Below are 288,358 nucleotides of genomic sequence, written 5' to 3'. Positions count from 1 at the left end.
ACACTGGGAGGAAGGGCAACCACTTTATACCTGCAGAACTGAAGGCTGGAGAATGTACAACCCAGAAACACATAACGAAAAATGCAAGATAAAGCTTGCCAATGAACAAGATAACAGAGCAGTAAGTCTTAGAGAAAAAGTCCTTGGCAAAGGAAGCCTACAATGGAATCAAGGCAAATATAATTTAGGAAAGCCTGAGCAAAAAGGTTTGGAAGAACATATCTGTGATGACAGGAGGATGAGGACCTCCGGGAATGAAAGGAAGTCATGAGCATCCTAACTTGCCGTGCTCCTGTTGGTGTGCCCCATGATTATATGTCCCCCATAATGCCATTTTGTATGTCATTGTGAATCCCTTCTCTTACAATATGTATGTGCTCAAGGGTTTTGCAATAGGAACTCACCGAATTAAGCTGGTCATGACTTCCCACATCTGCTGAATTTCATGGGTTTTGTTGCATTAAATCTGCACAACTAACTGCACCTTAACTAAGGTTTTTTTCAGTGAGTTTCAAGGGTTTTGTTATACTATTGTTTTTTTTAACGGGCCACTAGCCATGGCCTTCGGCCGTGCCCACTGTACACGTTCCCCCAATATGTTTCTCTTGGACCCACTAGGTGGCCATTACCTTTGGCCACTATACATGTCTTTCGAGCCCACTAGATAGGGCCTTTGGCCTTGACCAGCCTTTCATCTGAACCTACGATATATTTTTAAACACTACTGAGCCAGTAGCCATGAGGTTCGGCCATGGCCGGTGGGTAAGGACTTTGACTGTGTCCACTGTACATGTTCGCCCAATATGTTTCTTTTGGACCCACTAGGTTATCCCACACCTCACTATAGCTGTAAAATACCACTTCTGTATATGAATCTCATATTTTTTTAACTCTCTCTTTCTTTTTTAAAACATTTTTCTCATAACAACAGTAATATTTGCAATTTACTACAAAAATTACTTGGGGACACACACATTTTTGCTTTTATTTCTGTAATGCACTTTCGTTTCCTTCCCCCATTTTCTACTATATCCCTGAATATAGGTAAATAACCCTCAATATTCAAAATTGTTTGAGCTCTGGGCTTGGTCCTCAGCCCCTACAACTCTACAATTTCACATGGTCTTCTCTTCCCCACTCTCCACCTCCAGCATGATGGCATTTCCTACTTTCCTCTTCCAAAGGGCATGTTTTCCACTTTTGATTTTTGGCTAACCCCAGCCCTGGCCAGTGAGCATAGCCTTCAGCTTTGCCCGCTGTATCATTTAAAACACTGCCTTTCTTTCCAGCTCAATAGCCATGGCCAATGACCATTCACCCTTTTAGACCATGTCCCTTTTATATCTTGCCCCAATTGCTTTCTTTCAGTCACACTTGCCATGGCCTTTGGCCGTGTCCACTCTACATATTGCTCATATTGCTCCAGTAGGTTTCCTAAATGGGCCACTATCCATGGCCCCTGACCATAGTTAGTGGTCATGTGGCAACACCACTAGGTTTCTTTTGGGTGCACTAGCCATGGGTCTGGCTATGGCCAGAGGCCACAGCCTTTCTCCATGGCCCCTTGACATGCTGCCCACTAGGTGCCATGTCGACTGTACATGCTCCCCTAATAACTTTCTTTGGGACCCACTATGTGGCCATGGGCAACTATACATATCTTTCTCTCACACTCACTAGTCACGGCCTCCGCCCATGAGCATTGGTCATGGCCATTGACCGTAGCCTATTTACATGTTACCCCAATAACTTTCTTCCTTCGGCCATGCCCAGTATCCACAGCCTTCAGTTGTGGCCACTCTACATATTTCTCCAATAGTTTTCCTAAACAGGTTCACTAGCCATGGCCTTAGACAATGACTAGTGGACCGCCCATCAGCTGTGGCCACACCACTATGGTTCTTTTGGGCACACGAGCCATGACCTTTCACTAGGGCACCTTGACATGTTTCATACTTGGTTTCGTTGGGGGCCACTAGTCATGGCCTTAGGCCATGGCCACATTCCATAATTCACCATTTGGTTCCTTAAAATAAAACCCAGTAGCCACAGCCCTCCCACACCCATTAACACCCACCTCACTGTAGCTCTAAATTCCACCTTTTTCTCTTAATTACATTTTTTTAACTCTCTCTTTAAAAAATAGTTTTCCCATGACAATGGTTATCAATGTACTACAGATAACTGAAGTTATCCGTAAACGCTCACAAATAACCATGGTTATCCATCAAAAGCACATACATCCCAAACTCTTCCCTGCCCTCCCGGCATTCTCCAAGTTCTTCCCTCTTTGTGCCATGCTCCCCCTACTCGTATTAAGTTCTTAAGCCCTTGCCAGCCCTAACCCATTCCCCCAACACTCATGCTTTGATCTGATGGACTTTCATTCCCAATCTAATCTTCTATCATAACCGCGGATATCCTGCCGGATAACACCTCTTATGGGAAACACTTTGCACTCTGAACTTTGTCCCCAGGCACCTGCCAACTCCCTAATAACATTTTATTTGCCTCTCTCAGCCTCTGCTGAAAAGCACCAAGACTGAAAACATTTGTTAGAAGCAGGGGGCACCCCCTTCTAAGTCAAATATTTAGAAAACGACCACATGGAGTTAACCCAAACTAGTCAATAAATTTAAGTCAGTGCTTTTGCACAAGCTGTTTCTTATTTGATCCAGATCTGCCCAGTGATTTAGACGCTACAGCTGTTCAAAAACTGGACTGTTTCTCTATGGGAAAATGAATGGGCTGAACATTATGAAACTGTGGTGTTTTGTTTTCTTAATAACTTTTTTATTATACAACTTTTTCTTTTCCCAAAATTTGAAGTTTGGTGGACGGGGGCTTGACAAGCTCTTTGTTTTGATGATTTCATCTAAATCCATCCAGCAAGTCAAACGTTATTAGCAATAGAATTTTGGTGGAAAAATGGCTGATTTTCATTTCTGAAAATTCTGTCAGCCTCTCTGCTGCAAAGCATCATGGTAGATATAGCTATAATTTTGGGACAAGGTGGCAACCCCTTACCCATCAAATATTTTAAAAACGACTAGACTGAATAACCCCATACTGCCCCAGAAATCAAGTCATCACTTCATGCTTAAGTTGTTTCATACCTGGCTCAATTCCGTCCAGCGGTTTTGGCTGTGCACCAGGAGCAAAATTGTTTTCAATGGGAAAAGTTATAGGGACTAGGCTGAAACTTTTTTTAATATATTTTTATTTTTACCACATCTTTCCCAAAATATCCAGTCTGGGGTAGGGGAGACGAGTGGGCTTGAGACAAACTTTTTGATTGTACAATTTCAGCAAAACCTGTCATGCGAGTCAAAAGTTATGAGGAAGGGTTTTGTTACAATTTATTGCTCACCTAATGTCCCAAAAAATAAAGTTTGTATCTTGAATATATATATATATATAGGAAAAAACTTTAGTTGCAGGGGCGTTAAGGTGAGAACTTAATGAAACGAAACCCTGGAAATTCAGCTAAATCTACCTTAACTTTGCGCCCCGCGTTGCGCAGACTGTGACCACAATGATGACATCACAGATCGCATCACTGATGACATACCTAATTACACTGTGACCACAATGATGACATCACAGATTGTATCACTGATGACATCCCTAATTACATTACAACTGTAACTGGCATTAAGCATGGCCTTCATCCATGGTCAGTGTGCATGGCCAAATATATTTGAACACATGAAAGGGTACTAGTCATGGCCTTCAGCTATGCACAGTGGTCAACACCTTCATCCATGTGCACTAACAGGCTACCAGCCCTAGATTTTGGCCTTTGCCACTGGATATAGCTTTCAACCGGATTAGGCACTAGCCATGGATTTAAGCACAATACAGGCCACTGGCCACAATCTTTGGCTGTGCCCACTATATATTCTAACATATAAATAGGTCACTAGCCATGGCCTTTGACCTTGAGCAGTTTGTACATATTTTGGCCATGTCCACTGTATATTTTAATATAATATTCTGACATATTTTAATTGGTACTAGCTACGGTCTTTAGTCATGGCCACTGACTTAAGCTTTCAATGTTTCCCACTGTATGTGATGGGCTACTAGGCATGGCTTTTAACCATGCACATTCGTATTTCTGAACACTAACCGACTACTAGCTATGGCCTTTGGTGCTGGCCAGTGACCCCAGTCTTTGTCATGGCCAAGTCCACGGCCTAAATTCTTATTAAGGTAATTAAAGTTTTCATGAGCTAACTTATAAATTATATTATGTCTAATTCCATTATTGATGTAATCAGTTATATACAATGCAATTGGTGTTGTCACCAATGATGGCATCAGTAATGTGATTTGTGATGTCATCATTGTGGCCATAGTCTGCGCAACAGGGGGCACAAAGTTAAGGTGGCTTTAGCTGAATTTCCAGGGTTTTGTTTCATTAAGTTCTCACCTTAACGTCCTTGCAACTAATGTTTTTTTCCTTGAATTTCAAAGGTTTTGTTACAATGTGTTAAAAATAGTTTGGGGTACATTACTCCACTATATTTGCAGGTTGCATTACAAGATATGTTCTGAGGCTCAACAGAACTATTTCCATCTGCAAAAGTAATTCTTTCAGAAATACATCCAAGGGAAGTGTGGAGATGCCCAAATTTGTTCTGGGCACAACTAGACCACGATAGACACCTTGTAACTAAAGGAGTGTGTGCTTCTTTGAAAGGTGTGGGCATGGCATCTTTTGAAAATGAAAACATCAAGGTGGATGCCTCAAACAATTTTCTGAGTGATGGAGTGAATTTTACTGATTATGGGAATCAGATGTTCCTTGTAAATATTCAAAATGCACTGAAAAGGTTTATGTGAAAGAGATGTACAGTGCCTATGAAAACATGTGTAAGTAGATTTAGGAACTACAAATCTGAAAAGCAACAAAAGAAATCAAACTTGAAAAAAAGCAAAAAAAAAACTTATTTTAAGAGCCACTAGTGTATAATAAATTGTTTAAATTAAATGTGAACCTCCCCACCCCCTACAATTGGATGACCTGTCCACGAACCCTGCGGTGGTCCATGGATGGCTCGTACCACATTCAGGTCTTTTTAGGGTTCCTGGAATAGAAAGGGGACTGCAAAGGCTGCAGATCAGAAAATCATGTTTCCTGGGTGTGGTGCACAGGAAGAGAGAGTAGCAGGAGATCTGTTAGTAGGAGTTGTGAGAGGATTGAAAATGGCCAGGGCAATGTCTTTCAGCAGGCAGAGCTTTTGGAGTTTGGGGGACTCTTGGGTTCACTGGGTGAAGGTGTATGCTGAGCATTGTGGAGTTGCCCAAAAACCTGGATTTACTAAATTTGAAGTGCTCTAGTATTGAGTGTGTGGCGCGAAGTGGGCAAATATGGTTCAATTGAAACATCCAGACATAATTATCATTCATTGTGGTGGGAACAGTTTGGGGAGCGTGACTGGCATTTCATGCAGAAGGACATATAGGGAAAGTTGAAGGAAATGTTCCCTAATTCAAACATTATTTTTCTCTGCATTGCTCATAGACAGATGTGGATGCCTTCCAGTTCATTTGGTCCAAAAATGGATAAAGCGAGGCACAATGTCAAAAAAGCTGTGTGTGCTTTTTTTCGCAAATGTTGGCATGAAATTGTTTCATGATGAGAACATTAATAGCCTGATTCATGGATTATTTGCGCCGAAAAAAATGGGATTTGTACACCATTCTTCCCGGAAATCCCCATTTATTAAACAGGGATTTGCGGGCAGAATGGCGCACAAATCCTGTTTTTTTTGGTGCAAATAATCCATGAATCAGGGCCTAAATGTGATAAGTCCAGCAGTTTTCGCCAAGGTGGAGTTCATCTAACTGATGTGGGTAATCAGATTTTTGTGGAAAAAATTAAAAATGCTTTGAAGCAGTTTTTGTGAAAGTGAGAAGAAATAATGAAATTCAGTGAAATGTTTTCTTAGTTCATTTTGTGAAACCAAATATTAAAAAAATATATAAGAGCCAAAAAATGCAAAACAATTAAATGGATTTAAATCTTCCCACGCCTTGAATTTTTTAGATGTTTGGAGACTACCACGCTGACTGCGGACTACCGTGCTGTCTGCGGAATATGCAGGCTGCACAGGGGCCTTTGACTTTTTTCTCAATTACATTTTTTAACTGTGAAATGTGGCTCCTAAAGGAACAATTATTTTGTTTGTTTTCTTTTTGGTTTTGTATTGTTTTTGGCTTTTTCCATTTTTTTTTGCAGGAGAGGGAAGTTAAGGTGGGGAAGGCAGGGAAGGGGCTCCAACCACAGAGATGGAGGGACAGGTGGACAGGGGAAGATGTTGGGCATGCCTTAAATTTAAGATAGGGGGCACGGTTCTTGTACTCTTTTCTCAACTTCCTCAAAAGCACTGCAACACTGCCCCCCCCTGCAGAGCAGTGTGTCACAGTACATGCAGCATACTGTGACCCTCAAACATTAACTGCATCCTGTATCGCCTGAGAGGCGGCCGGTGCGATCCTCTGCCTCATAGGAGTACCCTGTGTGCTGGCAGGTTTGGGAGAAGAAGATGGCGCAGAGGAAGATAGCCTGCTCCTCCTGAGAAAGGAGCAGCCTTTCTCAATGCAACCAGGTGGTTAGTACGGACGTGGCAACAAAATTGATGTGGTCCCGAAGGAGTAGTGCCCCTGTTGTCCATGAATGAAGTTTCACCCCACACTCAATGCATTCAACATGAGCAGCTTTAGCCTTCGGGACCCCACCCACGGTTTTAAAGAACCGCCAAACCCAGGACTCACTCCGGGTGCTGGAGGTAGGCACTTCCACTACCTCATCTTTGTCTTCCTCTTGATCCTCCTCTATGTCATCGCACCTGTTCCCCTGTCCAAGCCCTCCAGATGGTGATGGTGGTGGGCGGGTGGTTGGGGAGCAGAAGTTGCCATATCAGATGCCATGATGCTGTCCACTGTCCATAAAGAAAGTTCTGCAACACAGGTGCTATAAAATGCTCTCCCCTGGATAACCAGATAGCGAATGAGGAAAGGTAATGGGTGGGTACCTTTAGAGGAACCCTCCGCAGACAGTCATGCTGTCCGTGGACTGCTGGGTCACAAAAAGGCCTTGAAAAGTTGTAAAAAGTTGCCAGATCTACAGAGAATGGATCTGGGAGCTTTGTAAGGGTACAGTTTTGCTTGAAAAACCCTAGATAGGCTGGAAAAGCAGTTTTAAACTGTCTGTGGCCATGGACACTGTCACATGTTAACATCCAGGGACATTCACAGCCCCAACGGCTGTCCCTGGACACACTCCAGGTGAGTACAGGGCCAGTGTCCGGTACTAATTAAAAGTGTGTCACACAAAAAGGACATGTCTGGACATCCTGCCTCCATTTTGAGTGGGGACACCGGACAGTCGCGTAGTCCGCAGACTCATAATGGGAGGTTATAAAAGAAGGGAATACTGCACAACAATAAACAAACCATGTTTAGTACAACACATATTATTCAAGAAAGGGATGGGGTATCAGAATGGGAAACATAAATGGGAGAATCAGGAGGGGAGGAAGGTAGTGAGGTTTTGTCAAAGCATCTTTCATTAAAATGTTCTGAATTTGCTGGGGATGATTGCTGGCGATAAGGGGGATAGGTGCAAGAAGGACTGTGATAGAGAACATTTTGAATGACATGATTTTTCACATACTGTACAAGTTATTTCAAATCAGACCAGGATGCAAACAATGGGCCCGTCATTAACGGGCCAGTTGTTTGTATCCTCCCTATTCCCATTGAGCCCATGGGGGCTCGAATGGCAATGGGGATGTACCGGGTCCAGGTTCCTGGGAAGGGGAATTACCGGGCCCTCCAAGGCCAGTATGGTCTGGTACCTCCCCATTCCGGGAACGCGGACCCGATACCCGTATGAGGGTAGCCATACCGCTAATAGCGTCATGGCTACCTCCATATTTGTAATGAGGCCATATGTCTTATAACACATGTTTATGTAATGAAAGCTAATGAAACAAAAATAAATAAAATGCACTTACTATTTAGTGAGAATGTGTTGTCCAATAAGCACCTGGTGTTTCTTAATATGTATGCAGAGTTGTAGTGAGGAGATTGTATGAAGTGTACAGTTATGGTTTGTGATTGGTGCATTCCATTGTAATGTGTGTTATATATTAGTAATTTTTAATGTGATTTTACAAAAAGGTATATTTGCATGCTGTAAAAATTAGCTGGGAATTTAGGTACATCTGTTTGTTGATTGATGAGTACATCTTTTTTGGGTCTCCCCTATGATTCTGAGCCTTGTAAATACCGCCCAGTGTCCACAGACAACCACATTTTCTGCGGACTCCATAGTTGACATATTGGGGATGGGGGGCTTATAATATTGGAAACTTGTAGCATATTAAAGAGTCACTAGTAAAAACCTATGAAATTCACTGAAACAACTTTGCTAAAGGGACTTTATGTTTACAAGTAAAACCAAAAAACCCTTGAAATTCAGCTTTTCTGGTACAGTAAGCAGCCATAACTCGTGCCATCTCTGTGCAATACTAAGACTAACACCCAGGACATCAAAGATGACATCACAAATGTCATTGATTTTATCACCGATGATATCACAAATTAAATTGTGATAAAAAAAACCTCTAAAAGGGGTTGTGTTTGTAATGTTAGTAACAAGATGTGAGGGGTGATCGAGAGATCCATCATAAACTACTTAATGTATTAAAGAATGTACTCATCTCAATAAAACATAATATTGGAATGTTGTTGTTAATACAGGAACCTAATCATACATACACATAGACAATGGCTGCAGCATGCATTATAGAAGTACAATATTTTTTTATCTGGTCATTTTGGATAGTAAAATAATGAATGGAACCTTGTAAGAGATTTCGGTAATGATAAATATGGAATAAATAGCTAGGGCCTGATTCACAAAAGCCTTTTTTGTAATGGAGCTAACCCATTGGAAAACATTCTGTGAATCAGGCCTCTAATAGCTAATAACTAATAACTGAAGACTTACTACATACTTATGTTAGTAAAAATAATACACATCAAGACAAGCAATCTATGAGATGTAATAATAAAAACAAGGCATGTTAGACAACCATCTGTGAAAAATAAGAACCCAGGCACATTTCCCTGCCTTAACTGTGGGAACTGCAACAACATCATTAAAGGTGGAGTAGTTTCACACCCAGGTACAGGAGAAAAAAATCACCCTAAGACATTTAGCCAAATGCAACACAGAGAACAGTGTGTACTGTATACGTTGCCCATGTGGCATTTATTATGTGGGTGAGACAGGTCACAAGATAAAAATATGGATGAATGAGCCCAAGTCTTGTATTTGATATAGGAATGACAATTCATCTATAGCCAGATATTTTAATGAAAAGAACCACAGTGTTGCACAGTTAAAATGTCAAGTTTTAGAAGTCATTGAAAACCAGGAGCAGAGACTAGACACAAAGAAGAGAAGACAACAGAGAGAAGCTTACTGGATCAACCATTTAGACACCCTTGTGCCCAGTGGAATGACCGAGGAGTGGGATCTGAATTGTTTTCTATAATTGTTGTTTATAAGTGTCTTGGTTAATTGTCTTACACAGCTATTGTGTGTTTCATGGTTACTGTTTTTGCTGCTCCATGAAGATGTAAAGTCAAGTAATAAGATGTTGCTTGCACAGGTACCACTGACTGATGATTAGTGGCCCAGGGTTATGAATATTTCTAAGAGTATCTCTGTAAGTATTCATGGGACATTCTGTAGCTTACAGGTCTTACATGCGATTAGCAGGCATTGACAGAATAAGCTATAGAATGTCCACCATGAGGATTGAATGCATAATTTGCCCAATCAGCATTATTAATACTTGCCATCATTTTGCAATATCAGCATTAGTTCATGATATGCATCAACTACATGTGATTAGCAGGAATTGACATAACAAGATATAACATGTCCACCATGAGGATTGTATGCATAATTTGCCCAATTACCATTATTAACACTTGCCAACATTTTCATTTTATCATCATGAGTAATATGAGATGCATAATGACTATTCCCCACATTGCTAGACGTTCACTTCCTGTATTTCACCACTGTGAGTATAGGATTAAGAGTAGAATCTGTGTTCAATCAAACTGGACTCCTCGAGCTTTTCAACATAACCGTAATATATACAACCCAGTATATGTTAGCACAATACTTTTTTATGTGCATTCACACAGAAACTACATATTACTGTTAATATCATTATTTACATAATTAACATGCAACCAAGAAGTTGGTTGATTTACACTTAATTCAATTACACTACCACCACAGAATCAATCAGCGAGATAACATACATCACGATATTGACCGTACTAAGATGGCTGCCACTGTCCCAGTGTGATGCCCATCTTGCCAGGCTTTATCTCCATGACAACAGGTAGCAACTTAACATTAGCAGCAAGCATGACAATCGTGCTTGGTAGTAACATGAGTGCACTTAGGATCCACACACTGGGCCTCATCACGAGTTGGGCGGTAAAGCCGGTGCTATTAGCGCCAGCGTTAATAGCCCTACCGCCAAACCCCCAGCGCTAATAGCGCTGGATCATGGGTTTGGCGAACGGTATTGCCCATTTCCCACTGAGCCCATTCGGGAATTCCCCATTCCCCATTGGGCTCAATGGGGAATTTTCACGCTCTTACCACTGGCGGATTTCCCGCCGGCGGTAAGAGCACAAAATTTTGGCGATTTCCCTCAGCTCAGAGCTGGGGGGAAATCTGCCAAACCCGTGATTTGGCAGACCCTTAAATGTGGCAGTAATAGTGCTACCGCCGCATTTAAGGGTTACCGCCAAACTCGTGATGAGGCCCACTGTATTTTATCAGGTAAGCAGAAGCGAATGAAGGGACTTCTAAATGGACACATTATGGTAGTTTATATTTGCATTGGATTGGTTGTGATCAAATGTTTTAATAATTACCTACAGAGTGCATTGTGTCACAGAAGAGGCGAACAGTGTTTGCTGGACCGTCAGATGGTTATCAGAGCACATGTGCATGGCTGGCTACTCTGGATTTGACATTTAGAATTTGGAATCACGTTAAAGCAAATAGCTAGTATTGGATACACAGGATGACGGTTTGGTCTATCTCAGGTATAGACACTCTAATTAAGCATGTTAATCACACAGAATAACAATACTGGTTCAATAAGTTTGACAACTTGAGACTGTAATGTCCATATTATTGTTGGATGAACGCACAGGGTGCCTATCCAAGGTGAAGGAATCATTTACATTGGACACTCTGAAAATAAACATAGAGAGGCGGTGCACAGACACAGATATTCATCCAAGCCAAAAGTGACTCCTACAATGAACGGATTACAAAAGTTAAATCTAATACAAAAGAACTATTTAGCATCCTCAGAGAGCTAGAATCCTCTACCGCTCCACCTGTAATCTGTACAAAAGACTTCACATGGTGCACTAATATTCAAAAAACTCTCTCTGACAAAATCGAGCTCCTTCAAACTAAAATAGAGAAAAAAAAGTCTGGCCTAGAGCACACCCCATCTCGTAACTCAAGTGCTCCCACCTGACCAACATGACATGTTCAAGTTCTCACCCCTCACCACTAAAGATGTCGAGGGCATCATTATGAGCTTGAAAGCATCTAGATGCCTAGGTGATGTTTGTACCACATCAATTATCAAAGAGACAGCAACGGATCTTGCACCTTTTATTACATCATTAATGAATCTCTCTTTTGCTACTAATCTGAAGGACGCATGGGTCTTGCCACTTTTAAAGAAACCTTCCCTTGACCCCAACATCCTGACCAATTAGAGACCAATTACCACAGTGCCCTTCCTCCTACAAATTCTGAAAAGGGCTGACTACCTCCAGAGTCAGCATCACTTGGAAAGCAAAAATGTACTAGGGCTCCATCAATCAGGTTTTCGACCCAGATATGGCACGGAGACAGCCGTGATAGATCTAGTTACACAAATGGAGATTATAAAAGACAAAGGCAACCTAGCACTCCTTCTGTTACTAGATCTATCAACTGCCTTTGATCTGGTGGACCACAAAGTCTTATGTAACCACCTCTCATCCGCAGCCCGTTTCTCTGACAAATCCGCCTCTTGGATTCAGTCTTTCCTCAACAACAGAACCACTACAGTATTTGCACCCTCTGCATCTGCTATACCAATGCCAGTCACCTGTGGAGTCCCCCAGGGATCATGTGTCTCCCCAATGCTCTGCAACATTTTCACAAAGCCTCTCTTTGACTACTTAGACTATTTGGGTGTCTCCTACACTAATTACGCAGACGACACCCAAACCCTCATCCTGATTTCTGGTGACTACCACATAGACTCCAAAGGCCTAAATAACATTTACGTAATTATTCAAGCTTGGATGGCCAAACATGGACTCTGACTTAATGACGATAAGACAGAGTTGCTTCTTGTAGGTACCCAAGCTAGACTCAGCAGACTGGATAAACAATTTAATGTATTCAATATTGACAGCAACAACATCAAAGTTTCGAAAAATGTAAAAACCTTAGGTATCTCTATTGATTCCTCGCTCTCCCTGACGAGACACATTAACACCACTGCCTCCACTACTGCATACGCTTGCAAACTAAATAACACCTCAGACCATTTCTGACCACAGGTAATTGCATTACCTTAGCTAGGGCATTAGTCCTATCAAAAATCGACTACTGTAATGCCCACTATCTAGGAACAACCAATGCAACTTTTAAAAGTTATACATTTTCCGGAATAACGCGCTCAGATCAGCGATTAACCTCTCTAGATCACACCATATCTCAGAGTTGAGACGTAGTGTACATTGGATATGGGGTCAATCAAAGAATCAGACTCAAAACTCAATCACTTACCTTCAAATGCCTAAACAATCTAGCACCTAAGTACCTATGCGACACATTCATACAAAACTACTCGGATCAACCTGTTAGATCCTCACAATCCAACTGCCTCATCATTCCTTTGTTCAATCTCCAAAAGACAGGAGGCAGAAGTTTCCTGGAACTAGCAGCCAAAATGTGGAACTCCGTACCTGCAACCCTCAGAGTCGTTCTGCAAATTCAGAAATAATGCAAAAACCTGTCTTACATTGAACACATCCTAATAACTAGTATAAGAATTACTACTACCCACCACTTTAATTACTTTGTGATATAATCCCGTACACTCTCCCAACTCGTAAATCAATCTGAAAAATTGTTGTACATTTTGCTGTATATCTACTGTAAATGTATTTCTACCCTGCAAATACCTATCCTATGCAACTGTAATTTACCTATTCTATATAACTGAAAGAAATGTACCCAGATGCCTAAGTGCGTGGTGTGCTATATAAATAAAATACATATACAAATACAAAAAATTCTTGAGATAACTAGGTGCAAGAAACACACATATATATATATAGGGTCTAGGGTAGGTAGACACATGGCCAATTGGGGATGCGGCAGTTCTATATATTGGGGTCAGCATTGACATCATCCATAGATAGCCTTTTCTAGACTAAGATTAGTTGTGAAGAATGGATATCATACACCCAATTTGAAAGGATTGTGGTATAAGGCAATGGAGAACCCCGCCCCCCGCTTTTAGACACACACTTGGTATTCTAATTGAAGAACATAAGATGCTGCTATTGCACTTGTCACTTTAAATTGAATAGCTAAGGCTGCTAATGCACAAAGCACATTAAGCATTTGAACATAAAGTGATGTAGTTGACACCTTATTGTTCTGAAGCAACATGTTGCTACTGCATACTTCACTTTAACACCAAAAGCCATTGTAGACAAAGCACTAAGCACTTTAGTATTTTATGGGATAAAACAACAAACCAATTGGGCTCCAGAAGATAAATCACAACTACACCAATCCAAATTATATGGTGGATTGTTGTTTGAAAACCTATATGAACATACGATATGCTAGCATCGCACCTGTCACTTTAAATTGTAAAGTCGGGGTTGTAAATGCACTAAAAGCATTTCAAATATCAGAACATAGAGACTAGTATTTTATATTTGATTGTTCTATAGTAAATTGCTGCTACTGTATATGACATTTCAATATCAAGAGTCATCTGAGCCAAAGCACTAAGCACCTTAGCATTGTATGGGGTAAAAGAATATCCTGAATGGGCTCTGGAAGTCCAAGGAAAATTATACCAATCCGAAATATATGGGCATTTTGTTTTGAAAATAAATGTGAGAATGATAATCTGTGATATATGTAGGCGACAAAGGCATACTGTCAATGCACAAAATAGTCAACACTATGCACAAAATATGGTAAAGTACAGAAAATGTCTGTTATGATACAGAGATTGGATGCAAACCGAACCGTGCCAAAATGGCCGACATAGGAATTGAATGTTCGCTGAAAGGCAAAACTGGTCCTTTCTCTATTGCTGCCTATTCTATTTCCCCCTCCCCTTCCCCTTCCTTGCCTGTGTCCCTCATGTTTTAAAATGGTTCCATGACAATGAGGCAAATTGTTGTGAGCAAGTGGCGAGGTAGCCGCGAAATGCGTGAACGCCTCAGCACGAGGAGTGCTGCACTTGGGAGGACCTTTGTACATTTGTCTTTTTTCTATTTTTGGAATGGATTTCCATGGTTTTAACGCTACAAAATTTTCCCTGAAAATAAATAAAGGAAGCAATTTTAAATGAAAACAGCGGTTTGGACCTGAACTCTTTTCTAACTATGTTGGGTCAGTAAGGCACTGTGGAGAGTGCTGCTCGAACTGTCTGCCTAAAGGTAGTATTATATATATATATATATATATATATGGAAAAAAGGGAGGAAAAGGCGAATCGCACTCCCGCAGGCACAAACATGAATGCCAGGTTCAAGAAGGTTCGGAAAAAACAAACAGACACAGTATAGGAATTACTGATGTCTTTAATGTTTTAATAAGTTAAAAACCAAACGCATCGTGCAAAAAGCAAATACACGATACATAGCAGCACATAGAAGACAGAACAATAACAGGATGCCTAGGGGCAGCAACCTGCAAACAACGCGTTTCGCGCTATACTAAGCACTTGATCACGTACTATAATATATATATCTAATATATATATATATATATATATATACTTTTCAGCACTTTTGTTTGAGCAATGAATCAGTTAACATGCTTTTCTTTAAATGTTGTTTCTTTCTGTGTTATATGTTTCATTACGTGGGTACCCTGTTTGATTAAATCACATGACAAATGCGATGTGACAAACAATATGACAATGTATTATTTGCGCATTTTTATTTTTGTTTCTGCAAATCAATTGATAATGATGTGTGGATGACTAAGGGTATCAGACTAGGCCCTGTTAAAGGATGCACAGTCCAAAATGCATTAGGCAAATAGTCGCATTTTGCTGAACTAATATTTTCCTTTACTATTGTGATATTGAAACACTATATATTTTTGAACTAATGAAGAATTGAATGTCATTATTCCCCTATACTCACCACAAGAATTGGAAGAATATAATCAACCCCCCCAAGTGGGTCAACGGGTGTGCAGCCCACACCGAAGGCTCATTAGCCTTGGTCCTTTTTCTCTCAGTTACATATTGTGCCTGACACGGTGGCACATGGCAGCACCCCATGAATAACTCAAGAATTATTTTATTCTTACCAGAGGATTTATGAGATAACAAGAAGCACTATTCTTGTACCCAAAGAGATAGTGCCTAACCTGGCTAAAACAGGAGCATAGTCAAAGTGATCTGGAACCAGCACACATTGCAAAGTTCAAACACGAAGCAGGATGTCTTCTTTTCCTGATCAATGCTTTCTTGGCCTTGGTTTCAAGAGGCATTCCCATACTTTGTGTTGCAGATTGACTAAGTGACACTGCCTGTCAGGCTTCATTATGCATTCACTACTAGCTTGATGATGCACATCACTCAAAAAGCAAGGTAATATACAACAGCAGAAATGTGTGTAGGAGATTTGGGTGGTGCACATTTTCTGGTGGTGCAAATATCAAATAGGACAGGAATCACAACTCACACTCCTGCAGAAGAGATATGATAGTGTGTATGTGAGAGAGCATTGTAAATTCATACAAGCCAAGGGAGGGGTAACTTGCGATTAACCCTGTCAGGGCAGTGCATTGCAGGTTGTGTAGGGACTAATATCTAACTTCTTACAATAAACCTACTAACTCTTAACTCTTAACATGTAACCAGTTAATATAATTTGTGTTTAGAATGGGACAGCTGGGTCCATACCACTTAGTACAAATCATTGGGGCAAACATAGGGTGAACATTGGGGGGTTTAAATGGGTTGCAAGCACAGTTTCTGCAAGGCCGTTTAGAAAATAAATGCAGGAATAGAAATTGCTTTTGCAATGGAGACATGAGGGTAAGAGAACTTTGAATAAGCAAAATCATTTTTGCTCAAAGTTGGCCCATTGTCGAGCTATTAGAACAGGAAGCCAGAATAAATATGTAACGTATTGATTCCGGGCCCATTGAACTAAAACTCTGCTCCAAAGTGACAGTGGAAGAGAATAGGGACTTCTGAAAGTTTCCATTAGGTTTGGCGATCCAGGAGGAGGTGCCTGATCGATGTATGACATTACAGCCTGGGGCAAGGAGATTATATACTTTATGTAGGGTTATATGCATGAAGTGGGTTGGACCAGTGAGGTTTTAAAAAGAGGACATCGAGTGAAAGATGGGGCTTTTTGTGAAGGGGTGGTTTGCTGCAGAGAGAGATAGACGAAGAGATTGAAAAAAAAGAAGAACTCTGAGTACTGGTTGCTTCGGTGCTGAGAGCTGCAGTGCCAATGGCTTCCAGAGAGAGTAGAAATGTGAGAGAGAGACGGCCTGTGAGAGGGAGAGCTGCATTCATTCTCTGGGAGTGAGAGTGAGAAGCTGCCACGTGAGCACAGAAGTATCCATGCAAGCTGACTTCCTTTAGTGGATGAGGTGAGCATGCCCTTTAGGGCACAAATAGTAGTGTGCAAAGCGACATATTAGAAAAACTCCAGGACTTGGGAAAGGGTAGAAGTCAAATAAATAAACAGAAAATACAAACATAGATAGCTATTTTGATGTGTTTTCTTCCCTGTCTAAGAGGTCAGTTTTGCATTCACACTGAATGCTTACAACCCTGTCAGAAGAGCTGATACTTTTCAAGGATACAGGTAGCAGTGCATTTCCAGCCAAACAGTAAAGTGTAAGTGAAGTCTGCTATGAGAGGAAGGACTTTATAGAGACGAGGGCAGTGGCTGTGAAGTGTACTTGCATCCCTTTTTTGGCCTGAAAAATAGAGAATGCTTTCACTCCAGTGAAAAATATGAGATTACAATTTGTGTTTTCTTTCTTGTATTGTTTAAAATGTCATGCTGAGTTCTTTACATTACATTTTAACTGTGTATAAAATACATTACCTCAGTGCTGGCCTGTTTTTTCTTGTGCGCTTTACTTATTCGTGGTAATCCATAGACAGATATAAAACTAAGGGAAATTCAATACCTCCTGCGGTAAAAGTAAGCTGCACCACAACAGTAGGCCTGGCAGCCACCTGATTCAAATCATGGTAAGCTAATTCCTCATGTTATAAATACGTGCTCGTGCAGGTTATCTGGTAAGTCTACTATGGGTAATTACCTCGTAATCCAATGTAACTATGGTAGAGGAATTGTACATATAGTGCAGGACTTAGTCCTACTTTTCTTTTGGCTAAGGATCCCGGTATAAGGATAACATCAGCAAGCCCTGTGTTTATGACAAACTAGGAATCCTCACAGAAATATCCGACATATGCCATTACATGACCACAGAAGCAAATATTGCTCCAGGGCAGGCAAAACTGCTTTGGTGGTTCTTGAGAGTAAGCCATTCTCAGAGTCATTTTGTATGGGGTGGCGTGTTACTCGGAAGTGTAAAAGTGATGCAAACCTTTCACCCCTCATTTTAATGCTCTGTCTGACGTTCATGTCCTTTCAAGGATCAGGAGGGGTACAGAGCAGTGTTTGCATCTACAATATATTTTCTTCATCCGTCTTCGAAGAACATTTTTTAAATCTACGTGAGGTTTAAATGTAGGCATGTACGAAAGGGATTGCTGTGGACTATGTCTTGCATTTGCACTTGCTTAGTAGCAGGCAGATTCCCTAGAAATCCATTAATACATGCTGCCTGTAAAGTGTAAATTAGAGGCAACATTTAAGTTTGCACAAAATGGAGCATAACAGTTAAGAGCAAATGCTTTTTTGCCTTGTTTTGCTCTTCGTATTTGCACTCTGCCTTGCAAATGATGAAAATTGGATGCAGGCGAACCAACAGCACACAAGCGCCAATGTTGTGGTTCCTTGTGTGTTATTTGCATTTAATTTAAAATGACCTCCTCTGTGTTTTGACACACACATGCTACTTGCCTCAACAGAGCAAGTATCTTAAATCTGAGTGAACATCTGAGGTTATCTCCCATTCCAACAGTGCTATGTTATGTTATAATAGGGGGGATTTCCTGGCTACCTCGCCGTTTGAGATATTGAGAAATTAGATTACTCACGCTCTGTGCATTTTGGCGAGTGCAGGTTTATTTGTCAATTTGAAAGTGGTCTTATAGTCCCAATTGTGGTCAGCCGACACGTGTTTCGACCTTGTGGGTCTTTATCAAGGCTAGGATACGGGTTGGGTTTGCCCCAGGTGGGGTCCTGTGTATGTTCTATGATGGTCCTGTGTGTTCACAGTTGGGGTCCTCAGTGGCCCTTTGGAATGTTGTTGTCTGGGAGCTGTTGCTTCCTTGTATGATTGCCGAAATCCCCAATATCCAATCATACTAGGAGGTGTGGGCTTCACCTCAACCATACCGGTGACCTTGCATCACCATTCAGAACAGCAACAAATAGCCAGAGCTTAGCGCAGGACGGTTCCAACTCTAGGGCCCAATATCGTTTGTTATGTTATGTAAAATTATATTTCTTGGATTTATACTAGGCACCAGTGCTATTTGCACGGTATCCCGGTGCTCTGGCACTGTGGCGCTCTGGCAGATATGAAAGTGAGGGTGCAAATAGCAAATATGTTACTAGCATGAACGAGAAACACATTTCTCATTTTTAGGGGTCTCTTCTCCATGGAAAGAATGAACACCTGCTTATTAAAAATTAACAGGCCCTTCCTTGACTCTAACACAAAAGCTCGTCTAGCTTCATTGGTATTAAAGGTTAATGACCTTGTCGATCTCTTGCTCAGCCGCAGAAACCAATATTTTTCGGTATACATTATTTAGAATAGCATATTTTAACACCTCCTCTGCTATACTGCTCCATTTAGAATGCATTGATCAAATCTGAACATATTAAAAGGCCTGTTATGAGGGGCTAGTGAAGTGGGTGATGCTATTGGGCGCAGAGAGACAGGGGTTGCTGCAGTGAACAACAATGGCTCACCTCATGGTATGACAGGAGGACTCTGTGGGGTGGTGTGTTATGGCAGAGCAATAAAAAGAAGAAAGAGAACGCCACTGATGTGCCACACACCAGTGCAGTCACTGCCGGCCCCAGCTCTACCAGCTCCCTGTGCGCAATTTTCCGCCAGCTCACACAATGAAAAGTGACATGTCACACAATGTAAAGTGTCATGTAACTGCCATGACACTTTACATTGTGTGAGCGGGCGCCACCCTTTTCTCTACAGTGCCCCTGTGCCACCATACCACTTGATCACCCCTTGAACTGGCTCTGCCTACAGTAATCCTTAACCTGTCTCTCTTCATTAGACTGCTTCTCCTCTCCAGAGTCTCACTTTTGTAGCCTAAATGAGAGGATGCAAAGAACTGGAGAGGTCTGGGTGGAGGTGGCCAAAATGAAAAGGAAGAAGGTGACAAAAAGGGGGTGATAGAGCTAAACCTGAAGAGAGCTCTAAAATAATATGCGGCAGGAACTGTGTTTAAGAGAAAATGAAACAGGAATGTGGATTGTGACAGAGAAGGAGTGAGAGCAACATGAAGTGCTTGAAGGAAATGGGAGAAATTGCACGTGGAGAAATTAGTCATGGGATTATGTCAATAATATCAGCAGCTGCATGTTGTACCGGATGGTAAGGCCTGCCATAGCACTTTAAGTGTGTCAGAGTCGCCGGGAGTAGACCTTGCAATCTCTAAAAACAGTGATCCTGAGCCAGGGCTTTGCCTGGCTCCCCTAACTAGACATATAGATGTGCCAACCCTCTCGGGCAGTTCTTTCACTCAACAGAGCTGTCTGGTGAAAGGGTTGTCTGAAAGAAAGGAGAGGCATGTGTCACAAAAAATATGACAGCAGTGCAACCATCTCTCCTTGGTGGCTCTGTTGAGTGAAAGGGCTGCCTGAGGGGTTTGGTGCCTCTGATCAAGCACTGCTATCATACCTTTTGGTGCACCTGTCTCTACCTTTGTTTTGGAATCACAGCTTTTGACCAGCACGAGGAGCCCTTTTACAAGGCTGCATGCAGGCATTGTAGCCTCTGATTAAGAAACAAAAGGAGATGTAGGCTCAGCAAAAGCTATGATAGAAATGCACTTGCCTCTCCTGCTTGGATTCCAGTGCCCAACCCAATATATAAGCAAAGCAAATTTCAACACCCTGTTCCTACGTAGTAGACGCTCCATTGTTAAAGTAACCACTTGACTCCTTGTACCAGTTAAAGAACTGTCCTGCCAGACCTGGCAGTGGGACTACTACAAACCAGCAATTGGGATTAGCAACACCAAGCTAATCACTTCCTTTTAATCTATGAGAAAATGTTTGGGTCTGTGTATGTTTCCATAAATGAAAAATAGAAACCCAATCCAACATGACCAGGAAATGGGTGGGAACTGAAATGGAAGAGCACATTTTCTATTTCCTTGACATCGTTTAATAAACTGGGTTGATGCCAGGGATGGGTCAACAAAGACAAAGGAGGACTGAATGGCCTGCAACTCGGAATGCAAGCTTGGGTCCAGGGAAACAGTCAGTGTTCACAGCCATCTGATTTATGCAGAATGCAGAAATGCATTGCTGGGCTAATTAAGGATAGCAAAAAAGAGTTAGTCGAAAAGAGAGCGAAATAGGAGAATGCAGATAAAGTTAAAGTGAGATGAAGACTAGGAACATTATTTTTATGTTTCAAAGGGAGAAAAGTGTGGTAGGCAGTGGGGGAAAGGAGACTCACAGAAACGAAGTAGTCAAATACACAGTGAAAATTGCAAGAGGGGAGAAGAATAAGCGTAAACACATTGGGGCTAATTATAAGTTGGCTGGAGCAGAATTAACGTGCGCGCTCCGGTACTACCGGTGACAGTAATACCGGCAAAATGCCCCGTGGAGTCCGGTGGTACTCCAGAGAATGGGGATTTACAACTGGCCCTCATAATCCAGCAGGACCAAGTGCCAGTGTCAGTATTTCCGCTTGCAGGTATCGTGGCGGGTTTACCTACAGGATACTGGAAACCATGTAATGAGCTCCATTGAGGACTTGCCACATGAACCAGAGAAAGAGAGAGAAAAGCTGAGGATAATGCAAAAAGGGAATGAGAAGCAAGGTGCTCAATCTCAGTTTTGTGCTCAATGCATCTCGGTGGGTACATGCAGGACGATTTTGGAATGGATGCAGAAGCTACGTTGGGAGAATGAATGAAGAGAGAGGTGTTCTTCCATGAACTCTGAACAGGGGCACTGGTAGGTCGGTGAATTCAATACACAGGGGGCCATTACGAGGTAGGAGGTAGCCATCCGCTATTAGCGTCATGGCTAGCCCCTTACCGGGTACCGGGTCCGGGTTCCGTGAATGAGGAATTACCGGCCCATTCCGACCTTGGAGGGCCCGGTAATTCCTCATTCTAGGAACCTATCCCCATTCGCATTCGAGCCCCCATAGGGCTCAATGGGAATGGGGAGGGTGCTAACAATGGGCCCCCTTAATAACGGGCCCGTTGTTAGCACCCTGGTATGCCCGCGGGACCGGCTAAGGGCGCCTGGTAAAACCAGGGGTCCTTAGCTTGTTCCCGCGAGCAGACTCGTAATGAGGCGGTAAGGGGTTGACGGCTCCGGCACGTTTACCGGCGCCGTTAACCCCTTACCGACTCACTCGTAATGACCCACATAGAATCAAAATAAATGCAACCGGATAAGATGCATTTACACTGGAATGATGTATCCTATATATGAACATATTTACACAACTAATTTCAAAACACAAAGGTTCTAAAAACAACTTCTGTACAACATAGGGTGGCAGGGTGGGAGTCAGTGGGGGCATGGGTGGTACATTTCAACAGTTGACCATGAAGCTACATTACCCTCATACAGCCCTGGGCGTAAGAAGTGAGTGGGCTGAATATAATGCCCCCCCCCACCAAAGGAAATATAGGTAGTAAAACATCAATAACTTTAAGTCAAGAAACTATTGTGTTATTGAAATAAGAATGTTTGCCATATACTAGTCGGATAGTTCACACCCTTGTCCTGGTGTTTGTTGCTTCTCAGCATCTGCCCTCTATTGACCCCCAAAGTTGTTTGTATATGTGTGATCCCTTTCCACATGGCCACTTTGAAACTACAAAACATGTTGTGTGAGGTTTCTTGTAAACTGCATATGCAACAATAAAAAAAAAACAATAAAACAAAAGAAAACTACTGCCATATGTGTTGTTATCTTATTAATAGAGATAGTGGGACCCGGATATAACCAATGGTAGTGCAGCCAGCAAGTGGCAAGTGCAAGGAATAAGGCAACAGACAAGGTGTGTCTGAATAAGTGTAGAAAAAGAAGGGGGGGCTGTAGGGATGCAGATACAGACCCCAGTGCAAGAGATTACCCGCAGGCATTGCAGGTCGGTGGCTTAGTGAGCAGGTACCCGGGCTCAAAAGACAGAGGGAGAACAAGTGCACAATGCCGATACAGAACAGATGAACAGGGGAGAGGGGGAGAGAAGGCAGAAGCACAGAGGAAGGTCTTGAGGTGCTTCCAGAACTGGAGGTGGTTCTCCTCAAGTTTTAGAGTGGCAGGGAGGGTGTTCCTCAGGGAGCCCCAAGCCAAAGACAGAGATCTACCCCCAGCTTGTTTCTTAGAAAAGCGGGTGACCCTGAGGGAGTTAGAGGTGGAGGAGCGAAGGGCTAGAGAGGGAAGGTATTTACAGAGGGACAGCTGAAGGTATTTTGGACCCAGGCCCCAGAAAGCCTTGTGGACAGTACAGAGGGTCTTGAATTTAATCCTTGCAGTCACCGGGAGCCAGTGAAGAGATTTCAGGGCTGGAGAGATACAATCCCAGGGCTTGAGGCCAACGACAAGTCTTGCAGTCCAGTTCTGGATAAGTTACAAAGGGCAGATAGTGGAGGTAAGTAGATTTAGAAAGAGGCTGTTGCATTAGTCCAACCTTGAGAAAACCAGGAATCGGGAGACTGTGATCTTCTGGAATCAGGAGAGGAAATGCAGAATACCTCTTAGGAGACGCAGTAGGAAGTTTTTTTTTTGAGACATCAAGATGTGGGCAGAGGAGCAAAGTGAGGAGTCAAAGATGATCCCATGGTTCTTGGCATCACAGGTCGGGGTAGGAGGAGGGCCAAGGGAGGCCGGCCAGAGGGTGACAGGAAAAGAGTGTGAAGGTATGCTGAGTAGGAGGATATCAGTCTTGATAGCATTCAGGCCAAGATCATTGGCAGCACACCCGGGAAGTCTGAAAATGAGTTGAATGTCAGCAGCATAGCACTGCAAATGTGAGCAGAAAATGGCAATGCGGTGGGCAAGAGTTGCCAGGTATTGATTAAAGAGCCAGGGTGAGAGGTTGAACCCCTGGGGAACACCGCAAATACAGAGAGAGATAGAGGAAATAAAGGACCGAAGTTGGACCTGGGAGGGTCGATCAGAGAGGAAAGAGGTCAGCCAGGCCAGAGCCTGATCGGTGATGCCCAGGTTGTCACAGAGACGGTTGAGCAGGATGGTATGGTTGACCGTGTCGAAGGCAGAAGAGAGATCCACAGATCGACTAGGATGAGAACAGAGGGAATATTGGAGTCAAGGTTGGGGAGCAAATATTCCAGATGTTTAGGAGAGCAGTTTCTGTGCTTCTGGAAGCTCTAAAGCCAGACTGATGATCGTGGAGACAGTCAACAGAATCAGAGTTAAGGTTAAGCTGAGAGATGGCCAACTTTTCCAGGAGTTTTCCCAGAAAAAGAGTAATGGAAATGGGGCGATAGTTAGCTGGGAAGGAAGGATCAGCTGTGGGTTTCTTGAGAAGAGGATGCACAATAGAGTGCTTCAAAGGGGAGGGGAAGGCTCCTGAGGCAAAGGTGAGGTTGCAGAAAGCAGCCAGGCAGGAGCGAGGATGTGATTGTGGTTCTTTATGGTTTTAAAAGAACAGGGATGAACCTTTTTTGAGGAGGATTTCATAGATCAGACTTGTCTAGTGACCTCGTCAGGGGAGAAAAAAGGAAAGAAGGAGAATGAGGGTGGAGGGGGGAGGGTTACTGAAGGAGGGTCAGAGTTTGCACATACTTGTATCATCATCCCATTTTTCCCCGACTTCCTTTCCCTTATCTTAACCCTTTTTTTAACTCATCTATTTGTTTTCTTCTATTCGGACTCATTTTGCTTATCTTTCCCACTCAGCTCTGCATATGGTGGTCATCGTAATCCATATTAACATAATCATCAAAAGTGGATTGTTCAGTTTACTTTTGTCAACATGCCTCAACACCTTTACAATCAATCAAAACTGCACATAAACTAAACATGGGTAGAACATGGTGTTGCTAGTTATATATTATTCCATTGCAGTGCTACAAATAGACCCTCCCTCCTTTTGTTTGCTTTGGTAAAATGTCAAGTCCTCACCCGAGTCCAATGCCTGCCCTTAGGCATTTGCCCAATTCTGTCCAATCCCTTGCCCAGTGCCCACCCTCCGTCGAGCTCCCTCCCCACCCAATGCCCATCTCTGCCCCAGGGCCCTTTCACTCCATGATGCCCTCCCTTGTCGGAATATGCATGAATACCTTGCTTTAGGAAACTCCTTAACCCACCAAACCTTGGACAGTGTACACAGAATAGCCTGATTTGAGGCCATAACAACCCAATAACCCATCTATAGAGAAAAGCCTATCACTTTCCAAATTCCTTCAGGGCCCATTTCAATCTGAGGCTCATAGTGGCTAAAGACTAATCTCAGCCCTCAGACCCGTTCCTTAGATCCACTCAGGGTAAGCACTTAAGTCTGTGCAAAATGCCGGTTCATCTAAAACTTATTTTCAGTATACACATTATTTGCACTGTATTTGTAATTTGAAAAAATAGAACAAAACCGCGTGTGCATCTTTTTAGTTTTCTTTGTTTGAAATGATAAAGAATATCATACCCACAAATATTATCAGGATATTAAGGGTCATGTTGGATTTCTAGAGAAGTGGAAGTATAACGCCCCTGGTACTAAGGCAGATAGCATCTCGAAACAGTGCGGGCTGCATTATGTTGTATACAGTGTACACCACATATAAATTGTATCTTGGCCATTCTCAGTTTTTATCTTCTCCACGACCAAATGAACCTGTGTACTCTTTTCTGCCATGTGTTTCTTAAATAATCAAAACAACTCCCAACCATTCATCTGGAGCGGCCAGCAGCCATGGCGACCGTCAAAGGCACAGAGAGCAACGCCAATGTTTTTCTCGAACATGTTTCAGTTCAAAGCAGGCGGAGTGTCAGCGGCCTTTCAAGCAGCACCATGAAAGAGGTAGGGCTCCATTAGACTATTTTTAGATGATGTATGCTGCCTGAAGCTTTAGAGGACAGGCTGTGGTCCTGCAGAAAGTTGCAGCGACACTGCGAGCATACGGTCAATTCAGGGGCTGGTTAATATAGAGGTGCTATAGGGCCGGAAATAAGGAAGCCGGGTTTAAGGGCAGTCTTTGGGCAGTCTTTTCTAGCAATTAGAGAAGATTTAACAAAATGTTCTTCATTATTTTATAGTGTGATGGTCTTTTTTGTTAGACAGTCTGGACACAGGAGAAGAGTTGCACGGTGGAGCGTACTCCAGTCTTCTATAGCGCATAGAATTCAAATGTGCACATACGTCCACATTCCTTGAAGAAATAGCAAGTGACAAACACTTTCACCCAGAATGTCGCCTCACATTTTGTGTTGTGTTTACTTTGAAGCCTGGAGACTAGAAGAACACCCTATCAAGTATCAAAGGGTATTCTGTTCTATCAGCCACAGTATTATTTACTCCTCCGTTCAGATGAACGCCAATTAGCTTTGACTTAATGCCTTTAACCGGATTCTAAGCATTATATGAGAAAATGTAGGAAAATAACAATTGCTTTGCCAGAGATGAATGCTACTGTAACATCACGTTCCTGTATGCATGAGGTCCTAATCAGTGCTTTGCCTCAGAAAAGATAAAGGGGTGAAAACATGTAAAACTAAGTCCCAGACATCAGCCTGTCTGTTGTGGATCAAAAGGCCTCTCTGTTCAATGGAGCTCTTTGTGGTTCTTGATTAACGCAGCAGGTGTTACGCTCACCTTGTCTCTGCGGGGGCGTCGGCACTGCTGGGCCTTGTGGGCGTCTGTTGTCTGCTCTGGGGTGGATCAGCTGTTGCTACCTGCTGGACCATTCTGGAGGTCAGCTCCTACAATGAGGGAATCACTGTGAATGAAGGCTGTCAGTGTTACTTAACGCCCCCCCAATGTCCCCTTGTGCTTTGGCTTCTTTGGCGCTGAACCCCTCCCCCCGGGGTCTCTCCTCACCTTATGATTGTGGTAGGCAAGCTCTCCATCCTGCTTGCTCACAGCAGGGGCACAATTCTTGTGTGAACCAAGTTGCTTCACTGGTTCATTCGTATTTCTGCGTAGTCCAAGCCCAGGCCTGCTGCGGTGATGGCCCTCTTGATCTTGCTTGCCTGGTTCTGTGCTGGAACCTCTTCCTGCTCTCCTTTTTCTTGTTTGATTACATTTCTTTCCTTTGGTGCATTGTTTTGTTAAATGTCATTGTTTGATAAAATGCTCTGTCTCTTGTTTGTTGTTTTGGAATGTCGTTTCTTGTTTGGTTAATGTCCTTTCCTATTCGGTTAATGTCCTCCCCTGTTTGGCTTATCACCCTTTAATGTCCTCTCCTTGTTTCTTTTACAGGTTTCGGTATTTTCTGCAGAGTTTGCGTGTGTAGAACTGGCTCTGGCACTTGTGATAAGAGCGGGTGGAGACCCGGTGCCCTTGGGGCTGAGGTGGTAAGTATGCACACTTTTGCTTGGCTGTTGCGCTCTGGCCGATGTGTTGGCGCTTCAGGCCCTAACCTTCCTTTCTTTCCCCAGGTGCCGGTTGACGGGACGATGCAGAAGTTGTCAGAAGTGCCTCGCTGTGAGCTGCGACAAAACAAGCAGAAATCTCAGGTGTGTACTCTTCTATGGTGATCCATGCGGAACAGAAGAGATCCTAATGCCTATTCTCTTGCCTTGCAAGTCGCCGGTGAATGTCATGCTGCCAGCTAGCAGAGTAACGCTAAGCACAGTTTCAAGCAGGGGCGTGGCTTATATAGCCAGCCTCGCCCGATTGGACCAGCCACACCCAAACACTGGCCTGTATGAAACAGAGAAGGACTGTGGCTCAGTGCCCCGCCATATTGGGATACCAGGAAGTCACTGGGTCCTCAGTCTGGTACTCCTCATCCCCCATGAGCCTGGTGCCAGAGGCGCCATGACAGGGCCCAGGTGGCCTTTCCCCGTATTCTATGGGTGCTATTTAGGGTAGCGCTTTGGACACGTCCTCTGAGTAATGAAAATGGCTCCACAACAGCACTGGGTTGGCTGCGCATGTGTGCTCCTGGATGGCTGATTGTGACAGCAGGTCTCCCTTGTAGCTTTGGCAGGAAAAGAGAGCCTGACAAAGTCAATCCACATACTTCTACATTCTAAATGTGGTCCCTGTGGGGAAGACTACTGTAATACATACAGTCCCAGACATGACATTACATGTCACTGTCCATTGATACTAAGGGCGGGAGCTGGCATAAGGTTGACACAGTGCATATCAAAGGTTGTTTGGGTTTCCTTTCTCCTTTGTTAACCTTTGCAGTCAGGTCCAATGTGGGCCTGGTTGAATTAAACACTGATTAGTATGCGAAGCTGCCACGAGCGACAGTGCTACACAAAATTACAGTGTTGATCTATGGAGCTTTTTTTAGTTAATTAGGTTGGCCATGGCAGGGGGAAGGTTTTTGCCTTCCTCTTCTGAGATGACATGGTGTAATCCTACCTGTCATATCCCAGCTAAATATGACAGGGGGATGGCGCCTGTAGGATATGTCCACTCAGAGTACACATGTATATGTGTATTTCGTGCGGTAAGCATAGGGAAATGAGTGCATATTATCCCCACCCATTTCCAGAGGTCTATCTGCCATCATTCGATTTCTTTTAAAATGTAATACGCAGGTGAGCGCACATCCATTGTGCAGATGGTCAAATTCCTCACAGTGAAGCCTAAGGTTGTTATAAATGTTCATAATAGATCTATACAATAGAAATACATTTCCTTGTAGCATGTAGAGACACAAGTCTAACTTAATAGTGGCAAATGTCCATGCATTGGTAAGAATCTAAACATTTGAAATATTATGGAACCTATTGCATGTTTTCCAAATAATCATTTGAATTCTTATACCTCTTCCCCTGCAGGCAGAAGTCAATCGAAGCAACTTCACTAATGCCATCCCCCATTTGGTATCTGGGTGTCCTGGTCTCAGGTCCTCTGCAGTAGGCAATGTCTTTGTTCTAAAACCAGATGGCCCATCATTATCCCAGGAAAATTAAGGAAATGGGCTCTCTAATGCCATTAATGTTCTTTCTTTGTTCCAATGGAAGAACGCTTTGAGTCTTGGCACACTCCAACAGATGTAAACGGAGTGAGTCTCTCAAACTCCATGTATACACTATTCTTAGCAGGTTATAAGAGGCTTCCAAAAATTCCCCCCTAGGATTCACAGGAAATATCTCCCTTAAAGAATGTCCTTCCTTGGTTGCAGAAATTCACAGGTGGCCTTTCCTGGTGGACCTAGTAGATGGCAAAAGCTGAGCCTGCTGGAAAATGGTGACAATGATCCTCAATGCCACTGAGATCCCATGCTGCCTCAACTATACCCATATCCTGCATCCCCAAGAAAAAAGGACCCTGGCTGGAATAAACTTTTCTTGGCCTTATCACTCACTGGTGAATATGTACAATAGATCTCTTTTAAATTCAACCCATGTCTGTGTTTCTCATTTCGCACTACTCTAAACTGCTGGAAAGAGTTGTGTTCAAATGTCTTACCAATTTCCTAAACATCCACAACCTTTGAGACCCCTTAAAACAGGTTTCCGCTCTTGTCACTCACCAGAAACTGATCTTTGTCTCCAAATACCATCGCCACTGCTAAGCACTCCAACTTAACCTCTATCCTAATTATCCTTGACTTGTCCTCTGACTTTGGCACAGTCAATCAATTTGATATCCTTACTACTGACTATCTTCTTGTGATTTGCAATCAAGCCCTTGCCTAGATGGAATGTATGCAGCAAATCGCCAATTCTATGTCTCCTGGAACAACAATACCTCTCAAATCACTCCTCTTACTGTTGGAGTTAGAGAAGGCTCATTCTTGGGATCTCTCCTCTTTACCCTCAATACCTCTGCTCTTGGGGAACTAATCTCCACATTTGGGTTCTCGTACCAACTCTGTGCTGACACAAATATTGTTTTCTCTTTTCCTAAACTCTCCTCCAACCTCTCTATCAAAATGTCCACCTGACTCACTGCCACTAAATATTGGAAGGCTTTGCACACTCTGGTATTAACCTCTTACAAAACAGAAGTGCCTTTCTTCCCAGCCAAATACTGTCTCTCTCTTCACCTCCCCTGTCTACACAGTTCTCACCAGACACTCTCCACTACTCCACTTCAGCTAGAAACCGTGGTGTCATGTATAACTCTTCTCAAACCTACTCTACTTTCATTTTCAAAACTGCATGGTTGCTTCGCCTCAAACTCTAAAATATTTAGAAAAATCAGGCACCTCCTTCCTGTCAACACTGCCATACATTTCTTAACCACTATTGTCTTCCCTAAACCAGTGCCAGCATCCTCCGTGGTCTCTCCAACTATGCTTTCTGTGCTCTCAACAAGATCATTAACATTGCTACCATGGGCCAAATTACCGAAACATTGCACCGGGGCAAGTACGAAGTTGCAGGGTACTAGCACTAGCAGAAAAAGGAGATTCTGCAACATATTGGAAAACCAGTGAACCATGACAAGCGCAATTTGGCATGGCAAGGGTAAACATTTTACTAGTGCAAATAAGAAACATTTTTGTCCCTGCATATTTGCACCCGGGCAAAGTTTTCCCTAGTGCTAATATTGAATGATGTTAGCCCTAGGGTAAATCTTGCCCTGGTGGAAAAATGCATAGAGAATTTATTTATTTTAGGCTATGGCAATGTTTGCCCTGGTGCTTATCCCATTCCAAAATGCACTTGTCATGGTGCAATGGTTTTCTTATTAGTGCCAGTGTTTTTAGAAACAGGTACTAATACTGTGCAACCTGTCACTTGCACCGATGCAACGTTTCTGTAATTTGGCCCCTGGACTCTCTTTGAACTGCCTTCTTTTACAGCTACTTTGTCTTAACGTCACCAGTCGAGATAGATGACGATGCATAACAGGGCCATATGTTAATGTCTTCTCCCCGTTCACAAATATATCCACAGTAAGGCCCCACCATATCTATCCTTGTCTATCCAACTCTACAAGCCTTCTCATAATCTTTGCTCTGCCTCTTCGACTACTATTGTGGCACGTCACCCTCTCTGTGCTTCCACTTGCTGCCACACACTCACTCGTCATGCTCTATTTCCATGGAATGCTCTTCCTCTGGAAATTCAAAAACAGTCCTCATTGAATTGTTCAAAGCCAAATTTAAATCCTAACTCCCTGCCTCTGAATTATCTTCTTAACATTTTTTCTCTCACTTCTAACCTGCCTCTTTCCCTCAGTTTATCTGCCTGCACTCTAGAATGTTATCCTTCATGGTGACATCCCAAACATTGTGGGCTGTACCGCATACATGCACTTAAAAATGTCTAATGTTGATTGTCCTTAATCTATGTAAGTTCACCCAAGTATTGTCCTCAGTGACTGTTCCATTTACTACCCACCAAAATCTGGTCAGACCCCATTGTGAGAAGTTCACTGCTTCCCGTCGAATATGATACCTTGGCTATTGTACGTTATTTTGCAATACAAAGATCATTGTTCTTCCCTGCATGCAAATACATATATATATATATATATATATTTTTTATTGTAATTTTATAGTTTGATTTACAACCTTTTTAAAACAGTATTTCTTTCATTACAAATTCTAGATTTTGATTTCTCAGGGAACAGGTTCAGTGTGGTCCTTCAGAATTTCGTCTAAATAATCAATGATTCGACAAGTCAACATCACATTTTTCCCTCCGAGAATTCAAAACCACCAGTCTTCCATATTCGAGTTTTCTAGGGCGAATTTCCCTACGTGAAATGTTCTTTGGTTCTTTAGTTCCACACATTCTATTATAAGATGCTTGCTAGATTCTACTTCGCCCTTGCAGAATCTGCATAATTTGTTGATCGTATCATTGGCATGAATCTTGAATAGCAGATCTTTTGTCCTCAAGGCATTTAAACGCAGTTTCATGAATGAGTCACGGTGGTGTCTCGACGGAAATTATTTTAGGTATGTGGCGAGCAAGTCAAGGCAATTTGCAACTGGGCCCAAGTACAACGCAGAATCCAAGTTGTTGTATCGTTCTAAATTTAGGATCCATTGCCATTGTTTTATTTTCTTTTTTGCATTTTGCGGACAATTTGTTAGCATGTCCACTGTAATGTCTGCATGAGACAATATCGCAATGATTTTCGCTTTCCAGTCGTTTATCAGAGAGTTCAAGGGTTCTTTGTCACAATTTCCAAAAATTGCATACGCCGGTTCCGGGGAACTTAAATTCATTTTCCTAAAGAGGGACATTGATTTCCATAGGACAGTTCCTTGGAGAGAGTCTAATGCAAGTTAATTTCAGATCTTGATATGTGGTATGTGTTTGGATAGCCTTAGAACCTTTCTCCAAAATTGACCTTCTAGATACGGCCATATTCTATGGTGTAAGTTCCAGGTGGCTTCAACACCGTAGGTTAATGCTGGTGTAACCTTCAGTTGGTACATAAATACATAAATAAACAAATGCACAAATAAATGAAGTTCTAAGTTCACTTTTCACTTGTCTGATCTTTCAGCTAAGTACCAATGAGTGAAGGAGTTTAGTGACTGTTAAAACTTACAAGACTATATTATGTTTCTGGTCACATCATACACTATTGCTTTGAGATTACATTGTTTTATATTCAAGTGCTTCTGGTATCTAATTTGCAGGGCAATACCACAAGGTATGACATGACATTGGAGATACAAATGCACCTTTAAAATGAAATGAGGATAATGATTTATAATAAAACCATGATTTCTGCTTGGTGATTTTTGGTTCTAGAAGATCTTCTTGATACATATACATTCTCATACCAGTGTCCTTTATTACCAATAGGGCCAGAGGTGCCAATAGACATCTGTATGATAGTTAACAATATTCCTAGGTCCTGTTGTCTCTTTAAAGACAATCAGATGTGGACACTGGCATAACGATTCTCTTGTTCGCATTTCAAAGCAGCATGTAATTTTGAATCTGGAAGGTTGCCATTTATCCTCCCTTTAGACTCAGAGGAGAAGTAATCATCTATTGGCCATACGAATGTCTACGATTAGGTTAACCATTTCCTGACCCAGAAGTCATCCAATGGGTAACAGTGACTCAACCATGTACTCACTGATCATATGGAGAAAATGGTTTTGTTTGACCAAGCACACTTGCTAACTAAGCTCACTTTCAGTTTCTTGTTATATAATCAAAAACATGTTAGTGTGATCGTTACTTCAGATAGTCATTCTCCCGTACACTGGCTCATTGTGAATAAAACTACTCAGGTTTTTAGAAGACATTGGTGGATTTTAGTACAGTGTAGAGATGGGTTTCTGTAGACAGGTTCTTGCATTAATTTTCAGGCATATTATAAACACTGGCAGGGGTTACAGCAGGTATTGCATCAGAATAGCCTCCACGATATGATGCCACGTTTCTTTCAACAACATGATATCACATGAATGTATATCCTCAGAACTAACAATGGAGATACTTATAAGTTTGCTGCTATGTAATTAACGTGCCAGTATAATGTTTACTGACATGTTTCCGGACTGGCAAACTAGAAGTTTGCCAGTAGGGATGCAGGATTTACCTCCAGCTAAAAGCTGGAGGTAAATCCAACCTCTTCTAGCAAAAAAAGTGGTATAACCGGCAACTCCCCCCATGGAGTCCTATGTGAATGGGGAATACCCACCTTTCCCACCACTTGTAATCTGCCAATAATTCCAGCAGACCAAGTGGAGGAAACAGCATTACTGTTTGCCGCTATCCTGACGAATTTACCAGCAGGATACCAACTAACCTGTAATGAGCCCAGCTAACAGCACACATATGGCCTTTGAGTTGTGAAGGATACTCTGGGACTGGTACAGTTGCTGATGATGATCACTGGCATGTTTCATGCTGTCCAGTGTGTGCCCATAGTATGTTTTCACACCATCAACTAGGACCATTCCCAAGTCCATTGAAAGTGAACCTTGACCTTTGCCAGTTCCTCACCGTTCACGTTATTGTTAAATTGTCATTGTCCAAACAATGTACACATTATAAGGGTCACTGTGGGTATGTCTTTCTAAAATTGCTCTTTTTATGTAATGAAACACCTTACCAACTGATGTAGGGGTGGTAGGAATCTATTTGATAGAAATGTTCCATCCTAAGGTTTTGGCGTATTACATTGTTTCTAATTGGGGCTCACTGTTTATGTCTACATTTTGAAGAGTATCTGTATGCCTGTAATGTTCATCACCACCTCCTGGGTATCATTGGTTCATTAACAGTGACATGGAGAGAGCGAATCAGGTAAGGGATGAGTATTTATACCGTTTTGTAAATTCTACAGAGAGCAATCAGAAGGATTTGTTATACATAGCAGGTTTTTTATCCAGCAATTCGAAGCCCAAGCTCATGTATGTATTGTGTTCATTTGTATGCTATTGTATCTTAATGAACATTTAGGATTTTACTTCTAACATGAATGACTAATATTGGATCCATTATAGAGAGCAGAAGCAGACCCTGAGCAGAGTGACTTTACAATGGGGGTGGAGGATTGGATAAGCTTGCGGCCACATTATAAAGGGTGGTATAATGAGACATAGACGTGGCACAGTTACAGGAAACATGCATAAATAAGATGTACAGTGAGTGCCTAATGTCTGAGCAGACATTCAATATACATATCTGCAGATTATAAATATGTAGACTGTGATTTCCAAAGGAATGGAATATGGTTAATTAGTGAGTGGTTATCAGATGATGGACGAATTTCATTTCAGTATCTAGCAGTTGGCTTAAGACTAGTCTCAAACAATTCCACTGATTGGCTTGCTTTATTATCTCATTATAGGAAATTCCAGTGCATGGGGGTAGGAAGAGAGAAGGATGGAAATGGGAGGGGAAAACGGAATCTGGGTTTGGTAGAAAGGTTGAGGAGATGATCACAAAGAGTAGGAGGGATAGGAAGGCACATGTCTTTCCACAGCATGATATCAGGTGTATGTATATCCTCAGAACTAATTCCGGTCATGAAAGAGGGAAAGGAGACACATATCGAGTTGTCATCAGCTAAGAGGTGATAGTGAAAGCCAAAAACAGATTTTAGTTTCCCCACGGACGGGTTGGAGAGGGTGAAAAGGTGTGACCCGATAACTGATCATGGGAGAAATTTCACAAGAAAAGGATGGGGAGGGGGTGTTAGATTTTATGATATGAAGGATTGGTCAGAGAGATTACAGGCAAGTCATAGAAGTGTATACCCTTTGAGTTCAATAGAGGAGAGGGTATGTGATAAAGGAGGGATGGACCACTGCATCAAAGGCTGCAAATAATCTAAGTGATATTAGGATGGAAGAGAGGTGAGCGTGTTAGGCAGAGATCAGGGAGACATGGTTAAGGGCTGTTTCATCAGGGTCAATCTTAGAGATTGAAGTGTGAATGAGCCACAAGGTTGTTGACAATGCATCTAAAGAAAACTCTATTGAGGATTTGAAGTGTTTTGTGGGGACATAGCTTTGAGGGTGCAAGGGAACTTATGAGATCTGTATAATAGGGGGATTTGGTAGACTTGGGACAACTAGTGAGGGCAGCAGAGAGAAAGGAATGGGTGATCTTGGTGTAGAGGAGCAGCTGTATACCTCTGCAGGAGATCCCGCCCCCTACATCCCCTATATTGGAGACTCAAGACTGTGCCATGTTTGACACAAGCCATTGTGCCAATACCGCAATGAGAGTATGGAAGAAGATACCCATTAAGAGACACGTATCGGATGTACCCCCGAAGTGACAATAACCTGAGGGAGGAACTCGCTGAAGGAATATGAAAAGGAGCAAAGAAGAAGAACTAGTGACGTAATAAAGAGATGTGCATGATGTCTTGACACACTGGCTAAAGATAATGTATGGATCCTAGAGGGCTCATGATGAAGTAAGGAGTATGTGAACTCTCAAGTATAAAAAAAGATTACATGTGCACGAAGTGCAGCTGATAACAACCGTTCCATAAATGTACAGACACTGAAATGCAAGGTAAGTGAATAGCATGCAGGCGATGCTGCCACTGTACAGTAACTGGACATTGGTATCATAAATTAAGTAAGCCAGAACCCGTGAAGCGGGTATGCAAAACTGTGTCGCAGCAAGAATAATAGGCTCATGGAGCTGCGTGGCGAGGCTGCCTGGCCTGCAGTCAAGATTCAAGAAGCAAGGTCAGCAATTGATTTAGAAGAAGAGCGAGTATGCAGAGGATGAACCCTCTCACATCAAGGTGCAAGAAAGAACACAAAGGATGCCAAGCTGTAATTCATTTAGAGCATTTAAAAACTGCAAAATAGACCAAATTGTGGTCTTCTGTCAAGTGAGCCAAGGGTGGAAATTGAGCTTGAACTTGGAATGCCAGACATGATGCGAGTGCCCTGACTCCTGTGCATTGTCAAAGACAAAGATACTCTGCAAGGCCAAGTACAAAGACAATTTCATGGCAGAAGGCATGGGTGATGAGAAATGCTGGGCTAATTTGGTGGCGAGGAAGTTTCATGTCCTATCTCCTCGCACCTGGGTCTGGGCTTAAGTGCTGCTCAATTAACTGATTGTTTCAGACATGTCACATGTGTTCTAACCATCTATATCAGTCCATATAATGAAGGGCCTTATAGTTTGAAGACCAATGAGAACCTGTCTAACAAATGTTTCTAAAATGACATTATTTTAGAGATAAGCATGAGTTGTCCACCTGAGAACAGACAGCCAATAACAATCCTAGCTCTAATAGAAATGTATACTTATATGTCTCCCTTAACCAATACCAACCCTTGGATTTTCACTATTGTCATGTAGTATGACATCACTCTAAAGGATTTTGTGTATAAAAACTATATTTTGTGTGGAGATCATTGAGAGACTGAGCGTACATCAGTTGATGTTTGTTGTAGCCTCCCTGTTTTAGATAATAGTTAATAAAACAGTACTTTGCCATCTTCCTGAGTTGGTTCCGTTATTTAGACTCAGAATTAGTCTGATGTTATCCCATCCATTCCATATGCACGTTTGTAAGGGCCATATGCTCACGTGGTAGCAGTGCGGGTGATTCCAGATCCAAACGAGGTTGACTCCAGAATTTCAGACGATCGGGCATACCCTGCTATTAGCTGGAAGATCACTGAGTTTCCTGTGAAGAGCCGCCAATAGAAATAAACTTGCAAGAAGAATCGAAACGGTGGGTAGGTCCATCTCTGTAGAAATCCCTGCTTGGTTTCCACGGGCACTCTGTGGATGGAAGTTGAAGTGGTCGGATTGGAGGAGGAGTCGATACCGAAGGCCTCGAGTTGATTAACAAATGTAAGTATACTAAGGGAAATGGCAATATAAAGGTGCAGGATTGTAATATTTTGAGTGACAGAATATCTTGAGTAGATTAAATGAACCCCTTAGAAATCCTAGTTCAAGGGAATTGGAAGAAGACGTCTCAAACTTCAACAGGATTATTAATGAAAAAAGAAACATGCACGGTCAGGACCATGAAAGGTGATGTCTTAAACACTGTACAGGGTAAAATAAGTAAATGCGAGAGAAGTATACCCCTTATTATAAATGGTTAATAATGAAGTGAAGGAGGACCCACCACCGGAGGTGTGGATGCTTAATCATCATAAGGGGGAGAGCTTGAGCCCTCAGCCGCTATTTTCTTGTCTGAGATTAAGAGTGCACCTACAGAAGAAATAGGAGTTTATCCTTTAAAGGAACTGAAACAAGTGATGGGGCATAGCAACCCGACATATGAACCCCCCGCCCCACTTACAGTAGTGACAACAGTCCAGAAGAGAGTAAAATAAAGAAAGATTCCTGTAAGTCAATAGGGGATAAGGAAGAAAGAGGCAAGAGGTCGAATACATTGACAGATATAGACCGAGAAATAAAGTGATGGAAGAGAGAAAAGGATAGGGCTGACAAGATAACGCCCGTACAGAAAAAATGGATGGGAGGACAGATATTACTCAAGTTAGATGGGAAAAGTATCAGGAAGGTTAGGCAGAGAGAAGATAAGGACAAGCAAAAAAAGAAGGACATGAATGAGGAAGGCGATTGAGGGAGGGTGAGCAAGGAAGGAAAAGCAATGTTCTAGGGGAACAGATATACAGGGAGGAAAATGGACGAAAAGCGGTCAGAGGAACAAAGTAAGTATGACAATAGACAAAGAGCGATAGAAGAAAGGGATAGGAAGGAAAGAAAGCAAGATTAGAAGAAGCACCCAGAGTGAAGGACATAAGGTTACAGAGAAGGAGAGAAGACGAGGAAAGAAGACAGGATGTGAGAAGGGCGGAACAAAAGCAAGAGGAGTAGAGGGTAGGAAGGGATGCGAGAAAATAAAGGGAAATGGATGAAGAAATAAAACAGAATAGGAGGCAGTGAGGTTTTGATGCTAGTTGCATGCTAAAGGAACACATGAAGCCGAGAGAAGAAATGAGATTGGATAGAGTGAGAGAGATTCTCCTGCTGAAAGAGATACACGAGAAACACCTACATTAGTGATAGAGGAAGAAAGATACGGCTCAGAATGAATTGGAGAAAGAATCGATACAATATACCAGAAATTAAGACGGGAACGCTAGTATGGAACTCGGAGGGAAGGTGATTGATCCCCGGCATCTCAACTGTGAACTGAGGAGGAAAACATGTTTAGTGATAAACACTGAGCACTGTCTTTGAGTAGATTAAATCTAAATAGAGGCGAGGGGGATGATAGTCAGACTAGTTGGGGTCTAGAAATGTCAGATGAGGAAAGAGAGTCAGGCCATGAGGTAGAGAGAGAGGGTGTGTGCACACCCGGGGAGCCAACAGATAGATAAGATAGTAAGATGGTCAGATCTAGAACATCCTAAAGAAAGAACGCCAGATCCCATAGCATATCCAGAGCTTCCCTGAAGACGATCATGTAGTGAGAAGGGAGAGTTTCCACGGTATGTTAACAGGTTAAGGTCCCTACCAGCAAGAATGAAGATAGGGAAGATTACCCCTCCTATAGATAGACTAATAGTGGGATCTGACTACGTGATGGGGTTCGAACATTTCCCTTTTTTAGAGAAGGGGGAGCGAGACCACAGGACATTCCATGGCCACAAATGGATAAGGATAACTTAAAAAAAAGCTCCATAGTTTAACTTCGGGGGCCAGGAAATGGATATCCAAATTATAAAAAATGACATTGGGGAAACATGCTGTCCATAGGAGACATCAAAGGTCTACTGACAGCTATTCTTGGGGAAAGGGCTGATGACATATGGAGGCGAGCGAGGTATACAAGTGTGACAGCACAAAACAAAGCGCATGATGGAGAAACATTTAATAATTGTATGGCAGATGTTTGGAAGGCTCGCAGGGTACAGTATCCTGACAAATCGGATATGGGTTAAATTATGACACGAAAAACAAAGTGAGATGAAGACCCTATTGCTTATTTACAGGATATTCAGGAGAAATGGCAGCTTGAAACTAGTGAACTGTGGGAAAAGACAGTAGCACTATTTTAACATATTTTGTGTCAGGGATTGCCAGAATCAGTCCAGAGACAGATGAAAAAGCAAGTGGGGATGGAAGTGAAGCCATGGGCTGAGATACAGTTGACTATTGTGCAACACTGTCGGTTACTACAAGAGAAGAACAAAAAGAAGGATGAGAGTAGAACAGTGAGGAAGGCAAATTAGTTCCAAAATAATTTTCGAAAAATGCCATAGAAGGGGCAGTATTGACAAGTGTAGAAGGAATGGGAATGCAAGAAGCAATAGGTACATTACAGGTGAATAATTCACGCACAATGGATCAAGGGGGGTATGGGTTTGCACTGCAAGGCAAAGGTATGGGTTTTAGGGGAAGAGCAGGCGGATTTCAGAACAACCAAGGTGGTTTCAGAACGCTCAGAATGTTAGTCAGGATGCTCCGATAGGATATAACCAAGTAGGGTTTTCCAGATGGCCACCCCCAGTGTGTTGGAATTGTGAATAACAGGGCATATTGTACGTAGGAGCCAAAGGAGTGTACAGAATGCCCAGTTTTCAAGAGGGGGACAGCTTATCTGCCACCATAAAGCACACACACAAGAAAGGGCTTTGCTCAGGATCACACATCCTATCAGGCACAGGTAACACAAGTACAGCAGGTACAACAGCAGTGACAAGCACAAATGCATCCACCGCAAGGGCAGTAACAACAAGCACCTATGCAAACACAGAAAAACGTGAATACAGGACACACACTCACACCTAGGATAGGGGGTGTCACTTTGGTAATTAGAAATCTGTTCACAGGCACAGGGATGAGCTTATACCCTCAATAGGACAGCTCACAGGGTGTCTTCATGTGTTCAGTACTAACTTGTACTATAGTTCCATCTGTAAATACCTGCTGTCAACCATTTGTGCCTTTATAACTGATTATGTATGCATGACTTAAATGTTACTGTAGATCTATCTGTAAATATCTGATGCCAACTATTTGTGCCTTTATAATTGATTTTGTTTGTATTACCCCTGTGGAATCCTAGATATGTGCCCAGATGCCTTAGGGCTAGGCACACTATATAAATATAGATATACAAATACACATCTGTGACACCAGACCCCCAAGAAGAACCAAGGGTTTATGTGACAATAGGGGGCAAATCCTTTTCTTTTCTTGTAGACCCTGGGAGACCCACACTTGCATACAGGATGGAAAGTATCCAATGTTAGCTATTACCATGAATTCTCTTGGGTTCTATGGAGCTACACATTTAGCTCCTTTTACTCATTGCTTACCAGTTTCTATAGGTGAACATGACATATCCATTCCTTTGTTATATTCATGACAGACACAGGTTAACATTTTGGTAAGAGATTTGATGTCAAAACGTAACATACCGGTTTCATTTACTGATCAGGGAATAGTGTGCTCGACTCCAGGAATGCACTTTGTAAATGTTGGAGAGTGTGTAGTGGCTTTCACAGGGCAAGTGACTCGGCGTGCCTTCCCGGTCATCCGGAAGTCTTCCTATAAGGAATAAACATTTTGTTGACATGGCTATCTGAGCTGGTAGGGAAGATTGTGAGGATACCTGATGAGTTTTTATTTAGACCACTAATACCTATGGATGAGGAAGATGGGCAGATTATTCCAATAGAGTTGGAAGCAGCTATAGTACAAGGTGAGATAGCAATGCTTGAAGGGGTAGATTACAAAGGTAGATCATGGAGAACGGTGATAGCTCTTGAAGAGGGGTACAGACTGACTGAATTAACTGATGAAGATATGTTCAGAGAAGAATATATCGATGAAGATGTGGTGTTCGTTTTGGGCAAAACATACTGGATAAGGATCGAGAAAAAAGAAATCCCGCAGTGAATGGTGATGATGCGCCAATGACCAGCATTTTTCCAGGAAGTTCTAGAGAAGGTGCCAAGTGTCCTATTGACCATGAGCCCCTACGACATAGGCCTATGTAAGGGAATAGTGGAGGTTAAAATAAAGCTTAAGCCAGGAGCAATTTTACCCCCAGTGAAAACAGCACCCCATGTCCCGAGAACCTGATGAGGACATATTCCAGACTATTTCAGCACTTTTGAATCAGGGCACCTTAGTGCCATCCGAGTCATCGTGCATTACTGCAGTGTATCTGATAAAATAAAAATCTAAAGGAGGGTGTGGAAATGTATCCAGGACATTAGGCCTCTTAATGAGATTGTAGAAGCAAAGTTTCTTTAGTTCATAATCATGTGACAATATTTGGCAGGATCTGGGTTGAAGCTCAATATTTCATGGTGATCGATTTGACAAATGTGTTTTTCTCGATCCCATTGCATAAAGACTCGCATTACCTGAATTTCTTTAGGTTTATACAAAAAAGACTAAAACATACTCATCTCCCTCATGGTCCCCATCGATCTTTAACAGGGTCCTACACATGGATTTAGGCAATATGGATCTTAAAACTGTGGTAATACAATATGTAGATGACATATTGATCTGTAGTACAACAGAGGATGAATGTAGGCAGTACTCTGTCCAACTAATTACTATTTTAGCAGACACAGGATATAAGGTGGACAAAGCGAAATTACAGTATTGCCAGCAAGAGGTGTTGTACATAAGTCAGTTCATTTCACATGAAGGAAAGGAAGCGTCCCCTGAAAACCGAATAGAGTGAGACAAATGCAGCAGTTTCTGGGCTTGTAAAATTACTGCAGAGCCTGCGTGTTTGATTACAGCACATATACCAAGCCATTTTTGCAAGCGTTAAGGAAAGCACGAGTTGGAAAAGAAAAGATAGAATGGACTGAAGAAATGGAGGAAAGATTTGAGGAGTTGAAAAGAGCAAATTGTACAGCTCCAGTTTTAGGGATTCCCAACTACAGCACAGAATTGTATTTATTTTCTCACACTAATGGGGCATTTATGACAGCAGGGCTCACACAAAGGACAACATTGGGGTACAAACCTTTGGCATACTACAGTGGGATTTTAGACCCAGTTATGAGAGGACATTTCCTGTGTGAACATTCTTTGGCAGCTGCCGCATTTGCAATTGAGAAGACCACAAGTATTGTTATGGGCTGTTCTATTACTTTTTACATGGCGCATGGCATGGGCATGTTAACATCCCAAATAGCTTCAGTTTACAAAGTAATGATTTCAAATCCATCAATTAAAATTGTAAAATATAAAATCATGAACACAGCCACGTTTGTAGCTGAGCCAGTAGAAGAAGTTGATCATGTGCATGAATCTGTAAATTATGTTGAATTCTATGATGATATAACCCGGATGAAGGAAAATGCTTTGGCGGGAGATGAGATTCTTTTTATTGACAGTTCTCCAAAAATATACCAGGCTAGTGGGGAGAGGCATTCAGGCTCCTCACTAGTAAGACACAGATTACATGGTGAATTACTACTGTCTCACTTTTCAGTGCAAGCAGCAGAATTAGTAGCGCTTATTGTCGCGCTCGAGAACCATTAAACATGAAAGGCAGGAAGTGATGGTGTACTGTGACTCCACCTATGTAACTTCAACTGTACACGCAGGACTGTCATGTTGGAAAAGCAAGGGCTATCTCAGCATAGACAGCTCTAAAGTACAACATGCGTCCTTATTGGAAAGGCTCATTATGGTACTACAACTCCCATTGGCCATAACACTCATAAAATGCACAGCCCATTCTAAATAAACAGACTTTATCTTTCACAGAAACAAAGCCGCAGACATAGAAGCCAAAAGGTTTGCATATTCCTCAGATATTTTGAGTTTTGATACTGAAGATAAAAGAAAGTTCAACTAGAAGCATATTAGTACGAAAAGGGTTTAATATGCTGTCAATTACGCAATTAATAGAGAGTCAGGAAAGAGCACCACAGCTATAGAAATGAAGGGGGTGTTCTTTATCCCCCACAGAAGCATTCTTGTAACATGAAAGCATTGGAAAGCCAGTAATGCCAACAGAATTATTTAAATACGCACTTGGACAATTGCATTACCCTGCGCATATAACGAGAGAAGGTCTTGTTACCACTATTGCAGAAGACTGTTTCATTCCTAATATACTGGACACATTGCACAGTTCATGGTGAATTGCATCATGTGTCAAAGGTTTACTGCTGGGCATCCACTGAGACCAATCAGAGGAGTAATAGCTCGACCAAATGGGTCATTTCAGCATTTACATATCGACTATATCGATATGCTGCAGACATGTAATGGATACAGGTATCTATCAGTGGTGGTGTACCCCTTCTCTAGGTGTATCAAAGCCGGTCCGTGTGCACATCCTGATGCCACTTGCCCAGCAAAGTTTCTAGTGCACAATGTTTTTCCAAGGTGGGGTGTGTGCAAAGTGCTAAAATACGACAATGGGCTGCATTTTGTCAATGAGTTATTTGAACAAATACGACTTCTATTGAGTATAAGGCACAATATGTCTTCTGTGTATCACCCACAAGCACACAGGATATGCGAGAGATTCAATGGCCTCCTCAAAGAGAGTATTGGCAAGATTAAATTGATCTTAAAGAAGGGATTGCTATATTGCCTACCCCTTGCCTAGCATGCCCTTCAAGATCAGCCAGGTTCTGACCACCACCTCACCCCTAATGAACTATTGACAGTGCATCATATGAGAACGCCTTTTATGCCTCCATCTAAGTAAGGAGTGATGCCCAGAGTTTAGCGAAGACACTAGGTTATGTGATGCACGATTATTTGACAAATATGACTGCCAGTGTTTTTTTCTTTCATTTCAGATTAAATGAAACATCAGAGGGAGGTGTCAAGGAACACGGAAGAGGACAACCCAGTGACCGATCCAAGTGAGCTATCAGCACCGCCAAAGTTATTTGTTGGTGACCTGATTCTCATCAAGAACTTTACTAGAAGGTGGCACGGACCTAGGTTTAATGGTGCCTTTGTTGTTGAGGAAGTCTCCTCTTCTGCAGTTAAGGTATCAGGAAGACGAGCTTGGCTGCATATAAATAATATGAAATTTTATAAAGGTCGAGATCCTCCCTCCAGCATTTGATGACCCAGAAGCAAGACAAGAACAAAATCTCCATGTGTGCAGACTCAATCAGTGACCAAGAAGAAGGAGGACAAGGCAGCGAGTGATTAGCACATATTTCTTTTGGACTGGAATTAAATTGAAACTCCTTATATATTTTAGCATGAAGTCCAAAGACGTGCAGAGAAATTCCAGAGAATAAATATTGAATTAGTATTATGCCTAAATGTCAGTTCTTGATTAGAAATTGGAAGAGCGATCAGTATCCAGATTCATCTTGTTTGTTTGTTTTTGTTTGTTTGTTTGTTTATTGATTTGTATTGAGCTACAAACCCGAGGGGATATGGGCGCATTTGCACAGGATTACAAGTATACATTAGGCTTTGTTGCAGACATTACAGTTGAATGAGTTGCAATAGTTACAAGTGAATTATACAAGAAACAGAATAGAAAATATTTACATAGTAATATAATGGATAGTGCAGTGTAGGATCAGAATGAGGTAACCTGGGTCAGTGGCAGTGGTAACAGTGTTAGCTGGTCAGGTTTGCTACCGGCTGTAAACATGCCATGAGTCTCAGAAGTCCTGAGATACAAGCAAGTTGATGGTGTTACGCCTAAATTGATGGAATCAATCCTCTCTCATGGAGAATATTTGTTTTAATTGATAAAATCCATGATACCTGTCAAAAGCGCGGCTTGTGGTTACTATTTTTGTGTTTATACTTCAGTCTTACCCTGCTCTTGCCAGAAAGGAGTCCATATCCATACTTTTTTACAGGATCCCAAAAATGGTAGAGTGTTAAGAAGATTCCTCATCGCTATAATTGAACAGATTGTGCAGTTACAAATGTAAAAGAATGAATATTTGTATTGAAAATGATTCATGAGGAGGATAATGTGATCATAGAGAGAGCACAAGCGCTGCAAGCGTTGGGATGGTACAACAAATGGTTCTCTAGATTTCTATGCATATTATATATATATGTATCTGTATTCTCTTTATCTTTCTTACATTTCACAGTCTCTATTACACTAAAGATCCCATTGAAGAAAGAGCTCCTATGATTGTTCCTACTATGAGTACAAATGATGACAATTTCTTTGATCTCTATGGGTATGTTAGTTTACAAAAAAAGATGCAGAGAAAGACAACCAGGGGATAAATACGTATTTAGACAATTGAGCTCACCTGGGGAAGTTGGGGGAAAGAGCATCTGATAAGAATTGCTATGTCTGCTCTCTCATCCCCTATGCCATGACTACAGTAAAGACTTTCATTTCAAAGGACATGTCGGCATCTGATGCAAAATGCCTCAGCCATCTTGCAGCATGCACTACTCAGGCACTATTCCAAAGGAGTTGGGAAACCCTGCCGTGGAGAATAAGACAGTCGTTCCCATACCAAGATGACTATATTACCACTACTCAGATAGAGAAGGAGCCTGGATGGACAGACAAGATGCTTGTGTACCCTGCTGCAGGACAAGATAAGGTGATCATTGGGGAAATGAAGAGGATGAACTGTTCTCTGATATGACAGAAAAGGCTTGGCTGCCTGGATGCTAGGAACGATCACAGCTGCTGACCTATGGATGAGTTAGCACGAGTAAAGGATGGGAAGATGGAATGATGTCCTATGCAGCTCATCTGTTGAGGAAGGAAGCAATGCGAGGAATAGAGATGGTAAAATAATTAATGCCTGAAGTTGTGGGCCAATTACTCCAAAATTACTGACATGGGTGGAAGACGAATCAGGCCCAGTAGCCGTATTTCCATTGGTTAATGAGACAATGTGTTTCTGTGGTCATGGAAATAATTATTTTGGACAGAATAAAGAGTGCAAAACTACAATTGGTGTTCCATGAATGAGAAAAGGGATGGCTCTCCTCATGGATCGATATTGGGCCTGTGCATCTAGAACATATATGAAGTTGCCCAGGAATTGGGCCGGAGTGTGTTCCTTGGTGTTCATTCATGTTCCAGCTTTAGTGATTTCTCAGAGCGATCTGAACGTTGATGAATGACCAAAAGTGGATGACCATTTCAGAAAGAGAAGATCACTCGCACCTCGAAGGATGAAAAGGGAGAACTATTTCTCATTAAAATCAATAAAGGCCTATGAAGCTATTCCTGATGAACACACATTGTTCAACAAGACTGCTACGATAATGACAACTATATCTATGCCTGGACTTCAAACAGCGGTAAATGTTAATTGGCTACAGATCACCAGGTGGGAGCTACTGCAGACAATCAATGCTACTATTAAGGGATTCAACACCATAAAAGAAGAACTGAGGGCCATACAACTGATGACCCTCCAGAACAGGTATGTCCTTGACATGATCACAGCAATGGAAGGAGGTGTTTCCACCAAGATCGGGCCATCATGCTGCACATTCATAACTTCTCACGATGGTGAGAATGGGACCTTGATGTATGCCATATCAATGCTGACAGACTTGCACACAAAGATGAAGGAAGAGACATATGGCATTGAAGATGACAGATGGTTCTTGTTCCTGTTCTCATGGATCCCTCGTTGGATGGCAAATTTATTTAAGTTTCTTGGAGCAACATTGGTGCTGATCATGTTTGGATTCTGTTTAGTCCGGGTAATAATTGAACAAGACATAAAACAGTAAAGAAAGCATTAGGAATGAAGATCATGATTGATGCCAAGGATGAACCAGTAGCCAAGGAGCAGGACGATGATGCCATCAGAGACAACATAAAGGCCAGCATTGTAGCACCTGAAGGAACAAAGTTCGGGTACCCAAAGGATCATGAAAAATACATAGGACAAAGGGTCTATTGTTACCCAAATTGACAATGTAATTACATGGCCTGGAGTGTGGATGAACACATTAAAATGTGAGGGGGGTGGTGACAATATGCACACCCAAGAAGCACTTCTTCAAGAGAAAATACAAGGATGCAGAGAGACTTGAGGGGTGGTCAAGGACTACATGTGCAGCTGCACAGTCGGATACTTCTTGATAGCGACAAGGAGTATTCAGTCGTGCCCTGGTTGCACATGACTTGGCTGGGGAGCTCTTTTGGAAAACACAATAGGAGTTTGGAGTATTCCGGGGACACTAAGACAAACTGGCAGACTTTTCATTTCACTTGTCGAGTTTATGCTAACAATAGAAATCTTGGGGACTACTTGTACAGCTGTAAAGTCGGACACTTCTTAGCAACAAGGAGTATTCAGCCACACCCTGGTCTCATATGACTGTGATGCAGAGATTTTTTAGAACACGCTATAGGCATTTCGAGGTGCACAATCGAGCTGGAAATTTGTACCACAAGATCAAGAAACAATAGGCTCTAAGGCCCTGAAGAAGGATTCACATTGAATCCGAAACGCATTGGCAAACATAACACCAGTGGAGCTTATTGTGATGTTTATGTTTACTAATGTTGTCAGAAAGTTGTAAAATGTTGTGTGATGATACAACACACATTTTAAAATCTTGTGTGACGATACACCATAACTATTTATTGTGTAACTGGAGCATTGGTATATACATATTAAGTTTGTTTACTTTTTCCCAATTGTCTTTCAAGAATTTTTCTTGCCTTCATGATATTCATTTAAAAAATGATATTCTTGAAAATGATTAGTCTGAGTGTGTGGATTCACTACATTTAACTGATGATTTAACTGTTTTGCTCTACCTAAAGTATGATATTAATTTTGAATGTATGAGTTAGGATCACTTGTCCATTCTGGATTGGAAACTGCATATGCTTTGAACATTCAAATAGCGCAACAAGTGTGCATGTGTGACCCAAGTATTTAGGTCGAGGTTCTCAGCTCATTTGCAGAATTGCTTAGGGCTTGTCCTATCCCTTAGGAGTGCATGGTGGGGTAACCAATTATATCAGTCCATATAACGAAGGACCTTATAGTTGGAAGACCAGTGAGAACCCGCGTATCTAATGTTTCTGAAATGTCATGTTTTTAGAGGTAAGCATTAGTTGTCCACCTGCTAATGGATAGCCAGTAACAATCCTAGCTCTTATAGAAATGTATACTTAGATGTCTCCCTTAACCAATCCTGATCCTTGATAGGTTTTCCACTATTGCCACATAGTATAACGTCACTCTGTCGCATTTTGTGTGCAAAAACTATATTTTGTGTGGAGATCATTGGGAGACTGAGCATATACGTCCGTTGATGTTCGTTGTAACCTCCCTGTTTTAGATAATTGTTAATAAAACGGTACTTTGTCTTCTTCCTGAGTTGGTTCCATTATTTGTGCTCTTATTCTGGTGCAATCCCATCTATTCCATTTGCATGTTCCTAAGTGCAATATGCTAATTGGTTTCAGTGATATAGGTGAACATGCATGATTGTCATCAGCTGTTGCTGTGGAGATCCAAGGTTGTGTACCGGGGAGAGAGAGGGTAAAGGAGCAAGAAGGATAGCCACAGTCTAGGCAGGTGGCAAGCACTCTATTTAACTCTTTGAAGGTGAGTTCAATGGAGTGGGCACCTGGAAAAGATTGGGCAAGATGGATGACTTTGTATTGTGTATTTTACATTATTTATATTGCTCTTGTCACCTATGCACTGCACAAAGGTAGAATAGCGGTACAAAAAGGAAAAATTGATAAATAAAGAACTAAGTTTGAAAGCAAATGCTATTTCAGTCGAGTTTTAAAGTGGACGAAAGAAGCCAGAGACTGAAGGGACAGAGGGAGGGTATTCCAGTGCTTTGAGAGTGAGTAGAGAAAAGGAACGGAAGCAAGAAGAGACACAATGGGAATTAGGAACAATTTAGAGAAAAAGCCACACCTAAGAGAGTCCAAGTCTGTGGAGATAGAATCATGGGGAGAAAGAGTACAGAGAAAATGAATAGAAGAATGGTAGATCGAGCAAAGTGAAGTAAGATGGTTAGCAGGAAGACCAAGTAGTAAACTTGAACAGTAGAATAAATGAGAAAAGAATAAGGACGTGAAAGCTTAAAAACTGGCAAGCTTAATGGATATTACATTATTGAAATCAGCAAGCAGGAGAAATAGAGGAGATGTGCGATGATAAGAGAGAGTGAGAAATGACTCATAGATTACAGGCAGATGTAGAAATAGAAAGCGAATACGTTGGGAAAGAGGAGGAGAATGGTAGAGGCTGGAAAGAAGAGCATTGAGATATACATACTGAGAGGACATATAGGATTGGATGGAAAGCAGGCAGACCAAGAGGGAATTGTAGATAGAGTTAGAGAATGATGAGAAAGATAAGGAAATCTGAACTCCATCAGCTTAGAGATGATGAGAGAAACCAAAGTAAGAAATGGCGGAGATGAGAGGTGTAAAGAAACAGAAGAGGGGAGTACCGAGGACGGAATGATGGGGCACACCATGAAAAAGATTGAGGTCCTGAGAGAACTAGCCTCTCCATAAAACGGAGAAAGTGCATCCAGAGAGGTAGGTGTGAAACCATTTTTTTTAAATTTAATTCTGACAAAGAGCAGCATACATAGTGGGGCGTGTCCCATATCACAGTTCAATGGTACCTTTGGTATCATTAAGAAAAAGGAACAGAGCTGAGTCAGTGGGAGTATGAGTGACATTACACAACACATCTTTCTCCGGCTAGTTGGGTTGGGAGAGTGATACACCTGTAGTGCATGATTCAATATTTAAACCGCCTTCATGATGTTAAGGTAATTTCGGAAGCTCGCCCACAAGTCACATGGTTTTGCTCTAGTAGGGAGGTTAGTTACATACATAAATTCCTGTGACCAAGTCAATGCATTCAACCATTCTTTCCCGTTAGGTGGGAGCTTGTCTTTCCAATGCAGGAGGATGGATCTTTTGGCAATCATACAGGCAAAATTGGCAAATGTATGAGAGTCAATGCTGTGAATCGCTGGCCACCTGCCAAATAGAGGGCCCGTAGGATCATATTCTAGGTGGATCTCTCACCTTGAATATTGTATCAATGACATGGGTCCAGTAGTTCTCCAATGCGGGGCAGGAACAGAACATGTGTAAATGGTCTATGCCACCTTGCATACATTTGGGGCACCCATGGAATTGTGAGTTGTCTATTTTAGAGAGTCGTGCTGGAGTGTAGTAGAGTCTATTTAAGATATGATGTGCCTACAGCTCACTTAGTTGGCAATGCAAGTGATGAGGCTCATTTGGATAGGTTGCCCATCTAGTAGGAATGGCAGCCCGTAATCTGTAGAATTGCAACCGTTCCCCACCTGTTCCCCGGTGCCCGGTTTTCCAAGTGTCCGAGGTGATGAATTTGCGCCCCGGGAAAAGATCTGTGAGGTTCTTATAACCTAGGTGTTCCCACTTTATCTGTAGAGATTTGTTCTATGTTGGTTTGAGCTCTGGGAATTCCATAGTGGAAGCCATCTATAGTAGGGCTTTGTGGTGCCCGTGAGGGAAAATACCATTCTCAATGCACACGACAGGGTCGAATGGGCCATTGACTCTATAATGTGGGTTTAATAACAGGGTTTTAAGGTCTGATTCGCAAGCCGCTAGGGCCTCGAGTTTGGTATGTGGAGGGTGGAGGGACCTGGTGTAGCAGTAGGTTGCGTACTGGGGTTGCAATGCTGTCCAATAGAGTTCCAAATTTGGCGCTGTAATTCCTCCTTTTTCATATGTGGGTGTCATTTCCAAACATTTTTTGCTGACTGCTTCGGCATGCCAGAGGAATTGGGCTAGCTGTCCATGCAATTGTGAGAAGAAACCCTTCCCAGGCCAGATCGGGACATTGGCAAATACATATAACATTTTGGGGAGCAGTATCATTTTAGTAAGCAATAATTTGGGAGAGTTTTCCATTTGTTCATTTTAGTTTCACTGTGTCATAGTTGTCCTTCTGTAGTGTTGAGTGAGACTTTGAGACTGTTACCCCCAAGTACTTGATACAATTGGGAGCCCAACGGAGGGAGAGCTGCCCCTGCCATTTAGATGTGCTATTGGTGATTGGACATATCTCTGATTTCGAGGCGTTGATCGTGAATCCTGATAGTACACCAATGTCTATAATATCTTGAATGATCGGGGAGAGGTTGGTCAGAGGGTCTCTAATAAAGAGCATGACATCATCGGCGTATAAAGAGATCATTTCAGGGGGCACCATCAAGTGGATACCACGGTGCACGTGTTATTCCCTGGGGAACTCCGCCATAGGTTCAATGGCCAGGGAGAAGAGGATAGGGGAGAATGGGCAGCCCTGTCAGGTACCTCTTTCCAGCTGAAATTGGGCAGACATGTGCGAGTTGACACAAACCCTGGCTAACTGTTGTGTGTAAAACAATTTGATATATTGTCACATATTAGGCCTGATCCCCATCTCCTCCTGCGTTAGAAACATGTAGGGCCTCATTACGACTTTGGAAGTAGCCATGGCGCTATTGGCGCCATGGCTGCCTCCAAAATCGGGTCCGGGTTCCCTGAATGTGGAATTACCAGGCATTCCGAGATTGGAGGGCCCGGTAATTCCACCTTCAGGGAACCCGGGCCCGGACCTTCTCCATTCCCATTTGAGTCCCCACAGGGCTCAATGGGAATGGGTGCGGGAGCTAACAATGGGCCAATTACGATTGGCCCGTTGTTAGCTTCCTGGTCCCCTCGCGGGACCCACTCTGGACGTCTGGCAAAACCAGACGTCCACATCAGGTACCGCGAGGGAACCTCATAATATTGCGGAATGGGTTTAACGGCACCGCCACCATTAGCGACACACGTTAACCCATTCCGCAATAGTTGTAATGAGGCCAATAGTTCCAGGTGACCATATCAAAGGCTTTTTGGGCATCAATTTTGACTGTCACTGCTTGGGCTCCTGGGTCCAGTCTGGCCATTATGTTGAAGAGACGTCTGATGTTAAGTGAGGTGGATCTCCTGGGAATAACTCCCGCCTGGTCAGGGTGTACTAGTTGAGCAATAAAGCAGAGGAGCATGTTGGCCAGGACCTTTACATATATTTTAGTGTCGCAGTTTATTAGGGCGAGGGGTCTATAGGAGCCATATTCGTTCTTGTGCATGCCTGGCTTCGGGAGTACCATGATAACGGCTTCTCTAAGGGATTACGGGAGAATGTGGTGCTGCAGGAACTCCTCCCCTACCTTAGGAGGATCGAAACTAGTGTACTAGCATACTCTTGATCAAATTCAGCCGGTAGGCCATCTGTGCCTGGTGCCTTGCTTTTAGGGAGCGAAGCAATGACATCTACTATCCCCTCTAGTGTGAATGGGAGTTTGAGCTTTCCCCTGGCCTGTGGGTTCAAAGTTGGTAATGTGACTTTATGGAGTACCGCTCATATGTCTGACTCTCCCTTGGATGGAGGGGCCTTATATAGGTTCTGATAAAATTCCCTGAACACTTCCACCACCTCTAAGTCAGCCCATCTGTTATTACCCTGTGGATCCAATAGACAGTGTACCTGCTCACTACCCCGCTTAGAGCGGACCACTTTAGATAAGGTTCTTCCTGGTCTATCTCCCTTGCCATATCTCCTAGCTGCAGAGGGAAAGGCAAAGTATAGGGTTTCCCTGTTGGCATGAGCCTCGATTCTCTCCAGCTCTGTGTGGATCTGAGACAGGACTGTGGCATCAGGATTCAGGGAGTGTCTCTGTTGCAGGCTTTTAAGGAGATCTTCCGATTAGTCAAGGTCTCTCTTGATACTCTTAAGCACCCTGGCTTCTCTAGATATTGCCATTCCCTGGATAAATACCCTAAAGGCCTGCCATCTAACGTCCTCGTATGTGGCCGCAGAGGTATTGCATGCAAAGAAGGTGTCAATATTGTTTTTGATGTCATCCTGATAAACGACATCTCGTAAGGCTTTGAGTTTAAATCCTCAAGGTAGGTCTTTCAGAGGCTCTGTATTTCATGGTCAAGAGCATAGGGCAATGTTCGGATAAAGTGTGGGGTCTCATTTCTACCTTAATAACCCTCCCCATTAATGAACTGCATATTAAGTAGAGATCGATTTGAGAGGACATGTTGTGGACTGATGAGTAGAAGGTGAACTCTCTGGCTGTAGGGTAGATAGTTCTCTATACGTCCCGGAGATCATACATCTGTATAACAGAGCTTAGCTGGCTGGCCGCTCGAGTTTGGGGACTGGGCGCATTGTTGAACCTGTACAGGGTATGATCTAGTATCAGGTTAATGTCCCGTCATGCCCCCCAGGATTTGGGGAATCCAAAGTATCCCGCCAAGATGTTTTGTATGTACACAACAACTTTGGGGGGATCTGTATTGGGGCATTATGTCTTTATTAACATGGTCTCTAGTCCTTCAAGTACACAGTGGATAATTATATGACGACCATCAGGGTCTATATGGGAGCGTTTCAATGTTAATTTCAGGGATGTATGTATAAGTATGGTGACCCCTTTGGATTGAGTGGGGTATGATGTGGTGTATATATTCGCTCCCCAAGTGGGGGTTATATTACGGCATGTCCTCTGTTGCATGAGTTTCCTGAAAGAAAAAGGATATTGGTGTTGTGTCTATGTGAATTGGCAATCACTTCTCGGGCTTTAGTGTAGTTCCCCAATTCTATGATGTTCCAGCTCAGGATTGTCACCTGATGTGGCATTCATGCGTAGTGGTGTACTATCCATTAATGTGTACCAAGGTCATATGTGAGTGTGTTTTGTACCTGTCTCTGTATGTCATTATTTTAATGGTTAATGTTAACTTCTCCCCTGTGTAGTGCAACTGACCCTTCCTTTACTAACTCCCTCAGAGGGGGATTCCATTACTGTCAACCAACCCACCTCCCCCACTGCCACCCCCAACCCAGCACACCACCCTCCCCTTTCATTCCCTTAACCACCACAATATCCCCAATAGCCAATCTGGTCTTGGAGAACCACAACTTAAACACATTCATTAAGCAGTTTCTAGAGGGAACGCTGTTACCGTGCAGCCATTGCTGGTGTCTGGGGGCCAACACCCTTTTCTTAAGCCAGTGTCAAGGTGAACAGAAACCTTGAAATACTAATTACACATGTTTCAAGTACAGTCCTTGCAATAACACCAAGTTTACAAAGTAAAGAGTGTGTAGTTTCAGTCGTTATTGGTGCATTGGCTTCAGGGGTCTGCACCTCTTTGACTTTAATGGCCTCACTCGGAACAGTAAAGAAATAAAGTTTGCAGCGGAATTGTAGCTTCAATCTTGCTGTGAACAGCATGGCATATTGTATGATCCTTTCTCGTAGTGGTTTCTCGTAGTAGTCGGGGAAGATATGGATTGTCTGGGATCCCAGCCTTAGCTCTTTCTTTTGTCTGGCGAATCGGATAATTGCATCTCTGTCATGATAACTTAGTATTTTAGCGATTATGGGTCTGGGAAAGTCCCCCAGCTTTGGTTTGGGTGACAGCGCGCTGTGGGTCCTCTCGACAGTAAAGAATGGTGACAGATTTGGTTGGTCTAAAAGTTCTTTGAGCAGGTTTTCAATAGCCAGCTCCATCTTGCTCTCAAGTGCATTTTTGGGGACCCCCACAATACATATATTGTTCTTGTGGGAGCTCAATTCAAGATCATCGCATTTATTCTCTGCTAGCTTCATCGTGTTGGAGAGCATGGCTACCGCAGCTTGCAATGACCGGATGTTGTCTTCATTAGTGCTTATTCTGTTTTCCGCCTCCGTTATGCGGGCGCCTTCATGGGCTAGCTGGGTTTTTATCGAGGCTACAGTAGCATTAATGTCATCCAGTTTCTCATGGACAGCCGCTAATCCTTTTGCCATGGCCTCCATGATTCCCGATAAGTCAGGAGGAAGTGGGTCATCAGCATCGGCAGCGAGCCGTCCCAGAGGTGCTTTAACTTGCAGATTTGCTTCATTGCGTGGGGTTGTTTTTCGCATTTTGTGCTTGCGCCAGTTCTTTTGCCACTGCCAGAGCCCTTTGTCATAGTGGCTTCCAGAGCTGTGTACTCAGGCAGGTAGAACAGTGTAAGTCCAGAACAAGGAGTCACCTCTAGCCAGTGGTTGCACAGTGAGGCGGTTTCATACAAAGGAGGAGTGTTTGTATAGCCTGGGGCAGGGTGGGATATTAGCCTAAACGGTTGTGTTGTGCCTTGCTGGGTCGCCATGTAGTAGTATCTATGTATTGGGCATGATGCTTGGTTCACAGCAAATGTCGGTGGTTGCACCCACACACTCTCCCGAGGTATCCCTTGTAGGTTGCAGCGGTTAGTTTTATTGTTGGACCAAGAGCACAAGTGTTGTCACCTGTATGTGGATAGGAGTATGGAAATGGTAGGTCACTGGTCTTGCTGGTGTCATGTTGTGGCTTCACATACTTGTTCGCTTGGACGGGAGGGGGGAGAGCCCCTATCCATATGACAGAGGAGTAATACACCGATCTGAAAGAGCCCTATGTTCAGGTTACTGTTAATATTTGTGGAATCCCTGGACTCTGCATCTTCAACAAGCCCTCATCTACCCGTTCAAGCCCAATTTCAGATGGGGGCCTTCACCATGGGTTCTCCCCTGGGGGATCATGCTGTGTAGTAGAGTTTTTCGGACTCTGCTCCCAAGGAGACTACACCTTGGGTGATGTGGGCCTAGCGGGCTGTAGGAGAGACACTCAGCCAGTCTTTGGTTCCAGGGAAGCCAGCACTTTATATCCGTACCATTCACTCCGTGGGTTGGTGTCAGGACCAGAAGCTAGGCAGGAAGCTCCAGCAGCTGTCTCCGTATTGTGTTATGTTTATTCGCTTAGCAGGAGCGGTGCTGTGTCAGCCCCACCCCGGATCGATCTGTGGCCTCTTCCATGTAGTGGATGGGGATAGCCTGGCCACAGTTTTGATTTGTTATGGGTATCAGAAGGATCCGTAGCCACGGGCAGGGCTGCTGGCCATTGCTGGATAGTAGTAGGTGTGTTGCAGGTTCTATTTTTGCAGGGGAGGGAGCATGCGAGGAGAAGTTATAGCGTTTAGGCTCACCTTCTGTCCACAGGGCTTCCGACCCTGCCCTTAATGTTGTGTGCAATCGGGTATGAGCATGCTGGTCAGAGTATCGTAGCTGATTGGCGCTGTTCAAGCCAGTGTATCATGTAGCGCAGTCCTCGGGTGCTCGCCGGCCAGACCACCCGCCAGGGATGTTGAATTGGTCTCGTAGTTACCTCAGCACAAGGTTTGGATTGCGTCCATGTATCCCCTCAGGTGCCCAAGCCTCAGCCAAGTCTGCTTCTCCACACCGTCGCACGCAGGATGAGAGAATGTTTCGGCTAGTGGTGGGACGTCCGCACTCTATTCCACTCATCGGGGGGGCACCAACCTGTTAAAACTGATATAATATTATTTCGTCCTCATTGTATATGTTGGCCTATGCCCAGTCACTTTGCGAGGAAATCCGTATTGCAAGGTTGTGACGTTAAATGAATCAAGCCTCCATTTTAGGTTAAAGCCACCATTTTAGTTTTTTGTGCAAAGTCACCCTGTGGCCTAAAATGGCCGACCTGTGTTCTCTTGTTCTTGCTTTAACCTCTTCAACCTCTGTAGGAGAGTTAATGTCAAGCCTGCCTGCAGGCTACATGTTAGGGTCATGTACACCTTGTCCTTTGTTGACATCGGGATCAGGGGATTACTTGAATCGGCGATGTTAACCTACAACTATACAAGAACAATAACGCTATCTAAACACGACATTCGAAACATCTGTTTGACCTGTATTAAAGCAATGTGTAAAGAGTGTAAAGTTAAACCTAGAGAATAATAGTGTTTGTTAGTACATGTATTAAAAAGTAAACCGCATGCACGAGATATGTAAATTAGGAACTAATCTGGCGCGACCCTAGCCCAGTACATGATTAACTTGTAAGAGGCTGGACATCGTTATAACAAAACTGTATAAATACGCTGATGTCCAGCTAGAAATTCCTGTTCACTGCTCACATTGAACCCTGCTGGTGGTCTCTGTGATGTAATGATGGCCAAATACCTATTTGTGTACTTTGTTTTGTAAACTGTACAGAATTGCAATAAAGATTCTGGGAATCTTTACGAGCCCATGTCGGTGTATTTCTCTTTGCATGGTGTAAAAGCCTTACTATTGTATTTTCTGATTCCACAGATGGCCCCCGAATAGGGACCCTCAAGATCGACTTCGTCTCGTTGAAGGTTGGCTCGGCTATCGGACCGGGATCCGACGGTGCCAACAGAAATGGCCCCTCTGGACGAGAAGTGAATTCCTCGACAGAACAGCACGATCAGATCCCTGAAAGGTGAGCTGTAGCCTGAGACGACGTCATGACGAGGGTCCATACATCAAGGTGGGTAAATTTGCCGAAATCACTAGCCACGTGGGTCCTTAGAATTGTCCTTAGTAACCCGATCGGGCCTCCCAGTCCTTTGGTCAGGTGAATCTTGACCCGATTCTTAATTTAACCCTGACAATTTGAATTTGGCTCATTGTACTCACGAGCACAATTATTTGACCAGGTATCACCAGAACTCTGATATGCCTGGGAAATTGTCTGCCTGCTTTAGGGCATTATTCCATAGCGACAGACAATCTTTGGAAGATAGCCGTCCCGCACCACAGGAGGGGTCACCGGCATGTACTATGTACTGTAAGAAAGGCTTTGGTAGTATAGCATTTAATGACATTTGGCACAGACAGACCAGACATAACTCTAATCTTCGGTGGCCAGCCAATGGTAGCTTTGAAATCCCTCATATAGAATATCTAGAGCATGTATTGGTAAAGAAAAAGGCTAGACCTGCAGCATTTGATGCATTGCACAGTGGGAAACAGAAGCTTTGCAGCAACAAAAGAGTAGAGAGAAACATATGCGTCGACATATGACAAGTGTTGAAAAGGCACGGTTATATGATCAAAATAAACAATTGGAGTCAGTTAGGAACACGGACAGAGCATTTCAATTAGGCATTCAAAAAATGTACCCTTCAAAAGATTTTCATACGTCAGATGAATTGATTAATAAACTTTTGCATGAACGAAGGCCCGATGCCTCCGCGCCACCCCCGTACGTCCCTCCTTCTGGCGCTTTGCCCCTTCCCATTGTTATTCCTCCTCCTATAGTTCCTCCGGTCCTCCCTGTTGTTCTTCCTGTTGTTCTTCCAGCCATCGCTCCTTTACCTGCCCCCTTGCCTCCACCTTTTGATATCCAGAATGTGCCTACTCTTCCTCTTTGAAGTGATTCTGCATCGCTTGTAGTAGACCAGGGAGCGGGATCAAGGGTTGTGACTCGTAATACTGTGTCCCCAGATAAAAAGAATTAATTGATTGCCTGGGCTAAATATTATATGGAGAAGGGTGAACACGCTGATGTTTTTTCCACACTCGAAAATTTAAAAAGTATTCCTGAGAAAAATGTTTTTATTGAAGGGTTAGGGATTCATTTGAGTATAATGTGGAATAGATTAAACGATGTAGATCTCCCACAAGGGTTACGGGATTCGAACACCTTAGCGTTGTCCAGATATGCTGCGGAGAAAGTATATGAGCATGTCGAGAGAATTTTTGTGTATAGGAAGGAGTTGGAAGAGTTACAGAACGAGGAAGCAGATGGTGATAATTTAGGTATTATCTTCTTAAAGAAACGGTTTTCTCCTCACCGTGAATTAAAAGGTGAGGAAGCGCGAATTTGTATAAAGGATGCGATAAGATGGATTTCGGATATGTCGATAACTCCAGATGAAGTATATGACACATATGGTCAGTATACGTTAGAAATGCAAAAGAAAGTGATACAGGTTATGGTAGAATACCTGCAGAATGAGTGTGTAAAAAGAAAGATTTGTTGTCCCGCAGAATTGTTGAGTGTTTATAAGCGAGCCTTTTCGATTGATACTTCTTCGACTGCCTTAGCGCTTGATTTGGCTTTGTTGCTTAGTAAGCATTCGGAGCTACCTACTTCTCAGTTGCCTATGCGAGAGGTTCCTCCGACATTTGTCCCAAAAGTTGAGATTGCGGCCGATGCTGCACGAGGAATACTCACGGTGGACATTCCTGCACATTACGTATCACAATTTGTTCATGTCCTGTTTTCAAGACAGGAAGTGAACACCATAAAGCAATCTATTCCTGATATAAGAAAGAATCCGACGGGGTTCTATAAAGAAATAGAGTCAGTCTTACAATCATCGGTATTCACCTTAAGTGATATTGATTTATTATTTCCCGTGCTCCTGCCAGTTGATTTGTGGAAACAGATTAGGACTGTAGATGATGTACCTGGGTAAGGAGATACATGGGATAACATGGTTAGGCTCGACAGAGAAAGACCATCTGGCGAGCGACCGCCTCAAGTGATATTAAATTTGCCTGATAGGATTATTGTAAAATTAAAAACTATAGTTCCTGAAAAAAGAATAATTTGGGACAAGCTTACTGCCTGTGTCCAAGGAAAGTCTGAGGGTGCTACCGATTTCTTCAATCGGTTTGAACAGGTATTTTCAGATGTCAGTGTACAAGACTTAGGCACAGAGTCAGGGAAAAGGCTGTTTGTCGACAAATTTGTACGTGGATTGCTGCTTGACATCCAGTTACAGATTATGTCTTCCAAAAGCGCTTGGCAGGCGAAGTCTCAATCAGAAGTACTGCACATGGCTCAGTAATATGAAAATCGTGTGAATAATGAAAAGGAAAAACTTGAGAAAAAAAAGGGTGACCTGAAAACAAAAGTCCTATTTCAACAGATTGTTAGAAACCCTAGAGGGGGTAATCAATTTAGAGGTCAGTACGTTCCACAGGGAAGTACACCCCTGGCTCCGGTAACCATTAACCAGTGTGCCTATTGTCGACAGGAAGGTCACTGGCGCGCACAATGTCCGACCTTGCAGCAAAGGTCATTTGGGAACATGGGTAGACGATCCAGAGGTCGCCCAGGTACAGGGGCCCTGGCAGAGTTCAGTTTGCACCAGAATCACAGCAACCTCCTTCACGGGATAAGCACGTTTCGAATGTGGATAATAGAAACATTTTTTATCACCCTTCTGCCGCCTACCTCTCTGAAGAGCTTCCTTTTGATGACATTCTGTTTCACTAGGATTGCCCGAAGCAGGATTTGGAACCAACACCTATTCCCGTTCATCAGAAAGGCCCCTACGTTGAGATGGCGGTGGGAAATAGGAAGCATCTATTTTTAGTAGATACGGGAGCACAGAAATGTTCCATTGACCATTCACGGGTTCCAAATAATCCCCTGTCAGGGCAGTCCAACGTTTCCGTAGGGTTTTCAGGCACACCTGTAGTTTGTCCGGTCTCTTTGCCGGTACCGATAACACTGGGTCCCTTCACGGAGCAGTGTCCATTTCTACTTACCACAAACTGTGGGTAGAATTTACTGGGGTTAAATTGTTGAAGGAATTGCATGCAGTAATACATTGTTCTCCGGAAGGAGTTCGGTTAACAATTTCACCTCAGCAATCACTCGCCTCTCAGTTTTTGACTCGACCTTTACCGCCAGAATTCAGTAATATTCCGGAATGCTTATGGGATTTGGCTTTGAAATGTATAGTCTCTGATAGTCTCTGATTTTGTACATCGTGGAGTAATTGAGGAAATTAAGGGTAGTTTGTGTAACAGCTCGATTTTGCCAGTATACAAGAAAGGTGATAATGCGATTCCCTTTCGGTTTATAATTGATTTATGTGCTATTAACAAAATTGTGACTCCTCAATTCCCTATTGTACCTGATGTTACAACGATACTAACCATTATTCCGGCTTCTGCCACTCACTTTAGCGTTGTTGACCTCAAAAACGCGTTTTTCAGCATTCCCATACACAAGGATAGTAGGTATTTGTTCGCATTTACCCTAGGTGGACGCTCGTTCACATTCACTCGTGCACCACAAGGGTACACTGAGAGTCCAAGTATTCATAGTAGGGCATTAAAAGAGCAGCTCGATACTCTCGAGTTGCCTACTACTTGTACGTTACTACAGTATGTAGATGATCTCCTCTTAGCTGCTGATTCTGAGAGTGCCTGTAAAGAAGGCACCATGTTGCTGCTTTGTCATCTAGCAAAACATGGCCACAAAGCTTCACTCAAAAAATGCCAATATTGTTGTCAGGAGGTCGCATATTTAGGCTATCTCCTGTCAAAGGAGGGAAGATGGTTGACACCTGAACAAATAAAAACTATTTCTGGCATGTCTGTCCCAAATACGCAGAAGGAAATTAGAGGCCTGATAGGTATAGCTTTTTACTGTAGATTGTGGATCCCTAACTTTTCGTTAACGATTAAACCAATGCTGGCTTTGACAAAGAAGGGCATTTCTTTGCCATTACTATGGACTTTGGAACACCAGACAGCATTTGACTTGCTCAAAACCACGCTGTGTTCGGCGCCGGTTTTAGGAACTCCAAATTATGAAAAGGCCTTTGTGTTGTATGTGCATGAACGTGATGGATGTGCTTTGGCTGTGTTAACACAGGAACATGGAGGGAAGAATAGGCTGTGCGGCTATTTCTCATCCACCCTTGATCCTGTTGCATGTGCTTTGCTGAGATGTTTGAGAGCTTTCGCTGCTGCTGCTGCATCTGTAAAACAGAGTGAGGGAATGGTCCTGGGTCATGCATTAACCCTAATGGTACCTCACTCTGTAGATATTTTATTGAATAGAACTCAAACGCAACACCTCACTTCCGCACGATTGACAAGATACGAATTGATCTTGTTTGCTCCCTACATTCAAATTCAGAGGTGTTGTGTATTAAATCCATCTGAACTTTTACCTGTCCCGCAAGATACTGTTGATGGCGACGAAACATCACATGATTGTCTTTATATGACAGAACAAGAGACTAAAGGTTGAATCGATTTGAAAGACACGCCTTTGAATAGCCCACAAGGAGAGCTATTTTGTGATGGCTCTTGTTTTAAACTTCCGAATGGTACATCCACGGCTTCTTATGCCATCACTACTCTAAGCACGATTGTGGAAACCAAAAGAATTATGCATAATTCCGCGCAGGCCGCAGAAATTATAGCGTTAACTCGAGCTTGCGAAATTTCTGAAGGGCTTACAGTAAATATATATATACCGACAGTCAGTATGCCTTTGGGGTGGTTCACAACTTCGTTAGACTTTGGAAAGAACGAGGTTTCTTGACCTCACATGGCACGAAAATAAAGCATGGCACTTTAATAGTGCAATTACTTTCAGCGCTCGCACTCCATGTTCAGTTAGCTATTATAACATGTGCAGCACATCAAAAGGTTACAGATGATTTAGGAAAAGGGAATGCTTTCGCTGATCAGATAGCTAAGCAAACGGCCACTGATTTTAGTTCAGAAATGTATGCTGTAAGAGAAATTGTAATATTTGCACTTTTGGTGAAAGTATCGATTCTGTAAAAGACATTCAAGCAGATGCTACTATAGACGAAACCGAGAAATGGGTCCAGGGTGCAGGAAGATTGGATGATGATGGGTGTTGGGTGGACAATGTTGAAGGAAAATGGTTACTCCCTGACTCCTACATTACAATGATGGTCATTATGGCTCATGGTCCGACCCATGTCCACGCGCGTAAATTGACAAAAATGTTACACAGTGTATGGGCCAATGATAACATTTTCAAAATTGCGGAGTGCTTTGTCCAAGGGTGCATGGTCTGCTTGCAGCACAATGTAGGAAAAGGTACCTCGACTCCTAGAGGAAGTTTCACTCCACCTTCTGTTCCGTTTGAGGTTATCCACTTAGATTTTATTGAAATGGAACGTTGCAACAATCTTAAATATGTGTTGGTTGTCATTTGTGCTTTTAGTAAGTGGGTTGAGGCCTTCCCTGTTAGAGATGCAACGGCCATAACCACGGCAAAAACTCTGTTGAAAGAGTTTTTTCTAGGTTCGGGCTGCCGAGAGTCATCTGGTCGGAATATGGGCCTCACTTTATCGCTGCTGTAATCCTACAAATATGCAAAGGATTACAGATTGATAAACGGTTCCATTCGGCCAGACATGCCCATAGTGCCGGATTAGTGGAGAGGCATAATGGCATTATAAAGAACAAGCTCGCTAAGACGTGTGCTGGCACCAAGTTAAAATGGCCGGACGCCTTACCGATCGTGTTGCTGTCAATGAGAACAACCCCTCAAACTAAGACTGGGCTCTCTCCCTTTGAAGTGGTAATGGGGAGGCCTGCGCTAATATTTGGGGTATGCCAAAAAGTCGCTCGTTGCGGGATATAGAAAATGTTCTTCTTTCAGATTACTGTAACCAGTTGACTAAAAATCTGTTTTCAATTTATCACCAGGTGCGAGCGGCATTACCTGTACGTTACGAGGGTCCTGGTCACAGTCTATGACCGGGGGACTGGATCCTCACAAAAGTTTTCGAGAGGTCGTCTTGCCTTGCAACTCGGTTGAGGGGTCCCTACTAGGTCCTGCTAGTCACCCAGACTGCTGTGCAGGTAGCAGGGCGTAAGAACTGGATCCACGCAACACACACCAAACGGATCCCGCAGCCCGTGCCATACGATACAGAAGACACAGAATCCCTTTCCACTGCTGTAATCAAAGTGCCTGAAACAGCAACAACCAACAAGATAGTATCAGAGACCGTTCCAGAATTTGTAAGGCCAGACAAAACGGCCATCTTGTCTCTGCACTCTCCAACAGTGGTACTTCCGGATCAATCATTTTCTGATACCATTTCCGTTCACTCGCCACCTCCAGTGGGAAGTGACGGCATATTGTTATCCGATCCTTCGGCAGCAGAAATTGTGAAATATAATTTATGTCCAAGAAAATAGGCGTACAGCACGGTTTGACTGTGCGATTGAGGAATTCATTTGAGGGCTTGCTTTTCGGCCCGACTGTACGAAAGGATTCTGTTGGTTAAGGGTTGTGGGAAAGACATTAAGAAGATGCGCGACTGGAGTCACCAGCAAACAAACAATTGGTGTTCTTTCGATTGAAGACGACAATGCCTGCACCCGCTACCGCTCGTACCATACTTTTAGATAGATATCTCACTAGCAGAGACAATGTTCAAGCAAGTAATGGGTCCCCGAAAGTGTATTGTTGTCTTTTTGTAATAATAACTGGGTTTTTAGTAACTATTGGTTTTGGGTTATGGTATCTGGAGGAAGCATATCCGCTAGAGGGCTTTTTACCTGTTGAAAATGTATCTGTTCTCCCCACTCCTTCCGTGCAATTGCATACCTTGTCGCCTAGAGATTTTTCGCATAGACAGAACTATCATAATAATACTCTTTTATTAATAATGAATGCCACTCATGCAATTTTAAATAGGACCAATTGCTGGATCTGCTCACATCGACCGCAACATGGGGATAAGGGGTTAGGTTGGTATGTTCATCCTTTACCGTTGACAACTGCTTGTTATGCTTCTCTTAGAGGACTATTCTTTGGCCGATGGAATGACAGCATCTCAGGGAACTTTGATGGTAAATATTTGAATAGTTTTGAAAAACGTGTTTTGATGCCCCTGGGATGCTCGCTTTTTGCAAATAGGAGTAAGCCAAACGTTGCTTCAGTTAGGCCCTCTGATAGATTGTCTCGTCCTTTTCAGTTTTTGAGCTCTTTCAAAATGGCTCCTACAGGCAATACAGATGCCACGCCTCCATCTTATTCTGTTAACCATAGCCCCGATTCAGTATCCTTCTGCATACAGAGGAATGGAACACGGTCAATGGGTAATTTTAGAAAATGCGCCAACGTTGCAAATTTTACTAGTGAGAACAGACCTCTGTACATAGGTGAACCTGTCTATTTTGTTTGCGGTAATGTGGCATTTCCATGGTTGCCCAGGGATTAGCAAGGAACCTGCTATTTAGGGATTCTATTACCTGGGGTATTTATTGCCAGTACTGCAGAAATTTTGAAGACTCGTCCACGATGAGGTGTGAAAGGGGATACTCCAGCGCAAACTCTAGGAGACATCATGAAATCCTTTGTGCCATTTTTTGGGCAAATTACGAATTCAGAAGATATCAGGGGACTAGCGAGAGTATTGGAGAGAACCATCAACCGGACCACTGACATACTCTATAATATGACGTTAGAACAGAAAGGAATAAGATTGGTAGCTCTTCAAAACCGGGTGGCATTAGATGTCATTCTGGCTGAGCGTGGAGGAGTATGTAAATTAGTGGGGTCCGCTTGCTGCGTTTACGTACCAGACTCCTCTCCAACGATCTTTAGGGCTATCCAAAATCTACATGTTCTTAGTTCAGAAGTGCATGTTCCTGAGGGAAACTGGGAACTTAGTGCATGGTTTTGGGACCTCCTACGGTCGTGGGGATGGAAGATGTTTTCGGCCCTGCTGATTATCTTGGGTAGTTTTCTGTTTCTTTGTTGTTGTATACAGTGTTACAGTGTCTCCGTGGTATATGTTCAGTATTAGGGGGGTGTTGCGCGCAAGCAACAAGTGTATTAGCGCATAAAATATATGCCCCAGATAAGGTTTCCAAAGAGTATGTGTTGAAAGAAACTCTAGTGTCTGATCTAATGGCAATAGTATGTCTGACAATGATTCGGGGTGTATAGACGTTGGAATGTGGAGTTAGTCGCAAAGTGATTGAAGGTAATTTAGCGCTTGGCATAGGCCAAAAGGAGGGTTTGTTAAAACTGATATAATATTGTTTCGTCCTCATTGTATATGTTGGCCTATGCCCAGTCGCTTTGCGAGGAAATCCGTATTGCAAGGTCGTGACCTTAAGTGAATCTATCCTCCATTTTAGGCTAAAGCCGCCATTTTAGTTTATCGTGCAAAGTCACCCTGTGGCCTAAAATGGCCGACCTGTGTTCTCTTGTTCTTGCTTTAACCTCTTCAACCTCTGTAGGAGAGTTAATGTCCAACCTGCCTGCAGGCTACATGTTAGGGTCATGTAGACCTTGTCCTTTGTTGACCTCGGGATCAGGGGATTACTTGAATCGGTGATGTTAACCTACAAGTATGCAAGAACAATAACGCTATCTAAACACGACATTCGAAAAATCTGTTTGACCTGTATTAAAGCAATGTGTAAAGAGTGTAAAGTTAAACCTAGAGAATAATAGTGTTTGTTAGTAAATGTATTAATAAGTAAACCGCATGCACGAGATATGTAAATTAGGAACGAACCTGGCGGGACCCTAGCCCAGTACATGATTAACTTGTAAGAGGCTGGACATCGTTATAACGAAACTGTATGAATACGCTGATGTCCAGCTAGCAATTCCTGTTCGCTGCTCACATTGAACCCTGCTGTTGGTCTCTGTGATGTATTGTAAGCCAAATAGCTATTTGTGTACTTTGTTTTGCAAACTGTACAGAATTGCAATAAAGATTCTGGGAATCTTTACAAGCCTGTGTCAGTGTATTTCTCTTTGCATGGTGTAAAAGCCTTAATAGTGTATTTTCTGATTCCACAAACCGTTCTCCAGTGGCGCAACAGATCCCTGTAGCTATCTTCAGATTTCTGCTGTGTTGGTAGTGGCAGCGGGCTCCACTACCCACTCGATCAAGTCGGGGACAGTGGGGGACGCAGGGTTTCTCACTCTGCCTTGTGTGGCCAGCTTCAGCGGCCCACATCCCTCCCACAGGCCGGATCCAGTCATAGGCCTCCACCTCCAACTCTATGGAAAACTCGGATCACAGGGCACCCAGGTTCCCGGAGTGGGACGCAAGATGCCCCACGGTTTCCATTTGAATCTCCAAGGATTCTGACGAGTTTCGTTAGAGGATACTGCCACCAGCTTCTTCTACATTCAGACATGGTACAGAGCTTTCAGGCTAAGCAGCCATTTGCTTTGGCTTCTCAACAGCATCTGCCGGTGTGAAACCATTTTAAGAACAGAACCATGCAGACCAAGATGGGAGAGACTTGAAAGAAGAATAGAGTGGTGAACTGTATCGAATAAAGCTTATAAATCAAGAAGAAGAGAATGTTTAGCATAGCGTGAAGATAGCTTTGACTCCAAGACCACCAAGAGAAGAGTTTGTGTAGAATGACGTAGTCAAAACCCAGATTGAAATGAAAGTAGTAGAGAGTGCTGGTTGACAAAGGAGTAAACTTGAATGTAGACAACATGTTCCAATAGTTTAGATAAGAAAAGAAAGAGAGAGATAGTGTGAAAATCAGAGTGAAGGCAAGGGTCGAGAATGTGTGTTTTTTGAGAAGAGAAAGAATTGAAGCATGTTTAAATGGAGAGGGAAAAGTAGAGGATGAAAGAGATGAGTTGATGAGGACAGTAGGATAAGAACAAGGAGTAGGATAGGCTATAGGGATTAAGGAGGAGGCTAAAGGATTATCCAGAGCAGCAGTGGGATAAGCCTTAACAGAACTGGCAGAGATGTCAGGGCTGGAAAGGTGATGAATGGAAAACATCAATGCAGAGTGAGGAGGAGCAGATGCAGACAGCATAGTAGGGGCAGTGGAAGATGTGATTAAGGACGAGAGAAGAGAGATTTTCAAAGAAAATGTGTTATCAAAATCTGAGGCTCGCAGCAAATACATTTCTGGATGATCCAGAGGCAGGAGCAGGAATGAAATTAAATTTAAGAAATAGACAGTGAGGATGAGAGGAGAGAGAGTCAAAAAGAGCATTAATATAATTAATATACTGTTGTTTAGTAGAGAATAATAAAGGATCATATGTCAAATAAAGAGAAGGCATAAAATCAATGTCAATGGTAGCCCTGGACTTGATCCAACGTCGTTCAGGTTCACGTAAAAACTGGCAATCCGAGTACAGGGTTTGAGTCATTCAGAGTTGAGATGGTTTATGCAAGGTTTTAACAGGAGCAGAAGGGTAGAGGAGATCAAGGGTATTCACCAGATCACGAGAAAGAAGTAGAGAAGCAGAATCAGTGGCTAGAGAAGCTAATACACCAAGTGAAGGGAGGAGAGAGGTACAAGCAGAAGAAAAAGAGTGGATATTAAATGCTGTAAGATCGCGATGTAGAAAGCCTAAAGGAGAAGCCAGAGAGGGAGGGGTAGAGTGAGGGAGAGAAAATGACAAAGAAAGGAGATTACAATCGAAGAGATGAAGAGGGAGGGGTCATACTGAGGAAGAGATAGGCATAGCTAAATGTATGAATTCCAAGGAGGAACCAGAGATGTGAAAGGGGAGTGAGGATATGGAGTAAGTAACAGTACTCAAGAAAAGGAATTATATGAAGACCCATGGATAGAAGATAGAAAAAAATTCAAATCACCTACGAAAAAACTGTGTGGTCGAAAGGCAGAAAGCAGGAGAGGAGTACATTAAGATCATCACAAAAGGTGGCTCTAGGGCAAGGAGGGCTATAGATCACTAGAAAAGCAAGGGGAGGGATGAGGAAAAGAGAGCAAAATGGTACTCAAAGGACGGAAGTGCCGGTAAGTGCATGTTAGAATGGAGTGAAGTCAGAAATGCAGAAGATAGGATACCACACCACTGCCATGGCCAGATGAGCAGGAGTGTGGGAGAATACAAAGTGAGGAGAGGACAACACAGCAACACAGAGTAAAATACAGCACGGATTGCCTAGGTCAAGGAAAAGGACCATGGGGCTTGGTTTGAACATTCTTTTGGTGATGAGGAAAGGGAGATAATGAGAGGGGGTAGAATGGAAAGGTTGCAGTGAGTAAGCATGTGGTGTAACACATTGAGGGAATACATCACTTCTCACCAAGGGGGAATGCCTAACCCCCTGTGAGGCTAAGGAGGTTAGCCCACTCCAGAACACCCTCCCTAGAGGTTGAGGCAAGTGGGACCTGACCAGGAGAGTGTTCCCCTTAGGGGACAAGGAGTCCCGTTCGTCTGAGGAACTCCCTGAACCAAGTTATAAAATGGCATATATGGGCCTGTGAAGATTTGGTGGAAGAGAAAGTTTAAATATGCTGCCCTCAGTAAGAAAAACTGTATTTCTTTAAGTGGGAATCATACATCCACTGTGATGAGTGGATTATAAGATGAGTATTCATTGTTCTTAGTGTGGAGTCCATGAGACGAGAGGATTGTAGATTGATGCAGGGTAGGCTTCCTGCTAACATAACACCAGCTGGAGGCAGAGCCACTGCCAAAAGCAGAGCCCTTGAAATCCAAAACTGCTGCAGGCCAGCAATGAAAATGCTGGTAGTTCATAGTGAGAAGGAAACGAGAAGCAGAACCGATTGGGATAGGACAGTTGCTATTGGTGCGACCAAAAATTCAGAGTGGTGGGCAGAATGCTGTATAACAACGCCAAGACCGCTGCAGGGAAGCCACAACCAGTGATCCGGCTCTCCAACGAGGCATTGCGTAGCCAAAAGGGAGAACGAGTACTGATAGGCAAAGATGATGGTGTGGACACAATGAACAAAGAACAGAGAATGCCAGAAAACACAAGACTCGCGAGAGTCCTGGAGTGGTGCCCCAACGATAAATGTAGGGGAGACCGCAGGAGTATTTATGTTGATATTTTATAAAATATTGATATATTTTATTTATATCGCGCTCGTACACAATTGTTTCAGAGCGTGCCAAGGGAAGGGAACAAAGGAGAACAAAACAACAATCTTAATGGGCCCAGTGACATTGAGAACGTGCAAGTGCATTGGAGAGGGAAAAGGGGAAAAGTGCATGAAAGGAGGGAGAAGTGGAAAGTGCAGAACAAAGAAAATCAGATAAATAATACATAAATATATTAATAATAACAAGCAACAAACAGTGGAAGTGCAGCCAGCAGGTGGCAAGTGCTAGGTTTAAGGCAACAGAAAGGGTGAGTCTGGTAAGCGCAGAAAGAAAAAGGAGGGGGGACTTTATGGTTATAGATACATGCCCCAGTACAAGGAATTGCCAGTAAGCAGCGTTGGTGGGTGGCAAGGTGAACAGGTACCTGGGCCCACAAATCAGAAGGTAGGCCAGGTGCAATGTGCCAAGAGAGAGCAGGTCAGCAGGGGATAGGAGGGGCAAAGGCAGAAGCAAAGAGGAAGGTCATGAGGTGCTTCCGGAACCAGAGCTGGTTTTCCTCAATTTTCAGAGTGGCAGGAAGGCTGTTCCAGAGGCTGGCCCCAGATGAAGACAAAGTCTACCCCAACCTTGTTTCTTGGAAAAATGACTGACCCTGAGGGAGTTAGATGTAGAGAAGCGAAGAGCTCAAGAGGGAAGGTATTTATGAAGGGGACAGCTGAAGGTATATTGGACCCGGGCCCCAGAAAGTCTTGTGGACAATGCAAAGGATTTTGAGTTTAATCCGTGCAGCACTGGGAGCCAGTGGCGAGATTTCAGAGCTGGAGAGATACAATCCCAGGGCTTGAGGCCAAGGACACGTCTCACAGTCCTGTTCTGGATAAGTTGCAGAGAGCAGAGAGTAGCAGCAGGTAGATTTGGAAAGAGGCTCTTACAATAGTCCAACCTAGGGAGAACCAGGGCTCGAGAGACAGTGAGTTTATGGGGGAAGAAGAGGAAAGGTAAAACAACTCTGAGGAGGTGCAGTAGGAAGTTTGACTTTTTAGAGACATCAGAGTTGTGGGCACAGAAGTCAAAGATGACTCTGAGGTTCTTAGCCTTGCAGGTAGGGGTATGAGGAGGGTTAAGGGAGGCCAGCCAGAGAGTGAGAAGAAAGGAGGGTCAAGGTATGCCGGTGAGGAGGATCTCAGTCTTGCTGGCGTTCAGGCAGAGATCATTGGTGACACACCAATCCTGAATGGCAGATTGGCAATCCGAGATGAGAGAAGGAGAGGAGGTGGTCGAGGGAAGCCTGAGAATGAGTTGAGTGTCATCAGCATAGCACTGAAAATGGGAGCATAAAATGGCGATGCAATGAGCACGAGTTGCTAGGTGTTGGTTGAAAAGACATGGTGAGAGGTTAGACCCCTGGGGAACACTACAGGTAGAGAGGGAGATAGATGAAAGGAAGGACCCAAGTTGGACCTGGGAGGGTCAATCAGAGAGGAAAGAGGTCAATCAGGCCAGAGCCTGATCAGTGATACTCATGTTGTCACAGAGACAGTTGAGCAGGATGGCATGGTTGACCATGTCGAAGTCAGAAGAGAGATAAAGTAGAAGGAGGACAAAGGGGATGTTAGAGTCAAGGTTGGAGAGACGATCTTCATGGATGTTCAGGAGAGCAGTTTCCATGCTTCTGGCAGCTTTAAAGCCAGAATGATGGTCATGGAGACAACCAACAGAATCATAGTGAAGGTTAAGCTGTGAGATGACCAAGTTTTCAAGGAGTTTGCCCAGAATGGGAGTGATGGAGATTGAGCGATAGTTAGCCGGGCAAGAAGGGTCATCTGTGTGTTTTTTGAGAAGAAGGTGCTCAAGAGTGTGCTTCAGGGGGAAGGGAAGGCTCCAGAGGCAAAGGAGAGGTTGCAGAAATCAGCCAGGGCAGGAGCAAGGGTGTCAATATGGTCCTTGATGGCTTTGGAAGAGCAGGCAAAAACCTGTTTTGACGAGGCTTTCATAGATCATACTTGTCTAGAGACCTTGTCGGGGGAGAAAAGAGGAAAAGAAGAAAAGGGAGGTGGGGGGATGGCTGTTGGAGCACCACAGTTCACAGAAGGAGAGGGGAGGAGCAGCATAGGGGATGAGAGGGTGGATAGGATATCCTGGGTTTAGAGATAAAGTTGGAGGCAAGGGCTGTGCAAAAGGCCTGGGAAGCGACAGGAGAGGTGGAGACTGCTGAAAGGTTAGCCAGCTCCTTGCAGATTTTAAAGAGTTCGGCCGAGTTGGTAGATGCTGCAGACACCCAAGCTTGGATGTGGGTTCTCTTCTTAGTGTGGACAGAGAGTTGGTATTGCCTTTGGAGCAGGTGACAGGCCAGTTTGTCAGAAGATGAAGAAGAGGCCCTCCATTTCCTATCAGCCGCCCTAAACTTTCGTCTAAGTGTAGCAAGGACAGAGTAATACCAGGAATTGCATTTGGCTTTGGGCTTCAAATGGATCCTCATGACAGGGCCAAGAGCATCTGCGATAGAGAGGTAGAGCATAGACATGGCTGTGTCAGGGTGTGAGTCAGCCAGAGGTGGAGGGGGGAGAGAAGGCGGCAGCGAAAGCTTCAACTGACACATGCTTCATGGGTTGGATGTCTGAGATGGTAGGTGGCAGTGTTGGGGTAGGCTTGGCTTGGGGTGAAGGGATGGAGAGATGAGAGGAGATGAGGGAGTGGTCACTCCAGGAGGGAGGAGTGGTCAGAAGGATGGAGAGGGGGAGGTCAGAGTAGATCAAGACATCAAGTTTGTGCCCTGCAGAGTGAGTCGGGCTAGAGGGGAGGATGAAATGGAGAGGGAACCACATACGTCATGAAAGAGTGCAGACGAAGAACAGGGAGAATCAAGGTGGATATTGAGGTCACCAAGAAAGACAAGTTGAATGGTTGGGGCCAGGAGGGAGGAGGAGAAGTCTGCCCACTCAGAGAGAAATTAGGTGATCAGACCAGGGGGCCGGTAGACAGTAGCAACAGTATGAGAGTGGCTAGGAGAGAGAGAGAGCCTACAGACAAGGCATTTGAAAGAGAAGTGTGCCTGTGTGGGAATGATAGAGGCAGGAATCCAATCAGGAAAAATGAGGACTACACCCCCTCCGGGCCAGGTGAATCTGGGTGCAAAGAGGATCTTGTAGCCATCATGGAGGAGAGTGCCAAAGCTCATGACAGAGCTGGCCAAGAACCATGTCTCGGTAAAACCGAGGACATCAAGGTCTAGGTCTTCCAGGAGGTGACAGATGTCAGGAGAGTGTTGGACAGCAGAGCGAGTGTTGAGAGTGGCAAGATGAAGAAGGTTGCCAGCCTTAAAAGCCTTCTGGGGAGGGGTACAAATCAGAGGTAGGCCCTGCAGAGGTGAGGAAGGAGGCCGAGGTGGGGCAGAAGAGGAGGGAAGAGATGGCAAGAGAGCCAAGGGGGGAGAAGAAACCAAAAGGGAATTATTACATGACCCGAGAAACTCATCACAGTAGAAACAGAAAATGTTTGAAAACAAAGCAGAGTCGAATTACCTTAATGACAGAAATAGAATGATAATCAACCCTGAAAGGGAAACAAATAGAATTGAAATACCATTAGTAAATCATCTCAATAGATGTGAAGACTGGGCAGCAGACTTGATAAACTCAAACTGCCTAAATGAAAGAAAGAGAATAATAAATATCAGAGAGAGAAAGATGCATAGAACAGAAACCTTATTACCCTGGAAAGAGAGGAAATGTACCCGTGAGTCAGAAGTGAAAGAGTGTTTCCTCACAGAGACAGAAATTAAAGAACGAAAGGCTTTTTTTTATAAATGAAATGACTTATGAGAGAGGCGAGACATGTAAATGATGTACACCAAAGAGACAAGAATTTCACAGAGCTGAGAATTCAGCCAGAATCAAGGACATTTATTTCTCAAGAGAAAGGGGAAAGCTACAGTCTCTGGTTAGATTAATGTGACCTAATATAAAGAGTCACAAAAGACTATTTGAAGATTACATATTAACCAAAAGTATAAAGATTAAGGAGACCCGTGCCCAGAGCACCCATCAGGAGAAGGGAGTCATTCTCCTGATCTTATTTTGTTTAAGTTAGTGGTAGGGTCAGATACGATTAGTTTTTGAACAGTGGACAGATTCTCTTTTTCTGGACATTGGAAAATGACTGACAAGCACCTTAGTTGTTCATATAAGCTGTGAATACCCCACAGCGATAGAGATAGTTAGACCTTACAATTATAATTTAATCAAATATTTCCAAATGGTCCTCAGAGAGTCTGCGCCCTTCTTCTGATGTTCCACAGTGGTCATATGGAGAGGAGGGAGTAGAGAGATCAGAAAAGTTGAGAGAGAAGGATGGGAAGATATCAATAACGTACCCCTGAATGCGGGTAAACATGTCATGAAGGCTGACCAGTGAGTTATCAGAGATGCTGGAGTGAAGCTTTAGCATATTGGCATTCATGAAGTTGAATGACAATGGTGTTTTAGCCAGTACAGATTCAAATAGTAGGTCAAATGCAGAGAAGAAAGAAATATCATTGCCATGTGGATGGTAAATGAGGAATATAGAAAGTGTTGGGGGGAGGAGTAAAATGGTTATGTTCACAGGATGAGAAAGACAGTGTGGGAAAATGGGCTGATGGTGTGCCTCTATCATCAAGCCAATGTCACGCCATTCTTAGGTTTTGGCGCTTTGGTGGCATAAGCGACCTAATCGCTAAAACATTGTAATGATAAATATTTTTTAAAAATGAGAAACAGCAGTTTGAGAGCGGTCTTTGGCACTGCCATGGCAATTTGGCAATGTTTGGTGATGAAATTGCTAAAGCACGCTTTACCCTCTCGCTCACGCCTGGGGACCTGCTGCTGTTTTTGTGGAAGCTGCGCAGCTCCGCAGTAGGAGCAAAATGACTGCACGTTACAATATGCAGTATTTGATTTTTTTCTTATTTGGGTGCATCAGTACGTTTTTCCCTTAAACACCTGTGGACTATGTTTAAGGCGGAGTGATCTGTTTCGAGCCAAATCTGCAGCCATGTTCAGCCTGGCTCTGGCCTTTTCAACCAGGCGCACCAGCAACGCAACAGTTCCAGCAGTTTTATCTTCCGGGTTATCCTGAGGAAAGGACAACTTTAACTTTCCGCAGCCATTGGACCAGCGCACATGGTTTACCCGCCGAATTTAGGGGCAAGAGAGGAGTTGATGGCTCGAGGGCTCAAGGGCGTGCACCCTAGCTAGGAGCCCATTGGGGCCATCTGTATTTCCTCCACGGTAAAGGTTACTGACGTTGCAGCTGCACAAGTGGAACTTTTCACAGGGCTGAAAAGTTCCACGCGGGTGGATTTTTCAATGGGAGTATGTAAACTTTGCTTGTAAATGCCACGTTGCAGGACCAGCGCTGATTTGCCTGAGAGCGCACAGCAGTGGCTAAAATTGGCGGGGGCTGGCTCGCCAGTAGCCCACCATTATGGTCTGTTAGGGGGAGCACAGGCTTGTGTAGGGCAGGATTGAAAAGTACATTAAGTCAGCGGGTGGATTGCCCGGCGAGGCGCTGCAAGGTGACAAAGGTTAGTGCACGTTTGCCACACGGGGCACAGGCCCCAGAGTGGGGATTGCAAAATACAGTGGCCATTTTTCTGATGGTCGGTCTTTCTCTGAGGGTCTTTGCAATGAGTTCAGATTAAAATAAGAAATGAGCTCATAATAGTTGGGCCTGTTGTGATCTCCGTTCTGTTCATCTTTTTCTCTTGTGGAAGGTCCAGGTGTTAGGGGCAAAGGGCTTTCTCGTGGGAAAGGCACTATACGGTGCTAACGCGGGAATGGTAGTGCTTGGTTTAATTTCAACGTTGGGTGCTGCAGGTAGCAGTGGCTGTTCAAAGGACAAACAGCAGACTAGGGTGAGATATTGGTGCCATGGGGGGAAATCTGGGGGTATGGCTTTGCCAGAAATGGTCAATAAGTTTGTGTAAAGGATGCCGTTGTCGAGGGAATGCGTGGTGCGACTAGTGGGAGTCTGCATGCAAAGAATGTTATGCGGTTTAGGCATTTCAAGGAGAGTTGTAAGCAATCGTTATAATGGTGTCTACGATAACAGCGATCCGAGCAGCAAGGTGACCAGCTGACGTTCAAACAAAAGAACGTATTTCTTTAAGTATACGCCATGCAGGACATAGATGTGAGGCTTTGGCAGTTTCTGCATGCAGTGTCTCAGTCTCAGGGCCTGATTCTCAACTGGGTTTTAAGTACCGAAAAGGCCATTAAAAGCGTTAACAACCTTTTCGGTACTTAAGTCCTATTCTGAAAGTGGCGCATTCTTCCGAAGTGGGAATGAATGCTCCACTTTCGGGAATATGTGTGGCGGTTTCTTGGATGGCCAACAATCTAATTATAAAAATATGGATTTAACTTTTGCAAGAAATCTTTGCTGAATACTTATGTAGTTCTTTATCCATCAAAAGGAAAGTCTTGTGCAACATCTGTGTGCAGTCACCACTGAAGTGCTCCAAGTGCCAGATGGAATTACCAATAAACAATATCAGACCCAAATAACTAGACAGACTCAAAGAATATGGCAAAATACCACTTTTTTAACAGCTGAAATAAAGTAGGGAAACCCGGTGAACAAACAGGTTGCAGCTCACTCACTCTCATCTACATTTCAATTACACAAAAGATTGATACCTCGTTTCTTTCACATGTGGCATCATCCTATGTTGCATACAGTAAAAACTTATCGAAAGGAGGGATCGGTTAAGTGAACATCTATACTTATATTTTATTTAGGTGTTAGTAACATAATTGTCTGCTCCCTATCAGGTAGATACGCCTTGAACTACCTCTTACTACGTATAATACAAATTAATAGCAGAAACAGCAGCAACGGATCGGCTTCTGAAATAATGTATGGTACACTGCTATGTAGGCCCTCATGATTGGTTGGCATTCTCTCCCAACCTTGGACATTCGGCTCGTTAGCAGCACGCAAGCAAAAAAACGAAACCCAGGTCTGAGGAGCAACGTCAGAACACTGCCCACTTGGTCAATTAGACTACCCTCTCTCATCAGTTAGGATCTAAGCCAAAGTTTATTCTCTGTAGTTGACATTGAAGACTGTTCTCTTCCTGGGGACTTTTAAAGGAGTGTAGGTATATCGCTATCTTCAGTTGGAGCTTAATGAAAAGGACTTGTTTTTTTGAGTCTTGCACCATGTGTGAGACCACGATTTCTTTCCCTTTCAATCTTTTATTTATTGCTATTTAATTAAATTTAGCTGGTTGTTATTACTCCTCTTGGCCTCTGGAGACTTGGTTTCTCCATCTTGCATATGCTTTCTGCATCTTTAATTGTTCAATGCTTGGCACTTGAAAATGTTTTCTCCTTCACTTAATCTAAGAGAAATATGTCATGCTTCTCTAGCTTATCCTCCCTAACTCCCCTCGTGTATTGCAGTTACCCTTAGATGTGCATCCTTGATCCCAAGCCAAACAGATATTCTTTGTTCCTCGCACAAAGCTGTTTTCCAGCACCTGTCAACTCTGCATCCTTGGTCTCTCGCCTTTAGGCTTCTTAGCTTACGAAAATATGAAACCGACGTCCATCCTTCCATCATTGCCACATTATTCACATTATATTTTCTCCTGCAGCGAGCTTCTATATGTCTCATCTACCTTGCATTTCTGTATATATTCCTTTGCTGATTCTCTTCTTACTTATCTTGTAAGTGTATTTGATTTCTTCATATTTGCTTACATCTTTCTCTTGTTACTTCAGTTATATCGTCATTCTTAAAGTATACATATATCATTTCAATGCATCCTAGTGTCTTCTCTTCATGACGTGACTTTACTCTGGCCTGATTTCACTTATAGCGCTTGTATGTTCAGTGATGTATGCAGACATCCTTCCACCTCATCAGTGCATGGGTGGATTCCATTTCATTTGTATAAGTGCATAACATCTAAAATATTTTCGGTGCAGTATTGATATGATACCTGCTGTCACACACAGGGCTTTCTTGTTCTTCCAATATGATGAAGGTGAGGTGTCAGGCACTAGAGATGAAGTGTACTTCTGCCTCTCTCTACATCTTCTATGCATCAACTCAATCCAACATAACATGTTTCTGTTCTGTTAGGGAGGCATGGTATCACAATTGAAGACAGACACAAGAGATATGATTTGTAAAATCTGTATGGCCAAGACCTATGTCAAACAAAGTTCTGGCATGGTTCTGTAGGAGAACTTTTATGTCTACCCAAAAGTCAGGAGCTATAATGCCTGCTAGGACATCTAGACCTAACTTCAGGTCAGGCCAGATTTTGAGGCCAATCAGATGTAACAACCCACATGGGGGATTTAGACTAAGTCTGTGGGAATCATCCCTTTTTTCCTTGGAGGGATAGTGGTGATAATGGGGTCTGAGGCTCTGTGACTATGTTTCTGGAATTTTAGGGTCCCCCAATGTGTCTCAGTTGAGTCATATCCCACTCTAACACCATATGTAAGGATGTAAGGGAGGCATGGTATCACAAGTGAAGACAGACACAAGAGATACGATTTATTTTTAAAAGCTTTATTGAAGTTTCAAGGGGTTGGAGAAATTCCTACTCTTCCCTATAGCTAAGCTGGGAGTAGTCTCAACCATCAAATAATACATAAAACAGTCCTGGTTGTGTCTGTCAAATCAAAACTATATTAACAAAAACCAAGTGCTGGCCCTATCTCTGTACGAAAATGTTAAAAGGACACGCTCTGGCTCCGGCTATTAACTCAAAGGCAATTCAATGCGTGGAACGAGGCCTGCCTGGCCTTCCACATTAAAGTCTTTCTTTACAATTCTCAAACAAAGTTCACCACACAGTTCACATCAGTCCCCCACTGTTGGACTCAGACCTATCAAAGCAAAGTTCACATCGGTCTCCCTCAGCTGGGCTGAGACCTCTTAAAGCAAAAGTTCACATCCAAAAGTATGTCAGTCCCCCTCAATCGGGCTCTGACTTTTCACAGCAAAACAAAACACTTGCTTGGGTTCTCTTCCTCAAGCTTTACTCACAGGTCTCTCACATTGCTTTCCAACACACCGTCTGTGTGCATTTCCTTTCAGTTCTGTACTGCTTTGATTAAAAAATAAAGGTTTGAAACACAGGCTTGACCTCGCCTCCCCAACTCTGCTGTTCACCGGGCAGGGTCGCTGGATTCCTTGAAAGACAATGCAGCTTTTTTGTTTGGGAGTCTGCCTTCTCCACGTGTCTTTCGCAGCCTTTTGGAGGAAACAACCTCCTGCAGGGAACTCCTGAGATTCCCTTCCCCCATGGCTCTTGTCCCCAGTCCATTGCTCGGCTCCAGTAGGTTGCCTTCACCCTACAAGTTCTGCTCTTACTCGTGTTAAACCTTACTCAGAGTGTTTTTTATGTTCTGCCTTTTATCCGTGTGAGGATAGCTAATTGGTATCATATGTATGCACTTAGAGTTAAGTGCCTGACTTCGCCTGACTCAGTTAGTGGGGCATGCCCAATCCGATGTGTAAGAGTTAGCATTATTACTCTCAGTCGCCCTCTTCCTCAGCCCAGAGATTTTGTGGGGGGGGGGAGTTGGGACATTGGAGAATCTTATGACATAGGAGGCATTATAGGTACGGTAAAGGGAGGAATACTGCATCTCATCACCGGCTGCCTCTCCCTGAAGACCCATCACTGAGGTGATCCTCCCGCAATGGTCCAACCGAGGGTCTGAATCGAAAGGTGATGGACATGCCCTGTGTTCCAGAGAGAGAGAGAGATCCCTGGGGACTAGCAGGTGAGACACCCTTTGGTTTCTCACATATACTTCCCCTATGTGATGTAACTGCATCTGTTTCACAGGGAAAACGGGACAGGAAATCGACGATCCGCTGTTCCTTTCATTTTTTGCATTCCACCTTGAAACTGTAGGGTTTCAGGTCTAAGAACCATCACATGACTCGAGGGTTAGAGTCCTTTTGTTTACTTATGCATACCAAAGGTGAGCGGTCGGTAACAAGTGAAGACTTTCTCCACAGAAGGTAGTACCTCAGATGAATAATTACCCATTTGATGGCAAGGGCCTCTAATTCAAATAGCGAGTCATTTTTCTCACATGGGAAGAGTTTACGATTGGTGAATAGGATAGGGTGTTCTAGTCCATCGCATTTTCGTGACAATACTGCTCCTAACCCCATGTGGAAGCATCAGTTTGTAATACGAATTCCTTTTGAGAAATTCACCACTTTTAGGATTGCGTTTTAGAATAAGGTCGGTTTCAAACAATTCCAACACGCATCGTCATCATCAGTCCAACAGATTTTCTGGGGTTCCGCATTTCTTAGCTTTTCTGTCAGACTGGATGTTCTATCTGAAAAAAATAGGATAAAACTATGGTAATAACCAATAAACCCTAGGAATGCCCTGAGGTCTCTCTTGGTCTTGGGTGTAGCAGCATCTAGGCTGGCTTTCACTTTTTCTTGCTGGGCCTGGACACTGCCATTCCCCACAAAAAAGCCTAGGTATTTCACCGCTGGTTGAGCCATCTTGCATTTTGATGGATTGGCAGCTAAGCCGGTCTGTCTGACGGTTCTCATAATAGTAGAAAGATGAAAAAGATGGTCTTCCCAAGTTTTACTATACATTACTATGTCATCAATAAAAGCCCCACAGAAATTGGAATAAGGCTGTAATATCCTGTCAATAAGTCATTGGAAAGTGTCTGGGGCCCATTGCAGTCACAAAGGTAGCACTTTGAATTGGAATTGTCACATTGGTGTTGAGAAAACAATTTTTTCCTTATCAGGTCCGCATACCAGGAGCTGCCAATATCCTTTGGTTATATCTAGGGTTGATAGGAATGTGGCATTTCCAAGTTTATCCATCAACTCATTGATGCGTAGCATAGGATAGGCATTGAAGGCTGAGATGGCATTGACCTGCCTAAAGTCTATGCAAAACCTCTAATAATGATCAGGTTTAGTCACCAACACAATAGGGGAGGACCATGGACTCAAAGAGGGCCCAATAATGTTTGCCTCCAGCATTTTTTTAACTTTATCAATTACTATCTGTTTTCATGCTTCTGGGAGTCTATGTGGTTTCTAATGCACCACTTTTCCCTTTGGAGTGCTAATTTAAAGATAAGTACCATGTACTCTACCTAGGTTCTCAAAAAACATCTGCAAATGGCATAATGAGGTATTTCAAATCTTCTTGTTTTTGTTTAGATAATACTTGGGGAAGAAGTTCAAAGTTATCTATCTCCTCGAGTATTTAACAGGACAATATGGAGGAGGTAGTAGCAGAAAGATTTTCTTTACACTCTTTTCGGAGATTTACGTGGCAGATATGGGTCTTTTGCCTTCTATCAGGTTGGGCTATTTTATACGTTCAGGTTACTGTTTGCTCTAGCACTTCATAGGGCCCATGCCACTATGAAATAAGTATATTTTTAACGGTAGGTAAGAGAACTAATACTTTCTGCACCACTGAAAAGGATGTTCAATGTACCTTCTTGTTATAGCTGGATTTTGGTTGGGCTTGAGGTTTCTCCATATGAACGTGGACTAGGCTCCAGACGAGTTTTATATGCTCTGGCAATCGGGTAGCTGTCTGTGAAAGGGGAGTAGGTGCTTCTTCTCTCTCCTCCCAGGTCTTTCAGGGTATGTCTAGGACATCTCTTGGTTCTCTACCGTAGAGTAACTCAAAAGGGGAAAATCTGGTGGACGCCTGAGGGGTCTTTCTTACTGCAAATAGGGCTCACAGGCTCAAACGATCCCAGTCCTTCCCATCCTTATCTACCATCTTTGTCAAACTAATGTTAAGGGTTTGGTTAAATCTCTCTACCAATCCCTCCATTTGGGGTGGTAAACAGAGGTTCTTAAGGTGCTAATGTGTACAAATTCCTTTACTTCACCCATATGTTTACTCATGAAATTGGATCCCTGATCTGTTAGAATTTCCTTGGGGAAGCCATCCTTAGAAAATAATGGCAGTAGGTGTTTTAAAATGTTTTGAGTTGTGTTGTTCCACATGGGGACGCTTCGGGGTACCGGGTAACGTAATCAGCCATCATGAGTACATTTTTATTATGCAGATTAAAAGTTTCCATCGGTCCAATGATATCCATCCAAAGTCATGAGACCTGAATCTCTATTATCGGTAAGGGATTAAGAGGGGCAGCTAAGGGAATATGTGTGCTGGTTTTTTGGCATATCTCGCATGTCTGAATGAAGTTCCTTATGTCAGCATGGATACCTGTCCAATAAAATTTTCCACTGATGTGAGCTTGGGTTTTAGATTTTCCCAAGTGTCCCTCTCTCCAATGAGAGTGAGCGATATGTAGCACGATCTTGTGATGGGTTTTGTGTATGACTAACTGAGTTTCACCTAGGCCTTCACAAGAGGTTTCCCTTCTACATAGTAATCCCTGTTTCGGGAAGAAAAAGGGCTCCCCTTCTCTTGTCCCTCTCCCTCAGGAATCTCTTGTAAGAAAGCCTTGGCGAGTATTGGATCATTATGCTGCGCGAAGGCTAGATTGGGAGGGATGGTAGGTTCGTCTTCCCTTTGTGCCTCAGCAATATGTGTCTCATCAGCCTCTAAAAAGCCTAAGCTGCCTCTCTCCATTTCCTCTGGTTCAGTTTCTTCCTCAAAACGGTAAAAAAAAAATCTAAAGAATTCCCTGTACAATTTTGTCCCCGGATGTGTCTCAAGCAGAGTTTCACCATGGTTCTGTGTGAGAATTTGTATGTCTCCCCGAAAGTCAGGTGCTATAACTCCTGCTAGGACATCTAGATCTAACTTCAGGCAACGCCAGATTTTGGGACAATCCTATCTAACAACAGAGGTGGGTGATTTAATCTAAGTCTGTGGGAATCATCCCTCTTTTCCTTGGGGGAATAGTGGCGATGGAGGGGTCTGAGGCTCTGTGATTATGTTTCTGGAATGTTTATTTTCCCCGAATATGTCTCAATTGAGTCAGATCCTACTATGACACCATATGTAAGAGAGGCATGGTATCAAGTGAAGACAGATACAAGAGATTCGATTTGTAAAACCTTTATTGAAGTTTCAAGGGGTTGGAGAAGTTCCTACCCTGCCCTATAGCTAACATGGGAGTAGTCTCGACCATCAAATAATAAATTATACCCTCCTAGCTGTGTCTGTCAAATAAAAATGGTGTATACTAACAAAAAACCTAATGCCTGCCCTATCTCTAGTACAAAAATGTTAAAAGGAGAATATGTATGCAAAGGAAAGAAAGTGTTCAAATATAAAGAATAAATGTGGCTGAGTAAACTCATCCCCCCACGTTGGACAGTTCGGAATAAGGTGGTTCCTGTAGGTAAGATGAAACACTGTGGCTCAGGCTCTTAACTCAACAGCATTTCAATACCTGGATCGAGGCCCACCTGGCCTTCCACATTAAAGTCTTTCTTTAAAACTCTCAAACACAGTTCACCACATTGGTCTCCCTCTGCCGGGCTCAGACCTCTTAAAGGAAAAGTTCACATCCAAAATGTTGTTGTCTCCCTCAATTGGGCTCAGAACTTTTCACAGCAAAACAGAACACTTGCTTGGGTTCCCTTCCTGAAGCTTTATTCACCTTGTTCTTTAGCACGCACTGGTCTCTGACGTCACTTGCCAACTCACCGGCTGTGTGCATTTCTTTTCAGTTCTGTGCTGCTTTGATTTGCGAGTCAAGGTTAGTACCACAGGATTGACCTTGCCTCCCCAACTCTGCCATTCCCCCGGGTGCATCACAGGCGTCCTTGAAACACAATGCAGCTTGTTTTGGGACTCAGCATTCTCCTCGGGTCTTTTGCGGCCTTTTGGCGGCAACAACCTTCTGCAGGGAACTCCTGAGATTCTCCACATGTGGCTCTCATCCATCGGTCAGAGGGTTTGAGGGGGTGAATGGATAACAAACTGACAGTAGTGCCAGAGGTTGACAAGTAGTGAGGGTAGGAAGGAAAAGGGGGAAAGAGGTGGAGGCACGTAACATCTCATCAGCCATACAAGATGGAAAAATGTACATCTTCAGGGTAAATACATAATGCTCAACTTGTCGAAGTTGTAATGTGAGTTAAGTGAAAAGTAAATTGCTGGTTCAAATTAAACTTCCATTGTAATGTCTTAATCTAAATGAATATTTGAAAGGTCTTTCCAGGAAACTTGTAGTTTGATCACACAAATGTAGGGCTACTTACAAGCAAGCCTAATAAGCCAGCTGAGGAGACATTTAATAATGGGATACTGTGATTGAAGTGCACTGCTGCTCAAAAGGACCACTTGTTTTCTTGGTGAGAAACTCTACAGTCTGTGGACCACATCCATAGTTTACTCCCTAATCTAGGACACCCTTCATTTGTCTACCAGGAAGATTTTGGCAGAGTAGTGGTGGGGACTTTCTGCACTGAGCAATGGCTAAGGTCCCTTGGGCACTTTTTGTGAGTGAGGAATTGCGCATGTGCAGGTCAACCAACAGCTGCCTTAGCTGCCTCATTCCAGTAACCTCACACCTCACACACCTCCACATAAGAAGGAAGACCGGTATTGTGGGATTGCAAAAAGCATGTGCAAGAGCGACTATTTCTATGCATTGTGACACATGTACATACTCTTCAACTCAGAAGGTGAATTTTATGGTAACAGCCGGTGAACGGAAAATGGCACTTGGAAGCTTGTAGGCTCCAGGGGAATCAGCACAATAGTGTACCTCTGCTTACACATGCAACTTACACTGGCCCTGTCCATCTACTGCTTGCCAGAGAAGCGTGCAATGGCAGTCATGCTGTTCCTGTGACTGTTTATTGCAGAAGTTGATCATGATACGATAGAAATGCAGTCCATTATTGTGCAATGAGCAGCTGCGAGTGGACAAGCCTATGCTGTACCTGTACCAGTTTATGAATGAAATAGTAAGCCCACTTCCCCATGCCTTCCCAATACCCATGTATGAGGGAAGATTTTATGTATCCCAATTATGCTTTACCAGTTTGTGAAGGAAGCACGAACCGGACCAACCTATGCTACACTTGCTGCAACACTTGTTCTGCCAATGCTGTATCTTTTGTGTGGGATGCTTGCTCACACCCTACTCCGCGTTTGTGATGGATGTTTAAGGCTTACCAGATGATGGCAAAGAGGGAGCTTGTGTATGTGGAGGGTATGTCACACATGTGAAGGGGCTGGAATATACTTGGGGATAGGCCAACATTTACAGCACGTATGGAAACACTGGTGATGTGGGAGGCACAATTAACTGTTGCCGAGAGTGGTGATAATCCTAGTACTGGCTCTGGGTGTGGAAGAACAGGGATTCATGGGGAGTGGGTCTGTGGATAGCATATGCATAGCATCCAAGATCCTATAGGTGTCATGTGTCAGAAATGTTGAGAGCACATGACGAATGAGCTTGAATTTATTTATTTATTTATGTATTTATTTATGTATTGTTTGCTTGTTGGGGGCTTATACAATAAGAATATACTGTTTCAAAGCACCCACAGGGCAGGGAGGGAGGGTACATTACAACACAATATTAAGAGCTGAGGGGAGTGAGGGGCGAACCTATTATGCCTTATGAGTATTCAGAACATGCCAGTGAAGAAGGGAAGGGGGGAAAGTGCTGGGGAGTCCGAGCTTGTGGGAGAGCCATGGAGGAAGTGCTAAGCCTTTGGGTGTTAGTTCAGGATGTGACCGCTCGCCCATCTGGTTGTACCCGCGAATCATAAAGAGCATGGCAGGGTAGTCGGGTGGTCCAAAAATGTACACTCATTAGCTAGCGCCTGGTAACCGATAGATCTGACCTCCTAAAGTTGAAATGTTCTGTTCTTTAAGCACTCTGAAGCAATTTGATAACACAGGAGATCTTGGGCAAAGGGGGATACACATGAGTTCTTTCACGGAATCACAAAATATGGAAACTTTGGGTTGGTGACATTAGAACTTGGGAAGATTTTAAGTATCCAAAAGGTACAGCTACCCCCAACCTATGCACACTATACAACTGTAAACACTCAAACATTAAGATACTCAATACGTTTATAGTAAATTTAGGGTAACAACGCTTAGGTTAGTTGGATTTTAAAATATCCAAGAGAATTTAGAAAAAGCAAACTAACAAGTTATACATTATTCAATTCAATATTATCCTTTGGTCCGAAACTCAACACCTTTTGTGACTTAATCCTTTAACTAGGAGCAAAATTCACAAAATCTAATCATTTATAAATTGAAGAATAAGTTCTTTAGTAAATATTGATACTCGGCTTAATGTTTGACTGTTTACATGTGATACTGTGCAGGGGACAGAGGTGTCCTTGCCTTTAGGAGACATGAATGATGTTCCTGATGCTTTTCAACTTCTGTGCCAGGGCTGTGCTTCCTCCCTGCACCTTTAATTATCTGCAATGTCTTACATGCATAAACTACCTCACCCCCTGCTTTTAATAAATAAGGCGTGACAGTAAGAACCCTTTTCTGGTAGCATTAGAACGCTGGCACAATATGGCCAAATGGCTTACCGCTTCTTCTCATTAATGGCTTTCCTACATATGCTGATTTTAGAACAAAAACATGTTTTTGATTGAATGTTTTTTTTTTCGTACATGGCCGTGATGGGGTTTACTTGTTAAAAACGGGGGAATACACGGGATCATGTCCGGTACATTTGACAATCACGACTTTTTTGGTATTTGTTATATATGCGTCGATGACATGAGTCAACATTGTTATTTTTACAAGGAGGACACTTGTGTTCCAATCCATGTCCTGTGCGCGTGGGTGATCATCGACAAAGTTTATGTCGCATGAAGCATTGCTTGACGCGTTTCTCGATTGGGCATCCTACATAAATCTTTATTTGTGAATAAAATCGGATCAATAGCCCATGTTTATGAAAGGAAGTCGGCCTCACGCCAGGGCAAGAAGCCAATGCTCGTTTTCTATCAGCTTTGCAAAACACAACACGTTCACTTCTACTTCCGGGAGAGAACCCCATGCTTGCCTTGCGCATGCAAAACTGCCTGAGCTGCTATCGCGTGGGTGCAAGAAGGCACTGCCTGCATTATATCAGTGCATGGAGTCCATAATCACACTTGGTTGTGCAGGCACAAAAACTGGCATTGTGCAATCGCGGGTTTACAAAGCTTACATTGGATCAGTGCAAGGAATCTACATGCATGTTTGACAAGCAAAGGCAATGCATACTCCTTTTCTGACAACGCCAAATCTGCCGACTCCTGCTTGTAAGTGCAGGGAGCCAATACTCAAATATTGTCTGGGCTACAAGGTATCCTACCATTGTGCCAGTGCAGGAGCCTATGATCACATGTCATCAGTGCACGAAGTTAATGCACATGTTTGGCAAACGCAGGGAATGTGTGTCAGTGCAAATTGTGGTCACTGCATTGTCATTGGTGGTAGGCCATGCTTAAACTGTGGTTGGGCAAGCAACTGTACTAAGATTGACCCTGTGCGCTTATTGCATAAGTGCAAGTAGTCTTTGCACAAGTTTGGCAAGCTAGCACTGCCCCAGTGCAGTGGTCTCTACTCAAATTGCATCCGTGCAAGTTGTCTTTGCACATGCTCGGCAAGCTGGCAATGCCCCAGTGCAGTGGTCTCTCCTCACATTGCATTATGTTTGGCAAGCTATTACTGCCCCAGTACAGTGGTCTCTACTCACAATGCATCAGTGCAAGTAAAGTTTGCACGTTTAGTTTAGTTTAGTTTATTATTTGTATAGCGCCGCCTGGCCCTAGGGCATCCAGGCGCTTGCGATGAATACAACAAGAATAATACAACAGAAATGTACAAACCGATTACATATTTACAAATTTACAGTCTTGGTGCATGCTAGTAAGGTAGGGCTAGGCAGTTTACGTTTCTTTGGATAGAAGCCAAGTTTTAGTGTTGTGTCTAAATCTGTGAAAGGAAGGTTCTGATCTCAGCTCGAGTGGAAGTGAATTCCAAAGTTTGGAGGCAAGCACGGGGAAGATGGAGCCACCTGCTTTTTGGAGCTTAAATCTTGGGATATTTAAGCAATGTGTTTGAGCTGATCTGGTAGGGCGCGCTGGGGTGTGGTGATTGAGATTGTCGGATAGGTATCTGGGTGCTTGGTTAGCTAGGCATTTGTGTGTGAGTGAGATGGTTTTATATTCAATTCTTTGTGGTATGGATAGCCAATGGCAGGTGCGTCTGGCGTCCGAAATGTGTTCATGTTTGGGTATGTTCAGGGCTGCTCGCAAGGCGTTGTTTTGTATGACTTGTAGTTTGTTGATGTTTTTCTGACTGGTTCCCAAGTATAACGCATTGCAGTAGTCAACTTTGGAGAGGACTAGCGCTCTGGCTAAGGTGATGCAGTTGGATGGTGAGAGGTAAGGTCTGCTGGCATTGATGAGTTTACAGGTGTAAGCAGTGGCTGATGAGATGGAATTGATCTGTCTTGTCAGTTTGAGGGAGGAGTCGAGGTAGATTCCTAGGGTTTTGACACTGTTAGAGACGATGATGTTATTGCCGTCTATAGTGAATGCTTGATAGAGTTGTCGAGTTTATTAAGTCTGGGTTGGGAACCACGTTCAGCAAGCTGGCACTGTCCCAGTGCAGTGGTCTCTACTCACATAGCATCGGTGAAAGTAATCTTTGCACATGTTTGGCAAGCTGGCACTGCCCAAGTGCAGTGGTCTCTACTCACAATGTATCGGTGCAAGTAAACTTTGAACATGTTTGGCAAGCTGGCACTGCCCCATTGGAGTGGTCTCTACTCCCATTGCATCAGTGCAAGTAATCGTTGCAAATGTGGCACTGCCCCATTGGAGTGGACTCTACTCCCATTGCATCAGTGCAAGTAATCGTTGCAAATGTTCGGCAAGCTGGCACTGCCCCAGTGCAGTGGTCTCTACTCCCAATACATCAGTGCAAGTAAACTGTGCACATGTTCGGCAAGCTGGCACTGCCCAAGTGCAGTGGTCTCTACTCACAGTGCATCAGTGGAAGTAGTCTTTGCACATGTTCGGCAAGCTGGCACTGCCCCTGTGCAGTGGTCTCTACTCACAATGCATCAGTGCAAGTAAACTTTGCACATGTTTGGCAAGCTGGCACTGCCCAGTGCAGTGGTCTTTGCTCACATTGTATCAATGCAAGTAAACTTTGCACATATTCGGCAAGCTGGCACTGCCCCAGTGCAGTGGTCTCTACTCACAATGCATCAGTGCAAGTAAACTGTGCACATGTTCGGCAAGCTGGCACTGCCCAAGTGCAGTGGTCTCTACTCACAGTGCATCAGTGGAAGTAGTCTTTGCACATGTTCGGCAAGCTGGCACTGCCCCTGTGCAGTGGTCTCTACTCCCATTGCATCATTGCAAGTAATCTTTGCAAATGTTCGGCAAGCTGGCACTGCCCCAGTGCAGTGGCCTCTACTCCCAATGCATCAGTGCAAGTAAACTTTGCACATGTTCGGCAAGCTGGCACTGCCCCAGTGCAGTGGTCTCTACTCACAGTGCATCAGTGGAAGTAGTCTTTGCACATGTTCGGCAAGCTGGCACTGCCCCAGTGCAGTGGTCTCTACTCAGCAAGCTGGCACTGCCCCAGTGCAGTGGTCTCTACTCCCATAGCATCAGTTCAAGTAAACTTTGCACATGTTCGGCAAGCTGGCACTGCCCAAGTGCAGTGGTCTCTACTCACAGTGCATCAGTGGAAGTAGTCTTTGCACATTTTCGGCAAGCTGGCACTGCCCCTGTGCAGTGTTCTCTACTCACAATGCATCAGTGCAAGTAAAGTTTGCACATGTTCAGCAAGCTGGCACTGCCCCAGTGCAGTGGTCTCTACTCACAGTGCATCAGTGGACGTAGTCTTTGCACATGTTCAGCAAGCTGGCACTGCCCCAGTGCAGTGGTCTTTACTCACAATGCATCAGTGCAAGTACATTTTGCACATGTTCAGCAAGCTGGCACTGCCACAGTGCAGTGGTCTCTACTCACAGTGCATCAGTGGAAGTAGTCTTTGCACATGTTCGGCAAGCTGGCACTGCCCCTGTGCAGCGGTCTCTACTCACAGTGCATCAGTGGAAGTAGTCTGTGCACATGTTCGGCGAGCTGGCACTGCCCCTGTGCAGTGGTCCCTACTCACAATGCATCAGTGCAAGTAAAGTTTCTACATGTTCAGCAAGCTGGCACTGCCCCAGTGCAGTGGTCCCTACTCACAGTGCATCAGTGGAAATAGTCTTTGCACATGTTCGGCAAGCTGGCACTGCCACAGTGCAGTGGTCTCTACTCACAATGCATCAGTGCAAGTAAATTTTGCACATGTTCAGCAAGCTGGCACTGCCCCAGTGCAGTGATCTCTACTCACAGTGCATCAGTGGAAGTAGTCTGTGCACATGTTCGGCGAGCTGGCACTGCCCCTGTGCAGTGGTCCCTACTCACAATGCATCAGTGCAAGTAAAGTTTCTACATGTTCAGCAAGCTGGCACTGCCCCAGTGCAGTGGTCCCTACTCACAGTGCATCAGTGGAAATAGTCTTTGCACATGTTCAGCAAGCTGGCACTGTCCCAGTGCAGTGGTCTCTACTCACAGTGCATCAGTGGAAGTAGTCTTTGCACATGTTCGGCAAGCTGGCACTGCCCCTGTGCAGTGGTCTCTACTCACAGTGCATCAGTGGAAGTAGTCTTTGCACATGTTCGGCAAGCTGGCACTGCCCCTGTGCAGCAGTCTCTACTCACAATGCATCAGTGCAAGTAAAGTTTGCACATGTTCAGCAAGCTGGCACTGCCCCGGTGCATTGGTCTCTCCTCACAGTGCATCAGTGGAATGTAATGTAATGCACAGTGGTATAATATGCTTAATCTTCTGCCAATAATGTTGGCCGCACTGTGCATGGCTCCATTGTTGGAATTGAAATGATATTATGCCTCCTATCGCAGTATTTGAATGTGTATTGGCCTACGCCAAGTTGTCTAAAATATCATGTAAATAGACTCCGCGGCAAGGTCTTGACCTTAACGAAAAATTGTGTAAGTCGCCGTCTTGGATTTAGCCGCCATTTTAGGTTCTCTTGTAATGTGGAAGTCACCCTGAACATCAAAATGGAGGCCGAATGACATTCTGAGTGAGATTCTGGCCGTTGTGACCTCCGCACACATGAATAAGTAATATGCCTGAAGGCCACTTGTCGGGGTCGCAAACTGAGACCTTGTCCTATCCCTGACCTATGTGTAAATGAACAACTGTATCAGCGGAACTGTTCAAGATGCATACATTATGGGATTGATCTGGCAAGGAACCCTAGGCCTGGTCCCAAGAATGGTTAACCCACGAGGGGGTTGGCCAGGGCTGGATAAAGAATATAAAAGCCCAAGTATTCCAATGTGCGGTCTCTCTACTAATGCATCGAACCTTCGTTGAAGTTCGTTACGTTACTCTGAGAGCCGAATAGCTATCCGTTTGTCAATTGACTTTTTGGTAACTGTTGTAGCTTTTAAATAAAGCACTTTGTATGTCCTTTGTAACCTGTGTTGGTGTGTTTCCTTTGGGCTTCCCAGCCTCATATCAATTTTTATGTTTTCACAGTTGGCGCCCGAATAGGGACCCTCAAGATTGATGCCGGATCATTGAAGGTTGACGCAGACTATCGAACCGGGATCGGACGGTGTGATTCTGCGGGCCCGACCGAACGAGACGCGATACCTCGGCAGCGCTGCACGATCCGATCCTTGGACGATAGTCGTATGGTCTGACACGGCATCTTGACGAGGGTCCATTTTTGAGGCGGGCAGATTTGTCGAAACCACCAAACACAAGGTAAAATTTGTTAGGTAAGGTCTTTGATAAACCGTACGGTCCTCCTTAGGTTTGGTCAGGTGCAGTCGTGACCCAGCTCTTAATTTAACCCTGACAATTTGAATTTGGCGTATTGTATCTGCAGATACAATTATTGACCAGGTAACACCAATTTTTTGTGAAATGCCTGGGAAATTGTCTAGCTGCTTTAGGGCTCTGTTCCGCAGCGATCGACAATCTTTGGAATTTAGCCGCCCGGCACCACAGGAGGTGTCGCCGGCATGTACTATGTACTGTAAGTATGGCATTGGTAGTATAGTATTTAATGATATTTGGCACAGACAGACCAGACATGCCTCCGAATTTCAGTGGCCAATCAACGGCAGTTTCGAGATCCCCCGTATTGAATACCTAGAATCAGTCTTGCTAAAAAAGAAGGCTAGACCTGCAGCCTTTGATGTTTTACAGAATTGGAAAAAAGAAGCGTTACAGCAGCTTAAGAGTAGGGACAAACATGCACGCCGTCATAAAACAAACGCCGAAAAAGCATTGTTATATGATAAAGAAAAACATTCAGAATCAGTTAAAAATATGGATAGGGTTTTTTCACTTGGAATCCAGAAAATGTACCCCTCTAAAGATTTCCATGTTTCCGAAGAATTTATTGAGAAATTGTTAAACGAACGCAGGCCTGGTGCCTCTGCGCCACCTCCGTATGGTCCTATTTTGGGCGCTCTGCCCATTCCAGCTGTTGTTCCTGCTGTTATTCCTGTTCCCCCTGTACAACCTATTGTTCCTAGTCCTGTAGTTGTTGTTCCTCCACCTATCGCACCGCCCCTTCCTTCTGCACCAATAGTTGCACCTTTATTAAATTTACCTGCACCTCCGCTCCCGAGTGGTCCCGTATTGACTGAAGTTGATCCAGGTGCAGGATCAAAGATCGTCACTCGTAATACTGTTTCTGCAGGTAAGAAACAGGAATTGTTTGCATGGGCTAAGCACTGTATGGAGAAAGGTGATCAAGTTAATGTTTTTTCCACATTATCTAATTTGAATAGTTTTCCCGAGAAAAATGTTTTTTCGAAGGTTTGGGGACTCATTTATGTGTGATGTGGGGTAGATTACAAAATTCGGATCTTCCACAAGGAGTGAGAGATCTGAATGCTTTGGCACTTTCGAGGGACACAGAGCAGAAAGTATATGGGCATGCTGAAAAATTGTTTGAGTATAGGAAAGACTTTGAAAAGTCACGAGATGAGGATGACGAAGACGATGGAATATATGTACAGAAACGGTTCCTTCCGTGTCGTAGACCGGCACATGAGGAAATACGAATTTGTACCAAAGACGCGATTCGATGGATCTCGGATTCATCGATTCCGCCAGATGAAGTTTATGACACGTATAGTCAGTATACAGTAGAAATGCAAAGAAAGGTAATTCAGGTAATGGTACAGTACCTGCAAGAAGAATGTGTAAGAAAGAAGGTTAGTTGCCCCATAGAATTATTGGGGATTTGTAAAAGGGCTTTTTCGCCCGACACTTCTTCAACTGCCTTAGCGCTCGACCTGGCTCTGTTGCTTAGTAAGCGGCCGGAGGTACCTATATCTCAGTTGCCTATGAGAGAGGTTCCTCCGACCTTTGTCCCAAAAGTTGAGATTCCTGCCAACGCTGGGACTGGTGCCCCCGCTGTGGATATCCCTGCACATTACATATCACAATTCGTTCACATCCCGTTTTCACGACAGGAAGTGAACACTATTAGACAAACAGTCCCCGATATCAGGAAAAACCCGACGGGGTTTTACAAAGAAATTGAATCCGTCTTGCAGTCCTCTGTGTTCACCTTAAGTGATATTGACTTGCTATTTCCTGTACTCCTACCCGTAGATGTATGGAAACAGGTTCGGACAATAGACGATGTGCCAGGGTTGGTAGATACGTGGGCTAATATGATTAGGATTGATGGGGAAAGACCAGCAGGTGAGAAACCACCACAGGTAATACTTACTTTGCCTGATAGAATTGTCGCAAAATTAAAAACTATCATTCCAGAGAAAAGAATTATTTGGGACAAGCTTACGGCCTGTGTTCAAGGAAAAACTGAAGGCGCCACCGAATTCTTTAACAGATTCGAGCAGGTATTTTCTGACTTCATTGGGCAGGATTTGGGTACAGAGTCTGGGAAAAGGTTGTTTGTGGACAAATTTGTATGTGGATTGTTGCCTGACATCCAGTCACAGATTATGTCCTCTGAGAGCACTTGGCAGGCAAAATCTCAATCTGAGGTTTTGCACATGGCTCAGTATTATGAGAACCGTGTTAATAATGAGAAGGACAAAATTGAAAAGAGGAAAGGAGATTTGAAAACCAAAGTATTATCACAACAAATTGTTAGAAACCCCAGAGGAGGCATGACACAGACAAGAGGTCAGTATGTCCCAAAAGGAAATGCTCCTTTGGGTCCTGTGAATATTAATCTATGTGCTTATTGCCGCCAGGAAGGTCATTGGCGAGCACAGTGCCCCGCCCTTCGACAAAGGTCAAACAGTGCGTTTGGGAGTATGGGTAGACAACCTAGGGGCCGCCCTGGAGCAGGGGGCCCTGATAGAGGTCAGTTTTTGCAAGATCCTCAGCAACCTTTTTCAGGGGAAAATCAGACCTCGAGTGTGGACTCGAGGAACATATTTGATCACCCTTCTGCTGCCTACCTTTCTGAAGAGCTTCCTTCTGACGAGGCTCTATTTCATTAGGATTGCCCGAAGCAGGGTTTGGAACCTTCACCTATTCCTGTTAATCAGAAAGGCCCCTACGTTGAATTATTATTAGGGAATAGGAAACACCAGTTTTGGATAGACACTGGAGCGCAGAAGTGCTCCATTGATCATTCCCGGGTTCCAAACATTACACTGTCAGGGAAAACAAATGTTTCCGTAGGGTTTTCTGGTATACCAATTGTCTGTCCGGTTTCTTCACCGGTGTCTGTTTCTTTGGGTCCCTTTACGGACCATTGCCCTTTTCTTCTCACTTCGAACAGTGGAGAGAATTTGCTGGGGTTGAATTTGTTAAAGAAATTGAACGCAGTAATTCATTGTTCTTCTGATGGAGTACGGCTGACGGTTTCACCACAGCAACTTCCTAATTCTCAGTTCCTGATTCGACCTTTACCTCCTGAGTTTAGCATTGTCCCGGAATGTTTATGGGCGGTTGATGACAATGATGTCGGGGTATTACAGATTGAGCCCGTTAAAATAGTTTTGAACCATGGAGTGAAACTACCACGCATTCCCCAGTTTAAAATATCAGTTGAGGGCGAGCGTGCTTTGAAATGCATTGTCTCCGATTTTGTGCATCGTGGGGTGATCGAGGAGATTACGGGTAGTCTGTGTAACAGTCTGATCTTGCCTGTATATAAGAAAGGTGACAATGCAATTCCATACCGGTTCATAATTGATCTTCGTGCTATTAACAGAGTTGTCGCCCAGAATTTCCAATTGTGCCTGATGAGACGACAATATTGACAATGATCCCTGCTACGGCTACACACTTCAGCATTGTGGATTTAAAAAACACTTTCTTTAGTATTCCTATACATAAGGAAAGTAGATATTTGTTTGCGTTCACCTTGGGCGGACGCTCATTTACATTTACCAGGACACCTCAAGGGTACACTGAAAGTCCAAGCATTTATAGTAGAGCTTTGAAAGAGCAGCTCGACACCCTTGAATTGCCACCTACTTGTACGCTCCTTCAATATGTTGATGATTTGCTTTTGGCTGCAGACTCTGAGAGTGCTTGTAAAGAAGGCACTGTACTGTTGCTTGTTCATTTAGCTAAAAATGGTCATAAAGCTTCGCTCAAAAAATTTCAATATTGCTGTCAGGAGGTCGCCTATTTAGGCTACCTCCTGTCAAAGGAGGGGAGAAGATTGACACCTGAAAGAATAAAACACATATCTGCCATGTCTGTTCCAAATACACAGAAGGAAGTCAGAGCCTTAATAGGTATGGCTTCTTACTGTAGGTTGTGGATCCCGAACTTTTCGCTAGTGATAAAACCAATGTTGGCTTTGACGAAGAAGGGCATTTCTCTGCCACTGCCATGGAAATCGGAACATCAACGATCATTAGAGCTTCTCAAAACCGCGTTATGCTCTGTACCGGTTCTGGGTACTCCAAATTCTGACAAGGCGTTTGTGTTGTTTGTGCATGAATGTGATGGATGTGCTTTGGCTGTGTTAACACAGGAACACGGAGGGAAGAATAGGCCGTGCGGCTACTACTCCTCCGCCCTTGATCCTGTCGCATGCGCTTTGCCAAGATGTTTGCGAGCTGTCGCTGCTGCTGCCGCGTCTGTAAAACAGAGTGAGGGAATGGTCCTAGGCCATGATTTGATTTTGATGGTACCTCACTCTGTAGATATCCTATTGAATAAAACCCAAACGCAACACCTCACCTCTGCGCGGTTAACAAGGTATGAATTAATTCTGTTTGCCCCTCACTTTCAAATTAAGAGGTGTTGTGTTCTTAATCCGGCTGAACTCTTACCTTTCCCGCAAAACACTGTTTGCGGTGAAGAAGAATTACATGACTGCCTGTATACCACTGAACAAGAAACGAAGGGCAGGATAGATCTTATAGATACTCCTTTGGACAATGCAGAGGGGAGCTGTTTTGTGATGGCTCCTGCTTCAAACTTTCAGATGGTACATCTACAGCTGCTTATGCAGTTACTACATTGTGTAAAGTTGTTGAAACTAAGAGAATGTCACATAACTCCGCGCAGGCCGCAGAGATTATAGCATTGACCCGAGCTTGTGAACTCTCCCAAGGGCGTATAGTAAATATATATACTGATAGCCAGTACGCCTTTGGGGTGGCTCACAACTTTGGAAGGCTCTGGTCGGAAAGAGGGTTCCTGACCTCACATGGGACCAAGATCCAGCATGGCCCCTTGATAGTGGAATTACTCTCGGCACTCTCACTCCCTAAACAGTTAGCGATCATGAAATGTGCAGCACATCGTAAGGTCATAGATGATGTGGGTAAAGGTAACGCTTTTGCGGACCTGATAGCCAGACAAACGGCCACAGACCTTAGCACGGACATGTATGCTTTGAGGGAAATGAGAGATGCTTATATAATGGATGAAGGTATTGGGTCTGTGCGAGATATTCAAACTGATGCCACAGTAGAAGAATCTAAGAGGTGGGCTGAAGGAATGGGCAAACTAGATGACGATGGGTTTTGGGTGGATACATCTGAAGGAAAATGGCTGCTCCCTGATTCATACGTACTGGCAATGGTTACTATGGCACATGGTCCTACACATGTGTGTGCTCAGCAGATCACGAAAATGTTACAACAAGTTTGGGTGAACAACAAGATTCCGGAGATTGCCAGACAGCATGTCCGAAATTGTATGATCTGCTCACAGCACAATGTGGGTAAGGGGACAGTAACTCCAAGGGGAAGCTTTGGGCCTCCTTCTGTTCCCTTCGAGGTCATTCACTTTGATTTTATTGAGATGGAACGGTGTAACAATTTGAAATATGTTCTTGTAATTATTTGTGCCTTCAGTAAATGGTTTGATGCTTTCCCCGTTAAAGATGCTACCGCCATGACCACTGCAAAGATTATGGTAAAAGAATTCTTTCCTCGATTTGGGCTCCCGAGGGTAATTTGGTCGGATAATGGTCCTCATTTTGTTGCAGCAGTAATTTTGCAGATATGCACAGCCTTACGTATTGAGAAACAATTTCACTCAGCTAGACATCCTCAAAGTGCTGGGTTGGTGGAAAGACACAATGGTATTTTAAAGAATAAGCTTGCAAAAACATGTGCCGATACCAAACTGAAATGGCCAGATGCCTTACCTATTGTGTTATTGGCTATGCGTACTACACCTCAAACTAAGACTGGGCTTTCTCCATTTGAGGTAGTGATGGGGAGACCTGCTAACATTTGGGGTCTCCCGAAACCTAAAGCCCTGAGAGAGGTGGAAAATGTATTGCTTGTAGACTACTGTAACCAGTTAACTAAAAATCTGTATTTCATTTATCACCAGGTGCACTCAGCTTTACCTGTACTGTTCACGGGCCCAGGACACGATATACAGCCTGGAAGTTGGGTCCTAGTGAAGGCCTACGAAAGGTCTTCCTGTCTCGCGCCTCGCTGGCGGGGACCCTACCAGGTGCTGTTGGTCACCGGACAGCAGTGCGGGTGGCTGGAAAGAAGCACTGGATCCATGCGACGCATGTCAAGAAACTTCCTCACCCGACGCCACACGTTACAGAAGAAGCAGAACCCCTCGCTGATGCTACAGTCTCTGATCTTGGAGTAGCAAACAGCGTTGTGAGTGTGTCGGAGAATCTCTCTGAGCCCGTGGAGCGTGGGGAACAGTCCATTTCGTCTCCGCACTCTTTTGAAAAATCACTTCCGGAAAACACTGTTTCAAGCTCTGCGACTTCCGTCGCCTCCGATGCGTCGCTTCCCTCAGGAAGTGACGACACTTTATTTTCGGACCAAACAATCTTGGGTACCACCAGGTACAACCTTCGACGAAGAAAATAGAACTACGGCACGGGTTTTTCGTGCATCTGGAAAAGGGAAGTGATTGGAAGTTTTCTTTTGTATAAGAAAGTTCTGTTGAACAAAAAGGGATTCTGCTGGCTAGGGTTGGGAAGGACTAAGAAATCGCGCGACCGTAGCGTCGCCAGCAACGAACATTGGGGTCGTCGATTGAGGAACTACAATGCCTGCCACCTCCACTGCTGCTCCCCGCACTGGACTTGTGAATAAGGAGGTGACCTACTTGGACAATGAACAATGTGACTGGGCCCCGAAAAGGTACTGCTGTGTTTTGATAATGATAATTGTTATTTTTGCAACTACTGCTGTAGGACTTTGGTACTTTGAAGAGATCTATCCTCTAAAACCTCTACTACCGACCGAGATCGTACCAACTTCTTTGACTCCCTCTGTACACCTTCACACTCTGTCCCCTAGAGACTCCCAACATAGACAAAAGTATCATAATAACACTCTAATGATAGTAATGAATGCAACTCATGCCATTTTTAATAAGAGTAATTGTTGGATTTGTACTCATTTACCGCAACATGGGAACAAGGGACTGGGATGGTATATTCATCCTTTACCTTTAACGACTGCATGCTATGCCTCTCTTAGAGCACTATTCTTTGGCCGCTGGAATGATAGCATCTAGGGGACCTTGATGGAACTAATCTGAATGATTTTGAGAAACGTGAATTAACTCCCCTGGGATGCTCGCTTTTTGCAAATAGATGTAAACCTAATGTTGCTTCTATTAGGCCGTCTGATAAACTATCTCTTCCCTTTCAAGCTCTAATCTCCTTTAAAATGGCTCTGATAGGCAATAAGGATGCTGTACCTCCTTCTTATTCTATAAATCATAGCCCTGACTCAGTCCCCTTTTGTGTACAAAGAAATGGCACTCGGCCAATGGGAGATTTTGAAGGTTGTAAGACCATTGTAAATTTGACTGGAGAAAACATGCCTCTGTATGTAGGAGGGCCTGTTTATTTTGTTTGTGGTAGTTTAGCATATCCCTGGTTGCCCAAGGATTGGCAGGGAACCTGTTATTTAGGAATACTGTTACCCGGGGTATTTATAGCTAGTACATTGGAGGTTTCTAAGGCTCGCCCACGGCGGGACAAGAACGGAGATACCCCTGGGCAAGTATTGGGAGATATAGCGAAATCAGTTGTGCCCTTTTGGGGACAAATAACAAACTCTGAGAACATTAGGGGATTAGCAAGGGTACTGGAGAGAACGATCAACCGGACCACGGACATACTCTACAATATGACCTTAGAACAAAAAGCAATAAGATTGGTAGCACTCCAAAATCGGATGGCATTAGATGTCATTATGGCAGAACGAGGTGGAGTATGCAAATTAGTGGGGTCCGCTTGCTGTGTTTTCGTACCAGATTCCTCGCCGACAATTTTTAAAGCAATACAGAACTTGCATACTCTTAGTTCTGAAGTACATATTCCTGTAGGAGATTGGAATCTTAGCACCTGGTTCTGGGATTCTTTACGATCTTGGGGTTGGAAGGTGCTTTCTGTCATTTTAGTTATTTTGGGGATCCTGCTATTCCTTTGTTGCTGTTTTCAATGTCTTCCGAGTATATGTGGAATGTTAGGGGGATGTTGTGCCCAAGCAGTGAGCACAATGGGGCATAGAATATATGCCCCAGATACAGCATCTAAAGAGTTCGTGTTACAAGAGGTTCTGATGAACGACCTAATGGCTATAGATATTACAGACAATGATTTGGGATGTATGGATGACAACACATGGAGTTATTTGCAAAAGTATTAGAAATGATATTAGCACTTGGCATAGGCCAAAAGGAGGGTCTGTTGGAATTGAAATGATATTATGCCTCCTATCGCAGTATTTGAATGTGTATTGGCCTACGCCAAGTTGTCTAAAATATCATATAAATAGACTCCGCGGCAAGGTCTTGACCTTAACGAAAAATTGTGTAAGTCGCCATCTTGGATTTAGCCGCCATTTTAGGTTCTCTTGTAATGTGGAAGTCACCCTGAACATCAAAATGGAGGCCGAATGACATTCTGAGTGAGATTCTGGCCATTGTGACCACCGCACACATGAATAAGTAATATGCCTGCAGGCCACTTGTCGGGGTCGCGAACTGAGGCCTTGTCCTATCCATGACCTATGTGTAAATGAACAACTGTATCAGCGGAACTGATCAAGATGCATACATTATGGGATTGACCTGGCAAGGAACCCTAGGCCTGGTCCCAAGAATGGTTAACCCGTGAGGGGGTTGGCCAGGGCTAGATAAAGAATATAAAAGCCCAAGTATTCCAATGTACGGTCTCTCTACTAATGCATCGAACCTTCGTTGAAGTTCGTTACGTTACTCTGAGAGCCGAATAGCTATCCGTTTGTCAATTGACTTTTTGGTAACTGTTGTAGCTTTTAAATAAAGCACTTTGTATGTCCTTTGTAACCTGTGTTGGTGTGTTTTCTTTGAGCTTCCCAGCCTCATATCAATTTTTATGTTTTCACACCGTAAGAAAGGAGTGCATCGTAGGCTAGTGCATTGAGTCTATGCAAAAGATTGACATCACAAGGAGCCCATGCTCTTGTTGTGTAAGTATAAAATGAACCTTCCCGGGCGGCGGGAGGCTGATGTGTGCATTTGATTTTGTAAGGCAGTGCAGCAATTGAGGCCATTTCTGAAACCAGCAGCTTTAAAGTGATGCTGCGTTTGTGCAAATACGTTCTTCTGCATGAACACATGGCAATTTAAAACTCCCAGTTTCAGGAAAGGCTTCTCTCTTCTGTCTAACACAAAGCTATGTCCACAAGCCCCGCCCATCAGCTCAAATTTCAGGGGGACTGGGACGGGAGGTTCTGTAGCCAGGGCAGCTCCATGCCGGCATTGTGCACCTGCCCACAAGCGGATTGTCCATACCCACATCCCATCTCCCTCCTCTCTGTAGTGCAGTGTAATAGTGTTGACTTATCGGCGGGTCGTGTGCACCACCTAATTGCCGCAACAGAACATGCAATGGGGACAACGCTCCTTGAAGTGCATTAGGCTATGTCAGGTACAATGAATGGCAATTCTAAACACTTTGACCCTACTGCTGGTGATCTGTCCTGGCAATCTGTCAAACCATTACATAAGCAGGTGCCAGATTCCTTTTGCAGTGTGTAATATCCTATTATCTTTGCATTTAGGGTCACGCCGACATGTGATGCCATCTATGCGGAATACACATTGTACATGTCATGACATCAGAGCATTGCTGGTCAATGAGCTGGCTCTTGCCGGGTCTGAGATCCGGTATGAAATGTCTCTCTGGATCTCGGACCCTCGGTCTTTACCAAGCCCCCAGCTCTGCTGAGGGGAAATGGGTGCTCAGTGATCTGATCTGCACTGCACTCCTTTTCCCAGCCGTCATTCACGCGTTTGCAAGATCTATTTGCTCAGCCTGTTTTGTTTTCTTCCTGGCTGAAAGGGACACCACAGGAATCAGTGGGCCATGACTAACACTGGGGCAGGGGCCATCTCTGGTAAAAGCAGGCTTTCCACCCACTGGGCACACTATTGTTTTCCAAATGTGCATCTTGCACTTTCATAGGAAAAATAGACATTTCCAAACTCCCAAATTCTGCTTAAACTTGCATTCACTAGTTTTCTATGAAATATGTTTATGTTTTTGTCGGACCACCACACAAATAAGCTGTCATTTTTGTACCCCTTTGGTGTTTTATCACAGCTTATATTAATAAAGAGGTTAAAAAGTTGTCAACTTCTTAATCTCTCTCTCTCTCTCTCTCTCTCTCTCGTGTGTTCGAAAAGTTCAGCATACTTTCCAACATGTTACAAACCTGAAATTTGGCATGTGAATATGTTCCATGGTGCAGACAATGTAAAAAGTATGAAATATAAATCTACATTTGTCTGTTTTTTTTTTTAGTATTTATTACTGTACAAAGCCTGGGTACAACTGCTAGCCACAAAAACATGATTCTGTTTTGCTGATAAAAGTTATTAGGAAATTAAACTGTGGGTTCATTGATGACAACTTTTGTTTTTCACTACAGGCGCAGAAATACCCCATCTCCACCCTGAAATGATTAGCCCAACCCATGCCCTTGGCAGACACCTTCTATAACACGTGTTTAGTAGTACAATTGACTCGTTTTTAATACATAACAACTCAGCAAGGGTCACTCAAACTGCTGAGCTACACTGCAGCATCTCTATGGATCCCTTAATGTATTATAAATCAGTTAATTACCAACAGTATTCTGGGTGCACCACTTCCGTGAAAGGAATTGCACCATTTTTAAACGATTATTTTGAACATTTCCTTTGAGCGGAGTTCAACTGCCAGCTCAGCCCACTCAGAACTCCGCCCCAACTCCAAACGCTGCACCCACCCCAGCCCTTGTGGGTTCCCCTTTAAATGCTTGCCGTTTCCAGCACTGCATCAGAGGACAGTATACATCCTGCAACATTGGGGTGCACATCAAGAGAACTTGGGCATGCATCCAATCCCTGGATGTTTCAGGCCCTTACAAAGGACGCCTATTAAGTCCACAGAGGACCCAAGATGTACTGGTTCCTGAAAATGTGGACATAAAAATTACCCACTCAAGTAATCTTCCCAATGAAATGGCTGCAGCGTGACCAGGTGACCTTTTAACATTCATGCAAACATGCCCAAAACCAGGAATGGCCTAACCTCTCCCAAATGGAATGGGGCATGTTGGTATTTGAAGTTTTCCTGGTGTTACGCCTCCTATATTGAAAGTATTCATTATCGAACTATCTTATAAGGAGACACTGTCCTTCTTTATCCAGCAAGGCTTCTGTTCCGAAACTGTCAAATCCACACGTTTTAGCAAATTGTAAAAATCGAGGAGACGAAAGGACAAAGGAAAAAGCTTAACTAGACCTGCAGCCTATAAGCCGTGGACTGTGGGGTGAGCGCTGACTCTGGAGGATCTGAAAGCATAACATTGGCAAACTATTTAACGAAAGGCGGGGGAGAGTGCAGGAGAGAAAGACGGTCTAGCCGCTGTTTGAGGAGAAATTGCTTGCAGAGGAAAGAGGAGCCAAGGATTTGCAGAAGTCTCTCATCGTGTTAGATAAAACAGCATTCATTAATTGCCGTCTTCTAAGCCTGCGTCCAAGGTCATTCTAGGGTAATCACTGGTTAATTAAAAGGTAATAGTAATGAACCACGATAAAGGGGAGGCCAGCACTTCCAAACTGCCCATTACTGTAGTAACCGTACTCGCCCAGATGCACTGTGATGGGTGCGCGGGTCGAAGCAATCGCTCAAGCGTCAAGTGTTTAATTGGCCAGGTCCTGAGCCCACTTGTGCTTCACATAAGAGGGCCTCGCTTCACTTTGCTTCTGTTGGGTGCTGGTTCACTCTGAAAAGCAACAAGGCTGTACTCTGGAACAGAGGCAGGAAAACCTGATTTCAAATCCCTGCTTTCCCCCAAAAATCTTTGTTATCTTGGGATACCAGATTCAGTTCCATCCTTTAACGTTGACCTATAGGTATTATTATTATTATTATTATTATTATTATTATTATTTATTTATTGAGTGTGGATCTTCAAGCTTCCAGAAGCAACAGAGCGCTTTACAGAGGTATACAACAATGCAGATGCACAATGGAGTGTATTTCAGAGGTAACAACAGAACAGTTATACAGTGGGGGGCAGTCTGATGCTGATGGGGAGGAGGTCCCATAGTCTTGGGGTGTAGGCAGAGAAGGCTTGTTTTCTGGTGCTTTCCTTTTAGCAATGGTGGATTTCAAGTCTACACATGGTCTGGTTTGTGGTGGTGTGCTGTCCACCAGAGATGTTGAGTTTCACTGCAAGGTAGCTAGGTGACTTCAGGGTGACTGCCTTATAGATGATGCAGCAAGACGTCAAGGTGATTTTTGCATGCAGTGGGAGCCAATGAATGGCTATGAGGCCCAGGGTGATGTGGTTGTATTTGCCTAGACCCTTGATGAGGCATGCAGCCACATGAAGGACACTTCTCAGGGGCACACAGGAGGATGACAAGAGGCCTTCGAGGAGGGCATTGCCCCCATGCAGGTGGTATAGGATGAGTGCTTGAACGGTGGATCTAAAGCTGTCCGAAGGGAGAAAGGGCATGACTTCATGCAAGAGGCTGAGCTGATACCAAACTGTCTGAATTTAGTTTTCTTAGCTATGTGTGTCTTGAAGGAAAGGTGTTTGTCGATGTGGAACCCGAGGGACTTGGTGCAGGAGGTGAGCTTGGGTATGAAGCCCTCAGTCTTCATGGTTGATTGCCAGGTCTGTGTGTCTTGGTGTTTGGTGTTGGTGGTGAGGAGTAGGAATTTATTCTTGGAAGGGTTGAGCTTCAAGTATGCACTGGACATACAAAACTGGATCAGCGAGAGGCAGGTTTTGAGCCTGTGTGTTTCCTTCATGAAGTCGATCTTGAGGTATAGCTGCATATTCAGAACAGGTTGTCTACCTCCAAAAGTGCATTTTCCACAGCAAAAACAACAAAAATCAGAGGCAGGGCCCTTCTGTGGGGGCAACCTTCCCCGGATGGTGGGATTTTTATTTATTTATTTATTTATTTTATATAGCGCCCAAACCCTAAGGTGCCAAGGCGCTTTACTTGAAAGGTTACAGTGATAGAAAACAAAAGTGCTTACAGTTACAAAATTATACAAAGGTGGGTAAGTACATAGTGTTGGTCACATGTTCCATGGCGGCAGAAGGATATACATATACCAAGTCATAGTTAGAGGACAAATACATGGTGCCAACCACATGTTACATGATGGCAGATACATATGCATGCAGGTTCATAGTCAGTGAGCAAATTCATGGTAGCCACATGTTGCATGGCGGCAGCAAGACATGTATATGCAGGGTATTAGTCAGTGAGCAAATTCATGGTGCCAGCCACATGTTGCATGGCGGCAGCAAGACATGTATATGCAGGGTCTTAGTGAGCAAATTCATGGTGCCAACCACATGTTGCATGGCGGCAGCAAGACATATATATGGAGGGTCTTAGTCAGTGAGCAAATACATGGTGCCAGCCACATTTTGCATGGCGGCAAAGTGCACATATAAGATGGTCATAATAAGTAGGTACATAGATTGGGTTGGCAGTACCAGGATGGTGGATGCAGAGGCATATTTTAAGCCAGCCCTGTAACACCTGTGCTCTCGAGGGAGAGCATGGTTGTTAGGGATCATGCTTTTTTGTTTTTTAAGCTGAGGCTGCTACTTGCCTCATCATCCCTTTCCATCCTCTTTAACCCATTCCAGATGCCTAATAACCATGTGCAGAATGTTAGGGGTCTGGACCAGGGGCTGAATACCCCCAATGGTAGGATCAGATGACGGTGCTGTGAGGAGGGTGCAAAGACCTTGACTTAAAAAGAAAGGCCAGACCCCTAACACCTGTGCTCTCTAAAGTGAGCATGGTTGCTGGGGGTCTTGCTTGCTTTTTAAAAAAAGTGGAGGCAGATCCCACTGTTGCGTGTAGAAGGCCCCGCTCCATACACCTAACACCTCTCTGCAGGTTTGGAGCAGGGGCAGAATGCTGTGGGATAAAAGTAAAAGGACCACTTACCTTGCCCTGTGGTCCTCGAGCCAGTATTAGGGAATAAAAGCAGGTTGGAAGGCGGATCGAGTTCCAATGAAAAACGCAACCAGCAGGGACGTCATTTCTCCAAAAGGTCAGATGTAGCAGAAGTGACATCACATGACCTTTGACCCCTGATGACATCACAGGAAGTGATGTCATTTGACCCCATCCCGATGTGATATTGCGGGAATCAATGGAACACGACCTTTCACCTGTTGACAAAACAGGAAGTGGCATCACATCGCATTGTACACTACGAAAAATATGGTTACGATATCACTATTATGTGATGTACATTTCATACAAGAATGGATCGCCATATGTATCGTTAAGATCAGTGTGTACAGGCCCATATTACCAAATGACTGTGAATGCAAGCAGACGTCCATGACCAAATGATAATTATGTGTTATTATATAGAACCTACGCTTAAAGCTCTTTATATAGAAAAAATATACACGCAATATCACCCAACCTGTGTTGGTACTCATTTATCGGCCTCAGAAGGATGAAAGGCTGAGTTGAGGCGTTTAAGAACAGACCTAATCAGTGACTCACCCCCTGAAGTGTGCCTGAAATGAACATTTAATGAGTCTAGCAATTATTGTATAGAAATCCAGAAAGACACATTATTTGGTATTCCTATTCTTTCTTATTTAGTGTCAGTGCTGAAAGTGTTAGACTTGTGGAACCCACTGTTCTTATTTTTCTTCTTTTTTTAAGGGGCCTGAACAAGAAAGCCAGCCACTCCAGAAGTTAAGAGCCACCAGGTGCTGGCCACAGCCCAGGAGCTTGTATTACCAAAAATATATATATATATATATATATTTTTTGTTTTCCTTTTTTAGAGGTCGCAAGGGAGACCACAGAGGTCTACATTTATTTCCCAGTCCCAGCACCCCGACCCCTCCTTCTGAAGCTCAGGACCCGTCGCACTGAAGTCTAGGCCAACAGGTTTTGTGGCAGGGGCCATTTTGGTTTGGGCTGCTGCTCGCTAACTGCTGAACAGAACTCCAATATTTTTTTTTTCTTCAGATCGGCCACCCCCCACAGTTTGAATGATACTGCCATAAGGCCTGCTTCTCACTCCTGGATCCCCTTGCTCGTAATCCGTCTCCACTGTCACCCGTGACCCCACGCCAACACTGGCTCTGTGTCTCACCTCTTCCCTCTACCACTACCGGCGATGGTTGCTCACCTCACCTACTCCTCTGCCCCCAAAACCCTCCCACTGGTTCCATCTACACCATTCCCTTTAACTTCCCCAAATGTGTCTTGTAGTTCCGTATCATGTCCATTACATCGCCTTCCTGCTCTGAGTTCCCTTTTACTCTCATCACTTCTAAACACGGTCATGATGATGTCCAACCCGAATAGAGGCTTGAGACTAACAGGTGTGCATGGCAACATGGCTCCCCTAAACAAGCATCCCAATTGATCAGGACAGCAGAGTATGGAGCGATCCATCGACAATTATTTTGTTCATGAAAGGTGCAGTGTGAATTTGCAGCATATTCGCGAACCCTTCGGATTTTGAAAGTTTAAGACAGAGGACGATAAGACAAGATGCCTCATCACAGATAGGCATGGAAAGTGCTTCACGAATTTGGTGATAAACTAGACATCAATTCACCATGCGTTCTCTTTCCACCTTACGCTTGTTGCTTAATCCAAAATATATAATGACTGCAACATCCCTGCCACTCAACGAGAGGCACGTCAAATCCCTACTCTTCGACCTGCCAACCATCCCACCAATGCAAAACGTCCCACACCTACTCATGCTCCCAGGGTGCAACTTGTGAGCATACTACAGGGCATACCAGCACCCCAGGCAACAACAAAAAAACATGTGCGCCCCAACCCAACTCACTGAGACTCTCACTATCACACAGATAGTGGGCATTCGCATCAAAACCTCACATCGTCCATCTCACCTTTCCTCCTGATGGCACTACTCCAAACCGAACCCCACTATCGTGCAAAACCATGTGCCAAGAGACTGCTAAAATGCCTGAAGTCTAGCAATAGAATACAATACAATTGCTCCATAGTACATCTAATGCACTGTTAGAGAAAAAGGACTTTGGTTCTGGATGGGCACCAATTGAGCTCGATAAATCTCTGGCCTTCTTGTACCATTAATCCAATAAGCCATACAATAATGGATCTGGCTAGCTCAGTAGTGCAAACTGACTCAACTACCAGCACATTCTGGCTTGAAGAACTGTATGGACAGGGGAATAGAAAGAAGCGTTTTCAAAGACAACAGTTTTGGCTTGTGTGTTTTCTGGCAATCAATGACAACAGCTGGGAAATTATGTGATAAACTGGTCATAGGATAACACGGTTTTCTCGTGTCTATCTAATGCCTTTGCAGTAGCCATACAGTTGTCTTTGTCAATGCTTGTTTTGACAGAACTTCAGTGCAAGGAACAGGTAATAATCAAGTGTCTGAAGGCTCACTTGGATAAGACATTTTTATTACACAGGTAGTGATCTACACCTGCAGTTAAGCCTCTGATTCTCAGCAGGCTGCTCATAAATAACACTGGCAGGACACAGTTTGGTATTACTGCTTGCTAGGGCAAGCTCAATGAGTTCCCAAGAGGGTGCGTTTTTGGCAGGCAAGGCATGGCCAATCGGATTAGCGTCGCCATGAACATTCAATGGGTGGTTAAATGTTATCCAACATATACATACTGCACCTTAGTCCTTTGGGCGCCTAGACTTGTCTGAAAGATGGTGCATTGTGACCTTGCCAATTTGTCACCAGACCTTAGTCTGTCAATATGAAAAAGTAGGGTTGTGAAAGGAACTATTAGGAAAGATTAAGGCTGGGGCGAAAGTGATAATAAAGAAACAGTAGTCAATGAGACAAACACATTTGGGGGAAAACACAAACAAGAAGAGGGGGATGGGATATGAGTGTTTGTGGCATAAGTCATGTTAAGCGGTATGCATGCACTAAGGTCTCAAGAATATGTTGCTCAATTGTTTGTGTAATGAACCTGAATCATGCTCAAGTGGGCTCACTAGTGTGGCGTTTTTCCCCCAGACAGGTTTTCTTTTTAAATAAAAAAACACCCCAGTATCAGGCGAGATCACTGGGTTTGCAAAGCCAGCTGACAGAACTGTCAGAGCCAAGAGTTGGACACGTATTGATGTATGCATAAGGAAATCATAGGGTAAGTTCAGTGGAAAAGGAGATATGACTGATGTATTGCCCATTGAGAAGAGGTTACATAGGTTATATGCAGGCAATAGCCAAACATAAACCACAAGCTCAGTGTCCCCCCCTCACATGTCATCTCCCTCCGCGCTGCACTCCTGCGCATTGGTTTCAGCGTATAGATGTTCCTTATGCACACCTAATAGCCACAACTAAATGGTGCTTTTTGCGTTTTTCCCCCCTGAAGAAGTGAATTCTCTCGTTATGAATATCGACAAGAAGTACATTCCACAGCCGAAGTCCTTGGGCAGTCAAGCGTTGTTCTCGTGTTGTGTGGCACGCAGGGGGATTTGTATTTTTTTCGTCCAGGATTTTTTCTTTCTTGAGCTGCATAATCGCGAACATTACCCAATGAAGGTCCGATGGACTGCACGCATCCTGCTGTTACTGCCTGTTGGACGGCTCGAGAAGCTGATTAGAGCTGACGGCTGGGTTGCGCGCGCCCTCAGGGACCGTGCTGTATGTTGATTCGTAGGGCTCTGGGATGCAGTCTTATTATTTCTAATGTAATTCTCAGGATGGTAACCTGATTTCACATCTGTTGGGGAAATAAACCAATATGCAATCAGACAAAACCACGCAACGCATTCTTGCGCCTCTACCCACTTGGTAAACGGAAAAGAATGGCGCAATAGACCACACGTTTGAGTCGAACACAAGACGGGCAGTAAACAGCACTCTTTGCACATTCACTAATACTAGACAGTTACAGGGTAGGCTGACGAGAGGATTTGAATGTTAAGATAGCAGAGTTATTGTCCCCATCAATTCATTTCACAAATGAATCAATTCTTGGAACTGCCGTCTTTGTTCGCATCAAGCCTTTTCATTGACCTAAAAGTCCACAAGAACAAGGAGTTGTAAAATGTAAAGCCCAGGACTGGATCCTCAGGGCCATATTGACTTGAAGTCATCAGTCAATCAAAGCTGTTTTTTTTTAGATCATTTAATTGCTCCTTTAGAACCTGGGATTATAGCTCATATTTACGTGCCCTCCTCTCAACTGATGCCAGCCTCAATAAAAAGAAAAAAAAAAAAAATTCCATAGTGGCAGTGCCAACTCAGCCTTTCAACCTTACAAGGTGGATACACTTAATTCCATTAGATTGAAAAAAACTATAAAGAATGGTTACTGCCTTGGCAGTAGGAGTTGCCTTGCATGATGAATTGGAAGAAAACCTGATGTTGATAATGTATAGTGGTTTTCAGTGAACAAAGGAGAAAGTCTGGGCTCCTCTCATATTTGTTTAATTTTGAGAAAATATGTTTTTTATAAGAGTTTATAGAGGCGTATAGGAAAATGGTTGTCTCAATGGTTTGTGACCGACTTAGCGAGTATGCGTCTGGAGGTTGCCAGCTCCAAGGCCTTCTTGATTAGTGGTGAAAACACAGGGGCAACAAAAAGGATTCATTTTGAATACCAGTCTCACTGATCCCTACAGACATTGCTGTGGCATTCCTATGTTCATCAAAAGACCAGTGCATGCCTTTTCCTAGAAACATCTACTATTAGCCTTAACTTCATAACCAATTCTCTGTTGTAAGCATGAAGTCTTAACTCAGTACTTGCAGGCCTTCTGCCTTGCATCCAAGAATGTACCATTTGCTTACTATCTCACTCATCTTCATTCGACCTATGCCAACATTGCTACGCCTGTTGTAACCAGTAAGCACTGCCATAACTTGTAACTCAGCTCACTCTGTTGTAACAGCGCCTCGATGCCTTTGGGATGCTAGTGCACTTTATAAATTCAAATAAATAAATTAATAAATTGCTGGAGACTGTGTCCTTCGATATGGCACACCGTAAAAGAAGCTTGCATTGCTACAGTGCTGTAAAGGACTAGGGTTCTGTTCCTATCATAAGGCACCTCTCCCAGGTACGACATTTCCATCACACCTGTTTTCAAGGGCAGTGTTTATTCAGTGGTTAGTGGGTGCTATATCAGAAATCCCTTTCATTTTTTTGTAACTGCAGATGCCAAGCACCCTGAAAATGTAATGGTGAAGGGACCGTAAAAGGAGAAAAGTAATCAAAGGTTGGAGTAAGTCATGCCCCCCCCCCCCTTTTGTGAATCGGTCGGTATGACTTATAACCCACATTTACCATCAGTGTGGAAAATAATAGTATGTGTTTGCATGTGTCAACAGTAATCCATTCCTCAGCTTCTCCCTTCTTATCACTTTCTCTGTGGCTTGAGTAGTAATTTGATATGAAAACAAAAAAATCCAAAAAGATGTAAATTGAATCAAAAGTTAAATCCTCATATTTATTCTGGGCTGTTATCAAAAGATATCCTACTTGAATTGCCCTTTGGAACACAACTTACTCAGAAGAGAGGGCGAGTGAAAAGACCAAAACGACTGGTATATAAGAAGTAATGCTGTATTTCATTAAATATAATGGTTAACAAAAATCATGAAAACAATGAAAAAAAAATGTTTTATCAAAATAATGAGAAAAACGACTTCGAAAAGAGAGCAATTAGAATGCACAGTAATAGATGGGTGCGTTTACAACTGTAAGATCAGTTTACAAGTCGGCAACAACGAAGAAAGTGCATTGCCAATATAAATGAATGTGCCACAGTAAATGAATGTAAAAAAAAAACAAACAATAAATGTCAGTTAACAGGTCTACCAGTAAATAAATATTGAAAGAACCAACAATAAATGTCAATTGAGTAGTAATTTGAATCATTCATAATAGTATTCATAATAGTCAATGGAAGGACCTTTTCCTGAACTCAATGCGCATAAACAGGCTTTTCATCTCATGGTTATATAGGGAAATACTACTCAGACAGCGCTATGTGTACACAGTTGCTCTACTGTGACAGCTGCAAGCGTAAAAACATTGTCAAAATGGACTCTATCCCTTTACCCTTTAAGTGAGAAATTCTATCTGTTTGTGTGGGTTTCTCATATTTTTCTTTGTCATTGTTGTTAGCGCGATCATGTTAGACTTCAGTGGCAGTATGAGGCCTGGCAACAACTGAGCTCTGCTTCCAGTGTTTCCCAAGTTGGATAATCCTCGCCTCTGTCACGACTTGGCCAGCTACTATTGAATGCACCACATTCCAAATACTCTCAATAGGGTGTAACTGGCGCATGGATTGTTTAAAAGTGCATCTATTCACATTGCATGCACTGGGACCTACAAGCCACGTGTCATAGAGATACAACCCCATTGTTCCCTCTGAGCTGTTCTTCTCGTTTCTGCAATGTGATATGCTCAGGAATCTTCTCCCTGGGGAATGTTGATGGGCGGGAAAACAGTGCTATATGACTTGACAGTGAGGCATGCCTTCCTTGATGTGGACAGTTTATTTTCTCCCCAAGTCCTACTTGTGATTGTTGCGAATGTTTCAGGGTAGAGTGGGATCAAGCACCAGTCAGGAGGCTCCAAAACGACACAAGGACTAGGTCAATACTTGAAAGTGTATTGCAGTAGCCAAATACAGTTTGGGTCTAATTGACCCAAAACATTTGACCCAATCACATTTGATGGGATTTGTTTGACCTTTTTTTCAGTCTAAAATGCGGGGGGAGAGACCCCCTGAAACTCCCAGCTTCCCCTCAACCTGATCTATACCCTTACCCACCCCCATATATATATTTAGTTAGTTTTTATAGGAACAAAGTCATTAAAATTCGAACAAATGTTTTAGGTCAAATGGTTTTAGGTCAACTATGCTAATACCACCAAAGACCTTTCAACGTTGACTTGACTGTAATAGACAGTAAAACATTGACACAAAGAACCAGCAGAGGACTGAGCAAATGTGCCTGAGCCTTTCTGGGAAAGGTGCAATCTCTAGACACACTGAAACTGGATTTGGAGAAGGGCAGACTGTGAGGTATTTGGATGGCTGTTTAAGACTATGGTGACCTATTTGGCTACAGCTTGCAGAGAGCAACTTCTGATCCCTAAAATGATCTGAACGACGTGCACAGGACAGTCGCTAGTGAAATCGGGCCTGTGGCTATTGAATTTCGCCCACAGGAGGCACCTTTCCCTGTGGCCTTCTTTTAGAATGTGTACATTTCTTGTCACAGCAGGGACCCAAGATATCTATCTGACCTTGTGAAGCCATCTTCAACCACCTTCAACAATAGCATTGGGATCCTCTTCACTGGAAAGGTTTTGCACCAAAAATGAGTAAAGTCAACGTTATCATTGCAACATAGGGTGAACCTGGTATCTGTCTATGGGTACATTCTGATCAAAAACCTGTTGGCCATGACTCCAGTCTGAAGAACCAACCCAACACATTTGTTCTTGTGTTCCTCATTTTTCCATTGGCTGGCACAGCTTTTCCGAAGATCCCACTGACTATGTATAGAATATCTTTAAAACCATTCTCCTTTGGGGTATTCTCTCCATTTTCTGTTGATTATTTGATTAAATTGCCTTTTGTTTTATGGTACTAAGATTATAACACTGTGCTTGCTTATTTTAACTTAGTTTACACTCCATCTTTATTTAAGGATTTGCTGTGAATGTTTGTTGAGTTTTTGAATTTTATTGCACTTCTCACACCTTTTATGAGTAATGGTTACACTTGGCCAGGGCAATGTAGGAGGAATCCAGACCCTTCCTGTTAGGGAGAATTCTCAGAAATGTGCTAATTCCCTTCTACCCTAGAGACCCCCAGCTCTTTTTCTGGACTTTAAGACATTTATGTTTTATCCTGGAGATAGCGAGACCTTTTTCCTACTCTCTCATGTATTTTTCTTTGATTTGAGCACTCAGTTTCTTTTGGTTTTGACTCTGACAAACTCCATAGGCATCATCTTTTTACATTGTGTCACACAACACCTTCAGCGCAGTGGCACAGGGAAGTCTTTCAGATGTCCCAAAGGTTTAAATACCTTCTCTTGGTTAAACTACTTTTTCCAAGAGCAGTAAAGTGAAAATGACTTTACTTACCTTTTGTAACTTTGTAGACCAAGCACACACTAACTTAGATAGAGTGCTGGAGGGGTTACTTAGTATACCCTTTGTCCACTTTCTCATGTAACATTTTTAGGTTACCCTTTCTATAATTAATGGCTGGTGGCAGTGGTTTACTGTTTTTTCTTACCATTGTGTGTTTTTACCGTGGGCTGCAATTGCAGTTGCAGTACAGCACCCATGGGTGCCCATTTAGTCAAAATGGCCCGGTCTTCTTTTTTCACCATTTCTTGTTAGAAAGGTCCTTCCTGAGATTTACTCTGTGTGCCAAACAGGTTTGGTCCCTTTGTTCATTTTGTCTTTGGCAGGGGTTCACTGCTGAAGACCGCCTCACACTTCAGCATGTCTGCCAGGGCAGGAAGGGAGGGAGGTGCCCGGAAATCCCTGTGCTTAGTCTCCTTGGTTACAGGAATGCACCCAATGGTGATGTTGGCTGGCTGGCTCTCCTTGGAGGATAGTCACCCTGCTGTGTGTCTGACAGCTAGGCTGCGAATGAATGGGAGAGACTTGCATAAAAAGCGAGGTCTTTTGCAAGGGAGGCAGAGTTGACCACTGGATGAAGAAATCTGAAAAAGAACTTGGAAGAGATTCTTGCTGCAACTCCTGGACCGTTGGTTTGCCCTGTGAAGCCCTGCTGCAGTGCAGTAGCTCTGAATTTGCCTTGACTAGAGAAGCCCTGAAAAGGACGACTTCTCCCCTTGGGTTGGTGGGACCAATCATCCCCAAGACAAACTCAACTGGAAATCCTCTCTTTGCTGGCTGTACTTCCATTGCTGCCGCAGGAACGGAGTGCCAGGGGACAGGAACACCAGAATCGAGTGCATCATTTTTAAGCCTGTACCCGAGCTCCATGAAGATCCTTCAGCCTCCCTCGAAGCAGGGCTGACCAAGCCTGTGCCACCTCAACAGAGTTCTTGACCCCAGACGCAAGGAAAGTCCAAAAGGTGTCCAAGAACCACAGTGGTGCAATTTGCGAGAAGCTGAAACCGCAAATTGCTGTTGATCTGAACTTTGCCCATTGCTGCTGCCGTCCTTGGAATCGTAGTGCAGGAGCCCCCAGACGTCCTCCCTCTTGTCCCCACAACTGAAGCCCAGGAACAACAGGATCTGCCATACTACAACAGGAACAGAAGCCAGATGGAACCAATTTCTCCACAAATAAGGTACTGTGAAAAAAGTGTTACTTTCCTCTTGTTGTGTAGCTTGCTAGCTCTCAATTGAGACTTACCTTTGCTGCCTTTTGCAGAGTTGCTTGCAGCTTTACCCATCACAGGCCTCCCAGCTTGCGGCCCAACAGTGATTTCATTTTCTACAAAGCTCTCTATAACATTATGCACAACTGTTTACTTACCTTCAAGAAGTGCCTCAGCTCCCCTAAACTTTGCTCAATTGACATTGACTGTCCTGGCTCCCTGAAGACTCTTCAAACCTCTGACTTTGTATTTTGATCTGTCCCTCCAAAATGTCATACATTCTTTACTTGTGTAGCTGGGAAAGGGTTAATCTACATTACACTGGGGGTTCAAAAGTGCTTACCTGTTCCAGAAATGTGTTACCCATAGTTTCCTTCCCTACCCTTTTCCTTTTTGACATCTAACTCAATATTGCTTTAAATGTACCAGTGATATATCAATGTCCACAGTGTCCTAACTATTGAAGTCACCTCAGGGTGTAGGAAGTGTCTGTGTGCCATCCCCAAAGGGTATCTACTGATTTATTGAAACTGAGAGTCTGTAGTTTGAAGATTATTTAAGTTTTACATTTGTGCTCCCTTCTAAAGAGGGCTTATTCAAACTGACATTTTAAATTAATAAATCATCATTTAATCAAGAAACTTGGAGTGTAAGGGCCTGATTCATGGAACATTTTCCTATGGGATTGCGCCATTATAAAATGCTTCCATGAATCAGGCTTTAAGTGTTATTTGGATACTTGTCACTGTGAAACTCTAAATTGCAATCCTACAGCTCACATTGACCCCTATTGAGTTAAACCTGACTGCTCAGTCACTCTACCAACTTGTGTAGTACAGAATTATACAAAAGGTTGGGTTAACTATTGCCAAGATGACAAGGCTGGTGCAGTCTCCCACAGGGGAAATACAACGGATTCTTAGCTAGGCCTCTTCAGCCTTTGCACTACCCCATTCACAGTGCCCATTAACTTCTAGATTGAAGAAATAGAACAGGCTCACCACTCATTTTCAGTTATTCACTTTATATTCAAACTCATCAGTAAGAGGAGATAGACAAACCAAGTAGATCACATATTAGATCAAAAAAATGCACATCTGTTTATCATTTGTATTGGGCACATGAGAAAACAGGAGAATGACACACTTCATGTCAATAGGCATTTTGCGCTGGGTACGGTTGAGAAAAAAGGAAAAGCACACTCTATATCAATAAATATTTTGCATTTCAAACATATGTGATTTTTTTCTCTAACCTTGGAAAGCCTAACTGGCATTCATTTACGATGCAGGCAATGCAATATGAGTTCAGTTTCAGCTCTTGCTTACTCAATATGATTCTTGACACTTTTGATATTCCGACGTATCGTCGACCGCCGTCTTGTCATATGGGTTTCTCCTCTTCATCCGCCAGCCTCTTTTCCCCTTGTGAATTCCTCCTTCACTTGTCTCGGGTACTCCTTCCTTTGTCCTGGGCACTCCTACATGGACATCAGGCTCCAGGTAAACATTTTGGAGGGAAGCAAGTTAGACATTTCTACAACAGAGGAGAGAGACAGACAAGTTAAGGATGAGAACCACAGTTTTATCAAAGACTGTTTCCCTTTAAAAAACATGATTTCTTTTTTTTTTTTTTTTACTAATGCTACCATAGTTCATTCATTTTTCCAGGCACACCAACACACCTAATTACCTGTTACAATGAAACTTTTTACTCGTAATCTCGTATCCTTCCCAAGTGAACTATCACAAACTGATTTGCTCACATAGTTCATGGTGTATCCTGCTTCTGATGTGACTATTATACCTCTCAGTCCTTATAGGTTTCTCCAGTTTTCCTCTTCTTTGCATCTCATTTTTCATCTGAAATGGTTTTATGTGATGTGCGTGGACAAACTGTTTGACAGCCAGATCAACTTATTTTTTCTGTATTCTTTACACCCCAGGCAAAACCATGTCCACAATTTTCAATGGGCCACGCCAGGATGCCATGAACTTAGAATTCTTTCTTTTTCCTTTTGCAAAATTACATTAATATACTTGCTCACCTACCTCATTATCTCTAACAGATGATTTTCTGTCATACTATGACTTGGCACACTCCGCTGCTCTTTCCAAATGTCTTCGCGTAAACGCAAATGCATGTTGCAAATGTTTCCTCAACTCTTCCACATTGTCATGAACAGTGGATGCATTCACCAAGACTTGGTCATTGGTCCTGTACAATAATTGTTGGGGAAGTACCTTCTTCTTGCGTGAGCTGGGAGTTGTAGATTTTCATGGCGCTGCTCTAATGTCCACAAAATAGAGATATAGGTCCCAATTAGACCCTAGTCCAGCCACAAACATGTTAAGTATGTGAATTATTGAGCTGTTGCATCTCTCCACTCCACTACTGGAGCATGGCCAACATGTAACTTCCTCTTTACCCCTAGAAATTGCCACATCTTGGTCATTACTGCACTGGCAAAATGACTTCTGCAGTCTGACTCTATTCTCTGGGGCAAGCCAAATCTTGGAAATATGTGATTTGCCAACAAAGTAGCCACGGTTTGTGCACTACAATCAGGTGTAGATATACATTTCACACATTTTGATATTAAACAGGTAACTGTCACCATGTACTTGTTTCCCTGTAATGATCTTTGGACTGGGCCAATTAAATCTATTTGCAAATCTGACCAGGTAAGTGTCAATCCTCTCTTAATTAATGGTGCTCTTTTTGTTGGGGAGGTGGGCTGAAATTATGCACACACCAAACACCATTGGGTATATAATTCCACTTCTTGAGCCACTTGCAGCCAATATTCCTCTCAAACTTCATATGTTTTTGCACAACCCTGTGACCAGCTGTTATTGCCTCATGGGCATGATGTAACATTAGCCAGCGAAATGGCCCATTGGAGATGACCTGAAATGGATTTTTGGAACAAAAGTCTGTCATGCTGCTGAAACTATTTTTTGCTCACATGATATGCACACTGATCCACATATATGGCTGGGAGATTTCTACATTTTTCTTCAACAAATTCCTGGTGTTTTGAATGCTAAAATTCAATCAATTCAGTTTCTAGTTCTGTATTGTCTTTGGTTTCGACAAATGCACAATCATGCAAATCTGCAATCCACTGGACCACTGGATATTTCCTGTTCTGCACATATGTCAGTTTTATAGGGAATTCCTGTAATGCCACTGCCCATGATGTAATTCTAGATTGGTCTACATTTCCTGATTGATACTTTTACTTTGCAGAAATTGCAGTGGTTGAAGCTTCAACCATCACCCGCTTTCCTTGATTAATGGGGCGGAAAAGTTGCAACAACCAAACAGTTGTCAATAGTGCTTTTTCACATTAATTGAATTTGGTTTATGCTTTTGATAAAGTTTTGCTGGCATATGCAATGGTCTTGTTATTCGAATCATGATTTTTAATATAAGACCGCTTACTTGCTTAAGTTGTGAACCCGATCTCATGGAAGAAACCTGATTCTTCTTTAGATACACCAAACATAGAGCCCTTACAAAACAATACTTCAATTTGGCCTGCCTCATGTGGTTCTGCCCATGATATGATATAATCTGATATGATAAGTTATTTATAACTGCACACCCTGTTTCAGTTATATAATCAATGGCTGTGTGATTTCTGAATAATGCTCAATGAACTTCCTATTGTAACTTATCATTCCCTTTCAAATATGTGGGATCTTTCACCCTTTGAATGGCCTGTATCTTTCCTTTTGTGAGTTCAATTCTTGGTCTGTGAATTCATGTCCCAAGAAATGTATTCTTTCTCTACCCCACTACACCTTCTGCACTGATACCTTTGCCCCAGCCTTTTGCAATTGGCTGAGCACATGTCTTATTTCTTTAAAATGTCATTGCATGTTCTCATTATTAATCAGGATATCATCCACATAAAACACAGTTCCTCTCTCTGCTGCATCCAGACGTGCCTTACTCAGAAAAAATCCGATCTCACTTCCACTGTGATATAGCCAAGGGGGCCTCTTTTCCATGCGTATTGTTTTCCAAGGAACGTAAAAGCAAATACATTTGGTATGTTACTTGTTAAAGACACACACCAATAACCAGCTGTCAGATCTAAAGTGAGAAAAAAAACTTTGACCTTTGGATTTGTGCAAGGCCTTGGTTGATGAATGGAAGGGGCCACCTTGACACAGGTACCTTCTTATTAAGTTCTCTCAAGTCTGCACATAACTGCCACTGACCATCGGGGTTCAACATGCATATTTATAGGCATATGTGAGGTACTGTTAATTGCATATTTGAGGTACTGTTAATGGGTCTAATGATTTCTCCAGCACTTTCCTCCATCCCCTTTCCCATGTACTTGTGTGATCTGAATGACACCTGGCCTAGTAGGATTGTAATCTGTCTTCCCTCTGTTCCCCCTCCTTTGCCTCATTGCGCCTTGAAACACTTGTGTAAAGGTGCGTTATAAATGCATTATCATATCATATCATATCATATGTTTTTGATTATTTCTGTGAAAGACTCTAAACACGCCAAGGATAACCTATATTGTCACACAAAGACAGGTTTTCTACCATAACCTTCTGACAATGTAGCAACATGCAGGTCCGTATGCCTATAATCATATGCATTTCTGGCAAATACGTCCTTAAATTCTAGAAATGCTTTCTCAATTGGTGCCTCTCTAATTCCATTGTGCATGCATTTGCAGCTTGGACTTGTTCCTCTACCATTTTAGAAAATTCTGTAAAATCCTCCAAATGAGAAATCTCAGTGCTTTCCTCTGATTTTGTGGCAGTATCTTTTTAGACAAGCGCCACTCTCAAGTATTTTGGCATTTTAGCGTCCACCTCAATTTGCTGTTCACCTTCTGACTCATTGCCATCCAAGTGAAATAGAATGCAATCATCCTGATGATGACAAATCAGATCTTTAGTTCATAAGGATACCCTGACTGACTTTTGGAGACCCGTTTTGGTTTGGAGTCTAAAGACTCAGGCAGTTCACCTTGTGAAGTGACATCCCTTTCAGGAATATCCCCAATAACCACGCTGTTCAAATCTGCAGTGTAAAAGAATTTTAGCATCACCATCCCTAATGGTGTACCTTTCTCCAAGTAAATATCCTGACATCTTTTATTATCCACCAGTATCCAGATGGGACCATCCCCAACATCTATGAAATTGCTGGAGTCCCTTGTCTCTCCCATGCTTTCTTCCTTTTTGGAACACTCTTCTTTCCTGGATCCCTTCCAGTCCGGGTTTCGACCGGGCCGAGGGACGGAAAGTGTATTAGTCGGTATGATGATCTTCGTTTGTTGGCTGATGGAGATGGAACAGGTGCCCATATTTTGTTAGACCTATTGGCTGTGTTTGATACAGTGGACCATTTGGAACTACTGGACCGGCTAGTGGCCAGGTTTTGGCCTGGTTCGCCTCCTTCTTAGCCGCTCATAGTCAGACACTGACACTGGTCTCCTTTATCTCTGCCACCGTGGTTCTGTTGTGCAAGGTCTCCCAGGGCTAGGCCTTGTCCCCGGCCTTTTTTAACATCTATATCCAGCCTCTGATTCTGCTCATCCACTCCTTCGGCTTCAGGTGTTACTCCTATGCTGACGGCACGCAAATCATAGGATTCTAACCAGCGGGGAATCACGTCTCAAATTAGGAGCTGCCTGTTGGCTGTGAGTGGATGGGCAGTAACTGGCTGAAATTAAATGGGGAAAAGACTGAGGTCCTGGTGGTCTACCCCTCACATGGCCCACAGGCGATTGGTCCTCATCCACTCTGACCTGGTCCCCAGCTTTTTGGCTGATGGAGCTTGGCCCATGTCCCTCTCTGGTCTCCGAGGTAAAGAATTTGGCAGTGATCCTTTCTGCCTCCTTATTAATGGATGGCCATGTTGAGGCTGTCTGCAAGGCAGGATTCTTCGAGCTGCATGTTCTTCGTAAGGTTCTCCCATTACTTCCTGTCTGAATGAGGCCCTTAGTGATGGCTTCTATGGTCCTCAGTCAGCTGGATTATTGTAATTCCCTCTTCCTAGTCCAGCCTTTGTACCTCCTCCATCGTCTGCAGCTTATCCAGAATTATGCTGCACGTTTTTGCACTGGTACCTCATATGGTTCTCACATTTACCCTGTTCTCCGATCATTGCATTGGCTCCCAGTTCTTCAACAGATCCAATTTAAATCACTCTATGGTCTGGGGGCAGAATATCTCAGGACACATTTTGCCACTTTGGGCTCCTGTCTTCTAGTGATCCCTTGCTACCAGTTTGAGCATGTGGGGGGGCCATTCCTTTTCTATGGTGGCCGCCAAAATGTGGAACTCTCTACCGGCCCCACTTAGGGCTTCAAAAAGTCTTCTCGCTTTCCGGCGATTGTTAGAAACTTATTTGTTTAAATATCTTTATTGTCTGGTCTCTAAATCCCTCCGGTTTACTTTAGCACCAAGATGCTTCAGCGAGAGTGCGCATTATAAAAGTAATTAAAATAACATAACATCTACCGAAGGCATGTACTCACATTCTAGCCACTGCTGCATAATGGATTAATTGATACACACAAATGCCTCAGGCTCAATAATTTTCAGTCCCTTTCTGGATTGTAATGATACTGTAAACTTTCTTGTGAATGTAGGAATGGTAACATCATTTTTCATTTTGAGTTCAAATACATATGACATTATCTATGCTTGCCTTTTATTCTCAAATTCTGGTGGTGCTCCATTCATTCTCGACCAAACCTGTTGATTTAGAAAATCTAAATCCATTCTCATTCTATGTATGATATCATTTGCCATATAGAATTTAGCCTTAGTTCCACTTACAATCCATATTTTGAGATGCATTCTTTTGTTCCCTATTTCTATGTTCAACATGCATCACCCTACAAATCTATGTCCCAAATCAGGAATGTCTAATCTGAATACTTTCTGATTTTGTATTGCAAAATGTGGTAAACTTTCTTGTGAATGTAGGAATGGTAACATCATTTTTCATTTTGAGTTCAAATACATATGACATTATCTATGCTTGCCTTTTATTCTCAAATTCTGGTGGTGCTCCATTCATTCTCGACCAAACCTGTTGATTTAGAAAATCTAAATCCATTCTCATTCTGTGTATGATATCATTTGCCATATAGAATTTAGCCTTAGTTCCACTTACAATCCATATTTTGAGATGCATTCTTTTGTTCCCTATTTCTATGTTCAACATGCATCACCCTACAAATCTATGTCCCAAATCAGGAATGTCTAATCTGAATACTTTCTGATTTTGTATTGCAAAATGTGGTATATATTTCCTGTCAAGCATTTGTTTGAACACTTTCTCATTAATGCAACTCATCTTGTGTTCTAGGGCCAATACTGACTCAATCATTTCCAGATATCCATCCATGTGCACTGATACCCATGCCTTACCTTTAATCATGTTAATTTCCACAATGGTTGAGGTATAGTTTTCCTGATCTGACACTGAAGCATCAGATTGTTTAGAGTCTTCCTCACTTAGAATTGTAATATGTCACATCCACTTGTGTCTGCAGGTTCTGTCTGGGATCTAAATGATCTAAATGGGATCTAAATGAATCTCTAATGACTGTTTTCTTGGTTCCCCTGCAGTTCACCCTAACACATTAGAATGACAGTGACACTATGTACACAACCATTTTGAAAATATACCTCTGCCTCTCTCTCTGACATGGCAATGATGTGGCATTCATTTGAACTGCTAACCTGGCTCCAAGTGCTTTTTTGACTATTACCACAGAACACCATGTACCACATCAATTATTGGTGACAGAAGCTTCAGACAAGCTATGCGTAATAGGAATGGTGTATCCTCAATCAGTGTGACCACCACGTTTTATCTCGGTCTATGTTTCCCTACCTTAAAGTTAACTTCAGTAGCACCTTCCACAGGTATCTCCACACCATTAAAATCATGCATAGGGCCCTCAATCTGTCTTAATTTCAAAATGTTATGTTTTGGGCTTCCCTCATTTATGCTGTCCAACATTTTCCTTGACATCATAGTAGCCTGTGCTTCTGTATCTGCCATTGCAAACAAAGTGCATGGTTCTTCCACCATGATACAGGCATAATATCTATCTTCACATTCCTCACGTATGCATAGGAAATGTGAGTTGTTGCTGACCCCACAACTGATTTTCCTTAATCCCGCTTGACTTCTTGCTAAATACGGGGGCATGTGCATTGATGCTTTACTCCCCCTGGTGACTGTCTCAGTATTTTTTAATTGTCCTGCCCTCTTTGTGTACCCTTCTGTTCTGTGATTCTTTTTGACGCTTCGCTGTTGACTGGCATCCCTGCATAATGGTACCGCCTCACCCAATTCCTTGTCTGCTTTTTCTACATTGTTTTCAGTATCATCACATACCTTATACATTGTACACAACTTCTCAGTGGTTTTATTCACTTCCTTTCCATGTGTTGGCACTGTACATGGTGTGCTTGGAACTTATCTTGCACTTGTACTTTACATATTAACTGGACCTCATCGAACATCTGTGGCACAAAATATTCATCTTGTTACTCACCTAGGTGTGTCCTGTGAGGTATGTGTACCTCTGTGGAGATATGAACAATATTAGATTCATCCAGTACTGAAACTGTATCACGTGTTGTTGTATACATTCGACCCTCACGGGTCATTTCAACTACTTTTGTTTCATTTTTTTCTGATGTGTTCTATGAACTCACTGTTGCTTTTCGAACTGAATCATCCAAGTAATTAAATATGTGATGGCCCTTTTCCTCATCACACATTTGAACACTTTCTCTTTCACTCCCCTCATTATGAGTGTCCCATCCTACACCCTTAACACTGAGGGGTATTTGTATATTTGTACTTCACTCATCCTTCCTATTTGCAATATAACTTTTTTTGTTTGTTTTCTTGACCGCTGTTCTTTGGGTTCACCGCTAAAACTGATGTAACCATATGAATTTTTCTTTTGCCTTTCATTGCCTTCTTACTCCTGGATAGAGCCAATACTTGTATTTAACTCTGGGTTAAACCATAGTCGTTTCTTGTGTGTGTTTGTATTTCCCATGTCATTGCCATTTTGTTTCCCCAAATCTAAGTCATATGCAGGTCTGTGTGTTCATATAATGGTGTTGTATTTTACATCTGTTCTTCAGTGTGAGGTGTTTGGCTGATTAGTAATTTGCTGGTTTCTTGGGCACTGTCACTCTTCTGCTTTTCATTCTGATTTGTGATTTGTTTGTGATCACTTTGGCTAGCGCACAGTCTCCCGAATTGCTCAGCAATTATCTTCACTTGTGTTTCTGGGCTCTGAAACCTTTCTTGAGCCATGTCATCATATCTCTGTACGCTGGGTCTGTACTGATTATATTCAAATTGACAAGGCCTTTTTTGGTTACTCTGATTGCCCCAGAGGGCTGGATTTGGTTAGTATTTGCATTGAATTCCTATAGGAGGGGAAAATTGTGGGGTTGTTCTCGGTCCATAACAACCCTGCGCTTTAGTTTGAACATAGAAGATTGGACTATATGTCACATTATGGCTTTCATTAGGCTGATATTGTTCTCTTTGTTGATTCCCATTTTCAATGAATCTATCCACACATCTTGGCTATGTCTGCTGTTCCCATATGTCATTATCGCAGAGCTAAATCTACTCTGTGCTCCCAACACCTGAAGGTGGTGACTGATTTGTGATGCTATTTGTCTCTGCCGTATTGTGCTGAAAACCTACCAGTGGTGTGTTGCTAAGGAAATGGGGACTGATGTATGTATGCCTTTCTAATGGATTGTAAATTGAAATGCTAGCTTTTGTGGTGTTGCTCTTCCCTTTGGTCCCACACTTTTCTGATTCTGCAAGGTGTCATTTTTTCTTTAACCTGTCCCCAGTGCCATTTTCCTCCCTGACCTAATTTCTGAAACTACAGAAAACATTGTCTCTTTTGCTTTATGCTTTGACTCCTTGCATTCATTATCAGTGTGAGAAATACCCTTCCAAATTTCCATGGCTTGGTCCATAATCCAAGGTATACTTTTTTCATTTGTGAATTCATGCGATGCGATAACTGGGCCTCCATCGGCTGTTGTAGGCTATAAAAAAAAGTATGTTTTAGCTCATTTGAATTCTCATCACAAACCATATCAAATTCGCATGAATGCCCTTTTTAGCATTTGTAGGAATTACCTAGGTGACTCATCTAAGATGGATGACGATGCATAAGTTGCCCTTTTGCCTCTTGCAGGGACTTATTTGGCAAAAGAAAATGTCTTAACTCTTGCTCGTAAACCTTCCCAAATGAGATGTTATGTTCATTTAAACTACGCAGAAAATCTGAATGTGTTTGGTCAATTTTCCAATGAAAGAAGTGAACATATTGATCCTTTTGGGATTTTTTAGGTCTGATAGATTTGTACAACCTGCTTGATAGATCTTCTATGGATAGATCTGGGTACTTTTTAAAGGGTTTAACTAGTCCTTTAAGTGATTTCATAATCTTAAATTGGTCAATAAGCATTGAATTATGTGTTTTTTTCTATTGCCTGCTCGCGTGAGTTCACCTCTCTCCCTGCAGTGCAGGCATCCCTCTATCGCATAGCTTGTCTATCCCTCTCGACATTATATTTTTCCTCAGATACTGGAAGCTGGCGAGATATTAGCAAGCGTGACTCTGCTGGCTGGGCTGGCTGGGCTCCCAGTTTGTGGTTTGGCACATGTCAATTAAGTGACATACTATGCAGTTCATAATGATGTGGATGTAAAATTTGTCATCTTAACTTTGTGTTCTGTAATTTTACTCCGCGCAGCTGTTCATTCAACATTTGCATTTCATCATGAAAGGTGTCAATATTGGATTGTTCTCTTTTCAATCTTATGATTAAAGTATTCATTTTCTGTGATATGTTCCTAATAGTCGGAACATATTTTCAGACTCTGATATGAAAAGAGCGATCTCACTTTCTAAGAACCGCACATCCCAATTACATTGCCTGTTTTCCATAAGTAACATATCAATTTCTGCAATGCCAAAATCCCTATCCACCGGACCTAAGTTAATTCCCCTTTTAAATGATTGATCTGTTTCAAATTTTACTGCATCTGCCTTCCCTTAAGTTCCAAGTCAGTTTGATTATGCTGTCTTTTTGAGAATTGTGAGAATGTTTTCACCACAATCAAAAAATATGTCCAGGCACGTGTTTAAAACTGTTCCCTCTTCAAATCAGTTTTCAGAGATCTCCTTTTCTATCTTGGTAACTAAACGCTGACTCCACACATTTGTAGTATCTAAAGACCGCATTGCTAGAGCAAAGAATTTGGCTTCTGCATACGAACCCAGGTTTGCCACAATAATCTCGGACATGTTTCCTACTGTCCATGTAAAGCACAATGTGTCAACATAGAAACCTCTTCAATCACAGCACTATTGACAAACATGATTCATCTTGTGCCCAGCAGATCACTCTATCGTCAAATAGGATGTTGCCACATCTGACTGATGCACTTAGCTAAAATGATTCCCGGCCAATAAACCAAATTTGTAGGAGACATTCAGACCCTTCCCTTTTACTACTTTTTTAAATACCATGGGATATTTGCGAGGTATCTACAGACTTTGAACACCAGCAGCCCCAGGCCCCAGCCTTTCACAACATCAGAGTTCAGGAATAGCATGAAAACCAAAGACCTTATATTTGGAAGTAGCAATATTAACAAGTCCCAAGGTTTCTCACTTGATTCGATCAGAAGCAGCAGAGCAGGTCTTATCAAAACCCAAAGGTTTTTAACTCATGCCAGCAAAAAGTGCAGACAACTAAAAATTATTTTTCCTGTTTGTGTCTTCTCCCTACACCTTTTAAACCCATTTCAACCAACACTGCCCCTTCATATGTCTCGGTATGTATTGTTTAATATTTTCTCTCCTACTCCCTGATGTCACCTGTCACCACTTCTCATAATTTTCCAGCCTTTACCCTGGCAACCCCTGGACAGGATTCTTGTTCATCACTGCATCCTGTAGCCCAGAGGAATATGCAACATTTCTACTTCCTTCTATCCTTCCTACAATCATGCTCTTTTCAAGGACCATCACACTGTCACACTGCTTGCTCTGCCTTGCAAAGCATTGCCATTTAGCTTTCAATTTTGCATTATTTTCTGAAACTGATGTTAGTGTGCCTCCAGCTACCAGCATCTATGTGGCCTGTACCCTAACAAATCTAATCCACTCTATTTACCTCAATACTAATTGTTAGTAACCAATTTCACCCCCTTTGTTATCCCCAATTTCTTTTATTTCTATTGTGTTGTAGCCGAGAATTCAACTTTTGACATTACATTTCACAATACACATTATATAACATTACAGTCATTTGACATACATTAAAACAATTCACAATTTCTTTATAAAACTTAATTCTTTCAACACTTTCAGGACTTCAATAGAGAGACAAACTTCATGCCCTGCTCATTCTCTCCCAGCAATTCTCTGAAGACTACCAATCTTCTTTGTCTATGAACTGGCTGAGAAGCTTAACGCTCGTCTCTCAGGTCCCTCTACAATCGATCATTATTTGTTTTAGAGTCTGCTTTCCTGTATTATCAAATAACGAGCAAGAATGATCTGCTTGTTCGGAATAAACTGGATTTCCCCTGTAGAAAGAACATTTAGGTGAAACCATAAACATCCTGGCCTCCAGATTGAATTTGGAAATCACTTAGGATTCATTGGTAAAAACCTTCTAGGTTTGTCATATGAGGATACCGATTTTGCTCATACCAAGCTACGCACCTCTGCTATTGTACGTATCCAGTCCATTCTGTCCAAAGCTTCCTTTAGGCGCACAGGATTCATGACAAAATCTTTCTCTGCACAGTCACACCCTTGCAAGATTTTAGTCATGTAGCACTTCAGGTGTACAAGGACTGGGCTGGACCCATTATTTAGCTGAAGTCTGATATCTTCATACAAGGAGCTCTTTTGAGGAACTATATAACAAATCAACCTTCCAATCGATATATGCCTGCATGGATTGAAGACCCAAATCATACCTCAGACTTGCCATAAGAAGACTCTGAGGGAAAACTCAGGACCTTCCTCCATAGTTCTTCCTTTATTGTGGTCCAGTTCATTGCTCAAGATAAAAGTTTTATATCCATTGGATATGTTAATGAAGGTATTACTGTGACTGTATAAAACCTTACTAAGGGAACTAACGAAAATGTACAAGTGTAAAAAATCTTTTTCATTTGGCAAACCAGCTGCACAAGTGTGTTGTCTACTTCAAATCTAGGTGGGCAATTGGTAGATAAAAATTCGATTTAAAGCCTAAGTACATAACTTCTTTTAAAACAGTGACTTCTTGATCTGTAAGTATCCACTTAAAGTTTGGAAAATGCTTAAGTGGTTTCGTAAAACTTACAATGTTAGACTTATCTGGATTTATTTGTAAGTTATTTATTATTGCATACTCCTTGAGGGCTCCCAAGAGGTGTTGGAGGCATGTCAGAGTAGAGTCCAACATGACTATATCATCCACATAGGCAATCAAATTACTAGGTTAAAATCAATTTTGGGGCTGCCTAAAGTGTGATGATCTAATATTTGTGCCAAGTCAGTGAGATAAAGGTTGAAGAGGCAGGGGGCAATTATGCACCCCTGCCTCACACCTCTCTCTGTTGAGACTGGGGTGGACAGAAGGCATTGCACATTCAACCTTACTTGCAATCGTGAAACTTCATGAAGACTCTTGATAATCGTTAGCAGACACTTAGGCAGACCTCATAGTTCCAACTTTGACCACAGGTGTTCTCTGTTTATTGTATTGAATGGCTTTGAAAGATCTATCCAAGCACCATACAATGTGGCACAAACTTTAGACCATGACTTCTCACACACAATGCTCATTACTAGTCAATGAGGTTAAAGGCCAGTTCAAAAACCTATTTAATGTTTCAACAGTATGGATTTGCCCAATGTCCAGGATTCCAACTCCTTAACATTGCACTGGCAAAGATTGTACTATTTGCATCCAGAAGGGTGATCGGGTGGTAATTCACAGAATCCGCTTGGTCTCCCTTCTTAGATATAAGGATCATAACGTGGATTTCCATGATTCTGGAAGGCACCTACTATTCAACACCTCATTGAATAGAAAGAGCAAAGTTCAAAAGCAAAGTTTGACATCAGACTTAAGTATTTGGTTAGTAAGGCTGTTCGGGCCCAGCGCCCTAGAAGACAAAGATCTTACAAATGAATTCTGATATGCTTTACTGAATCAAATATAGACTCAAACTATGTTTGAGTTCAACTCAAGTTTCAATGGAGAGAGTTTCCTGTACAAATTACTAAAGTGATTCCACCAAGTCATCTCTACCACGTACATTGTTTTGGATGAAACTTTGAGAATCCTGTGGGCAATTAACTAGAGACCAGAAGTTTCGGGAGCTATTGTTTCCCATAGTTCCTAAAATCAGTTCCCCATCCTTCTGATGATGTAAATAGCTATAGGACCAAGACCAGTTTTTATAGCTATTGCACAATTTCTTAAGTTCTAGTTGGTAAGCTTGCCTTGTGTCAGGGCTATATTTTAGAGCCTGTATAGATGTCCTCAAATCTCTTTTGAGAAGCCATGTTTCGCCATCAAAAGAATGTTAATTGGCTTTATTCCTCTGATTGCCATTGTGAACATTATTGTTAATGATCTCAAACGAGATCTGATAGCCCAGTTTTCTGAGCTCAACACTTGCCACCAGGACAACATTTGCACACAACCTAGTTTGTAGGCCCATTTCTACTATAAATGTGCACTTTTCATGAGGAAAGAGAACATAATCAATGGCATAGGTGGAAAAGGGATACAGGTCTGGGATTTCCTGTAGAATTGACAAGATAGCACTTTGATTTAGTGCTTTGTGTCCCTTTCTTTTTTTTTATTGTCTCAACCACACTCTTGGAATAGGGAACAATTGACTCACTGATACTTCTGAATTGGACCCTGCCTGTGGCTTAGCTGCACCTTCTTGATTGTTTGTACCATCCATGTCTATAATGTGGGGGGGGGGGTGGCTTCTATTGCATTTCATCTTCCATAAGATCCCTATCTGAGCTGATTTGTCCATAATTATCATTAGTGCTTGGATCTTTTTCTACCACTTGATTTACTAGTAATATTGAAGTATTTAGGGAAGCTTCATGAGCCTTTTTACCTCGATAGAATATTGACTCCCACTAGATTTTACTACAGGTACAATGATCTCATGCGTAGTAGGTTTAATATTTAGAGATTGATCAATGTGGGCCGAACACTGGCCTCTTTGCATCTCTTGACCTACAAAGTTGTGGTTTGCTGATCTGAATCCTATAAAGTTACTACAGTCCTTCAAACCTCTCTGGTGCCCTCTTTGCTTGGTAAAGTCATTGTGCTGAGAAATATTGTTTTTACTGCTTTCTTGATCTTCCAAGCTTTTTGCTTCTTTGATTTGGGTTCAGGTTGCTGTGGGTGAGATTCTCGACCTCCTGCATTTGCTAGATGTTTCCTCTTGCTCTTTTTCTTCCCATTACATCTATTCTGTTTTTGGTACTTGTGTCTAACAATCCAGAGTATCAACAATCTCAATTGAATCCACATTCTTACCTCTGTTGACAACCAAAACATTAGCTGCCTGTACCAATCTCATAAACTCTTCCAAAACAGGGGTGTTGTCCAGCTCCTGACTGACCTCCTCTTCCAATAATGGAGGCACCATTTCATCCTTCTTTTTATTGTGCTGTTGTACTACGTATCAATCAGGACTAATACGATTCCATTCATGGTCTCGATCTGGGGGTTGGTTATAGAATTTTTTTCATGCAGATCATTTATGCTTGACTCCTACCTTCTTACTTACATTTTGAATTCCTTTAGGGAGTCAATCGCTGTGGAATTTAACACAGTTTTCAAACCTACTAAGGAGGAATCACATCCCCCCACTTCTTTTGTTAATTCCATTAGAATTCCGGAATGTACCTTGGCTTCACCTTTTACTAATTCAAACACGTTCACCAATGAGTTTAGCACAGAATTCAATGCTGATAATGTTGAGTCATTTGTGTCTTTTAAACCATGACTTAAAACCTCTGGTGATCATACGACAATTGCAGTGGACTCTCATTCACCTGAGATTGTGTTGCAGGAGCAAGAATGGGGCTCATTGCAAAGGACTGTACTGAAGGACTTATTAAAGGAGCTTGTGTACCCACACCAGATGTTGCATTATTAGGGGACACTGCCAAACCACCAAACCCAAACTGGGCTGTACATGAAAAATAAACCCGTTAGTTTGTTTCGTAGTGGCCAACATCTCCCAGACACCGACATTTCCTTTTTATCATTGTTGCAGTTAAGGTGTACTCCAGTCCATTTTCAAAAATTGAACTTAGACCCTGGGCAACTTTAGGGGAGTTGATTGCTTCTCTCAGGCCGTCATGCGCTAAGATGTCAAATGCTGCTTGATTCGCTTTGTTGAAGTGTACCTGTGCATTGATGATCTGTGCTTGGGTTTTTGTCAGTGTCTTTGTTTGATGATTTTTCTAGCCTCCCGGACAGGGGCAGTTCTTTGAATTCTGGAGCTCTTATATCGTCTCACAAAGGACCACTTCTCAAGTTAAATATTTTTGACATCTTTCCTGTGGGGCCTGAAGTGTTGTCCTGAAAGTTTCCAAGCAAAATATCTGCACTAGAGCACTAACTAGTTCAATGGAATGCACCAGGCTAGAGAAGGGAGGTTACACTGTTGGTTATCCCTCCCTCCTCTCCTATGGGTGTCCATCACCCTAGTTGAAACATCCCAAAATTCCAGTGTGGTCAGCTAGTGATTGGTAACCACGGCTATCTCAAAATAAAAGTATTTTAGGTGATGGCTGTTGGGTATTTTGTGGATATTTGGGGCTTTGGGGTATTTTCTTACCGCCAAAATACCTTTAGCAATAATCACTCTCTGTATTCATATTGGGTCACACATAACAATAATACATTGCATTATTTCAGAATTCAGGCCTATTTAGATAATGTGCGCGATAATTTGCGTGGTTGGTTGGTATAGTGGTTGGTTTATTTGTGGCCCCAATATCCAACATCCCTTCTTTTTTATCTAGATTGTTCTTGATCACTAGAGAGACCTCAGGCCTACATTTTAGGGATACCACATTTTCAGTGTTAGTGTTGTGTGCCACCATGGACTATCGTGGTATTTTTGTGGTAATTTACACTACCTTATATACGGTATGGAACTATGTCCAGAGAGTCTCTCATCCCGTTGGCTCATGTACCTCCAACAGGCTATGCTACAAACAGTCACTCACAACTGTCCATACTGAATATAATCATGCACACATCTGTTTTAAAATGACAATTGCACTGTTTAAAAATCTACCCAGTTTAAACCTTTTCCCATGCAAAATGAAAGAGAGAAATAATACACACTAGCTATCTGTTTTCAGATATTTTTGTATTATAGAAATTTCTTTTAAACACAGTTTAACTTTTTTTTACAGAAATAAATGAAATGGTACAACATTATTTGTGATAAAATGAACAGAGAGCTGCGAGAATATGTTCAATTGGTAACATTAAATATGCTGATAAGGGACTGGGACTCCCTCAAATACACTGAGTGAACAGTTTTGCACACTTTCGCACAGCTCGCACACCCTTCTGTAATTACCTTATCTGTTCAGCATGAGTTTTCTCCGGCTATTCTCTTTCTGAATTTGGCTCCCTTGAAGATTAACCCCGGTGAAAACAAGCGTCTGCCGTTCTCAAACCAGGGTTATTGCCTGGAATTCTCAGCTTTTGCCGCAGGAATGCTTCAGCCAGGAAACAGGTCCTTCTCCCAGCTCTGCAAGATCTCGATTGCCCTCCCCCTCTCCTCAAGCTTCCCCAGCAAAACTCTAATCACAGCCTCTAGCATGATACTTGCTATGACGCTGCTCCAATCAGAATCAATCATGTCATCTCCTCCCTCACTACACAATGGCTCATTTCTACAGTAAAAATTGTAACAAACTGATTTCCTGTTCCTTCGAGCTCTTTGCTTCCTGTAGTTATGTGGACAGAGCAGCAGAGAAAAAAAATGAATATGCGTTTAAAAGTTCACTTTCAGAGTAGACCTAATTCTGCAGTAGAGACACATTTTTATTAGTGGGTTATGTGAAATGAAGTTTTATTAGTCAGGCTAGCTATTAATAAGGTTAGTTATTAATTTTCAAATGTGTCTCTTGCAACATAGGCATTTCAGGTGAAAAATAGTGTGCATTTTTGAATGTGCACATGGTTGCTTTTAACTGTAAAAATAGATTTGCATCTTATATGTAAAAATCGTTTTTGACTGAATAGCCTGTCTTTACTTATATGTCCATGTTACTCTGACAACACATATAGCAATGGACCACACCCATGTGGTGGTGCTGCATCAAAAAAAATGCTACCTGTGCAGTAGTGCTGTACTCTGTGCTGTAACACGCCAAATATCCTTACATACCCTCCTTTTGTTTTTAGAACTTGGCTACGATCCAAGCCAATTCCTAAAAACAACTTGTTCTTTTTCTTCTTTTCACAATATAGCAATCCAACAAAATGAATATTCATGTGCATCAATGAAAAAGTTGCAATCAACACAGTATTCATCTGAGTTCATTAGTTTACAAAATGTTCTACATTTGCCTTCTCAGTGGAAGTGGCATTACTCTAAGTTTCGATTTTACAAGTCAATTAAAAACAATAAAATAAAACAACTAACTAAAACAAATAATTAATATAACAAAATAAAATAAATAATTAAAATAATAAATACGTGGAACTCCATATGTCAGGACTCTTGTCCGCCTCTGATATGTCCCGACCAGCGATGTCATTTGGTTCATTCGAGTACACTTTCATCTTGGCAATCTTGGATCCATAGGAGTCATCTTTTCTGGCATTCTGGTTATCTTGTCTTCACCTCCACCTGGAGGCAGGCATCTTTTGGTCTTCATCCAGGGGACTCCAGGACTCCATCGTCTCCCGTGGCCTCTGATCCTGGAACCTCCTACCAAATAATGTTAATTTTCTAAATCAAATAGAAAAGAAACAAATTAAGTACATAGCACAAAACTAACTTCACCCTTTTGCCAAAAATAAAACATGCTTGGTAAAAACATTTTTGTTTTTTTTTTTTGTTTTTTTTCCCCTGAAATTAAACACAAGTTAAAAAGAAAACAAGCACATATAAAACAGCATTCAATATTTAATACATTTTCTCTCTGCACACCAACCATGAGCTTCCATTATATATTTATTTATTTATTTATTTACTTATTTTATATTATATATTTTTACATATATTACAGTGTTTATGTGCCATTATAACAATCAACTTTTTAACTTCTCTGTCACTGCCTCCTGATTGTACCCATTTATTTTCTCTTTTTGTGTTCAAGGGACTTTATCTGTTTCTACATGCTCAAGCTGCCTGATCTCATGTCTGGGATGGCATGGTTTGATTTGATTTACATGGACGAACTGCTCTATTGCCGTTTCACCTTCATTTTTCAAAATTGTATAAACTACAGGAGAGACCTTATCTATAATTCGAAATGGCCCCTGCCAGGCTGCTAGAAATTTAGATTTTTTCTGTTTACTTTTTCCAAAATGAAACTTGTACACCTGATCCCCAACACTGTATTCTCTCACTGATGTTCTTTTATCATAGTATGTTTTAGCACTGTCAGCAGCCCTTTCCAGATTTCTCTGCACAAAAGCAAATGCATGTTGCAAATGCTTCCTCAGTTCATCAATGTACTCATGAACTGTGGATGCACTCACAAGTATCTGCTCATGTATTCTGTATAGTTGGTGTTGTGCTAACACCATTTTCCTACCTGTCAAGACCTCATGGGGGCTAACACCTGTTGCTTTGGCAGGAGTTGATCTGATTGCCATCAAAACCAACGGTAAACGTAAATCCCAGCTGGAACCTGCTTCTGCCACGAATTTCTTTAAAATATCCACAACAGACCTATTGCTCCTTTCAACTGTACCTGAAGACGCTGCCCGATATGCGATATGTAGTTTCCTTTTCACACCTAGTATTTGCCATACCTTACTCATTAGAGTACTTGTGAAATGACTTCCTCTGTCTGACTCAATTCTTTGTGGCAACCCAAACCTTGTGAACACATGGTTCACCAGCAATGTGGCTGCTGTTGCGCACTACAATCTGGTGCAGGAATGCATTCAATCCACTTCGACATCAAACATACCACACTTAAAATATAGCGGTTTCCCCTGCTCGACCTTTTTAAAGGACCTACATAATCTATTTGCAAATCTGACCATGGGAGAGTTAGGCCTCTTTTCATCAATGGTGCTTTATGCATTGGTGAAGCAGGTTTAAATTGGGCGCATACTAGACATCCTCTAGTATATAATTCCACATCTTGGGACATATGTGGCCAGTAAGCATAATCTTTTAGTATTTCTAATGTTTTTTGTGAACCTCTATGGCCTGCAGTTATGGCATCATGTGCATGGTGTAGCATTAGCCCTCTGAATGAAAGGGGTACCACCCACTGTATTTGTCCTGTTATGGACTCTCTAATCATGAGTCCATCTGTAATCTAATTCGTGTTTTGTTCTTTAATAGCACCCTCAACTCTTCTTTTCCCATACAATCATTTTCTGTTAATGGATTTTGTTAAGGATCTATCAAATGATTATAATAGATTCCCAAAATTCGATCATTCTTTTGTGCCTCAATCAAATCTTGGTCTGGCGTGTCATGACTCCACTGTACCACTGGTTGATCTACCTCCTTTGGTGCTTTAGAACGTGTTACTGCATCAATTTGTATTTCACCCATTAAATAATCAATAGGTAGCAATTCTCCCATCACAGCCCCAATCTTAGCCAGGTGGTCTGCCTTATCATTTCCCTCCTTATCCTCTCCTGGTGTTTTTAAATGCCCACGAATCTTTCTCCAGTATATTGTTAAATTATTCTCTGACACCAATCTGTCTATGGCTTGTATCATTTTTCCATGTTTAAGTGGTTTTTTGTTGTATGTAACCATGCCTCTTGCTTTCCAACCAGGCAAATACTCCACAAAGCTATTCCGTGCATAGTCAGAATCAGTCACCAGGACAATTTCACTGAACTTTTTATCAACTGCAGTAGCAATTGCTTTATAAATGGCTGCCAATTCCGCCACCTGACTGCTCCTAGCTCCAATCCACATCCCTATACTGGGGACGCCTTCACATTTCAACCAGACATTTCCTATTCCTGCCACTAATTGTTTATTACTGTCATTTTCAATGTGAAAAGCACAACCATCCACATATACAGTTGGCAAATCCTTGCATGTTTTTTCATCAAAAGCTTTGTGTGGTGATTGTTCAAATTCCTGCAAACTAGTTTCCACTTCCATTCCATTTGGTATTTGTTCAGCTGTGCAGTCATGTAAGTCAGCTAACCCTTGAGCAATTGGGTTCTTTTTATTTTGTCCATATCTCACTTCTACAGGAAAACCTTGTAATGCCAGCGTCCATGAAGTGATTCTGGACTGCGCTAGATTACCTGATCTAATTCTTTTACTCTCTAAAAATTGCAAAGGTTGATGATTTGTTTCAATAATCACCTTTTCTCCCTGAACAATGGGGCGGAAATGTTGTAGCGTCCACACAGTGGTTAATAGGGCCTTTTCACATTCATTAAATTTCATTTCAACTTGGGAAAATGCCTTACTTGCATAGGCAATGGTTTTGTGATTCAAATCGTGTTTTTGTGATAACACTGCTGACATACAATGTTCAGAAAAACCTATTTCTATAAAGAAATCCCTGTCCTTTATGGGGTATGCTAAACATGGTGCCTTTACAAGACATTCCTTTAATTTAGCCACTGCATCAGACTGCTCTTTTTCCCATTTCCAGGGAGTATTCAGTTTAAGCAGTTTAGTCAATGGTTGAGTGATTTCTGCATAATTTTCAATGAACTTTCTGTTATAGCCTGTCATCCCTAATAAACTTTTTACTCCTTTCACATTTTTAGGATCTTTTAATCTTTGTATGGCCTCTATTTTCTTCTTTTGTGGATTTAGCCCATGTTCAGTCACTTCATGCCCTAGAAAGTTCACTTTTTTCTTGCACCATTGTGCTTTTTGCAAAGATACTTTGGCGCCTGCTTTCTGCAATTGGCCAAGCACATGTCTTATTTCATCAAAATGGCTTTTCAGGCTTTCATTTTTTATCAGGACATCGTCCACGTAAACTATTGTTCCTCTTTCCGCTGCATCCGGCATGGCCTTTCTCAAAAATATGCCAAATTCACTCCCACTATTGATGTACCCGAACAGAGCTCTAAGCCAGGCATATTGAGTCCTGTCAAATGTAAAGGAAAATAAATGTTGTATCTCCTCTGCCAATGGCACGCACCAATATCCAGAGGTGAGATCTAATGTGGTAAATACATTTGAACCATGTACCTGAGCTAGGTCCTGATCAATGAATGGCAGTGGCCATCTAGATACTGGTACTCTTTTATTTAACTCTCTCAAGTCTGCACATAGCCGCCATTGACCATTTGGCTTTAACACACCTAAAACAGGTGTATTGGATGTGCTATGAATGGGCCTGATGATTCCCCGCGATTCCAAATTTTTAATAATCTCTGCCAATGATTCTAAACATGCCAGCGGTAGTCTATACTGGCGTACAAACACTGGATTTCTGCTACACCCTTCTGGTAGTGTGGCCACATGTAAATCAGTTAAACCACAATCATAAGCATCTTTTGCAAATACATCCTTAAACTCCATAAATATCTCCCTCAGATTGTCCCTATCCCCATTGCTTTCACACGCATCCGCTAAGGAGATCTGCTCTTCTACCATTTTGGAAAATTCTGGAAAATCTTCTGGTAAGGGAATCTCGGCGCTTTCCTCTAACTGTGTGGCTGTGTCTTTTTGTAAAGCTGCCACTTTTAAATATTTTGGCATATCAGCTTCCACTTCAATGGGCTGATTTTCTGTTTCATTTTCATTTAAATTAAATATTATGCAATCCTCTTGATGGCAGCACACTGTCTCATTTGAATCATAAGGATACACAGAATGAATTTTAAATATTCCTTTGGGCTGAGAATCCAGGTGTTCGGCAACTCACCCTTGGCATCTACATACTTTTCAGGGATATTTCCAATCACCATGTTATTTAAATCTGCCGTATAATGTGATTTTTGTATGGCCATTCCTAATGGGGAGTTTTCCTCTAAATGAATATCCTGACAACCTTTATTATTTACCATAATTTTTACAGATCCTTCGCCAATGTCTACCAATGGAATGTATTCATAATACAGGCCTTGCTGTTTTATGGATTCATTCAGGCATACAAATGCATCTGAGCCTTTCATCTGCTGTCCATTTTTGCATTTCAGTGTTATTGCAAACTGTTTTGTAAATGCAGGAATAATAGTATCTTTCCTCATTTGTAATTCGATTGCATAAGGAACCAGTTGTGCACAATGATAAGCCCTTCTTTTGTCTTCAAATTCAGGTGCCAGACCACCTAGGCGTGACCATATTTTTTGATTAAGGAAATCTAACACCATACACATTCTGTGCATGATGTCATTGCCCATGTAAAATTCATTTTGTGCTCCACTCACTATCCATACATTATGGTAAATTGTTTTCTGCCCAATGCTAATTTTAAGCATGCATCTGCCTGCAATTCGGTTTTCAAAGTCTGGACTGTCCAACCCAGAAACATATTGTTTTTTAATCCTAAATTTCGGGATTTCTTCCCTCTCCATTATTTTTTGCAACAATTTCTCATTAATGAAACTCCTTTCATGTCCAAGCGTGTTTTAAAATAGTCATTTATACCAACATGAACCCATGGTTGCTCATCTTCCATGTGTATTTCTGCCAGAGTGGTAATGTGTTTTTCTGAATCTGTTTTAGGAGCAATATTCTGTTTGCATGTTTTCTCTTTTAAATAAAAACGTAACGTGTGCTCATCTATGGCAGTCTGCCAATTTTTCCTTGGGTCCAAGTATATTTGTACAGGTAGTTTTTCATTGTCGCTCTGCATTTTGTCTTGACACATTAATATAACAGTGACACTAGGTACGCAGCTATTCTGGAGATATACCTCCACAGCATCATTTGTTTTGGCAACAGTGTGACATTCATTTATATTGCTGTTTTGTGATTTTAGTTTCTTAGGCCTCAATGGTTTTTTGGTTAAGGACCACAGCACTCCATTCACCCCATCTATGAGAGGAGACAATCTTTTCAGGCAATCTGTCCCCATCAGAAAGAATTTCACAAATAGATGTGATCAATACCTCTTGTTTTATTCTGTGCTTTCCTATTTTTATGTCAACCTCAGTTACACCTATGATGGGCACCTCCTCCCCATTAAAGTTATGCACTGGACCTTGATTTTCCTTCACTGTGATCTGACTCTGTGGGGGTCTCCCTTCATTGATACTCTTTACCAGCTCCTTGGACATAATTATGGCCTGTGTGCCAGTGTCAATCATAGCAAAGGTGTGGCATTTTTCTTCTACAGTGATGGGTGCATAATATCTGTCCTCAACTTCTTCTAATACACATAAGAAGTGTGAATTCTTACTGATTTCAGGGCTCACCTTTCTCAGGTCTTTTTCACTTTTGGCTAAGCACATTGGTAAATGGAAAGACATGTTTCCCTCCTTTTTACCCATTTCTGCGCGAGAGACTTTATTCATTTCTCCATGATCAGAGGTTTTTTGGAGTGTGGCCACTGTTCGCCCATCCATCTGGGTAACATCACAGACCACATTACAACCTTCCAACTGAACATGTGTAACAACATCATTCAGCAATTTGTCATTTTTTAATTCTGTGCATTTGTGATCATTTAGTGTGATACCAGCCCTTTCAGCCTCTTCAAAAATATGTGGTTCAAAGAATTCTTCAGGTGATTGACTTGTACCCTCCTTTTGAGTATTTCCTTTTTCTGTCTGTGTTTGGTCATTGTTTTGCTTGCCCAGGGAAGGAGCTATAGCATCCCCACTTACTCCCGGTTCACTGGTATTCCCCATGCATGAGTCATTTTTCTTAAATCTGTCCCTTTGTTCTTTTGGAATTCCTAATGTTTCTTTTTCATTTGTGCAAATCTTTACTGTTTTATTTAGCTCTAGGTTAAACCGTACCTCTTTTTTTGAAGTATTTGCACTTTCTGTCACAAGTTCATTTACTGGCACTTTCATTTTTAATCCATTAGGCATCTCAGAGTCGTTATGCAAAATTATATCAGCATAATCTTTCATTTTGGCACTGGAGTTATCATGAGTACTTAGTCACTTTTCGGAAGCCCCCCGGTCATTGCTATGGCCATCAGCCCCCTCTTTGGAAGGTTGTTTTTGCGCTGTATAGAGCTTTCCTATTTGCTCAGCTAACATTTTCACTTGGGCCTCAAGGCACTGGAACCTTTCCATCTCTCTAGGATCCTCTTTCTGTGGCCTAGGTCGATATTGGTTGTTTTCCCCCTGATTGGATCTATTCTGATACCTCTCAGGTGATTGATGTCGGTTGGGATGGTTTCTGAACTCTTGATTCATTTGTGGAGGGGAGCGGGTTGCACCCATCCTTTGATTATAGTCCCCTGGTGGGGAATCATTGTACTGACGTGGATTGTAGTTCACGTTTTGCCTCATGTCCTGTCTCTCAGATTGTGGGTACTGGCCCCTATGTTGATTTCCATTATCAGTAAATCGATCCACATATCGGGGTGTATCCTGATTACCATATATCCTGGTGTTGGGATCAAATCTGCTCTGTGTCCCCAATGACTGGTAGGGACCATCATTTCTTTGATCTTGATTTTGTCTCTGGTTATTGTTCATACCTGCCATATCAGGCCGATATCCTACCCGGGGTCTGTCCCCTAAATACCTAGGGCTGATGTAGTTCTCTCTATTACTAGGATCATGTGATTGGAACATTGGTACAGGAAATGGCGATCTTTGTTGATTACCCCTTTGTTCAGGTGTCACATTATTTTTACCTTGGCTTTGAGCAGACTCAAGGGACATTTTGGCTGACCTGATTTCCATTACTGTGGCTGAGGGTTCTTTAGATTTAGGTCTAGTATCTTTCATTTTATCACTTACTCTACCCTGACAATAGAGTACCTCATGTAGTTTTGTGCTTTGATGTACAATCCATTCAAGGGACTTGTCACGGTCAAATTCCCGGACCAATTGGGATATGATGTCTTTCTGTAGCCCATAGAAGTATGCAGTTTTAAACTCATTGGAATTTGGGTCAAAAGATACATCAAAGCGAGAAAATGCTCTTTTTAAGTCTTGTAAAAATTGGCGAGGGGATGTATTAGGACCAGCAGTAATTGTGTAAGCGACTTTCTTTGCCTCCTGCAATGACTGAAAAGGAGAAAAATGACGCCTAATTTCTTTTTCAAACTCCAACCAGGTCATATTCTGCTGTTCATTTAATCCCCTTATGATGCTGGCCGTCGGGGCATCTAAAGTTAAATGAAAATATTGTCTGTACTGTTCCTTAGGTATCTGGAGTGCTTTAAAAATGTCATGCACCGCTTCTAAGTGATCCTCAATGCAGCATTCACCTCCCTTTTTAAATGGTTTGATCAGGGCTTTAATGGATTTCATTATTTTTATGGGGCTACTTGTTGCAATGCATGGAATTGCACTATTTTGTGATTCAATCCTGTTTTCAGGTGTATGAGATTGGTGGCTGCCCCCAATGGGAGTATCAAATCTCCCAAGGGCGCTGCAACCAAGTTCAGTCACCGGCCCAGTCACTGGAGCACTAGCTCTTTGGGCAGAGCTAGAATTCACCTCCACTCCATTGAATGTGGTACCCTGCCGCCTCTCCTGGGACCTGGGAATGCACATTTGCTGTTCTAAGTCCTTACACTTTTTAAGGAGTCTGTTTGCTTCATTTTGAAAATAGTTGTTTTCATCACTCATCTCATTAATCACCTCCTGCATGTCGCACATTTGCATTTGGCATTCATTGAACTCTTTATTTCTCTTGCCTCTTTCTTGAATCATTTTAATCATTTCTTGTTCTGCTCTCTGGAGATCACATTCTTTTTCACAATGTTCTTTTTGTAAAATCTGCATTTCTGAAACAACCTCATCTTTATCCTGTCTAATGTGGTCCACTAAGGCTTTTAAGTGTACCAATTCTTGCTCACTATCGTCAAATGGTTTCTTGCTTTTGGATAACTGAGCATCAAAGTCTCTGCATTTTAATTGCATGTCTTTTTGGCATACATTCAATTCTGCTCTTAACATTTCCTGATTTTTACTTGCCCCATCTAATTCAGTCTTTAACCTGGTAATTAGCTGGGTATCATTCTCCTGCATTCGCAGGAACTTATTCAAAATAAACTTTATTTTGCCGCATAGCCGTATTAAACAGTCTTTCTCTGCACTTTTATCGGCTGCATTCAATAATCTTGTAAGGCAGACCTGAATTATGCTGCCTTCTGCAAAAATATTGTCTAGTTTTTCTTTCTGCACCTCACCCTGAATGCAGTCACGCCATTCTAAGGTGCTGTTCGACGACCACGTCCCATGTGCAAACAACTTTGCCTCTAAATATTGCTCTAGGTCTGAAAATGTGGTTTCCCTTTGTGACATTCTGAAATTAGTTTTTAGTGGCACACTGCTATTATAAAATGGGTTCCCTTTAATGTGCAAATGGCAGTGTGAGACACGCTTGCCACGCCCAGTAGGGACTCTATGATCACTTTCCCGGCCAACGCACCATAAATATGTTGGGTATTTTGTGGATATTTGGGGCTTTGCGGTATTTTCTTAGCGCCAAAATACCTTTAGCAATAATCACACTCTGTATTCATATTGGATCACACATAACAATAATACATTGAATTATTTCAGAATTCAGACCTATTTAGATAATGTGCGCAATAATTTGCGTGGTTGGTTGGTATAGTGGTTGGTTTATTTGTGGCCCCAATATCCAACATCCCTTGTTTTTTATCTAGATTGTTCTTGATCACTAGAGAGACCTCAGGCCTACATTTTAGGGATACCACATTTTCAGTGTTAGTGTTGTGTGCCACCATGGACTATTGTGGTATTTTTGTGGTAATTTCCACTACCTTATATACGGTATGGAACTATGTCCAGAGAGTCTCTCGTCCCGTTGGCTCATGTACCTCCAACCGGCTATGCTACAAACAGTCACTCACAACTGTCCTTTCTGAATATAATCATGCACACATCTGTTTTAAAATGACAATTGCACTGTTTAAAAATCTACCCAGTTTAAACCTTTTCCCATGCAAAATGAAAGAGAGAAATAATACACACTAGCTATCTGTTTTCAGATATTTTTGTATTATAGAAATTTCTTTTAAACACAGTTTAACTTTTTTTTACAGAAATAAATGAAATGGTACAACATTATTTGTGATAAAATGAACAGAAAGCTGCGAGAATATGTTCAATTGGTAACATTAAATATGCTGATAAGGGACTGGGACTCCCTCAAATACACTGACTGAACAGTTTCGCACACTTTCGCACAGCTCCCACACGCTTCTGTAATTACCTTATCTGTTCAGCATGAGTTTTCTCCAGCTATTCTCTTTCTGAATTTGGCTCCCTTCAAGATTAACCCCAGTGAAAACAAGCGTCTGCCGTTCCCAAACCGGAGTTATTGCCTGGAATTCTCAGCTTTTGCAGCAGGAATGCTTCAGCCAGGAAACAGGTCCTTCTCCCAGCTCTGCAAGATCTCGATTGCCCTCCCCCTCTCCTCAAGCTTCCCCAGCAAAACTCTAATCACAGCCTCTAGCATGATACTTGCTATGACGCTGCTCCAATCAGAATCAATCATGTCATCTCCTCCCTCACTACACAATGGCTCATTTCTACAGTAAAAATTGTAACAAACTGATTTCCTGTTCCTTCGAGCTCTTTGCTTCCTGTAGTTATGTGGACAGAGCAGCAGAGATAAAAAATGAATGTGCGTTTAAATGTTCACTTTCAGAGTAGACCTAATTCTGCAGTGGAGACACATTTTTATTAGTGGGTTATGTTAAATGAAGTTTTATTAGTCAGGTTAGCTATTAATAAGGTTAGTTATTAATTTTCAAATGTGTCTCTTGCAACATAGGCATTTCAGGTGAAAAATAGTGTGCATTTTTGAATGTGCACATGTGTGCTTTTAACTGTAAAAATAGATTTGCATCTTATATGTAAAATCGTTTTTGACTGAATAGCCTGTCTTTACTTATATGTCCATGTTACTCTGGCAACACATATAGCAATGGACCACACCCATGTGGTGGTGCTGCATAAAAAAAAATGCTACCTGTGCAGTAGTGCTGTACTCTGTGCTGTATCACGCCAGGGGCAGCTCTTTGAATTCTGGAGCTCTTATATCGTCTCACAAAGCACCACTTCTCAAGTTAAATATTTTTGATATCTTTCCTGTGGGGCCTGAAGTGTTGTCCTGAAAGTTTCCAAGCAAAATATCTGCACTAGAGCACTAACTAGTTCAATGGAATGCACGAGGCTAGAGAAGGGAGGTTACACTGTTGATTATCCCTCCCTCCTCTCCTATCGGTGTCCATCACCCTAGTTGAAACATCCCAAAATTCCAGTGTGGTCAGCTAGTGATTGGTAACCACGGCTATCTCAAAATAAAAGTATTTTAGGTGATAGCCTAACAGCCAAAGCCTTATCAATATTGCTCTGACTGTGGTTCTTCTGTGGGTTACTGTAGTATTAGGGTCACGCATCAGTAACAAGCAAGTAGGAGACAGGCTGACACAGGTAAGTAGAAAAGTGAAGTTGCTTTATTGTTTCAGGGTCTAAGTATGAAAGGGAGGTCAGAAGCTATATGAAACACATCCTTTCCATTTGATCTCCCATCCTCTAATCCCTAACTGCCACTGCTGGAACCTTGAGCACACATCAAGGTTCCAGTCAGGTAAACATTCTGTAGATTGCAATGATGTGCTAAAACAAGCTCAATACTACAGTTACCTAGCTAACACTCCCTATATCTTCTGAATAGAAATAACCTTTGTTATTATGCCAATAACAGACACCCTTTTCCTGTCTCTCTCTCATTCTCTCCCTTCCTCTACTTTCATACTACTACTCCTCTCTCCTCCCTCTCTTACTCTACTCCAGTACCCTGACTTCCAGCTGTCTCACTCTTCTTCTCGCCTTCTGTCCCTTGGATGTTCCACATTCTCACTCTAATTCCTCCAGCTCATTTTCTCTCACCCTTCCCAATTCTTCTACTATCAACCCACCTTACGCTGCTACTCTCACCTCTCCTCACTATGCTAATCAGGGATATGGTGCCCTCCTGACACTTCCAGGGATATGCTGTCCTGCTGACCCTTATTTACTGAACTCTCTCTTCATTGACCTACCTAATATCTTCACATTCATTATTCTCACAATCACCCTCACTTATCACCTGCACACTTCTCCTTTGTGACCCTAAACTACACCCCTTGACTATTCATTACTCTCATCTAGCACCCCTACCTCTCATTCTATCTACTACCATCACTCCCTACTTCTTTTAATCTTCCATCAATACTACCTTCCATCTCACAAACACACTCTCACCCACTGCTTCACCCTCACAAGCTGGCAGCACCCTATCTCACTACTGTAGGATGTATGTTTTAATTGGTCAAAATGTAATTCAGGTGAACTTTCCAAGAAGCCCAAGGCAGGCGCACACAATGTTCCATCATTTGTGAAATATTTGTTTAAGAAAGTGGGAACCCCAATTTAACAGGATTGATTCCTTACCGCCTCCCTCCACTCTCAGAACAATTAACACAGAGGGTTGCACTGACACAACTAGATATAATGTAATCAGTTTAAAGATAAACAAGTTATACGTCCATGAAATTCCAATGCCAATGATGAACAGATAATCAATATACTAGTCACCTCAGTTTTCAATGCTACAGCTATAGAAATAGGGACACTTGTAAAACGCACCTCACCATCTGTAACTACATATTTAATTCACGCTGAGCACATATGCACCATGGATTGACATGAGAATCCAGTTGTGAATCTTTCATTTATTTAAAAGCAAATTAGTTCAAAGCATTGATGCCCATCCAAATATTTCTACTTCCTGTTTATTCAAAATAGAAACCACCCCTTACTCTCTAGAAATGTCAGCATTTCAGCAGCCTTCTACAAACTCAATTGCAAAACACGACTGGACCTTCAAATATGAAAATGGCTTGTAGAAAAGAAAATGTACATTCAACATATATGTTGGCCAGATTCCCTTCAGTGATGTTTCTATTTAATTACCATGTAAAAGCATACCTTTCTCACGTTCAACGGACAACTTTAAAAAACAGGAACAGGGGTAGCGGATAATCATCCTCTGCCTGTTTGAACAACTCAGCATTAATAAAAATGGTCTGCTTGATGGTATTTCCAGGAATGACTTCACTTATATTATTTTTCTAGGTATGCACACAGTGAAATATCCATTTGACTCCTCAATAAATCGTCATCACTAAACGTCTTTACATAGAGAAGGAGTGAAGGGATCTCATTGTATGCACGCCATCAAACCTATCCTATGAAATATATATTTTTCCAGAAGCACAAACACTTCTGAAATGTTCCCTACCTTCTCAGAATGCACAATCAATTGACATATTCCCACCGCTTAGTATCGACAAGTAACAGGTGCCAGAGTTTAATCTAGTACTCTTTATAGTATCACTTCCCTCATAATTACTTAAACTTTAGCTCATATTCACCTATGAATTTATGTGACTGTCTCACAGGCACTTGGGAACCCTCTTATGGACTGGTCCAATTCTCCCTTTCTAGGAATAGGTGGACATCAGTTAACAAGGCAAGATCAGCATTCCTCCACAACATATCTGTTGTCTCTTTCACTGAAGAAGGCCTGGGACTTTAACTCTTTGTATGCCTCGCTTAAAGTGCTTGGGTTATAATCCAAAATGGGTCGAAAAGAAGAGGATGTATTCCTTCTCCTTCCTGTTGTTTTCAATTCTTCTTTCTCTCCTTCTTCCCCATCAGTCAGTGAGTGAGCAAGTTAGTCTCTCCCTCACTCAGTGTTTGTTAAATCAGATATCACTCCCTTTTGTGGTGCGAACGATTTCTCCAATCTAATTTGTCAATGTATGTGATACAAAAGTTTTCCAAAAGTGACAACACATTAGACGTGCCCCGGTGAAGTCATCAGAGGTCAAGGGTTGTCTAATGTAATTTTCTCTACCAGTGGTGTTTTGTGTGAAATGATGTCCCTGTCTCAACATAACAGGCTTGCCAACCTGGACCCTAAGTCATATTAATCACCTCCATGTGTCATTTCTGCACATCAAATTTGCCTAATTAACATAAAGATAATCACCTCAAAAAATTGTTTTGGGTTCATCTAAGAGACATTTTCAAGTGGAACATTTAGAAAATACAAAAGCTCTCTATGACTTTTCTTTTGGAAGATATTACCAGAAATATGATTTCTAATACAGCTTTTTTTAATACAAAATATTACATGTCATCTGCGGCTTAGACTGTGAATAACAGAACATTGGTGTCTTTTCTGTTGGTCCCGAGCTGGAGGTATTCATAACTTCAGAGGCCTGGCTGTGGTAAAGCCTTTTGTAGTTTAAGTTTCTGGGAGTTTATGGCTTCAGACCTGGCCCCTTGGAGTATTTTCCATGGCCTGATGAATCTTAGATAAGAAATTCTACTTTCCCCAGGTGTCAAATTCCTTCTTTCAGGAGTGGTCTGGGAGGTTGAAATATCAGATAAGAGAGAGATACTGGCCGAGCTGGATTCCTTTGTATTTTTAAGTTTGTAAGCCCAACAAACACAAAGAAGCAGGGCATAAATAAGACACTTAGAATGTATAACAAGTCCTGCTTTCCTGTCACCCAGTCACAGGTCAGTCATATCTTTATTGTTCTGCTTCAAAGTTCTATTTCTTTGAGAAAGTATGGTATCTGTTTTCCCATTCGGTTGATAGAGGGTTGTGAGTTAAACAGAATGAGATATGGAAGTTCGGACATGTAGCTGATGCTTGATTCAGAAATGTAGCTTTTAGAAGTATTTGGATTCTCCATGTGGCAAAAGTCATTTTAAAACATTTGCTAATCAAATCTTTTTCTTAAGACACATCTTTAATGTCATTATATGTTTCTTAATACAGTTTGTTGGTCCTGCAAGGGAAGATATATACAATAAAAGGCCTGCAACAAAGCAGCTTCAATTACCCTTCCTGTCTTCAATGCAGTGCTTTTCACTTTGGATTGAGCAGTTCTCCATTTTAAGAAAAGTTTCAGAATACTTTTGTATAATTAAAAATCTTTATCTCAGGCATTGCCAGTTATATTTTTATTGTAGGGGTGCAAACATTATGCACTTTCTTGCACGTGTATTTTTTCAAATGCTGTTCACAGGACACAGTCCCCATGTTTATTTTTAAACTGATGCTTTTTCTTTCTGTGTATACTTTTCAGATTTCCCTAAACTACCAATACCTCAACTGCACTCTGAAACAACTCTGCCACCAACTCCCAGCACTCTGCTGCGATGTCTGTCCTCTCTCTGGTCTCTCGAACCACCTTCATACCTCCTAACCTCACCTGAATACCATCTACCATATCTTACATTCACTATACCCATGCACTGTGCTCTTCCTGGTTCTGACAAAATCCCACCTCCGATTGCTTCCAATACTCACCTGTATCTATGGGCCTCATTACGAGTTGGTCGGTAAAAAAAGAGAATTACTGGCATGCCGGTGCTACTCTGTCCATGTAGCACTGCTGCCAGAATCAACAGTTGATTCCGAGTCAGCGTGCACGCGCATACCGGCATGCCGGAAACGGTAGCACTGGCATGCCTGTAACAGGCCCTAAACCCCTCATACCGGCATCCTTGCTGATGCTGAATCCAAATCCGGTTTCGCGCATACCGCTGTTACCACACCGGTCGGTATTAGCAGCACCAAAAAAACCATCATCGCCGGAACAGGAAACGTACCAGCGGCTATTATAAAACACAATCCATTGCAGTACTCAGTGCACATGAGAGTGAGGCTAAACCTGATTTACCACTCATATTCTCAGACATGTCTACTGTCTGAAAGCGCAAGCCTAGGTTCAGTGAACCTGAACTTATCATGCTTGCCGACACACTTGTAGAACACTCTGACAAAGTGTTCTGCAGCAATCTACGGTGACAAACACAGACCAGGAAGAAGGCTATATGTGAGGAGGTTGCAATTAAGGTGTCAGCGGTGGGCACAACACCAAGGATGGTGCAGGACTGATAAAAGAGGTGGGACTATCTACGTCTCTGTGTGCACAACCCCCTTACCGCACAGCACGCCCAGGGCAAGGCCACTGGAGGATGACCACATCCCCTATCAAACTGCAAGCATGGGAGGAAACATGCAGCAGTGGCATGCACATGGGGCGATAGAGGGAGTCAGATATGCAGAGGATGGAGATGTGTTATCCAATGATGCCGGTGAGTCCCTGTAAGGCCAAAGTCACATCACACATCCTGTAACCCCAGTGAAAATGGTTAAGCCAATATGTCAAGTATGTTGAATCCGAGGACCTGCTGGCATTCCACCCATCATCAACCTTGTTGCACACATGCACATTGCACATGCCCATGACACCCGCCCATACACCAATCACACATCACACAGGTCCCCTATATTGCACCCACTAATTCCATCTTCTTGCACTCAGACACACATCCCTCAGACAATGCACTACTGCTGTTGTTACCACCGTGCTACCACTTGGCCAAAGTGACTTCAGTGTCACATACCCACAGCAACAACACATGACAAGATGCACAAATCAACGACACATGTGCAGTTACATGTGAAACACATCTGTCTCACATTCAGACACATGTCACAGAGCTTGTGTGGCAAACCCCAAACACACAAACCGGTAAACACCAGTACCACAGGCAACAGACACTGCTCACACCATGTACCCACACCACACATGCACACACACTGCATCCCCGACACATGCATGTGTGCACCATGCCATGTCCTCCACCAAATCTATGACAATGCACATGATTCAGAAAGTTTGAGTATTGATGTCTGTCTGATGGACCCACACCCATCACTAATGCCCAAGCCCAGCAAGAGGCACCGGTGGCCAAGCCACTCCGCCAGCAGGAGGCACCTGCGGCCAAGCCACTCTGCTAGCAGGAGGCACCTGTGACCAAGCCACCCCACCAGCAGGAGGCACCTGTGACCAAGCCACCCCGCCAGCAAGAGGCACCTGCCGTCAAGCCACTCCACCAGCAGGAGGCACCTGCGTTCAAAACACCCCACCAGCAGGATGAAATTGTCGGCCAGCCTCCCAGCCAGCAGGATTTACTTGTTGGTCAGCTACACTGCCAGCAGGATGTACTTGTTGGCCAGCCACTCTGCCAGCAGGATGTACTTGTTGGCCATCCATCCCACCAGCAGGATTCACTTGTCGGCCAGCCACCCTGCCAGCAGGGTGAACCTGCACCACTTCCACAAGTGGGTGGAGCAGACAACATTGGGGATGAAGGTGGTCTGGAGGACATACCCAGTGACCAGAGCTATGGTGATGCTGCTGGATTTAGTCCCATAGGCCCTCGTAGCCCACAGTCCATACAACACCCACCAATGTGTATCGTACATGATATGGAGAGGCGCCTCTCAAGGATGGCGGAACGTCAACAAGCAATGCACACAATGGTGCAGCAATACCTTGCAGAGGTGCAGCTCATGCAGCAGACAATGCAGGACACTGCCAGGAACACTGTATGCATGCTGGGCAGAGCAACAGAGGGTGTGTACCATCATGCATGGCGTGTGAGGGAGGGAAATTGCAGCATATCTTCCCTTGTGTAGTCCATACCTATGTTGGTCCAGGCAATTGCCGAACAACGGCACATAGCAACGCCACTGGGGCCATCCTCCAGCATGACACCCACTCGTTCCCGGCAAAGCAGCGCTTTGTGGTGGTCACAGCAGCTCACAGCTCACATATCCCTCCAACAAAAATGGGGCATAGACAGGGCAGCAATGTGATGCATGTGTTACGCTCACCTGACTCCCACGAAGGCGCAGGCCTGGTTTGGAGTGCTGTTGCCTCTTCTATGGTGAAGCGCAGGACTCAGAAGATGGACTGGACCGGACCTTCAAATCTGGCTTGTCTGACTCGCAGAAATATCCTTCTGTGTGTGAAAAGGGAGTATTAACAATCTGCGGGATAATGTGTAAGCCTCCCACTCCCTTCTCACCCTCCACGAAACCCTTCTGCGATTCCCTGTGAAGTCTCACCTTAGGGTCTGAAAGAACGAGCTCTCCATCCTACTTCTGATGCAGGGGCGCGTTGTAATCCAGTTACTTCACTGGATCATGGATTGTAGAGAGTTAAAGTTTGCTTGACCTTCCCGGTAAAGTTCTGTGAGAATTCTGTTTATAAGTATGAGCCCGAAATAATAATTGTCCGTTGTCTCTATTTCAGGTGCAGAACAAAGATTCCGAGATGAGCAATGGAACCGACGAAGGACACTCAGGTGAGTTGTTTGATGAGAGGTTCCTTTAGTGTCCTTGCATTAATGCACTAATGCTTGTGTCTTTTATCCCATAGGGGCCGGGGTTTGGAAATGCCGGAGATATGGCACCGACCCGAATTGAAAGGTGCAGTTCCAGTAGATATCAGGTAAGCCTTTAATGAGCGTTCAGGTAATGTCTTAGCATTCGCTCACTAACGCTGATGTCTCTTTTTCCCCTCAGGGGCCGGGGTCCGGAAATGCCAGGATGTGGCACCGACCCGAAATGAAGTGGGAATGACCCAACAGGTAAGTCTTATGATGGCAAATTAAGGTTTTCTTATTCTCTTCCCTAGCTCACCTTTGTTCTTGTCTTTTTCTCCCTAGGCACTGAAATGTGGTTGCGGATCCAGAAGGTCGCTGATGAACATGGAGGCGCCTAGTAAAGGTGACTGGAATGCGGCGCTGCAGTGATCGATGCGATGTGCTTTTAAAATGAATGTCTTCCTTTTCAGGATCGTCAGCGAAATGTCTCCGGAATGCGGTTTTAGCAGGTAAGGACTCTTCTTTCTCCTATTTTCTTCTCCCTTTGCAGGTGTTCCAGGATGCTGGCGGGCGTGGCAGAAGTCAGGATGCAGGAGCAGACACGGTGAGTGTCCAGCTGCTAGATGCAGAACAACGCGAAGCGTGAGTTGCTGCTTGGGCGTGGCTTGAATAGCCTTCGAAGTAGTTCCAGGTATGTATCCTTCCTCTCAGGTATGTATTCTTCCTCCGGCCACACCCGTGTGGTTAAGTAGTCCCCAAAGATAAAGTAGTCCCATTCAGGCCTCTAGATAGCCCGGATGTTGCAGCATGGTCTGCATCAGGTAAGTTTACACCAAGCACCTTTAAACACAAAGGGCCTCATTAGGACCCAGGCGGTAAGGGGTTTACGGCGGCGTAAACAGCGCCGACCCTTATCGCCTGATTCCGAGGTCCCTTAGCGGCATGGAGGATTTAACACCTGCTTTTAGCAGGTGTTAAAATCCATGGCGCTAAGGGACCATGTTGTTAATTACGCCTTCCCCACTCCCATTATGCCCTATGGGGCAAAAATGGGAATGGGGAAGGGTAAATGGGGATTGGGGACTTACCGCCCCGCCAACCTCAGAATGGGGCGGTAAGTCCGCCAACCACCATGGCGTAAACATAGTTTACGCCATGGTGGTAAAGGTACGACCCAGGCGGTAACTTACCGCCTGGGTCGTAATGAGGCCCAAAGTCATCTTTTATGAGCCAAAGGCGCCAGGACTGAGTCCAAAGGGCCCCTACTTGGGGCTGCTGAGACTTCCCTCGGGGACATGATGTCTGCCTCTGGGGTAGCTGGGCCTGGTCTGGCTCCTTGGAGGGAGGCATCATGACAGCATGTGGGGAGGGATAGTTGGGGAGGGGCTGTGAGGAGGGATAGTTGGGGAGGAGTTGTGGGGAGGGATAGTTGGGGAGTGGGTGTGGGGATAGTAGCATGGGATGGTAGTGTTAGGTAATGACGTTCACAATTGTACATAGTTTATATTCTCACAATACCTCTGGAGTAGCAAAAAAACCTGACTGGCCATTGCTCTTTGAGCGTGAGTGCATTTATTAATGTACAGTGTCAATTGTCCAGTGTGATCCATGTCCAGTGCCATGTTTGTCGTAGCTGCTCAAACATAGTGCTGAATTAGTTCCCGCCGTGTGGCACGTCCATCATTGCCATTGTGGCGCTGTGCATTATCCTCCTCATCATCATCATCGTCCTCAGCCTCTGGTGGCAGCGTGTCCATGTCAGGGGGCAAGGGGACGTTGCGCCAGATGCACGCGTTGTGCAACATGGCATATACCAGCAGAATTTTGCCCGGCGCCGTTAACGGCCTGACGCCGTTAAAGGCTGCGGCGCCGTTAAACACTTAGCGCCTTACTACGAGGTCCCTTTGCGGGACCCGACCTGAACGGCTGGTCTAGACCTTGGTACTAAGTACGGTACCGCAATTTGCGGTACCGTACTTAGCGCCTTCCCCAGTCCCATTGAGCCCTATGGGGCAAAAATGGGAATGGGGAAGGGCCAATGTTCAATGGGGAATTACCGCCCCGCCAACCTTGGAATGGGGTGGTAATTCCCCATTGAACATTGGCGGACTCGTTACGATACCGGCACCAACCATTTAGCGCCAGTATCGTATTGAGGGCCCTAGACATTAAAATGATTAGCATTGGTGATTTAGTGGTAATCATGGTATGCAGTCCCTCTTTGCAGTCCTTCATGTAGACATCACTGTGCATCGTAACCCATTTGTCCAGAACACATATCTTTCGATTGGATGTGTGAGGGGTTAAGGGTGACATAATAGCAATAAGGGTTGTGAGTGTATTCATGTATGGTAAATGCTGAATTGGGTGTGCCCAAGAAATCACAATCATGTATTCTCGGTAGTAAAGGTATTTCCATTACGTACATACTGGTCCTAACACATTCTACTTGGAGGTGTCCCTTAAGGAGACATGAGTAGTGAGCTAACAGGCTGTGTACCTGTGACATGTGTGTGCAGTCACTAAATGATTTAGTGTGACAGCTACTGAAATCTCAGGCTTTGTGACTTGACTGTGTTTTTGCCAGTCATTTATGGTCACTATGGTGGGGGACATTCTGGTACATGTGGTTTCAGTGTTATGCTGGCCTGAATTACATGCAGCTGTGTACGCACTGTATGTTTTACATGAATGGAGGCACAGCTGTCAAGGCCTTGCCCTTTGGCATGCTACCACTGTGTTTCACCTTCAATTACACCTACACACTAGCAAATTTCAAACACTCTCAATGCTGTGTATGGTCATGTCCCGTTCTATGTGTGAGGAATGTTAATGTGCAGGTTGCGGGTGGCAAGGTACCTTGGTCTTATTCTGCATCTACCTTTGCCTTTCGATCGGCCTATCCAGCCTCTGTGTACTTTAACACAGATGTTTGGTAAAGGTAACAGAATGTTGCAACTGGAGTAATGATGGATTGTTGCCTGCAGTGTGCACATCCACTGATAATGCATCTCATGCTGGGCCTATTTCAACACTCCACATGGCCTTGTAGTTGGCGTCACCCAGCAGCCTGGTTGGCTGTGCTGATTACTGCCCTCCCCCCAATGCAACACTCTGCATCGCCTTGTAGCTGGACTCACCCAGCAGCCAGGTTGGCTCTGCTGATTACTGCACCCCACCATTCAAGACTCCACATGGCCTTGTAGTTTGACTCACCCAGCAGCCAGGTTGGCTGTGCTGATTACTGCCCCCCAATTCCACACTCCACATGGCTTTGTAGTTAGACTCACCCAGTAGCCAGGTATGGTGTTCAGTGTGTCGTGCCATGTAGCAAGGTAGCGTGGAGTTGTGCAGCACCATGGAGCCAGGAAAACTTGCAGAGCAATGTGTGATTACTTGGCGGGCATCACATACCATCTGTACGTTGAGCGAATGGTACAACTTCCTGTTGCGGTACACTACCTCCACAGCATGCCTGACCACCAGCTCCACATGTGTGCAGTCTACTGCACTAATTACTTCAGGCATGCCTGCAAGTGCATGGGATGCTATTTTAGTTGTATTCACCTCCTCCACAGTCTGTGGTAAGCTGATGTGGTTGCGTACGTGGGACAGAAGTGCATTTAGCACCTGGAAGAGGACACAGGAGAAACAGGGTTGGGAAATTCCATGCAGCTGCCCCACTGTGTGCTGATTTGTCCCTGTGGCTAGGAAGTGTAGCACGGACACTGCCTTCAGCAAGGGGGGACGGGGTGGCTGTCCCGATGTTAATTAGGCTCACCAGGTCATCATGTATCAGGTCCACTATCGTATGGCAGGTGTCCCTGTTTAGCCGGTACAGGGTGTGGATCTGAGCGTGGGTGAGATTTAATGGGGTGGCCCTTAGGCGAGTGATTGTTGGCTGCCTGCAGGTTACAACCTGCTGCACATTGGGGATTTGCTGGCCATGATGTTCCTCCTTCTCCACATGCGCCTCCGCCTTACTGCCTCTTCAATCAGCGCTCTGCAAGCATGTCCTCCAGCTCCACTACTGCTAGTGCTAATGGTAACATAATGGTTTTGGAAGTGGTGTGGAGTGTGGAGTGGTCTTTTTGTGCTGTTGCACAGGCAATTGGCCCCACCTGTGCTCATTGTGTGCACCTGTGGCATGTTTGGACAAACCAGGATCCACTTAACACCTGGTCTGTGATGCCAGTGTTTCCGGCATGATTTTCACATTATTACTGGCATGTACATGCCGGTATTCATGTTAACGTGCACCTCTGAATGTGAGCTTACTTCCGCCATGCCGGTATCACTGGCACAGCTGCAGTGTATCGCAGCAGTAACCGGCAACGGTGTTGCCAGCTGCAGCGGGTCCCTGAGGATGCCGGCAATACTGGCATCACTACTCCGACTACACCGGTCTGGAAAAAGGTGCCGGTATGGATATACCAGCAACGCTATTTCCAGCTCGGCATACTTGTAATGAGGCCGTATGACTTTCTTTTCCCCACTGGCTGGTTTACATAGGGGACAAGCTTAAAAAACCCTGTAAGAACGTCCCTGTTTTCCAGCACTGAGTTGTTTGCAATAGCTTGTGTTTTCTCTGCTCTTTCTCTGTGTGCTATGAGCATGGAAGTTGTTTTTTCTTTCTCAACAGTGAGTGTGCTTTTCTGGTGTACTAGATGATGTTTGGTTGTGGTGAAGGTTCATAGTTGGTGTTACTTACAGTATTACTGGTTTCCTGTTTGTTTGGTCATTTTGCCACCATTGCAGTGCACTTTAGGTCTCTTAGTTCTAAAAAAGAAATGTGAGAACACTGGCAGGAAACTGTACTAGAAGACACTGAGATCTTTTGAGATCTGAAAGTATCTTTGTTACCTTCCTCATGGAGGAGGAAGGTCAAGTTTTTTCATATTGTTAATACTCTCACATCTGCTTCCTCTCTTGTCCTGATCCCTATCGGGTGTTGAACCCTCGGTTTTGTGCTGGCACCTTTTCTCACCAGAATGGTCAATCATTCCCTTAAAACCGGCTTCATCCCAGCATTTCTCAAACATGCTGTTGTCTCCCTGTTGTTGAAAAAGGCATCCCTAAACACAGCAATTTTGACAAGTTTTACGGTTTCTGATGAAGATTTTGGAGGCCATTGTTACTCCCCAGCTGAGAGACTCTCGAGCCCAATTCTATCCTGATTCCATTTCAATCTGGTTTACGACCCTTTATGGGTACGGAATCCGTTTTGGGCTCTGTCATTGACGATTTGAATCTCACTTTAGATCAGGGGGGAGTAGGGATCCTTATTTTGTTAGATCTCTCTGCAGCATTTGACACAGTTGATCACACCATTTGTGTCGATGCCTGGAAGAGATTGGAATTGGTGTGACTGTCTTTGACTGGTTCTAATCCTTTCCGTCAGACTGTACACAGTCTGTCTCTTTGCCTCTGTTTTCATTGGCCCCTTATGCTCTTTCCTGTTGGGTTCACCTTTATCGTTTAACGTTTACATGGTACCGTTAGCTAGACTAATCCATGCACATGGCAGTCATTTCTACAGCTATGTGAATAATACGCAAATTGTTTTGCATTTTGATCGGGATCAGGAGCTTGCGGCTAGTCGACTTAGGAATTGCTTGGCTGACAATAGAGCCTGGATGCAAATGACCTGGCTCAAGCTCAATGCCAAAAAAACAGAAGCTATGGTTTTGGTGCTGATTCTATTGACTGTTGTCCTTGGTCTGCAGATGTCTGGCCTGCGACCCTGTGTCCTTTCCCTTCACCAGTTAAGATTGTGAAAAATCTTGACATTAAAATTGACTCTTCTCTTTCAGCCGGGGCTCAAAGTCAATGCCAAATGTATTGCTGCCCTCTTTAAGCTTAAATTGCTGAGGTGGATTGAGCCTTTCGTCCCAGCTCATTTACGTGGGACTGTGGTTTCCGACTCAGTAATGGGGAGTTTGGATTATTGCATTGCCACTCTGTTGGCACAATTAAAGAGCCTTCTTCAGTGCTTACAGGTGGTTCGGAATTCTGCAGCCCAGCTAGCCATGGGGCTCCCTAAATTTACTGGGACGTCCATGGTTCTTGGCAAACTCCATTGTCTCCCTATGGAGGCCTGTCTTAAGTTTACACTTTTGTGCATGGTTCATCAGGCCTATCATGGTGGTGGAGCCTCCTTTCTTTGTCAGAAGATTAGGAGATATATTCTGTGTCAGAGTTTATGCTCTGCCACTGACATGGTTTATTTGTTGCTGGTCCCACATTTTCGTAAATCCACGTTTGGTGGCAAAGTCTTTCTGGCTGCTGCCCCTGTTTTGTGTTTCATGTTAAGAATACCCTGTTTGCACTTGATGGGGGTGAGCTTTGGGGACATCATACAGCCTGCTCTAATTGCACTGTTAGGGATCTGGAAAAAATATATGAAAGATAGATCAAAGGCCCAGTTAGTGGTGAAAGCTCAGACACTTAAGGCTAGGGGAAGAATACATTGATTTGGGCCTGGAACAGGGACTTCAGAGGTATTTAGATCTAATCAATCCAGCATTTGAAAGATCCCTGTACTTACCGATGAGGATAGTGATTTTTCCTGTAGCATCATTTAAAAAAATCCTGGAAGAATGCAGAGGGAGACATGTCCCACGTGTGCAGCATTATCTGAAATCCTGATATATTTGTTATTGCTCTGCCCTAGTACAATATCTCTAGGAAAACTATACTTGAGACCAGTCTTGAGGACTGTGGGACTCTGCTCCATAGAGGAAACAGTATGGTTATGGTTCCTTAGAAAACCAACAACAAGCTGTATTGTCTTCACAACAATGCGCTATCGACAGAGGGCTTGGCTGCAGAGAAACAGGGCTCTGAAATACATTTTGAAGGTGATTGCTCTTATCTTATGCTTCCAGGCATTGTAGCACTTACATCAAGGGATGTGTTAAGATCTAATGTTAGAATGTTGGTTTGAGGCTGCGAACGATGCTCTCCTCAACCCACATTCTAGTATGTTGTTTTAACCTCAATATCGTATGTCTTTCCCCATATACCCAGGCATTGTAATTAATTTGTCAAGGGGTGTCCATAGGTTTAATGTACGAACGTGTCCTGAGGCTGTGTGCAATGTCCTCTTCTGTCCTGGGTTTTTATCCCTTTTTGTCGTTTTAACCTTAACATCAAGGTTTTCTTTTTATTCAGGCACCCAAGAATCAAATGCGTAATTTCATGGAGAATTCTATGGTTTAATGTATGTTTGCAAACTTGAAGTTTTTTATAAGCAAATAAAAGGTTCTTGATGATGATGCTTTGTGGAATTCTTTGCAGCTTGCTATTTGAGCTTTTCCAGAACATCTTCCCTTTTGAAAATTACTGAAGACTTTTTCTTTTTCCTCTGGTGTTTTGGGTTTCTCCTTTTTGGTTGTTTGGACTTTCTCTGGAAGGTGTGACTTGGCGCCAGGAAACCTTTGGTGTTTTAGCTGTGCTTTACAAGTTACATTACATTACATTGTGTGACAAAGAGTGGATCTAGTTTAACAGGTATAGCACATGAGGGGTGTTAGGCCTGAGCCGTCACCCTGCCTCTCCTTCCAAGCCTCTGGGACACAGTTGGTTCTGGTGTACCCCCAGGTAGCCCCTGTGTCCTAGTTCGGGAGGGGTCCCAGGTCACCCCTGACAGGGTCATCGACCAGATCCTGTGCTACTTAACACAGCCAACAATTTTAAGTATGTAGATCCTCTTGTCCCCTTATGACTTCACAGACTCCCCCCGGAGTACCTAAAAGCCCCCATCCATACTTTACCTCACAAGCTTCTTGCAGGTCAAATATCCATCCCATCATTACCCAAGTGTTTTTTTTTGTCAATTCAACTCAAGTTTCTCTACAAACTTTTTCAAAATTAAAAAAGATGTTACTGGTGGGTGGAGTCCTGATACTGCCACACCTGCGGCGCACAACATTGGCACAGCAGCCGGCCCTTTGCAGCCCGGGCTTTGCCACTCCGGGCTGCAAGAAGAACAATGAAGGTTTTGCTGGTGGGTGGACCGCAGCCCGTCCTTTGCAGCCCGGCAACTTAGATGCACAGTGGCAGCGTAAAAATCATGCCATGGTCATAGCGAGTGTCCCTCAACCTGTGGGGACCAATCTGTGCTGGGCATGAACTCAGTATGCAGTAAAGTGTCTGAAACTAGAGGGGGAGTTCAAGAAACCATTGCCTGCGTTGTGCTGTTCGCAGGATATGAGAACCAAGATCAGTGCCACATGGTCTCCGTAATGTCAGACACTGACTATGTATGCAGTGGAGAGGACATGGAACACAACCCTGATGAATGGAAGATCGGCAGACGAACACTGATGACTGGCAGATGTGATGCAGAACAGAGACAGAGGAACCATGACAGCCAAGCATGTCATTTTCACGAGACCTACTGATACCATTGGAAGAGGAGTGAGGAGCAACACAGATAAAGGGCAAGCAGTAATGCTGAAATGTGGGCTCTAAAGGGAGAGGCCCAAAAGCACCTTGGCAAGTAAACTTATAAGAGACAGTCATTGGGACACAATGTTGCATGCTTTAAAATGAGTCTTGATTCCCATAGATAACCCAAGAAATTGAAATGTCCAATTCATGATAATGATGCATTCTGGGAAACTAAGTCATAACTCACAGAAAACTTTAGAGAATTTAGAGTCTGACAACACAGGACTGTAAGTCCTAAGGAGAAATGGAAGACATTAATTATAACATGGCATACTGGGACACCATATGCCAAATCCCAGAAGTGAAGGAAGAGCATATCATCAAATGACAACTCTGCATGATGGTCATTTGAGCCATAAGTACCAGAGTGTATAGAGAGACTCGCGGTGTGAACGTGCTGCTTTCTAATAGCGCAGTCCTAAGTCTCAGAGGGACGTAAACAAATATGCTATGGGGTAATATTCAGAGCAAAGACAAGGCTGCAAGTTGGGAGACAAAGACCAAAGTTCAGGGCAGATTGGTCTAAGCCATGCCCAGGTGGAAGTACTTCAAGCTGGGATACCGAATATATCACCCAAAGTGAATGTAGAGGATTCACATTATATGCTGAGAACACAAGTCCTTTCTCTTTAAACATCTGACTAACAGATACTGTCAAAGACCATTTCATGCTGGGATTGGGGGGTGTCATACTCTTTCTGTATTAACAAAAGAACCTTGTCAAGAACGCAGGATGCTGGATATTGGAGTCCACTTCTCCTTGGGCACTTGATAATTACGTTGGTGGTAAAACAACATTTAATATGCAGAATTGTGAAGAACAACCTCTACACGAGCCAATGCTGATCTTACACTCAGCCACAAATTATTGCTCTGCTCCAAGTTGATGCCTGACTCTGCCATCTTTTCAAAACCCGGTGAGGCCACGCCTACCAATCCTCCTCTCAAGATTCACTCTGGCAAAACCTCACCACCTAACATTTATGCTGTTTAGGTATAAATATATTTTACAAAATGACAGACCAAGCTCTTTGTGTCTACACATACATAACACCGGTGTCCTGCATAGTTATGCATCAGGCAGTGCCCCTTGATCTTCCCAATGGTAACTTCAATATCTTAACTCATGTTTTGCATCGACTATTCAGTAACCACAGACAAAATGGGCTGCCTGTGCAGTCACACATTGAAAGCACTATCCCAATCACCTTGACCTCCACCTCCAATTCTTTAAGCTAAATCAGATTGCGCACAGTCCCTTTCATCAAGGACAACCTTGTATCTTGACATGTCCATTCACATCCAAGTGCATTAAATGTGTGTCCAGCATGGCCACGTGGTCTGTAACCCAATCACCATGGGCAGAAGTTGGCCTTAGTTCAACCCATCCCCTCTCAACCAGTGTCTTCACCTCTACCAAGCTGCCAGCTGTATGTGTGTCCTCGCCATTCTGTGTTCTGGACCCACCCATTGCTTAAAACTAGTGAAATGAAGGGGAGGGGGGAGACAGTGCTTTGTCTGTATGTGCCTTCTACTGAAATCCCGATGGAGAGACTCCAGCTGTCTTTGTTCCATCGCTTATGTCCCACCCCCTGATGCTTTTCTGGTCTCAGTATCTGTGAACTTCATTGGCAATGAAGACTGAAAAATGACTGGTGGGAAAGGACGAGAATACAATGAAATACTCCCATGGCGCATTGAAAAAAAGACCCATGGCGTTGGTAAAAAAAAAAAGAAAAAAAAAAGTACTTGTCAGAAATAAATGAAATAAAGAGGTGGAGTGGAGAGATACTAACAGACACACGGTAGGATGGGGATAGATTAAGGGGCTAAAGGCAACATGGATAGGGACGTCATTTAGGGCTCACCAGAGGTCAGAAGTGCGACCTCTGAGGTCTCCCTTGCAACCACTGTGGTCACCCTTGCGACCTCTAAAAAAAAAAGAAAAGAAAAAAAGTAACATTTTTTTTTTTTGTATTTTTTTTTGTAATGTAAGCTCCTGGGCTGTGGCCAGCACCATGTGGCTCTTTACTTCTGGAGTGGCTGGCTTTCTTGTTCAGGCCCTAAGTCTAACACTTTCAGCACTGACCCTAAATAAGAAAGAATAGGAATACCAAATAATGCATCTTTCTGGAATTCTATACAATAATTGCTAGACTCATTAAAGGTTTATTTTAGGCACACTTCAGGGGGTGAGTCACTGATTTAGTCTGTTCTTAACCCCCTCTACTCAGCCTTTCATCCTTCTGAGGTCGATAAATGAGTACCAACGCAGGTTGGGTGATATTGGGTGTATATTTTTTCTATATAAAGCACTTAAGCGTAAGTGCTCTATAATAACACATCATTATCATTTGGTCATGGACGTCTGCTTGCATTCACAGTAATTTGGTAATATGGGCCTATACACACTGATCTTAATGATACATATGGCGATCCATTCTTGTATGAAATGTATATCACACTATAGTGATATCGTAACCATATTTTTTGTAGTTACAATGCTATGTGATGCCACTTCCTGTTTTGTCAACGGGTGAAAAGTTGTGTTCCATCACTTCTCGTGATATCACTTCAGGGTGGGGTCAAATGACATCACTTCCTGTGATGTCATCAGGGGTCAAGGGTCATGTGATGTCACTTCTGCTACCTCTGGCATTTTGGTGAAATGACGTCCCTGAACATGGAGAAAGAGAAATCAAGTAATAGAGAGCGAGTCAAAGAGATAGAGGGCGCTGACACAAAGAGAACAGAAGAAAGTGTAGAAAGACTGAATTGAACGAATGAAAGAAAGGTTGGCGTGCGAGAGAGAGGAGAAGACCCTGTGAAATACTGTGAAGACCCTGTGAAACCATCCCTATTGTGACAAGACCACACAGAGCAAGAAGAATACAAACCCACAACTGCATATTCAACCCGAGAAGATGGAGTAATGAGGCTCAAGCCTCGGTATCCAAAAATCACAGCTGATGGATAAAAATCTATCAGTAAGAAGAAGAAGAAGCCAGAGAGAGGAGAGAGAGAGAACGAGAGAGAAAGAGAGAGACAAGTACCATCTGGAATTTTAGAACTTGGGAGATAAGAAGGGAGGCAGTGGGTAGTGGACATGAGAGAACAGGGCAGGTCACAGAGATGGAAGAATAAAAGAACGAGAAAAAGATAGAGGTAGAAAGGGAAAGAGAGAGAGGTCGAGAGAGAGAGCGTGTGAAGGAGACACCCTTGGCAATAGCTTGGTGAACTCCAGTGAACACCAGAAGCGCTGTCCCTTTAATCCCACAGCAGCCTTGCCCCTCTTCTGGTCTCCGATGCTGCTGCCGCCGAAATCTGACCCACCGTTGGAGCAAGGGAAGGTACCGCAGCGCGTCTCAAGAGCGCACCCCCTTCCTTGGCAAACTCACATACAGTGTTCTTTCTTTCTTTCTATCTGTCCTCTTCCCGCATCAGATTCCACCGGCGGAAGATGGCGAATCTGACCTTAACTGTTGTTCATTTCCGCTTCTCTCTCTTTAATTATATCCCTATCCTGTTCGTACGTGAATCCCCAGATATCGCCGCTTCCCCCTTATCTCTAAGAAAACAGCTTCTGATGCTATCCTGGGCGCCTCGCGTGATCTCGCACTAACAGGGCCGCGCACAGTGCTGTTATTAAAGTGAACACCTCCAGGTTGCAAGCAGAAAATGAAACTGCATCACAGCCGAGGCTCCCTCCCGTCAGCAACGGGGTGCTCAGAGCCGTGCTCGACGGCCGAAAGCTGCCACGCTGCCAGTTCCTGATCAGAAAACTGCTGTGTTCAGCCGTTCCCAGCCTCCCACTCCTACATAATCAATAACCCGGCGCTGATGGCCGGACCTCGCTTCTGACGATCGCAATCTGGAAGCAACTAGTGGCACATTCCAATTCATTACTCTCGAGGGATGACGAGCATTCTGTTTAAATACATGTCAAAAATAAGAGGTCGACGCCCAAGTACTTTTAGGACCAGTTCACACATGGTTGTGTGGCCTAAAAAGACGGCTCTGACTTGAAGGCCTATGCAAAGCTTGGCGAATTTCGGGTTATTCAAAGTTGCTCCTCATTGAGGTCCTTTGCAAGGAACATATGTTGCTCCTTATTGAAAGCCATCCACAAGGGACCTGATTTACAATGTGTGTTTCAAAGGGACATTTACTTTGTAAAACACTTTTGGGGATCAGGCCCATGGGGTTTAAAAGACCAGCTACCCTCATCATTTGGTAGCATGGCTGAACACTCAGGCTGTCCCTGGTGGAAGGCAGAAGGGTGGGTATTGATTTCAGCATAAAACATTGATAAACTCAAAGTAAAAAGTAAATAAAATAGGAGCTTTGCAGGGTATTATATAAAGTACTCCTTCATTCACAGAAACATGTGACATTGAACCACTAAAAGTAAAAAAATAAATATAGGATCTTAGCTGCATATTATATAAAAGTAATCCTTCATTCGCAACAAAATGTGAGATAATTTTACATTAGAATTAGTAGCAACAATGAGAACGATGCAAACTAGAAAATTGGTAACCACTTTAAAAATAATTACAACATTGATTTATAAAACAACACAAATACATACTTTTTTTCATTGTGTTATGGTTTCAAAATAAGCCTTTCATTATTTAATTGCAAGGCACACACAGATATTGAAGCAGTAGTATCTAAGAGCTGAAATCCGAGGGCCGCGTGCTTGCTGCACTTGGTGGGCAGGGCCAATACAAGCAGCATTTTCAGATTGCAAACGCAGCGCCCACATATTGCTGGTTTGCATAGTCCATGCGATGGTGTGAGTGCTCTCTTCCATGAGCTACAATCAGGCACCTGGTTCAAAACAAGCATGCGTGTAGTCCTTTGCAAAGAGAATACGTTTGCAGACTCACCATTTTAAAGAGTGACTCCGGAATGTGGTACCCCAAGAGACCTTAGTTTTTATTTATTAACATATCGTTTCCAACCATGTTCTTTTTTTTAAATTATATATATTTTTTTTGGCTGATCTCCACAATGTCTGATCTTTTAAACTTCAATATGTAACCCTTTCATGCCATATAGGAGACACAGGCAACAACTCATTTGCTAAGGTTTGTTGGGAGTCCTAGCTAAAATCACAGGCATCGTCCACGTTAATAGCAGTCGAGATGAGTTTCCAATCAATGAGTGGTATATTCAATAGAATATTCTTCAGGAGGGTAGGCAGGGAGTTATTATATCAATTAGAGTGTGCGCCAGGAAGCAGCCGTGACACACTCACTTCTCAAATTTGCGCTCATTAGCCATCTTCCCATTCCTGGCATTGCAGACTGTGGCTGTATTATTGGTGTGAAGATGAATGACAACATTTAGCAATGCACCACCAATCGCCCGCCATCAAGGACCCCCCAAATTTTCTCCTATCTATGTGGTCAAATGTGACTGTCAGGTGCATGAACGCTGCACAGATTACATAACTCAGGCCAATAGCATATGTCGATAAAATCAATAACACAATTAAGGTGTTAAACGTCATAATGTGCCTAACCCTGAAGCCACACCAAATATCTCTCAACAGCCCTCTGGTAGCAATGCACTCACCAAGCACACTAAGCAGACTTCTCCCAAACACTTTAGAAGTCTTAGATAGCAGAACAATTAGCCTACCAGCATCCAGAACAACCCACCTACCTTATTTGAATATGGGTACAATCCCCCTAGTGCTCCAACCTTCAGGCAGCTTTCCAATGTTCAAATATGCGTAAAGAACACGGTTGATAATGGGGGCCGTAGATCCAGTTCACTCTTATAGATATCAGCAGGAACTATGTCATATCCCACAGCCTTTCACCAGTCTTGGGCACAAGGCACATTCCACCTCCTTCCAGATACACGGCATCAATGCAGTGCTGTTGCACCCCTCATCCTTTGCTGCAGAGTGATGCTCATAATGGAACTAGGACCCACGGCTGGCCTATGGAATGGCATTCTATTAAGTTCCCATTTCTTTTGGGACCACCTTTTTCAGGTATACCTTTCCAAAACCCAGCTGAGCCGTTATCGTCTGTGGCCCTAATAAGGAAGGACCACCATTTGTACCTCCTGATTGATCTTCATTTATTGATCCTTTAAGACCAATCTTGCCATGCTTAACTTCTCCTGAATGCTAGGAACTCTGTATAGCCATTGAGCCTGTGTTTTATTTCTGCAGTTTTGATGTATCCAGAATTTAGCGGGTCTTGGTCTGTTTGATTCAGGTTTCAATAGTGGTACCCCAAATAAGCACATCAGATCCTCACAAGCCCTAACACAAGTTCAATCACTACTATATTCCTCCAAGCATGTTATGATGATATACTTCATTTTTTGGTAAGTATGTCAGTAAGTTAATTACTCATATTGTAGGACCATTTAATTCTCTTAGGGTTATTTGTTAAAACAGAGGGGTTACAATTCACACTGCCCACAGTGGAGCCATAGTTAATCTTCAGATAAAGAGTATGTTGGTGGTGATGAATTTCAGGATGGCAATTGGCATTAGATTTCCTACCCATATTTAATGTGGAAAAATATGTAGTTGATGATAGTAGAGGATATACCATTCTCTAAGGTGTGGCATCCCTAATTGGGATTTCTATTAAGAGGAATCAGATGGTAGGCCTTTTAGATATGAACTCTTCAAACCAGTTTGGATATCCCATTAATGTACAGCTTCCTATCATCAGCCATAATCCAAAGCCTCCACAATACCATGCAAAGCATTGAAGTCTTCTGATATAAGAAGTGCACTGTTATTTAGAATTTCAGAGCCATGATACAGGTACTCGAGCACAAGGGAATTGGTGCAGAAAGTATTTCTTGTGGACGACCGCATGTGTGCTAGTTGCTGGTGAATTGCTACTCTGACCACCCATTAATACTCAGTCCGAGAGAATGTTTTGTGTGGCTGTAGCTATTGTCTCTAACCGCAGCAGAAGCTTTGCAGTGATGAATGTTAAACAATGGCTCTTTATAAAAATGATCATTCATTTTATTGGATAAGACTAAAGAAAGACCTCAAACCTAACCATCACATCAGATTGGATGAGGATTTATTTCTCCAAATATTTCAGACACTGAAATGTGTAGCAAGGCTGTTTCATGAGGCATGTGGTAGGGAAACGGACAGCTGCAGTAGTGAAAGAGAGGCCTTGACCTGTTGATAACTTACACATATCAATGACTATAATGTGAATAATGTTTTGGAATCATTGCATTGCCTCATGATCACACCACTTGTTAAACATTGTCATGTTCCGCCACAGGGCACAAACACCCACTAAACTGTTTGTGCTCTTTCACATGACACATTGCCCTTGTAAGATTTTGAGGCTCTTTTGTAGTGTGCAACTAACCACTAAGTTTCTCTAACTCTTTCACAAGGTTCAGTCACCCACTAAGATTCTTAGGCTTTTTCACAGGGTGCAGCTAGCCACCATGGCCATTAGGTTCTCTGACAGGGCACAGCACCCGTTTACTTTTTATGGCTCTTTCGGAGGGTGCAAGCACTCATAGCTGCTCTTAGGCTCTTTCACAGGGCAGAGCCACCCACAAAAGTGATCACGCTCTGTCACAAGACATTTCTTAACGTGCTGAAGCTCTCTCATAGACCACTACCACTCTCACAAATGTGGATCCCACCTTTTTATGCCAGTGGCTTGCCATCACTGCCTCATTGCTTTCATCCTATACAACATTTCACAGGAGAGACGGGTCGTGGAGCTTCCTATGTCTTTTCATGTTATTACCCACCAGCACTATATTGTCCAGTTCCCCTCAGCTTACACACTGCTCACAATGCTGGCAGTATGCCTCTATATACCTCATTATGGAGTAAAGGGGGTGCTGCCCAAACAAAGGTGCTGTCGTTGGCACACCACCCTCAACCACTTGTTGGGGCAGCATTGGCACCAGATGCTTTCCATGACCACAGTTGCATATGCTAGTGGTACTGATTGGGAAGGCTCAACATGTGCAAAGGTGTGTTCACTGTTGTTACTTAAGTTGCTGCAGTGATGCACCTTGGCCAATGGCTACTACCTGCACCCTCATTCTCACCACTGTGGGAGGGGATAGCACTGGCTGCATGGTCTCTAACAGTCCCATGGAGACTGAGGAATTGTCCACCTGGTACACTTTCATGTGCCACCTGTGTGGTGGTTCCTCATTGGTGTTGTCCTTAGGGTATGGCCCGTGCACAAAGGAAATCACATGCTATTTAATGGGCTGGTTTGTGAAGGGAAGGTTCTTTGAATGACACATGAGTTTTAGAAAAAGGACCAGAGCAGAAAGGGCTTGGGCATTCAATCACTCACTGGCAAAGGGAGCAAAAGGACTGGCAGCCAGACAGCAGACTCTTTCCCTTTGGCTGACTTGGGAGCTGAAAAGCCAGCTCGTTCTTTCCAGGCAAAAAGGGTGTGGATATGATAAGAATTCTCCTGTCCTGTCCTCTCCAGTAGACAAAAAAATCTGAATATTGCCGGCCGAGACAGTGAAGGGTTATCCTAATCTTTATGGTCCGAGAATCCACTGACCCAACAGATCTAGGTAATTAGGCAGTAATTGAGGAGCATGTAATGTATGAAAGAAATACTGTACATGCTGTTGTGAGATAGAAATAGGTTTGTTTTCTTAAAATAATTCATAATCTATATTTTATGTGGATTCCCATTTATGAGGCAAGCTTTTATTAAGACAAGAGGCTCATAGCTGCCAAGAATTGTGAGAGAAACATTCAAGGTTACATCAGACTATGCATTAGTCAGCCAGAAACAAATATGTACTTGAAGATTACTAGAAAAGCTATTTAATGTGTCCGAGCTCTCTAATGAAACACATTTTATCCATGTTCAAATATAAATTACTGTAAAAAGTAGCACAGCATAATGCACCTGTTTGTTCAATTTATGAATTTTAACATTTTAAATAGTCTGAAAAGCAAAAAAAAAACAACTTAGCCTCAGTACTCTCATTATTTGTCTGAATTATTGTGTGAGCACATAGGCTGAGGTCCAACAGGTGGTAAGCTCATTTTATTGCAGGCGGTAATTCACATTACCACATGTGGTAAAAAATAAGGTAAATTGATTGTTGTGAGTTGAGTTTACAGGAGTGCTATGCGTGTGTGTGTGAATACAACTATTTGTGATGTGACATGACAAATGTATTTTGATGCACAACCAAAATAAATTTGTCATGTCAAATCACTAAATAGTTCTCACCTCCTGCGTCATTTGAATTCAGGCCCTCAAGGTCAGAATCTTTGAGCACCTGAGGGCTACCCGGAACAAAGACCTAAGATAGCCCCTTTCAGTTCATGTAATAACAGACAACCAACACCTTGTCATGGAAGACCTTCAGGTTTTTTTCCTGGAACTAGTAAAACAGCCACCAAGAGGAGGAAACAAAGAGATCCTCCTGTGCCAAAAGGAATCACAGTGGATATGCATTTTGGACACGTGCATTACTGGTTTGAATTGTGATTCAGAGATGTACAATTGGTTGTAAACTAATGTGATAATGTTATTGTCATTAGTCATCATCATGCACTTCACGCACCTTTTATAACTATACTTTTCACTTTGGGAATTAATGAGTTGTTCCTAGTCAGCCCTCCCACTGCACCTTCTACTTCTCATTTCTCTTTAACCTTTACCACTTTTTCTCAATACCAACCATTTCAAACTCATTCCCCTTTTCTATTTAACCATGTTTATTTTAAGGTTAATTCTTTAACATAAATTATAGCTATTCTATCAGCACACTGCCTAACTTTCTGATTTACACAAATCTCAACACAAAATGGCCACGTATACTAGAGTGGTGATGTCATGACGCTGCTGCGCATGCACACGCGACTGCGCATGGCGTCATCATGTATTTTGCCTAGATCTCGGGCTACAAAAAGTGCAAGTCTCCATCTGAACCTGTGCCTCCAACAGGAAGCAACAGGACAACAGCTGGCTTACCATAGCCACTTTTCCTTCCTCAAAAAAGACACACAAGGGAAGTTAAAACTATGATATTATTGAAGCCACTAGTTTAGAAGAGCAACCTTCTTTATACTCCCCACCTTTTTAAATTAATCTTTCTAAAATCAAATCCTTAACATTTATTTTGTCTTCTCCCATACCCCACCCTCCTGGGGCACTCATCCATATTTTGCCAGTATGATGATTGTAACTACAGAGAACTATAGACAAGAATTGTGACCACACTTTGAGCTTTAAGAACCTAGACACCAGGACCAATAGAAACCTAGGGTGAGTCATTTGCCTAGTTTGAATATAACTACCAGATTTAGACATTTAAGTGACCACTTAAATGAATGTAGTAAAATTATCACAAACATCTACAAATTAGATAAAATTAATTTATGTATCTTCAAAATCAAGAGAATTCCAGACAATTGTGACCATATTGTTGAATTATGTAACACTCTAGAATGAAACACCATAAGAAATGTTTACTTAATATATCTTTGTTGATTTTTAGAACAATTTACTCATGAAATCTCTCCTGATGAACCAATGGATTAAACATGGGTTAACATGTGTTTAGAGCTTAGAACCAGATTGGAAACCAGAGTGAATCAATAAAAGTTTTTGGGGAATTACTACCTTCCTCACTTTCGGTAGATTTGTATACTTTTTTGAATTAAAAACGCATATACTTCCTTTGGAAACAGAACTTTGTCAGAAAATTCTTTGAATCTTGACTCACCATCAAAACCTAACAACACCTCTTAACTACTGGTTGGCACATTAGAGCAACATCCCTCCTTTATTAGTAACACATTTGTCATGTCACATCACAAAATAGTTCTCCACCTCCTGTGTCATTTGAATTCAGAGGTAACACAAAGAGGAATCCATCTCCTGAAAGATATCACAACAGGCCTAATCAGGGCGAGTTTAATCCTTACCGGCCCAGACCAACAAAGAGAGGAATTCAGAGACATGGACAGGTTTCAATGCTTAGAAGCCCAACTCAAAATGTTGTCTGAACAAATAGGGAAATTATGTGCAGTTCAAAGACAACAGCCAAGTGAAAGTGCAGAAGTCATAAGAGTGATCTTGTATGTAGCAATAACATGTGACTAGCTAATCACCTCTTCCCTGACGAAATCACAGAAGCCCATGAATTGCTTTTGAATAAAAATACTGAATTGATTGCTGATAAAAAAAAAAGAAAACAAACAAATACAAGTTAAATGAACAGGGAATTATAACACACGCGAAAGGGGAGCATGATTCGATTTGGAGTTGAATCAGACCATTCATGTGTGTGAAGATGAAGAGCAAAAAGGGAAAATGAGCAAGAAAAACCCAAAGAACAGAGAAGAAAAAATAAAAAGAATATCCATGTGAAAATGAAACACAAAATGAATAATTAGATTCAACAGATAGATTATCCTTACTTGATAATCAAAATACTATTGATACCCCCACAGAGGAAACAATTGATTGCCCAAAATGCAGGTGCAGGTAAGTGACCTGAGGATTATTTTGAGCTACAGATATTCCAAGGGACAGAAACGACATGCTCCATACAAAATGCAGACAAGTGTCACGCACCAGAAACCGACACAGCCAATAGGTTGAAATGTGGAAGTAAGTAGAGAGGACCCAGACAATGGGAAAGACACAATGAGAAATTGGGTTGTGAACACTAGTGGTCCCAAGTCAGAGGGGCAGTGAGTGGCTACACTCCAAATGGGTGCTGAGCCCAGGAGAATAGCCACATAAATTCAAAATGAAGTGGGCAAAAAGGAGGGTAAAATGTCATTTCATATGCCCATTTGCCTAGCAAAAAGTAAAAATGAGCTAAGAAAAGTAAGTCCTGAAATGTTTCATGCCTACTAGACAAGGTTGAGAATAGCTACTATGTTCCTATCTCGAATGAAGAAAAATCGAATGTATTTGCAATGATTGAAGCAGGTGCCCAAGCAAAAATAATGTCAAAAGAATTGGTGAGAAGTATCAATGAAGTGAATTCCCCACAAAATGAGACAAAATGAAGACCCTGTGCACAATTTCAATGGGGAAGAGATACATATCGTGCCACTGAGGTTGACATAAAGATAGGGAAGCATCGGATGAGACAGGAAGTGTTGGTCACACCCATTAATGAAATACCCTTCTCATAGGGAGACATTGCTCGAGGAGATTATCATCCCTCATTGATGGGGTAAATGAGGTATTTTTTTGTATTTATTGATTTATTAAGCGCTTTACGCCAAAGCGCTGTACAATTGAACAACATATTACATAAACAAACAACAGTTGAAGCAAATACATTATGAATCAATCGACAAAACAATGAAAAGAGCAATTAACTGAGGGAGTTGGTTGGGAAGGGGAAAGGGAGTGCATGGGAGGGGAATGGTGAAAAATGGTAGGAGGAGGGAAGGAGGAGGGTGAGAGGGAGGGAGGTGGAGGAGGGGGGATAGTTAGGGGAAGAATAGGGAGTGGAGGGGGGAAGCAGGAGAGGGGGAGGTGATTCAGGGAGGAGAATGGAGGAGGAGAGATTTGAGGGAAGAGGGGAAGGAGGTGAAGGTGAGGGCAGAGCGGATGGCAAGAGGAAGGGAGTTCCAGTGTCAAGGTGCTCGGAGTTGGAAGGAGCGGAAGCGAGAGGAGGCACAGGGGGAAGGAGGTATAGTGAGAAGGAAATGGTCAGCTGATCGAAGGGAACGGGAGGGAGAGTAGAAGGAGAGAAGGGAGGAGAGATAAGGGGAGCGAGACCAGAGAGATTTAAAGACAAGGCAGAGAAATTCAAATTTAAGTTGGGAATGGAAAGGAAGCCAGCCAAGGGAAGAGAGAGAGGTAGAGATGGAGTCACGGGTGGTAGGTAGACCTAGGGTATGAACCGCAGAGTGGTAGATGGATTTAAGAGGGGCATGGTGAGAAGTAGGAAGCCCAAAGAGTAGGGAGGAGGAGTAGAAGAGGCGGGAGAAGATGAGGGTGCAGATTAAGAGTTTAGTAGCGTGGAAGGTGAGAGAAGGACGGATTTTGCAGATATTGAAGAGGTGGTAGCGACAGGTACGGGAAGTGAGGTAAATATGTTGGGAGAAGGAGAGAGAGGAGTCAAAGAGAAATCCTACATTACGAGCTTGAAGAGAGATAGGAAGATTGGAGGGAGGAAAGTGAATGAATGGGGGAGTGGAGGGAGGTTTAAGAGAGTTAGAGGGAAAGAATACAACTTTGGTTTTGTCCGTGTTAAGAGAGAGAAATCGGGAAGACATCCAGTTTTTAATAGCAGTAAGGCTGGAGGAGAGTTTTTGGTGAAGGTCAGGTGAGAAGGAGGAGAAAGAGAGAAAGAGTTGAGTGTTGTCGGCATAAAAGTGGTGGGAGAACCCAAACAAGGAGATTACAGGGGCAATGAGGGAGGTGTAAAGAGAGAAGAGGAAAGGACCAAGTACCGACCCTTGGGGTACACTGTATTCAAGAGAATAGGTAGGAAAGGAGCGACCGCCCCAGGAGACAGTAAAGGAGCGTGAAGAGAGGTAAGTGGATAGCCAGTTGAGGACAGAGCCTTTGAAACCAAAGGAAGAAAGAGTGTGAATAAGGAGGGGATGATCGACAGTGTCAAAGGCTGCAGGGAGGTCTAGGAGAATAAGTATAGAGGATTATTTGGCGTGGTGAGCAGAGAGAAGGGAGTTGAGAATAGAGGTGAGAGCAGTTTCTGTGGAATGTTTGGGACAGAAGCCAGATTGGTAGGGTGGTAGGAGAGAGGAGTTAGTAACAAAGGATGAGAACTGGGAGTAGGCAAGGTGCTCGAGAATCTTGGAGAAGAATGGGAGAAGAGAGATGGGTCTAAAGTTAGAGGTGAGAAGAGGATCAGCAGAAGGCTTCTTCAAAATAGGGATGATTGTAGCATGCTTGAAGCAGAGGGAAAAGTAGCTGAGGAGAGACAGATGTTGAAGAAGGAGGTGAGGTAGGGGTTAAGAAGAGGGTAAATCTTAGGGACGAGAAGGGAAGGGAGAGGGTCAGAAGGGCCCGCAGTGGGGTGGGCTTTGGATAGTAGGGTGGAGACTTCAGAAGGGGAGACGGGATAGAAGATGGACATGTAGGATGAGGGGGGGCGGAGGAGTAGAAATGAAGTCAGAGGGGGTGTGGATTGTTTGATGAAGGGTAAGATTCTTAAAGGAAAAGAAGTTGGAGAAGTAAGAAGGGGAGAGTGTAGAATTAGAGGAGGGATCAGGAGTGGGGGAGAGAGAAGTCGAGAAAGAGTTTGGAAGATACGGCGAGGGTGAGTGGCTTGAGATTGGAGTAAGTTAGAGAAGTAAAAGGATTTAGCCGAGGCAAGACAAGAGTCGTAGAGTGCGTGGTATGAGAAGTAAGAGGTTTGGTTAAAAAGCAAGGGAATTTTGAGCGAAAGTCTCTCGAGACGACGGAGAAAGCGTTGCATGGAGAGGAGTTGGGGAGTAAGCCAAGGTTAAGAGGTTTTTCGGGTAGGGCGGAAAAGAGAAAGGGGGTAGAGTCTGTCAAGGGAGAAGGAGATAGCAGAGGAGAGGGAGGATAGAGCATCATCCGCAGATAATAAGGAGAAGTCTTGGAGAGTTGGAAGGAAAGAAGATCAAGTGTCAGTAAAGAGGGATGGGTCAAAGTTGCGAAAATCGCGCCATGAGTAGGTTGGAGGGGAGGTGTTAGGAGGGGTGGAGCGTGGGAGAGGAGAAAGGGAGAAAGAGAGTAAGGCATGGTCAGAGAGATAGATAGGAAGTGTAGAGACAGGGGAAGAGGGGTAGTAAGAATTGAAGATGAGGTCCAGGGTGGAGCCAGAGGAGTGGGTGGAGTAAGAAGGAAGAGGGGAAAGGAGGTAGGAGTCAAAGATAGAGAAGAGGGGAGAGGATTGAGGGGGAAAAGGGAGATGGAGATTGAAGTCACCAAGCATGGATAGAGGAGAGGGGGAGGGAGAGATGAGCAAGAGGAGGTGATCCAGATCTTCATAGAAGGAAGAGAGAGGGCCAGGGGGATGGTATATGATCAGAAAAGAAATAGGGTGGGGCGAGGAGAAAGATTTGTAGAGGAATTCAAAGGTAGGGAAAGATGGGAGAGATGGTGAGGAGGAAGAGGAGATGTACTTGGGGTGGTAGAGGAGGCCAACGCCTCCGCCACGGCCAGTAGTGCGTGGGGTATGAGTAAAGGAGGAAGAGGAGGTGGTTAAGGAAGCAGGGACAGAAGTGTTATGGGGGGAGATCCAGGTTTCAGTTAGACATAAAAAATGGAGGTTAAGGTGAAAGAATAGGTCGAGAACAGCTGCGGTTTTGTTGCAGATGAATATGGCGCTCCAGAGTGCCATGTTCAAGTGGGTGGAGTGATGGACGGTAGGGAGTTATAGAAGGCTAGGGCGGTGAGAGATGGAAGGATAGTAACAGGAGGAGTGTGGGGGGGATAGGGGGAGGGCTGGGCATTAGGAGGGAAAAGGAGAGTAGAAGGGAGAGGAGAAGGTGGGAGTAGGGGAAAGGGGGGAGGAGGGAAGGAAGGATGAGGAGAAGGAGATTTGGAGAATTGCATAACAGAGGACTCAAAGAAAGGGCAAGTACGTACGGGTCGATCCTGTAGAGTCTTGTGATGGTGAGAGCAGAGGTCAGTGTGGCAGTTTCAGGTGGGGGCAGTGGTCAGGGAAATTAGTTAGGAGAGTGATGGGGAGAGGATGGGGGGGCTGCGGGCAGTACCAGGTTTGGCAGAAAGGTGCTAGAGGAGGAAAACAGGTAGTGGATGGTTCAATGCAAGGATCCACTGTAGCTGCACTCGCACTTGAGTTGGAAGGGCCGCAGGCAATGGGACCAGGAGTGGTGTGGGCACAAGAGAAGAACAGAGTCAGGCAAGGTGGGTGGGCAGAAGCAGTGAAGTTCTGTGAGTGGACCCACACTAGAGTAGGAAGGGTTGCTGGCAGCGAAGAAGGGTTGGAGTCCTAAGCAGCCGCGATGGGAGAACTTCAAGCTTCAGAGGCAGTGAGGTTGGACAGAATCCAAATTAGTCAGCCAGGAGGAGTCAGGCTAAAGAGGGCAAACCCAAGTAGCCCGATCAGTGTCAGACGGGGCGGGCCGGTGGCAGCGGCTCCGAGATGGCAGGTATTTTGGTCCTTAGATAAAAAGCCATTGAAATCTAAGAAAATAATGATCCAAAGCAATAGTGGAAAAAAACGCCACACTATTGCTAAATCAGAAAGTGCAGTGGAAGTACATCTTCAGTCTGCCTAGTGTCACTGTCATTCTCATGTGGCAGGATGAAATGCGAGGAGAGAACGAGAAGCAATCTTTGGAGATGTATTTGTATCCTAAGAAAAAAAATCAGAAATAGATGAAACCACGTTGTGTTTTTATCTAAATGAAGAAAAATGCAAACCACATATTACTCCAGAGTTGAATCAGGTAAAAAGCATTTCAACAATCTCAGAAATACACTTTGAAGAAGGGCATCTATTGATACCTACCCATGTGAATGGGCATTCTGAGCATGAAAGGAGTTTCATTAGTGAAAAGGTGCTACAGCAAATAGTTGACAGGGATGAGATCCCAAAGTAAAGAACCAACACATCTTTGGCCTAGTTGGGTGGAACTGCACCCTGAGTTGGGACAAAGAATTGCAGGAAAATGCATGTTAAAGATTAGAATCAGCTCTAAAAGTATTTACCACAATGTGTGGATCAGGAGCGGAACACAAAACAAATTCTATTTGGAAATGACATCATGCATAGAATGTGTATGGTATTAGAGTTTCAAAATCGAAAGGTCTGTTCCAGATTGTGTGGAGCTGCACCTGAATTTGAAGACAACAGACAAGCTTACCATCGTGCCCAAATGACGCCATATGCAATTGAGCTTCAAGTGAAAAATAATGTTTTCATTCCCGCATTTACCAGACAATTTACAGTAGCATTAAAATACAGGAAGGTACAACAGATACATTTGTATGCCTAAATGAATACATAAAGCAACAAGGATTAGAATGTGAATATACACCACAGATAGAGATTGGGGATGGACCCATTAAAATCCTGGTGGACAATTAAGGGTGTCAAGACATTCATTTGGCAGATAATTCAGCATTAGGAATGACCGTGCAGGAATCTTACTACACTGCTGATTTCAGTAACCCAGTAACCCAGTGATCGGGAACATCCATGAAAGCTATGTGACTGCACAAGATGAATTTCCAAAACCATTGGAGTCTAAGCCTAAAGGAATCTGTAAAGTTCAGGCTATGTACCCTTTTGAGCCAAGTGAAATGGTTTGCTGTCATCAGGATGATTGTAGATCGAGAGACAAGCAGCATATGAAAGTGGAGGTCAATATTCCAAAATATTTGGGGGGAGCAACTCCCCAAAGAGACACTGACACCCGGTTAGAATAAAGTACAGATGTTCCTCCTTTGGAGGATTTCCTAGAGTTTTCTAAAATTGTAGAGGAGCAGATTCAAGCTGCAGATGCTTCCACAAATGAAGAAGAAAAAGACCAATTGAGGAAAATATTTATGGAGTTCAAACAGGTTTTTGCGAAAGATGCCTATGACTGTGGGCTGACCGATTTGCATGTTGCCACACTAGCAGAAGGACATGGCAGGGAGCCAGTATTTATGCATCCATATAGGTTAGCCTGGCATGTTTTGAATCACTAGCTGAAATAATCCAAAATGTAGAATCTAAAGGAATTATTAGTCCAATTCATAGTACATCAAATACTCCTGTATTAGGTGTGCTAAAACCCAAAGGCCAATGACACTTGCATGCAGATCTCTGAGAATTGAACAAGAAGGTACCTGTTTTTTTATTGACAGGGCCTTGAACAGGTTCACGGGTCAAAGGTATTTACCACCTTAGACCTTACAGCTGAATAATGGTGTGTGCCACTAGTTGAAGACATCAAAAATTTATTTTTGCATTTTCATTTTACACATCACTATATGCATTGCCCTGGATCCCTATTGGGTATGTCAATAGTGGGAGCAAGTTTGGGATATTCCTGAGCAAGCCACTCCCGGATCCAGCTCAAAGAGGAACCATAGTTTATATGGATGATGTGCTAATCAATAATGAAGATTTGAAAAGCCATTTCAATGAGATTAGTCATGTACTCAGTCAGCTACAGCAGGCTGGCGCAAAATTATATTTACAGAAAGCACAGTGAAGTGACAGAGCATGGATTAAACCCACAAACGAAACAAGTTCAAAAACTAAAAGATCCCACTACCTTAAAAAGTTTAAAGAGTTTGTTAGGAATGACACGTTACAGCAGAAAGGTTATTGGAAATTATGCAGAGATTACACAACCTTTGACGAGATTACTGAAGAAGGGTGTACCCTGGAAATGGGAAAAGGAACAAAATGAGGCAGTGACCATGCTAAAAGGGTGTCCAATGAAAGGGCCATGTTTGTTATATCCAATAGAAATAGGATTCACAGATCAATGTATGTCAGCAGAGTTGTATCAAAACCATGATGTGAATAATAAAACCATTGCATATGCTAGGAAAGCATTATCACAGGAAGAGACCAACATTTGTAAATGTGAAAAAGCACTTCCGACAACTGTCTGGGAATTACAAGAATTGCTGTCCTATAATTAAAGGGGAGCAGGTGATTGTTGAAACAAATCACCCGCCTCTGCAATTTTTGCAAAATAAGAGGAGTTTGGAGTCAAGAATCACCTCACGGACATTGGCATTTCAGGGATTTCCAGTAGAAGTGAAATATGGACAAAATAAAAAAAAGCACAGTTGCTCAGAGGCTTGCAAAGTTACATGATTCTACAGCTGTCTGTGTGCATGATGACACAGAGGTAGAGACACGTTTAAATGAATTTGAGCATTCCCCACACAAGGTTTTCAATGAGAAAACATGTAAGGATTTAACAACTGTATATGTAAATGGATGTGCATACCACATAAAAAATGATGCTGAAAAAGAAATTGTGGCAGGAATAGGAAATGTTTGGTTTAAATGTGACAGAATTCCAAGAGTGAGCATGATGATAGGCCCCAATAGCAGTCAAGTTGCAGAATTGGCCACCATGTATGAGACAATATCTACAGCAGTAGAAAATAGACTCAGAGAAATAGTTTTAGTCAATGATTCTGATTATGTGTGAACTAGTTTTGTGGAGTATTTACCTTGTGGGAAAGTGAAAGGCATGCTCACATATAACAAGAAGCCACTTAAACATGGCAAGATTATTCAAGCTATAGACAAACTTGTGCCAGAAGATGACCTGATAATAAATTGGAGGAACATATTTGAAAACACCAGGTGAGAGTAAGGAAGGAAATGATGAGGCAGATCAATTATCCAAAATTGTAGCTGTAATGGAGAGGTATATTCTATTGACCACCTGATTGGTGAAATTCAGGTAGATGTGATAACACGCTCCAAAATTCAGAAAACTGTTGAACAGCCTGTGGCACAATAGAGTATTGATATTTCAGATCAAGACTTGATTAAGGCACTAAAGGATAATCCCATTCTAGACCCATTTTACAAGCATTTGTTAGATGCAGAACACAATCCACTGACTGAAGAGGACTGCAAAGGAAATGAGGAATTGAGGGTCTTATTAAAAAACAAAAAGATAATGAGATTACAAGATGCACTGATGATTAGAGAATCCACGACAGGCCAAATCCAATGTGTAGTGCCTTTGTCATTTCGGGGATTGATTTTACATCATGCCCACAATGCCATAACTGCAGGCCACAGAGGTTCACAGACGACTTTGGACATTTTAAATGATTATGCCTATTGGCCACAAATGTCTCAAGATGTTGATCTCTACACCAGAGGTCGTTTAGTGTGTGCACAGTTTCAGTCTGCATCACCAGCCCATAGAGCACCATTAATGAAAAGGGGTTTGACACTCCCATGGTCTGATTTGCAAGTAGATTATGTAGGGCATGTGAGGAGATCAGCAAGGGGAAAGAGGTACATGCTGATGGTAGTTTGTTTAATGTCTAAATGGGTGGATTGCATTCCAGCTCCAGACTGCAGTGTGCGCAAATGGTGGCCATTTTACTTGTGAATCATATTTTTTCAAGATATGGTTTTCCTCAAAGAAAAGAATCAGACCGTGAAAGTCCTTTCACTAGTGTAGTAATTACAAAAATGTGGCAAATCTTTGGTGTGAAAAGGAAGCTACACATTGCTTACTAGCCCTCCTCTTCAGGGGGAGTAGCACGGTATAACAGATTGATGGATGACGTGTTGAAAAAGTTTGTAGCTGAAGCATGATCTAGCTGGGATTTGCAGCTTCCATTGGTGCTAATGGCTCTCAGATCCACACCCTCTAAATCAACAAATCCCAGCCCTCACAAATATTTGACATGTAGGAAAATGGTTTTGCCACGTTGCTTGCTCTACTGGAGAAATGAACAGGTTCTTGTAAATGCGGCCCCGATCCATGAATAGGTCGAAGAACTGAGAAAGCACTTGCAATATGCCTTAGCGCACAGACATTTTGAAAAGACTTCTGACATGCAAAGTCATATTACGATAGGAAGACATCTGTGAGAGAATATGAGATAGGAGACTAGGTATATAAAGTCAGTTTTGAGAAAGGTACGTATAAAAACACTATTCTTGAAGCATGGCAAGCACCATATAGAATTGTAGATAAGGTTTCCCCTGTGGTTTACAGAATTGCTAGAAAGGAGGGAGAATTAACAGTGGATCCGTTTGTCCATGTTAACCCGACTAAGTACTTCCACATGAAACATGAGGTGAAAAGGCTAGAGTGAATTGAGACTAGCAGGGAGTGAAAAATGTGATGGTAGGAAAGTAAAGTGCTTACCTATTAAATAGACTTACCATAACAGCTGAATAGGTGTAAATAATTTGAAGATATCAAAATGTTGGTTTAAGGGATAAAAGGAGAAAGATATATCAAATTAGTGAACAAAATATGCATAGGTAAATAAGAGAAAGGGGCATTGTAAATAGGTAAAGACTTTGTTTGTTTATTTTTCATTTATAGGTAAATTTGGTTATTGTATTAGATGTTGTGTTAAGGTTGTGTTTGAAACAGTTGCCTGAAAAAGCGCTGTGTGGCATTAGTGTGTTTAATTTATGTTATTTGTAGATGGTCCTAAAGAGATGTTTTTGCTGCATCACATGGTATTTTATGTTTTATGTCCATTTGTGTGCATAATTACATCTGATTTCAAACAACTAATTAAAAAGGGAAAAGTAAATGGTTAGATGTACTTGCTTCTTAAGTTGTTTTTTCTTTTTGATCTAGAAAAATTGTTGTTTTCCCCATCAGTTTGCAGGATCCTTGGAGTGTGCTGATCTGGAGGATGGCACTGGAATGGCGTCCCCTAGAAAAAACTCTGGACCGGAAAAGGAGGTGAAGGAGCTGACCCTGAACAATTTTCCACCTACAAAGGATGGAAATTCACTTCACCAGAAACAGTTTCCTGAACAATTTCGACTTTATTGTTAAATATCAAACTAAAGAAAATCTTCTTTCGATATTTTATTAAAACAAGATTAGAATATAATTTAAAAAAAACAAATAGGAGATCACCAATTAAAAGAAAATACAATATTTTTCCCAAACATATATAAAGAGAGAGATATCATGTTTTTTTGTATGAGTATTACCATTTTCATGTTGTTTGTTTCTTAACTGTTAAGATCATGGCAAAATCGTGCCCAAGATCACACATTGATCATGTGTTGAAGCCGGGATTATTGCATGTTTTCTTTTTTTCCTGTAGTGATTTTGGTTGTGTCCCAGTAGAAAAAAAGGAGGGTGGGTATGGAAATATAATAGGGAAATACTTTTCCCTATTCTAAATTTCAACAAGGGTAGCTCCACATTTCATCATCCATGTTTTAGCAATGGTTTGAATGTTAACTAGGTCCAAGGGTGTGAGACTCATGGGTGAGGCTCAAGCTGTGCTTAATAGATGCCAGCATTATAATGCATAAAGCACATACCAGCCAATTTGAATTTGACCCTGCACAACAGGTTTTATTGTTTGCACCACACCACAGCAATTGACTAAATGTAATGAAAGTAAAATCAACATATTAATGCTACTAACATCCCAGGTCCCAATAAACTACTCCCTACTAATATTTGATGCAATTTAGACCATTACTTATGAGTGCAAAACATTATTGCATTCTAGTTAAGTGGTCCATTTCATAAAATGTAAAGGCATGTAGAATTAGATTTTCTTTGCAGTGATTACATGACAGGGTTTAGATGTGAGTTGATTTAACTAAACTGGCTCCATTGTTAATTTGTGGGGCGAAGGAAATAGCACAGATACATGTAACAATTTACTCAGCGCTGTAGCCTGAAGCTCGGTCAAATGCACAAAGGAAATCATGTGCTATTTAATGGGCTGGTTTGTCAAGGAGAGGTTCTTTGAATGACACATGCATTTTAGAAAAAGGGCTGGAGCGGAAACAGCTGGGTCATTCACTCACTCGCTGGCAAAGGGAGCAGAAGGACTGGCAGAGAGAGAGAGAGAGCTGTCTCCAGGGCTCTTTCCCTCTGGCTGACTTGGGAGCCGAAAGGCCGGCTCGTTCATTCCAGGCAAAAAGGGAGTGGACATGATAAGGATTCTCCTGTTTTGTCCTGTGCAATAGACAGAAAAGGGGAGTATTGCCGGCCAAGGCAGTGAAGGGCTATCCTAATCTTTGTGGTCCGAGAATCCACTGCCTGAACAGATCACTGTAATTATGCAGTAATTGAGGGGCGTGTAATGTATGGAAGACATATTTTACAGGCTGCTATGAGATAGAAATATGTTTGTTTTCGTAAAGTAATTCACAATTTATATTTTATGTTGATTCCCATTTATGTAGCAAGCTTTAGTTAAGACAAGAGGCTCATAGCTGCCAAGAATTGTGAGAGAAACATTCAAGGTTACATCCGACTGTGTGTTAGCCAGCCAGCAACACATATGTATTTGAAGCTTATTACTATAAAAGTGATTTAATGTCTGTGAACTCTCTAATGAAATGTATTTTATCCTTGTTCAAGTACCAATTACTGTAAAAAGTAGCACAGCATAATGCACCTGTTTGTTAATTTTCTGAATTTTAACATTTTATAAAGTCCCAAAAGAAAAAAACAAGTTAGCCTCAGAACTCCCATTATATGCCTGAATTATTGTGTTAGAACATAGTGTTTGTGCCATCCCCGTCTTTCTCATGCAAAGGAATACAACTGACACACCCCAGACGGGGAATGAGGCAAAGAGAACAGGCTGCGAGAGTTCAAGTCAAGGTTTATATAAGTAAATGGCATTCAAAGATCTCTGTTGCCTCTGAGAGCGCTCTGGCCAAAATGAATGTTACAATACATTTTATAGGGCAAATGACGCACCCAACATAAGATACTATGTTGGTCCCGAATTGGACAGTCCATATGGTGCCCATGGTGTGGGTGGCATCTCTTCCTCCGGGTTGGCTGCTTGGTTGGCGAGAGGATGGACGTCAGACATCTGTGCTCCGAATGGGTGAAGGTCAGGTCACTGTGAAGCAGGGTGGTCACTAGCTAAACTAACATAATATATTCTCAAAATGCATGCACTAATTAATACTTGTTCAAAGTCTTTGAATAACTAATCATGTCTCTATAAACGTCACACGTGCATCTATACTATCAGTTACATCGGATTATAGAGGCCTTAGATTAAGGGCCTTGACCACCATAATACACTGGTTGAAGTGAGGGTTGTGTTCATAAGAATCTCTGGTATGTGACATTTGTTAGTAGTAGACAACGATATACTGCAGAAGGGGTCTAATGTTAGTTGGGGATCTGTTGGGTGGGCATCATGGCGTGGTCAGTGGTCTGGCACATGAAAGGAATACCTTGCAGGGGCACAGGGTCACAATGGCAGTACGTTTCCACTGGCAAGGGTGTGGGGGCAAGGACACGTTTGTGGAGATGAACGAGCTATGTGCTTAGCTCATGCTGGTTCACATGCAGGACAGTGATCTCAGAGGAAGAGTGATGTGTTACATTTATTATCTGTTGCAAGTACCTCCGGCTGCGGCGTGAGAATGGAGCCGCAGAGTTTTCCAGTCAGAGTGGGGAAGGAGGTGGGGGCCATGTGCCCTGCGCGTCTGGCCATTGCGAGAAAGGGAAGAGAAGCGTTTTGTACTATCGCAGAAGGCCTAGTCACCAAGATGGAGTCGAAAGGGGGTACAAAAATGGATGCCCTGTGTCCTGCTCAGTGGTCCCATCTACGTGAATGTTAACTAAAGTCGACATAGCATAAGGGCAAGGGGCTAACCCACTACTGGAGGCACTTGGTCAGAGTTTTGTACTGAGAAGTCAAGGATGCGGGGGGCCTGCTGGCCCCTCGCTCCCACACATTAGGCTGAGGTTCAACAGGTGGTAAGCTCATTTTCCTGCAGGTAATAATTCACATCACCACATGTGGTAAAACATAAGGTAATTTGCTTGTTGTGATTTGAGTTTTTCAGGAGTGCTATGCGTGTGTGTGAATACAACTATTTTGTGATGTGACATGACAAATGTATTTTGAAACACAGCCAAAAGGGCACACAGTGGGTTGTACGTAAGATACGCAAGCAGGTAAGTGTGAACTAAGGCCAGTAATTGCTTACCATTAGTGACTTTGCTAAAATCGTTACTAGGCAGTGTTCTGAAGTTGGTCTTACCCCAATAAACTTACCACAATATATTATCAAGAGCTAACAACATACCACTATATCACGAAAAGAAAAATATCATGAGATACTAAAAATATAGCCCAAAAAGTTATCTTAAAGGGGATAGCACTGGCTGCATGGTCTCTAGCAGTCCCATGGACATTAAGGTCTTGTCCACCTGGCACACCTTCATGTTATCACTTTTGCGGTCGTTCCTCATTGGTATTGTCCTTGGGGTATGGCCCTTCCCTTCTACTTGACACACTTCCCAAAGTCCACCAGGATGCAGAACACTCTAGGCTTCCCCCCAGTAATAGTTTCCCTTCCCCTAGTAGCATGGAAAAATAGACCTACTCCCAGAGCACTGTGATTTGAGTGTGGGGGGTGAATTTGGAACTTCTTGGATGTCCTGCTGTTGAAGGCCTTCCCCCTCTACCACAGCAGGTGAAAGAATAAGTTGTTTCTCCACCACAACCACCCATTCTACCTGCTGCCCCTCCCATCCTTAGGTATGTCCCCCAGCTTCCGTGGCACCATTGCAGGCTGTTCATCCCCCATGGTCTTCTACCGAGGGACCTCCTCTTCATCCTCAACAGCACCTTTCCATGGAGGCGGAGGTCACTTCCTTCTCCATGCCCCAACCGAGGCAGAAGACGTCCTAAATGCCTCCAGAATATTGCTAGGGCTGCCCCCTCATTGCAGTTGAGTAACATGTCTTCCTGTTCTACAGTGCCTCCATTGCCTCTTTAGGGGAGCCCACGTAAGGGCCAGCCTCCCCTGCATCTGAGGAGGAATCCACATGAAGTCCTGCTACCAATTCCTCTGTGGGGGGATCCACATGATTTCTTGCTGTCACCCCTGGGGCCTTCCCTGATTGCAGTGCCTCATTTTCCAAACCTGTGCTCGCCACTGCTTCAGCTTCCCCCAGTGACTTCAGGAATTGACTGCGATATGTGATCTTGGACCTCAAACTGGCACATAAAAAAAAACACATGTTTAGCCCCTCCTTATCCACCAGAAGTCAATACTCATCCTGTGTGGAAATATTTGTCTCTTCCATCTCCCCATCCTTCTTCCCCTACCATCCCAGCATCGCATTTAGATCTTATTTGTTTATTTATTCATTTTGCATTTTTAAAGCGCTCAGACAGCCCGGGGCATCGAGGATAGTTAGAGGAATATGTCTTAGTTGCGTATTTATAACACGCTTGATACCCAGAGGTTTCTAAGCGCGGACCCGCGGATCGAACCTGTGTTGCTTTATGTCATCTTGTTTCCAGCTGTGGGAGAAACACATGCAACCTTGCCGCTGAGCTATCTTGACAAGTGCTAAACATGGCAATGATTAAAATTGTGTGCTCAACACAGGAAAACAAAAGTGTGTATTAAATGTAACCTCTATATAACCATAGAGAACCAATGCACCAACCAAGGTGGTCAACAAGTGAACCAACCACAAGTGAACAATCCTACTAAAACCGTTATTAAAACAAAACACAACTGTACGTCAAAGCTATACCAGTACAATGCTATATAAAACAGTATTTGACAAAAAAACGGGGGAAACCTTTGAAAGAGTAAACAATGTAGTTTCTTTTTATGTGTTTTTTTGTTAACATCATGTTGGTATTTGTGTTTGGTGTTCTATATAGCACAAACATAGCTAGCAAGCAAGAGTGATGTACACATGGTTGAGGAGAATATATGAGGTAATTAGGGGAGGTTACAATATGTTGAAAGGGATATTCTAGCCTTGGAGGTGCAATGTGGTTCATGGAGAAACGCGAAAAGCCTCTAGGTGTATGGACCTTTTTTTGCATTTATACATTTTGAGTTGATACAAAAAGGGAAAAGGCACAAAAGAAAATGTTTTTATTAGATTTTTTATATGGTAAACCAATGGCACGCAATCACACATTGAACAAACACTAAGACAATGTGGCATCTTTGTGAACATACAAAGATCTTTATTTTATACTGAACAGTTTCAAAGGACAAAGCAACAGATAGCTATTGGCCCTCAGTACAACATAGCGAACTCCAGCGTGGTTCGGTGTGCTCAGTGAGTGGGACTGTACATTAGAATAGTCGCACCTTATAAACCTTTGAAAACATGATGTCCAACCCTATTGTCAGTTAATATTTGTTAATACATTACGGATCTAGGGTTCATGCCGAGTTCACACATCTATACGTTTAGGGTTTACTTTTAATGTATTCACCAACAAGCCTTGATAGTAACAGTGTCTGTCAAGATACACAACCAAAAAGGGAGGAGCGGTCAACACTCTCCCCCGAACCACAGAAGCCGAATGAAGTTGACCTTCCCACCGTGGTTGGCACAGGTGCCTGGTATAGTAAACAGGACACCATGTGGCAGCCAGTTGGGGGAAGAGGGTTAGGAAGAGGTTGTGGACAGGGTGGGGAATTATAGGGAAACCGGAAAGCGGTTGAAGGGAACCCTAGGGTGGATAGGTCGAGGGAAGCAACAGGAAAAAACCCTACACTACTAAACCTGACTAATTCCTGAACATGACATGCTTTTAAATCACTTGAGAACACCTCAGCACATCTTAATACATGTACCACCGTGCACATTGACATAAAACACTACATAAAGCAAGCAGTATGGCACATACAATGGAGGAACTCACTCTCCCTTATGAATGACATAACACATGGCCCATTTGGGCTAGCAGATTGCAACATTGATCACAATGACATGAAAAACATATACACATGGGAACTGGCTTCTGGTACTCATTTCCCTATACCAAACATAACCCTGTAATACAGTAATTCCTCTTATCAGAGTAACCCTATATGCCTGTTGATGGAGGACTTGTGTCTGAATGTCCTTGAGAAGGCCTTGCATACCAGGACGTAGTCCCTGATATTGTTTGTGTACAATGCAGCCATAATTCAGACTTAGTACCGGACCTGCGGAGTACATTACCGCCCCTCCACACCCCAGCCCTTTAAGAACCAACTGTTCGTGGTGCACAAACACAGAAACGCATTCAAGTGTGGAAAAATACTCATTAGGCACTTATCTGAAGTCCGGGAGGCTCGGAAGCCGTCCCGGACGCTGGATGAGACAGCACCTCAAAGCGGCAGCCTTGCTGTGATTTGAACTGCCTGGTCACCGCCCGCCGCCGTCTCCGTTGAAATCCACTCCGACATGGAGCTCCGCACACACCCACAATAAGCCACACCTGCCGTGCTCCGTGTGGCCTTAAATAACCGTTCTTAATCCAACTCAGCTGGCCACACGCGCGCACGCCAGAGAACTACCAGTCTCCCCAAGTGTTCATGGGAATTGTAGTCTTTGACCTATTTGTTCAGTTTCTGGCGTCTCGTCCGTCCCTGCCAGCCCCTAATCCTGACATTACCTCCTCTCTCAGGGCCTTTCCTAGGACGTGGTTTACCTGCATAATGCTGATGAAATTGTTCAATTAACCTTGGGGCATGTATCGCCTCCACTGGTTCCCAAGAACAATCCTCAGGCCCATAGCTCTTCCACTGAATCAGGTACCACAGTCGTGTACTTCTTCTCTTGACATCCAAAATCTTGTTCTCTTCATACTCCGTCTGCCCATCCTTTATGATCGCCGGAGCTCTTTTAGTGGTCATTCCTGGAGCTGCGGGTTTAAGTAAAGACACATGGAACACCGGGTGGATGGGTAATGATTTAGGCAAACTCAATTTCATAGCAGTGGTAGATACACATTTAATAATTTCGTATGGCCCAATGAAACGAGGTAAAAACTTCCTTGATCCAATCAAAGCTAAGTTTTGTGTTGATAACCACACTCTATCCCCCACTTCAAATTTGGGACGTTCTTGTCTGTGTTTGTCTACCTGAAATTTGTACTGTTTTTTTGCTCGTTCCAAATGTTCCCGTGCCTTCTGTCTGACCTTCAGAAGCAACTGTTTACACTCCTGTAATACTGGCAAATGTATTACTTCAGGCAAATGTTCTGGTATAATATTTTGTACTTGACCATATAAGCATTCATTGGGTGCCATTCCCAAAGATGTATGATACGTATTATTATAAGTGAAATCCGCCAACCATAAGGCGGGTACCCAGGATTCTCTGCCATCTCCCAAGTACCCTCTTAGATAATGCTCCAATGTCTGGTTCACTTGTTCTGTCTGACCATCTGTTTGGGGGTGATAGCTCGTGGAAAGCGCACACTTGATTCCCAGCATCTGACAAAAGGCATGCCAAAATTTGGAGGTAAATTGTGAGCCTCTATCTGAAACAATGCTCAATGGTAATCCATGCAATCGTACCACATGCTGCAGAAATAATTCTGCCAACCTCACAGCCAACCTCCCAGCTCCCGGTATACCCATACAGGGAACAAAATGAGCTTGTTTGGAAAAGAAGTCTACCACTACCCAAATGGTGTCAAATTCATTATCAGTGGGTAAGTCTGTAATGAAATCCATTGAAATGTCAGTCCATGGTTGTGCAGGAGTTGGTAATGGTTGTAACAACTCCCTTTTCTTCACATGTTCCGCCTTGTTACGTGCACAATTCCAACACAACCACAAATACTTTTCCATGTCTTGTCTTAAGGTCGGCCACCAGAAGTATTTTTCTAACATGGCTTGCATTTTTCTCAACCCAGTGTGTCCGGCTAATGCAGACTTGTGACACCAATATAATGCTTTATTCTTTAAGTCCTAAGTAGGTAAATACAACCTACCCTTATGATACGGTAACCCATCACAAACTGTTCATGCCACATGACTCTCTTTCCACTCTTGCATCTTCCTGAAAGGTAATGCCTTCTTGACTTCCTCAATGACCTGCTTTGTGATAGCACCAATAATTGTTTCCGGCGAAATTATGGTCTTAGTTTCACCTACTATATTGTCCAAATTCTGCTGTCTAGATAAAGCATCTGCCTTCCCATTCTTACTGCCTGGTCTGAAGATAACTACAAAATCAAACACATTGAAGTACTGAGACCATCGTAACTGTCTCGGACTAAGTGAATGGGCTGTTTTAAAATACTGTAGATTCTTGTGATCTGTAACCACCACCACCTGATGCTTGGCCCCCAGTAAATAATGTCTCCACTCCAAAAATGCTAACCGGATAGCTAACAACTCTTTATCAGAGATGGAGTAATTTTGTTCGCATTCTGACAACTTCTTAGAAAAAAATGCCACAGGGTGCTATATTCCCTTCTCATCCTTCTGAGATAGAATCGCACCTACAGCCACATTACTAGCATCCGTTTCCACCTGAAACGCTCTATCTGTATTGGGATGTCTCAACACGGGAGCCGCGGTAAAAGCTGTTTATAAGTGCTGAAAAGCTCCCCCTGCCTCCTCATTCCATTTAAACTGCACCGCTTTTTTCAATCGTTGTGTAATAGGAGTGACAATATTAGAGAAGTTGCTAATAAAGCGCCGATAAAAATTGGCAAACCCTAAAAAGGATTGTATGCCTTTTATGCACTGTGGAGAAGGCCAGTCTGCAACCGCCTGAACTTTTTTAGGATCCATTCCTATTCCTGTGTTAGTCAGTATAAACCCCAAAACTCCACTTGTCTCACATGAAAAGCACATTTCTCAATTTTCACACACAATTGATATTCCTCTAACCTCTTCAAAACTGCCCTTACATGATTTACATGTTGCTCTGGAGATTCTGAATAAATCAAGATGTCATCAATGTACACAATGACGAAAATATCAATAAACTCATGCAATACCTCTTGCATGAAAAACTGAAAAGCTGCGGGAGCATTACATAACCCAAAAGGCATCACAAGATACTCAAATAATCCAAACTTAGTTCTGAATGCCGTCTTCCATTCATCACCCTCTTTTACTCGTATTAGGTGGTAAGCTCCCCGTAAAACCAATTTGGTATAGATTTTTGCGTTCTTTACCTGATCTAACAAAACAGAAATTAGAGGCAAAGGAAATCTGTACTTGATGGTCACCTTGTTTATGCAAATGCGTAAAGTACCTTTCTTTTTAGGAACAAAAAATAACGGTGAAGACACAGGAGAAGTAGAGTGTCTAATGAATCCCTTAGCCAACATCTCATCTAGATACTCTCGTAGATGCTCATTTTCCTTTTCTGCGAAGGCATACATTCTACTGCAGGGTAATTTTGCTCCTTCCTCCAAATCGATAACACAGTCATATGTCCTATGAGGGTGTAACTGTTCCGCTATTCTTTTGTCGAACACCTTCTCAAACTCCCGGTATGGTGAAGGAACCCCTCCCCCCACAGCTCCCACTAGCTGAGTTCCTATATCCTTCTCAATTAACAATGCTGCGGGGCCCGCTTCCTATAGTATGTGTTCCTGACATCTTAATCCATCAAACTCCACTGTCTGTTGTTCCCAATCAATTCGGGGATTGTGTAATCTCAACCATGCTATTCCCAGAATCAATCTGAACTGGGGTGCAGCTATTAAGTCAGAACTAATTTCCTCCTGATGACCCCACACACAGATAATTTCCAATGTCTCCGTCTGCTTCCGTATGGGCCCCGATATTAGCGGAGAGCCAATTACTGACTGGACTCCTTCGGCTTGTTTCTTGTCCACCAATGGTAAACCTAACTGCTTGGCCAATGAAATGTCTACAAAATTACCTGTAGCCCCCGAAACCACCATAGCCATGACTTCCTGTTTAGTTAGGGCAAAACATAGTGTCACCAAAATATATAAGTGGGAAGTGGTACCCCCCAAAGTATTTGCAATCCATTTGGGGAATCTCACATCAAAAGGGCCTGACACCTGTGTTCCCCCTACGGCCGGCCCGCCTCTTTTCCCGCCTCCTTTGAATTCTTCTCGCCACTCTTCTGAGGAGTATTGGGGCATGTACGTATAAAATTCCTGGCCTGGCCACAATACAAACATAACTTGTTGGCCTTACGCAATTCTCTCTCTCCCACTGACAAAGGACCTCTTACACTCCCAATTTGCATTGGTTCCACCTCACTTGTCCTTCCTCATCTACTCCTGTCCAATCGCACAAAAGGTGCTGCTTCTGGTCTTATTTTATCACCTTTTCGCTCATTCATACGATGATCTAACCTTAATGCTAAATCTACCATGGCTGTACATGTTCTGGGTTGAGGTTCCACTTGAGCAATTGCATCTTTAAGCTTCTCCCGCAGTCCCTGGTAGAATAACACTGTCTGTTTAGCCACCGGCCATTCAGTCTCTATTATTAGTCTCTTAAATTGGGTTACATAAGTTACCAAATCACGCGTTCCTTGTTTTAGACCCAACAATTCCTTATCCTGTGCTAAAGACACTTCTCACCGATAAAATAGCCTCCCAAACTCTGCTAAGAACCCATCCCAGTTATAAAACAGAGGATCATCTTTCTGCACCAATGGTATCACCCATGCCGCTGCATCTCCTGTCAAGTATGAAATTACAAATGCTGTCCTAGCTTGGATTGTCTCAAACGCAGCAGGTTTGCACAAAAAATGTAACCTGCATTGGGTAATGAACATCATGTATTTTTGAGGATCCCCCGAAAACCTTTCTGGCGCAGCCAATGGTACATTGCTAGGGGGTTGAACTATGAGTGTAGGGTTCTGACTAGAAGAGGCTCCCATAAGGCTAGTGCTAGGCTCTTCTAACAGCATCCTCTGAGCTACCAAACTTTGTACTTGTTGTTTTAGATTATCAGATTCTTGTCTAGCCTGAGCTAATTCCATCTGAATATCCTGCAATGCCTTTAGCACATCGGCCAAAGGCAGAGGAGTCGCTTCCATTTGGATTGGGTGGTTGAAAGTATCCCAATTTGGGGGTAGCTTATTATGTCGAGATACACAACCAAAAAGGGAGAAGCGGTCGACACTCTCCCCCGAACCACAGAAGCCGAATGAAGTCGACCCTCCGACCGTGGTTGGCACAGGTGCCTGGTATAGTAAACAGGACACCACGTGGCAGCCAGTGGGGGGAAGAGGGTTAGGAAGAGGTTGTGGACAGGGTGGGGAATTATAGGGAAACCGGAAAGAGGTTGAAGGGAACCCTACGGTGGATTGGTCGAGCGAAGCAACAGGAAAAAACCCTACACTACTAAACCTGCCTAATTCCTGAACATGACATACTTTTAAATCACTTGAGAACACCCCAGCACATCTTAATACATGTACCACCTTGCACATTGACATAAAACACTACATAAAGCAAGCAGTATGGCACATACAATGGAGGAACTCACCCTCCCTTATGAATGACATAACACATGGCCCATTTCGGCTAGCAGATTGCAACATTGATCACAATGACATGAAAAACATATACACATGGGAACTGGCTTCTGGTACTCATTTCCCTATACCAAACATAACCCTGTAATGCAGTAATTCCTCTTATCAGAGTAACCCTATATGCCTGCTGAGGGAGGACTTGTGTCTGAATGTCCTCGAGAAGGCCTTGCATACCAGGGCATAGTCCCTAATATTGTTTGTGTACAATGCAGCCATAATTCAGACTTAGTACCGGACCTGCAGAATACATTGCCGCCTCTCCGCACCCCAGCCCTTTAAGAACCAACTGTTCGTGGTGCACAAACACAGAAACGCATTCAAGCGTGGAAAAATACTCATTAGGCACTTATCTGAAGTCCGGGAGGCTCGGAAGCCGTCCCGGACGCTGGATGAGACAGCACTTCAAAGCGGCAGCCTTGCTGTAATTCGAACCACCTGGTCACCGCCCGCCGCCGTCTCCGTTGAAATTCACTGCGACATGGAACTCCGCACACACCCACAATAAGCCACACCTGCCGTGCGCCATGTGGCCTTAAATAACAGTTCCTAATCCAACTCAGCTGGCCACACGCGCGCACGGCAGAGAACTACCAGTCTCCCCAAGTGTTCATGGGAATTGTAGTCTTTGACCTATTTGTTCAGTTTCTGGCATTTCTTCCGTCCCTGCCAGCCCCTAATCCTGACAGTATCTCAGGATTTCGTGTTGAGCCTTCTTAAACAGTTTTATACAATGTAGTCAAAGAAGTGTTCATATTTCAGTATTTGAATACATTGTTCGTAACATATGCTCGTGGATTAGCTTCATTGGCACAAGTAATCCTTTACACACAGGTCAACGAAGGACGAGGCCTCAGTTCATGACCCTAACAAGTGGCCTGCAGGCAAGTTACACATTAGTTTATACAAAGAGGTCAAGACGGCCATGTTATATTTTCGCAATGACACTGTCCACCATTTTAGCTCACAGGGTGACTTTGCAGTGAGAACCTAAAATGGCGGATTGACCTAAAAAGGCGGCTTACATTGATTCTAAGGTCGGGACCTTGCAACACGGATTTCTTCGCAAGTGGCTTACAAGCAGCTTGGCGTAGGCCAATATACATATATTCATCACAATAGCAGGCACAATATAATTTCCCGTTTGACACAGCTTCAATATAAATCAAACAAACCTCTGAGTAACAGCCTACCCTGTGAAACACCTTCCTTCATAGCCTAGCAAATCCCGCAAAGGAACTGAAAGGGAGCCGGACACATTTACTTTAGGAGACTTGCAGTCTTGGATTGGCTGAACAAGCTCGAACAAACTTGACAGATCACCAAGAGAATGCTCCGCCAGGCTATATGAGCCTGGTGACGAAACCTTTATTCATCACATCTGATGCTCCCGATATCATGATAAATCTTGAGTTTGCCCCGGATTCACAAGTGTTATAACAACAGATTTCCACTAAGAGAGAAATCTTTACCGCAGGTCCCTCTGTGGGGGCATTCGTCCAGGCCTACTGTAAGACCAACCAAAAAAAATCTAAGCAAGCCACTCGCTTCTTACATCTATCACCCCACCAGGGATGTCATTTCATCAAAATGCAAGGGGTAGCGGAAGTAAAATCACACAACACTTGACCTGTGATGACATCACAGAAAGTGATGTCATTTGACCCAACCCCGAAGTGACATCACAAGAAGTGATGGTATGTGACATTTCACCACTTGACATTTCACCACTTGACAAAACAGGAAATTCACTACGAAAAATATGGTTACAATATCACTAAAATGTGATATACATTTTATACAAGAATGGATCACCATATGTATCGTTAATATTAGTGTGTACAGGCCCATATTACTAAATTACTGTGAATGCAAGCAGACATCCAAGGCCAAATGATAATGATGTGTTTTTATAAAGCACTTACACTAATATAAATATACATAAAAAATCACTCAACCTGTGTTGGTGCTCATTTATCAAGCTCAGAAGGATTAAAGAATAAGTTTAGGTGTTTAAGAACAGCCTAAATCAGTGACTGAAGTGTGTGCCTGAAATAAACCTTTAATGAGTCTAGCAATTATTATATAGAATTCCAGAAAGACACATTATTGGTTATTGCTATTCTTGCTTATTTAGGGTCACTGCTCAAAGTGTTACACTTGTGTAACCCCCTGGTTTATTTTTAAGAGGCCTTCATAAGAAAGCCAGCCACTCCAGAAACGAAGAGCCACATGGTGCTGTCCACAAAACCAGGTGCTTCAATCTAAAAATGTTTTTTTAAATAGTACAAAAAAAAATACAAGTTGCAAGGGAGAACTCAGGGGTCGCAGTTGCGACCCCTGACGACCCCAAATGACGTCCCTGCACCCCACCCCAACAGAATCAAGAATTGTTCCAGGCTATAAAGAATGCATGCATCCAACTTTCCAGGGAGAGTTCTGGCAACTTTTGTGAGAAACAGAAAAAAATATGAAAAGGTGTTAAACTGGATGGACGTTTGTGTAATCAGAACGAGGTAGTGGCGATGTTCTCTTTTGAAACAGGTTTGGTTGAGATAATCTCGTTAGGTTGCATGTGTTTCTCCCACAGCTGTTAATTATGTTAACGCTTAGGACTATTAAAAAATAAAACAGACCTACAAAATGAAACAATTGTATTACACTGCTAATGGGTTATTTCAGTGCCTGACTGGGTTCTACAGACTATGTGGAGTCATCTGATGAGATGTAATGCAGATATTGCTCAGTCGAGTTTGTCAGATAAATATAAGCAAAATTGCCCGATATACCAGCCAGATTTAGTGGACGACAATTGATATTTCGGCTAGTACCATGCATCACTGGATACATTATCTTTTTTCAATTATCCCTCAGTCACAGAGTGAGCATTTCTCACAATGTATGTCCTTTAAGTGCTTTTAAAAACAGTGGACAATAAGCGGAAGTGGGATTGGGTAATAGCAAACAACACAACACACTAATTCGATTCATAAATTGGTGGAAGTTATACGTGTTTAGCACTTACTATAATAACAGCAGTGATGCAACTACTGGTACTGTAAATATATCCATAATCACCAGACGCATTAGCCATTACACAGTTTATATATAGTAATGTACAGGTAGTCTAAATAATTTGTCTCACCACTCTTCTGCCGGCCCACATGCTGCAGATGTGCAGAAAATAATTGGTATGATAAGTTCTGCACTAGCAGCATATACAAATGAGGGTACTATTTATGCCAACTGCTAAAATGCTAATCGCTGGCGTATTCTTTCAAAGTGTATAAGGAACTAAAAACTAAACCTTGTGGGCCCTGGCACGAGAAGAAGCTGAATTTAAGGCAGATAAATGGACACTAATGCAAACAGCCTTATAAAAACAAGATCTTAGGTATGTATGGGATAAAGTAAAATAGGGATTAGATAAAATAACACCCAGTGTGGCTGTTATAGGGAGTGGTGTGTAGATGTCCTGGATTTCTGACAATTTCTCCTTGCACATTGCGGCCAGTACTCAGGAATTTACAATAAAGGTGCTGCAACCTTGCCAATCCCAATATGGACATCAGGAATAGTATGGAATATAAACTAAATGATGGCAGCTGAAACATGTAGGTCTGATGGGCATTATGAGGTAGCAATAGATGCCATGGGAGTATCCCGAGTATGGTGCACCACTTGCCTAGCCAACCACACACACGATCTAGAGTCTTTTGAGACACTATAAATGTCCAAAATCCACAGAAAATATTTCCTACTTTATCCATCTTTGTGGTTTTTTGCATGTGTTGTGTAGCATTACATATCATTTCTTGATCTTCAAACATTAAATTCTGTAGTCTCTGGGATCTCGTCTAAGTCATTTGGGTGTATGCTGCTTGCCCACCCTGTGTCCAGGTGGTATTTTGATATGATCGGATTTGATTGTGATTATCGATAAAGCACATTACCCAATGCATAGCAGGCAGACATTGCCTGCATCTGGGTGCAGATGGAAAAAAAAGGACATTGATATCCTAAGGTATGCTGTTAGCGATTGTGCTGATATAGAAATGACACCAGAAAAAAAAACAATTTTAAAAGAAGGTGGGGTTTTAGCTTTTTCCTAAAGGCCCTTAAAGAGTTCAGTGAGCAAAGCTGTAACTAGAGGTTGTTCCAAATGGAAGACCCAAAACCGTAAATGTCCTGTCTCTTCTGGTTAAACAGCTTGCTAGAGGAATGTGTAAGAAAAAGCGATTTGAAGACCAAAGGGGGTGCACTGTAATATATGGTTTGATTTTCAAGCATAGATACTTGGGTGCCAATTCCTGGACACATTTAAATATTATTCTAAACATTTTGAAGATTATCCATTGGGACATAGACAGCCAATACAAATAGCATTTAGCTGAATAAACAGAAAAAGACTTTATGAACTTTTAAAATAAGCCTAATAGCCACATTTCTGTTGGTTAGTAAGGGGTCACCAAATAGCTTTGCTGTCCGGCATACAGGGCATTGGCATAATCAAGCCAGGTATCACAGGTTATTATGTGGTCAGTCTCAACTCAGGAAGTGACTTTCTCCCAATGGATGTGGTGCACAACAAATCAGTATGATTTTATTTGGTTCACTTTGGTAAGGCCTCCAACCCGTCTCGCACACAACCCCCACAAATACCCAGTGCCACAATGGACTAGGAACCAGGCCGGTGTGTATTAAGAATATATTGATTAATTAATTAATTTATCAAATTTTGACAAACAGATTACACCCGCCAACAATACTGTGGCAACACAAGAACAAAATGACTTCCGTATAACCCCAACACAGAGATATGCGGTCACAATTGTTTCCTTTTAAATCACCCGCCAATACAGAAAAGAACAATCCAAGGCACCTAGTGATTTCTTATTTAAAACACCATGTTATGATACCTTTCCACAAAGCAACCCTCACCCTCCAAACATCAAATAGGCTTGACTCCTTTGAATGGAAGGCAGTGGCAGGGAGTGGGTATTCATTGATTTACTTTGTTTCAATATGCTAGGGATCTACCCAGATGAACAAAATATTTTTCTGTGGGGAACTAACTATAACAATGCTTGAAAAATATAGGGCCTACACAATCTATGGCTTTGGGGTGGTCTTACTTATAGGAGAGGCCTGGAACTGGGAATCAGAGAGCATCAGGGCACCACTGGGACTGCAAGGAGTTCAGTCAAGGATCTCCTCTCTTTCCTCTCAGTCAGCTTCTATGCCTCTGTGTTCTGTCTCCAATGCAAATGTAGGCCTCTCTGATGGGATGTTGTTCACCAGATTTTAGTAGCAGGTCATCTCTCAGAATTGTTGGAAGTAGTCTAGTTCTCATACAAACTGGTTTATTTATAAGGCAAATGACATCATTAACATGTCATTATTCCTGCGAAAGGGAGTAGCTGGTTTTTCACTACCCACCACCCACCTGTGTGTTGAAAGGATAAGGGTATTGGAGAGTGGTTTGGGACAGTTGTGGGAGGAGAAAGCTTCATCATCCCACTTTGATAGGTGGGCTTGGCATGCTTAGAGCTCACAAAATATCTCAACATGGCAAGTACACTATATTTTCACATCTTTACATGTATGCATACATTTTTGACAACTACATTTTAATGCAAATCAGATAAGACTGGTCCGAAATCCGCACATCCTTCCTATGCAGAGATACTGTTTTTCTTCATTTACTCAGGAGCCATATCAGTGAAAAATATGTCACTTTCCAATTGTCATATTAATGATTCCGAGCATGCGCATACAACTTTCACATCTCTCAGAATCAAGGGAAGGCCCGAATCTCGTTTTCATTAATAACATTATATATGTTTATCACACCAAAATCGTTTTTAGCATGGCTTCAAAGGGGTGACTGTCATCTATAATAAAGTTCTAGAATAACCGTTGTAGCATGTATGCTGCATATTGTATGAGATAAAAATGCATTTCTCACATTTTAATCAAACTGCAATTTCACTCTTCCTTCACTGGGTCCCCACATTTTTAAAGTTTAATTTCTCTTGTTATGCATGTGACTAGCAGAGCCTGGTCTGTGTTTATGTCAGCGTACCCCTTCAAGGCATGTGGTGTCCTGATAACATCTCCTAATGGACACTTTGTGGGCTTTGTGACCTCAAGGTCAATCCTGCTGCATAACAGACCTGACTTTATCTTTTCTTCACCCCATTTTTGATCTAAGCCTTGTAATTGTTTCTTGTATTTTTAAGGAATGGTTCTGATTGATGATGACAACCAGGCCTCTCTTCAGACAAGACATGAGGAAACAATGCATAACATTCCAGGACTCTATCTTTCCTCCTGCCTAAGAGACACCTAAGACTGCCTAAGACACACACAAGGCTTTCATATAAGTTAGAAGGAGGCGCATGGTCCTAAATTCATTTTGGATCATATGTTGGAACTGCGTATGCATTGTCTGTAACACGAATACAACTGTGTCTTTGAAAGGCTCCCAGAACTTTCAGAAGAACAGCAGGGGTCTGAGGATCTTAATAATTACCATTTAGCACTGAAGAAATGGAATATACAATAAAACCCTCATAAAAGTGTGATTATAGAGGTGCTACTTTGCATTACATCACAGGAAGCTGTGGGATGTTTTACCCATGCATCCCAGCCCTACCATAAAACTGTGCAGTACTGGCATGCAAAACATCATGATGGCCAGAACTCCCCAGAAAGTGCACAGGGAAAACATGAACAATAGGCTGCCACCCATCTTTGCCTATGTTGTGAGCACAGGAGGGCACTGCCTAAAACCACCATTGGGCTACACACACAGTGGCCTGAAACCATTGGGAATGGCAATGCTGATTGCCAAAAAGGAACTCAGAACTGTGGGGAATTCATTTTCTTAATCCCAAAACTGGTTGCAATACCGGTACTTACCACTCTCAGAAAGCCGGCATTTTAAAACCACCAGACTTTTGTGTAAAACTGAACAGAGGAACCCAAACCAGACCAAGGAAAGACTTGCTAAGAGGTGGATACAATGTTAAACTATATTCTGAAATGACTTGAAGCAAGTAATTATTTAATGTATAGGTAAAAATTGTAAGTTAAACTGGGAACTAAAGTGACATTTAGCTGAATTCTGCCTGACAACTACCTCCGACAGGAGAAACCTGCTCAACCACTCTTCCCAGGCCTAGCTGCATCCTGCTTCCCCACCAAAAGGAGTTGACACCTCTCTGATTACATTAGGGGAGGGGCACCGCAGGAGGTTGAACAAAGTCTTGTCCTGGACTCAGGCAAATGTTATATTGGGGGGGGCCGTAAAGTGGCTTCCTCTTGGGAGAAGTGGGAGGAGAAGTGCCTCTGGGAGCCACCCGAGCTGGAGGCGGGGGCAGACAGAAGCTTCCCCCATGTGCTTTGGAACCTAAACCACACCCATCTGGGCCAGAGCATAATTTAAAAAAAAGATGGATAATTCATAGTACGGACTTGTCAGAATTATATAAGTAATATCATTATTCTTGTGATTTTTCTGTGCACGTTTTAAGAGCTGTTAGGACCCTGTGGTGTATGCTGTGGGGTTGCTAGCGGAAAATAGGGTCTTATTCCAAATGTCTGCATGTTAAAAATCTGACACTTCATCAATTAATGTCCATACTCCTTGCGCACATGTGTGTAATTTTTGGTAAATGTCCGATATTGGTAAACCAGTCAAAAGGTGCAAAATGTTGCCATTTTTGAATGCAAGCCCCCAGGAAGATCAGAGGCGGACAAGCATGGACCACAAGGAATATATAATGTGTACATGTAATTTCAACAAATTGTGTATCTGGGAAATATATATTTGAATCAAATATAGATGTGTGGGCAAATTGACAAAGGGAGGATCCTCTGACCCATAAACAGACCTCATCATGATGACAATCCATTTCCTTCCCCCAATCATGGGAGAGGGGAGAATTGGGCCAATGACAAATAGAGAGGGGCAGGCTCAGTTATGCCACGCACACACCCACTTCCAAAACACATACAAAGAGACTGCTGGGACAGGTAGAGAGATTCAATTCTATTTTCTGCCGGACGCTCTGCCGGGAGACTCCAGACTTCACATCCATCAATCTTCAGAGACCAGAAATTTACTTCAGAACTTAAAGCAAGGGCCTAAACCCACAAACTGAGAACTCTTCTCAGCAGGCCTCAGCATCCTTAAAATCATTTGCAAACTATTCCACAGCCGGGCGAGCTGTCTGAATTCTTTTGCCAAGAACTTTTGCCAGTACCCAGAAAGCAGTGTTACATCCAGAATCCACTTGATCCGGACCGGAAAGCAGAGCAGTATCCAGAACCAGAGGCCGCTGTATCCAGAGAGGCTAGACCAGCAGAGCAGAGCTGACCCAGACCGCTGTGAGCAGAACCAGAGATACGGATTGCTGTGAGCAGAACCGGTGCCTGATTGACCCGCCGAGCAGACAGAACCGCCGCTGGACGTGTTGACCAGATCGGTGACGAGGCCCATTCATTTCAAAATTAGGAGTGAGTATCTGCCAGAACTGTGCAGAACCCAATCTCTTAGTTAAAATAATCTAATTCAAGCTATTTTAACCTAAGTAGAACTGCCTCCTAGAAATCGTGTCATCTGTCATTTTTAAAGCTGCACAACTGTCACCTGTCAATTCTGCAGCTGCAAGCTGTCACCTGTCATTTTGAGTTTTACTTTAAATCCGGAAATCTACCTTTATTAAATTGTCCGTATCTCTGGAACCGTTTGGGCTAGGAATGAAATTTAACTTTAATTTTAAAGCTGTGATTCTAGGCTTTCCAACGAACCTAGAACCGACTTCCTACTCCCTGTACTGAAATTTACAGCGATTTGGGATTTGGCTCAATTTCTCCACTTGTCAAAATAGCAGCTCCATTCCTTCCTTTGTTAAAATCCGTTTGCAACCTGGTAACAACTCATAGAGCATTGCTAAAGTGAGCCTGAACTAATACCAACAAGCATCTCTCACTCACCCTGAACCTCTAGAGGGAATTAAAAGCAATTTTAGCACTTTTTCACTTCCTTGCAAACCACATTAAAGTAATTTGCCTGTGTTTAAAACTCATAGCTGTTTTCTCTAAGCTTGCTGGGGGAACTGGAACTGTGTATTGCATTATAACGTGTGATTTGTTGGGATTCTTGAAGACTGTATGCTCTCCTTCCATTTCTTGTATTGCATAGGGGGGGGTGAATTGTCAAAAGAAAAAGTGATCATATTACCTTTTGCTAAAATCATAATGAGTTATTTCTGTACTGCATTTTGTTCCACCTTGCATTTCCTTGAAACCATCAAGCATGTTCAACTACCTTATCCTCTACACTACTCCTAAGTAACCAAATCAGTGGACCCCTGTAACATTATCCATTGTTGATCACGGTCATATTCTGAAGTGTGATATCAGTTATCAATTTATTTATAAAGTGTGATAGATATATATTGTTGAATTGTCCAAATAAACCTTTTAAATTTGCAAAACAAACCTACTTCTTGGCTCAGTGGGGTCAGGGGGATTCTAAGAGGGGGGTGCTATACAAGGGTTGTCATCCAGAGTACTGAACTGGACATAAAAATACATCAATAAGGGTTTTCCTCAGCATCCCAGACTAGGCATTGACTTAGCTGTAGTGTTGATTGAATATCGCTTACAAAGCACATGAGTGTATAGTATGTTATTACCTTGATGTTCTTTGCTCTTTCCTGCACCTTTGCTGACAAATATGATGAGTATATTTACAATCAATTTGTGATAAGGTGAGCCCATAACAGGATCATGCAGGAGTTGACTGACAAGGACAGAGGCATGATTGATGAGTTCCTCTTCATCACCACCAGGTGCAGAACAAGACAGAAAGTGTTGCGCAAGTACTAAAATGGACAAGAATGCCCAATGCCAAAAGAGATTTTAAAACTGGACTAAAAAAATAAAATGTGACCTGTGGGTAAGAAACAATCTGAGAAGGGCCGCACTGCTAGCATGGACACTAGAGCTTGCTTATATTGTGTCAACATATCACATTTAGTTAACAAGGAGCATTCTCCTGATCAGAAAATTATATGTGCTTGATGTAAGATTAAGGGGCATTTGACTCTGTACTGCAACGCTACTTTTGACCGATGGAGAAATGCAAGAATAATATATGATATGCGTGCATGAATTTAACGTGTATGCAGATATGGGGGTACGAATAGGTAAGAAGGGCCTGATGCAGATGCTGATCAAATCCTGAAAATCGAGTGTGACAAGTTGATGATGACATTGAGGGACCCATTGGCAGAAGTACGCTCAACAGGGTGGCAATAGGGCAATTGAGCTGTTATCTGATTCAGGAATCAAGTTGAATGATTTCAAGAGATGTATGGGTGCATAAAATAACTAGTTGTGATGAGGATTTGAAAGTACCCAATTTTTGTCCTGCGTGGTAAAAGTGAAAAATTGATTTGGTTGGGTATGTTAGAGCTGTTCTGGGATTTAAAGGGTAGATGATCAGATCTAAGGTACATTTCACTGTTTGAAGTGTTTTCCTGCTTGGGTGGGAGGAGTAGTAGTAAATTGAAGGTTAGACACCAGCAGCATGTTCAGGAACATTTGATGCTAGTGAGTATAATAGTACAATGAGAACAAGAGTACAATGCAAACAGTTGTAGTTCCTATCTTTTTGCAGCCTGTATTGGGTGTCTTAAGGTATTCTTAAATAATAATGATCTCAAGAAAAATACAGTAAAAGTAGTTTCTAAGGAAGGAAGTATCCCATTGGCTGTTCACGACTTGGTTACGGTGGGCCTGCAGAGTATTATAACACACATGCAGTGCAGTAGTTCTCACCTTTGGTTGTGGCTTAGAAGGCTATTAGAGCAATTCACCCATACATTGATTTGAGGTAACTATATAAGGTAATGATAGTTGAGAGGCATCCTCTACAGAATATAAATGAGGCGGGGTGTGGCCTGCACGCTAGCAGAATTTTCACAAGATGGCTTTAGCTTCTGTGTACCATTGTATTCCTCTGTATCAACCTTGAGGAAAGGTGCTGTATTTTAAATGCAGGACAGTGTATTAGAATTCAAGTGCATGGCTTTCAGGTCAGTGTTGGTGTAATCATGTATTGAAAAGGTCATATGAATTTTGTTTGGAGGTGGAAACAATGCACTTTGCGTTCATAACAACACTTTAATTGTTGAATCTATAATGAAATAGCACGATTTCAATCTTGAACATGTGTTCAGGGTGCTTCATGCACTCTATTTGATGGTGATGCCAATTCAGGATGGATCAAATTGGCTATTTGTTTCCACCACATTATCGGTGCACGCAACAGTCTACAAGATGTGTAGGGGAAGAGCAGCCAACATCATGGAAATTATAGGTGTACATGATAAGTAACAGCATCCTTAGTTAAGAGGTTTGGCATTGGCAGTGTGTAAGTGATAGTGAGCTGAGAGCAATGCTCAATTTTAATTGTAGGAAGGTTGCCTGAAAAAGTCCACAATACCTAAAGGCAACATTAATAGAGGAGCATCACGGAGAAGCTCAGTGTTGCAGGGGGGTTTCTTGTACCAAAGGAGGAAGGCTGTGGCTCCATGGGTGTTAGTCAAGAGCTGCTCAATAAGGCCCTTGAAATCACAAGGGTATCACTAGAACGTAAGTATTTCTGTGGGCTGATTACTTTTGGCCCAGCTTTGACAATGGTGTAAAATGGTTGTTGAAAGAATGTGTTTCATGTGAAAATGCAGAGTAGGGTTTTAAACTAAACAGAGCAATCTTCATAACAAATAGGTTTCACAGAAGGGCCATGACAAGAATTAGCATTGAATCTACTAAAGCCAGTGTGTTTGAGTCACTCGCTAAAGAAATTCATAATGTTCATTCATAACACATTATTTTGAAATAGAAGGTCCCATGAAATTACATACACAGACATATTAATAAAATTTACGACACATTATTGACAAGCATTGCATTTTTTGGCTCAAATTTTGAATACAGTAATGATAAAATTAGCCACACAAGCACATATCTACACATCTAGCAGAAGCAATAATAATGCTGGTTTACATTTGTAAACTCTGCTTTTGCTTAATAGCAGAAGTAGGTATTGTTTCTTGAAAGAACATACAATATAAAGAACAAAAACACAGGCATATGAGTTTCGATATCAACAGAACTGCAAGCACATATCGGTTCATTATAATACAATCCATACAATCTCCAAGAATTAGGACACAATGGGAGGGAATTGTACCAGAATTGAGAAAACACCCTTTGATGAGGTTTACTTCTTACAACAGGCAGTTTGCTCACTAAGCTTCACCTGGGGCAGGAAGGTGATAATCATTTGCACAAGAACACACAAATGTCTTATGCTAAGGCAAACCCATCATTTGCTCACACTCTTGTCTATAAGAATATAATATACAACATAATCAATGATAACAGAAAGTACGAACTCAGAACAAGCAATATAAGCAGTGGTGGACCTGGGAACTCCCAACAGGGAAGTGAGAAATACATTTCCAAATATCTGAATGTTATTGACATTTGTAAACCCCTAATTTCAGAAACATATTTTGCTTGGGATTTTGATAAATATATTCTAAGCACTTGTGAGATATATACTTTTACTGCATTGTTTAGGACAGTGATGATGGCTCCATTAGTTTGTGCCATCCCCAGGGCCACCTAGTCAACCTGTGTCCGCCATGAAAGTCAGTGTGCAAACATGGAACTCAAATCATTCTAATATTTGTACAATGCCAATGGCTTATCGTTGCATGAGTCAGGTTTACATGCACTTTGATTTTTTGCAATTTAACATCACATTTGATTTATTTGTATTGACCTTCAGGCCATGCACCTTCATAAAACAGGAATAAGTTGTAACCAACTACTGCAGTGCAGATGGAATCCAAGCTACCAGAGCGCAATCATCCTCATGCAAGAGTATGAACATTCTTCTATTCAAGGACAGGTGAATATTCAAATTGGCCTCCTTCAATAATTTCACCAGCAAATTAACATACAAGATAAAACGCAGTGCTCGGACGATGCAACCCTGGCAAACGTTTTTAGTGATCTTGAATAATTCAGACAGTTGACCAACTATGGGCAATCTGAATTTAGAATGTGAGATAAAACACAGGCCATTACCACTTCTAAAAGATCACTTGGGCCAGGCTGAGTTGAACTTCAATCGCTGGGCGGTGTGCAGGAGTGAGGCTCCAGTGGTTCGCGTCAGCGGGCAGCAGTAATCAAAGTGGTGCTCTTGTGGCCATTGATGAACTGGCTGTTCAAGAGCTAGCTGGGTTGATCCTTGGTTGAACCTTGGTTGTAACTTAGTCATAATTGTCGGGTGACTCACCAGTGATTTGTATTGGGTCCCGACATCGAGCAGTTGATTTGGGCCTAGCAGGTTATGAACTTAGCTAGGGCATGATGTTGTGTCCAGCTGGTTTGAAGTGCAAGCAAGTCCAGAATGGAGGAGTGTAAACGCCAGAGCCAGCACCTTCCCTCTCATTCAAGTTGTGGTGACCACTGAGCAACTGTTTTGGCTGGATTAGAATCAGGAGTTTCTGTTAGTTCCGTCCATCTGCTGCTGTGAGGCCCTCTAGAGGGAGTGGCAGACAGGATGGTTCTGGTCAGGGTATGATCTCCCAGCTCTAGGAAATTCTGGGGCACAGTTGTAGGTTCTGATCCACAGCAAAGGTCACTTTCGATGTGCCCTGGGAGTTGTTAGGGGACAGATATTCTTTCTGCCTTGGAGGTTTCCTTCTTCACCTCAGGATGAGGACTTTGGAAAGTACAACTTTCGCAAAGGAAGTCCAGTGAGTTCTACCAGAATGACTATGCAGTCTTGAGAGTATCTAAGAGGATCTGAGATAATCTGACAAAGGGCTGTGAGGCCCCTTCTTTTAAAGGCAAACGTCCCCAGGTGGTTGGACTAAATCTAGCCTGCCTTAGTTATCCAATTCCAGTTCTTGAACAGAGCGGACTATGCCTTTCTGATGTCACACACAAAGTGCTTTACTCCAGAGGAAGTTGAGGGCACAGGACAGGAACGATAAAGAGGGTGAAACACAATGTTGATAGTCCCCTCCCATTGACCAGAGCACTCCTGCCTACTCTAATCCCTCTCTAATGGCCATGCTTCATATTTGTTAAATTGGTCCTTAGTGTCATGTTATCATGTTAATATAGGGGCATACCTCATATAGTGCCCTTTTGCCTATACGAGCCACGGTTAGACATTACAGAAAGAGCGGCAAGGTTTCTTGTAATATCAAATGTGCCGGCACTGTTGGGCACGAGTCCCTCGAAAAGGGGGAGTTTACACATTGCCTGTGCACTTGGCAGCATTACCCAATCATGGCACAGTGAAAGACGTTCCAGGGCGCACACTGAACCTCCACCAAATGGAATATGTTCGATTCACAGTGCGCAGCCTCATCGCATGCTTTGGAATGGGGAAAGGATGATCCTATGGAGTTGCTTCATTGCTAGAGCTTGCCATTTTTAACAGTAACAGTACTCACCCCATTGCCAGAGAATGCAGTAAAATGCGTAGGCCAGAACATTCCAGGCTTGTGGGTATGGGCACCTGGGCAAAGAGCAACCAATGCTAATATGCCATTAGAAATAAATAGGGAGAGCCCTATGATGCTAACAATAATACAATCTTTATATAATAGAAATAATAATACATGAGTTAAAGCAACCGCTGCTGAACGTTAAAAGGGCAGAGCAGGTCACCACAATGGGACTATATAATTGAAATAACTATAGGTTGACGTGCAGTATACTTTGCACGTCAGAGGGAATTGAATGTCATATAAATATATGGCCACACAATCATACCCTTTAATACGGCATCTTTGTCTTACTCTGCTGCAAGAGACCTTACAGTCGTTGATGTACATCATTAATGTAGCCCGTGCAAAGTAAAAAAATGAGAACAAAAATGAAAAAAAAACAATATGAAGCTTGTAATGCGATGTAAAACATGTTTTAAGCAATGAATACCGAAGGACAAGTAAGGGAGGGAGTTTTATTGGGCAAGTTACTTTCCCTGGAATAGTCCCAGTCTTGGGCTTAAACCCACAACAAACCATGGTCCGTTCAGGAGACCCATGTTCATCCACTTTAATTTCCTTCATTGCACCTCTTTTTAACATGCTGACTTTCAAGTTCTTCTCAGCAACATGAAGCCAACCCACAGTTGTTGCCCTAAGCAGAAATCACAACACAGCATGTTTAAAAGTCGTTTTTTGCTTTGGAATACTTGATAACATCTCCTCTTACGAAAGACTGCTACTGAATATTACTATTTTTTAAAATTGTATTGTTCATTTGTAATGCGCTTGATACCAGCTACTGGTTTCTAAGTGAGAGATGAAGATTCGAACCAGTATTGTGATGTGCTGTTTTGCTTCCAAGAAAAAACGTATTGCGCCTGAGCTATCCTTCCTCCCCTGAATAATGGTTAGAAACTATGAACAGTTCCTAATCAATCCATAACTATAAAGTGACACAGTAAGCTATTTTGGAATACAGGACACCGAAAAGCGCGTCATGGCATTAATTAAGTGTTTTGTGCTGCCTCTAGAGGCAGGCATTGTGCCACCATCACTCTAATAAGTAATTGCTCGTGAGCGAGTAGTGATGCAATTTCCGTATTATAGGTCAGGAGTATTGGCAAATAATGTGCCCCTTACTGCATGTTTTAAGGATATTGCAAGCACTGAGGAGTAATTTGACCAAATAGAGAAAGTAGGGCAGCGGCCGAGTTCCTTTATAAGGTCATGGAACTCTGAGGTGCCTTGCAATATTCGTATAATTTACATAAGGGTGTAGTGTAGTGTATTTATATCTATTGACATCATCATTCCCATCCACGATCTCTTTCTTGCTCCAGTGCAACAGATCTTCCAGTTACTGTAATGTGGAAGAAACGTAGAATACCTTTGGTTGGAAAAAAAGCTTGCAATGTGTTGCAAATAAATATATTAAGTAGATTACTTAGCATGCATCTAATAAACAACGGAATAGATTTCTTCTCTCTTTTGCTAAATGCCATCAGTAGACTAAACACACCTGTACCAAACATGTCTCCCTATTTACCAACCAATGACTGGCTTGACAAAGAAGATGAGCTCAAAAGAAAATAATATGAAAAGCTAGTCATTGCTTAAATTAATATTAGTATTATTATTATTTCTTGTTTTTCCTCCCTGTTCGGATTCTGCAAAGAGGTCTTCCTATCACACAGAGCGCTGGCTCTAACAGGAACCATTGTGACATCATGATTTAAATTTGCCATATTAAAAGTAGTGGCTTTATTAACCTGTAGTAAGAAAAGGACATAACCATTAAACACTTGTCCTCGTCAGATTTAGGTCAGAACACAGTTCCCAGCATGTACAGCCCTTGGAATCAGTGATTATTACAATTAGAGCCCCGCATTTGCGATTCGGGGTGCTGTGAACATCAGATTTGTCAAAAACAATTGCCCTGCAAGAACATAACCTGTTTTAGAAGGGGGAAAAAAAAAAACTCCTATGATGCCCGCCTTATATATGGAAGCTGGGGCTCAGTATGAGGCCCTGCTCAATTTTCTTTGCAGGCCTCAGGAACCTGCAGCAGAACCACAGAAGAAGAGAGTTGGTGGCAGTAGGTGAGGAACGTCTGGTCTGGGAATATCAAGGAACGTGGAGCAGCAGAGCAAGTTGAGTGGATCTGGGGGGAAGGCGGGTGAGTTGAGAAACTAGTTGGGTGAAAACGGTTCCCAGTTTTCTCAGAACCCCAGGCTTGCAACGGTAGGTTTAGCCTAAATTTCGGGCAACCTCATTGGCTACTAATTGCTGCATCTAGTCTGAGGAAGATAGCTCAGGGGCAATGTGCTCGCCTTCGAAGCAAGATGACACGGAGCAACAAAGGTTCGATCCCCGTGTCCATGCTTAGAAACCTCTGGGTATTAAGCGCGTAATAAATAACCTATCATATCTCTGTCCAGTAATAATATTGTAGCTGCCATTATTATTAAAATACTACAAATTATAATAATAATTACAGTAAATGTAATAAGTAATATATAAGGCAGTGAGGTTCTTCATCTGGCCCTCATTAATCAGTTGCTACTGCTGACATTTGCCATGTGGGATTGGCTCCATTGGACAATGTCCATGTACACAACTTAATTTGTTGCTGTTCAAACTGGATGACTTCACACAATATGGCCTCCTCTGACATGCCAGAAAGTTGGGAACTAATCAGTCATGTGTTAAGTTGAGCCCTCCCCGGCAGTGATTCTACCCAAACCCCTCCAGTATCACAGAAGCTTCATTGTCTTTGTGTCTATACTGAATTCTCATCAGACTAGCAAGCCTTTTCTTTGTGTCCTTCAGCTGTTTCGGGAAATGTTGTTCAGCGTTTCAGATAATACGCCCTTGACATTGTAATGATGACTTCTTTTTTGCAGCAGCATAGTCTCAACAACCTACTCCCTCCTCGCCTGCTTTAATCAGATCACCAGAGTTTGCCTGTTAAGGAGTTACTGTGTACTGGGTGGACTTTAAATGGGTCCTCAATGATATATGGGGCCCCTTTTAAGAAGCTAATGTGGTGCAGCTGGTTTAGATACTATATAAAAACACACCCATGCAAACAAATGCAAAGAAATTCAGATTTTAAGAGATGCCAGCACTCTGGATATTGAGCAGGGAGGAAAAAAAGGCAGTAAAGTAGTACAGTGTTAAAAAAGGAAATGTCCTGTGCGAGAAAAAGGGATAAACGTGACCTAAGCTGTTTTTAGGGACTAAAACTGGACGGGCAGTTAGTTGTCAATAATACCTTCTCGTTGTCCTTGGCAATTCGACAGCAGCAAACCAGGATTGAAGCTGCTTTGAAAGCAGGTGAAGCCCAATTTTAATGAACAAAGTTGTGCAAGTCTAAGTGGCGAGAGGGTGTCGAGTCAGTTCGAGACGTGTTCTAACTGCTTCTTATGGTCCATAATTAATGCTCCGGCTGTTCAAGTTGATGTGCGGTGATGGTTCGAAATTGTGATATCCCTGTGTGTAGTTCAACACAGCATTATTTGAGGTTGAGCTGGTTTGAGTGTTTCAGTAACTGCTGATTAGTGTTGATAAGTAACAATACACCAGTTCAAGATGGGGTCCAGCAATGTACAGTTGATTCGAGCTGATCAGGTGATAGGCTGACGAGTTCAGTTGAGTGCCAACCACAGCACTGGCGTGTTCTGTGATATGAATGTGATACACAAAAATAAAGGCAGTTTCTTCAGAAAAAGGTCACCCTCAATATTTCCTGGGTGTCGTTAGGTATCCAAACTTTCCTCTGCCTTTGGTACTCAATCTTCACTTGACTGGCAGTGGACTTTGGAGAGATCACCTCTCCCAAAATAGTTTCATATTAATTCTTAATTCTGCCATATTATTCCAAAAGTGAATCAAAGACGTCATAGAAGACCCCCTCTGTCATAGGCAAATGTCTGCAGGTGACTGGTGTGGGATGTTTTTACCCATGCATCCAAGCCCTACCACAAAACTGTGCATTACTGGCATTGAAAACATCATGATGGCCAGAACTCCCCAGAAAGTGCACAGGGAAACATGAAGAATAGGCTGCCACCCATTTTTGCCTATGTTTGTGAGCTCAGGAGGGCACTGTCTAAAACCACCATTGGGCTAAACACACAGTAGCCTGAAACCATTGGGAATGTCAATGCTGATTGCCAAAAACAACCCAGAGCTGTTGGGAATTAATTTTCTTGATGTCAAAAATGTGCTAAAATCATGGCTCACAAGACCACTCTAAAGATTCAACCTTCTTGTGGGGTGTTCCACATCACCACTCTACTGTAAGGATTCCCATCAAAACAATGTTAACAAGGATCATATACTATCAAGTAAAATCCCCTTTTTGAAATGGAATTAATTCAAGACAACTCCTAAAAGAATAGGTGCAGTACCGGCATTGGACACTAACCGGCGCTAGCGGTCTAAACTCTGACAGGAGAGCTGTCTTGCAGAACTGTGCATTGATCAGAAGGAGTCTTATTTAATTAAAAGTTCAAAGACACGCTTTTCCTGAGAACTCTTAACACCCCAGAGACCCACACCAGGAGGCAGGATATCACATGACCCTGTTGATTGAGAGGGAGGGGATTTCCCTGCAGCCTGCTGGACCCAACACAATAGACCCTTTCAATTGAATGGAGTATGCTGATTTGGGTGTGGACTGTAAACAGAGCTCTGCCTGAAAGGAGAGACATGTGACCATCTGACTCCCCAAGCTTCTGGTGGCGGACCCAGACACTTTGTGAATTGAATTGAAGGCAAATATATGTTTTATAAAAAATACTGATAACTAATTGTAACCAGATGACAGAAATGTACAAGTTTGAGATTCTTAAAATGACAATTTTACTCACGGTTCAAGGATCAGCTGGTGGCTCTGTGATGTTCTGAGGCAAAACCCTGCTAATTATTAATACTACAGACACTGTGTTTATGCTAGAGACACAGTAAATTATTGGAATATGTGTAGAGAGATGGTGTATATCTGTGTAATTTTTGGTAAAAATCCAATATTGGAAAACCAACCAACAAGCGCAAAATGTTGTCATTTCCTAATCCAAGCTCTTAGAAACATCAGAGTTGGAACAGACACTACCTTATGTGATATATGATACGTACATGTAATGTCAACCTCCTGTGTATTTGGGAAATATGTTTAGTTATGAAAATGATTTTCTAAGTTAAAAGCAAAGGGGAGTGTTCTTTCTTTGGAGCCATAAACATGACACCTGATGACATAGGATGACTCACTGCTCCCTTCTCAAATCAGGTCAAAGAGAAATCCTTGACCTATCAAATCATGAGTGGGTTGGGCATAGAAAGTTAGCATCCACACCCATTTTAAAAAGACATAAAAAGAGCCACTGGAAGCCAGACAGACACATTAATTTTCCAACCTTCAACTGAATTCCTGCGCAGCACGCTGTTGGAGAACTCCAGAATCCAGAACTCCAGAGTTCCAGACTAACTCCAGAACAAAAACTCCAAAGAGCTGAACTCTTCAGCAGGCCTCAAAATCTTTTGCAAACTATTGAAACGCCGGGCTGTACGGTTTGCTGCATGCTAAGAGTCCGGTGTATCCAGAACAGAACCAGTACCCAGAAAGCAGTGCGGTATCCAGAATCCACTTGATCCAGACCAGCAGAACCAGAGACCCAGACCAGACAGCTGTGAACCGAACCGGTGCCTGATTGACCCGCCGAGCATAGAGAACCGCAGCTAAACTTGTTGACCAGATCTGTGACGAGGCCATTCCTTTCAAATTTATAGTGTGAGTACCCAGCTAGAACTGTGCAAAACCCATCTCTTAGCTTAAAATAATCTGATTCAAAACATTTGAACCTGTTTAGAACTGCATCATAAGAAATCGTGTGTTCCTCCTGTTGATTCAAACCTTTCAAAGTGCATCTGTCATTCTGAAACTGTAATTTAATTTCTGAAAAACTACCTTTACAAAATCGTCTGTATCTTTGGAACCGTGCATCCGGGGAAAAGCTAAGATTCCCAGCTTTCCAACAAGCTCTAAACCGACTTGCTACTCCTTATAGCGCCTCCGTAATTGCGCTCGATACACTCGAAAAAATTTGCAGAGAATTGAAAAATTAGCTCCTGTCAAAAACATCTGTCTTTTGCTTCCATTCCTGAGATCCGTTTTCAACCTGATAATCCCTCATTAATCATTGTTAGTGTGGACCTGAACTGATTTAAAGTATCTCTCACTCACCCTGAACCTCTAGAGGCTATTAATATCAATTTTAGCATATTTCACTCCCTTGCAAATCACCTGCAAGTCTTTCGCCTGTGTTTCAAAATCATCCCTGGTGCTATAAGCTTGCTAGGGGGGAACTGAATTCATATTATACTGTGATTGTATTCCTGAAGACTGTGTTACTTCCATCTCTTTACATTGCATAGGGGGGAGTGAATTGTCAGAGAAAAAGTGATCATATTATCTTTTGCTGAAATCATATCAAGTTTATTTCTGTACTGCCTTTTATTCATCTTTGCATCTCCTTGAAACCATAAAGCATTCTCAGCTACCTTATCCTCTATACTACTCCTAAGTAATTAAACCAGTGTGTTAGTATAACATCATCCATTGTTGATCACTGTCATATGTCTATGAGTGATATCAAATATTAATTCATTATAAAAGTGTGATATATATCGATTGTTTAATTTTTCAAATACACCTTTTTAATTTGCAAAACAAACCTACTTCTTGGCTCAGTGGGGTCAGGGGGATTCTAAGAGAGGGGCGTTATACAAGGGTTCATCATCCAGATTATAACTTGTCATAAAAATATATAAATAAGAGCTTCCCTTGAGCAATCCCAGACTAGGCATTGACTTAGCTGTAGTATTGAATTGAAGCCGCTTACATTGGACAAACACAAGCTTACTTTAAGGGTTCCAATCCCTGGCCGGGTGATAAGTGGTCTTTGCATTCTTGCATCATACACAAAGTGCTATGTGCTAAAGGATGCGGAGGAGACCTGAAGGAAAGAGAGGTACAGTGATAAACACGATGGTGGACCATTCCCATCTTGGGCTGCAATCTCTCTGTATACACTTGCTATGCTCCCTTCTCAGACCCATAGCATCAAAGGTCCTTTGGAATGGAATACCTTGGTGTGAGGCTAGTCCTTTTGGTGGAGGGTTTCCGTGTTTACACTTGTTTCCCAGGACATCCCATGCTAAGGTCTTTCTGGCGTCAGAGTGGTGTTACCTGGCCTCACAAAGCTTCAAAGGAGAGGCATTGTCATTCAGCCTCTCATCATGTGGGCTGACAAGGACAAACTGTCTGGCCAGAATACACATAACCCTTCTTCAACTGAGCTGAGCTGACAGTGCTGACTAATGTATGATATAAATCAAATGTCGCTCTTAATAACTATCTAAACCCTCCCCTGCCATACCACACAGTTTATGGCTTATATTTTCAGATTACCTTTCTATCAATTGGGGATTTATCATAAACATATGACATTTGGAACAGAGCTTTGAAGCAAAATACAATCTCTGCAAAGCAGGTTCTTGGTTGTTTTTTGAAATTTCAGTTTTATTGGTTTTACTGAAGAAAGTTTTACAGGTTTCACGTGAGCAAAAATGCAGAATTATATCATATAACATGGAAGGAACAACATAGGAGTATGACATACAATGTGTTGGTTAGAAAAAAAGAAAAAAAAATGGAAAAACTCCTAACCCCCCTCCCGGTCAGTTCATGCCCCCGATGAGAGCAGAGACAGCTTTCTAGATTCATGTGGTATCTCTTTATAGAGTTTATATGGCGAGATTAGGCACGATTGTTTGAGAACTCTTAGGACAATTTGACAATGGCACATTCATCAAGTAGATTGTTGTGTTTGCATTACAGCATTATGCACAAGTTCTCTCATGTGACGTATTTTGCACAGAAGTCTGCCCATTCCATTTCAGCAGAGGTACCTTTTCCATGTAGAGCGGCGGTCAGGGCTTCCATTCTGAAGATGGTTCGCACGACATTCACCCATTCCTCCTTGGTGGGGAGAGAAGGTCTCTTCCAGGCCATTGTAAGGTAGGCTCTTGCGGCCATCAGGAGGCCCAAAACCATCTTGGAAGCTTTTAGGATTGTTTCTTCTTCCTCGAAAAGGCCGAAGAGGACCAGTAGGGGGTGTTTCTCCCTTTCCTCCTCGTCGAGATACTTGATCCAGCTGAGAACCTCGTCCCAATAAGCCTGAACTTTATTGCAGCCCCACCACATGTGCCAGTAATTCGCTTCTTGACCACAGCCCCTCCAGCATTGCGGGTTTGCTCCTTGGTAAATTTTCACCAGTCTAAGCGGATCGTACTGCCACATGTAGAGGAGTTTAATTGCATGGAGTCTATATTGGCATGAAATCAATGATTTGGCCGTCTGTCTACATATGCGCAGCCACATCTCATCCTGGAGAGGTCCACCCAAATCAGCTTCTCATCTGTTCCTCAATTTGGTTGAGGGAGCTATGTCCGTCGTTATCAGAGCATTGTACATGGAGCTTATCAGGCCTCTTGAACCCACGAAGGTGTCCAGTATTTTTTCAAAGGGCATGAGGTTCCTCTGTAGATGGTCTTTCCATTTCTCGCGAGACATCACTCCCTTCAACTTTAGGTATTGGAAGACAGACAGCGCGCCTATGTGATGTGCGTCCTCAAGTTCTTGTATAGTTATGAAGATCTTGTTTCTCCATAATTGTCCAGCTCGTTCCAGACCTGCTTGATACCAAGACTGGTAGCTTAGCAGTTCAGATATGTCATCACGTATCCCTGGGACCCAGATATGTTCTAGGGGGAAGGCCAGGTCGTGATCCCTTTCATGGTTTCATTTGGTTTCCAATTTGCTCAGATGGTTCCGAGTATAGGATGATTTCGGTTGCTGTGCCGCAGTTGGGGTCCCGGGACCCATAGCCATTCACCAACAGTGAAGGTGGAAATTGTCCAGGGCTATCCAGTGTAAATCTGCTTGTTGTCTCAGGTGTGGGATTATTATGCGTAACTGGGCTGCTTTGTAATATGCTTCCAGATTGGGAAGACCCACTCCCGCGTCGTCTTTCTTGAGGTAAAGAAGGGATTTGGGACTCGTTGATGCCCAGATATCGCAGGTTAGTCAGGCTCACTTTCATTCCCAGTGGGATGAATCTCTCCACCTCATTGTCTCTGCTTTTGTCGAGCGGGAGGAGGATTGATTTCCCTGTATTAATTTTCAGGCCCACCATCTGCCCATATTCCTCAATGATATTCAGAGCTGCCGGAATGGATTCAAGTGGGTGAGTGAGATGTAGCAGAATATCATCTGCATAGAGGCCTAGTTTGTATTCCTTGTCTCCCACCCTAATCCCCTGGACACCGGTGTCTAGTCTCAGTCGCTGCGCTAAGGGTTCGAGAGACAGGACAAACAAAATGACAGACAGAGGGCATCCCTGCCTTGTTCCTCTTTCCAGGGGGAACCATCTGGAGTAGCCTCCGTTGACTGAGACTGATGTTCGCTGGGATGTATAGAGTGCTTTTATGGCAAGGCGCAGCTTTGGGCCGAGGCCTACCTCGACGAGGACCTTTTCCAGGAAGTCCCAGTTCACCCTGTTGAAGGCTTTCTCAGCGTCCAAAGACAGAAGGGCTGGGTCCCCCGGCATGTTCTGAGCCTCGTGAATCAGGTGGAGCGTTTTCCTCATGGTGTCAGCACCTTGTCGTCCCATCACAAAACCCACTTGGTCTGGGTCCACCAATCGTGGTAAGTGGACTTCTGTACGGGCTGCTATGACTCTTGCGTATATCTTGGCATCAATATTGAGGAGCGATATGGGGCGATACGATCCACATAGTTTCGGGTCTCTGCCTTCTTTGGGTATGACAGTAAGTAGAGCTTGTTTGAAGGAAGGGGGTGCTTTGCCTGTTTCGAAGATATCATTGAAGAGTGTTGTTAGGAATGGAACAATATACGAGGAGAACGATTTATAGAAGCCTGGGGTGAATCCGTCATCTCCGGGGGACTTCCCTGATTTGAGCCGCTTGATAGCGTCGGTGACTTCCTGCTCACTGACAGGGACGTCAGGGACGTCGAGAGCTTCAGATTAGCGATGGTAGTTTGATGTTTTTGAGGTAAGCATCTATGGCATTTGGTGTGGAGGGCAGGTCACACGTGTATAGATCTTCATAGAAGAATGCAAAAGCTTCCTGAATCCCCTGGGGAGAGGTTTCTGTGGTGTCCAGGAGTGTGCCGTCCGCCCTTTCTATGGTTTCCACCCATCTCTCGGCTCTCTAGGTATTGTAGGGTTTGGGTTAGGTTACCGACATCCAGTATTTTGAGCTCTTCTCTAAGTTCCTTGGCTTCATGGATATATCGTGTTCTTTCAAGCGGTTTTGATTGGGCTTGCTTCTCTGCCAGATTCAGTTTCTCCCTAATGTTTTTTTCGATTAGGGCTCACTCTCTATTTTTTCGGGCTTCCTCTCTGATAAGGACGCCCTCCAGGTAGCTTTGGCTGCTTCCCACACTGTGATCTTCAAGACCTCCCCTATATCGTTCAACGTGAAAAATTGTTTGATTTCCTTTTCAAGGTCGTCTCTGAACACCATGTCCTTCCATAGGGAATCATTGCACCTCCATTTTGTGGTTAGGGGAATTCGATTCACCCAGTGTATTTCTGCCAAGACCATATCATGGTCGGACCATGAGATTGGGAATATGTCTGCGGCCGTGGTTTCTCGCAAAAGGCCTTCGGATAAGAATAAGTAGTCAATACGTGTGAGAGTTTCATGTGGGATGGAGCGGAAGGTGAAACCACGGTCCGTGAGGTGGAGATGACGCCAACTGTCAGTTAAGCCAAATGTTGAAAGAGCCACCTTTATATCAGCTGCATCATTCGTGTGAGATGGTTTGGGTGTGTCGGTCTTACTTTGCCTGTCTAGAGAACTGTCCATCCACAAGTTGAAATCTCCCCCAAGGACTGTGTGTCCTTGTGCCATATTGAACACTTTTTCCATCGCTTTATGGAGGAACCTCTTCTGGCCCTGATTGGGGGCATAGCCCGTAGCTAGAGTGACAGGAGTATCTTGTATGAGCCCCGTTATAACCGCTGCTCTACCCTCTGTGTCTACCCAGGTGCTGTCAATCGACATACAGAGGTTCTTCCGTATTAGTATCCCCACCCCTGCTTTTTTTGATATTCCGGAGCTCCACAGGGAATAGCCGATGGCTCCTGTCGGAATAGTTCTTTCCGTTCCCCTGAGGTAGTGTGTCTCTTGAATGCATAGAATGTCAATTTTGGAGTGCTTGAACTCTCTGGCCACCAATGAGCGCTTCTTGTGGGAGTTTTAGACCCTTAACGTTAAGCGTGCATATGCATAGACAATCGTTGTTAAGTGTGCTTGCCATTGAGGATTTTTAGCGAAGATTTTATTGATCTCTGTACCTGTCGTGGTGCCTCTGTTAGTCCTCGTGTCCGTAAGTTCAATGTGTGTGCTTCGTCATTAGAAAGAAGCGGGGTCAGTTCAGCATCTTTTTGCACGTAGGCGCCGCATTCTAAGCAAAAAGTCTGTAAAGGTCCAACATTTTCCCCCCAACCCTCCCCCCACCCTCCAGGAATAGGGCTGCCCAATATAGGGTCACCCACGCCCATCTCCTCCCGCGGCGTCCGATTCAGCTGGGTTAACTTCATCCAAATGATATCGAACCACCAGTACGAACCGCACAACAATCGGTCCAATGAACAAGAAAACACAACATAACTTTAACTTTTGAGCCCCCCAATCGTATCAATCGAGACCTGGAAGCAAGAGGCTTTCCATGTCATCAGGCAAGATTATTTCAGCAGTAGCCCCTTGTCCAGGTGTAAATGAGTTCATCAACATTTCCCCCCCTTGACCGCAGCCTGTACCTCATTTCACGTGATTCAGCCATGGATCCAGCCTGGGGTTCATTACAGCATATGTGTCACCCACTGTAACTCCGCCGTTTGAAATGTCACATTATGGTGGGCGGTCGAGATGATGGAAGCATCAGTGTTCCATATCTGAGGAAGCATTCATCCTCCTGAATTTCCTAGAGCCCTGCATTCTCATTCTTCGAGGGCCTTTAGTTTGCCATGGGCCTTCAGCATTTTTCTGTGCCGGCAGGTGAGCTCCGTCTGCCTGGGGACCAGGTAGATCTGTGATGGCGTTGGCAATGTCTCTTTCAGAGGTTAGTTTCATCCATGTGCCCTCCCATTCGAATGAGAGGGAGAATGGGTAGCCCCATCGGTATTTGATGCCTTTGTCCTTGAGGAGTTTCGTAATCGCTAGGCACTTCTTTCGTAGCGCCAGTGTGAGAGAGGACAGGTCCTGGAAGATGACAATGGACGACCCACCCAAGGAGATCTGTGGTGTGAGTCTGGCCTTCTCCAGGATCCGGGCCCTGTTTGCATAATTGTGGAACTGGGCTAGGACCTATCTCGGGCCGCCTGGTTTTCCCCCTGCTCTATGGATTCTGTCGATTTTTGGCTCGTCTATTCCATCATCCTCAAATAATAGTTTCAAGATCTCATGCAGAGTTTTTTTAAGATGCGTTCCTGTTTCCTCATCTGTTTCAGGGATGCCAAAGACATGTATATTGTTTTGACGCTCTCTATTTTCCAAATCATCAACCTTTAGATGGAGTTCCTCCTCCTTGCTCTCAAGTTCCGCAAGGCGATGATCGATCTGCATTTCCAGTGTGCTTGATGAGGATTGGTTGTGCTCGACGTCCTCAAGCCTCTCCTCCATTTTATCAATTCTGTTTGTGCTCTTGTCAATTTTGTTCCCAATGTCCGCCCTCATCCCTTTCATCTCGGAAAGGAGGTCAGCAATATCGCCATTGGTCAGTGCCTCTTCAGCATTCTTGGAAGCCATGTGCGAAGGATCGCGCTGGGGGAATGCTTCCGAGGACTGTATGAACTTGAATTTGGCCAGTTTTAGTTTAATGTTCATGAATTCAAAATGCACCAGCGGTCCATTGAGCGAGACCCATTCAGTACCATGCCACACCTCGGCCGACTGGGAGAAGGGTGGATGAGGATCTGCGACATGGTGGGACCATATGGGTACGAGGCTTATGTGTCCTTGTTTTTCCCCACCGCATACACGGGGCATGGTTAGCTCAACCAGCTTGGGCAGCCTCGATTCACTGGCGGAGTGGGGACAAGGGCCGTGTAAAGGATCCACTCTTCGGTACAAGAGGGATTCAGCTTTGGTTTCCGGATGGAGCAGGATGCTTTGCGTGACTGAGGAGGGCGCACGCCCCAGGATTTGGGGGCCCAACCCTGAGGTTGCCGGGTGTCTTGTGCGTCGATAAGGCCGAGACCACCGCAGAGTACGGCCAGGAGGAGGGGGGGTCCAGCCAAAGGATTGATTCTCCTTCCAGTGATGGGGCCCAAGGTGTAATAGCTCAGGGCACTCTGTTAACGGCCTTATTTCAGGCCTCCTGACCAATGGCGTAGCTCAGGGGGAGTCAGATCCCCACTGGGGCTCCAGTTCTCAGGGGACATTATGTACTCTACTCACGGTTGTGGCCAGTGGGCCCGGGAGGGAGCGAGCGTCCTGCTCTGTGCCGCGTATCTGGGGGGTCCAGGGCTCAACAACACTTCGGTGCCATATTACTTTGGCAGGCCGGACGTGTATTCAGGGCCGCGAGTGTGTCCTTCTGCTCTAATGGTGAGCCGGAGCCCCGAGGCCCCCACCGCCAGTCCGGAGTCGAGGTTGATGAGCGCAGGGGGGGTGCCAGTTCCATACAGCGCCTCAGCACTCCTCTGCTGTGCGAAGCCGCTCCCGGTTTGATGCAGGACTGTAGCGGAGCTCCGGCTGGACGGGACTTGAGTTGCGCGCGAAGCTTGGATTCAGGCGCGGGGACGGGGGACGCCTCAGTTGGTCGTTTTGAAGCGAAATATTCACCGATTCGTTCCAGGATTTTTGCCACTGGTGGGGGGGACGTTCATAGAGCTCCATGCCTGATGTCAGCCATGGGAGGGTCCTCAAAGCGGGGGGCTCAGACCTACTATGGGACCGTTGTGGCACGAGTTCAAGCAGAGCATGACATCAGCCGCGCGCCCCCTGGTGGCCGATCATCCTTGGTTGTTTTTTTGATGTCACAAGTGACGTACGATGTACGAGTGAGAGAAGGGCACCTCATAATGTACCCTGTTATGAAACCGTGATGTCTACATTTACTTACTGAACAGAAAGGTAGTCAGGCTGCAGCAGAAAGGAGGTAAAAGAAACAGTCACACAGACAGAGGTGTATAAGTCGATATAACCAAATTGTGAGAACAACCGATGAAAACAACCAGATAGACAAACAGGGGGGTAGGCAGAGAAAGAGAGCAAGGTTGACAGATACCAACATAAAGACATGCGCATAGCATCTGGAGAGAAGTAGAGAAAGAGGAAGAGGAAGAGCAAAATATGGGGAGAAAAAGATAGAAAAATAGAGAAATAGAGAAAGTGAGATAAAGATGGGGTGATGGTGCGCTAAACGACATCCTTCATGTCAAGTATCTGAATGAAGCGAAACAAAGACTTAAACAAGCAATTTATTTTTTGTTAAAAATGGTGAACTTTGGTTAAATTATGAGATAAGATATGATTTCACAAATAAGGATGACTTGAGATTATGCCACTAACATTCATAAACAGTGAATGTGAAGGTGACCACGACTTGCGCTCCAACCTGTGTGCAAATCTGCATTAATCGCTTCATGGAACCGACTGCACAGGACATTCTTGGGACTTGCGTGGTGTTACCGCAGAATTGGAACGTCTGTGAGAGCCATCGAGCACCTTGGTTTGCGCAGGGTGCTGGGAAGGGGGTCGCACTAAAAAAATGGGGAAGTACATGCAAAAAAGTGGGCATTACTAGGGTCGGTCGGCAGGCAGTCCCTCGCACGCCCACATTTGTGCCAAACAACACTCATTTATGGAAACACCCGCGCAGCCTCTCGGCATGGGAAAGGCCATGCAAATCCCTCGATCACTGTGCCACCCAAAGGCAGGCATAAGTAAACTTGTGCATAGGATTCGCAGTGTGATAGTGGATTTCAATGTTGGATTTTGGGATGCATGTAGGCAGCCAGGGTTCCAACCTAACTTAGGGGTTAGATTTCCCGAGTTTAGACCAAGTTCCGAATTTTCATACAAATGTTGTCGGGGTGCCGGCATGAGTTACGGACGAACCTGCGCAGGGTCCCCAAGATGCAGTCCTGCTTGCAGGAGTTCCCAAGCACTGGTTGAAAGGTGCGTGTATTCACGCCCGGGGGAGAGCTCAAAGGTAGCTGTTCTGGCTGTTTATGCTTTGCGTGTGGGCATGTCAGGGGCATTCCCAGCGTGAATTGCGAATATGGTTACTTTGCAAAGTAAATTCCATGAATAAGCGGTGTGTGCATTTTTTCTTCTGTGCACAGGCTTGCGCAGTGTCCTTCTCAGTACGCGGCCCTGGCAGGATTTCTGCGCAAATTTCAATGCATCTACTCTAAGACTCAAGAGCTAACCCAGGAAGTGTCCTTGTATGCATTTTCAATGACTACTCAACAGCTTTACAGAGACACCTTAAATGAAAGGCAAAGGGACATTCAAGCGGTTACACCTCTTTTTAGGTCCACCAAACGCTTGCTGCATTGTTAACTATCAACCAATTTAAAAACAGGCATATAGTAAAATATTAATCTGCTGTCAAAATAACATTCAGATTAATGGAAAAGTAATTATAGTTTGCCCAATTGCTGTTTGTGTTATTCTAAAAAAACAAAAAATAAATGATAACTAGTTGTACCTGGCTAATAGTACACCAAGCAAGCGTTCCCTCTCTCTCTGTCTCTTTTTCAGTCTCTTTCTCTATCACACTTCCTGTCTCTGTCTTGCTCTCTCTTGTCAAGAGTCATGCTTTTTTAGGTGTGTGCATATGAGGAATTTGACCATCTGCACGGGGAGAGTGCGCTTGCCAGGGCTTTTTTGATTTTTGATAAATGAAAATGAATGATGGGAGACATTTCATTTGCTTCCTGAACAAAATGCATAGTCACGTGTACTCCAGGTAGACACAGCCTACAGGCGTCGTCTTACCAAGTCATATTCGGCTGGAATGTGACAGCCACAGGTACATCAAAATATCTCAAGAAGGGGAAGGCACATCTTCCTCCAGCCATGGGCAGCCTCATTTAAATATCAAAGGCTCCATGGATCTGTATTCCCTTTGTCTAATCTGTCTGGTGGCAGTGCATACTAATGGGAGAATAATTAAGGCAAGCCTGGAGAAGAGGCTTGGCTGCCAGAAGAGACAACAGGAAGAAAGTGCTAACACCACTTTGGGAAGCAATTTGTCAGCTACAGGCTAGTTCCCACTACTCTGTATGAAAGGCAGTGAATGGCCTGTCTGGGTCCATCAGTTACCGCAGGTGTCCCTGCAGAGCGCCCCCCTTTCAGAGGCACGAAGGATGTGATTTGAGGATGACAGGGAGCCTGCTCCCAGCAAAAACTTCAAGGGAGACCTGCACTTTAATCAAGAGTCACAGAGGGCTCAGTTAACCAGAGTGACACTTTGATCTAGAGCAGACAGGAAAATGGGTGGGACTTAGGTATACTTTGTCACCCCTCATCTGTCCTGTTGCAGAGCACTCTGGTCCTGATCTAAGGCATAACAGAAGATTGTTGGTGGAGACCGAGGATTGGTTAATTAAGGTAGGCTTAGCCTGTAACAATCACTGGGGCCCAAGTGACTTTAAAAGAGGGCTGAACGCCTCACTTAGAAGATCATCTAATGACTTCGAAATTAGTAAGAAATACTCGTTTGGATCCGGGCTGTGAAGGAAGGCCAGGATTTCCAAGAGGGAAGCAAGATCCCTCCCCTAAGCATTGCCTATGGAAAAGAGTGGGATAATGGACTCAGAAGACCCACCCAGAAGCTACAGAACCGGTACCCAGCCAGCACACAGTGTACCCAGCTAGGTTCTGCCAGCAAGCTTCCTAAGTGGGAAGTACTGGAGAGTATCTGAACTAAGGACAAGGCCGTTGCCTGCAAATACTCTCCTGAGCTTGGGCCATCCACCTTGAAAGGACAACACAAGCCCTGCAAAGAAGCTAGGAGGAGTGCCACTCAGGCATCAACAAGCCTCCATCTTTTAAGGACATTTTCGAGACAGTCAAGCCCTAGAACCAGATATAGCTGCACCGCTGACTGTTGTCATACCGCAGTTACCAGTGTCATCCGAGACACCTCGACTAGCACTCCAGAAACGCCAACCAGCATAGCGACAATGATTCTTGGCCCTGAGATGCCGCGCCGGCCAGCTAGCATCCATCTGTCTAGCCTTGCTTGCCGAACTGCCTGCCTTCTGATACCTGCAACTGTCTCCCGCCTCAAACTGTTTCTCAGGAGCTGTGAAGCAACTTGGAACTGCCTCAACACTGTCGAGCATCAAGAACCTCTTAAGCACCAGGTACATTGTGGTTATGCCCCCCTGGTCTTTCTCCGAAGGTCCCTACAGACAGTTACAACCCTTTGCCCCTTGGTGCTTGAAACAAATAATCTTAAACAGTAATGTCTGTCCTCTGTGTTCCATTATGGGGTGGGTTGTATTTTGTAGTGTGCTAGAACTGTCTGTTGTAGCAATAATAAAGTAGATATCTTTATACAAACTTGAATGGAGATTCCCTTTTACCATTGGGTAATCATTGTATTTTGGCTGTGTTGCAACTAACCAACAATCCACAACCTTGCAGAGATAAGCTTGCCGTTCATTGGACAAGGAGGTTTATAATTGTATTCCAATATATTCTGATCCTTTCTTGTATACTAGAGGTGTGGGGTTGATTGATGGTTTAGAAACAGATATTCATCCCTAGACCACTGGTGCCCTGGAAGTTCATTTGTCACAGTGCGTGCTAGAGATACACTTGCAATCGATTACAGAATTGAGACCATAGAAAAACCACAGATATTTTGTACGTAGTGTGAGGAGTGGGTGCGGATTTCTTTGTTTTATGGAAGCAAGCTGAATGAGACAGGCCTGGTATTTGGAGAAATTCCTCATCATTGTGTGTGTTCTGCAGGAATTTCACCATCGCATTTAGGCTCATTGTTGGTGCAGCATATGGTGAGTGGGACTGGGGTATCCTTTGTGATCAGTACTTGGGTGCAGGCAGACATTGAAAATTGGGCTGCAAGATCCAAAACTGTGTTTGTTATTTTCTATGTTTTATCAATTTTAAGTCGTAATGCAACCTGTAACATATATGCAGATTAAGCAGCACTGCCAACCAGTCAGTAGCCAGCAGAAACATCTAATCACTCACAGATGAAACCAATCATTGGTTTTAGTCTAAACACAACCACCTCCAATCACGAAATACTTTTGTTCATAGATACAATCGTCAGTTATACCTGCAAGAAAGCTATTACAATAATGTCTATTATCTGATATGACTAAGATTGTGAATTGTGTTTTATTTTTTTTATTTTACAATGACAATGTGCCTCATTACGAGTTTGGAGGTAGCCATGCCCATAATAAGGGGCATAGCTACCTCCAAACTCGGGTCCGAATTCCCTGAATGTGGAAATACCGGGCCATTCCGACCTTGGAGGGCCCGGTATTTCCGCATTCAGGGTACCCAGACCCGGACCATCCCCATTCCCATCTGAGCCCCGATAGGGCTCAATGGGAATGGGGAGCATGCTAACAACGGCATGCTGCGCTGCTCGGGGGACCCGCTAAGGACGACTGGTAAAACCAGGCGTCCTTAGCGGGTCCCGCGAGCAGACCTCGTAACAGGGCGGTAAGGGGTTAACGGCTCCAGTGTCTTTACCGGTGCAGTTAACCCCTTACCACCCACTTCGTAATCAGGCCCAATGTCTGAATATCACTGCAAGTACATATTGCATTCATAATAGAAACACTACACTTGTCTTACTGAGAAAAGCACATTGACCATTAGCAAAACCTATACTTACAAAATAAAGCATTTTATGAGAGAACACATTTGAAAGAGGATAAATAAATAAACCTATGAGGGATCCTGCATGCTTAGCATAATAATCAAAAAGACTTTCGGAACATAAAAATGGCCACATAACTTTTAGTATATAGTGCACACTGGGCATAATGCTCATTTAATTTTCAAAACATTCACCCTAATATTAAAGTGTTTGTATCCGTGAACCATATATATTCATACTACCAGCCTCAGAATTGGGATGCAAGGATGACATTACTGCAGCACCAGTCACTCCTTTGGGGGCTGATGGCTTCTAATTTTCGTTTACAAAACCAGGCGAGAGGACCCAGTAAACAGTGATTACAAATCAGTTCAGATGTGAATTTCATGTATGTTTCTGTGCAAGCTTGAAACATGTCGATTCGTTTAATACATATGCTGCAGAGATCTGCGTGTAATTTTCAGTTCACAGTGTTCTAGCAAGGCATGGATTCCCCTGGGCCCTGCTGCAGTCCGATTCTCAGGCCTGGATGGGCTTAGTATATGTGTAGACATTGTGTTGCCAGAAGCATGGGCATTGAACATGGAGGCCTCTGAGTGCAGAATAAATATTACTTGGCATTTTATCTAGAATGCCATTTCCAGAAGAACAACTCACATTTAAGACCTAGACAATGGACTCCCAAGTTCTGAACAGAAGAAACAATGGCTTTGCAATTGCTATTGCCAATCAATGACAAAGAGCTCTGGCAATACATTTCTTGTCCTACATGCAGAACTTTCTGTTGTTCCAATCCTGTCTGAAGGATGCACACAGCTCTCCCAACATACATTTTTCTGATCAGCAGGGCACATTGCCAGCCATTGTACCATTTATTACCATACAATGCACCGCCATCTTTTGCTACAGCATCCCCTGAGACGTTAGGTTTCTACAAGCAAAACCTTATAGTGTTTGTTTGTACATTGGGATAACAGGGCAGTCCCCCCCCATTTAATTAGATGATCATGTCCCACCTGGCCTGGTGTTGATAACAAAGTAGCAGCTCTTGGCTGATAAGAAGCAGAATCCTAAGCAGTGCCAGCTCAATTATAGGTTCCTCCCACACCACAGGACTTGTTTTGTTTTTTGCAGAGCACAATGTTCCCTACCAAAAAGGTGCAAACAATACTGATGAGAGGTTCTCTGTGCATGTGTCCGTTTGTCAAGTGTATGTATATGTGTGAAAAGTGTGTGCAGGTGGGTTCAGTGGTGGAGAGGGCCACAGTTGCATGAGGGGTGGGACCCGGGAAGAAACGCTGCTGGAAAGAGGTATCTATGCCTGAATGCCATCCATTGAAGGCAGCATACCAACATGGCTGTGTTTATTAGTGTGTTTTGGGGTAGCCTTCAATGGATGGGAAAAGGCCATTTCAAAGGGGATCCCCTGAATCCTCTACCCAAGCCCCCCAATCCCTGCATTGTATTTACTTGCACTCAGGGGTGCATGGGGTCAATCTGCAAACCCGCCTTTTGTGCCCCACCACTCACACCACTCATATACACTCATACACAAACAGATACACACACACATACATGTACATGGGATAGGGAGGTTTAATTGCAGGAGATTTGGTGGAAGCTAAATCCATCAAGCTTTTTCGAGCCGAATTTGGCCGTAAATATATGTGAGGTGTGGAAAAGGGTAATAATTAAGGTGGGGGCAAGGCGGTTGTGAGGGATCGCCCGCTAAATATATTTGCAGCCAAATAGCTTAAAAGAAAGAAAAATAAATGATGCATTTGGATTCTACTAAATCTCCTCAATGACATCCCATAGAAGCCACATACATACATACATATATTCATACACACAACATAAACACTCAACATACATCTTCCCTCTTGCGGGTAACTCCAAAGTCAGGCCTTTCAGCCCCCACTTCCACTTCTGTGTGGCTCGGGTTTGTGTTTATGGTCTTTGTGACCGTGATCATTAGATCACAGGCATAAGTCCGTAAATGTGTGGGGTGTGTAAGGAACTCATGGTGACAACAGTAAAGACAGACACAAGTGTAGAGGAGGAGCCAAGTATACCCACCTTAACCACCTCACCCATATTGCCTATATGTGGGGAGCCCGAATGCGAAAAGCGTGCAGTACCAGTGGGAATACCGATACCTAGGAGAATCCAGGAGGCAAGGTTCCCATTGAGAAAACCGTACCTGCATACAAGAAAATATGATGGCCATTTGAATGAAATCCCAGAAGAAGCGGAGAAAATGAATGGCAAAGACGAATGGTGAGGTCACGCAGAGATGAGCTGACGTGCATGGAAAAGATGCAGAGACTAGCAAATGCAGATATTCTATAAGGCATCAAGAAAGTATCAAAGCTAAGTAGCATCTTGCGATCAAAGTGAAGAAGATTATGCTACAAAATGGATGAAGATATCAAGCCAGTTCACACTTGTACAGATGCAAAAAAAACAAAAGCAGACAAAGTATTCCTGAGGCTAGCTTAATAGTGAATAAATTGCATCAAGCGCCAATGTATATATATATGTATATGAACAAGTGAAGGAAGGATGTTTCCACTACATATTGTAGCAGTACTGGACTCTAGAAAGAAGGCCTTATTTCTAGTGTGTCGCAGCTAACAAAAGTTGAAATAACAAAGTGAATCTTGAAAAGGTGAGGTTGGATGAGCCATGAAGCCAAGTCAAGAAGCCAAGGTCTTCTCAGGCTGAAGTTAACTAACATTGGATACAAATCGTGGGAAAGAACAAAACTCCTGTTCAAAAGACATGAACAAACGAGGAAGACGTCAGAGGTCTATTATTAAAAAATAGTATGTTAAAAACAGTGAAAACTCAAAATCATGGTCTTCAGTCACGTGGAAGGGTGAAGTCAGACGAGCAAGATGCTCACACCTACGCATGAGGGCGAGCGTTCCTACACTCCCCTGAATTCTCCACAGTACAGAACAAACTCAATGCCGAGCTTCAAAGCCTAATTGACTAAACAGACCACTGAGGTGATGATGGATTGATATGCTAATTGGTGAGAAGCTATGGTTAAGACAAGCTCACCAGCACCTGAAATGCCAGCCTGCGTGCTGCTAGACATGGGTGGAAAAGTACTAACAAAGGTAAGAGTCTCACCCAATTGAAGAGGACCGCGTAATTAAGGATCCTATAGTTTGTGTAGCCAATGGGACATTGCGTATTTAGTGACGTTCAAAGTGGTAATTTCAGGGGGAGGGCTTAGTTGCCTCACCTGATCATAAGTAACCAATCACATATTCATACTTTTTAGGGTAGTATAGATTGTATCCTTAGATGTTCACTAAGAGCCTATCACAATTGCTCGTAGGTTTTCATAGTTTGCCACATAGGATGACATTGGTAGTAAAGTAGGTGAATGTCAATGATTACGATTATTTGCTATATAAGTTCAGTTTTTTATGAAACTAGTTGAATAAGAGGATTGACCAAATTCGTTGATGTTCGTTGTATTCCCTGTTTTAGATAATTAATAATAAAACAGTTATCCTTTTTGCCCACTACCTGAGTCGTTTCGATCATTGATATATGAATATAAATTGCATCCCCATCCCATCCATATCCAGGGTAATTGCTACTCATCTTAAAAGGCTGTGGTCATTCAGTTCACTGGTGAACATATTTCAAGGGTATTTATTGGACTATAAATGCACGGTAGAAAAACGCCTAACCTAAACCTAAATCTAAGATGGGAGCAAGCGTCGACCATCAAATGAAAAATAAGGCAGTCCTCGTGGCGTTGTGCCAAAATAAAAGGGCCTATGGGATAGGGCTTCATTAAAGAAAAGAGGTGTTCCAAATAATAAGTCAGGATGTGATTGCAGGGGTCTCCCTTCCCCACGTTTTCAGCATGGGACAAGGTGAGATCTTGGAGCACAGCACACACTCGAGCTTTGTCAGCACGAGCCAACTGTTCTGTTCCAGCAATCAGGTTCTTCGATAGTAAAGTCTCTTCACATTAATAAGTCTTTTATCTTCGAGGCCTGATGTATCCAACAAACGAACACGCACAAAAAATTATATTCGACGGTTTACGTTGGGTGATGGTTTCATCCCTGGGTCCCCCTCATTCGGAAGCCGACCCCTCACGTATCGTATTCAACAATCATTTGAACAGTTCCTATCTCAATTACCTTTGGGTGATGACCTTTCACCCTGGATCTCCCTCGACCGTGCTCGGACCCACTTGACAAAGGGGACAATTTGCTTCCCCTGGTATTCCAATACCTCTTACTTTCTTGAGTCTTAATTTTCTGCTTTGTCAGGGAACTTTGGGTGATAGTTGTCCACCCTTCGATCTCCCTCGGCCTGGCTCAGATCCCAAATGACAAGGGGGGCTTCCTTTCCTCTTGTCTTGCAATACTCTTGCTTTCACAAAATCCTAATGTCTTTTTAAACAGGCTTTTGGGCTTTTCCCTTTGTTGTCGGTCTCCCTCTGCCGGGTTCACTCTCACCAACTTTTCCGATATACAGTTCATGTATTAACTTTTCACCATGCAGGATTCACTTCCCTTAGATTTTGCAACCATCTGCCGGTTAAAGACTTTTGACGGTACCGAGGATTTGAGCAGAACCCTGTTGGCCACTTTGACAGTTCTCCCATCTTCCCAAGGGCTTCTGGTTACAGCAGTTTCTATGTTCGGGTAGTTTTCTGCTCTAGCGCCCGCCTGGTGCCGTACTCCTCTTTTGCTGGTTTTCCCATTCTTTTATCAATGCATCATTAAGGAATGATCATTAATGAATAACTAGACTGGCTGCACCAAAATGCCTCTCTAGCCGCTAATACCACATATCATGCCTGTTAAGCCTGGACATGGACAACCATTATGATTTATCGCACAATCCTGCCCCCCACACATCCACTCTCCCTCCCACCTCTACCCCTAACCTCCAAAATAAGCTAATTGGCCCTGAATTACCTTCACGTCCCTCTTCCTTGTCCCAGAGTTTACGTATGAGGCTCCTTGCCTGTTAGGTAAGTACTGGGATGAGGAAGACGTAGGACTTGGAGTAATTATGATGACAGATATCTAAGTCAGGCATTACCTCCATGTACCTCCATGTACCTCTACCTCATCCGAAAAACCAACAGAAAAACCAACAGAAATCAAGCCGTCAAGCCATCTTGCCCCGAGTTATTTGGGATTTTTTCCCAGAATCATCCCCAGTAAACCGATAGTCGGGGAACATTCATAATGGCTGCATAACAGAGCATTCAAGTGAACAACCACTCCTCTCCAATATTGGCCTATCACCTGGCATTCCCAAATCATATGCCAAAAGCCTGCTGACCCCTATCTACAGCAGGGACATTCATTCGGTACCAAAGGATTAATTCTGTGTAATTTAGCTGGGGTCATGTACACTACATGTAGAAAATTAAATTGAATAACTGGAAGCGTGCATTTCTGGAAACTTTCTTCACCTGTTCCCATATTTGGTACCTCTGTTTCTCTGTAATGGAGTAACCCACATCTTGTTCCCATTTACTTTGGACCAACAGTTCCTCTCTGGGCTGGGCTATTTGCAGGGCCACATACACTCTAGTTATCCTGTGTACCCCCTCCCCTATCAACAAGAGATATGCATCAAGGGGATTGTCTCCGGTTCCTCTGGAACGCTGCCCCATGGTTCCTTCTGTCTCCTTCCTATCCGGGCATATGCAAGAAAGTGTCCATGGAACTTAGCACATGTTAACTGCCACTGATCAAATGCCAACAGCTGCCCACCTTCAAACCGATCCCCCAGTGCTCTGCAATTGCTCCTTGCCAACGTCGACAAATCCCATTCACCTACAGGATATCAGCATTTGCATATCAAACCATACGGGCAACTCAGCACTTTAAAGGCCTGTCACCTTCAGCTTAGCCAGCAATCTCTGCCATAGGTCTCGTATCACTGTGAAAACACCATAGTGCCTTTAGTCCCCAAGGGACACAGCATGTCACAGCAGCTCAAAACCCTACCTATGTGTTGGTAAACCCCACAATAACCCCACAAATTCCCCCTGCGGCGAGGAACCCCACCAGGCCACCAATTGTAAATGGGCCGTTATAAAGTACATTTCAAAATCGGGTAGATTCAACGTAACCCCCCCTCCATGTTTCTGCTTCACAATGTCCGCAGAACTACCCTCCGTCACCCTGTGTTCCACAATAACTCGCCATCTTTTTCATCTAACATCTTAAAGGACATTTTCTTGATTGGGTACAGAATATTTATAAACAGAAATAATAGCCTGGGGAGCACTACCATTTTGCAAAGTGCTACCCTCCCATTCAAATATACCGGCAATGTCTTCCAAAAGCCAATGGCATTACCTACACCGGACAACGCCCTAGCTGTATTATATACAAATGTGTCCTCAAACTTATGACATTTCTGAACCCCCAAGTACCGAAATGATTCTGGCTCCCATTTGAGACCTCAATCTGGTAACTCATCTACCTGTCTGTCACACAGCGCTGCCAGAGGGAACAACACCGATTTATCTCTGTTAATCTGACAGAACTTCCATGACAATTGGAACTTTTCCAAAGGGTTAGAAAGGTATAATAGAATGTCATCTGCGTATAATGAAATATCATGTAGCACTCCGCCCACCTTTGGCCCAGTCTCCTTAATGTACATCCGGAAGTACTGAGCCAGCGGTTCTAATGCCAAAGAAAACAAAATAAGTAATACCGGACAACCTTGCTGCGTGCCCCGCTCTAATTCCCATGTTGATGACACCCAATTCCCAGCCCTAACTCGCGCCGGGGGCCTGGTGCGCAGAAGTCTTAGCCACTCTAACATTCTCGCTCCGAAGCCAAAAGCTTTCAGAACTTTAAACAACCATGGCCACTTCTTTGAAACAAATCCTTTAACCACATCAAGAAATGCAATAGCCAATTCCTGTCCCAACCCCACATTTCATCCATAACATGGTCTAAACAACGCAGATTAATGGTCATATTATGGCCCCCTATAAAACTGCACTGGTCTGGGTGCACCAGGCCATCTGCTATCTTGACCCTTCTTTTCGCTGGCACTTTACACAAAATGTTTGCATCAGCATTTAATAATGAAATCGGTCTACATGAGGCACATTCCTGAGGGTCCCCACTCTTCTTCAGTATGACTGTGATCGCTGCTTCACGCACTGGTCTATGGTAAAAAACCTATCTGAAATGCATTATCATAAACTCTCTTGAGTTGGGGCACCCATAGATCTGCATAAACCCAATAGAGTTCAATAGAAAACTCATCACTTCCCAGTCCCTTATTTCGCTGCATGGTTTTAATAGCGTGTAATTTCAGCCTCCTCTATAGGCACATCCAATTCCTCCCTAAACTCATCTGTCAATCTGGGGAGCTTTACTAGATTCACCAAATCAGTGGATTCCAAATCAGAATAGGTACCCATGCTAGTGTACAACCGTGCATAATACGAGCAGACCACTCATTTATTTTCTGTTGAGAGACCACCATATCACTGCTCTGATCACAAATCCGGGTAATTATCGAGATTGGTTGTACCCGCCGTATCAGCCATGACAACAAAGGCCCTGCTTTGTCCCTTTCCCTGTGTAACTTCGTAGTATATTGAGCATACTCAAACTTGGACAGAGAGTGCTGTATCCTCTGATAAGTATTTAATTCCCTAGCTAGTTCCTCCCCCACCTTGGCCCCTTTGCCAACTCTCCCTGCAGGTGTTGGATTAACGCTTCTGCCTTGGTCAGAGAATCCAATAACCACTTCCAGAACCCCAGCAATCGAGGAAATGCACAACCCTCTCAGCATCACCTTGAAAGCCTCCCACTGCATCCCCACAACAGTCACTGAGCCCTCATTTACCTCAAAAATACAAACAATTTCTTCCCATAGTGTAGCACTATAAACTGCATCCTATAATGCCCCTGTCTGCAACTTCCACAGCGAAGATGCTGGTCTTTGGTAAAGTCTCCGTAATGTTGCAATCAGGGAGGGGGGGGAATGATCCGACAGAATGCTCCTAAATATGTAACATCTGTAGACCAATGAATATACTCCCGCCCTATAAGGAGATAATCCAAGTAAGTATATAAATCATAGGTTTTCGAATAGCAGGAATAACCCTGTTCCTGCCTGTGTGTTTTCTTCCACAGTTCAATCAAGTCTAAGTCAGTCGAAACATGATACAGCGAGGCTGATGCCTGGGGTTTCGTCGGGATCGGGTCTTCCCTGTTGATCCAGAGCATGGTCCAAAAACCTATTAAAGTTCCCCCAAAAGAACATACCAGACCTGTACGGCCCCACCAGCCGCAACACCGAGCGAAAAATGTCCCTATCATCCGTATTGGGGGCATACGAATTAACAATACAGAAATCAATGCTCTCCAAAGTGCCCAATAGTGCCATGGTTCTACCCTCCACACTCCCATCAGTACCCGTTAACTCTAATGGCACACTCAGAGGCACCCAGATTAAAACACCTCTAGCAAAGGGGGAATAAGAAAAGCCAACCACTTTGCCTCCCCATCGTTTCTACAACCTTTGCAGACCCGTCCCTTGCACATGGGTCACTTTGAGTAATGCTGTTTGCACTCAGTGGTGCTTCAAAAACTCTCTCACCCGATCCTTTTTCACCATTTCTCACACACCTCGCACATTCCAGGTGCATATTCGCAACGTGCGATCACCCATTGAATATTTCAAACAATTCCCATCTCAACTTGCCTGAACCTAATAGTACCATTCTGTCAATGCCTCTGTGTTTGGACCAGTCCGACTGGATGTGAAAACAACTGCAAACAGAAACTCTGCAACCCCCCTGGAAACACTCACATCCTTGACCCCCCCAAAAACATACCCGATCACCCCCTGGGTCCCGTGCTCCGCCCCTTGAACACTCGCTTACTTCCTCTGTACATTGGACCTAGGTCACTAGGAGGGAAGCCAGTCCACACTCCCCTTGACCTGCCCATAAAGCTTATCAATTAACCTTTTCCCATTTCCCACCCAAGCCCAAAAAACGCCTCAGAATAACAGGATCCATAGTCGGCCCATCGTCCTCCCATCCGAGGCCCATGATCTCTGTTCCAACAATTATGCTCAAACCCCTGCCTTCCGTGCCTCAGGGTGTTCCAGCCTCACATTCAACCAGTTTCCTGCTTCTTACGTTGACAGAAAGAAATAAGACTTCCCTTCATCCAACAATTTCAGTTTGAGCAGAAAGATCATCATATGTTTCAGAATTGATGCCCGCAAGCAGTGCCGAATCACATCAAACATCATCCTCTGCTTTTGCACTTCTTGTGTGAAGGCGGAAATTCTGGCATTGCCAACTTCATAGCGATCCCCGCTCTGCGAGCATCCTGCAGGATTGTGTCCCACTCCCAATCTCGAAAATTGATTAATTTGGCCACAATCGCTGTCAGGTATCCACCCGGGGTGGTGGCCGACCTGTCAACAGGTGCACCCGCTCTAGGGGCGGTGGCCAACCTGGTAACAGGTGCGCCCGCTCTGCCTTGAATCGTTTGGAGAGGGCCTCTCAATGATGAAAAGCAGACCCAGGCATGCCTGACATGTGAATGATTCTGCTGGTCTTATATGAAATCTTACAATGGCCCACTTCACTAATACCTTCCACTGCAGAAGGATGAAAGGCTGCAGTGCTGCTCCCGAAATTCAAACTTGAAAACTGCAGGTTACACAAAGATCTCTGCACTAGGTGTACTAACCTGTTGCAATATCTTACTACAGAGTGTAATGTGTCAACGTGTTATCCTATTTGACAAACAGGCACATAGGCAGACAACGCAATTTCAGCATGCTCACCTCCCCCACCCAACCCCACACCCCCTTAGCCCTCCATCTGTGCAGCATTGAAAGTTATATAATGTATATTCATTTCCAGAGATATAGCCTCCTGCCCTTAATATGTATGGCTCTTAAGGAGAATTTGGCATATTTTGGCCACGGGAATCTGCACATCTATTTAAATCTCTCTAAAACATGTGTGGGATTCAGAAAGTTCATCTAGGCTTTCACTCAACCCTCTCACCAAAACCCGGGATGTTTTTTTTTCTTTTCCTTTAAAAAAAATAAATGGGTCAGGACAACTTGACAATGGGTCAAAAAGCAGGTCTACCCCAGCAAACCTGGAATGTCTGGTCACCTTAAAAATAGTGCTTGTACTCACAGCTAAACATACACATTCAGTGGTTTCAGATAAATCCTACATTGGTCCTCATCACATCTGTGAAACCGACACTCAAAAACGGCGCGAAAAATTGAGATTATTGTATTAATGTATTATTATTTTGATTTCTTTGTTACATGTGAGCTAATTCTAAGCATACGACCGAGTCACAATTATGGGAGCAAAAATATTCTGGGTTTGCCCAGGATCATGCAGTGTGTCAAATAGGGTAGGGATTCAATACTAATGACTAATCACTTGCTAGATGACACCGCACCCTAGGTTGGCCCATGCATAAAATGTGAGGTGGTTTTCTTTGTGCAATCATTGGTGCTGAGAGCTTGGTACGCGACAGCTCCATCGCAGGGTAAGGAAACTGATGGCGGGTCACACCGCTAAAGGTCGAACTAACACAATAGCTCACCTTTTGCTCTTTTGCCCATGTAGCTCTTAATGGCTTTCCCTTCCGGAGATGTATTTCTGTATGTGATCAAAAGCAACATCCAGGCATTGAACCCAAAGGGCGCTTTCTGATTGGCTGCCATGGTAAACGCAAGGCCTCTGTCAATTACAAACAGCGAAATGTGCAACAGTGCCCTTTCACCCAGCCTCCCTCCTTGCATGTTGCGAGATGACAATGTGCGCTGAGTAGGCCTGCTGTGGTCTCCTGCTGGAGGAAAGTCAATCCTGAGAGGGTCAGTCCAGCACATACACTAGCTGACACACTGAGAGCACCGTATGCCGAGCAACAGCGCCACATGTGCGCACGGACACTCAACAAAACCATGAAACCTTGTAGCTTTATTCTCATTTTTTTAAAGATTGATATGCAATCTTTCCCCTTGCTCTTTACACTATTTGTAGATGCTATCATAATTGTACTGTGATTTTTGATTAATTCATTATGGTGTTGTTTATGGCATGTCTGAGCGATTATACAATTTAATGGACATGGGAATAAACTATTCTTGAAATCCAACAGGGAGATGAAAATATAATGCGAGAGCATATGGGTAGAGTCATGAGAGAAAAGTGATACACATGTAAACACACATTACAAAAATAAGAGAGGACGTTCAACGTGCAGAAATAACTTCCATCACCAACGTCACAATAATAGTATGATTCTTGGCTTATTTTCCACATCCTGAATGAAAAGCTACAATTACCAGGATGCAGATTAATACAAGCCTAAAACGCCTCTGAATTGAAAAGTAAATACAATTCAAGAACAAGCAACTTGTTTTTGTTCTTCTATTTCTTATCATGGTGTCACACAGCATGCATCTTTTTGCGTCCCTCCCATTTTGAATCACTCATCAGATGGCCCTTTAAAGGCACACTAGCCCGTCCTAAATATTCGCCCCGGGTTTGTCTGCAGCCCTCTAATCTTTTTTTGTATTAGTATAGTATTTTATTTGAATGTATTTCTAGTGATTGGCCTAAGTTCAATGGGGAGGAGCTGAAAAGGAAGTCACAACATTTTCATGTCAGGATTGGAAGATCAGGACAGACAGAGCGTGGCAAGTTGGGCTGTGTGCGGTGGATTGGTTGTGGCAAAAGATGTTTGTTTTAGGGCTTTTATTATAGAAAGCAATGAAGGAGGGTGCAGTGTGGATGTAGAGTGGTAGGGTGTCCCAGAGTCTGGGTGCCCAGTGGGTGAATGCTCTGTTTTCGTGTGCAAGTTAGTTTGGAAAGATGATTGTGCAGTAGATTGTGGTTGTCTTTTCAGGCGTCTGTGTGGGTGATGAGTATAGGTTTGTTCTGAAGGAAGGATGGGGTTTTGAGGTGTATAGCTTTGTGACTTGTGTCTAGGTGCGTTATAAATGCCATATCATATCATAAACTTCACTGCACTTGTATGTGTTTAAGATCAAAACAAACAAAAAAGGAGAAGGCAACGAAAAGCTGGTTTGAAATGTGAATGTCTCTGACCACAGAGAACAGATCATCACTGGGGGTGCAGTGTATTAAGGTTGCTCAACAAGGAGATGGGCTATTTGTTTTCTCGGATTCAGGGTCCATGGAGACATTTTTTGCTGAACTCCAAATTGTGGCACAATTTCACCCCTGAATGGATGTACCGGGTGATATCTGCCCAAACAAGGGCAAGTAAACAAGTGAATGTTAGGCGGAAACCTGTGCAGTTCCCTCTGGGACCACTGCAAAAGATTTAGGACTACAGGTGTTTGGCAGTAAACCCACTTGGTAGCAGTCTGTACCACACAGATTCATTTGGAAGCTGTGGCTGAGCAGTCAGACTTCCCTCAAGAAGAGTTAAGCAGTATGTGGAGTATATAATATAGGGCAATTCTTCACACTAAGACAAGCAAACACGCAACAAGGCTTCAGTGTAAAGATATACAGGTATTTATTTATAACGGAACATCTATAGAAACCACTCTGGCACTATCACGGCAAACAATTCAATTACAATTACTCTATGAAGCAAAAGATCAATCCCCCTAACAATAGTTCGACAAGTCTAGGTTTTACCAGCATCACTTATTTGCAGACAGAGGTGTATGCTGCCACCTAGAGGGCACTCTAGTATTCGTTAGGACGGGAGAGAGAAATAGTAGGTTACAAAATCAACACAGTTCAATACTTCACGGGAAAAATGCAAGGCAAGAGGACAAGAACCACAATAGATCATAAAGTTCAGAGGCCAGGCCCACTCGGAGGGAGGCAAGGCGATATGTCCCAAAAAGTCTCTCTGTGGAAATGCGTTCGAGTCTGTGTAGCAAATTGTTATTGGAAGATTGAACCAGTTCAGAACAATACGCTAGAGAAAGCTTTTAGGCGACCCTATGGAGAGGCGAGGATTAAGACACCTCACTCTATCCGGCAACAAGGGAAGCCAGGTGGACACAGTACCTTGATTGTGGAGAGACAGCTCCGGTTGGGGCAGCTGTTCCTGGTGGTGGATGCACGTCAGGTCTTTGCCAAGAGTAGAGATGATCTCGTCGTCGAAGAAAAGTGAAGTCCGGTGCACCACCAGGGAAGAGACCAGCCGCGGAGTGCTCCATCACAAGGCACCACCTTTTGGTCGCGGTACAGGGGTAGTGGCTATCCAGTTGCCGAGGTGCTCTGCACGGGCAATTCGACCACTGCGTCCTGAGGCGAAGAAAAAGCAAAGGGGACTGGTTGTTCCCACCAGTCAGGGGAAGAGACTCTCCGGCAGGGAGATCTCCTCTGTCGTTGGGAAGTGGTGAGTCGATTCAGCAGGGCTCCACCGGAGGTGTCGTCTTTGCAGGTCGGCTCAGCTTTACCCTCGTCGGATTCTTAGGTCCTCTGGCGACTTCTGAAGATCCAGTCCCAAAAGCCCTGCTTTTATGCAGAAAACCCCCATTCATTCAGCCTAGCTGTCAATCAACACATGCTAAGTGGTGAGCGGGGAGGCTCACCACTTGGGCCAATCACACCAGAGAGCGACCGGAGTTGGCAAGGCAACTCGGTCCAGGGTGCCTAAACCCCCTGCCACACCCCTGTGGTAACCCAGACAGAATGGCACCACTTTGGAGGGTCTCTGTACAAAGGGCTCAAACTTTGGTTTAGGAGTCATAGAGACGAACACAGACGCCATTTTAAAAACCGAGTTCTGGCAGAAAATACCATCCGATAGACTTATTTAAGATAAGTAGACCGGTGGTATGTTAGAGACTATCGAGAAAAAGTATCAATCTCCAACAATGGGAAGAATCCCATAGGGTTATATTCAGGGTCGAGCATAACAAGTAGTTTCCACTGCCACCAGCCAAAACTCGACGAGGGGGGATGGGGCAGTGCCCCCTCGAATAACAGATCCAGGAGTAATCAAATAGGATGGTTTGTACTAGTTCTGTTAGTAAATTTAGGTCTAGTAAAGCCAATGGTGACTTTACATGCCCGGGGAGACAGTAGTCAGTCCCCGGGTATGGAGTCTATGACGGAGGTCCGCTAGGACGCCCCAGTGTTACGGCACGTAGGGTGCGGTGTAACACACATAGAAAAATATATGAGACTCTATGGAGTAAAAGACCCCATAGCCCATAGAACACATTGACAGTCAAAGGAATTACACACATTCATGTCCAAGAGTGGGAGAAAAAGAGTCTCACTCTTGGCAGGATGGAAAACACAAACTCCAGAAATCCAGCAAAGCTGCCGGGGGTCTCACTAGGTTAGGAAATTCAGATACCCTTTGTTTCTAACACCCAGTATGCACATCATACAACTCCGCCTATATAGAAAATACCCACCCTTACCTTCTCTATGACTTTCACATCTTATTTTATTTATTTATTTATTTGTTCATTTGTTCATTTATAACGCACTTAATACCACCGAGTGGTTTCTAAGCAAAGGCTAGGAATTTGAATCTGTGCTGTGCCACGTTGCCTTGCTTCCAAGACAAACGCGTTGCCCCTGAGCTATCCTTCCACCTTCCCTAGCCATCACTAGAATCATCAGTTTCAAACCAACATTTTAGCTGCAGCTTCCATTCATACTTTCCATTGCCTACTGAAAAAACACCCCAACCCCCTCTGTAATCCAGGATACAAAAGTGCAAGGGCTACTGGCCGTTACTATCCCTCAGACCCCTCTATAATAGCCAGTATCATCCCAGCACAGTACAGATTAAATGACTCCTTAAAAAAAAAAGACACACAGAGACAGCACGTCATTCAGAAAGAAACACTGCAACAAAAATTGGTCACCACGCGGAGTCCTTCTCCATTTGCAGACAAGGAGTGGATTTTCAATACAGGTATGGGGACAGCCATGGTGACAGGCAAGACTGGTAAGAACGGTCTCAGGGCGGGCTGTGGTAGAGAAAGCTGAAGTGGGTCTGGTGGGAGGTAGGTGGGTTGTGGTCAGGGTCAACAAGGTGCATGTGCTGACGCTATCTCATGCAGAACACTGGTGATTACTGGTAGTGGCAGCCCGCGCTCTGGGCAACCTGATGGTCCACTACTCCTGCCACAGGTGCTAATATCTAGTGGTGATGCAACTGTGGTTAAAGTTGATTGTATTTTGTTTTCTTTTAACTAGATAGTCCCATCATAAACATGCTATTGCTATGTTATGTCATTGGGATTTAGGTTATTCAGAGCTCAACTGTTATTCCCATGGTCTCCAGGTGCTACGGACGATCTGAAAGAGGGGAAAGGGGTTCTTGTCTGGGGGCTATGCTATGGAAGGTGTTTGTAGAGATGTACAGTTATGAGGTTTTCTGTGTATTGGAAGTGTTCAGCTGCCAAGTGTGGGTAGATAAGGGATTTCAGTTGTGTGTTGCAGCAAAGAATATTAGTGTCTAAGTGTGTGGAGCAGCCAGTTAAGACCTTGTCAGGCAGATTGGTGAAGGGCAGAGTCAATCTAAAACCCACATACAGCAAATCCTTACATGAATGGCAGAGCGAGGCATCTATAGATATGGCAAGACATGGAAGGTGTAACAAATCACTAGAGGTTATTATGAAGCATGACATTCACAGAATACCATGGTGGCTCCTTCATGTACTCCTACCAATTGCCACTTACAATGACCTCCCCCTCTCTCTCTCTTCCTTGCTCCCCCTCACTCGCTTCCTCCCCTCTCTATCACCATTGCCCCCTTCCTCTCTCCCCCTCTCGCTCTCTCTCCCCCTCCCCCTCTCTCTCCCTTGGCCCCCTCACTATCCCTCTCTCTCTCTCTTGCCCTCCCCCGTCTCCCCCTCTCCTCCTCTCTCTCCATTGTCCCCCTCTCTCTTTCTCTCTCCCTCCCCACTCTCTCTCCCTTCAGCACCCTCTCTCTCCCTCCCTTTCTTTCTCCCTCTCTCTCTTTTCATCATATGGATACACTTTACAGTATGTGAAACAAGGGGTTATGGCAATTATGGGGAGGGGGTTGTCTTGAGACTCTCTCATTACCACAGGTGAAGTACATAATGTTAGGGGAGGCATGAACATTTTCTCAGGGAAACAGCTGACTGATATATGAGAACACCAGGATCAATGCATCCCTCTCTTAGTATGTTGGATGAAATGCTGACCGTCCTCTCACACCATACTTCTCTAGTGCTGGGCCTAGTCACCTCCTGAGACCTTTTCCAACTAGGGCAGATCCCTTGTGCATCACATTACATTCGTCAGCTGTCTGGGGCAAGGCCAGGATCCCAGGTTGCTTCACCAAGAAGTCAGCCACAGCAATGCCAACAAGTGCCAAACCCATCCCAGTGCACACAACCACAGGTTAAACTGAAACACCCCTCCCCAAGTACCCCATAAGTGGGTGTTGTGGCCCTTCCATAACTTTGCTTCAGAATAATGCTGAATCCCTGCAGGTTAATGAGATGAGCAGCTGGAAAAGTTAAAGGTTAAAGATACTGCAGAACAAGTGATTGCAATCAAAGACGTATCGTGCTTGTTAAATAATACATGAACTGGGCTCTGCAGCCACAACATTCAAGTAAAGCTGCATTTTAAGGACTTTCACCTTGGAATGTAGCACACGTCTTACCAATTTATCTAAAGCAGATGACGCATGCCGTATTTTATAAGAACATCAACTTGTATGGTAGCACAATCCTTCCTTCGGGCAGCTCACACATTAAGTCGGCCGTCAACTGGAGGACCAGCTTCCGGCCGGAACGGGCTGTGACAGGAAGTGTGACCGCGGCCAGAGAGGTAGCCACGCAAGAAAAACTAGACGCATGAGAGAAGTCCAAATACGGCAGCACGTACAAACAAATGGAAGGGAAAACCTTACATGTGAATGCACACAGCTGAGGTATCGTGCAATCACAGACGGTCAGACAACTATTCCATTTTTAATGTGAGCAAACTACTTTTCCTCTTCAACTCTTGTTAATCTTTTTTATTATTTATTGTTGTTTTTATCTAAAGACAGAGCCACGGCCCATTTTTCACTTAGTATACACGACACGTAGCATGCAGCTATATTGTATACACAGAGCTGGGTATTGATACAATACTTCAAACATCAGCCATTCCAAAACATGCTTAATCTAACACGGTGGGCAACATAATGTCAAATACAATTAATCTGCAAAACAAAGGCATGTAATACATTCATAATATCCTACATTCTGAAATGATCATGTTCTCCTATACATGTGAGATGAAAGTTTAAAATATAGTATACTAAGTATTTATCATTGAGTATCATGTGAAGTATCATTCAAAGAAACTTCTTCCAAAACGATTTGCAACGGCAATCAACTAACACTGCTTTCATAATCTCCATTGCTCAGAGCTTCCCTAATGTAATAAAGCAATGGGGCTAGTACTCTACTCCACATATGTACTGTGGATTTACGAAACTAAGGGCCTCATTCTGAGTTTGGTGATAATTTGGTGGTAAATGTGCAGCATTATTGCCAACATCGGTTACCATTACCAACACGTTGTCCAGTGGGTTTATCATGAGATTGCAAGTTTGGTAAAATGGTATAATTCCCTGGTGTCGGAGCCCATAGGTCTCCGCAGGCATTTCTGGCAGACTGAACATTGATGGAATAACCATGTGGTAAATCCACCAATGGTTGTAGGTAAAGTGGAGGAGGTATAGCCAGCAACAAGCTGGAGGTGAATCTTCCACGTTTCCTCCAAAACATTCTGTTTTACTCTGTGGTAATCCAGCTGGCAATAAATCCACCAATATTATATTATGGTGGTGTGGGTAAAACAGCGCTAATTTGGTTACCTTGAAAAAAGTGCTGGCAAGGGAATTACCAGAGCCTTTTTCCAGCTCCACCAAACTTGGAATGAGGCCCTAAATCTTTTCACATGGATCATAAAGACAGAAGATCATACATGTCAATATGACCGAGAAAAATGCTCATTTAGTCCTGATTGGTAGTTTCCATTTCAGAACCTACACTCATAGATGTCCCCATTAAGTATCCGACACTACAAGGCGTCGGAGGCAAATGAAAGAAAAAAAACAGGGCTGGACTAGCATCTCTGAAATGGAGTGGAGTATGATTGAATGTATATATGATGCATATAGTAACACATTTTGATGCGTAAAGTGGACCAGGATCCATTTAACAGCATGCCATATTACAACAACTTCATAGGTTTTTACATAGTGCCTCGTGCCAGATTCCTGCCATTACCAGCACTATAGTCACTGTCATGATCATCCAATGTAATGGTACTCAGTCTATCATACTCAGAACAATAAAGTCGCCCATGCCTGGATGTGAACTTGTAATATCAGTGGCAAGCCAGACATGGACGGCGATGTTCTGTGTTTAAATAATAGCATTAACACGTCAACACTATCTAGTGCACCTCGTTGCAGAAACACAGAACATTTCTGCATCAATGTTTAATATTAATAGACAATTTACTGAATAATGTTGTTTGACTCCTCTTGTTCCATTTCATTGACATTTCAACATCGCATCCTCTGTCTGTGTCCATTATTCAATACATTCTAAAGAATGCATCGTGAACCCTGTTTCAGAAACCATACGTTGCTCAAAGAATGAATTAGAACCAGGTATGTCCTGTCTCTAATTTTTGTAAACATAATGTGCTCCTGAATCTATAACTTAACTAGATCAAAGTAGAATTGATGAGCTACACAAATCAAGAGGGAAAGACTGTTATTCTAAGCCCAGGCAGGACTTAAAGGCTTTGCCCTCTATATTTACAAAGCCCGACCTATTGGTGTAGCCAATGCTTTTGTTTTAACAGAGGTTGGTCTCATATTTCATTACATTTCCCCTGAAGTCTGTTGTCTCTGTCACTACTTTCTCTTTCTGCGCCCACCCTAAAGAACCCTGCCTTCACCTGTTTCTGTTATACCCTTATGTGCACCCTCTCCTTCCCTCCACTCTCACATTTCTGGGATCAGGTTCCTCAGTGTTCAGTCATCAATCCTTTCTAGCCTCTACTCTGTCTTCAGTAATCTTTCTATCTCTCTTTTCACAAACGTCTTACCCACACACTTCTGTTTTCTTAACATACTCTCTACGTACCGAGCTCTGTCTTCTCCAAAGCATAACACATGTTATGTTAGTTCATTCACAGTTTTCCTCTCACCTACTTCATTATTCCCAGTGACACCTTTGCCACCATTTTCCCACTTTTCTAATTCACATCCTTCTCGCCTTTTCTTATCTCATTCTCTCGGTTTGCATTGCCCTTTGCTACCATCAAAACCTTGACAAGTTCTAGAACATTTCTCTGCCTTCTGTGCCCACCTTGCTTTACATATTTCATCGCATTAATCGCCCTCTGTATTCCTATGAATGTTGCCCTTTTTACCTCAATTCCTTGCAAATTGTCCTTTCTTGTGTTCTGACTTATCACTCCCTCTTTCCTCATTTTCCCTTTCTCCATGTTCATGTTCAATCTATTTTAATCTGCAGTTCTGTTTATTTGTCTTCATTCCCTTTTTTTCATGTTTTCATATTATTTCCAATGTATTGTTTTTCTTTTATTCTTTCTACCCAACTATCGCAAACTTCATATTTCTTTCTCCACCTGCTTTTGTAGCAAACCTTCTTCTCAACCCCTCACTATTGTCTTTCTTTCTCCTCTTGTTGCATATTCCATTTTCTTTTAATTGTTTGCCTTTGTTTCTCAATCTCAACTTCCCATATCATTGATTCTTTAATTGACTATCAACTTTTTTCTGTTTGCTTTAATTTTAAGGAAAAGTAAGGAAAGTGGTCTTATATAACATCTGTCTGTCAAAAATGTTACCATCACTGTACGTGGCCCTGTAAGGGAGATGAGTGGGGGTGTTAGCTGGATAGAGGGAAATCAGATGCAGAAAACATCAGGAGTTTTTAAGTGTAGGTCAGAAGTACATATTTCCTGTGTTTTTGGGATCTGTAGGGTTTAGTAATGTTTTCTTTACTAGACCAAGTGGATGATTTCTGGGGAGTGAGTGAGTTGGAAGGCTGAAGGTGTCTCAACCGCTAGTCCCCGGGGATCTGTCATCCAGGTGGCCCGGCCACTGTCATTGCGTTGGATCCAGTTCCAGGGCGTGGAACATTGCTGGAGGATCACCTAGATGGGGGGTTCCTTGGGGAGTGGAAGTGGGACACCGGAGGGTGAGATGTGGTATCCCCTTCCCAATAACACCGTTTCCCCATCCTACCAGGTAGGATACCTGGGAACTCAACCCCCCTACCCCCTTTCCGACACAAACACTTTTTCACAGATAGTTCACTGTGAGCAACAACGGACTAACACCTGAGCCAGGCATGTCCCAACACAAGGATCAGGCAGAGTCAGGCAATTACTGATATTTACACACAGCTGACTTCCATCACACTTCCCCACACGGATAAAAGGTGGAGCCCAAAAGCACAGTCAAGGCAAAATACACAAGGAAGCAGCAGTTCCGAGATGGCAGTTTAATACGAAGAGAAAGATGGCAAGACCAAAAAAGGTGGCATGGAGGGAATTGCCCTTGGCCTTTTCAGAGGAAGGAAATCACTACTTTTACGAGCCCTCAAGAATAAGAAACATAAGACAGGAAATTAAAGCTGAAGAAAGGTGCATTGTGTGTGCAAAGGTAACCGGGGCTTGCTTGCATTGGTTGCAGACTTCATACAAGGTTACAAGGGGCAACATTGTATGAAGAAATCTTCAAAAAACAGAGCATAAGACGTATGTGACGAGTGACGCAAATGTAGTTGAATATCCAAGGAATGATTGAACTTTGGGAGGCTAGGAAAAGATATCACATACAGAGTGGTCCGGCACCACGTAGGTGTTCATTCAAAGGCATCTGTTAGGTGTCCAACTGAGAGTGTAAAATTGTGAACTGTTAAAAATCGAAGTTGTCCTGCAACGTGTCAAGCTAAACCTGTGCACATTCAAAAGTCTTCAAAAGATATACAAACCCTAATTGGGCGGAGCCCAGCTGAGCGAGACTAATTGTGAAAAGTGAATCTTAGCCAGAAAGAGGGGGATCCTGGGTGAGCCGTGTGTCACCCGAGAAAAGATTGTGGTACAAAAACGTGTTGAGCCCGGCTGAGGGGGATCCAGGGCGAAGAGTGAATCACCCTATTTGAATACCTGGACAGGAAGATTTTTGTTTTTTTGATACATCAGGCCCTGATGCTTGTAATATAACTGTGTCCTCATGCCAAGACACAAGAGTGTGCTATGCTCAAGTGAACTACCTTGTGCCGTGCTGAAAACGTGGGGAAAGGAGGCCAGTGACCTGAACATCCTGACTTATCATTTTGTGAACATGTATTTCTTTTTCATGAACACTACCCCACACTATTTGTAACTTAGCGGTAAGGACTGGCAATTGATTTTTTTTAGTATAGGCCCATTTTAGGTTGACAATACTCCACTAGGACTGCATTCTTTAATATTTGATGGTCGTAGCTTGGTCCCATGTTAGATTTATGTTTAGATAGGCATTTGTCACACCCTTGATAAAGTTCAATAGACACCTTGAACTGTGGTCAATTGTGTCTGTCTTGCTTTGATACCATGCCTTCCTTACAGTAGTTTAGTAGAGTAGCGTGCAGTAGTTAGGAGTTACTTCATGGAAGAGAAGGATGGAGGAGGAAGCAGATTAGGGTTAGTTTGTTTTCTGGGTGTTGGTTGTGGAGTTCTTCATTGGCTGGAGGAATGGCAATTTGCTCCAGTGCCATGCAGCTGGGTGGTCTGCAGGCGGTGGGTGTCTAAGCGTGGACGTCTCAGATGTTTGTGTGGATTAAAGTAGAAAAGACACAAAGGAGGATTTCTATTTCAGGGTTGATGAAGATATTCATATGAGATTCGTTTTGGGCATAATACACTGATAAACCTTTTGGTTGACAGGAGAAGCCTTTGAGCATTTTCCCAATGTTGAGGTATCCATTTTGTTGGATTGTCATTTAATGAACTCTCCCGGACTGGCCAGTGTCTCCTGGATTCATTGTCAATCTCACCCAAAGCCGATGGGCTTGGAGCAAATTCAGGATTCATTTGTTTGACAAATAGATACTAATGTTTCGGAGGATGGCATCCTCCCGTTATACCGTAATAAGACAAGGCAACTGGCTGTAGTTAGGACGAGTGTGGACTCAAAGAAGTACCATGAAAAGTAGGTTTCTATACTCTGCTGCTGTCATTTAAGTGACAACACCCGTGTTTTATTTCTTCCTTTTCCCAAATGTTTGGAAGAGATTCAAAACTTGTTAGCACAGCTCATTGTTTTTCACAGCACACAGTGAAATTGCCAGCTTTGAGTGCCAATTGGGTAGTGTATAGCTTTGGAAACAATGGCTATTGTGATGAGGCTATGCAATCTTCTTGCTACTCCTGGCTCTGACCCAGTTCCATCCCTGTGGCATGGTCTCAATTTCTCAAAGGTCAGTTTCACTAATTATCATTAACATCAGCAGGTGGTGGTTGTATTTCTCAGTACTAATTTGACTATGTTAATGCATTGCGCAATGGTCATGTTCAGCACTAATAGACAGTTCTATGCAGATGTGCATCTGCTCTTTGAACTGACAAAATAAGACCCAGCATTGCTTATCAGAATATCAGCCCCTTATTCAGAGTTCTTCTTCTTCTTCTTCTTCTTCTTCTTCTTCTTCTTCTTCTTCTTCTTCTTCTTCTTCTTCTTCTTCTTCTTCTTCTTCTTCTTCTTCTTCTTCTTCTTCTTCTTCTTCTTATTATTATTGTTTAATATCTTATAGAGCACAACACGCCTGGACGCCTGGATGCCTCAGTGCCCAACAATAAAAAAATAAAAAAAACAAACAAGTCAGATATTGGGAAGCAGAGAGGGTGGACTCTTGTTAGTCCTTGGAATTAAAAAAAAGCATTGTTGCTGCCTTTTTGAAATTTGCGAGGCATGGTATCTTACTTATACTTTGAGCAATTGAATTCCAGAGAGAGGGAGTACACACATTAAAGCTTGTAACCCAGAAGCCTTTTAACGTATGCCTTGGGGTAACACACTTATTAGTACCATTTGAGAATACATTGCACACTTCAGGCGCCTCATGTATGCACTTTATGAGGCACTCTAATGCTTTTCCTGATATACACGTATGGGTAAGTTTAAAACAGAGAGCCAATGCAGAGATATTCTGTCCTCTGTTATTTGGTATCTGCCGTTTTTTCCACAGATAGCTCTTACGGCTCTGTTCTGAGCCATCTGGAGTATTTTAACATTCCTGTTAGTGCTGCAGACTGGCAAACTGTTGCAGTAATCGATACAAGTGTTTACTAGAGCAGAGGCAACTGATGACAAGGTAGGGGTGGTAAAGTATTGCTTGATGTGCCGCAGCAAAAGTTTACTTGCGTAGGCACAGGAAGCCTTCACCTGCAAAACATGCTTCTGCATATCAAGCCCAGAGTCAAGGAGAACACAAGGGCCCCGATTCATGGAATTAAATGCAAGCGGAAAATAGGGTAGTTGCGCGCGCGACTGCGTGCAATGCTGCCTTCGTCGATTCATGGAATCGAATGCATGGCACTGTTTCTGGACTTGTGTGGATTTTGCACTGGCCCGACAAATCGCTGCGAGCGGAGGAATGCCTTGTGGGAGACTCCAAGCAGAGTGTGGGCCGGGCCTACGCAGCGAGCAAAATAGGGGGTGCAACATGCAGAGTGAGGAATAACACATGAACATGTGGGTGAGTTGAGGAACGGTCCACGGTTAAGCAATTGCATGCTCATACCAGTGCAAATAAACACGTATTCATAGATTTGAATGCTGAACGTCGAGTCGTGAAAAAGTTCACGCAAATCCTGGTACACTCACACCACCTGATAGCAGGCTTAAACATCAATGCGCATCTATAAAGCACGCAATACACACCAAGAGAAACATATCCAGCCATGATTAATCCAGCCTTTGTCGGAGTGATCGTGCACAAACACCGCAGGAGGAGGAGGATGGCCAGGGCCCGGATCCTCAACCCATGTCCCATCCACTTCTGGATGCCGGATGAACAGGTCTATGGCAGGTACAGCACCCCCCCCCCCCATATCATCCTAGACCTGGTGCGTGGGAAAATGGAATAACATCACCCACCATGTGCTCCCAGGCCCTTAGCCCCATACAAAAGTGCTCACTGCCTTACATTTCATGGCAACTGGACCCTTCCAGTGGATCACTGCCATAGTAGGTGGCATCTCCCAGGCCACACAGTCACGCGGTCACGCTACCTACACCAGGTGCTGGCATGCATAACTGCATGACCTTCTGTGTGCCGACACATCTATATGGCAGGAACACTGGCAGAAAGGCAAATAGTAATGCAGGACCTCTATGCTGTGGTGTGCTTCCCACAGGTGCTTGGTGCAATAGATTGCACCCATGTTGCACTACGTCGCCCCAGATTGACATAGCACATATACCACAACCGCACACATTGGAACTCAATCAATGTTCAGGTTGTGTGCAATGCCAAGTGCATCATAACTGAAGTGTATGCAAATTATCCCAGAAGCACACTGGACAGTTATATATTCCGGATGTCACCACTACACCAGAACCTGGTAGCTGGCAAGCATGGGAACGCATGGCTCATTGGTGAGTATGAACGGACATGCAAATTCATGCACATTACACACTTACCAATAGACATTGGGAAAACATGATAATGATAACCATGGATACATTTACAAGGGACAGTGCCTACCAGCTGAGCACATTCATGATGATGCCCATACAGAATCCCAAAACATCAGCTGAGGTAAGGTACAATACTACCCATGTAGCGACTAGGGGCATAGTGGAGCACACATTCAGAGTGCTTTAGTCAAGTCTTTCACTCCCCTGGCCACTCTGGCGGTGAGTTGCTACATGCACCACCAGTTGTGTGCAGGATCATTGTAGCAGCAGGTGTCCTGAACAATGTCGCCACACAGCGTGGCATCCTAGTGGACATGCTGGTGTGCCACCGCTCGCACCCACAGGCATGACCGTTATGCATGGCTTGCCAAAGGGCATCTGGAGAGGCAGCATGTATCCATCTGTTGCTATCCCACTTTACATAAAATCCTACCCCTGTGGTGTGCACATGATCAATTCACATCCCAGGTGCCATTCAGTGATAACCATGGGCCAATCCTCCGTGCCCACAAAAACACCCTGAGAATGTGACCCTGGGAGGGAAAAATTGTGTGCATCCATTAGACATAAAACAACATGCACAAAATGTGGTCAAATGAAAGACATGTAAGTGGGAGTGTACGACCACCCCTATGGTAAGCATGGAGTGAAACGACTCCTGAGGCATGAAAACATCACTAATTTCCAAGAAAATACCACCCACAATATGTGTTGCCACAGATACATTCAGCAACTTGACAACTATCAATTATGAGCAGCTAGGCATTCATGGACTCCAAAAGTATCATTTCCATTGATCCCCATAAGCCCAATGAAATAGGGTTGCACACCTCTGTGAGAATGTGCATGACAGGTACACATGCATTCTTGTTGCTGTGAGCAGAAAAGCAGTGGTGTCAGGATCTACATGTGATATACATGCAGCCAATATGGAGAAAAATGCACTGAACAGGACACATTTGACAAGCGAGACAAAGTGATTGACACACCCAAATAGAAACAGTCACAAATGAAGCAAGTAACATAGACATTCTGTAGCAAAATCAACAGTGAATCATGACCATAAGCAGAATGGCACTGCACCATTCATCAACACAGTCACAACAACTGCAAATAACAGTCTACATGTAGTACACCAAAAACAACATTTCACAATAGATGAACTACCTGACAACTGCCACGTGGACAATAACTGTACTGCATGTAGACACCAGACCTCACATATGAGACCACAAGTAGTAATGCACAGAATTATCTTGAAGCCAATTAAACCGTGCAAGAAAAGCACTGGACCCACAATGCATGTTACACAACAAACAACATGTACACTGGCCAACCCATTCCCTGACCACAACAATGCACACAATACTCAGTGACATCAAAGTAATAATTTTGAATATTAACAACCAGAGAGCAACACAAGTGCAGTTCAAGAGAAATGTACATCTTACCCATTTCCTGTGCATGCATACGACTGCAAGTATCCCCTCAATCCCATCACATCATGATGAATGGATCTGCAGAGAAAGTCAAATCAATGTGAGCTCAGCCAACACATCCATGCACCCAAACACACAGCAGTATGTGCCCCCCTGAGTGACATGCAAAAATGAAACAACTCACATGCTGACCATCAACATGTGTCCTGGCACACATGCAGCCAAATATGCACACTGCATGTAAATCTAACACACAAAACACACACACGGACAAACCCCCACCCACAACCCACACACTGCCTGAACTCCCAAGTACCATGCAGTGATTGGCATGTCACACCTACCCCATTATCCTTTTGATGGCACATACTCAGCACACACATCTGGCAACAGTCAGCATGACAATGATGAGAGCCACAACAAGTACATCACTGAGGTCAATAAAAGGCGGGATCACCATGGCAGTATTTCCCATGCCATGACATGGTATGCCATCATCAGCATAGCACTGTGACAGTGCAGTGAACACTGGCAGGCGAGCCGATGGTGTGAAGCCCAAGAACGTCCGAACCCAAATACTCACTAATTGCACTGAAGACAGGAACTTGCAGAAGGCAGCACTTCACAGAGGCAGATGTCAGACCGGATTGCTGGGCACGGAGGTAACTGGCATGACACACACAAGCAGACATGACAAAGCAATGAGGAACAGAGACAAAAGACAAATGCACAAAAAAGGGAGCAGGCAACTGGAAAGTGCAAGGTAATGCAGACTTCACTGCGGCTCAATTGCATTGGGTCAAATGTGAATTGAATCAAAGGTAAAGTTGACATGCACCCAGCAGCTGTCACCAAGCTGCTGTAATCCCCATGATACACCATGCATGGCACGTGCATGGCAAATAACAAAGCCTGCTCAGTGTAGTGTGCCTAGCATCTGTTGACAGCATAGCAATCCAAACATCGGCATCAATGGTGTCATGTGTGTGGATTATTATTAGGATTGCACAACAAGAATGGTGAACCCTGAGCAAGAAATGCTAAGTAGTATCTTCTGTGTACATAAATCAATATAAGTGAATCATTGTATGGGATTGCCATGTGTCAGGCAATACACATGTGTAAAGTGCAAGGAAACATACCCCACCACCATCAACATCTGTCACAGCCCACACACAGTTGGCACTGCCACCCTCCTGATAACTGAAGAAGAACGGCACTACAGAAAACACCCAACCACAACTATGATCCCGCAACCTGTGGCACCATGATGTGAGTGTGAAAACAGCATGCACAGACATGTGATCATAAGAACACCATGTGACACATGCACCCATGAACTTGGATCGGTGCCCCACAAAACAAGTTAAACAAAAGTGAATGCACACAGTACCAGACTCCCTCTAAACACCACACCACAAGTGACACACTGAGTGCCCTTCATTTACCTGCACTGGGTACCTACCGGGCCTGCATACAGTGCATCCCACCAGGAAACACATCCTCAAATTGTAAATACATGTATTGCAACATCTTAAAGACAGTGGAGATCCATGACAACCATTAATGGAATCAAAAAACAGGCATAGACCACCCATTGCAGAAGGACAACAGGTGCAAGAGGGAGACAGGACACAGATTGAGAAATGCCTAGGAGTGGAGAGTAGCACAACAGAGAGAGCGAGAGAGAGAGAGGGAGGGCAATTGAAAACCATACCAAGGAGTACACTGTCTGGAGTGGAGACGGGGATGGGCATGCCCAACATCACTGTGAGTGAGGGCACATAGAAGTTTAACTAGGGAGGATGATAGTGATATCAATACCTCTGGATGTACTATCATGGCATGAGATCAGAGAAGGCACATAGAAGGAACACATCCACATGTAGAGGCCATGAAGGACAAAACTGGTGGGTGGTGAAGGAAAGACTGGCAAATAATTGGCACATCATTAGGGTAAATCAGTAGCCCTATCTCACACAAACCAAGGCAAAAGCCCATCAAGCATGCATTACAAAACAAGAGACATGCACCCTACTTCCACGCAACTAAGTCAATGAAAGCATATAGCCCTACCCTACATCCTCCAAAATATCCCCCGTTGGACAACACAGCAAATGGACATGCAGCTGTACATTCACACCCCAACACACAACACCCCCTGAGTGAGACTTCCCCAGTAAGTGTGTATGGATTCCAAGGCTCACTTGAACCTGACACAGGGATACCAGATAAAGCCAAGCAGTGGGAATTGGGGAATATCAGACATGCATGCAACTACATTGGGTCAATGCAATTTACACCCACAGACTGTGGCAGTAAACATGAAGTAGAAATTAAAACCAGAAAACATGTAATACACACCAGTGATGATAACCAACCGTACACAAACATGTATAAAATGTCACCATACTGGGTAACACAGAAGCAGTCAGTCATAGGTACACATGTGCATATCTGTCAAAACCAACATGCATCAAGTTGGACACACATGTCCTGTGGAGTCAATGCACACAAATGTCCAAAACAGAGTCACCAGAGCTCATTATATGAAGCGCTGCAGTGTAGGTTGTGCATACATGCCTATCAATGTGAATGGGACATGGTGACCAGTGGCCTGGCTGGGTGGGATGTGTAAGTGGAGAAGGAAGTGGATTTAGAATTTTCAAAAGTCAAAGAGTAGTGTGCAGAGAGAGAACACCTGAAGGGCATGGTATGCAACATAGGGACTGGGGGAGTAGGAGGGTGTCCGTAAGGAGACATCACCATGGTCAGTGTGCCAATTGTCGGAGAACAGAAACCCCCAGAGTGCAGAAGCACTAACAAAGCATGTGGCCAGCCAGTACATGCATCCACTCTGACCATGAGGGACGTGGCAATAGTTCTGCACAATCACGTCCAAACATGCTGTGAACATAATGAGTGCAAGCCACTGGCATATAAGTGTAAATGCACACACACACATGTATGTGTACCGACACACATAAGCACAGACATTCCCCATGACACAAGGTGAACACCACCAGCTGATCGAGATGTGTACTGCATGCACAAACCATGGGAACAATTACACTGACAGAACATGCAAGACAGTCCATGTGCTTCCCTGCTGACTGAGCCAGCATGATGTGATTCCTGCATCACCTCTACCGGGAACTGTACCTCCAAATGTGTGACAGGATGTCTCCCCTGGCAGGGCAGTCACTGCCACATTCTGGAGCACTGTAACAACATGGGAAAATGCATTATAACAGCCATAGTACAGTACCACACACGCTGCACACATGTGTCAATATTCACTCAACACAATGTTACCTGCACATGCCATCCCATTCAGCACAATGCAACCATGGCAGTTGGCATCACTGAGCATGGCTGCATGTCCACCACTGCATACGTCATGGCCTTGAGAGGGCAACTGCACAACTCAAGACAAATGTAAACAATCTGAAAGAAAACAGAAAAAGATTCCACCTTGGAAAGGGATGAACAAAAATAAAACTATGCCAACATCTGGTCCAGGGGTATTGTAATCAAAGAAAACACTTTTCATGGCAAAGCAAGGGACACAAAAATAAAAATAAATAAAGACCATGGCCATAAAAATCTTAAAATATCAGAGAAATTGACCATCATGGCTGTGGGGAGTCCTCCCTGAAGGGGGGAGGATTAGGGTAATACATTTGACTATGAAAACAAAAAGAAAACACTCCAAGGCTTCATGGACTTCACGGGAACAGTGGACCACGAGGCATGTCTGTGCTGGGACCTCCATCCTCCGGTTGATCTGCAGGTGGGCATTGTGCTGGAGGCAGGCCACGCAGTGCCAAGGCCTGGTCTTCAGAGACAGCAGCCATGTGTAACACTGATGAATGCACCAGCACATTTAGGCCAGTGATGTCCCTACACATTGCATCATGGAAGGCAACAGAGTCTGCATGTGCAGATGCCCATAATGCACAGAATTTCTTAGAGAGTGACTGCCTGAAGGCACCCACCTCATTGTGTCTCAGTCTATTTGTTTCCTGTTAGTTCTGCATGCAGTGCATTCCTCTGGACATCCACCTCAAGCCTCAAGGCCTCTCTGTGTGCCCGAGCGTCTGCATGCAGAGAAGCCTGCAGACACCCCAGATCAGCCTGTCGTCCCTCGATGTTGGCCTCCATGCTCAGCATGTGGGAGCGGCATGAGGACGCCATGACCTGCAGCTGTTGCTCTGTTGGGCCAATGGCAGAGTCATGGATTTGGCCATCTTATCCATGCCCTCCGATATCTTTTCAAACACATATCCATGTCGGAGTGTGGTACACAACATCTGCTGCTCCCACTCTGTCTCCCCAGCCTGCGTAGGTCCATCACATGTGTGGGCCGATGGCGGCCTGATGCAAGGCACCTAGTCCTTTGCTGTGCTGCCTCTGTCATTGACTGCAGGCCTGCATCCCTCCCTTCGACATCAGGCCCAGTACCCAATACCAAATCTGGGGAGGGTGACCTTGCAGCCGTAACCACCGCAGATGGGGTTGCCACCACTGACTGGCCTTGTGAAGCCAGCTGCCCGCCACAGACTCACGGGCCCGACTGATCCATAGATTGAGGCACTCACCTCTGGCCTCTTTGAGACATGCACATCCGGTTCAGCATCAGAGACATCTGAGTCCAAAGAGTCAGAGAGTCTTCAGCATGACTCAGGATGGTCTGCAGCACCCTTGGGTTTGCACGGCCTATCACACTACAACCCCCTCTGGTGGTCTGCTGCACAAATGACTATTCTTCCTCCTCCATTCCTGCATCTGGTGCATCTTCAGCTGCACATGAATAGAGAAAGACATATTGATACATGTCAAAAGACAACAATGTCCATATGCCCCCAGGAGTAATATGACCAGAAATGGCATAACATGCACCCATCAGAGATTGCGCATGCACACACTTTTTCCAGTAAGCGACTGATGCATGGCATTTGCTGACAAGTGCCACTCTCCCCCTCATCATGTCAAGGCCAGCACTGGGCACATTAACATTCAACAGTGTTGTAAATGAACAATGAAGGAACATTCAACTGTTAAGTCGCCACACATGGTAGGGATATAAATGTATGCACATGTGGCATTTGTATGTACAATGACATCACAAGGGAATGGCCAGACATCCATATTGACAGACAACACCACTGTCAACCCATAACACACTAATCAGGTCTGGAACAGGGAACAGGAGACAATGAGGACCTGCAGGAAGCCGTGAAAAGGGAAAAAGCCCATGAGTGCGTACACAACCGAAAGTGTGACTTCTGGTAAAGGTTCCTAAAATGCAGTGAGATGGAGAGTGTGAACAATGTCAACAAATCCACAAGAGGTTGAGGGCAGTGGCCACATGGAGTGGGTACAGAGTGTGACAGGGTTAGACGGAGCATGCACCACAATGAGTAGGCTCTCTGTGGCACTGGAATTGAGTCAATGTGTCAATGTGTGTGTGGTCTGTGGACACTCATTCAACTAAACTCTGTGAACATGACAATGTGAGTTGACAGACAGTTCAGATATGCATCGTGATAAGGAAACCCATAGGAGCAGGTGACAAAAGTAACATGCATCTCTCGTGTAAGTAATACTTTATGTGCATGCACCGGTCTAGCAGTGCAGAGTGAACAGCAACAAGAATGTAGCAAAGAACACTACTTGTAGGTGTCACATGTTTTCCAAGTACCAGCAGAGTACCCTGTGGGGGATGTGTCCTGTGACACAGACAATGTGCCACAAATGGCTGCCACATGGGCTACGCCGAGTATGATGGCCAATTGACATGAGTCTGTACACCACAGGACATGCTATACCCAGGGATGTCATACAAATCAGCCAGATGTCCCAACACACAATTGATGTGGGTAATGCATGACTAGCAAAAAACAGGGGGCGCAATGTCAGACACTCACCTGACGTGTCCTCATAATTCACCAGGTCTTGCACCTGCTCAATGAGGATTAATTTGCTCACTGCCTCTTCATATGGTATCAGCTGTTCCTCCTCTGCTGGCCCCCTCCAGTTGCCAGTGCTGAGGTCAGGTTGACACTGAGCATGTGCTTGGTGCGATGGGTGAGATGATTCTGGCTCTTGACCTGTTCCACTGTGTGATAATTCTGGCTGTTGACCTGTTCCACTGTGTGCATCTCCACCCCTAAGGCATTTATCTGTTCTGTGACAGCTGCCAATGCACCATACTTTGTGTGACTGTACATGTGATCCCCGCACACAGGCACATGTCAAGATGGTGATTGGTCACATAGTCAATCAGGATCTCGAGCACCTCATCAGAGAACTTCTTCTTCCTGTGTGGAACAGTTTCCTGTGCCGTGTCTTGGGATTGAGCCTCTCCCTGCTGTGCAGGGCGTCCCTTGCTGCCATGAGTGACAGAGGGGGGGGTGGAGCTACCCCTGTCAGGCTGGAACCACTTTGGCATCCAGGTGCTGGGCCACCTTTGGACTGGTGCCTTCCATGTCCTCCTGGGACTGTGGTAGGTGTGCCACCACCACTTCCCCGACCACCTGGGGCTGGGGCAGGTGTTTCACCACCACTCCCCTGACCATCACCCCCACAACAACCCTCTCTGCCCCCTTTCACTTTGAGGACCTTTCCAACCATTTCACAGATGTAACAGATGAAAGAGAGGCACACCAAGTTATTGTCCTGCGCAATGTGAATCAGGGAACAGTCTACATGATGTACAACATAGATGTGTGGTCCAGCAAGGCTCAAATGTACCCCAAACAGCAAATATAAGTGGTATGTGATTCGCAGTGGAACACAATACCACAAAAAGGGCATATGCAACACCTGGAAACCTTCCAAAAATAAAAAGAGGTATGCGAAATGCAGTGGCACCCAATAACACAAAAAGTGCATACTCAAAACCCGGAAAGCTTCTGACAATGAAAAAAGAGGTACATGATTCACAGTGCAACCACAAACAGAAAAAGTGCGTACGCAACAGACAGCATGCCTCAAAATGAGAGAAAGAAAAATGCCTGTATGCAGAGAGGCACAACCACCCCCCCCAAAAAAAGAACAGTATGTTACCTGAAGGGAACAGATTACAAGGCCCCCAAAATGCTTGGAAATTACAATATTCAGTTTTCTTTCCATTGCGAGAACAGCCAGTGATGCATTTACTCGTCCTTATGTACCCTAGTCAATGCTGTGAGCTGCATCGGCATGCTGCGTGCAGCGCGTGTCACGTAATGTACGCGCTAGGGGCCTTTACTCTGTTTTTGTCTGTGTTTCGAGCTGCACACGGAAGACCCACTCTTCTGCCACTGTGCCACATTACCTGCCTCCTCCTGCCCTGTGCTGCCTCTAATGTTGCCATAAACTGCTGCCTGTCCAGCGTGAGTGCCTGCTGCCAACCTGCACTGCGTTGGGGGTGCCTGCTTTCCAGCAATTGCATATGCTCCTGTCCCCGGCCCTGTGACCACCTTGGCTGCTGTGTTGGACTCCCACCTTCACATACCACCGCCACAGCTCCACAGCCCATGTCCAGGACCAGCCTACCCACCCACGCCTGACCTGAGGGTTGCCATGTCCACACCATCTACCTCTGACCAGAGTGGCAACCCCATAACAGCAAGGCAGATGGCTGTCAACTTCACTGCCAAAGAAGTTGACATCCTGGTGGATAAGGTCCTGGAGAATTATGATGCCCTCTTCAATCCAGTGATGCAACTTGGCAAGGAAGGACGTCTCCAGATCTGGAAGGAAATAAGGGCCGCCATTAACATCGAGCGGGTGGCAGTCAGCTGCTACAAGACCATCCTCAAATGCTGGGAGGACCGAAAATGCAGGACCCACGTCCAGGCCCGGCTCTTCCAGAAAGCGGTTCAACCACAGAGGTGCATTATGCACGCAGGTGCCGGTTGTCCAACAACAACATGCGGGTCCTGGCGAGGTTCTACCAGAGCCGCAAGCCCAGGTCTGCAAGTTGAAACAACGTCTGGAGTTGGATGGTGAGTAGGCATATGTTGCACTGCTCTACGGTGCATGTGTGTTGTGCATGTGCTAGTATGTTTGCAGTTACCTCCTTACTTTTATAGCATGTATGTCTCAGTGACCAACAACTGCATGTAGGTCCCAGACAATGCTTCCCATGTGGGTCATCCGGTCTGTGCAGATTTGAAATGCATTGTAATTTGCATTCTGTGTTGTAGTACATTTTTGCAAACTGTGCACATGCAATGTTTCCTGTGTCTGAGACATGCCTGGATGGCAAATGTGACATTTGAGGGAGTGTTGACCATGTAATGTGCATGCATGCTGCTCATGCGGTTGTGGTGACAATAGCAATATGTGACTATTCATCACTCACGTCTGGAGGTCACACGTGCATTTGCATGTTTGGCATGGTCACGTTTGAGCATTGCAGTTTGTGGGACTGTGATTTGATCAGTCATGACGGTGTTTCTGCACTTGGAGTGATGCATGTGCATGCCATGTCTATGTGTTTGGGGCTATGGCATGCCACGTGTGCCTGTGCAGTTGATGCATGTATCTGTTGCATGTGCGCAGGATGGGTTGTGACAGTGGCATGTTGTTTGATGTGATGGTGTGGAGAGGTGTCCAGGCAGGTGTCGGCATGGCCATGCAGTGAGTGGTGCAAGTATGGCTGACCACTGGTGGACATGATTCCACTGTGTTTTCACATGCTTTGTTTCTGTATGTCATACCAGTTTGCTCCATGCGCACCTCTGTGCCTATGTGGTATGTCTCCCATGGATGTGCAACAGGTTGCAGTTGGGTCACGTTAACCTTCCTGTAGGGTCATGTGATTCATGTTGGTATGTGTCTGGGCACAGGCCACATTGTGCTGCATTTATATGTGGATGTGTCATGGACGTTTTTTCACATCATGCTTGGTTTGTTGTGTCTGTTTGGATGTGGATAGCATGTCCATGTGTGTGGCTGTGAATGTTGCTGATTGTTCCATGGACATGTCATCTTCCTGCAAATGTTGTTGGTGCCACACCGGCTTAGTTGCAGTACACTGATGATGCTGTTATGTGTCTCCTTTACCACAGTTGCTGCAGTTGATGAAGATGATGGAAGCGGTGCTGTGGAGCATGGATGCAGGGATCACTACAGACATAGGCACACCTGTACCATCGGGCGTGGCTGCCGGGGTATGTCCAAAAAGGTGGATGTGGCAGATGACACCTAAGCAGCGGTGGGACTGGATGATGTCTCACAGGAGCCATCCATGGCAAAAGACATCTTGGAGTTATCCAGGTTGACGGAGGGGAAGTGGTGGAGGTGGCTGTTTCAGCCCAGCCAATGGGCTCAGGTAGGGATGTCGAGGTGGGAGGGTATGCTGCCATCCTGGCCCAGGGGCATGAGGCTGTGCAGGCGACCGTGGAGGTGCCTGTGCATAATTTTGTCCCTGGGCTATTGGATGCAGGACTGTGCACCTGCCGGGATGCCTCAACTCAGACCAGCATCCTGTTGCCGGCTGATGTGTCCATCCTGGATCAAGTGCTGCCCCTGCTGGCCGGGTTTACGAGGCAGACTTCAGTCATTCATGATGATAGGCAGGCTACTCATTGTCTGCTTGCCCATCATCACAATGAGCTGTACCACCTTGTGGACTTTCTGGGAGGAGGCCTGTTCACTTCTGGGCTCTGTGGGCTGTTCACTGCTGCGACCACCTCCTCGGCTTCCTCCTCTGTGCACCAGTCATCCTCCGGGGTGCCTTCCGGACTATATACCAGCATGGCCCCCTGTGCACTATTCCAACCGACATGACCCCATCTGGTGGAGCTTAAATCCCCACCGAAGGTGGGAGTCACATTTACGGAAGCTGCAGTATTCACTGTGACTACCCATGTACGACAGGTGCACAGGCAATGGAGGGACAGCAGACACTGCAAAGCAGTGCAGGTGCCGTATGACCCCTTCGATCATCATCAGGTTGCAGGGCGTACAAAGGGAGCATGCACTGGGCACAGTGGCAGCAGGTGGCAACGAGGAGGAGGCAGTATGTTGCAGGGCAGACCACCCCAAGGAGGCAGGTGGAAAGTTTGAGGCAAGAGGATCAAGTGGGATTGATGCATTCATTCTCTTCCGTGTTCAGGAGATATGAACGGATGCTGGTGGCAGAGAGGCAGTAGGCACGGGAAGCTAGTGTGATGGTGGTCAGGGATGAGGTTGCACTGTGTTGGGTGAGGAGCTGGGCTGACATCTTGAAGGCCACTTGCAAGGCGGTGTGGCATGCCGAAGCACAGATGATGTCCACCCTGCAAGCCCTCCAGGAAACAACGGAGGCCCACCTGATGGAGGTTGTGGCATGTGACTCAGCCCTGGTAGACAGCTTGAGTAAGTTTGGTGAGGAGGACTAGCCTGCTACCTTTGTATATAGTTATTTAGGTGTAGGTGGCCTTTTTTATGTATTTTTTGCCCCGGTTTTGAACACTTTCCTTTCCTGTTTTTCCTGTATATAGTTATTTAGGCGTAGGGTTGTTTTGTAATTTCATCTTTTTCCCTGGACTGCTTGGACCTTCATTCCTGTACATAGGTTTTGTTTAATATATCTTTCATTTTGTTCCATTCCACACTTTATGCAGTTTGTTTGTGTGTCTGCAACTTTGACAGTTCACTTTTCAGCCAGCGCATCTCTCCATTGCAGGTTGTGTGTCTTGTGGTGTGCCTGTGTGTGTGTTTTTGTTACTGTAATGGTTGCAGCTGGAGAGATGGCCATGTGCCTGACATGTGGGGCTGGGTGCATCAGATCACTGGGTCTGCACTGTATGTTTTCATTTGCATTTGCATGGGCAGCATCGCTGTGTGTTTGGCATCAGTGTGGTTGGGGTGGAAGGAGGTGGGCTCACTGTGGAGGAGTGCTCTGATCACATTACTTCCACATTTGCTTGTCATTGCTGTGTCAAACCCATGTCATGCACACACACACACAAGCATGTGCAGTCACACACTGCCTGCTCTCATGTCTTGCTCCACCTCTGCAACTGGAATGAATTTGCAAGCCATGTTTGCTCTTCCTGTGTGGCAGCATACATTTCCTGTCTCAGTGAGTTATGCACACTCTGACTGCCCTCCCAGCACCATGGGCCTGTCATGTTGTAGTCCCTGACAGGGACTTTGCCACCACTTGCACCCATTACTTGTGTTCAGGCTGTGATGTGTCTGGTCATTATTTGTGGATTTGGCTGATGTATGAATAGTTTTACTTCTGTCTTTGGCACACATTCAGTTGGTGTGCTTTGATGCCTTGTCAATGATCCATGGCCAACAGGAAAATGCCACTTTGCATTGCATTCAGTTGTCACATGTTGATGGGGTGGGAACAGTGTTGTTGATGTGATGTAGTGCTGTCTGGCCTGGGTGCTGCAGATTCCAGTCTGCCAGGCAGTGACAGTGGATGCTCCAGTCCAGGATTGGTCTTCAGTGCTTCCTGTTGATCGTATTGACAGTGGACATGTTAGTGGTGTGCTTCATGGTGAAGGCAGACAACAGAGGGTCAGGTGAGTTGCAACCATACATTGAGCTGCATGCCTGGGAGACTGTCGGGGGGCTGCCTGGGGTGATGTTGGAGGTGAGGGCAGTGTGGGGATGGGTGTCTACTATCCGGGAGATGCCTGGGGTAGTGTCAGAGGTGAAGGGGCCTGGTGGATAGTTTCTGATCTTGAGAGGGCTGGCTGGGGTGGTTTCAGAGGTGAAGGGGACTGGTGGGTGGTGTCTGGACTTGAGGGGACTGCCTGAGGTGGTGTCAGAGGTGAAGGGGGCTGGCTGGGGTGATGTTGCAGGTGAGGGCAGTGTGGGGAGGGGAGTGTACTATCCAGGGGCTTCCTGGGGTAGTGTCAGAAGTGAAAGAGGCTGGTGGGTGTTGTCGGGACTTGAGAGGGCTGCCTGTGGTGGTGTTGCAGGTGAAGGGGGCAGGTGTGTGGTGTCTGGATGTAAGGGGTTGATGTGCAGTAGGGGTATATGCCGGAAGATTGGGTGCCTAGGGTGTAGGGGAGGTGGAATTGCAATTTTGCAGGGGTGCCGTAACAAGTGTGGGAGCCCCCCGATTTTCATTGGGGGTGCCACGTTAGCTTACGATGGAACACATGCATTTTTGTTGGGGGGTGCAGCCTCGACTTAGGAGGAGGCTCTTACATTTTTGCAGGGATGCTGCCTTAGCTTACGAAGGAGCAGGTGCATTTTCATTGGGGGGTGCAGCCTCAATTTATGAGGAAGCTCTCTTGTTTTCACAGGAGTGCCGCCTTAGCTTACGGAGGAGCCTGTGTGTTTTCGTGGGGGGCACCTTAGCTTATGACAGAGCCTGCACGTATTCATTATGGGTGCAGCCTCGAATTACGAGGAAGCTCTCACGTTTTTGCAGGGTTGCTGCCTTAGGTTATGAGGGAGCTTGTGTATTTCCGTTGGGATGTGCATCCTCAACTTACAAGGGAACTCACGTTTTTGCAGGGGTGCCATCTTAGCTTATGAGGGAGCCTGTGGGTTTTCGTTGGGGTTTGCGGCTTTGAATTACGAGGTAGCTTTCGCGTTTTTGCAGGGTTGCCTCCTTAGCTTACGAGAGAGCCCATGTGTTTTTGTTGGCAGCCTTGACTTACAAGGTAGCTCTCACGTTTTTGCAGGGGTGCCGCCTTTGCTTATGAATGAGCCCATGCGTTTTCGTTGGGGGTGCAGCCTGGACCTATCAGGAAGCTGTTATGTTTTTGCAGAAGTGCTGCATGCTCATGAGGGGGCCCGTGTGTTTTCGCAGTCGTGCTGGATGATTTCAGAGGTTTACGTTTGGCTTGTGGTATGGCTTAGGTTTTGGTTTGCGTGGGGCGTGTTGTGGGCGTTCCTCGCGCAGCTCCTGTTCTTTTGTGTGTCTGTCAGAATTGCATATTTGGATCCATGAATACACCGATCGTGCAGATTTACTTAATCACGCAGTCTCACACAGTGGCCCTCATTACGAACCAGGCGTTGGACCATGGTGCTAATAGCTAATAGCACCATGGTCCATGACGGTAACTTACCGACTCCGCCATGACGGAATAGGGAATTACCGCCCCATTCCGAGGTTGGCGGGGCGGTAATTCCCCATGCCGCCATGGCCCTTCCCCATTCCCATTTTTGCCCCATAGGGCTCAATGGGACTGGGGAAGGTGCTAATTACGGCACCGTAAATTACGGTGCCGTAATTAGCTCCTAGGTCCCTTTGCGGGTTGGTTTTTTAACGCCTGCTAAACGCAGGCGTTAAAGTACCACCCGCAAAGGGACCTTGTAATCAGGCGTTGAGGGTTTAACGGCGCCGCCACCTTTTACGGCGCCGTTAACCCCTTAACGGCTGGGTTGTAATGAGGGCCAGTGTCCTTTTCAGCACGCGGCCCTTGCAGGAATTCTTCATGCATTTGCATGAATCGGGACTCACGTGTCTTCACTTGGGAACTGACTTGAATGGAGCAGTTGGCAACTCTCAAGTGGCTCTATTTCTTTTTTGGCCGTTTCCCTAAGCCTACAAGCGTCAGCTCAGTTTTCTCATTATTTAGGTCAAGAGAGTTAACAACCATCCAATTTTAGATAAGGTCGTAAACTCGATTTACAGTGGTGGTGTCAAGATCATAGTCACTAGTGACCTCAAACACAAGCTGAGTATCATCAGCATCATTTCTGTATTTTATATCAATACCGTCAAGTGTGTCAAAAAGAGGATCTGCATAATATTAAGAAAGGTAGATGAGAGACATATGCATGTGTGACGCCACATGCTAATGTCTCAGGGTGTGCCTGGAGGCCACCAATGGCGACCCTAACTGACTCAAGAAGGATGAAATTCATGCTATGGTATGCTTAGAGCATAAAGTGAGTCTGCCCAGCATCTCCAGTACCAGGGAGTGAGTGATCAAATAAGTCAAATAGTGATCGTGCGTTTGTTTTGCAGGGCTCATTATGGCCCTCATTACGCGTTTCCACCGAATTACAGACACACTGGCTTACTATGAATGCCACTTGGTCCCATGGGTTTGCCTCTGCATCACAAGTTGTGGTAGAACAGTGTTAATCCCCATTTTCGAAAGTTTGGCTGAATTGAAGTGCACATTAATTCCTCCAAGGTAATTCTAACAAAATGTAGACTTAAATGGCCAAGTTCACCTCCAGACTGATACTTCATGATAATCCTCCACTATAAGCAGAAAGTTGCAGTTAGACTGAGCAGTAAAAAACAGCAATAATTCCAACAGTAGTACATCCTATTTTTTCCCCACACCGCTGAACTTGTAATCAGGCCCATATATGTGTTTTCCTTCACCCATGCGTTGATTATTTCTCTCCCCATTGCTTTTTAGTCATCTTTCTAACCAGTTTTATTGTTTTTATGGGCACCTTTATCCACTGATGGTCTTCACTGCTCTGTGCACTTTTATTTTTTTATTTAGTTTAGGTTCATTTTATAAGGATTTGATTACCATCAGTTTTCCTTTTACCCTTTCTCCAGTTCAGTTTCCTCTTTATCCAGATTCTTGTATTGATTTATCTCTTAATTGTTGCTGTTATTTTACTTGATTTTCTGAGTGATTTTATGTTAAATTTGTGGCACTTGTTGGGGAAAACAGTGACATGGAAGAAAGGAGCAGAACCTCAGGACATGTTTTTGGTTAATCGAGGGGCGGACTGGGCCATAAAATTGTCTCGGGCACCAACGAAAAAGTGTCCCGCCCTTGCAAATGGCTATTCATTCCTTTTGTGACACTGTTTGAATAGTAACCAAAGGGGAATTTTTTGACAAAGTATGATGTAAAGTGTGCATTTTAAAGAATATGTATTCAGCAACACCTTCAAAACTATTAGTCACAGAGTGAATTAACCCATCAAACTGGCCCAAATTTGCCATTTTGACCCAAAGAAAATCTGGCCCACGTCAGCATTTTGGGTTTTTGGTTTGGCCATGGCCGCTCTATTGCCCTATAGGCCAGTCCGCGCCTGGGTTCATCTGACTCGAGGAGGAAGATATGGTGCACGAGGTAGAGATAACAGATGATGGCTGTCACGAGTCAGCACTAATTCTCTAAGGCATTACCTAAAACTTGCTGCATTGGCTCAGCTATGTGGGAGCATCAAACGAAAATAATGGAGTAGCTTTGGTCTGTGGGAGCGCTCAAAATAGTGACAGCATTTTTCGGCTGTGAATGAGAGCTGGAAACATTGATGTAGATGCTCACCTCTTTCAAAGAGATAGAAATGTTAGGCAATGGCTTTGCACAGTAGTGCGCTGGAACAACTGAGCAAGACACTCAATTACATGGGAGAGGTGGAAACATTTAGGGAGGACTCTCCTCTTTTGGAAAGCCATAATCAATTGTGGTGGAGCAACTGTTTATCAGTGCTTTCGCTTGCAGTCTGACTCCAATACATTGATAGCCATCCAACTAGCTACTGGTATCATCAACCCTCATGAAAATGTTGCTGTCTCAAGCTCCACCAAACGTGGCATTGCTGCTATCAGTGTCGGTACCGTGGACTTCACTCAATTTGTCTGAGCATGATTTGTACCAAGCAAATCATCACCCATTTGCATTCTTAGCCTGTTCACCATGTTGTTGCTGGTATTGGGGCAGTGATTGTTGTTGTTTTGCCATAAGATAGTGATGGCTTATTTAAATGATGGTCAAATGTTTATGATTTATGTATTTATGTAGTGTGTGTTACAGTTTCCAAAAACAAGAGAAAAACACAGAAACTGTTCACACATTACCACAATTAAAACCAGAAAACCACTATAATTCACACTATAAAAAAGAGCACGTAGCAGCGAGATACCTTTAAAGATCTAATATCAATGTTATTAAAGCACTTAAAAAAAGGTGTGTGAAAATATATAGCAATAATTATTTTAACACATTTGCAACAAATGTATCCATAGTTCAGAATACATCCTCTCTAAAAATCCTGTAGCAAATCTCATTGCTGCTTTAAAAAGTGCATCCACTTTTAGGGAGGCAGATGAATACGTCACCTACAGCGTCGGCCCCTACCTCCATATTAAAAGAACAACGGGAGAGCACCATTCATGGAGCCTTTCCCCCCTCCACCGCTGTATCATGGAAGTAAGAGACAGTATTCGCTCAGACAACTGTACCGGACTCACGCTCAAGTAATCAAAGAAGAGATGAGAACGTTCAGATTCAAGAAGAACTAAACCTGTTGTAACGAGGGTGCTAAAGCAAATGACCTCACTGTTGGAACTGACACAGGTAGATGCATTAGACACAAAGCAACTACACATCCACCATGAAGCTACACAAACAATAGGTCAAATTGCACTTAGACATGAAGGATATGCTTACCCATATACACCACACACGCTGAAACGCGAGACACATGAGAAATACACAAAAAGCCTGCTTAAAGGCAAAAAGATCAATGAGAATGAGTGGCCATGCAAAACAAGATGGACAGCGAAGCTACAGTGAAGTGAATGGAAGGCATTAGGGGAGACGCTGAGCCCGCAAGCCTAACAGACCTACTTAATTAGCTAAAATCAAGCAACACAGAAGCCAGCTGATCAGTCGCTGCCAAAGTTACAGTAGAATTAGGAGTATTGGGCCAGCATGGAAGAGAATAGAAGATAATGCCAAGATCAGATGCTCATTAATGGGGAGACAATATTGAAGAAAAGTAGCTCAACCAAGTCTCTAGAGGACAGAAAGGATACAGACACCCATATCCAAATAGATGCAAATCCCAGCAAAAGGCAAGCAGAATGATTCAAAATGTGCTCTCGAGACACATGACCTAGATTTGAAAACAAGTGCCTATTCATTAATGCTAGATACAGGAATGTACCTGCCCGCAACTCCTTAAAAGTTCTTGGCACTATGATAGAGGGCAAGGTTATGCTCAACCTAGAGGCCCTGGGTCATGGCCTATAGAGTTGGAGATGGTGAGGTTTAATTGGGAAAACAACCTCTCAGTGTCTCTCCTCATACCAGTACAGTTACTCATGTGTTGATGACATGCCAAATAATCAAAGTTGGTGAGGTCCACACCAACAAATCCCTACCCTCATTTCACAATATTTCATAATTAATGTGCCAGCCAATCCAGAGGTAGAGAAATAACACGTAGACAGCACTATCAATTTAGAGGTAGTTCCGGGTGGAGCTACCAGACATGGCATGGCCAATAAGGTTACTAACTGCTGTGCAGTGTATAAATAGACCATCCTTCTAACCAAGCCCTTACCTGATAGGTTTTTGTAACAAAGTCTGTCATACCAGGATAATGCTGACACTTTGGTGTTTATAAACATGTACTGCATTGAAGGAGCAAGAGCTCTTAGAATGTGTTAATTATGGCTGTCCCAGTTTTATATATTTTATAATTGTTAGTTACTTTGACTCTTCAGTGTATTGGGTCTGTGATTTCCCAGCCTACCTGGTCTGTTCAAGGGCTTGGATTTCCTGCCCTTCCATTACATATGGTAGCAGAGCCTGATGGTTGGCCAGGACCCCCAGAATTAACGTATCTTCCCATTGCGAGCCCGAAGGCTGCAGAGGTGATCCATGGAGACCGGAAAAATCACATGTGAATAGAAGAGGGTTGTCAGGAGTGCCCTTGGTTAAAATCCTGCTTGATGCCTGTGGGGATTCACCACAGGGCAGAAGGCGAGTGGCCAATTGGGAGAAGAGTGATACCGGGAACCTCAGCCAATCCACAGAATGTAAGTATAGAGCATTGACCGGACAAATGAGGAGGGTGTTTTGCTGATATAAATGGGGGACATTGAATATGTGAATAGCTTAGGACAAGGGTTCTGGAAGATCTCGTAGTTAACCTCGTTACAGATTATTGATTATTGGTTATCCTCTGGTAAGGACTAGGGAAGACTCCTTGATAAACCCCGGTGGTGGGGAAAAGAAATATAGCAGGTTAACTTGCTAGGAGAGCTGGAAGCCAGCTGTGAATGTGGGTGATTGTATATTATTGTGTTGGTTTGTGGGGTGCACTCACATGTGTAGAGATTGCTGGTGTCAGTGGAAAAAACTGAGTGGGTTCAGTTGAAATAAGACTTTAGAGTGCGGCATTATGATTTGGACCCAAGGAGAGTAGTCTTGAGCAGGGGTGGCATTTGGAGGATGCGCCTAAATAAATTGTTGCAGTTGAAGCTGAAAGGCATGAGGAAAGGTGCAGTGAGAGTTTGAAATTGAGGATAATAGTGTTGATAAAAGAGGGTGAAGGAAACGTGAGTAGGGGGAGTGTGCATTTGAGAAGGGTGTTGAGATACAGTAGGTATCAGTAGTCAAGAGCATGACTTGCCCTTATTGGAGGAGATGCTCCCCTTATGCATTTGTGCAAATATTTGCCAAGGTAAAAGTACAAAATCCAAAGGCACCACGCGCAGTGTGTCAGGGTGACAGCAGATAAGATGTTTTTGCCCTGGCCCCATGAGGGTACTCTTTTGAAAACAATTGCTGCAACACATGATCACATACTTGCATGCTACATAGAAGGGGAAAATGTTGCAGAAGAGATTGGCCATTTCAGAGTTATGGACAATTTTTGGGGACGAGGTGGAGGAGCCACCCCAAAAGGAGGCGATCCTTAACCAACATGATGGAGAAGGCATGGCGCCCTCAGCTCCTCCTCCCCAGAGCATCAATCCACCACACGCACAAGGAGTCTACTAACATAAAGAATTAAAAGCAGCAGTAGGGTAAAATAACCCCACATGTGTGCCACAAGCTTATAATAATGAAGATGTCATTAGTGGAGCTAAATTAAACACTCAAAAGACCCTGTTCATGTGCAATAAATATAGTGAGCGCTGCAAGCTGCAGGTGAGGCTGACTGAGGCGGAACAAGAGAGTCAGAGACAAAAAGGCCAGCTGATGGACAAGGAGGAAACAGCGATAACATCAAATGAGTGGGTGGGGAGACACATATTACTTAAACTGGACAAAAGGAATGTGGAGGAACTTAAGGATGAAGAAGGGGAAGCTAAGTGACAAAGGGAAAGGAGGAATTAGAGGAGAGCAGAGAAGGATGAAATAGAAATAGAATGGGGCTGAATAATGGAAGAAGTGGAAGAAAGTGAAAGACACCATAAGGCAATCCAAGAACAAGAGAAGAAACAAAAGGAGGAAATAAGTAGCGAACTAGAAGAATGGAAAAAGATAGGAAGAGATAAGACAGAGAGAGAGTGAGAAAGCAATGGGAAGTAGAAGGAAAGAAATAGAAATAGAATGAAATAGAAGAAGAACGAGAAATGCAGATAGAGGTGCGCAGAGAAAGATGGCGGAAAGAAGTGCAAAGGCTTGCTAAGGAGTGCATACTTCTAGGGAAGGTGAAAAATGTCTGATAGGAACGGGAGGAAAATAGACATTTAGAGAGGTGCACTTGAGAGGTAGAGGACAAAATGAGGAAAAATACTCTTTCAGATGAAGATGAGGGAGCAGCAATATGAAGGAGGAATGGCAACCTATATAGGAGCAGACGGGGCAGTGCGGATACCTGCAGGATGAAAAGGAGTGTAGTAGGATCTCCACCAAGAGAGCTAAGTTTACTGGAACAGGAGTTGAGAGTAAGCGAGAGTAAGTGATTTGACTTTGAAGATAGAGAAGATGAAGAAAGTGATGACAATTGCAGGACAATGTGTTCAGATGATGAAAGGTATGAAAGTGATCACAAGGAAGGAGAGGAAGCAGGGCATGGACCCGAAAGAGTAATAGGGTGGTTAGATTTAGAAGAACCAGAAGAAGAGACAGCCAAACTCGTGGCACACCCAATGTGCCCGAAGTAACAATTGCATAGTTTAGAAGAAACAACCCCTTACACATATAAATTAAGGACACTACCAGGATCCAGGAAAGTGAGCATGACAGGCACATTCACCAAAACAAAGAGTCTTCCTGAACCGCGAGATAACCTAGGAGTGGCACAATTCCCATTGTTAGAAAAGGGAGTAGGGCATAAATGGACAAAGATAACTTAAGATGTAAGTTACTGACGTTGATATTGGGGTGGGAAAGTGGATTTACAAACTGGAAAGAATGACATCAGGGATGAATCTGGCAGTGGGTGACAATTAAAGTCTCCTTGCAGCCACCATTAGGGAAAGGGCTGATGACATTTGGAGATGAACCGGGAACCCCAGAGTGCAAAACACGGCCCATGATGGAGCCCCATTTGACAATTGTAGGGCAGCCGTATGGAAAGCACTCCGAGTACAGTACCCTGAAACATCAGACATGAGTGCAAATATGACAAGTAAGGTGCGTGATGATGAGGTTCAAGAGCATTGGCGTCTTGAAAATCAAGAACCGTGGGACAAAACTATAGCTATTTTTTCATCACATATTATGTCTAAGGTTGCCCGAGCAAGTGCTGAGACAATTGAAGAAACTAGTTGGGATGGAGGCAACGCCATGGCCTGAGATTCAGCTGACAGCAGTTCACATTGTCGACTATTACAAAAGAAGTCAAGAAAGAAGCTTGAAAGGATAGAATAGAAGAAGTCAATCTAGTTCTGCAAAAAATATCAACGTTTTCTGTGGAAGGCGTTCTGTTGACAAGTGGAGTGGCATGGGTTACACTAGATGCACAGCAAGGACAGACAATGTCTGGAGAAAACTTTGTAGGAAGGGGAAGAATATAACTATTGGTCACAAGGAAGAGGGGTTGTGCCACGGGGAAGAGGGGGTGAGGTTCAAGCACTGCAAGGAGGAGGATTTAATGGGGGACCTCCTATATTTGGGGAAACACCCCAGCAGTGTTGGATGTGTGGAAAAATGGGACAGATTGCCAGAAGGTGTAGAAGTGGACTAAGAACACAACAGAATTGGCAGGTCCCAAAAGGGGAGATAGCATGCACACCATCATACAGTGAAGAGCCAACTGAGGATTATGCCCAAGATCACATTCAATATCAGACACCGCACCACAAACAGAACATATACATGAGAAATCAATGCAAGAACAACTAGCACCAGCCCAGCAAGTACCCATATAAATGCAGCAGACACAGATGGAACCGCAAACACCAGTCCAACAGGCTATTACCATGGCAACCTGTAACGCCAATGCTGGAGTGAGGGCCCCTACACCTAGAATAGGGAGTGGGACCATAGTGGGAGGGAAACCTTTTATGGGGACATGGCTGAACTTGTGTCCACAATAGGATATCCCACAGACAGACTTGATATGTTCAATCCTGTCCTTTACAACGGAATCACAAGAGCAACCACGAATCAGGGTAACAATAGGTGACAAAACATTGTCCTTCCTTGCAGATACAGGGGCAACCAAGTCCTGTGTTAGGGAGGTGAGCTACCCAATGTTAGGCAATGCTAAGAATTCACAGAGGCTTTCTGGTGCTAAAAGTTATCTTGTAGCCATAAGGGCTACCGGTCTCATGAGGATAGCTCAGGGACAATGTGCTTGCCTTGGAAGCAAGATGAATCAAAGCACCACAGGTTTGATCCCCGCCTCCGCGCTTAGAAACCTCTGGGTATTAAGCATGTTACAAATAACCTATTATATCATATTGTATCATATCATACAAATTTGGTTTTACTTACTGACAAATTACCTATCACTATAGGAGAATACAACCTCTTCATGCATCTGTTATACTCCTGCCAGAAACCCGTTAATGTCATGGGGAGGGACAAGATGAGCCAGCTGAACATGACCATCTCATTCACAGACCAGTTAATAGTATGTTCTTCTCCAGGGATTCACTGTGTAAATGCAAGAGAATTCATATTGGCATTCTAGGGACCACAAGTACAACGAGGCCTACCCACGGATCACAAAGTGTTTCAATACAGGGTGAAACATTTGCTTGCATGGCTCCCTGGAACAAGGGGCAAGGTGTTACTATTACCTGCAGAATTTTTGTTCAGACCAGAGATCCCCATGGACAAGGAGGTAGGACATGTGTTCCCACTAGAACTAGAAACAGTCATAGTGAAAGACGAGAGAGTTATCCTCCACAGGACAGATGAGGAGGGGATAATGTGGTGAGCAGTAATCGTCTTGGACAAAGGGGACAGCCTGACTGACTTGACAGACAAGGAACTATTCAGGAATGAGGATGCAGACAAGGGGCCTCATTACGACCCAGGCGGTAGCCATGCCCTTATTAAGGGCACGGCTGCCGCTGGTAATGATTTTGACCTTGACGGACCCGGTAATTACCCTTTTCTGGGATCTGGTAAAAATTAATCCCCATTCCCATTTGTGCCCCACAGGGCTCAGTGGGGACATGCTAACAACGGGCCCATTAATGATGTGCCTGTTGTTAGCATGCTGGGCCGCTCACGGGACACGGTAAGGACGTCTGGTAAAACCAGGCGTCCTGAGCAGGTCCCGCGAGCGGACCTCGTAATGAGGCAGCATGGGGTTAATGGCGCCAGCGGCTCTACCGGCGCCAATAACCCCATAATGCCAGGGTCGTAATGAGGCCCAAGGAAGTGACGTCTTACATAACTCTCACATACTGGGTGAGAATTGAGAAGAGGCAAGTGCCATAGAAGATGGCACTGTTAAGAAAGACACCACCCATTTTCCACAAAAATTTAGCACAAGTAGTGAGCATACTGTGGACCAGTAGTCCATTTGACGTCGTCCTGCTAAAAGGAGTAGGTGCAGTTGAAATTAAATGAAAGCCACAAGCAATCTTACCAAGAGTGAGACAGTATTCCATGTCAAAAGAAGCAGACAAAGGAATATATGAAAGAATTTCATCACTAGTGAAACCGGGAATACCGGTAGCATCAAAATCCCCATGTAACATGGTGGTGTACCCAGCGAAAATAATAGGCATGGTGTCATGGAGGTTTATCCAGGATTTACGTCCCCTAAACAACATTGTTGAAGCTGAGTTTCCATTTGTCCAAACGCAGCCAGGATATTGTGTAACTTCCCATCTCAGGCAAAAAGGTTCATGGTAATTGACTTAAAAAATGCATTCTTCTCGATCCCACTGCATGAGGAGTCCTAAAACCTGACCACATTTATGTACCAAAATAAAAAGTGGATACACACTCATTTACCACAAGGGTATTGTGAGTGCCCCTCGATATTCAACCAAGTACTCCAGATGGAGTTGGGAAACCTACACTTTGAAAGCACAATAATTCAGTATGTGGATAAAATTTTGGTGTGTAGTGAAACAGAACAGTGCAGAAACGGCTCAGTGCAGTCAATGAAAGTCTTGGCAGACAATAGCTACAAGGTAGACAAGGAAAAGTCACAATATTGTCAGGAGGAGGTCTTGTATATTGGACAATTGATATCCCAAGATGGGAGAAAAGTGATTTCCGAGAGAGCAGAGGCAATTATGAAAACTCCAAAGGCAAAGACAGTGAGGTAAAAAAATTCTTAGGCCTATGCAACTATTGCAGGGCATGGGTTTTTAACTAGAGCACATATATCAGGCCCTTTTTGAAGGCACTTAAGGAAGCCCGGAAAGGCATAGACACATAGTGTAGAGAGAAGAGATGATGGGAGCCTTTGACGAATTGAAGAGTGCAATATGCTCAGCACTAGACCTGCGAATCCCAGATTAGGGTACAGAATTGTTCCTGTTTTCACACTCAAATGGGGCAGTAATGACAGCAGTATTTACACAGAAGACTACCTTAGGATGCAAACCACTGGCCAATTAGAGTAGACGGTTAGACCCGGTAATGAGAGGTCATTACCCCTGCAAACAATCGCTGGCTGCTGCAGCCTTTGCAATTGAGAAATCAACAAATATCACAATGGGCTGTGGAGTGATATTGTATGTGGGACATGCCCTGTTTGCCATTCTTGAGAAAGCAGAAAGCACACTAACGATGCAAAGAGCGTTCTTGATTGAAGTGACTATATCAAATGCAGCAATCAGGATTTTCAGGTGTAGGGTGGTAAACCCAGCTATGTTCATAGCAGAACCGATAGAAGAAGGAGATTACGTACATGACTCCACTGAAACTACAGAAAATGATGTTGGCATTAACCCATGTTAGAGAAAATATCCTTGGAGGGGTCAGGAGATACTCTTTAATAATGGGTCTTTGAATATTTATCCAAGTTCATGAGAGAGACATATTGGGACAGCAGTGACAGAGCTAAAACAAAATGGCAACATTGAAGTAACAGTAAGTGTAAAAATGCAGCACAGCTAACATAATTAGTAGCGCTCATTGCAGCCCTCGAAATAAATGAAGATGAGGAAATAACAGTGTATTCTGACTCTGTCTGTGTGACGTCAACAGCACACGCAGGGTTGTCACATTGGAAGCAGAAAGGGCTTCCTACGCTCAGACGGCTCCCCAATATACAGCATGCCCTGTTACTGGGCAGATTCATAGATGCACTACAGATACTATTGGCCACCGCTGTGGTGAAACGCACAGCCCAAACTAGAGGAAGAGACCTAATTTCCTGCGGCAACGGGGCCACAAACACAGAGGCCAAAAAAGCAGCGCACGCCCCTGAGATATCTGAATTCAAGACATCATCAAACAACACGGATCCTGGCGTGGTCTACAAGGCAATCGGACCTTGCTACAGAGAGCCAACTTAAGAGATTTGCTGCAAGAGGCAACCCTATTTATATTAACTCAAAACTGAGATTGAGATACATCAGGACAAAAATTCTCCAGCACCATTAAGGGGATTTCTTGGAATATAGGTATCCCTCCTGATGAATCACAGACAACACTGTGGGGAAACACGTATTGGGAGATAATGAGAGACAAGGGGCCTCAATACGACTCAGGCGGTAAGGGTTTTACGGCGGCGTAAACAGCGCCGACCCTTACCGCCTGAGTACGAGGTCCCTTAGCGCCATGGCGGACTTAACACCTGCTTTTAGCAGGTGTTAAAATCCATGGCGCTAAGGGACCATGGAGTTAATTACGCCACCGCAATTTACGGTGGCGTAATTAACGCCTTCCCCACTCCCATTATGCCCTATGGGGCAAAAATAGGAATGGGGAAGGGTAAATGGGGATTGGGGACTTACCGCCCCGCCAAGGTCGGAATGGGGCGGTAAGTCCGCCAACCACCATGGCGTAAACGTAGTTTACGCCATGGTGGTAAAGTCACGGCCCAGGCGGTAACTTACCGCCTGGGTCGTAATGAGGCCCAAGTAATGCATGGGAGACAATGAGAGACAAGGAATGCATATGATACATGTATTGCCTTTGATTGTATGAAATCAACACATGGAAGGAAAGATGAGTAATTCATTAGATGTAATACGTTAAGATTGGATGGAAAATAAATATACCAGTACAAGACAAACTGGAGTCGAATTGCAAAGAAGAAAAGATTTACCATCAAATTTTTTCTACATTGGGAGTGCAAACTGTACAAGTACCACCTTTAGAAAAATACACATCACCTAACAAGTACATGAGAATACATAGCATGATAATGAACGAAGGCTTTCATTAATTAACCATATCAAAGATTGCAGAACTACAGGGTTGCAAACCGCAAGAGGAACAAGACTATGTAAATTATGGGGCTGCTCAGTTTCCCCCACCAATGCACTGCAGCAACAGGACAGCACCGGAAAGCCGGTGATGCCCCTCACATTACCTAAAATAGTGTTAGGACAGCTCCATTACAGTAGACAAACAACACGAAAGTGTCTTGCAGCCCTGATTTCAGACAACTTGTTTATACCTAATCTGACTGATCATGTTTCTGTGTTTATTGTTAATTGCATGGTTTGTCAACAGTTTATGGCAGGACAAACTCTACGAGTAGTGAGAAGAGCAATGCCCCGTCCTATTGGACCCTTCCAAAACCTACATATCGACTTTGTCGACATGATCGAGAATTGTAACATCTATAGTGGCTGTACCTGCTGTAGTCTTATGCCCATTTATCACGTGGATCTAGGCGTGTCCATATACGTCTAACAACAGACCACATTTTGTAAATGAATTATTCAAACACATGACAATTCTACAGGGATTTAAGCATAAATTTATCTCAGTTTATCACCTACAAGCAAAAGAATTTGCGAGAGACTCAACGGTCTCCTCCTGGAAACAATAGCAAAAATCCATATAGCATGATAATGAAGGAAGGCTTTAAGTCATTACCCATAGCACAGATTTCAGAACTACAGGGTTGAACACTGCAAGAGGAACAAGAATTATTGAAATTATGGGGGTGCTCAGTTTCCCCCATGCAACAGCAGGACAGCACTGGCAAGCCGGTGCTGCCCCTCACATTACTTAAAATAGTGTTAGGACATCTCCATTACACTATGCAAACAACACGAGAGAGTCTTGCAGCCCTGATTTCAGATGACTTGTTTATACCTAATCTGACTAATCATGTTTCTGTGTTTATTGTTAATTGCATGGTTTGTGAACAGTTTATGGCAGGACAAACTCTGCGAGTAGTGAGAGGAGCAATAGCACGTCCTCTTGCACCCTTCCAACACCTACATATCGACTACGTCGACATGATCCAGTATTGTAATGGCTATAGTGGCTGTACCTGCTGTAGTCGTATGCCCATTTTATCAGGTGGATCTAGGCTTGTCCACATACTTCTGACAACAGACCACATTTTGTAAATTAATTATTCAAACATATGACAATTCTATAATTAATTAAGCATACATTTGCCTCTGCTTATCACCCACGGGCAAATGGAATTTGCAAGAGACTCAACAGTCTTCTCCGGGAAACAATAGCAAAAATCAAACTGACCCTGAACAAAGGATGGCTTCATTGCCTGCCCTTAGCCCTATTTGCAATACGCAATCAGCCCGGCTCCAACCATCACTTAACTCCTCATGAACTGGTGATGGGACATTGCATGTACATACCCCTTGCTCATCCCCTTAGAGCATTAACTGATGCACAGTGTATGTCAACTGTTCTTGGATCAGAAATGCATGAACATTTGGCTGTTATGGCGGCAAGTGTCTCTTTCATGTCTCAACAGCAACAAGCCCGGCAGGAGGAGTCAAAGAAGAATGATAAAGAATTTGCCTCCTCCTCTGTCACAGTCTTCAATATGAGAGTTACAACCTCAACGTCATCGCGGGACACAATACCATGGTGTGAACTCTTTCTCTTACTTCAATTTGCAACCCGATAGGTTCCTTAATCCCCACTCTATTGTGCCAAGCTAAAGTCAAAATCACTTGGCAATGATCACTCCCCTCTTGATTAACAACTTCCAACTTTCTACAAGCACTTGTCATGTCACTTAACACAAATACATAGTCCAGGGTTGATTTTGCAAAGATGCTAGTTCTTGTACCCTGAGGGGGACTATCACCCAACAGGTCACCATTCTGTATTGCCATTTCCCATTATCCAAAACATTTCTAATGGTTCCCCTTCTGTCTCTTAGAGCAAAATAGACCTTCTATGCACCTGCCATATTATAGTAACATTCATTCAAACATGTGTTATTAAAGTCTCCCACCAAGATAAATCCTGTCACTATATCTGGTGAATAGCACTCCAACACTTCCGAGGTAGCCTTTAGAAACTCAAACAAGTCAGTAGCAGTGGGATTATAATATACACTCATTAAAATTCATACTGCCTATTTAGGGGAAACACACCTTTTACTGTAAATTCATGTTCAAGATGTACATAGGACAGCTCCCTCAACCCCATGCATTCCACCAATTTGTCCATTAGGTATTTGGACCTCAGATACCAAGTCCACCTTCTCTGGTAACTTAAATGGCTGTTTCCATTTGCCCTCCAATTGGGCAGCCACTGTACAAGAAACCATCAGGCCGATTCATGGAATAATTAGCGCGGCGCAAGTGGCCAAAAACGTGCGAATCGCAGTGGAATAGCGAAAATCGCAGTGCAAGTGCGAAAATCAGCACACATCGATTCATGGAAGGCCGTGCGCGAGAAAACCATCGGATGTGCGATAAAAAAGTGTGCGGCGCACGTTGGCGCACAGGCCATCTAACTGCGTGCGCCAGGTCACAGCGAAAATCACACAGGCCACAGCGAAATCGCACATAGCGAGGCGCATGCATCAAAAGTAGGCGGAACACGGGGCGTAACACTCGGAATGGGGAACAACTCGCCAAAATGTGGGCGTCACGGGGGAAGTACAGGGTACAAGTGCGCGGAACGCCCACACGCTCGCCTACAACATGTATTCATGGAATAGAATAGGGCAAAAAAGTGCACGCTCAAACCAGCGCACAGGCACAAACACGACCGCCACAAGAAAGCAGGCGGTAGCGTCTCTGCGCCTGTAAGAAATGTGCGCCAAAAGGTGCGCCAACAAATAGCACCTATATACAGCCATGATGAATGTCCTATACTGTGGCCCTCCAGGACAAATGACGTGCAAAGGGGTACCCACAAACATGGACACCCGCTGACAAAAAATACGTGTGCGTGTATACCGGGGTGCGCGGGAAGAATCACATGCGATTTGTCCGGGTATGTGGATTTCAGGGGTGCGCGGGAAGTTCCACACGCGATTTGGCCGTGTACATGTATTTCAGGGGTGCGCGGGAAGTTCCACACGCGATTTGTCAGGATACGTGGATTGCAGGGGTGCGCAGGAAGTTCCACACGCGATTTGGCCGGGTACGTGGATTTCAGGGGTGCGCGGGAAGTTCCACACGCGATTTGTCAGGGTACGTGGAATTCAGGGGTGCGCGGGAAGTTCCACAAGCGATTTGGCCGGGTACGTGGATTTCAGGGGTGCGCGGGAAGTTCCACACGCAATTTGTCAGGGTATGTGGATTTCAGGGGTGCGCGGGAAGTTCCACACGCGATTTGGCCATGTACGTGTATTTCTTGGGTGCGCCGGAAGTTCCACACGCGATTTGGCCGGGTACGTGTATTTCAGGGGTGCGCAGGAAGTTCCACACGCGATTTGTCAGGGTACGTGGATTTCAGGGGTGCGCGGGAAGTTCCACACGCGATTTGTCAGGGTACGTGGATTAGAGGGGTGCGCGGGAAGTTCCACACGCGATTTGGCCGGGTACGTGGATTTCAGGGGTGCGCGGGAAGTTCCACACGCGATTTGTCAGGGTACGTGGATTGCAGGGGTGCGCGGGAAGTTCCACACGCGATTTGGCCGGGTACGTGGATTTCAGGGGTGCGCGGGAAGTTCCACACGCAATTTGTCAGGGTACGTGGATTTCAGGGGTGCGCGGGAAGTTCCACACGCGATTTGTCAGGGTACGTGGATTTCAGGGGTGCGCAGGAAGTTCCACACGCGATTTGGCCGGGTACGTGGATTTCAGGGGTGCGCGGGAAGTTCCACACGCGATTTGTCAGGGTATGTGGATTTCAGGGGTGCGCGGGAAGTTCCACACGCGATTTGGCCGTGTACGTGTATTTCAGGGGTGCGCGGGAAGTTCCACACGCGATTTGGCCGGGTACGTGTATTTCAGGGGTGCGCGGGAAGTTCCACACGCGATTTGTCAGGGTACGTGGATTTCAGGGGTGCGCGGGAAGTTCCACACGCGATTTGGCTGGGCACGTGTATGACAGGGGTACGCGGGAAATTCTACACGCGATTTGGCTGTGTGCTCCCAGGTATTCCCTGTACACCCTCCACGGCCCCTGCAGGCAGCACACACCACAGGGGACTACCCTGCACACCTGCTCATGTCACCCAGCACCCCCACCCCCCAGCATCCAGGTGCACCCTCCACCAGGCCCCCACTCATGTCTCCCACCACCCCCACCCCCCAGCAGTGCAGGGGCAGCCTCCACCAGGCCCCCACCCATGTCCCCTATCACCCCGACCCCCCAGCATCCAGGGGCACCCTCCACCAGGCCCCCACCCATGTCTCCCACCACCCCCACCCCCCAGCCACCAGGGTCAGCCTCCACCAGGCCCCCACTCATGTCTCCCACCACTCCCACCCCCCAGCAGTGCAGGGGCAGCCTCCACCAGGCCCCCACCCATGTCTCCCACCACCCCCACCCCCCAGCATCCAGGGGCACCCTCCACCAGGCCCCCACCCATGTCTCCCACCACCCCCACCCCCCAGCCTCCAGGGGCAGCCTCCACCAGGCCCCCACTCATGTCTCCCACCACCCCCACCCCCCAGCCACCAGGGGCACCCTCCACCAGGCCCCCACCCATGTCCCCTATCACCCCCACCCCCCAGCAGTGCAGGGGCTCCCTCCACCAGGCCCCCACTCATGTCTCCCACCACCCCCACCCCCCAGCAGTGCAGGGGCACCCTCCACCAGGCCCCCACCCATGTCTCCCACCACCCCCACCCCCCAGCCACCAGGGGCAGCCTCCACCAGGCCCCCACTCATGTCTCCCACCACCCCCACCCCCTAGCAGTGCAGGGGCACCCTCCACCAGGCCCCCACCCATGTCCCCTATCACCCCCACCCCCCAGCAGTGCAGGAGCACCCTCCACCAGGCCCCCACTCATGTCTCCCACCACCCCCACCACCCAGCCACCAGGGGCAGCCTCCACCAGGCCCCCACTCATGTCTCCCACCACCCCCACCCCCCAGCAGTGCAGGGGCAGCCTCCACCAGGCCTCCACCCATGTCTCCCACCACCCCCACCCCCCAGCATCCAGGGGCACCCTCCACCAGGCCCCCACCCATGTCTCCCACCACCCCACCCCCCAGCCTCCAGGGGCAGCCTCCACCAGGCCCCCACTCATGTCTCCCACCACCCCACCCCCCAGTCACCAGGGGCACCCTCCACCAGGCCCCCACCCATGTCCCCTATCACCCCCACCCCCCAGCAGTGCAGGGGCACCCTCCACCAGGCCCCCACCCATGTCTCCCACCACCCCCACCCCCCAGCATCCAGGGGCACCCTCCACCAGGCCCCCACTCATGTCTCCCACCACCCCCACCCCCCAGCCACCAGGGGCACGCTCCACCAGGCCCCCATTCATGTCTCCCACCACCCCCACCCCCCAGCCACCAGGGGCACCCTCCACCAGGCCCCCACCCATGTCCCCTATCACCCCCACCCCCCAGCAGTGCAGGGGCACCCTCCACCAGGCCCCACTCATGTCTCCCACCACCCCCACCCCCCAGCAGTGCAGGGGCAGCCTCCACCAGGCCCCCACTCATGTCCCCTATCACCCCCACCCCCCAGCAGTGCAGGGGCACCCTCCGCCAGGCCCCCACCCATGTCCCCTATCACCCCCACCCCCCAGCAGTGCAGGGGCACCCTCCACCAGGCCCCCACTCATGTCTCCAACCACCCCCACCCCCCAGCCACCAGGGGCAGCCTCCACCAGGCCCCCACTCATGTCTCCCACCACCCCCACCCCCCAGCAGTGTAGGGGCAGCCTCCACCAGGCCCCCACCCATGTCTCCCACCACCCCCACCCCCCAGCATCCAGGGGCACCCTCCACCAGGCCCCCACCCATGTCTCCCACCACCCCCACCCCCCAGCCTCCAGTGGCAGCCTCCACCAGGCCCCCACTCATGTCTCCCACCACCCCCACCCCCCAGCCACCAGGGGCAGCCTCCACCAGGCCCCCACTCATGTCTCCCACCACCCCCACCCCCCAGCCACCAGGGGCACCCTCCACCAGGCCCCCACCCATGTCCCCTATCACCCCCACCCCCCAGCAGTGCAGGGGCACCCTCCACCAGGCCCCCACTCATGTCTCCCACCACCCCCACCCCCCAGCAGTGCAGGGGCAGCCTCCACCAGGCCCCCACTCATGTCCCCTGTCACCCCACCCCCCAGCAGTGCAGGGGCACCCTCCACCAGGCCCCCACCCATGTCCCCTATCACCCCCACCCCCCAGCAGTGAAGGGGCACCCTCCACCAGGCCCCCACTCATGTCTCTCACCACCCCCACCCCCCAGCCACCAGGGGCAGCCTCCACCAGGCCCCCACTCATGTCTCCCACCACCCCCACCCCCCAGCAGTGCAGGGGCAGCCTCCACCAGGCCCCCACCCATGTGTCCCACCACCCCCACCCCCCAGCATCCAGGGGCTCCCTCCACCAGGCCCCCACTCATGTCTCCCACCACCCCCACCCCCCAGCCACCAGGGGCAGCCTCCACCAGGCCCCCACTCATGTCTCCCACCACCCCCACCCCCCAGCCACCAGGGGCACCCTCCACCAGGCCCCCACCCATGTCCCCTATCACCCTCACCCCCCAGCAGTGCAGGGGCACCCTCCACCAGGCCCCCACTCATGTCTCCCACCACCCCCACCCCCCCAGCAGTGCAGGGGCAGCCTCCACCAGGCCCCCACTCATGTCCCCTATCACCCCCACCCCCCAGCAGTGCAGGGGCACCCTCCACCAGGCCCCGGCCCATGTCTCCCACCACCCCCACCCCCCAGCCACCAGGGGCAGCCTACACCAGGCCCCCACTCATGTCTCCCACCACCCCCACCCCCCAGCAGTGCAGGGGCACCCTCCACCAGGCCCCCACTCATGTCTCCCACCACCGCCACCCCCCAGCAGTGCAGGGGCACCCTCCACCAGGCCCCCACTCATGTCCCCTATCACCCCCACCCCCCAGCATCCAGGGGCACCCTCCACCAGGCCCCCACTCATGTCTCCCACCACCCCCACCCCCCAGCCACCAGGGGCAGCCTCCACATGGCCCCCACTCATGTCTCCCACCACCCCCTCCCCCCAGCCACCAGGGGCACCCTCCACCAGGCCCCCACCCATGTCCCCTATCACCCCCACCCCCCAGCAGTGCAGGGGCACCCTCCACCAGGCCCCCACTCATGTCTCCCACCACCCCCACCCCCCAGCAGTGCAGGGGCAGCCTCCACCAGGCCCCCACTCATGTCCCCTATCACCCCCACCCCCCAGCAGTGCAGGAGCACCCTCCACCAGGCCCCCACCCATGTCTCCCACCACCCCCACCCCCCAGCCACCAGGGGCAGCCTACACCAGGCCCCCACTCATGTCTCCCACCACCCCCACCCCCCAGCAGTGCAGGGGCACCCTCCACCAGGCCCCCACCCATGTCTCCCACCACCCCCACCCCCCAGCAGCGCAGGGGCACCCTCCACCAGGCCCCCATCCATGTCCCCTATCACCCCCACCCCCCAGCATCCAGGGGCACCCTCCACCAGGCCCCCACCCATGTCTCCCACCACCCCCACCCCCCAGCCACCAGGGGCAGCCTCCACCAGGCCCCCACTCATGTCTTCCACCACCCCCACCCCCCAGCAGTGCAGGGGCACCCTCCACCAGGCCCCCACCCATGTCCCCTATCACCCCCACCCCCCAGCCACCAGGGGCAGTCTCCACCAGGCCCCCACTCATGTCTCCCTGCACCCAGGTCCTCACAATCACCAACCATGTGCGTAATGGTCAGCCTCCACAGCCAAAAGGCCCTACCAAGTAACCCATTCACCCACATGGAAATGGAAATTACATGTTACACCCCCAACGTACATAAAGCAAATGAACCCATGTCTGTCACACACAATGGTTGCAAATGAATTGGAAAACACCCAACATGACATGCATGAAACCAATGAGATGATACCACACAGTGAAGTATGAAAACAAAATTGTATTAAAAAATATGAATGCAAATGAAATGAAACAAACTACAATGCCAATGAAAAAAAGAAAAGGTGCATGTCTGTCCAAAAAAATTAAAAACACCAAATCCAAAATAAATGTACTTCAAAGTCACATTAAAAATGAAATCAATCCGACAGAAAAAAAATAAATCCAAACACCATTGCTCCATGGAGAAGAAATAAAAAATTAAAAAATAAAACAATCCAATGAAAAACTATGTACAAAATATCCAAGGGTCCATGAGCCCAACTGAACAAAGGAAACCTACAAAAAACACTAACAAAAATGCAACTATATACAAAAAGTGGAGCTGTGTCCGTCGACTCCAAATCATAAGAATAAACAAATGAAACCTAAAACTAAAGAACTATATACAAAGGCGGCGGGCAAGTCCAGCGTCTCACTCCGTAGTGTTCCGGGCCAGGGCATCATCAAACTCCTCGTCTATGTCCCGGAGGCGGTCCTGTTCCATGGCCCCGAGGGTCCGCAGGGACGACGCCATCTGCTCCTCCAACCCCCTGCGGATTGCCTCGAGGCACTCAGCCCGCCTCAGGGCCCTCCGCATGGAGTTCTCCGCCCTGACCATTGTGAGCCGCTCCTCTTCCGCCCGCCGCCGCTCCGCACCTATCTGCTGGCCCAACCGCAGCCACACGGAAGACACTTCCTGTCCTGGGTCCTCTTGCCCTCCGGCCGATGCCTGCCCCTCCGATGTTGATGGCCCCGAGCCATGATGCCTCCCACGTTGACTCTGCTGCTGCCTCCGACGCAACTGCCTCTGCCAGCACGACGGCATCCAGGCTGATGGAATCCACCGACGCCGTTGTGCACGTGCCCTGCCTGATGATGCCGGCACATCCTCCATCTGCTGGGGTACAGTTGCTGTGGTGTCCACCCCTGCTTGACCTCCGACTCCCGACTGTGGCAGGGATGAGATCCCCACCGAGCTGGCTGCATAGGCCAGGGCAGGTCCACAGGGGGCCCTGGTGGCATCTGGGCCGGAAGACGGCAAGGAGAACGACCGGCGTATAGCCTCCACAGAGGAGGAGAGGGCCGCCAGATTGGCCGACACATGCAGGAAACCCCCGAACATGGAAGATCCCAATTGGGCCACGTCGGCACGGTGCTCTTCGTGATGATGTGCGTGCTCCTCCCGGGAAGCACGCACGTCATCACGAATTGCACCCCGCGCATCGCAACCCCATTCAGGACCTTCTCCATACGGACACGGGTTCCCTCGTCCGCAGGTGGAGGGGAGTCAGGTGACATGGACATCCCCTCTACCTGCGGACGGGCCTGGGACGGGGCATCCCTGCTGGTGCATGGTGGTGCACTCACAGGGTCAGGGACAGCGACATGCACAGGCCCCTCCACGGTGACCTCTGCTGCCTCCTGCCCCTGGCCCTGGACTGCACCACTTGCACCAGCAGGGATGCCCCCACCAGTCCCCATGTGTGCCCCTGTGGCGGCCTCCTCCTCCTCTGTGGAAACCACCAACCTGGATGGCTCCTCACCGTCTTCCACCGTAGCAGGCCCCTGTGGGGGCTCACCCACCCCTTCCGCTGCAGCCGTGGGGGCATCCCCACCACCTTGCTCCACAGCGCCGACTCCGCCCTCTTCTTCACTAGCCGCTGCGTAGAGGGAGACAAAGAACACACGCATCAGGGTACTGTACAATGGTCCCCTAGACAGGAAGCAATAGCAGATGAGTACCACTGTCAAAGTACACTTCCATCATGTCCCTCCACAACACATGGGTCAGTCCAGGCAAAACACACACAGTAACAGGCATGGTGCATGCCATGGACATTTCCATACATGTCCAATGGACTCTTGAAACATACAATGATATGGAACTCACATGCATCATGGGTCATGCCTATCACATGCACACACTTCACCTCAGTCACATCCATCTGGCCCCATACACCCCAAACACAGCGGATACAAGGGTAACTAGGCTGCATCAGTGAATCTGTGCATTGTCACACACATGTGTCATGCATCCATGGC

This window comes from Ambystoma mexicanum, chromosome 10 (genome assembly GCF_040938575.1).
Source record: "Ambystoma mexicanum isolate Mex_15411 chromosome 10, UKY_AmexF1_1, whole genome shotgun sequence".
NCBI lineage: Eukaryota > Metazoa > Chordata > Amphibia > Caudata > Ambystomatidae > Ambystoma > Ambystoma mexicanum.
The sequence above is the reverse complement of the archived record's forward strand: the minus strand, read 5'-3'. Positions refer to the sequence as shown.